We start from the raw sequence: 224,515 nt of genomic DNA on the forward strand, positions 1-224,515 counted from the left end.
TTTATACAATTATTCAGGGAATAAGGGAGGAAGAAACAAAAATAAACCATGCTTGCAGCACATTCAGCATTAATTATTCACTCAGTTTGCTCTTTGACCTGCTTCCTCATAGTTGTTTGGTACCTGTTGTACTACAATCACATAAAACCCAGATTATAGTTCCCTTTAACTGCTCTATAGATAACAACTTGAACATTATGAACTATTAAGTTTTCCCTTTGATATATTCTTTCAGGTTCTGCATGCCAATTAAACTAGTGACATCAGCTGGTCTGAGGGTCCCCACAAGGAGTTGACTCTAAGAACACAGTTTCCACATTCTGATAATTTTCATACTCCTTACCTCCCCCAAGCAACAACAATTTTCTAGCCCCTTGCCCTTCACAGTTCTTTGAAAACTCCAGCCCAGAACTCCTCACAGAGATGGATATGAGGATCTCCTCCAATCTCCTTGCTCAGACACCCTGCAATCAATAAATAAAGTCTTTCTCCACTGCAAACCTTGCCACCTTGGTGTGTTACTGCATAGGAGGCACACAAAACTGTTGGTCCTGTAACAGTATACATCTATTGGTTTGGGATGCCAGCATTCCTTACCTACTTCTGGTAACATCACCTCTTTCTGAAGAGAATCCTCTGACATCTTTTGGTCTTCAAATGGCCTTCCAATCACAGTACTCACTGCCCCCAGGCCAAAGGGTGAACATATGATTTTACTGACCAATCACCTTGCCCCCTCTCCTTGGCTACAGATTCTAAATAAAGGCTCACAAAACAGCTTTGTGTGCCTGCCATGCAGTAACAGACCAATACACCAAGACAGCAAGGTTTGCAGCAGAGAAAGGCTTTAACGATTTCAGGATGGCTGGGCAAGGAGATGGGAGAAGACCCTCAAATCCATCTCTTTGAGGAACTCAGAGCTGAAGTTTTTAAGAGAACTGTGAAGGGCAAGGGGCTAGAAAATTGTGACTGTCAATTGGTCGAAATAAGGGGTATGAAAATCAGAATGTGGAAACTGCATTCTTTGAGTCAACTCCTTGGGGGATCCTTCAGACTAGCTGATGTCACTAGTTTTTCTGGTATGCAGAACCTGAGAAACTATATCAAAGGAAAACTTACTGTTTCATAATGTTCAAGTTGTTATCTGTAATAGAGCAGTTAAGGGAAACTGTCTCCTTGTGACAAATAAGGCCAATCAGAGACCCTCTCTAAAAATCTTTACTTGTATATACTGAGAGATGTTTTCTTTGGCCTTTGGTTTTTTTGGAATGATGTGACTCTGAGGCTGTTTGTAGCTATGATATTCCCTTTTTCAGTCACCAGTATCACCGATTTCTTAATGCATGTTTGTGTGTTGAATGGGCACATAGACTTACAGACAATAGATAACAAATACCACGACAAATACAGAAGAACAGGGCCTTATGGGAGATTTTCTGCTCAAGATAAGTGATGAACTAGAAGGGCCAAACTCTCTTCAAGGGGCAATTAAGGGACTCAATGTACGTAAGGGGAAAAAAAATACATTGAATAAGATGTGTATGTCTGGCATTTTAAGTCAAAGTTTAATTCTAGTGAAGATTTAAAACAAATGCCTGGATGATTTCAATGATGGAGCCAACAGAAGTTCATCAACAGTGGTATATAGAGAATGCATCGGCCTAAGTATACATAGCCCTCCCTCCCCACATACAGGGGATTGATTCTAGGACGGCTGCTAATCAAATTCTGCAGTTGGCCCTGCAGAACCCTGTATATGAAAAGTCAGGCCCTCTGTATATGTAGGTTTGGCATCTCTTGAATACTGTATTTTCTATCCCCTCCCCCCACTTTTTTTTTGAGACAGGGTCTCACCCTGTTTTCCAGGCTGGAGTGCAGTGGTGCAATCTCAGCTCATGGCAATCTCCGTCTCCCAGGTTCAAACATTTCTCCTATCTGAGGCTCCTGAGTAGCTGAGATTACATGCATGTACCACCATGCCCAGATAATTTTTTGTGTTTTTAGTAGAGATGGGGTTTAACCATGTTGGCCAGGCTGGTTTTAAACTCTTGAGCTCAAGTGATCTGCTCGACTTGGCCTCCCCCACGGTGCTGGGATTATAGGCCACTACGCCTGGCCTCTATCCCTATTTGGCTGAAAAAAATTGTGTACATAAGTGAACCCACAAAGTTCAAACCCATGTTGTTCAACAATTAACTGCACATATATATGTTTATTCGAGAAAGTGCAATTGTAATTTACTGAACCTAAACAGTACAACTGACCATCATGGAATGAATGGCGTGGATGCACTTTTCTTTTTGGGCTCCCTAGGACACCACATTCTTGGTTTTCCTCTTACCTCATTGGTTGCTTCTTACTGGTCTTCTTTGCTAGACTCTCCTTTTCTCTGATCTACTGGATTGCACAGTCTCCCAACAAGTCTCCCTGTTAGTATTCTTGCTCCCTTAGCCCAAGATGATTTTGTAAAGCACAAATCTTTTTTTGTTTTGTTTTGTTTTGAGACAGTCTCACTCTGTTGCCCAAGCTGGAGTGCAATAATGCGATCTAGGCTCCCTACAACCTCCACAGCCCGGGTTCAAGTGATTCTTCTGCCTCAGCCTCTGGAGTAGATGGGACTACAGGCCAGCTAATTTTTTATTTTTAGCAGAGGTGGGTTATCATCATATTGGCCAGGCTGATCTCCAACTCCTGATCTCAAATGACCCACCCGCCTCGGTCCCCCAAAGTGCTGGGATTATAGATGTGAGCCACTGTGCTCAGTCTAAATCACAAATCTTTTATATTAATCCAAAACTGAACTTGATGTCCCCTCCCCACCCCAAACCTCTGCTTCCCTAGTGTTTTCCATCTCATAATGGCAACTACGTTCCTACAGCTGTCTTGGGCAAAATCCTTGTATTTTTGACTACGGTCTCATTCATCAGAAAATCCTATCACTTCCAACCTCAAAACATACCTAGATTTTGAACCCGTGTCACTGCTGTGATTATGGCCATGATCATTCACTATCTGCATTATTATAATAGCCCCTCCATACTAATCTATTTCTGTCTTTGCCCATCATGCTCTATTCTCAAAGGACAATACTTAAAATTTAAGTCACATCAGATCACCACTCTGCTCCAAACTCTGCATTAGTTCTCCCTTCCTCCTAGAGTGAGACCCAAAGTCCTCAGCATAGTCCCGAGGGCTAAACATGATCCGCACTCTCATAACCCCTTGCCTCTCTCACCTAAGTGACTGCCTTGTACCTCTGGCTCATTCTGCTCCTGACCACATTGGCCATTATACCACTCCTCAACATGTCACACATGCTTCTTTCTCCTGTCTTGCCTGGAATATAATTCCCAGATATCTGCTTGGCTAAATCCATTCAAGTGTTTGTAAAAATCTCATCTTTTCAAGGAGGACAACCTCTCCCTACCTACTCTCGATCCCCTTTACTCCACTTTTCTTTCCCTCCCTCACAGTACACACTATTTTCTGACATACTGTATTTACTAATTCCATCCATTGACTGTCTTTTCCAGTTACAACACAGGTTTCATGAGGTCAAGGACATTTTTCTATTTTATTTTTTTGAGACGGAGTTTCGCTCTTCTTACCCAGGCTGGAGTGCAATGGCGCGATCTTGGCTCACTGCAACCTCCACCTCCTGGGTTCAGGCAATTCTCCTGCCTCAGCCTCCTGAGTAGCTGGGATTACAGGCAGGCGCCACCATGCCCAGCTAATTTTTTGTATTTTTAGTAGAGACAGGGTTTCACCATGTTGACCAGGATGGTCTCAATCTCTTGACCTCGTGATCCACCCGCCTCGGCCTCCCAAAGTGCTGGGATTACAGGCTTGAGCCACCGCGCCTGGCCCATTTTTTTATGGGGTCTCATTATGTTGCCCAGGCTGGACTGCGGCGGTATTCACCAGTGTAATCATAGTATACTATAGCCTCAAATTTCTGGACTCAAGTGATCTTCCTGCCTCAGCCTCCTGAGTACAGGTATACCACCACACCTGGCTATTCGTTTTGATCTCAGATTTTCATAGGAGATCAAAAATGTCTTCCTCAGGAACTCTGACCTTCCCAAAGACCTTGGGATAACAGCTTGAGATCTCCCAACACGCTGCCTAGCTAGATCACACCCTACGGGGAAGCATGCTCCTAAGTACCCTTAAAGCTTTTAATCAGCATTTCATTTCAGGCCCTGCTCTTAAGATACAGGCCAAGAATCTAAGGTAACAAAACATCCAAGAAAAATCTCCAACATTAAAGAAACAAAGCAAAAAAAAAATATATTAATGATATCAAAGCGGGGGGCTGAAGTATTTGGAATAAATGAAGACTATAAGGAGAAGTTTATTTAATATCCACAGAAAGACAATATTATGCATCCATGAAACAAAAGAAAAGGAACATATTGTTAAAAATATTCAGAGAACAACAACAACAAAAAGAACTCTAGGAAGCTAAGAATGTAAAGAAATAAGAAATTAAAAAAAAAAGAGTTGGAAGATAAAGAAATCTAATTGAAACAAAACAAAAAAAGCCCAAACTAAGAAATAGAAAATAGTAGTAAAAGGATAAGAAAATTAGACACCATCAAGGAAGCTCATCTAACTAGTAATAGCAGTAGGAAGAAAACAGCAAAGCAGTATGAAGAGTCAATGGAATGAACCAAGATAATCTCCCAGAATGGAAGAACGTGGATTTCCAGATCGAAAAGCTTTACCTAGCGCCCAGCACAATGGACAAAACTATACCCACATATTGTCGTCAAATTTCAGAACTCTGGGGTCAAAGAGAAGAACCTACAGGCTTCTGAATAGGAGAAAACAGGCCATATACACGATCAGGAATCAACACTGGAAGCTAAAGAACATGGAAGAATATATTTAATATTGGAAGGTAAGATAAAATGGAGAAACAAACGCTTCTGAAATTCTGAAGGGAAATAAACTGAGATCTAGAATTTTATACTCAGATATGATGAGTGCACCAAAATGTCAGAAGACACTGCTAAAGAACTTATTTATGTACCAAACACTACCCGTTCCCCTAAAACCTATGGACATAGAATATAAATTTTTTTTAATTAAAAAAAATTGAATTTTATACCCAAAGTATTATTAAACTGTGAAGGTGGAATAAAGACATTTCAGACATACAAGGCTTCAAATATTTACCTCCTACCTATTCTTTCTGAGAAAGATATTAGAGGATGTGTTCCATCAAAATGAGGGGCCAAACCATGAAAGAGAAAGGCTGAGGATAAGAAACAAGAGATCCAACACAGGAGAAAGCAAAGGGAATCCCATGAAATGATACTGAAGGGATGTTGCAGGATAGCAATTGTGTAGCAGTCACAGAGGACAATCAGTCCAGATTTGAGAAGATCAGAAGGCTATGGGAGACAGTTCTTCAGGAAGATAAAATACACAAAATACCTGAGGTAGATAAATGTCTCGATAAGAGATAGAAATAACTGTTAGAGAATTTAAAGATGGTTTTCTGAAAGTTTACAAAAAGCAAGTCAAAAAGAAGTAAAAAAAAAAATTGAGACAATTAAGAAAAAAAGGTGCAAAAAAAGTAATCACAGTTAATTACATGGCTCAGCTCTGAATAGCATGCAATGTCAATGTAAATAATGATATTGATTTAATCAAAGTTACGATATAATTAAATCGGGTGGGATTAGAAAATAGAAATTGTGTGTGTGGCAGATGATACGGGTCAGGGAGAGATGAAAGAGTAAAATCCCTACTTACAAAGGTGCAAAGACAATTAATACTGTCCCAGACTGAAAATCGGGACACAGTCATCTAAGCATTCTATTTAAAGATACAGAAATAAATACTATAAAGATTAGTTAAAATAATGTGAAGAAGTTAGTTGCCTCTGGGGCTGGGAATGGAGGGACCGGGACTAGGCACTGCTGGTTTTCCTAAGACACCTTATTGAACCATTTGGTTTATAAAATTATGACTATGTATAATTTTGAAAAATAAAAAGTTGACACTCATCTACTCTAAATGGGCGTCTTTTAGTAGCTTAAAATTTAACAGAAATCTTAACTGGGTCAATTAGCTTAACTGAGCTCAAATGGAACAGTATTATCATTAAAAGGTGAGTATTAGATAGTCATTTGATACAGTGTTTCCCAACCCCAGATGCACAGCCTTGGTTACACAATAGAACCACCCCGGGAATTTCTAGAACCTACTCATGCCATGCCCCACCCAAGCCACTCAGACCGAATCTTTAGGGCTCACAGGGGCATCTGTAGTTTTATTTTTATTATTTTTTTAAAGACAGAGTCTTGCTCTGTCACTCAGGCTGGAGTGCAGTGGCATGATCTCTGCTCACTGCAACCTCCAACTCCTGGGTTCAAGCAATTCTCCTGCCTCAAGTCTCCAAAGCAGCTGGGACTACAGGCATGGGCCTCCACACTGGGCTTTTTGTATTTTTAGTAGAGATGGGGTTTCACCATATTAGCCAGGATAGTCTCAATCTCCTACCTCAAGTGGTCCACCCTCATTGGCCTCCCAATGAGCTGGGATTACAGGCATGAGCCACCAGGCCCTGCCACCTGAAGGACTTTTAAAACTAGGGATGGGTTGCGCATGGTGAAGACCCCACTTTGGAGGTAGGAACAGAACAGAGTATCCAGCCTGGGGTCAAAGTCAGTGCTGCTACTAAATATAACCCTAAGGTCATGAGAACGTAGACTTCACGGCCTTCGCACAGGGCAAAGAGTGGGGATGCAGGGCATGGATTTATTTTCTTCCTCCAGAAGAAAAAATGCTAGATTTCCTCTTTATCATGTGTTCAGAGCACAAGTTAGCCTGTGACTCTTAAAAACACAAAAAATAAAACCAAACCTTCAAAACAATTATTTTTAGCAGATGAAATGCAAACCAGTGGCCCCTTCACAACCCCTTACCTCTCTTTGGGCTGCTAGAACCACTTTTTATTAGTCTTGGAGGCAGAATGGCTTTATGATTCATCAAGTCTACACTTTACTTTTAAAAACACATTTTATGGACAAGCATTAGGTCAGCAGAAACTTCCTTCCCACTTGGCATTTTTCATAAATCAAATGCAGGCAACGCTTGGTGGCAAGCCCGTGCCAGATATTCAGGGCTGTGTCAGGAAGTCAAGGTCACTATCATTACAACCCATGTCAAGAGCAGCAGCCTCATTGGTCTCAACTCTCAGGGGATGTCCTTACCAGAGGCACAGGATGGAAATGGGCTTTTAAGCAAAATGGAGGGTCCCACCTCCCCGAAGGAGTCCCCTACACCTTTCTGGCATTATGAGGACTGATGGTAGCCCCAGGATCAAGGATGACTAACATTTCAGAGGCGCCACATGCCAGGCGGTGTTCTAAGTGCTTCATGCATATCCTCACCCCTCAGGTATTTGGGTGAACCACACTTGCTAACCTCAAAGCCACATCATGGTCAAATAAAAACCAGAATTCACAGTATAAGGTTTATGCTGGGGCAGCACTATGTTACATATTCATGGAGAAAAAGGAAATCTAGAAAACAGGTCAGGAGGGCAGCTGGGAGGCACAGGAGGCAGAGGTGATGGTGGCAGTGGTGCCGGGTGGCCGGCTCCTGGCTCCTCTCCTCCCCACCCACCCATCCCAGCTCGTCTCAGCTGCTTGCTTCTCAACCTCTCCTTGGAAAAGCATCGGGGTTGTTGAGGCCTGGAGTGCTCTGGCATTAGCCACACCCCTCGTGCCTGATGTGTATGGCTGTGCCAATGTGTAGCAGGAGGGAAGTGGCTTCCGCCCTGGTGCTAAGGTCTATGAAGCCAGAAGACTGGCGGACAGAGGTGGCAGAGGGAGGACAGTCTGGATGACAAAGGTGGCCTGCCTTGCAGCTGGAAGCACCCATGTAAGGTTGCAATGCAATGTGGCTGCTTTGCACAGCCTTGCACCTCAGGGTGAGCTTCCAAAGGTTGCTAAAATGCAGTTCTGTGAAGTGACTGTTGCAGAGGAAGGCAGCATCCAGATCTAGGTGTTCTGACTCAGGGACGCCTTCCTCAACCGGCCAGACTTGGAGAGCTGTAGCCAGCCCACGGTAAGCATAGTCCTTCCACCAGCCATGCTCAAGGGGGCTGATGGACGAATCCTGCCCGGAGAGAACGCCTGACCACATGGGGACTGTAGTGCTTTGGCTCTGGGTTTTTATGAACTACTGCCACCTACATTTTCAATTCCTTTGAGTTTCAAATATTAAAAGAGGCATGGTTTAGAAACATGACACTGTTAGCCACTTGAGCAGAACTTGTAACAGCAGCTGGATGGCAGACAATGCCGAATGAAGGCCTTAGAGTGAGAAGCAGCTGAGTGATGTGGGTTAGAAACAGCACATTTGTCTGTGTAAGAGGCAGAGGGAGGATGGATCGGAGCTTACTTCTGACATATCTAGGATGGGTGCCCTGCCCTTCAGCTGTAGTGTTGGCAAGACAGCGTGGGTGGCCGTGTGGTGTCAGGGAAGCCAAGGAGCCAGAAGTCACCAGTCCTCTCTATTTTAAAGGCACAGGTGTTTCTTCCCCAGGTCTTGCCTGGGCAGTGCTTTCCTCTTCTCCTCCAGAATCTTGAGGTTTCAACCTGGAAGGGGGTGAAACCCTCCTGTGTTGCAGGTGGGAATGTTTAATAATGCAGCCACTGTGAAAAACAGGTTAGTGGTTTCTCAAAACGTTAGAGTTACCATATGACTCAGCAATTCCACTCCTGGATGGAATTGGAAATACGTCCACACAAAAGCCCAAAGTTCATATCAGCATTATTCATAACAGCCAAAAAGTGAAACAACCCAAATGTTCATCAGCCAATGAACGAATAAACACTGTTTGGTATATTCAAATAGTGGAGTATTACTCAGCCATAAAAAAGGAATGAGGTACAGACATATGCCACAATGTCACATGAAAACACTATGTTAAGAGAAAATAGTCGGACACAAAAAGCCATGTGTTGTCTGATTTTTCTTATATGAAACGTCCAGAATAGGCAAATCCATAGAGATTAGAAGTAGGTTAATGGTTGCCAGGAGATGAAGGAAGAAATTGGGAATGACTCCTAAAGGGTCTGAGGTTTCTTTTTGAGATGACAGAAATGTCTGGAATTAGGTAAAGATGATGGATGCACAATACTGTTAATATATTAGAAATCACTGAGTTGTATACTTTAAATGTTATGTAAATTTTATATAATTTTTTAAATTGCAAAGAACTATTGGAAGAGAAAACCACCTTAAGAGATACTTTATTTTTATCTTTTGTGATGGAGTCTTACTCTGTCACCCAGGCTACAGTGGAGTGGCATGATCTCGGCTCACTGTAACCTCTGCGTATTGGATTTAAGCAATCCTCCTGCCTCAGTCTCCCGAGTAGCTGGGATTACAGGCATGCACCCCCATGCCCAGCTGATTTTTGTATTTTTAGTAGAGGTGGAGTCTCACCATGTTGACTAGGCTGGTCTCAAACTCCTGACCTCAGCTGACCCATTTGCTTTGGCCTTCCAAAGTGCTAGGATTACAAGGGTGAGCATAGAAGTAATGCCCAGGACACACAGTGGCTCATGCTTGTAATCCCAGCATTTTGGGAGGCCAAGGTGGGCGGGTCACCTGAGGTCAGGAGTTTGAGACCAGCCCGGCCAACATGGTGAAACCATACCTCTAATAAAAATACAAAAATTAGCTGGGCGTGGTGGCACACATCTGGTCTCAGCTACTTGGGAGGCTGAGGCAGGAGAATCACCTGAACCCGGGAGGTGGAGATTGTAGTGAGCCCAGATTGTACCACTGTACTCTTGCCTTGGCGACACAGTGAGACCCTGTTTAAAAGAAAAAAAAAATTGTAATGCCCAGCAAATTTATTTCAGCAATATTTTTTATTTCCAAGAACTTTAATCACAGAAATAGAAACAAACAGCTGGAGATCCTTCCAAATCTGAGATATCCATGTTTCCTTGAGAGCTTTATTCTAGCTTCTTCTTTGATTATGCATCCTTGGGGAGTATTCTTTCTGCTGAGTCTGTTACTTCTCCCATGCAATTAGACTTTTCTTTCAGTTTCTGGTGATCCTTGGGGTCAGTTAATAGCTAGGGCTAAGATGTGTGGGGTGAAAGATTGTCCCAGCCGACTGCCAGGGACTGCAGCTTCTCATCTTGGCATTGTTCCATCATTTTGTGAGAGAAAATGTTCACATTTTTGAGAAGTGCTTTCTATTGCCTGAGGTGGCCCAGAGATCCCTCTAGCTGGGTTCTATTGTCAGTTTCCTCCCACTTACATTAAATCTGGAAATTGCACATTGCTGATGGCACCCCCCCAACCTCCACTGCGTCAATGCTACTACTGATTATTGAGCTGTAATCGATCTTTTCAACAGAATTTGAGAAGGAGGGGTAAGATACAATCCAAGTGAAAAAAAGGAGCACTTCTTATGCTTTAAACTAAAGCTTTCACATACATATTCAATTATTTGCAAATACGTTAAGAAACATGAATCATTGATTTCCTATTATCAAATTTGTTACAAGTAATTTTGTGATAAAAAATAATAATACGAAGATAAAAAGCTAGCTAAGTTTCATCTCATTAAATGTAATCTTGCTAACAAGATTAAAATGTTAAGGTCAAATGAATACAGATATACAAAGTAAAATGCAGCTCAGCATGTCACTCCACCGGCCGATAAAAGGAACCAGGCCTCCCTGGAGAAACAGCATCGGCTCATGGTTGTTTGTTTGTTTGTTTTTTTAACTTTATCCATGGGTTCTAATCCTTTCCTATTATCTATTTGATGCTCACATTGTCCCAAATTTGACCAGTGGAGGCCTCTTACCAAAAAGTTGGTAAAGATAAAACAGAACCATGAGATTGGAATTTCATTCAACTAATTAGCTGGACAACTGGTAGAAGAACACAGCCTCTGAATGTTTTATCCTCCATGCTTAGAAACTGAAAGAAAATACCCAAGAAATAATACATAAGGAATGAAAGGACAATTCACTTTTATAAACTGCTAATAACCATGTCGCCTAGGATATACTTAATGATACTTGAGTGAGGGAGAATTTTTTTTTTAGGGAATTTGGGTGTATTTGTTACAGCACAAATGTAGAAATGGTCAGCATGTTTCCCAAAGTGTCTTAAAATAAAATCCAATTTCTTCCCATTTTGAAATACTAGTGACAGCGGGTAGTTTTCATATATGAGTGCATTTTCACTTTACCACCACCGTGAGGAAGCTCAAGTCCGGATAATTTAACCACTGAAGACCTAAGACCTGAGTAAGCGGTCGAGCAACTGCCGAACACAATTAGATCTCTTTGCACATTTTCCCCGAGCAATCAGATAATTTTACAATTTCAATTTAAAGAGAAATGTAACTTTCAGCCATGTTGAAATGAAGTGGACTTACGTCTCAAAGTACAGAAATCTGAGTGTTTTTAAGGACCAAAAGTCTTGTGTGCAAGGTGACCAAAGAGGCACATAACCTACCCGTCCCAAGTCAACTGTTAAAGCCTGAGTCACTCTTCACCAGTAACAGTTAATTCCAAAATGAGCTTTAGAGACAAAGCAAGAAAATGGTATCCTGGCACTGCAAACACCATTTGTTGCCAGGTAGACCTTTGAAAGGGAGACGCAGAGGTGTGCCCATCTGCTCTGCTGCCTAAGCCTCGGTGAACCTCCAAATGGAATAAAAGCTGAGGACTTTAGACCAAGACTCTCCCTTCAAAACCTCAACGTCTTTCCTTTGTCCCTGGGCTCTCTGCCTGTCTGATTACTGTACAGAACTGAGCACGACGGAGCTCATGGGCTAGATTTTTCATCTCTGGTGACCTGAATATTATATTCCTCTCTCCCCAAAAGCATCTTTGATTTTTGTTTGTAACTTTTGCATGGGGTTTTCTTTTTTGGCTTCTCCACCCCCCTGCATGGTTTATTTCTTAGAATTAATCTTTTTCTGTAGAAAAGCAGCACCGACAAGAAGTAAAAAGCCTCTGTACTGTACCTACAAGTAAATAGTAGGCAGATAGGATACAACGGCTCACCAGGACAAATGCACTCACTGTAAGAAAGGAAGAAACGAGTTTCCTAGGACCGCCAGAGAAAGGGAAATTTGCTCCTTATAGTTTATCATTCGAACAGGGCAAAGCCAGGACGCACGATCACCCTGGTCATACCTTTCATTGTACAATGATTCCCAAAACTCTATCAAGTGAATCAAGGGAATATTGGAGCCTCATTCTACAAATAAGGCATGCGATATTCAGAGATGGGAAGTCTCTTGCCCAAACTGATAAGTGGTAAGAACAGCAATGGTAACACTGATTTAGCACCTGTTGTAGGCCTGGCTCTGGATTTCAAGACAACTTTATGTTATAAATAATGGGCATTTTTTTTCCCAATGACATAACAGAAGTTAAGGGAGGTTAAATAACATGGTGGTGTGATTCATATATTTATGTGTCTCTCTAGTTTGGGCTTGAAGTCTCTCTTTGGAAGGGGCCAGAAGCCAGCCACTCTCCGGGAGAGCCCTGGCCAGGGAGAAAGGTAGGCTCTGGGGTGTTAGTCAGGTGAGGCACAAGGTGGACACAAAACCAAAATGCGGAACAGAAGAAATCTCTTACTTACACATCCCAGAGATGTCCAGTGAGCGGTGGGAGCCCGAGGGAAGTCTGGAGGCCATGGGGAACCAGCGAGCAGCAGGAGGGCCTGAGGCCTGAAGCTTTGTCCTTGGGCTTTCCTGCGGGGGTGTGGATTCAAAAAGAACAGGTGCTTTTTTCACTGATTCAAAAAGAACGGGTGCTAAGTGGGGCTTATTTACAGGACTCTGGTGTTTACCGTTAGGTTTTATCATGGTCAGCAGCCGTGTGATGTGTGGGTTCTCTGTCAGCGTCAGTGGGATGAAGAACAAATGGGCCCCATCACAACCACTCAGAGAGGGGGAGTATTACCCAGACCAGAGGTGATACAGTGAGACCCGGCTTCGGAAAACTTAGGCCAGGCCTGAAAATGGATACAGAGGCAGCAACTGTATAAACACTGTCTGGTCTCGAACTCCTCCTGACCTCGTGATCCGCCCGCTTTGGCCTCCCAAAGTGCTGGAATTACAGCCATGAGCTACTGTGCTCAGTCTAATTTTGCAAAATTTTCAGATCAGAAAACAGAACCTCAAGGAAGAAAATGGGAGCAAAGGCAGTTTCTCCCCTTTCAGGCTCACTGGAAAGAACTGTGTAATAACTAGATCACTATGCCTTGAAATGGCTCATTAATTAATGCTGACTCTTTAAAAATAAAATTTCCAGTGACTTGGCATTCAGATCACGTCCAAAGCTAAGATAAATTCCTGAGCCCTGAGGTGATATTTTACTTCCACGCCACAGTCCCCAGATGTTCCCTGTATACTGCATTTTAATGGTGGGTAAGCTGATGGACTTGCCTTCCTGTTCCTCATCTTAAGGATGGCGTCGTGGATAATTAGCACTCAGCCCCTGCTCTCTCAGTTCCTCTTTTCTCCTCTAACCTCTAACCCCTGTCTCATCCTGGCTCTCAGAAGAATTTTTGCTTCTTATTTCACGGAGAAAATGAAAACCATCTGAATAGAACGTGCACACCCTGTCTCTCCTATATGTCCAAATACTGTGTCCATATGCAATTATCCCTCTATATTTGCAAGAGATGGGTTTAACACTCCCAAGAATATGCTTCGGAACCCAGTGTAGATGAAAGACTAGCCTTTTGGGTTTTATATCCCTTGAATACTGTATTTTCTATCAGCAATTGCTTGAAAAAATCTGTCTATAAGTAGACTCATGTTGTTCAAACCTGTGTTGTTCAAGGGTCAACTGTACTTGGCCTCTGTCCTCTTATTGTGGATGAGCCTTCAGGCTCCTCCTCCTCACAGCACTAGATCTCCTCTCCTGCCTGCATCATCAAATGCTCCATCTCTTGCATCACTACTATCAGCATTCATGCATGCTATTAATTCTTAAAAAAAAAAAAAAACCCTCTTGGCTGGGCATGGTGTCCCACGTCTATAATCCCAGCACTTTAGGAGGCCAACATAGGTGGATCGCTTGAGTCTAGGAGTTTGAGGCCAGCCTGGGCAACAAAATGAGACCCTTGTCTCTACAAAAAAAATATAAAATTTAGCTGGTGGCAGGTGCCTGTAATCCCAGCTACTCCGGATGCTGAAGCATGAGAATCTTTTGAGCGTGGGAGGCGGAGGTTGCAGTGAGCTGAGATCGTGCCACTGCACTCCAGCCTGGGTGACAGAGTGAGACTCTGTCTCAACAAGCAAAAACATCATGAGTACATGCAGGTTCATTTTGTTTTCCGCTTTATTCTTTTGTATGCTGGAAAATGTATACGAAAAAAGGTTTTTAAAAATCATCTCAATTTTACTTCCCCTCTAGGGATTACATTCTTTCTTTCCTTTTATAACAACGATCCTTGAAACAGTTTTTCTACATGCTGACTCTGATTTTTCTCCTCCCATACTCTTTTGAACCAACTTCATTCAGGCTTTCCCCCGCTGCCATTCCAGCAAAACTGCTTTTCTTCAAATCGTTAATATCCTCCACATTGTTAAATCTGGCGGTTATTTCTCAGTCCTCATCTTACATGACCCCTCAACAAAAATGGACAGTTATCATTCCTTCCACCCTAAACACTTTCTTCACCTCACTTCCAGCTCCAAAGCCTGGCAGGGAACTTGTAACTGTCAACAGCATTAATGTGATTCTTACCTCCTTAACTCCACCAAGTCAATATTACTTCTGAAACCCAGACTGTAGATTCGATTCCCATCCTGGTGTAAGTTTTGTACAAGGAAAGGTGTGCTCCCAGGCAGAACGAAAATGTTGGTAGTGGGTCACAGGAGCGAGGCTGAGTCATCACCATTAGTAAGGCAGCTCAGAAGTCAGGGCCAGCTCATGACAGGTCTGCATAGTCGGTAGGAAAGGATATTCCTGTGACCATCTGAACAGGGGCCCGCAGCAGCCCAAAGAGAGTTACTTGCTTAGAAGCTGAAACAGGAGTATATGATTTTTTTATTTTTTGAGACAGGTCTCACTCTGTTGCCCAGGCTGGAGTACAGTGGTGTGCTCATGGCTCACTGCTGCCTCAACCTCCTTAGGCACCAGTGATCCTTCACCCTTAGCCCCCTGAGAAGCTGGGACTACAAGTATGTGCCACCACACCCAGCTAATTTTTTTTTTCTGAGAGAGGGTCTCTGTCACCCAGGCTGGAGTGCAGTGGTGCGATCTCAGCTCACCACAACCTCAACTTCCTAAGCTCAAGCAATCCTCCCACCTCAGCCTCCCAAGTAGCTGGGACCACAGGTGTTCACCACCATGCCCAGCTAATTTTTGTATTTTTGTAAAGATAGGGTTTTGCCATGTTGCCCATGCTGGTCTCAAATCCCTAAGCTCAGGCGATCTACCTGCCTTGGTCTCCCAAAGTGCTAGAGTTATAGGCATGAGCCACCATCCTTGGCCACCCAGCTAATTTATCTTTTTCTCTTCTTTTGGTAGAGTTGGGGTTTCACTGTGTTGCTCAGGATGGTCTCAATCAAACTCTTGGGGCCTCCTAAAGTGCTACAATTATATAGGCATAAGCCATCTCACCCAGCCTGGGAGTATATAATTAGCACTGCTGCTCAGATTCCTTCCACAGGTCCTTTCCTCTACCCCATACCAGACACTACTAGGCACTGGGTATACAAATGGAATAGGTAGGACACAGTCCCACCCCCAAGAAGGTTATGGTTCAGATGGGGTGAGACAAGTCAGAGCCACAGTCTGAGCCACGAATGAGCACACAGTATAGGATGTTGTACAGGAGAGGGTCCTCCCAAGGGGGCTTCTAGAGAAGGCTGGAATAGCAAGCAGGATTCAGCTGCAAAATGAATGCAGTAGGTAGGAGGGTAGATGGAAGCAGGGAAGGGGTGAGAGAAGGCACCGCGTGTGGTGGGGTGGTTTGTGCATTGCAGGACATAAGGCCAGAAAGTTGAATAAGGGTGGGGGTTGAGGGGAGGGAACTTAGAGGGAACCTTAAGTTCCTAAGGGAACCTTAGGTCAATAGGTGCAGCAAACCACCATAGCACATGTATACCTATGTAACAAGCCTGCACGTTCTGCACATGTATCCCTTTTTTTTTTTTTTTTTTTTTGAGACGGAGTTTCGCTCTTGTTACCCAGGCTGGAGTGCAATGGCGCGATCTCGGCTCACCGCAACCTCCGCCTCTTGGGTTCAGGCAATTCTCCTGCCTCAGCCTCCCGAGTAGCTGGGATTACAGGCACGCGCCACCATGCCCAGCTAATTTTTTGATTTTTAGTAGAGACCGGGTTTCACCATGTTGACCAGGATGGTCTCGATCTGTTGACCTCGTGATCCACCCGTCTCGGCCTCCCAAAGTGCTGGGATTACAGGCTTGAGCCATCGCAGCCGGCCCCCTTTTTTTATTTTTAGAAAAAAAAGTTGAATAAAATGCTGATCACATAGGCCCTTGTGAGTTAATTTCAGCAATTTCAACTACATCTGAAAGTTGGGGGTAGGGTGGCATTACAGGACTTAAAATTGGGAAGCTTGGACCGGGCATGATGGCTGACGCCTGTAACCCCAGCACTTTGGGAGGCCAAGGCTTGAATCAGGAGATCAGGAGTTCGAGACCAGCCTAACCAATATGGTGAAACCATGTCTCTAATAAAAATTAGTCAGGCCTGGTGGCATGTGCCAGTAATCCTAGCTATTCAGGAGGCTGAGACAGGAGAATAGCTTGAACTGAAAGGCAGAGGTTGCAGTGAGCTGAGATTGTACCACTTCACTCCAGCCTGGGTGACAGAGCGAGAATCCATCTCAAAAAAAAAAAAAAAAAAAAATTGGGAAGCTTGACACCAATAAGCTGGCTTTTAAAGAAAGCTTTTTGGCTGCAGGGTGGAGGATGCAGGGAAGGCAGAGCTGCTTGGGTCCTATTCTGGAGGGGGTGAGGGGTTGGCAGTTGTTACCAAGGGATAGTGTCCCCATCTCACCCCAAATTCATATGTTGCAGCCTTAACACCCAGTGTGGCAATATTTCAAAACAGGGCCTTTAATGAGGTAATTAACATTACATGAGGGGCTGGGTGGAATGGCTCATGCCTATAATCCCCACACTTTAGGAGGTGGAGGCAGGTAGATCACCTGAGGTCAGAAGTTTGAGACCAGCCTGGCCAACATGGTGAAACCCCAACTCTACTAAAATGAACCAGGCTTGGTAGTGGGCACCTGTAATCCCAGCTCCTCGGGAGACTGAGGCACAGAACTGCTTGAACCTGGGAGGTGGAAGTAGCAGTGAGCCGAGATCAGTCCACTGCTCTCTAGTCTGGAAGACAGAGTGAGACTTCATCTCAAAAAAAAAAAAAAAAAAAAAAGGGGGCAACCATGCATGTATAAAGCGATCAGGAATATGTTATGAACTAATGATTAATGTGATTTTGTGCACCTGTGAGCCATTAAAAAGATAATGAAGGTCATTACTAAGATTATTAGTAAGGATTTGAACACTGAGGGTGAATAGAGAACGCTTTGATTAATATGTACTGGGAATAATCATGGTGCCAGTGGGGAAAAACAGGGAGATGAGGGAGGCAGGTCCAGAAGGACTCCAAAGTTACAGGGAAAGTACAACTGGAAAAAAACAATCAATGAGTGAAGCAAACATTTGCCTGGAAGTGCTAGAAGCTAGAAATGCAGGAAAAACTTGAGAGGAGATAACATTAGTTTTCAAAGTAGACAAAGGGTTGCATATCAGGCCAAAAGTCCCTGATCTCCAGGACTTCAGGACTACCACACCTTAAGAACTGCTATTGGAGTGGACAGACCTGTGACTGACAGGCTGATGGGTGATGGTATTTCAGGGTCGAAGAATCTGCCTCTTGAGAGAATTGGAACTGTCCTAGCAATCAGTGCTGCATCATGCTAATGATCCTTCCTCTTATGAACCCAGAATATTTAGCTGTGGAAGCAGCATCCACGTGTCTGAAAACAATGACGTGATTATCACGTGAAAAAACTAACTCCTCCTTGCAGCCATTCCAGACGAAACCATTCCCTAACCCTTGCAGACCTCACCACTGTGCTATCAGCTCAGCGCACTGATGGGAGATGGAGTCTTGCAGCAGGATGAACCCATGTGTGTCTAATCTGTAACTGACTCAGACAACCTGAGAGAGTCTAGGTTGAATTGTGGTCTAAGCCAGGTCTCCACATCTTCCTCTTCAAACGCTAAAGTGAAAATGCCAGAAGAAAAGGTGGCCATCAATAGACCAGCAACGGAGGGAATTACTGGTAGACAGAGAACAGTTATCACTACCCTTCACAAACCTATGCAGTTATCTAAGAAAAAGAAAGTTTAAGTGTTGAAAAAGAATCCGAACTACTGGAAGTTCAAAGTAGCCAGTTTAGAATCTACATTGTTTCTTTTTATGGCAGCCATAACTGAATAATAAATGTAATAGGAAAAATTGATTATCGAATTTGGGACTGAATTTTCACTTGAAATAATAAAGCAGAAAAGGAAATCTGAGTCCTAAGTAGCTTTAGGCACAGCCAAATTGTGAGATTTAAGTAATGTCACCAGAACGGTTTCTCCACACCCCATCCTGCCTTCGAATTTTAGACTCTCTCCTTCTGTGTGGTGTTCTCCACCAGGCAGGTTCCCTCTTTACTCCGGTGGAAACGAAGTGTCGCCTGATAACGTGTACAGGAACTCTTACGTCGACCCCTGACAGCTTTGCTTAGGACTCGGCTCTCTAGGACAGATCTGGGTCATATTCCTGATCGTAGGGTGGAGTGAAGTGAGGAGTCAACCCCACCAGAGCCACATGGTCTAAGAACAGAGGATGGGTAGGTTCCTATAGGAAAACTGAGCTGTCATCGCAAGATCATGTGGCTTTGGGGAAGGCAGACATCCTCTACAGATTCCATTCCCAATAGCGACAGAAGCCAAAGAGCTGGAAAACATCTAAATAGAACCTATATAAAGAAAACCACAGGCCGGGCGCAGTGGCTCACGCCTGTAATCCCAGCACTTTGGGAGGCCAAGGCAGGCAGATCACCAGGTCAGGAGTTCAAGACAAGCCTGGCCAACATGGTGAAACCCTGTCTCTATTAAAAATACAAAAATTAGCTGGTGGTATGTGCCTGTAATCTCAGCTAATCGGGAGGCTGAGGCATGAGAACTACTCAAACTGGGACCCAGGAGGTGAAAGTTGCAGTGAGCTGAGATCGCACCACTGCACCCAGCCTGAGCAACAGAGTGAGACTCCACTGGGGGTGGAGGGGGGAAGAAAGAAAACCATGAGACCTGAGTAAATGGAGCAGGAGTTTATGTTCTTAGAAAGGAAGGCAATGTTAGGCTGGGCGTGGTGGCTCATGCCTGTAATTCCAGCACTGTGGGAGGCCAAGGCAGGTGGATTGCTGGAGCTTAGGAGTTTGAAACCAGCCTGGGCAACACAGTGAAACCCTGTCTCAAAAAACAAAAACCAGGGAAGACAATATTGTAAAGAGATACTATATATTTCCAAATTGATCCACTTTCATTCTGTCACCCAGTCTGGAGTGCCATGGTGTGATCATGGCTCACTGCGACCTCAACCTCCTGGGCTCAAATAATTCCCCCACCTCAGCCTCCTAGCTGGGACTACAGGCATATGCCACCATGCCTGGGTAATTTTTGGGTTTTTGTTCCTCCTTTATTCTATTTTGTCTTCAGACCAGACTAGCTAATTTAAAAAAAAATTTTTGTAAAGACAGTCTCACTACGTTGCCCCGTCTGGTCTCAAACTCCTGGGTTTAAGTGATCATACTGCCTTGGTCTCATAAAGTGCTAGGATTATGGGCATGAACCACCACACTTGGCCTAAATGGATTCTTTTGAGATGCAGTCTTGCTCTGTCACCCAGACTGGAGTGCAGTGGTACAACCTTGGCTCACTGCAACCTCCCCCTCCCAGGTTCAAGCAATTCTCCTGCCTTACCCTCTGGGAACACAGGTGGGCACTACCACAGCCAGGTAATTTTTGTATTTTTAGTAGAGATGGGGTTTTGCCATGTTGGCCAAGCTGGTCTTGAATTCCTGACCTCAAGAGATCCATCCCACCTCCCTGCCCCCACCGCCAAAGTGCTGGGATTACAGGTGTGAGCCACTGTGCCAGGCCTCTGAATGGATTTTTATAAGCTGCTTTTAAAAAATTCACCTTACACTACTCACTAAAAGAGCCAAAGATTTTTCTGAAAAATAGGGAAAGGGATTAGACTTAGCCCATCAGGTATTGAAATATACTGGGAACATACAGCAGTCGAGATAGTGCTATTAGATGAAAGATGTCAGAACAGAATGGAAAATATATTCAAATCAGCAGGGGAAAAAGGACTGTGAATGAATAATGCTGAAATATCTACCCCTGCTCTTCAAGAAATGATCCCTACTTCATACTTCACCAAAAAAAATTTAGAATGGATTAGTGACCAAGGACATAGAATGCTTTTTACACTCTTAGGACATGGATCTTTGTCAAGAAGGCCGCAATAACCCTGAGGCCATAAAGTCAAACATTAGAATGATCTAGCCGGCACTGTGGATCACGCCTCTAGTAATCCCAGCACTCTAGGAAGCCAAAGCAGGCAGATCACTTGAGGTCAGGAGTTTGAGACCAGCCTGGACAACATGGTGAAACCCTGTCTCTCCTAAAAATACAAAAATTAATTGGACATGGTGGCGGGCGACTGTAATCCTAACTACTTGGGAGGCCGAGGCACAAGAATCTCAAACCCAGGAGGCGGAGGTTTCAGTGAGCCAAGATCTTGCCACTGCACTCCAGCCTGGGGGACAGACCAAGTCAAAAAAAAAAAAAAAAAATCCAATACTGCCAAGTGTGAAGAACTAAGCACTCTCATGCCCTGGTCTAGGTTTGGACTGCTCTAGCCTATTTTGAGTAATAACTTGATAGAAGCCAAATTTTAATACATGTCAATTGGGACTAGATTCTCTATATTCTCATTCTAGGATGCTTTTACCAATGTAATCATGCATGTGTACAAGGCTATGGACAAAAAAGCTCCATGCAATGTTTCCAGTAGCCCCAAAAGAAGAAACACCCTGAAATACACATCAATGGCAAGGAAGTTAAATCAGCGTATCCTGTGTATAATAACAGGTGGGAAGGCCTGCAGGGAATCACAATTAACCACCTTGCAGGTGGGTGATAGTTTGACTGCAGAATGGGAGGAGGGGAGAAATGAGGGACTTTCTATGAGCTTGTGCCTTGCTGGGGGAAAAAAAAAAATCAAGCATTGTTACATGTTTATTTAAGGAGGCAACAAGAACAAATTGTCATCAGTTCAACTTACTCCTAAGAATGAGGGCTTACTGAATCAGGAAAGCCAACTTTTTTTAAGATATAAATTTATTAAAACTTTGACGTTAACAATTTATTAATTAATATGTTAACTATAAAAACCTAGAAGTCCCAGGAATTAGATTTCAAAGGATTTGGTCTCAAATAATTCCTTATAAGTGATTTTAAAGTGACATTCCTTGTTAAACTGGGACTTTTTCTGCTTTGGGGCTTGTGTTGCCCCAGCTGTGGCCAAGATTAAAATGCCTCAGCAGCACATGAAGCTGTGGAGATGAGAGGTTCACATTCACTCTTATCCAAGTTTCAGCAAATAGCACCCTATTTCCCATTTAATGGAATGCAGTTTCCTCTGCGATTCTTTGGCATAATGAGGTACTAGACTCCCCATTTCTCCCACTCAAGGAAGAGCCATCTGCATTCTTGTCCTCACACCTGAGTACTTGTCACAAGTTAAAACACTGGCCAAATCATTACTTTAGGACTCCTTGTATGCATTCAGGTAAAAACATCTGGGGTGGGAGGACGGTGCCTTCTCTCAGTTCTCGTGCTCACCCCTCAGTCACTTAGTTGGTCACAGTTGGGCAGGTAGAAGTGGGCTAAAACTTTTAAAACTCCTCATTATCGTGTCCAGAAGTAGATGAATACTGCTGTTAACAACCATGACAGGAAAACCTGGACCAGCACTTTTCTCCATAATGCCAGCAAGGAGGAGGTCCTGAAGAAGTAACAAAAGCCATCCTACAGTGGGGAGAGAAAAGTTAGATTGCCTCGTGATGCTGAGAGCCTCACTCAAAACACGTGGAAACTGCAGATTAAACAGCAAAGGAACATTTGGATTTAAGAGTAAAAGGAAGGAAATTCTGATCAATACACACGGAGTAATGAGGAGCCCCTGAGGAGTGAGGACTGTTAAGTGGACAGAAGCATCCATTTGACTTTGTCACTTGGTGTAGGAACACTTGTATCTTGACTCAAAACCAAGAGGAAGGTAGATTATTATGCTCTTTTCTGAGCAAAGAGATGCCCTTTGGGAAACTGTCAAGTCACTAGATTGAAAAGTTATCACCTGATACTACAGCAAGCACCAACTCCATTTAGGAAGGGAACTTAACTCGAGGCTGTGGCATTTTGACTGCAAGGGCAGAGACGAGGGTCAACTATGTTTACCCAATTTGAGAATTTCAGCTTTTTTTTCTTTTTGAGGTGCAGTTTCGCTCTTGGTGCCCAGGCTTGAGTGCAATGGTGAGATCTTGACTCACTGACTGCAATTTCCACCTCCCAGGTTCAAGCGATTCTCCTGGCTCCGCCTCCTAAGTAGCTGGGATTACAGGTGTCTGCCACCATGCCCAGTTCATTTTCAGTAGAGATGGGGGGGGCGGGGGTTCACCATGTTGGTCATCTTGAATTCCTGGCCTCAGGTGATCCACCCACCTTGGCCTCCCAAAGTACTGGAATTACAGGCATGAGCCATGGCAACCCACCGAGAATTTCAGCTTCTTGATGTGAAGAGATTATTCTTTAGTCAACAGTGATTAGCCAAAAACATGAACAAAACAAAACAAAAACTTTTGCTGGGTGTGGTGGCTCACGCCAGTAATTGCAGCATTTCGGGAGGCCGAGGCAGGGGGATCCACCTGAGGCTGGGAGTTTGAGACCAGCCTGACCAACATGGAGAAACCCTGTCTCTACTAAAAATACAAAATTGAGCCAGGCGTGGTGGTGCATGCCTATATTCCCAGCTACTCGGGAGGCTGCAGCAGAAGAATCACTTGAACCCGGGAGGCAGAGGTTGCGGTGAGCCGAGATTGTTCCATAGCATCTAGCCTGGGTAACAAGAGCAGAACACTCTTAAAAGAAAAAAAAAAAACCTTCAAGGGCCCCTTTCCAATTCTCATCTCTTCAGGTACTGAGCCCGGAAGGGCCAGAGGCTGTGTTGAGAGCTCAGGTGAGGCTCTTAGGCAGGCAGCTGAAAGGAGTTCACCGGCCCAGAGGGCTGAACACCAACACGAACATGAATGAGGCAGAAGGTCAAGCTACACCTCCCACTCCCTGTCACTTCTCAGAACGCAACTTGTCGCTATACCAGGTCTAAATGGGAACGACCCACAGGAGGCTACATTTTGGATCAAAAAACTTGCCGGTTTTAATAGTTCGGCCATAGGCATCCAGTAACATGGGTCACCTCAGTCACTGAATCAACGCCAATAAGGTGGTGAGGATTAAATGGGGTCTAGCTCAGAACCCTGGGGGCATGCGGGGTGTGGGGAGGGTCTCACCACCAGGTGGCTTTCCTTGATTAACAGCTGCAGACCAAAGGCCTATCCCTCTAACCTTGACCAAAGATTAAGGCCTGCAGCTGAAACCAGAGGCCTAGAAACGTCCTCACTGAGGGCTGGATGCAGCGGATTAGAAGTTAAGGAACCTTGAGTAAGCGCCACCACTGGGCGACCAGAGCACTCCACAACCCCTCTTGCCAGACTGAGAGGTGTTGGGGGTTATGATTGACGGGTCTGAGTCTCTCCAAAGGCGCATTTAATAGGCACAGGAGAAAAACACCCCACTCGGCCTGGTCCCCCAATTGCTGACTTCATTGGTTGGTAATTTCTATAGGAGCAAAGCATTCAGACCTAATGGTCTGGGTGCCGCCAAAAGCGCCCAATGAGCTAAGGCCAGGGCAAGGTCCAAGGGAGCAGACCCAAGCCGTGCGTGGCTGCTTCGGAAAAGTTCATAGACAGCCATCTAACAAGGCCTATTCCTGCCAACCTTACTGCCAAGGGAGGAGAAACCCCAGACCTCACACCGAACATTCCAGTCCCGCTGAAATGAGCCCTTTTGCTTTCAAGAAACCTCGTTCCAGGGGCCTGACACGGTGGGTCCCTCCTCGTGCCCGGCACGTGTGCGGGCGGTTCCCAGGTGCCTATCCCGCCCTGTGTCCCCCTCCTTGCTCACCCAGCCGCCCTGAGCCTCCAGCCAGGCACGGTGCTGCCCCACGAGCCGCGAACTCAGCAAGGCCACCAGGCGCTGGCAGTCCCGGGCGACGTCGCCTTCCGGCTCCTTCAGCCGAGACTGGAAGCCCCACTTCTTCCACCGGGCGGTCACCAGCGGCCCCCTCTCTAGCAGCGTCCCCGCGAAGGCCAGGAGCATCACCACGTTGCCCCAGGTGGGGCCGGGACTGTCGGAGAGCAGGGCCTCCGCCATCCTCGCCACCAGCTCGACGCGGTTCCCGGGGTAGCCGAGGTAGGCGGAGAAGAAAGACCGGTAGAGTTTCCGCACACTGGCGGCCACGGCGCGCAGCACAGCGGCCTCGGCGGTGGACGGCGGCGACTCGGGGGTGCCAGGCTCCCGGGAGCAGTACTCCAGGTAGTCCGTCACCAGCTGCTCGGTGCGCTGCCACAGCGGGTCAGCCATGGTCCGGCCTCTGCTGGGGCTCCGGGCCTTCGCGGGCTTTCTTGGCCCGGCCGCGCCTCCCCCAGGGAGGGGCTGCCATGCCCCGCCCCAGCCCCCAAGCCTCGATGTTTGTTTTCAGGATTGGGAGAGGAGCCTTTGATGGGAATCCCAACTGCACCTGTTCCAGTCCCCAAGGCCGGGCGGTGCGCACGTGTTCGCGTAGCGATCAGGTGCACTGTGCCACTCTTTGGGGGTTATTTAGCTCCAGGCCTGGGGACTAAAAACCTGAGGGGACAGTCTGGGAAGCTTGGCTGGGCTTCAGTCTCCTCTTAAGGAGAGCTGGAGAAAGGCTACACAAGGCCCCGCACGGACCACTCCCTTGGCCATTATCTGCATCTCTAGATTGGAAAGCACCCAGGTCTGTATTGGAGAGTCCTTTCTTTGGGGTCTGGTGCATGTGGCAGGAAAAAAGCGAATTCTCTTGGGGGCTGCTAGAGGACCAATACTGGCTGTATTAATTCATATTTAGTAAGAGCCTTTGGGGTGCTAGGCCTCTCCCTCTTAGCACTGAAGATACAATGGAGTCTGATCTCCCATCATGAGCTGGATGTCATCTGACCTATGTAGCCATAAAGTTGAATGTACACAGCAGCAATCTATCATCAAATGGAAGTGGAGTATTAGAAGCTTAGCCCGGCAGGTTCAGAATTGAACTGTAAATTGTATGAGCAGGTAGCTCAGACTCTTCCAACATCAACTCCTATTGCTTTGCCTCCTCTCCCTCATGTCATGCCTATGGCCTCCAGGGATGCTACTTACGGCCAGTTGACTGAGAAAAACCTCCAGCCTATATTATAGATGGGTCTATATGATGTGCTGGTACCACATGAAAGAGAACAGCTGCAGCATTCACTCACACTCACTCGGGGTGTCTGTGAAGGACAGTGGTGAAGGAGAATCCTTCCAGTGGGCAGAAATCCAAGGTTGTCTATGTCTGGAGTGAGAGATGGCCACAGTACACACCTACATTGATTCATGGACAGTCGCTGATGATTTGACTGGATGGTCAGGCTGGATGGTCAGGGGCTTAAAAAGAACAGGACTGGAAGACTAGTGACAAGAAAATCTTGGAAAGAGATATGTGGCTGAACCCCTCGGAATGGGCACGGACTGAAGACACTTGCGTCTCACGTGAATGCCCACTGAAGGGCATCCACTGCAGAGGAGACTCAGAATCAGATGGACAGAATTACATGCTCTGTGGCTGTCAGCCAGCCTCTCTATGTAGCTGCTGTGGTGTCTGCTCAATGTGCCCATAAACTGAGAGCTCCTGGCAGCAAGAACAGAGGATATGTGTGGGTCCAATAACATGAATTCTCCCTCCAAAGGCTAAGCTGGCTGGTGCATCTGCTGCTTGCCTAATCTGCCAAAGCAAATGTTTCCTTACAGTGAACCACACAAATTTTGTTAGAATATAAATTTCTGTACATCAAATTCCCATTTGAACTGGTTTTGACATCTTGCTGGTTCCCTCAATCAGCGAGTTAAATAAAAGCTTGGATACATGTTCATGTTTTATTTGCAAGAGAGTCATGGTTTTAACTTTTTGTAGATCAGCAGCAAGAACATTTTTTCTTAGAGTAGCTTTGGGGTAAATGGTAAATCCTCTGGCACTGCCATTGGTAACTCAATAATTATTAATAGAAATAAACAACAAATGAATAAATTAACCTTAATACAGAATTTTCCAGTCCACACGAGGAGTTTGCAAGACGACTTGGTGAAAATTCTGTTTCTGCAACTTGGAAGCTGTGCAGTTATGGGCAAGTTATTCAACTCTCCTAACCTCAATTTCCCCATCTAAAAAATTGAGATAATGAAATGCCTGCATCATGGGGCTGTCACAAGGGCTGCATGAATTGGTATATGCCAAGTGCACAGTACAGTACCTGGCACATGGTAAAAGGTTGTCATTCCAGAGAAACTTTTATTTTTGTGAACCAACAAGGGTGACTATGCTCACTTGCCCCATTCTCAGCCAAACCCAAAATGTGACCAAAAGTATTGGTCTTACCTATGTGGTCTGTTTTATTGAGAATAGCAAGTGACTGCCTATTATTTTCCACATATGTTTTAAGTAACAGCTTTGAGGTGTAATTCATATATCATAAAATTCACCCTCTTACAATCCACTGGTTTTTAGTATAGTCACAGAATTGTGCCATCACCACCACTAATTCCATTACCCCCAAAGAAACTCAGTGCCCACTAAAGGCCACTCCTCACCCTAGCCCTAAGTGACCACTGATCTGCTTTTTGTCTTATGAGTTTGCTTATTAGGACATTTCATACACATGGAACCCTACAACACGTGGTCCTTTGTCTCTGGTCTCTTTCCCCATCACAGTATTTTCCCGGTTCATCCGTGTGGTAGCGTGCGTCAGCACTTTCATTTTCTTCCATTGTGTGGATACATATTTTGTTCATCAGTTCATCCACTGTTGAACAGTTGGGTTGTTTCCACTTTGGGCTATTATGAATAATGCTATGAACATTTGTATTCAAATTTCTGCGTGGACATATGTTTCCATTTCTCTTGGGTATAAATTCAGTGGGAGGCTGCCGATTACAGTGGAAAACACATAGGTTGGAAACAGTGACCTCTGCTTCATGGTTCCTGGTTTCCGACAAAGTTAATCTTTCACCATTGGCGTGCTGGTTAGATAACCCGACGTTCAAAGACAGGCATTTCCTGTTGCCACAGTCTTTACATACCATAATTGGATTAGCTGTTTATGTGGGTTAAATTAACGACGAAATCATTCCTGATCCCATCTCCTTATTAGAGGGTCTGCGTCTTTTTTTCTGGTTCTATTATTAAAAATAATTATTTTTGAGACATAATTGTACATATTTATGGTATACAGTGTGATATTTTGAAACATGTATACAATGTGTAATGATCAAGGTAATTAGCATATTAATCCCTTAAACATTTATCATTTCTTTGTGTTGGGAATGTGAAAGTCGTTAGAATTCAAATGGAGTCACAAGTGTTTTAAAAAAAAACTGTAACAAATAGAGCTGGGGAGTCCATGAAGAGGGGATTCTCATGCTTGTATGCCTAATACCAAAAACGATCACGGAAGATCCTGCAAAAATTACAACGTTGCCCACAGGCTGCTGCAACCTCACACAAAAATTACTTCTGCAAGGACATTTGCCTAGCAACTGCCTGTCCAACCTCGGACTGCTGTGACCTTTATTACTGATATTCATAGCCAAGGATAATTATTTCAAAACCTCATTTTTTCCTTTAAAAACCTTTGTCTTTCTTTACCTCCTAGAATACGCACACAGTTTACTATGGCGCGCATGTTCCCGTTGCAATGCCCTACTTTTGATTAAGTATCTTTTTCTTTTGGAGAGCCTGCCTTTGTTATTTAGGTTGACAGGAACATCCAAAATTCTCTCTTCTAGCTACTTGAAAATACACAATAAAGCACTGTTAGTGACAGTCACCCTACAGAGCTGCCAAACACTAGACAACTATGTTACTGCAAATGTGATTCCATTAACCAACTCCTCCCATCCCCTGCTGCATCCTTTTTCTAATGACATGAACATATCCAATCATTTTATTTCTTTCACTGGGATTGGCCCTGTGGCAGCCCACCGGCGGCCAGAGTCCCCCTGTGGAGACTGAACAATCCTGAAGGCCAGTCTGGCTCCAGCCAAGCCCTGTCTAGAAGCAGGAGTCTGTGGCATGCCCTGAAGAATGACCCAGTTCTCCCTGGTCATGGATGAGAGGCCGTGTGGTTTAGCATCGCATTCTCACAAAGGATCCACAGAAACCAGATTCACCTGCAGCCTCCCCAGTGGGCCTTTGCCTTGTATTTCCTGGCCCACCTCAGGCCCACCTGGTCCAGATCTAAGGGTGAGGTCCTAAAGAAGCAGGGCCTGAACCTGCTGTGCTGGGAAGCTGCTTCTCAGCAGGCAACTTTGGGAAATGAATATCTACAAATCCCCAGTCAGCTCTCCCAGGCTTGGGAGTGGCCCCGGCCCCAGTCAGTCTGCCCCAGTCAGTCTTCTACCCCACCTGCTGTGCTTTCCCCAGGCTCCCAGGCATCCTCTTTTGAAAGGATTTTTGGAGGGTCATGGGCCTCAGCTGGTCTCTAGCCCTCCTGACTGCCTCTCTGGGACTTCCTCCACCGACCTGCGCTGCCCCAAAGCCTCTTCCAAAGGCCTTCCCTACGGTGGCTCTCCTCAATCATCCTGTCACCTCTTTCTTTCCCAAGCTCCTCCAAGGCCCTTAATGGCCTCTGGGAGGTCTCACACAGAGGGGCTGGAAAAGGGATCATAAGCCCAGATCAGCTGTTCTCAAAGCATGATCCAGAGCCCCAAGGGTCCCTGAGACCATCTCGGGGAGGTCCTCAAGGCCAAAACTATTTTCATAATAATAATGACTTTTTTTTTTATAGGTGGCTTTTTAATTTTCATTCTCTCAGGAGTTTTCAGAGACTACGGCGTGGATGAAAGCACCACCTTGATGGCTAATGGAATGTGTGCATCTGTATTCTTGTGTTTTACAACTTTTCTCAGTCTCAATCTCTAATACAAGAAATCTGGATAGATACAATCCACAATGAACACAAGTTATTTGGGGTCCTCAACAACTTTTAAGAGTGTAGGCCAGGTGCGGTGGTCCATGTCTGTAATCCCAGCACTTTGGGAGGCTGAGATGGGCGGATTACCTGAGATTGGGAGTTCGAGACCAGCCTGACCAACACAGAAAAACCCCATCTCTACTAAAAATACAAAATTAGCCAGAGATGGTGGTGCATGCCTGTAATCCTAGCTACATGGGAGGCTGAGGCAGGAGAATCACATGAACCTGGGAGGCAGAGGTTGCAGTGAGCTGAGATTGTGCCATTGCACTCCAGCCTGGGCAATAAGAGCGAAACACCATCTCAAAAAAAATAAACAAAATAAAGTGTAGAGGGATCCTAAGATCAAAAAGCTTGAGAACCACAATTAGATGAAGCTCCAATTGATGAGAACTACTAACTTGCTATATGAGTGGGGGCTGGTTATGGAGGGGGAGGAGATGGGGAGAAAAGAAAGCATTGGGGGAAGGGGAATGGGGAGGGAGAAGGAGGGAGGGAGAAAGGGCAGAAGAGGAGGGAAGGAGACCAGGAAAGAGGTGAAAAACGGAGAGAGAGGAAGAGGACATGAGGAAGGGAGGAAGATGGAGAGGGGTTATAAAAAGGAGTCCAGATTAATGAGACTCATTCATCTGGGAGAATGAGCAGCAGAGAGGAAAGAGGATACGGGAGAGAGGGAGGAGGAGATGGGAGGGAGGGAGGAGGAGATGGGAGGGAGGGAGGAGGAGATGGGAGGGAGGGAGGGAGGAGATGGGAGGGAGAGAGGAGGAGAGGGGAGGGAGGGAGGAGGAGAGGGGAGGGAGGGAGGAGGAGATGGGAGGGAGGGAGGAGGAGATGGGAGGGAGGGAGGGAGGAGATGGGAGGGAGGGAGGAGGAGATGGGAGAGAGGGAGGAGGAGATGGGAGGGAGGGAGAAGAAAGGAGAGAGGAGGGGAAGGGAAGAGAAAGAGGGAGGATAGATGGAGGGAGAAGGGAGGGGGGCAAACAGGAAGGGGACTGAGGAGGACACAGGGAGGAAGCCAGGAACTAACCCTTCCTAAAGATGTGCCAAGGGCTGAGGCAGGCACTTTACATATTTTAGTGCCCTCCCATGTTACAGATGGGGAAACTGAGGCTGAGAGAAACTCAGATATTATATATTCCCTGAAAGTGACAGAGCTGGGCGTGAACCAAGGTCAGACCTCCTCCTCTGTCACCATGGAGCCCTGCTGACTCACAGAGGAGTCCCAGTATCGGTGGTGCCACCTTTCAGCCAGCTGGCCTGGCAACCACAAGAGCCTGGGACACAAAGGCCCTTACAACCCTGTGTTGCTTTAAACCACTTATAATCTACAGAAGGGTGTGGAGGAGACAGAAGGGCAGGAAGAGGGCAGTGGTTCCAGGGTGCCCCACCTCTGACTCACCAGTGGGGGGACATCTGACTCACTGGTGGGGGGACAGGGACGGCTGCCAGGGCCCCACTGGTGAGAGGCTGACTGTGCATTCTAAAGACCCTGGACTTGGCTTCCCGTCACAGGTATTTCCCATAAATACCCATCGCCCACACCTCTTTTCTGCCAGAACCTTCTTTTTTCTGGCCAGGGAGGGGGCTGCCCAAGGCTCTACACCTCTAGGGCCCATCTGTTTGGCTCCTTCACCACAATTGGTTTGGTAGGTTTATCCCCGAGTCCTCTGGAAAAAAGAAAAGCTGATTATAAAAATGCACTCGCATTATATTCAATCTAAGAATACAATCTATTCCGCAGAGCATACCCCGAGTCTCCACATGCTGCCACAGAGTCCAAATCAAGCATCTCATCAGCAAATCCCGTGCCCACTGCGAGAGCACACACTCACAGCGAGGGGACTTCCTGCCCATGGGAGAAGTGGAACCATTCTCTGGAATACTTTCCCTGGGCCCTTAAAGTGGCTTTTTGGATTGGAAAGTCAGTAGTCTACTTTGCACATATCTTCAAGGTGCTCTCCACCCTTGCAAACACAGAACCTGGAATGGTGCTTCCCCTGGGCCACCTTTCCTTCCTTTCCCGTGCCTTCCTTCACTCCTAGGAGCTGGAAGGCACAGTGCAAAGACAAAGAAGAAAGAAAGGCTGTGGGACAAAGAGCTGGGGATGCCACCACAAGGAGGCCAGCTGCACCAGGGACCACTCTGGGACATTCTGGAGCTGAGCTTGGGAATCCCATGGTGTCCCTGACCCCTTCAGCAGCCAGCAGGAGCTGGCCAGACACTGGGCCCATTTCCTGAGCCCCTACCCAGACTGGAATCTACTGGGAATAAAAATTGGTCTCTCTGGGCTCACTGGAGGCAGGCAGAGGCCTTTTATTTTTCTCTCTCTACCCCAGACCCTGTTGTACAGTAAAACTACCAGTAAGTGCTCTGCAAATCATCAAACATAATTATCATGTTTATTTGAAGTGAGGTGATGGTAAAGCTGGCCTGGCTGATTTTGGACCAAGTGGCCCATCACGATACCTGAACAAGCAGTTGTGAGGGTGGGCCTGGCACACCCCTGGATGTTCACAGGAGCCCAGCCTGGAGCTGGGCCTGCAAAGCCAGAACTACCACGAGGAGAAGGGCTAGGCTGGAGCAGGACCAGGAGAGGAGACATGACAATCCAAGGGACAGGGAACACACAGCCTTCAGGCGCAGCCAGAACCCGCCAGCAGACCCCAGGCCACCCACGAGGCAGGCCTCACCCTAGAATGACATCTGGTGTCTGAGGTGACCTTTTATTTCCCTAAATAATAATGCATGCTATCTTTTTAAATAAGAAGTTTTCTAAAGCAAAGAATAAGCATCTACATTATACAAAAAAAAAGGAAAAGAAGGGATCCTATAACAAAAAGCAGTTCCTTCTTCCAGAGGGAATTCTGAATCTCAAATAAAGAGAAGATCTTGTGGCCGGGTGTGGTGGCTCACACCTGTAATCCCAGCATTTTGGGAGACTGAGGTGGGCAGATCACAAGGTCAGAAAATCAAGATCATCCTGGCTAATACCGTGAAACTCTGCCTCTACTAAAAATACAAAAATTAGCTGGGCATGGTGGTGCTGCCTGTGGTCCCAGCTACTCGGGTGACTGAGGCAGGAGAATCGCTTGCACCCTGGAGGCGGAGGTTGTGGTGAGCTGAGATTGTACTTCTGCACTCCAGCCTGGGCGACAGAGTGAGACTTTGTCTCAAAAAAAAAAAAGGGAGAAGATCTTTTAATATTGTTTTTCTTTCTATATAAGAGGAACAGACATTATTCAAGACTATCAGTCAATCTGCATATGTTCTTATAAATGCAATGCAATACATATGAATATAATTATTATGGACAAGCTCCACTTTAACTGAAACGTTTCCGCTAATTCTACTGTTATGTTTTTAAATAAGTTTCCTATCTTGTGTACCCATTCAGAAAAGTTTTGCTTGCTCTCAGAAGCATTTGTTTACAGACAGCACTGGCTTTTCCTTCGATTCAGAGAAAATGCCCTGTCCAAGTGACACAGTGACATATTATCACATCATCCATGAATCAAACAACCTGTCCATTTTAGGCATTTCTCTGCATCATTTATAGCAGTTCACCATAGGCAAACATGTTTTATCTGAAAAAAGACAATAGAACAGGAGGCTGAAAAAGATACTTTTACAACAAAAACACATTCCAAAAAAAAGTGATTTTTGTCTAATTAATTACATTTGGAATTGGAATTTGCTTCTATCACACACCAGTTACCAGTCCTCAGTCCATAAAACCAGCACTTCCAGAGGAAAGTTCCAGGTATCACAGTGCACATCAAGAAATCCCAGACTTTAAAGCACTCTGAAAATGAATTGATTCAAAGAAATAATATAGAATATGTTAACTGCTGAATTCTACTGGTGACAGAATGAGTTGAGGCTAGAATAATTTAGAATAACCTTAAAAACAGATAAAACCAGATACATTTAAAAAAGTGTTCCAAAAGAAAAATACTGTACTTGAAGGTATTCTCGTAGTGCTGAAGGCTCACACTAGTGTATTTCCAGAAGCGACAGTTTTAATAGTCATATTGGAGATGCTTGGTGACCTCTGAGCCATGGGTTGCTCCCCTAAGCTAAACTGCAGTAAACCCTAAGCTCCTCTAGAAGTAATATCTATTTACATGTGAAGATTTCAAATTCTCAGGTATACATGAGTGCATTTATGATTATGCCCAGACCTGTGAAGACACAAACAGATAGATTTAGACCTTTAGGTAACAACTTATAAAACTTGAGCTTAAAGAGATAAAGTTAGTCTATTTACACACACACACACACACACACACACACACACACACACACACACACTCCATCCAAAATAGTTTGCTCATGTGCCTTAGAAGGATAACACTGTACTCCTAGCTACTGAAAAGTGCTTCTTTGGACCTGCTTCCCTCCTCCCTTGGTTAATCAACTATGGGGCCTCTGCAGCCTCCTTACTAGGGCCTGGCTACTTTCCCAGATGCCATTTGAACCCATACAGCTCACTGTGTATATTAATATGACTTACTCATTTAGGACACTCTTACCCAGGAAGATGAACTCACAGGTTAACTTTTTTATTTGTTTCAGGAATTTTGCAAAAATTCTTTTCTCTATTTATCCTAACACTAGAGTACTCAACTTACCTTCTTTAGAAAATACACCCACGTCTCAGGACAATACAGAGCATCAAATGACTATTTAGTTTTGAAGAGTCTGTTTGAAACTCTCCCCAACCCTGTGTCCAGCAATCCTAAAACTATTATGCCACACATTTGTCCAATCCTAATTAAGTGCCCCCCAACAAAGACCTGCCTAAACCAGACCAAAAAAACCTCATGCATGCCTTTGCCCTCCCCTTCTGAGATGCCACCACACCTCTACCAGTTCTTGATGTTCCACACTGAGGCAAGCAATAAACTTAGCTTTGCTCTATAAATGGGCTTTTTAAAAATTTTTTTAAAGACACAGTCTTGGCCGGCCACAGTGGCTCATGCCTGTAATCTCAGCACTTTGGGAGGCCGAGGCAGGTGGATCACGAGGTCAAGAGATCGAGACCGTCCTGGTCAACATGGTGAAACCCCGTCTCTACTAAAAATACAAAAAATTAGCTGGGCATGGTGGCGTGTGCCTGTAATCCCAGCTACTCAGGAGGCTGAGGCAGGAGAATTGCCTGAACTCAGGAGGCGGAGGATGCGGTGAGCCGAGATCGCTCCATTGCACTCCAGCCTGGGTAACAAGAGCAAAACTCTGTCTCAAAAAAAAAAAAAAAAAGACAGTCTTGCTCTGCTGCCCAGGCTGGAGTGCAGTGGAATGATCTCGGCTCACTGCAACCTCTGCCTTCTGGGTTCAAGTGATTCTCCTGCCTCAGCCTCCCAAGTAGCTGGGACTAGAGGTGCATGCTACCATGTCTGGCTAATTTTTGTATTTTTAGTAGAGACAGGGTTTCATCATGTTGCCCAGCCTGGTCTTGAACTCCTGAGCTCAAGTGATCTGCCCAACTTGGCCTCCCAAAGTGCTACAATTACAGGTACGAGCCACCATGCCCGGCCTAAACAGGCAATTTGGGTAGTAGTTTAGGAGAGCCAACACTCCTCTAGGTTATGAAGCTCTCTTTGAGAATTTAATGAAAGCCATGAGGGCAAAATGCATATGCCCCAAATTGGGCATGTAATTTCAGGGGCTTCACTTCCAAGATTAAGCTATAGAAAAATTAAAAATAAAAAAGTAGCAATTTCAGGGGCTTCACAGCCTGCTGGATCTGTGACCCTTGTCATCACAAGGTCAATAATCATAATCAGAACCCTAACTATAGGAGAAGAGACTTGTTATCTGTGGTTTGCCAAAGACTAGAATCACAACAATCAGACTTTTAGAATCAAAAGGAAGATTCTGGATTGTCAAGCCTAACTATTCCCTCAACTAAAGGCTGATACACAGTTGTCCAGTCTGTGCTGGAATACCTGCATTGATGGAGCACTCACTACCTCTCCACGCAACTCATGCCTTCTGTGACTGTGGGTAGAGTGAAAATGGGAGTTTGGCATAGCTGACCAGGCCCATCTGAGCTTATTCTGATAGCCTTCCCTCTGCTTCAGAAGGCCCATCACTGCTCCCCTGCCCCCCGCCACACACACAAACACACAGGAAAACAGAAAACCATCTCTTACTCTGAGGGTATGATCCCATGATCCTGAGCAGAAAGCAGTCCCATCGGGGGAAACTCGTAGAGTGCTAACACGGTTTTCATGTCCAAACAGGATGGAGACCCGGGACCCCTTAAGAACGTCCCAGACGTTGATAGTGTAATCATTGTATCCAGCAAACAGCAGGCGACCTTGAAGCAGGGTGAGATGATAGCTGTTAAGGCAGTTCCTTGCTTCCTGTTTCTCATTTCATGACTCACTCCCTCACTCATTCAGTAAGCAGTGATTTAGGCCCACTGAGTCCTAAGCACTGTGCTTTGCCTTGAGGACTGAAAGGGGAGAAAGCACAGTCACTACCCGCAGTAGAGGATGCAGGGCTGAGAGGAACAGATCACTGCAGCATCCCATGGTAACAGCCATAATGCAGTTGCTTTACACACGTTGAGTGCTATGGGATCAGAGAGGAAGGAGGGTCAAGGAGGGCACTGCAGACACAAGTAAATTATTTGTAGTCATTTGGTAGTTAATAACTTGTAAAACTTACTTAGAGAGAAAATTAAAGTGACATTTGAGTTGGCTCTTGAGGGTTGCATAGGAGTCTGTCATGCAAGAGAAGGCAGGGAAGAGAAGTTCCAGGCAGGAGAAGGAACATCATGTGCAGTTAGTACAGGATATGTCTGGAAAAATGGTGTGGTCCAGGTAGCCAGCCTGTTAGCTCTACCTTAACTTTCTATTTTTCTTTCTTTTTTTGACATGATACTTCTGGAGCTATGCTTTAACTTTCACTGGCAACTTCCCACAAAGGAGCCATGAGCTTCAGGATGCTGAGAAGGGACTCTTTTTTTTTCTTTGAGTCAGAGTCTCACTCTGTCATCCAGGTTGCAGTGCAGGTGGCATGATCTCAGCTCACTGCAACCTCCATTTCCCAGGTTTTAGCGATTCTCCTGCCTCAGCCTCCCGAGTAGCTGGGATTACAGGTGTGTACCACCACACCCAGCTAATTTTTGTATTTTTAGTACAGACAAGGTTTCACCATGTTGGCCAGACTGGTTTCAAACTCCTGACCTCAAGTGATTGCCTGCCTTGGCCTCCCAAAATGCAGGGATTACAGACACGAGCAGTGTCTGGCCCTAGAAGGGACTCCTGCTTCATTTCCCCTTAGAGAAACATTCCCTTTGGGGCCTGAAAAGAAGCAAAGGCTGGAGGGAAAATGCCTGAGCGCTGCAGATGCGAATTTCTGACACTTCATTGTCTTCAAGGACAGCATTAAGTGGGTGTACAGCCTTCTTTTCCCCTGGAGGGAATGGAGCTAGGGGAAGCTGCCTGGGGCAGGGCAAAGTGGGAAGTCAGGAGCTCAGAGAAGAAAACCTGGTGCAAATGTGGAGGAGGTCCACAGGAAGTTCAGTTGACCAAAAGCCTGATGGAATGCTAGTTTCATTCTGGTCCCGTCTTATAGTCCTGGGAAAAGTTTGTGAAATAAAATCTTACCACTGAGAGAGAAGTCCACGCTGGATGCTCCAAATATGATACTCTCTTTGGAATAGATGGCAACCTCCCTGTCTGCCCGCAGGTCATAGAGGCGACACTGGGGTGAAAATAAAGAAGCACTTACTTCTGGCTCCAGTTTGGTGACACGATGATCACAGAGCTACAGGTAGGTGCCAGTGACTTGTGCCATTTAAAGGATGAAGGAAAAACTTCTTAGTTTTCCCTACGGTTATTTCCTCCTTTAGTCCTGGTTCCGATTAATTTCTATGAGTCAGTAAAGAGGCCCGATTCCTAGTAATCTCTATGAGTCAGTAAAGAGTCAGCAGAGAAACAGCAAATACAGCAAATTTCTTCAGGTATAAAAACAATATGAGACCCCACTTTTTTTTTCTGATTAAGAACCCATGTTCGTTATAGAAGATTTGAAAATATTCAGAAATGTATACAGAAGGAAATGAAGGCCACCCTAAATCCTAGAGGTATTTACTGATTCTGAACTGTTTCCTTCAGTCTTATTTCTATTTTACATGTGTATCCGAATGGGTTGGATGTTTCATTTTTGCTTCTATCAACATTAGGTTATACATACTTTCTCATAACATTAAAAGGAAACTTCAAAAAAGATGATTGACATGGTTACTGAATATATCAGAATCTATTCAGCCTAACCCTGTTTCTGTTGTGTCTAATTTTTCTCTTTCATAAATAATATTATAATAACTATTCTTCTCTAAAAATCTTTACATGTGTTTCTGGTATTTTCTGTTAGATATAGTGAACCCCAAGTTTTTCTTCAAAGAATCAGCATATCAGTATGTTCAGTTCTCTTATTCTTTAATTCTTCATTTTAAAGTTTATTTTCCTTGTAGTTTCAATAAACAATATTTTCCACCAGTTCTAATCAGTAGTTCACATTTGTTCCCCCAGTCCCCTGCCCCATCCAGACTCATCTCAGTCACCTGCTCTGGCCACCTGCTCTGGTCACCTGCTTTGACCCCTAGTTACCTGTCCTGACCTGCCCGTAACTGTCCTTCCTGCCAAACCACCCACCCTGCCACTCCGGCTCATACCCCTGCTCCCTTTAAAACAGCCAGTTGGAATTAGACTAGACTGTGCGGTCTAACCCTAGCCAACAGGGTTACACAGCAGTAAGGGTGACCACTGTCAGGTGTAAGTACCCCTTCCCTCCACTGTCCAACAGGGTTACACAGCAGTAAGGGTGACCACTGTCAGGCATAAGTACCCCTTCCCTCCATTGTCCAACAGGGTTACACAGCAGTAAGGGTGACCACTGTCAGGCATAAGTACCCCTTCCCTCCATTGTCCAACAGGGTTACACAGCAGTAAGGGTGACCACTGTCAGGCATAAGTACCCGTTCCCTCCACTGTCCAGGTGTGTGCTCGCCATTGCTCCATCTGTGAGCTGTACCCTTCTATAGAAGTAATTTTTCTTGCTGAGGACAATTTATATTTGAGTGCTCTTCCTTTGTGGCACCAAAAATTTATATATAACATTTTCTTTAGACTAGGTGAGAAACAGAATCCTTAGAAGAGTTATCAGAAAATAGCATGACCAGATCAGAAGCAGAGATGTTTTGCTTTGTTTTATTTTGAGATGTAATTTCACTCTTGTTACCCTGGCTAGAGTGCAATGGCGCAATCTCGTCTTACTGCAACCTCTGCCTCCCAGGTTCAAACGATTCTCCTGTATCAGCCTCCTAAGTAGCTGGGATTACAGGTGCCCACCACCATGCTCAGCTAATTTTTGAATTTTTAGTGGAGACAAGGTTTCACCTCATTGGCCAGGCTGTTCTTGAACTCCTGATCTCAGGTGATCCACCTGCCTCGGCCTCCCAAAGTGTTGTGATTACAGGAATCAGCTATCTATCATGCCTCACCTATTTTACTTTTTAATTTTTTACCTTTTTTTTGTTTGTTTTTGTTTTTTTGAGATGGAGTCTTGTCTGTTGCCCAGGCTGGAGTGCAGTGGTGCCACCTCTGCTGACTGAAACCTCCACCTCCCAGGTTCAAGCAATTCTCCCACCTCAGCCTCCTGATTAGCTAGGATTACAGGAGCCCGCCACCATGCCCAGCTAATTTTTGTATTTTTGCTGAGACAGGGTTTCACCATGTTGGCCAGTCTGGTCTAGAACTCCTAATCTCAAGTGATCCACCCACCCTGGCTTCCCACAGTGCTGGGATTACAGGTGTGAGCCACCGTGCCCGGCAACATAGAGATGTTTTCAAGCTCTCGTTTCCTATGGCAAATCTGCCCTCCAGGAGGGTGGTGCCAACTATCCTGACCCCAGGCTTGTTCTAGGCTCCTCACCAACCCAACCTCTGGGCAATTCTTTGCTAATTCAAGTGGCAAAATGGGCATCCGATCACTTAAAACATGCATTTCTTTGATTATCAGTGACTTTGAAAACATTTTTGGGTGTTTACTTGCCATTTTGGATTTACTGCTTTGTAAATGACCTGCATTTTACTCTCTTCTTTAATTGGCATGTTCATTTTATTGCCTATGCAACCCCATTCATATCTACAGGATTTTAACTTGACCTGTACTATATATGGCAAGAATTTTTCCAAGATATAGTCCCTTATATTTTGTTATATATTTTTAACATACAGAAGTTTTAAATTTTCATTATGTCAAAACTCTTGATCTATTCCTTTGTAATTCCTTCTATAGCAGCAAATCAGAATGAAAACCATTATATTTCATATTCTGAGGACAATAAGAAAACATTTTTTTTCTTGAAAATAATTTGGCAATCAGTATCAAAAGCCTTAAAACTGGGTCTATTTATGGCTCAGCAACCTATGTCTGAGAATTCTAAGGAAATGATAAGAGAGGTACAAAAAAAAATTATGGAAGTGTTTTTAACAGAAAAAAAAAAACCCTTGAGAAAAGCCAAATGTCCAAAAATTGAAGGCCAATGTCATGTTCATAACATGGAAAACTACCCAACATTAAGAAAATATAATGGAGAAAAATATTTATCGACCTGGGAAAATGTTCACATTCTGTTGCTAAGTGAAAAGGCCAAATTATAAAGCATTTTGTTTGTTAAAAAGAAAAAAAGACAGAAAGGAATTCATCCAAGTGTGATTTTTTCTTGGGTAAGGAGATCAAGATAATTTAATATTCCCCCAAATTTTCTTCAATGAATACTCATTATTTCTGTAACCAGAAAAATAGTTATTTTCTAAAAATAAGTTAGCAGATCTCTCAAATAGGAAAAGCACTCAATAACTTAGAAACATACCGTAGCATCATCTGACCCTGAAGCAAAAGCATCTCCACTGGGGTAGTACCTGCAGAGAGAAAGTATGGGTAGAAAGTAGTTTATCTAGGGTGGTGATTTCTGACCCTCAATGACCATCAGAACCATGCTAGGCCCTTAGAATCAGAATCTTTACTTGTAGGGACTCATTGAACATTTGCAGCAGAAGATGGAATAGGAAGCTCATATGTCAGGTCCACTGGCTTCTAGGTGCCTTCCCTATAAGTGGGGAACAGTGACACTGGCTTTGCACAGTGAGATAATATGTGTTTATATTAGGTACAGAACACAGAGCTGTAAAAGCCTGTAAATAGTTTCCCTCAATCACATACCTAATTCCTAAGCCTTGGCTCAGAGCTCAGGGATAAGTAAGTGGTTATGAGCACAGACACTGAAAATCAGATGCACAAAGCCACATCTGGATGTCTGCACTGACCATTTACTACATGTGATACTTTTGGCAAATGACTTCCTCTTGCCCAGCCTCAGTTTCCTCATCTGAGAATAATAATGCATATATTCTACTGTGAAGATTAAATAAGACAGTTCATGCAAAGAATCTGGCATGGTGCCAAATAAAACACATTCAATAAATGATGATTATTACTGTTTCTGTCATTCTCTTCTCAATGATTAGTGGGAAATACGAGTCCTAAATTACAAGCCAGATGCAGAATGAGAGCCAATGTCTTTAAAGCGCTCCACTCTGCCTCACCCAGCTGTGTTCACCACACCTTCCACTGTTTCTCCCTTCTTCACCTCTGACCCATGAGTCTTGTGTCTTCTACCAGCATCCCTGAGCTGTGACAACCTCACTCATTAACTCAGAGGTAGATAAAATCTCAGATGTTTCACAGTTCTTGACATTTCTCTGTCTCTACCATGTCTTCCTTAGTTCCAGTCACTACCATTTCTTTCTTGAACTCAGACAACCACCTCTAATGGGCTGTCATATTTCCATTCTTGTTCCCTACAATGTATTCTCCATACAGCCAGGGATCCTTTCTGTTTGTTTAGGTTTTTTTTTTTGAGACTGGGTCTCATTCTGATGCCTGGGCTAGAGTGCAGTGGCACCATCTCAGCTCACTGCAGCCTCTATCTCTTGGGTTCAATAAATCCTCCCACCTCAGCCTCCTCAGTAGCTTGGGACTACAGGTGCATGCCACCATGCCCGGCTAATTTTTTGTATTTTTTTGCTAGAGATGGTTTTGCCACATTGCCCAGGCTGGTTTTGAACTCCTGGGCTCAAGCAATCTGCCCACATCAGCTTCCCAATAGAGCGATCTTTTAGAGGTTAAAACATGATCAGGTTAGCCACCCCTACCCCTCCCAACTCAAAACTCTCCAGTGACGACCTGGCCTTTTGTTAGGTCCCCTAACCTTTCATCTCTGTGCTCCTCCCCCAGCTCTTCATGTGCCTGGCTCTTTCATCATCCTGGCCTCAATGTAAATGTTACCTTCTCAGGGAGCCTGTCTTTGACCTCTAAGAAATGACCCATCCCATCTCCCTGTTGTTTTTTTTTTTTTTTCATAGTATTTATCAGTATTTGAAATTGTATATTTGTTTGTGTCTGCTAGTTTGTCTGCTGTAAGAGAGAAGAGACCTGGTTCATCTTGTTCACCAGTATATTGGTGAACAAGATGAACAAGCAGCCAAGAGTCCCAGTTCCTAGAATAGAATCTAGCATACAAATACTCAATAAATACTGAATGGATGGATGAAAAATGCTGATTCAACTTAGGGAGGATATTAATTACTCCTAATGTGATTAAATTCAAATTCTCCATGAATTCTGGAGTACTGTTCAGTTCCACCACAATCAGCCTTTCTTGCTGGGGAGGCCTCCCTCAGCCAAGTAAACTAAGTCTGGAGGTGGTTCCTGGGCTAAGGATTACCCAAGCCAGGTAACGCCGTAGAACAGAGAGGTGGTATGAACACTCTACTCACTGACCGGACACTGTTGATGTCAGATTCATGTGTTTCAAAGGCCTGCACACACTGGCCGGAGCGCATGTCCCACACCATGGCTTTCTTGTCACATCCCTACAAATGCAAAATTACCCAGAGTTATGGCCACTTTCAGGAATGTCTATAGACAAGGTTATATAACAGAGACCATTTATTTCTCATTAGCAAATGGTTGACAACATACTTTTCCGAGACTTTTTACCTGCAGGCTAATTTCCTCAGTCAGCAAACCCTTAGAAGTCTAGAATCATGTCTTGGGATGGGAGTGAGGAGGGGAGGCACTCAGCTTTCTCTTTTAGCTTGTTTTCTTCTTTTGCACATTTCTGAGTGGAGGCAGGCAAACCCTTCTTACCCTCCCCTGGGCATCTCCTTTCCCTTCATTTTCCCTTCTTTTCTCTCTCCTCTTTATACTTGTTTCCCTGAGCCCAGAGGGCAAGGCAGGCAGGTAGTGGTGCATGGTGGGACCTTTCTAGTTGTGACATTAATAAATGGGTTGGCAGTGCCCAAATGAAGCAGCCAAGAGTCCCAGCTTTATCTTGGTGTATGGGGTAGCCCTAAGCAAAGCTGGAGAGCCAGGCACCCCGGGCCATCTGCACCCTCAGCAGCATGCCAGGCTGGGAATCTGCAAACCAGGGGCCCGTCAGGATGCTGCCAGCAGTGCACTGGGTGGCTTAGGAGAGTCACCTCCCAGGGCATCTGCTTCAACACCTGTAAAGTCAATGCTCTCTTCAGGTTGCTAACAAGACCCAGAGGGTCACAGACATGAGCATTTTCACATTACCCTATCAAGGCTCTGGGAGCAGCCTGATAAGGTCCTGCAGAGTGGTCATGTTATCAGCTCAAGTAGTAGAATGAGGATTCTTAATAGTCAAATAGCTTAAATGGTCAAACGGCTTAAATGGTCAAAAAGTGATGGCTTCAAATTGGTGTCCAAGTTGTTGGTTTCAACTTGGAGCAGAGGGAGTGTGTAATAAAGTGCTATCACACATCTGAGAAAGGCCTGCTGTGGGAGTTCAGCACCCTGAGTGTCTTTACTGAAAATGTGGACAAAGAAACTAGAAAAGCTTTCGCATCTTTAGAGGACACTAAATTGGATACACTTTAGTGCTCTAAAAGAGACAATGTGATCTACAGTAATAGCAGTAATTTTCAAAAAACAGTGTAGTTAAGGAGAGATAAATATAGTGATACCAGGCACAGGGATGAAACATCTCCACACGGCCAAATACCCAGGAAGAAAATCAGAGTCGCTGCTCACTACAGCTCACAAAGCCCTGGCCTGGCTCCCGGGATTGATGTGTGGGCAGCCTGGAGCAAAGGTCCCTTATGTGTCCCAGCTGCAAAAGTCACCTGACAGTGTGCGCGTCACTGTCCTGTCTCATCAATCCCTTTGACAGAGGTGAGACAGGACCCGTGGTAAGGTCAGCTGGCCCAGCTCTCTCTCCTTATTCTCAGGCTGTCCACAGAAATACTCGACACTCCCATGTGCATGCGCACACACACGGCAAATTCTTCCATTGACTGCTTGTACCATCCTGGGGAGGGGAGGTGCAAATACTACTGTGCATTATGCCCAACTTATAGAGGATGCCACTTACAGTCAGGCAGCAAAGCTGCAACCCAGGCACCCTGAATCCTAGTCTAGTGCTTCTCTGAGTCTCTGTGGCCCTGTGTGCCAACTCTGAGCTTTCCAAGCCCCTGTTTCCTGCACACTGTAATGGAAGGGAGGACGGTGGTTGGCATGGGCGGAGTGGAAGAGTGCCTCACAAGCCCAAAGCCCTGGTGGCGTCACAGAATTGCCTCAGCTCAGCAGCCATCTGACCTGCTGTGCCCTTGTGCACATCTGTGATGCTCTCAGATACTCACTCTCTGCTATTTGAGGAATGACTTTTTAAAATGTGGCTGATATGCACCTTGAGTTGCAGCACTCATACAGGAGAACATTCCAGATTACTCTAGACTGCTAACATCAGTGGCAGAACGGAAGGAGACCCCCACAGCCCAGCACTGAAGCTGCCCGCCAAGACCCCAATGCGGTCACTCTGTAGGAGCTGGGGGTTTAGTGGGGAGTTGAGGAAAATTCCTGCAGCCCCTTCTAGGGAAGTGCCTAGGCTAATCCATGAATGGACAACGGAGCCCGAGGGAGTTTCCATTGAGTCTTTTACCCCAGACACGAAGGTGTTTCCAGTTTCTGAGGGGGCCAGGTCCAAGCAGAGGACATCAGCCCCATGTCCATGGAAGCTCTGCAGCAGCTGCCCGCTCTCCACGTCCCACAGTGCACATGTGCCATCACCGCTTGCTGTCAGGATCTGCCCACAGAAAAGGACAGGAAGTGTGTGGCTGTGATTATTGCTTTTGCTGGGGGCAGTCAGAGGATTAATGTTCCACAGGGAAAGGGCACACACACACACGCATACACATACACTCACATGCAGACACACCTGCTACATCTGGGTTCATGCACAGAAATCTCTCTCCTGTACCAAGAAGGCAAAAGTGCATTTCCGACACCCTTATAGTCCTTGAGTTATGAGTTTATGTGCCTGTCTCCCTGCAGAGCTGAAATCCTGGCGGTCTCATGGTGGTACCTACAGGGCTCTACACATGCCTGGCTTGTAGAAAGTGTTCCATGAGTCTCTGCTGAACAAAACCTTTGATGTCTCCCACTGCTGTGCAGGCCAGACACTTAAAGTGCTTCTTGGATATTGATGCACACACATCACTGGGCTGCTTGCTAATACAGAGTCTGGGGTGGGGCCTGAGAGTCTACATTTCTCACAGGCTCGCAGGGGATGCGGAGGCTGGTTGCTGGGCCACACTGGGAGCAGCAGGGGTCTATCGAGCATCTTGTTGGATACATTCTCTGTTGCTGCTCTTCCCGAGCACAGTGCTGCCCAAGGCTTCCCAGGGCCATGGATGGGAGGCAGAGGATACTCATGCATGCATAAGTTCAAGAAACATTTGCTGTGTGCTGACAGTGTCTGCCAGGTACTCTACTAATGCATGAAGGTTTGCAGAAAGACTATGTCTCCGTTTCTGTTCTCCCAGAACTCAGTTTAATAGGATTGGCAGTAAGAATGAAACCAACATAATTCGCTATCCCTGTGCTAAACAATTCTGGTACCTGGCCAACTTTCCTGTTACTATGTTAAAACATACTGAGACCAAGTAAAAATAACCTAATTGCTTGCTGCAGGAAATACCTGCTTCTGGGAGAAAACACCATGAATTGGCTGGGCGCGGTGTCTCACACCTGTAATCCCAGCACTTTGGGAGGCTGAGGTGGTTGGATTACCTGAGGTCAGGAGTTTGAGACCAGCCTGGCCAACCTGGTGAAACCCTGCATCTCTATTAAAATTACAAAAATTAGCTGGGCATGTTGGTGGGTGCCTGTAATCCCAGATACTCGGGAGGCTGAGGCAGGAGAATCACTTGAACCTGGGAGGCAGAGGTTGCAGTGAGCCAAGATAGCGCCATTGCACTCTAGCCTGGTGACAGAGCAAGACTCAATCTCAAAATAAAATAAAAAACAAAACAAAATAAAAAAAAGGACTATGAATCGACTCTTGACTAGACAACTTACCAAGATTAACGGCTTCCTCATGCAGACTCACTTTAAGACTGCTTCCTTGCTGGGCTCACCAATCCAAAGCTAAAACACTTGCAAGATTCAGCTTAAAAATCACCAAGCCTGGGCCCTGATATCCTGTAAGTATGCTTCCCTAACTCCTCCATTTTCTGACACTACTAAGATTCTGCCAAGTTGAGGTTCTCCCTTTCTGCGGCAGGTCAGATAAGCTTAGCTTTGCTCGGTTGCAAGTGTTTCTGATGTTTGCTTGGGGAGCTGACATCACCAGTAGACAAGGATCAATTACAATAGCATGAGAAGTGCAGGGATCCAGGTGAGCAAACAGGAGGGTCCCAAACCCAATGTGGTGACATCTGAGTTGGACTTCAAGGAAGAGGGAGAGCTGGCCAGATGAAGGAAGGGAAGGAGAGGGAGGCACTCCAGGGAGCTTGTCAGCACTAAATGAAAGGTGAGCCCGTTCACAGGTGGGGACTCAGCCTGAAGCCAAGAGGGGACTCTGGAAGCTTCTGGGCAGGAGAATGAGAAGAGCAAACGTATATTTTAGGAAACTCTGGCAGAGGCCCAAAGAGCCTCTGGATAGCTTACAAGTACAAAGGCTGGCCACAGAGTACAGGCACACAGGGGTGCCTGGGGAAAGACATGGGGGCAAGGCTGGAGTTCTGCTTTTTGTCACTGCCAGGGTGTGTGAGCCCTGGGCTCTGGCTGATCATACCTTCCTGGGGTTGAGAAAAAGGCAGTGAGGGCTCAAGGTTCGGAGCCCTCATAGGCCCAGGCATCACAGAGTCCTGGAGCCAGCTGGGTACTGACAGTGATGGGGTAGATCTGCAAGGGAGAAGCTCTGAGAGCAGAGCCTCCCTACTCCCCGCTTCTGGCAGCTCCACAGGGCCTGGGTGAGGTGATAAGACTGTGGAGGAAGTGGCTCTTGCAGTGTAAGTGTCCGCAAGAGAGCCCTTTGCAGGTGATTACTGATGGCTGAGAAAAGAAAAGAGGAATCAGGCCTTATGCTGCTAGCACGCAATGCACCCACTGACTATACCACACCTTCAATTTCCAGCTGCTGATGGGCTCTCTCCCCTCTCCCTTTGCCCCCTTTCCCTTTCTCTTCTCCTCTCTCTTATATGTTAGGCCTTGCACTAAAGAATCTCATTTTTTCCCCAGTACTTTGGGAAGCCAAGGTGGGCAGATCACCTGAAGTGAGAAGTTCAAGATGATCCAGGCCAACATGGTGAAACTCATCTCTACCAAAAATACAAAAATTAGCCGGGCCTGGTGGCACACACCTGTAGTCCCAGCTACTTGGGAGGCTGAGGCATGAGAATCGCTTGAACCCAGGAGGCAGAGCTTGCAGTAAGCTGAGATCACACTATTGCACTCCAGCCTGCAACAGAGTGAGACTCGGTCTCAAAAAAAAATGTATTATTTTTTTCTTTTTCTGCAGTGAAGGAACACATTACAAGGAGGGGAATCTGCTCCCACTCTGGCATTGTACCCCACCACCCTGTGGCTGTCCACAGTACCTCCTCCAGCCTTGACTTCCCTTAGGAGGCCTGCATACATGCAACCAATATCCAATCCTGCTGTCTGCCTCCGGAGCCACCCTTTATCCCCTCTGCCTCCCAGGCCATGTCCCCACCAAGGTAGCCAGCTGCAACTTCCCTCTATCTCCCGCTAAACTGCTTGTTGGAAAAGAAAGCAATTTCTAACCTACAGGTTATCCCTTTCATCCCCAACCCTGCCCCGTGGCAACACAGAGCGAGGCTGATGGGTCTCCACAGAGGGGCTTCAGATGCCCACCTGAGCCTGCCTTCATCCAGCCTAAATGCCCTCTGTTGCTTTGGTTCACCTCAGGCCCAAAGACATCTGGTTTTGGCCACTGCAGCCAGCCAGTGGCCACAGCGCCCCCTGCTGAACAGGTCTGCAAGATTCCTGGTTAGGTTCAAATAATAGGTGTAAACAACAGGTGCATAATGGCGATGCTGCAAGTCCCAACATCCCTCCTGTCAGCAACTGAACAATTATCTAGCCACCTGACTTCCCTGCCTCTAACCTCCCCATCCCTCCTAAATGGACATCAGTCCACTAAAGCCAGAGTAAACCATGGAAGGCTTTAATCTGACTCAGACATTCTCCTCCTTCAAACAAACTCAAATTGAACTGACCCCTGCAAGGGCTCCCGCCACCTACAGGGTCCAGCTCAGGCAGTCAGGGAGCCCTGAGACCCGGCCCCACCCACCTCTAGGGCTGCCTGCCTCCCACTGTGCTCCCTCACACTCTGTGGCCGCCTGGAGTGGTAGTGGTCCCTCTTCAGTGAGAGCATCAAGTCTGTGACCAACCCCTCCTGCTCTGAGCTCCCCAGTTCCCCCACTGTCCAACCATTATTGGTTTCCATGAAGGTCCCTGAGGGCCAAGCCTGAGTTTTCGGCAATGTGGTATCTGGCAATGTGGGTGGTGGGTACTGAGAAGGTTTGCTGAGTAAGTCTGAATAAACAAACGATGCGGTGCTTTCACCACTTGCTAAAGAAATCTGTGTTGTTTTCACTGTAGTGTATTCGAAGTAGAGCAAAGATTTAACATGATGAAGCACTTTCTTTTTACATTTGTTAAAACTGGACTGTAACGTGAGATGTATGCAGTGCACAGCTCTGAAGCCCAACAGCTCAGTGAAGCTTTACACAGGTCAGCACTCAGACCAGGACACAGTAACTGCCTTCACCCCAGGGGGTTCCCTACTCCATTCCCACCCTTGCCAAGTCAATCAGAGGAGGATTTTCAATATGGCATGCAGTTTATCTCAACTCTTTCAACAATCACTAGCCCCCAACTTTCTCATGTTATTAAAAATAATAATAGCTAATGAGAAACAACAGGGGCTTCCTCTTAGAGCAAACTACTGGAGCACACCCATCTTGTTCAGAGAGATGCCGACCGAAACCTTCCTCTCCTCTAAGCTCCTCTTTAGTGCTGCTCCGCAGGTTGGCCTATACTGGGGACTGCCTGTTTACCTGCATGTCAGAGTTGGTGAAGCTGCAGGCCGACAGGTAGTTGGTGTGCATAGCAACAGACTTCTTTTTGGCAGCCATGTTTTCATTTTTGTCAAACGTCAAGGGGTACACAGAACACTTATTATCCAAACCACTAGGATGGAAAGAAAGAAGTACCAAAGATTAATGCAGAGTAATCGAACATGTGTCTGCTTTCCCAATCACATAAACTTTTCTACATATTTTCTTTAGCAGTATCATATATTGTAACCTTTCTTCCAACTTTTACTTTGAAGATTTTCGTTCCCTTTTTTTTTTTTTAAATAGAGACAGGGTCTAGCTATGTTGGTCAGGTTGGTTTTGAACTCTTAGCCTCAGGAAATCTTCCCCTGGCTTCCCAAAGTGCTGGGATTACACGTGTGAGCCACTATGCCAGACCAGTTTGAAAATTTTCAAACTTACTGTAAAACTGAAAGAAAAATAGTATACTGAAGACCCAGATCCCTTCTCTTACTTCACAGACTTAACATTTTGTTATATCTGCAGGAGCAAATTCTGAATCATTTGACTGCAAACTGCAGATATGACGTTTTCCTTCTAAACACTTCCATTTGCAAATTTACATCTCCTAAAAATAACATTCTCCTATTTACCACATCCTTATATTTGAGAAAAAAAAACAAAACCTCCATAACATCATCTAATAAGCCAGTCATATTCAATCTTCCCCGACTGTCCTCAGGACCCAGGACCCTCCAAGGCTCACACATTGCATTCCGTTGTTAGGTCTTTTTAAGATTTTTAAATCTCGAACAGACTATACCTACTGTTTGTTGTTCAAGACAGGAAATCTTAGGTGTGCAGCTTATAGAATGTCGTATATGCTGGATCTGTCAGATGGTTTCTTAATGGTTAGATTCAAGTACTGTAGACCACTGTGGCAATAAGAATATCTAGGTGCTATAGTGTACTTCTTTCTTACTGCTTCAATGTCAGAAAGCTTGTCATGTCTCTTTCAAGACTGGTGAAATATTTAGAAGTGCAAAAGGGTAATTTATTTTGATAAATTTGGATAGTGTCTTCCATATTTATTAGCTGGTCTTTTTTTTCTTTTTTTAAAATTAATTAATTTTTTATTGCATTTTAGGTTTTGGGGTACACGTGCAGAACGTGCAAGATAGTTGCATAGGTAAACACATGGCAGTGTGTTTTGCTGCCTTCCTCCTCTTCACCCACATTTGGCATTTCTCCCCAGGCTATCCCTCCCAGCTCCCCCTCCCTGCTGTCCCTCCCCTATTCCCCCCAATAGACCCCAGTGTGTAGTGCTCCCTTCCCTGTGTCCATGTGTACTCATTTTTCCTCACTCGCCTATGAGTGAGAATATGTGGTATTTCATTTTCTGTTCTTGTGTCAGTTTGCTGAGAATGATGTTCTCCAGATTCATCCATGTCCCTACAAACAACACAAACTCATCATTTTTGATTGCTGCATAATATTCCATGGTGTATATGTGCCACATTTTCCCAGTCCAGTCTATCATCAATGGGCATTTGGGTTGGTCCAGGTCTTTGCTATTGTAAGCAGTGCTGCAATGAACATTCGTGTGCATGTGTCCTTATAGTAGAACAATTTACAGTCCTTTGGATATATACCCAGTAAGGGGATTGCTGGGTCAAATGGAATTTCTAGTTCTAAGGCCTTGAGGAATCGCCACACTGTCTTCCACAATGGTTGAACTAATTTACACTCCCACCAACAGTGTAAAAGTGTTCCTATTTCTCCATATCCTCTCCAGCATCTGTTGTCTCCAGATTTTTTAATGATCGCCATTCTAACTGGCGTGAGATGGTATCTCAGTGTGGTTTTGATTTGCATCTCTCTAATAACCAGTGATGATGAGCATTTTTTCATATGCTTGTTGGCCTCATGTATGTCTTCTTTTGTAAAGTGTCTGTTCATATTCTTGCCCATTTTTGAATGGGCTTGTTTATTTTATTCCTGTAAATCTGTTTGAGTTCTTTGTAAATTCTGGATATCAGCCCTTTGTCAGATGGGTAGACTGCAAAAATTTTTTCCCATTCTTTTGGTTGCCGATTCACTCTAGTGACTGTTTCTTTTGCCGTGCAGAAGCTGTGGAGTTTGATTAGGTCCCATTTGTCTATTTTGGCTTTTGTTGCCAATGCTTTTGGTGTTTTGGTCATGAAGTCCTTGCCCACTCCTATGATCTGAATGGTTTTGCCTAGATTTTCTTCTAGGGTTTTTATGGTGCCAGGTCTTTTGGTGTAAGGTGTCAGGAAGTGGTCCAGTTTCTGCTTTCTGCACATGGCTAGCCAGTTTTCCCAACACCATTTATTAAACAGGGAATCCTTTCCCCATTGCTTGTTTTTGTCAGGTTTATCAAAGACTGTATGGTTGTAGATATGTTGTGTTGCCTCCGATGCCTCTGTTCTGTTCCATTGGTCTATAGCTCTGTTTTGGTACCAGTACCATGCTGTTTTGATTACTGTAGCCTTGTAGTATAGTTTGAAGTCCGGTAGTGTGATGCCTCCCACTGTGTTCTTTTTGCTTAGAATTGACTTGGCTATGCGGGGTCTCTTTTGGTTCCATATGAAGTTCATGGTGGTTTTTTCCAGTTCTGTGAAGAAAGTCAATGGTAGCTTGATGGGGATAGCGTTGATTCTGTAAATTACTTTGGGCAGTACAGCCATTTTCACCATATTAATTCTTCCTAACCATAAACATGGAATGTTTCTCCATCTGTTTGTGCCCTCTCTTATTTCGTTGAGCAGTGGTTTGTAGTTTTCCTTGAAGAGGTCCCTTACGTTCCTTGTGAGTTGTATTCCTAGGTATTTTATTCTTTTTGTAGCAGTTGTGAATGGCAGTTTGTTCTTGATTTGGCTCTCTTTAAGTCTGTTATTGGTGTATAGGAATGCTTGTGATTTTTGCACATTGATTTTATATCCTGACACTTTGCTAAAGTTGCTTATCAGTTTCAGGAGTTTTTGGGCTGAGGTGATGGGGTCTTCTAGGTATACTATCATGTCGTCTGCAAATAGAGACAATTTGGCTTCCACCTTTCCTATTTGAATACCCTTTATTTCTTTTCTTGCCTGATTGCTCTGGCTAGAACTTCCAGTACTATATTGAATAGGAGTGGTGAGAGAGGGCATCCTTGTCTAGTGCTGGATTTCAAAGGGAATGCTTCCAGTTTTTGCCCATTCAGTATGATATTGGCTGTTAGTTTGTCATAAATAGCTTGTATTACTTTAAGATACGTTCCACTGATACCGAGTTTATTGAGGGTTTTTAGCATAAAGGGCTGTTGAATTTTGTCAAATGCCTTCTCTGCGTCAATTGAGATAATCATGTGGTTTTTGTTTTTGGTTCTGTTTATGTGGTGAATTACATTTATAGACTTGCGTATGTTGAACCAGCCTTGCATCCCCAGGATGAATCCTACTTGATCATGATGGATAAGTTTTTTGATGTGCTGTTGCGATCAGTCTGCCAGTATTTTATTGAAGATTTTTGCATCTATGTTCATCATGGATATTGGCCTGAAGTTTTCTTTTCTTGTTGAGTCTCTGCCGGGTTTTGGTATCAGGATGATGTTGGTCTCATAAAATGATTTGGAAAGGATTCCCTCTTTTTGGATTATTTGGAATAGTTTCAGAAGGAATGGTACCAGCTCCGCTTTGTGTGTCTGGTAGAATTCGGCTGTGAACCCGTCTGGACCTGGGCTTTTTTTGTGTGGTAGGCTCTTAATTGCTGCCTCAACTTCAGACCTTGTTATTGGTCTATTCATAGTTTTGGCTTCCTCCTGGTTTAGGCTTGGGAGGATACAGGTGTCCAGAAATTTATCCATTTCTTCCAGGTTTACTAGTTTATGTGCATAGAGTTGTTTGTAGTATTCTCTGATGATGGTTTGAATTTCTGTGGAATCTGTGGTGATTTCCCCTTTATCATTTTTTATTGCATCTATTTGGTTGTTCTCTCTTTTCTTTTTTATCAGTCTGGCTAGTGGTCTATTTTGTTGATCTTTTCAAAAAACCAGCTCTTGGATTTATTGATTTTTTGAAGGGTTTTTTGTATCTCTATCTCCTTCAGTTCTGCTCTGATCTTCGTTATTTCTTGTCTTCTGCTAGGTTTTGAGTTTTTTTGATCTTGCTCCTCTAGCTCTTTCAATTGTGATGATAGGGTGTCAATTTTGGCTCTCTCCACTCTTCTCATGTGGGCACTTACTGCTATATATTTTCCTCTAGAGACTGCTTTAAATGTGTCCCAGAGATTCTGGTATGTTGTGTCTTCATTCTTGTTGGTTTTGAAGAACTTCTTTATTTCTGCCTTCATTTCATTTTTTATCCAATCAACATTCAAGAGCCAGTTGTTCAGTTTTCATGAAGCTGTGCAGTTCTGAGTTAGTTTCTGAATTCTGAGTTCTAACTTGATTGCACTGTGGTCTGAGAGACTGTTTGTTATGATTTCAGTTGTTTTACATTTGCTGAGGAGTGCTTTACTTCCAATTATATGGTTGATTTTGGAGTAGGTGTGATGTGGTGCTGAGAAGAATGTATATTCTGTGGATTTGGGGTGGAGAGTTCTGTAGATGTCTATCAGGTTTGTTTGTTCCAGGTCTGAGTTCAAGCCCTGGATATCCTTGTTAATTTTTTGTCTGGTTGATCTGTCTAATACTGACAGTGGAGTGTTAAAGTCTCCCACTATTATTGTGTGGGAGTCTAAGTCTCTTTGTAAGTCGTTAAGAGCTTGCCTTATATATCTGGGTGCTCCTGTATTGGGTCCATATATATTTAGGATCGTTAGCTCTTCTTGTTGTATCAATCCTTTTACCATTACGCAATGACCTTCTTCGTCTCTTTTGATCTTTGTTGCTTTAAAGTCTATTTTATCAGAGACGATAATTGCAACTCCTGCTTTTTTTTGCTCTCCATTAGCTTGGTAAATCTTCCTCCATCCCTTTATTTTGAGCCTTTGTGTATCCTTGCATGTGAGATGGGTTTCCTGGATACAGCACAATGATGGGTTTTGTTTTTTTATGCAATTTGCCAGTCTGTGTCTTTTGATTGGTGCATTTAACCCATTTACATTTAGGGTTAATATTGTTATGTGCAAATTTGATACTGCCATTTTGATGCTAGCTGGCTGTTTTGCCCATTAGTTGATGCAGATTCTTCATTTTGTTGATGCTCTTTAGCATTTGGTATGTTTTTAGAATGGCTGGTACTGGTTGTTCCTTTCTATGTATAGTGCCTCTATCAGGAGCTCTTATAAAGCAGGCCTGGTGGTGACAAAATCTCTGAGTACTTGCTTGTTTGCAAAGGATTTTATTTTTCCTTCACTTATGAAGCTCAGTTTGGCTGGATATGAAATTCTGGGTTGAAAGTTTTTTTCTTTAAGGATGTTGAATATTGGCCCTCACTCTCTTCTGGCTTCTAGAGTTTCTGCCAAGAGATCTGCTGTGAGTCTGATGGGCTTCGCTTTGTGTGACCTGACCTTTCTCTCTGGCTGCCCTTAGTATTTTCTTCTTCATTTTAACCCTGGTGAATCTGACGATTATGTGCCTTGGGGTTGCTCTTCTCGTGGAATATCTTTGTGGTGTTCTATTTCCTGGAATTGAATATTGGCCTGCCTTGCTAGGTTGGGGAAATTTTCCTGGATAATATCCTGAAGAGTATTTTCCAGCTTGGATTCATTCTCTTCGTCACATTCTGGTACACCTATCAAATGTAGGTTAGGTCTCTTCACATAGTCCCACATTTCTTGGAGACTTTGTTCATTTCTTTTTGTGCTTTTTTCTCCAATCTTGGTTTCTTGTTTTATTTCATTGAGTTGATCTTCGACTTCTGATATTCTTTCTCTGCTTGGTCAATTCGGCTGTTGAAACGTGCATCCTTCGCGAAGTTCTCGTGTTTTGTTTTTCAGCTCCTTCAGTTCATTCATATTCCTCTCTAAGTTGTCCATTCTTGTTAGCATTTCCTCGAATCTTTTTTCAAATCTTTTTTCAAGGTTCTTAGTTTCTTTGCATTGATTTAGAACATGTTCTTTTAGCTCATGGAAGTTTCTCATTATCCACCTTCAGAAGTCTGATTCCATCATTTCATCATACTCATTCTCTGTCCAGTTTCGTTCCCTTGCTGGTGAGGAGTTTTGGTCCTTTGTAGGAGGCGAGTTGTTTTGGTTTCCGGTGTTTTCCTCCTTTTTGCACTGGTTTCTTCCCATCTTTGTGGATTTATCCACCTGTCGTCTGAGTAGTTGCTGACTTTTCGACTGGGTGTCTGAGTGGAAGCCCAGATTGTTGATGATGAAGTATTTCTGTTACTTAGTTTTCCTTCTCACAGTCTAGGCCCTCTGCTGTACGACCACTGAGGTCCACTCCAGGCCCTGCTTGTCTGGGGTACACCTTTAGCAGCTGCAGAACAGTGAGGGATGCTACCAGTTTCTTCTTCTGCTATCTTTGTCCCAGAATGATGTCTGCCAAATGTCAGTCTGATCAGTCCTTTTTGAGGTGACTCTTTGGATATACAGGGGTCAGGGAGCTGCTTGAGGAGACGGACTGTACTTTATAGGAGCTCAAGTGCTGAGCTGTGTGCTCCATTGTTCATTCAGGGCTGTTAGGCAGGTGTGTTTAGGTCTGCCGCAGCAGAACTTATAAATCCCCTTTTTATTCCTCAGATGCTCTGTCTTGGGGAGTTAGGGCTTTCTTTATGAGTATCCGTTTCACTGTCCTGCCCAGCTAGGAGGCAGTCTAGTCACTATTTGCCTGCCGAGGCTCCGCCTGCTACCGCGGGGTTTGCCCTGTTGCCGTGGGCTCTGCCCTGCTGCTTTGGGCTCCGTCGGGCTGCTGTGGGCTGCACCCTGTTACCCGTGGGCTCCGCCCTGCTGTCGTGGGCTCTGCCCTGTTGGTGGAGTCTCTCTGTTATGGTGGGTTGCCTCAGCAACGGCAGGCTGCGCCAGCAATGGGTGTGTACCTCAGTAGGCGCGGAATGCCTCAATAGTGGCGGACAGCCCTCCCCCACCGAGCTGCACCATCCTGGATTCAGCTGTGCCCGCAGTGAAACTCTCAACCCTGAGCATTTCAATTTGAATCACCGTTTTGCTTGTCCCTGTGGGGGTGGGACCCGCCGAGCCTGATCACCTGGCTCCCTGCCTCAGAGCCCTTTTTCTCTTTTTTTCTTAAGTTGAATGGTTGACTCTCTCCCAGGTGTTTTAGTCGCCTGCTGAAAGGGCACCAGGATCTGTGTGATTTCCTGTGCAGCGACCCACTGCACCAGCTCAAATGTCACTTCCTATGAATCTCCAGGTCTGGTTCTCTGTCCAAGTCCCGTTTAATCAGATGGATATGCTAATCTGCCCTCCCAAATCTCAGACTGCTGGTTTAACAGGGCACCCAGACCAGCGCGTTTTGTGTGGGGTGCCACTGCGCTGCGGCGCCGGCCAAATGGCCACGCAAGCTGAGAGGGCTGCGCTGGCATCCCATGTCTCTCCTACACCTGGGAATTTCCCTGTTCTGTGGGCAACAAATATCCATCTGGAAATGCGACTAGGACTCACCCTCTGCGCCTTCACTGAGAGCTGCAATCCTGAGTTGTTCCTACCACGCAATCTTAGAACTCTCTCTTAGCTGGTCTTTTTCTATAATGAAGAGTCCTCCTCCCCAGCATCACTGTACACCCATCAATTTGTTTTTCTTCTTAACTGTATCATGATCCATTATTATCATTACTACATTTGATGTTCAAATTACCCCACACTGGGGCTTCTTCAAGCCAGCTCCTGTTTTTTATACATATATATACATATTTATACATTTATTTTGTGTGTGTGTGTGTGTGTATTTTTTCCTTATTGGTCCTTGACATTTCTTTGTACTTTCTGGAACAAGAAAATATCCTAGGCTTACTTTATTCTTTTCCTGCCAAAGACCTAACTTCAGCCTTACCCTAAGGTGCCCTGTTTTTTGTTTTTTTTTTGTAGGCAACAATATTTAAGATGGGGTAACTTTTCTGTGGGGCAATGGGAAAGCCAAGGGTTCCTTTTGCTTTTCCAGCTGCTTGAGAGGTACACAGGTGTGTTCTTGGGTAGTTTCTTATTGGAATTCAGCTTTGTCAAACTTGTTTATAGAATGTGCGGAGGAGGCCGGGCATGGTAGCTCACACCTGTAATCCCAGCACTTTGGGAGGCCAAGGTGGGCAGATCACCTGAGGTCAGGAGTTCAAGACCAGCCTGGCCAACATGGCGAAACCCCATCTCTATTAAAAATACAAAAATTAGCCACATGTGGTGGCATGCACCTGAAATCCAAGTTACTTGGGGGGATGAGGCAGAAGAATCGCTTGAACCTGGGAGGCAGAGGTTGCAGTGAGTCGAGATGGCACCACCACACTCCAGGGTGACACAGTAACACTCTTTATCTCAAAACAAAACAAACAAACAAAAGAATGTGTGGAGAATGATTTGCACTTAGGCTGTGGTAAGGGACAAGCATGCCATGGACTATGATCCTCCCTGACCCCTGAGCTGGGATATATCCTCCCCATCCTGAGTAATTTCTCTGTTGAGACACTTATTACTTAGGGCTATCTGCACTGCTATGAGAAGCAGGAAGGTTTTGCAGAGTGATGCATCCAGTGTTGAATCTCTGCTTTAGTACCTAACTAATGTTGTGATCTTGGTTACGTATTCATCTCTGAATTCCGTTATGACACCTGGCCCAGTGCCTTGCACACAAGAGCTTGTAGTAAGTGTGTGATACCTGAATAAAAGCTTCTTGGGGATATGGCTCTTAAATAAGAAATACTTGTATATATAATCAATTGACATGTTTTTGAGGGCAAGGGGATTGTGCCAATACCATTTGGGTTAGCTTTCAAATTTGGAAACGCTGAGAGAGAGACCTAGGAGCCAGGTACACTGAGATAAAAAATATCCCCTTTATTACCTATGATGACATTTAGAGAAGGTGGCATTGGTGTGGGTCTGTGTGATAAGAGAGTTGCAGGGATGTCACACAGTCAAGGTTGGGAAACATTATGTCACACTTAACCCTAGATACTCAGATTATTCACAGTTGCTCTTAGCAGTTTCGGGAAAGGTCTGGGAAGGGGAGATGGTGCTTTTACCTGCAATGAGGAGTCAGTACTAGTTCAGTTTTTGATGTTGTCTCATCCACTGGACCCCCATATTTTGAAAAATGCCTTCACAGGTCAGGCGCAGTGGCTCACGCCTGTAATCTTAACACTTAGAGAGGCCGAGACAGGCAGATCATTAGGGCAGGAGATTGAGACCACCCTGGCTAACACGGTGAAACCCCATCTCTATTAAAAAACAAAAAATTAGCTGGGCATGGTGGTGTGAACCTGTGGTCCCAGCTACTCGAGAGGCTGAGGCAGGAGAATTGCTTGAACCCAGGGGGTGGAGGTTGCCGTGAGCTGAGGTTGCGCCACTGCACTCCAGCCTGAGAGACAGAGCACAACTCCGTCTTAAAAAAAGGAAAAAAATGCCTTCACAATGTTCATACCTTGAACTTCCTTTACTTTGACTCTCATAACAGCCAGTGAGGCAGACGGGGAAGGTGCTACCACCTCCCACATGCCAGGGTGGGAAAAAGAGATGACAAGATCAGGGCTCCAGCCATCCCTTCACTCTGAAGTCTGTTTCTACACCAAGTCACCAGGAAGCTATCTACCTGGGCCTGGTAAGAATGCTGTCTTCCTTCCATCCCCCTGCCCTCATGGGAATTCTTCTGCTGCATTCCATTTAGTGAGGGTAAAAATAAGATGCCACAGCATCATTTCCTAAACTACTGCTGAAGACACTGTTCACTGTCATCATATTCACTATATACTACAGAAGGGCTACCCAACATATTCCTTCTGTAATTTAGAACTAGATATCTAATATTTCAATATTGGACACTGAGGGATTATGTAACACATCCAGCTCCATGCATCTGCTAAAATTAGTGCCCAATTAGAAACATATTACCTTAGGATTTAAACAAATGTGGAGAACTTATCATTCCTACTGAGTAGTGAAGAAGTGATGGCAACAGAGGTCTGGCTTTGCCCTCAACTACTTGGAAGTGATCTCTGGGCCCCTGGAATGTCCTGCCTGGTAAGAATGGGTTGGTTTTCTCGGGGGCTTTGGCTAACAGTTTAATAATGTGATTTATGATGGGGGCTTTGGGATGCGTCATAACAGGTCTGACGTCCAGAGGAACTTGACACTAAAGGTATTCGCTGAACTTCTAGCGAGACTGGAGATTAAAGGTGAACCACACAGGCAGTGTGTGGTCAAGCCCCCAGCAAAACCTCTGGATACCTAAGGCTCAAGGGAGCTTCCCCAGCTGGCAGCACTCTGCATGTATTGTCACACACTGTGGCTGGGGGGAGCAGTGCCGTCAGTCACTGCTCCAGGGAGGCGATGACTGGCAGCTCTGTGTCTAGATGCCTCCTGGTTTCTGCCCCACAGGTCTCTTCCTTTGGCTGTTTCTAATTTGTATCTTTCCACTGTAATAAAACTATGGTAGTAAGTACTTTCATGAGTTTGGCGAGTTCTAGTGAATTCCTGAGGTTGTGGGGACCCACAAATGTGTAGCCAGAAAGGGAACTGTGCCTTTTAATTGTAGTTGGCTAAACTCCTTTGCACCAACCTTATAATTGTGGCCTATTTCTCCCTGCTTGCTTTCTCTAAATACACACACACACACACACACACACACACACACAAATATGAATGTTTATATACATATTTATCTGTCTTTTATTATAGCACCTCTTATCCTTTTAGGAAGTATATGGTAATTAATTTTATATAAATCCTGGCATCTATCTGTAAAGTGGAGACACAATTCACTTTTGAGCTATTTTACAAATTAAAAAATATGGGCCAGGTGTAATGGCTCACACGTGCAATCCCAGCACTTTGGGAGGCCAAGGTGGGTGGATCACTTGAGGTGAGGAGTTTGAGATTACCCTGGCCAACATGGCAAAACCCCCTCTCTACTAAAAAAAAAATCAACCGGTCATGTGGTGCATGCCTGTAGTCTCAGCTACTCAGGAGCCTGAGGCAGGAGAACTGCTTGAACCAATGGGGCAGAGATTGCAGTGAGCCAAGATTGTGTCACTGCACTCCAGCCTAGGCAACAGAACGATACTCCATCTCAAAAAAGAAAAAAGTAAAATACAGTGAACGTGGGCTCCAAAGGGACATGTGGTCTTGGTCACTGGAAGGAGAGTGAGAATATGCCCTCAAGGTAGCCACCCAAAGGGAGGGGACACTGGAGAAGACAATTGGTGTGACTAGCTAGAGAGGGCTCCAAAATGTTTGCTTGGAGACTCCGGCTTTTCCTCTTTAAATTAAAATTCTTTCTTGCTGATTATAAAGAGAAAAATTCCCATAGTCCCATCATCCAGAAAGAACTACTATTTTATTTGGTACACTTCCTCCCAGTCTTTATAATATGCCTTTTTAAAACACAGCTGAGATACTGTGGCAGAAATATTTTGAATGGTCTCAGAATTATTCAACACAGACAGGGAATTATGTTGATTTCAGTTCTCATTGCCAACCCTGTTAAACTGAGCTCCAGGAGAACAGAGAATAAGGCACACTCTTCCTAGTAATCTTAAAGACTTTTTCACATAGAGTAATTGGGGATTTTCCTTTTTAATGGCTGTATGATATTCCATTCATTTCAAATACCACGATTCACTTAAGTTTTCTTTGATGGGAATGTTGTTTTTGTTTCCTTTTTTTTTGCTTTTATTTTTGAGACAGGGTCTCACTCTGTCACCCAGGCTGGAGTGCAGTAGCATGATCACAGCTCACTGCAGCCTCAACCTCCCGGGCTCAAGCAGTTCTCCCACCTCAGCTTCCAGAACACCTGGGACTACAGGTGCATACCACCACATGCAGCTAATTAGAAACTTTTTTTTTTTTTTTGTAGAGACAAGGTATTACTACATTGCCCAGGCTGGTCTCAAACTCCTGGGCCCAAGTGATCCTCCGGCCTCTGCCTCCCAAAGTCCTGGGATTACAAATGAGAGCACCACACCTGGTGTTTTTTGCTTAATTTTTAAAAATACTACAATTAATGTCTTTGTCCATATGGCTTTTCTATGTTTCGGATCATTCTTTTCAAATGAGTTGCTGGATGTGGAGTCACCAGATGAAAAGCTATCAGCTTTTCAAGGCTTCTGACAGACATTACCAATTTGCTTTCCAAAACTGTCCATAAAGTTTATAGCTCTGCCAAAAGCATTTGAGAGAGCAGGAGATAGGCCTGAAATGTAACTACTGTCAACTTGTGATGAAAATAATTATGAAAGACAGTTTATGGTTCTTTTATTTTTTTTTAAGAGATGGGGTCTTGCTGTGTTGCCGGGCTGGATTTGAGCTCCTGGGCTCAAGGGAGCCTCCCACCTCAGCCTCCCAAGTGGCTGGGTTACAAGCAGGCACCACTGTGCTGGCCTATGGTTTCTTCTTTGACCAAGTTCAGGGAAGGATTTAGCATACTGCTTAACAAGTAAAAAACAAAAACTGTGAGTTCTTGTTTGTTTACTTGTTTTTGCCAAGGGAACAGTATTTTATGGTTAACACAAAATCTGAAAAGCTGCTGTGGCTCCAACTTACCCACAAGCAATGGCACATCCCGACGGGGCATAAGCACATGCCATCACCCACGTGCAGGGCATAGTGACCGCGTGCTCCTGAAACACAGCACAGAGTGAACAACCAGCACTTCCACACAAAAATCTTTTTCTTTTTTTTGAGTCTTGCTCTGTTGCCCATTCTGGAGTACAGTGGCGCCATCTCAACTCACTCCAACATCCACTTCCCGGGTTCAAGCGATTCTCCTGCCTCAGCCTCCCGAGTAGCTGGGGTTATAGATGTGTGCCACCATGCCCAGCTAATTTTTGTATTTTTTCAGTAGAGACGGGGTTTTGCCCTGTTGGCCAGGCTGCTCTCAAACTCCTGACCTCAAGTGATCCACTCGCCTAGGCCTCCCAAAGTACTGGAATTATAGGAATGAGCCCACATGCCCGACCACAAAAATCTTAATGTTTAAATTAAATGAGAAATGCTATTTACCAAAATACATTAGCACTAGACTACTTGCCAGTAGCCGAAATGGGTGTCTGTGGGAAATTCAATTTAACCAATTGTTGTCTGCATATAGATGATCAAGGCCAGGCGGTTGAAAATATTGTAAGAAATATGACAAAACTAGCCCATGTGCTGGTGCAAGTTTGGCACAGGTTTGACCCCACATCTATGTTTGGGAAATGGTTCCCAGCTTTAGGAGGATTTAAAACCCTCATAATAGGTGTGGTGCTGGTAATAGGTGCATGCTTGTTACTTCTGTTTATCGCCTATATTCCTCCAAAATGATTAGATATTTAGTCACTACTACAGTTCACCAAAAGACTTCAGCTCGGGCATATTACATGAATCATTATCAATCGGTATCATTAAATGACCAGAATAGTCAGGCAGAGGGTGAGAACCCTCACTAATAAATAAGCAGAGTTCTCAAAAAGGGGAAATGAGGAGGGAGACCCCCTTCCCTCGGCCTGTGCTTGGAGAAAAGGAGGAAATGAAAGTTAAAAGTCAGCCAGGGGAGGCCGAGGCGGGTGGATCACGAGATCAAGAGATCGAGACCACCCTGGTCTACATGGTGAAACCCCGTCTCTACTAAAAATACAAAAAATTAGCTGGGCATGGTTGCGCATGCCTGTGATCCCAGCTACTTGGGAGGCTGAGGCAGGAGAATTGCCTGAACCCAGGAGGCGGAGGTTGCGGTGAGCCAAGATTGCGCCATTGCACTCCAGCCTGGGTAAGAAAAGCGAAACTCTGTCTCAAAAAAAAAAAAAGCCGGATGAGGTCAGTGGAAGAACTGGTTGGGCGCCGCTGACCAGGTCTGGAGATTAAACTAAAACCCCCTACTCCTAGCCACAATCCTATCTATAGATCACAGGCATGGTAGGGAGGAACCTTACTTCAGAAGGCATTGTTCTTGCTCAACTGTTCAAGACCCCTATCTAGCCACATCCCCCATGCTTGCTTAATCAATCACGACCCTCTCACATGTGCACCTCTTAGATCTCTTAGACGGTGAGCCTTTAAAAGGGCTGGGATTTTCTTTGTCAGGGAGCTCGGTTGTTGAGGCATCCAAGCTTGCTGCAGCTCCCAGCTGAATAAAATTATCACTTTCTTCCCAAAAAAAAAAAAAAATTTAGAAAATAAAATAATCCGATTCCCACTGAATTACATTACAGTTTCAAAGGGAAGTGGTGTAGGGTAAAGATAGTCTCAAGACTTCTGAGGGGACTCTCATAATCAACTTTATGTCACATATTCTAAAAGTTAAAAAGTTCAACTAGCAAAAGCAAAACAAAACCAAAAAACCATTCATGTTTTACTTCCTTCTTAATGTTATACTCCCTTTGTTCTTCTGCTTAACAGGGCCCCTTTTCTTTGAAAGGTATGCCCAAATCTCCTTTCAGATATAGACTTTTCCTTGTTTACTCTGATTTCCATTTTCAAAATATACCCTGGAATGACTTTTTATATATGTACTGTCAGTTCGTTTACTTGTGAGTCTGCAAGAGCCTGTGTCCACTATGGATCCTAAACCATCCCAGGGAAGGTATGAATGGGCAGGGGGAGGGGAGGGTAATCTTGGGTTGTGCTCATGGATAAATGAGAACTGGTAGATTGGAAACATTAAGAACTAAGCATGACATCCCTGGCTCCTGGATTCACAGAGGAAGCATGAGAATCACCGTGGCACAAGCGGCTGGCCTGCATGCGGCCGCACATCTTGCTAGTGGTGGAACCAGGACCAGGGTCCATGTCTCCTGTGGGAACAAAACCTCAGGCTCAGAAGTGTGGGAAACATGGCTTTGTTGTTTGCATATCTGCAGGCAGGAGGATGGGGGGACTCAGCCAGCCAGCAGCCAGGGATGGACGTGGTTAGTGTTTAATGCTTCCAAGGTACACCCAACTGCTGGTCTTCTTTTCAGTATAATTATACTTGTTTTTGTGGGGAAACACAGGCCCCAATACCGTTTGCCCAAATCCTATTGTCAGTTACAGTCTTGTAGGCTTTCAGAGGCCAAGAACAATCTACTGCTCTCCAGAGAACAAGCTGAGGTAGCCACTTTTGGCAAAGAGTATCCCAGGCCCCTTTCCTCACAAGTAATTCCTGCCACAGGCCACAAGTGGCACCCCTGGCTCTCCAGAATCAGTCTATGCCATAAGGTGTAAAAAGAAGCAACTACACCCCTGCATAGTCTAGAAGATGCTGGGAAGTACTGGGAGAGACGGAGGCTTCCAGGGAGCTAGGCGCTGATAGCAAAGCCCTGTGCAAATGGTTAACTTGCCACTTTTATTATTCCCCAGGGGACTGACCATTAAGGACTCGACTCTACAAAATGGTTCTGGCCCCTCACTTGACCAGGTCATGTACCAGCTGCTTCCCACGACACTGACTAAACACATTCAACAATGCAGAATATGGTTGCTGTTCGCTTTGTGACAGAGACAGGTCTCATGTTTTTACATAGCATAAAGGAAGACTTACTTTCTAAATAAATATAGGAATTCATATTTATTTATTTATTTGTTTGTTTTTCTTTTTAATTAATTAATTAATTATTTGGGCAGAGTCTCCTTCTGTCATCCAGGCTGGAGTGCAGTGGTGGGATCTCGGCTCACCACAACCTCCACCTCCCGGGTTCAAGCAATTCTCCTGCCTCAGCCTCCTGAGTAGCTGGTACTACAGGTGCAGGCCACCATGCCCAGCTAATTTGTTTGTATATTTTTTAGTAGAGACAGGGTTTCACCATGTTGGTCGGGCTGGTCTCGAATGCCTGACCTTGTGATCCACCTGTCTTGGCCTCCCAAAGTGCTGGGATTACAGGCATGAGCCCCTGTGCCCAGCCAGGAATTCATATTTAATACACATCTCTTTATTGTAAATGCCAATGCAATGCAGGTGTGCCAGCATACCTGCACATAGGTTTTGGTCTTCATCTCTCGTTAAGAGCCAAAACTTAAATCTAAGTTGAGCTGTGCATGCCCAGCCCAGACTTGCAAAGGATCAGCCTGCATCACTGGGCAGCTCTGCTCAATCCCATTGCAGCCTCATCTTTCCCACCCTCCATATGTTCATTCCCACAGGGCTCTGGAGTCTGGTCAAACGGAGCGGAGAGAGAATAGAGAAATTTGGTGCCTCTTATCACTCAGAAGACAAATAATACATGCAGTTGCACATGTGGGTGCAAGTTTTTCATGCTCTGCCCATTCCCATGTTAGTACTGGCAGGCCCTATGATGGTTCTAAGGCTCCAATTGGGGCGAGAGGGGAATAAATGCTGCAATGGGCTGGCTGAGCTGTTCAAACATGGATGGGCCTTCTTGGAGTGTCCATCCCTAGAGGCAACTGCTTGCAGGGATACATGGAGAGAAATCAGGACAGGCCCAGGCAGCTGGACCAGATTCTGGGATTCTGAAGTGCCTAATGTGGCTGTGAACAATGCCTCACCTTGTTCGTGGTGAAGGAATCCCACACGATCACCTTCCCATCCTGGAGGGAGAAGAGCAAACAGTTCAGATTACTGCTGAGAATTCCTCATAAAAGCTGTGTCCAGCAGCACAGTGTGAAATGGAAAGCCAGAATGAGGATCTGGATAATCAAGGCCCCTAACCTATCCAAGAAGTAAAGTGGAGTGAGTGTGAGAGGGGCTAGACATTCCAGCGGAGCCAAAGGATCAGTTCTCAACCTTACATTCCTTGGAAAGTCACAAATACAGACAACAACACACAGACACTTCTTTCATACCATTTATAAACTACACACAAATTGTTAGTACACTATCATCACCCGCCATACCCTAAATGTCAACAAATTATACAGGGGAAAGATAAAGCTGACATTATCTTCAGGTACCTGACAGGTAAATAATAAATCTTCTTCTTCCACAACACCTCCACCACTTTGTCCTCTCTCCCATTTGCTTTGCAGTCCATGGTCCCTACGGCACCATCTAGGAACCCTCCTCCGCATTCTCTGTCCATTTCTCCACCAGGGACAGCTGCAGAGGGGGCTGTGATCAGTCTAATTCCTCAGCTGCTCACAGATGTCACAGTCCCAGCTCTGACATTTCACAGCTATGCTGAGAACAACGTGAGATATGCACCTATCATGGTGGGAACCCCTGTGGACAGCTGTTCAGTAAGCAAACAGCACTCACTGCCAGGGTGAATGCAGAGCCAGCCCTGCCAGAGATAATGCTGTCCCTTTCACTGTAACTCGGTTTTGGCCTCCCATGGGTGTGGGTTGTGACTACAGTATCATCTATTCATAATGAAAACCCATAAGAGGTAAATCTACGTGAACCCTGGTCCCTGCAAAGCAGCCCTCTGTCCAGACTGTGGCAGGCAGACAGTGGAAAACGACAGGATCTTCAGGGATGGGAAACCTACAGCATCTATGGCAGGCTTGATTTTTTAATCACTCAAGCCATTTGGGGCCAAATTTTGGTGAATGAAGTGGCAGAGATAAGGATGACACCACTTAAGGGCAGAAGCAAGGTCGGATCTGAAGTGACACAGCCGCTTGCTTTGCATGATCTGATGGAAGATTTCTGTGTTAATACTGTGCATGGTATTAACACAGCAGGGTCAAAGTTGGTGGTTCAGGGGGCTTTTGAGATTCCAAAACACATTGATTCTTCTGGTCTAATTTCTGCCTAAACGGCCACATAAAATGTGTAGGATGAATTCAGTAAGCCTTTAGCGCAGAAACTGGAGCAGGGCCATATGCCTGTACCATGGGGTCCTCCACACCTGGAGCCCCTGATGGCTGGGGACTGGTTCCATGCATTGCCCACATCAGCAACCATGTTAGGGGCCTCTTCCACCTCACTGCCTGCCTGTCCCCCAATGTGTACTCTGGACTGGGGCCTATATACCCAAAGAGAATGTGCCTCTACCCCCCCAAGCCCTAATCCAATATGGCTGGGGTGATTACTCCCCTGCATCTAAGCGGGAAGGCCACTGATGGGCCCAAGTCTGTTCCAGAGACTTCCTGCTTTCCAGCCTCTTCCCCACACCCACATTCACCTCTTCCTGCTCTGGCACAGAACACAACGGACAGGGCATCTCCAGACCTGCTGAAGGTCCTCCCTCCCAACAGCAGTATGTGAGTGATAGAAAACCCAACACAGCCTTACCTTGTCAGGATTTAAGAAGTCAAAAGGCTAGAGAGCAACATGGATATCCTGATAAGTACACCTTGTAAGAATAAGCTCTTAAAAAGAAAAAGACTAGAAAGAAGTGCTCTAAAATAATAATAATGGGCAGGGCAAGGTGGCTCACATCTATGATCCCAGTGCTTTGAGAGGTTGAGGCAGGGAGGTCAAAGCTGAAGTGAGCTGCACTCCAGCCCGGGTGACAGAGCGAGATTTTGTCTTGAGAAAACGAAAAAGAGAAAGAAAAAAAAATGGTTGTGACAGGATGGTGGGAGTAAAAGCTTTTTATCTGTTTTATTGTCCAGTGTTTCTGTAACATACCAGAGTACATAAGTGATAAATTAATTTTTATCTTAATAAAAAAAGTAAGTGCAATGTGACATACTAGATTTGTAGGTAATCCAGGAGAGTAATAACATTTGTCCTATCAAACGCAGAACTGACACAGACGTTTCAGCTTGTGGATTATCTAGAGTATATCCAGTTTTACAAGGATAATTAAAAAAACCAAACCAACCTGCTTTTGGAAAAACTGAGGGGTTGGGAGAAACATGTTGATCATAAAAATATGATTTATAGAATATTTCTCTCTCTCTTTTTTTTTTTTTTTTTTGAGATGGAGTCTCACTCTGTTGCCCAGGCTGGAGTGCAGTAGCTCGATTTCAGCTAACCTCTGCCTCCCAGGTTCAAGCAATTCTCCTGCCTCAGATTCGTAAGTAGCTGGGATTATAGGCGCTTGCTACCATGCCTGGCTAATTTTTATATTTTTAGTAGAGATGGGGTTCACCATGTTGGCCAGGCTGATCTTGAACTCCTAACCTCAGGTGATCCATCTGCCTCAGCCTCCCAAAGTGCTGGTATTACAGGCATGAGCCACCACGCCCAGCCGAATCTCTTTTTTTTGAGACACGGTCTCATTGTGTTACCAAGACTGGAGGGCAGTGGCATAATCTCAGGTCACTGCAGCCTTGACCTCCCACATCCAAATGATGCTCCCACCTCAGCCTCCCAAGTAGCTGGCACTACAGGCACACACCACCATGCCCAGCTAATATTTTATTTCTATTTTTGTAGAGACAAGGTCTCACCATATTGCCCAGGATGGTCTCGAACTCCTGGACTCAAGTGATCCTACTACCTTGGCCTCCCAAAGTTCTGGGGTTATAGGCATGAACCACCATAATAAGCCTACAGAATATCTCATGTGACTTCAGCTTATAGCTTTATGTTCAATACACATTACATAAAGAGATGTCAAAAGTACTAAGTTGTGAGATCCAGACTCCAAGTGAGTCCCAAATCATTCCAGCCTCTTGACAGTCACACTTTTCTATATAGTCTCTTTCCTCTTTATATCAGGGTTGTTCTATGTGACCAACAGAATATATCAAAAGCAATGGATTGACACCTCCAAGGCCAGTCATGAAATATGGCATGGCTCTGCTTCTGCCCCCTGTTGTGGATCACTTGCTCTGGAAGAGGCCAGGTACCATGTTGTGAGCAAGTCCAGTGGTGAGGAACTGAGGCCTCCAGTCAAGAGCCATGTGAACAGGCACCCTGGAAGTCAGTCTCCACCTTAGTCCAGCTGTCGGACAACCGTGGCCCCAACCAGCATCTTCACACAACCTCACAAACCACCTGAGCCCAAACAAGCTAATGGAGGCACTCCCAGATGCCTGACTCTCAGAAACCATGCAAGACAATTCAACTGCTAAATTTTGATTTTTTTGGAATAATAGATAATTAATATATAAGACATAAAATAAACTGTGTAAAGGATATGATTTTAAAAATTGCATTTTACAAGATATGTATCGTGGGTTTTTTTTTTTTTTTTTTTTTTTGAGACAGAATTTCACTCTTGTTGCTCAGGCTAGAATGCAACGGGGTGATCTCGGCTCACCGCAACCTCTGCCTCTGGGTTCAAGCAATTCTTCTGCCTCAGCCTCTCAAGTAGCTGGGCATCATAGGCATGTGTCACCATGCCTGGCTAATTTTGTATTATTACTAGAGACAGAGTTTCTTCATGTTGCTCAGGCTGGTCTTGAATTCCCGACCTCAGGTGATCTGCCCACCTCGGCCTTCCAAAGTGCTGGGATTATAGGCGTGAGTCTGTGCCAGGCCCAAGATGTGTATCTGAACATTGTTCTTTAAGACATAAGAATTGCTAAACTCCCTCACTCATAGGTGGGTGATAAAAAATGAGAACACATGGACACAGAGAGAAGAGTACTAAACACTGGGGTCTATTGGGGGGAAATGGGGAGGGCCAGTGGGAGGGGGAGGTGGGGAGGGATAGCCTGGGGAGAAATGCCAAATGTGGGTGAAGGGGAGAAAGGAAGCAAAACACACTGCCACGTGTGTACCTATGCAACTGTCTTGCATGTTCTGCACATGTACCCCCAAACCTAAAATGCAATAAAAAATTAAAAAAAAAAAAAGAATTGCTAAACTCCTTAAAGTGAAAGAAAGTCATTGATGGAATCTTATGCCCTCAATTTGAGGAAAAAAAAAAAAAACTATTTTAAAATGGTTTTATTTACAAATAAGACTTAGAAATTATTTCCAAAGGAAGAAATTATTTTCAATGGTTCATCATATTAAATATAGTCTACACTGTTTCAACTATTATGAACTTCAAATCTACCCAAATTAGTGAAGTTCTACAGTATGTAAGAGAGTTCTTTATGCTAAGTCACATCCTTTGGAGAATGAGCAAAGTCACAAAGATCAGAAAAGGGCTTTTGGAAAGGGACAGCTCTCCTCCCCCTTAGCTATAAAATCCAAAACCGGCTCACCTGTTATGTAGCAGGTGCGACATACCTGTGACGAGCTCACAATCCTCCTCTTATCCTTGCACCAGTCCATGCACAGGACTTTGTTCCCATGGCCTTTGAGGGTCCTTCTGGTCTTCATGACAAACTGTCCCAGGGCCTCCACCCGCTCTGCCACCTGGTGCACTGGAAGGACAAGGCCATAGTCAGTTCCCTTGCTAAGGACCAGGTTCTGGGCTTTCGGCTGGCTCTGCAGAGGGAGGCAGCCCCATGGGTTTCCTCCACAACAAGACCCAGTGTGATTCTCTGATTCATCACAATTACATCCTACTAGTACTCCTTCTTATAAGATCAGTAGAGGGTAGAGGCAACACTGCCATTCTCTCTTTCTGTTTAAGACTGTATATTTTTCAAAGCACTTCTATCTATGCATAGTGAGGGATTAACAAGAAGACCCAATATTCGTAAAGCACTACATAAAATTCTTCCATTTAAGGCCCCAGCTGAGAGAGGAGGGCAGGACAGGCAACAGAGTGAGACTGGTATGCCCATCTAGCAGGTGAGGAAACTGAGACTCACAGAGGTTATTTGGCTAAGACAAGTTCATAAAACCGACAGTGAACCAGGCTGGGGCTTCTGGTTCTCCTGCCTACCACTCTCTCATCACAAGGAAAACTGACTTTACAAAACTGTCCCATCAGGACTATAAGGTATACCCCGAGGCTTCAGAGCTGACTGTGTCTAGCTGCCCCTCTGTGCCTAGCACTGACCTGGACATGGCAGGTGCCTCATACACCTGCTGCAGGAAAGAATGAACCAGCAAACTGCCAAGCACGTGTCTCCAAACTGCACACCTGTGAGTTTACTGAAAAACTTAGTGTCCATGGAGATCAATGCAACATCCTAAAAGTCTGAACACATGACCCACTCATAGCACCACCCATACCAGAAAGGAGACCCAAAGGTTAGTCTCTCAGGGCTGGGACTACAGCTTCTTTCCAGAGGCCAAGGGAGAGGTTTCTAGGGGCTTGAAGAGAGGCTGAGCCTGATGAGTCTGAGAGGGACAAGTTTGTAGGAAGTGGCTGGAAAGCTACAAAGTGGCTGGGTAGCTGGTCCAGGCCCTTCATCATGCTGGGGAGGACGCTGAGGTCTGCAGGGATCCCATGGCCAGCCCCACTTTTCTCTCTTGTTGATGGCTGTGGAGTTGAGAAGGAGAAGCCAGAGCTCTGAACTCTCCATCTACATCTTCTTCCTTACCTCAGCTGGCCTTTCTCCAGGCAGGTGGGGAGAAGGGAAAAGGGCATTGTCAGGGGGAACAGCCTAGGCAAAGAGACAGAGGAACAGGGTGGGAGGCAAGGCAGCTGCCCCTCATGTCTTCCCAGGGAGCTGCCGAGGCTTGATGGGGCCGTGGCCCATTTCCCTTCAACAGGAAGCCTGCGCTGAGAGGGGCCGACTCTGCGGTCCGGGTCCTATGACAGCAGCGTCCCTTCCTGGGAAATCTTTCCTCCCATCCTTCCCTCCCCAAAACGCCTCAGTGTATATGTCCTAAAAACAAAGAACTCTTAAATAACCAGAGCGTAATAATCAAAATTAGAATATTAATTAATGCAGAAACAACACTAATCTACACTTATTGAGATACTGCCTATTGTCCAAATAATAACCTTCACAGCAAAAGAAAATCATGGTCATAGGTTGCATTCAGCTGCCATGTTTTTTAGCCTCCAGTTATTTGGTTCCTTCTTGTAATATGGTCTTACACTTCCTTGAGATTAGTTTGGGTAAATCTCGTTTGGCAGGGACACAGAGATGTGGTGCTGAGCTAATGTCACTGCATCCCGCCTGAGCACATTAGTCCCACTGCTGGTGGGGTCACCAGGGACCATCTGGTTAAGGTGGCACCTGCCAGGTCTCTCCACTGGAGAGTTACCATTTTATCTTTTGCAATGAAAAGTGTCTTGCTGGGGAGGTACTCTGAGACTACATAAACATTGTATTACCCCTCAAACCTCAACAGGCTTATTTTAATACCACTAATAATTCTGGCCTGGACGAGTTATTGTGATGACGGCTGGCAAGTGGTGATGTTTCTCAGTCCATCCTTCCCTCTGCATTCATTAGTTGACTTTCTAAGGAGTTTTGCCTCCTCTCCCAGTTATTTATTTATTCCTTCATTTACATTAGCAGGGACTCATGGGTTCTTACTTTATTCAAGAGGTTGTCATGCATTACTAATACTATTGACTTTGATCTTCCAACTGTCCCAGATGACGGAGAGCTCCATCAAGCAGGCTCCGGTGACCTTCTGACATGTACCCTCACAGCATGAGCACTTCTCAATCCAAGCTTCCATTGTTCTTTCCCTGTCCTTACCTTAAAATCAGCCACTTCTCCAAGAAGTTTTAGTTCCTTTTAGTTGCCTCATTTCTTTGTGCTAAAAGAGCAAAGTTGAGCATGGGCTAAAAATCTTTGTGAATACCCAAACTGTAAAAATACTTGCTAAACTAGGCCAGGTGCAGTGGCTCATGCATGTAATCCCAGCACTTCAGGAGGCCACAGTGGGTGGATTGCTGGAGCTCAGAAGTCTGAGACCAGCCTGGGCAACATGGTAAAAACCTTGTCTCTACCAAAAATACAAAAACTTGGCTAGGTGTGGTGGCATGTGTCTATGATCCCAGCTACTTGGGTGGCCAAGGTGGGAGAACTGCTTAAGCCTGGGGGCAGAGGATGCAGTGAGCCGAGATCGCACCACTGCACTCCAGCCTGGGTGACAGAGCCAGACCCTGTATCAAAACAACAACAACAACAAAAAAAAAACCTTGCTAAACTATAAAGTGCCACACGTATGTTCATTATTATGCCATTGCTTCTGCTAAAACACTGCATTATTTAATGCCACAAACAGCACATTCATCTTTTACAGATAGATTCTTTACAAAACACATCAAATGAGGTTTAAAAAAAGATTGAATTTTTCGAATTCTTATAGGCCTTTTATATAAGGTCCCGCCGACTCAGAGTTGTGAGCATATTTTATTCAGCATTTTACTTTGAAATTTTACATCAATATTATCGCTGCTTCCCCTAATTCAGCACTAGGATAGCCATAGCTTTTTGATAATTTCCCTTTTAATAAAAAAGATGATTCACTCAACCAAAATAGGGCCTTCCTTACATAATGAGAATATAAATAGATCCCAATTATTATTTTTTCTCACCACATTTTTTCTTCCCACATGTAGATAACTGCCAACCCACTCCATCCTGTTTTTATCTGCCAAATTTTGCATCTATTAAATTAAAAAAAATTTTTTTAAATTAAATATTAGGAAATTTAAAAAAAAGACCTGGAAACGAGCTGAGTATGTGGTGGGTATTACTTGTGGGAGCCTGGTTCAGGGCAGATGTGGCTTTTCCTTTGCCTTCTGGAGGACCATTCCTCCAGGATTTAACATTTTTTTTCTTAATGTTGAATATAATCATCTGGCTTCTATAATAAGAATTTGCTAGAATATAATGGCAACCTGTTAAGAAATTCCAGTAGCTTCAGGAAGACAGGAGTGCTGTCTTGTCTGATCTTCTTTAGAGGCAAAACAGGAGCAAAGCAGTTAAGAATTCAGGCCCTGGGCTGGGCGCAGTGGCTCACGCCTGTAATTCCAGCACTTTGGGAGGCTGAGGTGGGCAGATCACGAGGTCAAGAGATCGAGACCATCCTGGCCAACATGGTGAAACCCTGTCTCTACTAAAAATAAAAAAATTAGCTGGGCATGGTGGCATGCGTCTGTGGTCCCAGCTACTGTGGGAGGCTGAGGTAGAAGAATCACTTGAGCCCAGGAGGCAGAGGTTGCAGTGAGTCAAGATTGTGCCACTCACTCCAGCCTCGTGACAGAGCAAGACTCCGTCTCAAAAAAAAAAATTCAGGCCCTGGCCTTGGGGACTTGGGTCAAAGCCTGGCTCCGCCACACACCAGCTCCACAACCTCAGCCACATCATGTACTTTCTCACCACCTCTCTTCCCTTGTGGGGTTGTGGGGACAACTATTCAAGCCTGGCACGAAGAGAACACTTAATAAGGGTTGGCTATGACATTCTCCAGCCTGGCATACAGTGAGCACCCAGTAATATTTACTGAAGAAATAAATGGAATGCTTAGTTATTAAATTTCAATCAACTGTAGCAATCCTAAGCAGCAGTTTTTGGTGGTCAACAAAACGATCAAGCCTCTTTCCCTTCTTTTTCTGTACCTCTCCCTATCCCTAATCCATCATCCCTACTTCAGCAGTCAAGCAACTCACCAATTTCACAGGGCACGCTCACTAGAACTGGGAGTGGGAGACACATAAATGGTTTCAGACCTATTTTCTGACCCAAGGAGCTCACCAGCCTTTTTATTAAAAAGTTCCTTTTTTCCCCTTTCCTGGCCTTATCCTGTCACCTGAGCAACTTGGATTTGGTCTTTAGCATGCACAAACCCTTATACCATTTAGATACAGCTCAAACTCTTTCCTAGTTCAGTCCAGATCAGGCTGTGCCAGCCTCTGGGACCACCCAGGTATCTGAGAATTAGTCCCTGCCCTCACTACACTTCAGAGTCGGGGGAAGAGATGGAGCTGTAAGGATGATTTCAATACTACATGGGACTTGCTAAGCTAGATGCGTGGACATAGGAAGCTTCGGTCCCAGAGGATGGGGCACTGCACTGGGCTTGTTGGGGTGGGATCTGAGCTCAGTCTAAAGGATAAGAAGATGAGTTAGATGAGAGGGGGTCCTAGGTGGGTACTCTAAGCTGAGAAAATGGCAAAAGCAGAGGCCCAACAATAATACCGATGTAAAATTGTTTACATCAATATTTTTTGGTGGTGGAATAAACAACTTGATTGCAGAGTAAGGGGTAGGTGCGGGCAAGTAAATGACACTGTAAACCCACGACAGAGCTCATTTATTCCACTGTGACAGCAGCCGGCTGATCAGAGGCATGGCACGGTCGGATCTGCCTTCTCATGACTATCTGTGGCTGCAGTGTTGGAGAACAGTGTTGACGAAGACAACACCAGAGGAAGGAAACCAGGGAAGAGACTCCTCTTCTTTGGCAGGCCCCTCTCCAGCAGACATACCATCTGCTGCACCACCCTTCTCTGTGGTCCCTCCAAGGTCAGACTGGAACAGCCTAGAAACTGCTCCCTGTCCCTGGATGCTCTGCTTCCCATGTCCAGGCAGAGGGTGCCTGCCTCTGTGGCCTCCCTGCTTGGCTGGGTTCCTTGGAGCTTGAGATGCTGAATATTCTGGACGCCAGTCCAGACCAAGGAATCAGAACCAAAGTCATGGCTGGAACTCAAGAGGCAATGTAGGCCAGTGAACGTTTGTGGCTTGAATGATGATTCCAGTGTGCCAAGAACTGTGCCAGGTACTTGGGTACAGAAAATAGTAAGACAGTTTCTGCTCACAGTCTGGAGGGGGCAGACAGGTCAGGACCCAGGTAACAACTACAGTGCAGTGTGATGGTGGCTGACAGGCTGTCACCCACGGTCAGAGAGCCAGAGGGGAACGGGGCTGACTTATGCTGGCAGGCATAAGGTGATGTCACAGAAGCCTGGTTTTGAAGGATGAATAGGAGTTGGGGTAGAAACAGGTAGGTGGGAAATTAGGTTCTTCTTTTCTTTTCTTTTTTTTTATAAATAGAGTCTAGCTTGGTTGCCCAGGCTAGAGTGCGGTGGTACAATCTTGGCTCACTGCAACCTCTGCCTCCTGGATTCAAGAAATTCTCCTATCTCAGCCTCCTGAGTAGCTGGGATTCCAGACCCATGCTACCACACCTGGATAATTTTTGTATTTTTAGTAGAGGTGGGGTTTTACCATGTTGCCCAGGCTGGTCTTGAGTTCCTGACCGCGGGAGATCCACCCACCTCGGCTTCCCAGTGTTGGGATTACAGGCGTGAGCCACTGCCCCCTGCTGGGAGATTAGCTTCTTAATGCCTACTTTTTAGAAAAATGGAAGACAATGACCCAATCCATGGAAGTGTTCTGAGGTTCAACTGGGAAGGCAAATTAAAGTGCCTAACAAGCAAGCTGGCAGGCCAGGAGTGGCAAATCTAGAGTTGGTGTACCAGGAGCTGAGAACTAGAAGACTGGAGATGATGTGACCTGAAGAGAAAGGGGGCTTTTGAAATGGAGGAGCCATTAAACTAGAGATCATGTTTAGGACAGCAGAGAATGGGAGAGTGAAAAGAGGGGCTGTGAACAGGGAGAGGGTTTTGTCTTGATTGCCTTTTATATAACTGTAGAAGTAAATGTATATTCCAGGCTGTGGTGCACTCAGGCTGCTATGGTGCCTGGGGGCTGAAGTAAATGCATATTCATTGAAAGTAATCAGAAAATAAAAATACATGGTCACTTATAATTCTGCTTAGCCCAACCATTCTTATTATTTGGTGTGTACCCTTCCAGCCTTTCCTTCGCGTATATGCAGACACGGGTATGTGTGTAAGCAGACAACATGCCACATAAAATCTTGGGGACTACAGACGTGGGATTACAGGCATGAGCTGCCACTCCTAGCCTATCTATCATTTTTAATGACTACATAACATTCTACTGTATACACATGCTATAATATCTGAATCCCCTACTGGTGGACACTTACTTTGTCCAAGGGCTGCCATGATACGCTTGTACTGTATTACCTCCTTAGATAAATTCCAATTCACGGAATTGCAGAGTCAAAGGGAAGGCATATTTTTTAAGGCTTTTGATGTATGTTACCAGTATCTACCATTGATTGTGTGTCTCCTGGGTGCCAGGCGCTGGGCTGAGCGCTTTACACAACTGCATGAGGACACAGGCTTTATCTCCATTTCTACAGATGAGGAGCCTGGAGCTTAGAGAGGCTAAGGACCTCACACACACATACTTGGAACCCTAAGAACATTTATATACCTTCAATAATGGGAGAACCTGTGGGCAAGTGGCTGTCATTATTTAGAAAATCGAGTTGTAGGTGAGGCATTGACAATGGCTTCTTAGTCCAGGAGACATCCTAACCCTGGATTCCCCATATCTCTTTTTTTTTTTTTTTTGGAGACGGAGGCTTGCTCTGTTGCCCAGGCTGGAGTGCAGTGGCATGATCTCAGGTTCAAGCAGTTCTCATGCCTCAGCCTCTCAAGCAGCTGGGATTATAGGCATGTGCCACAATGCCTGGCTAATTTTTGCATTTTCAGTAGAGATGGGGTTTCACCATGTTGCCCAGGTTGGTCTCGAACTCCTGGCCTCAAGTGATCCACCTGCCTGAGTCTCCCCAAAGTGCTGGGATTACAGGCATGAGTCACTGCACCCAGCCTCCCCATACCTCTTTGATGTAGCCAGATCAATGGGTTACAGAGTTAGAGAGCTTAGATCAGGAGTGAAGAAACCTGCCTGGATCTTGCCTTGGCTCCCACTTGGCTGGAATCATCATGGAAAGTTAGAGCCAGAAGACTCAATGAATGAAGACTGAATGACTCAACAAGCAAGAACCGAACACCTTCCACAGGCTGGTCCTGTGCTGGGCACCAGGCTGAACATGATGAACAGGTCCCAACTGGATGGAACTTGGAGTTGGGTAACTGTGTAGCAGTAGTCTTCAAGCTCCCATTTTACTTGTAGAAGTCTCCCCCAACTGTCTCTGCTTTGGCTCATGGACAAAATCTTACTAGAAGTCCAATATGGAAAACAGATGAAGGCAGAGCTGAGCAGGTGAACAGTGGAGGAGGGAACCCCTAAGTTCCAAATATCCGCTCTATCTCCAGAGTCCAAACAGCAAGTGTGAAGGCCAGTGAGGTACACCAGCCCCCCTGCTTCTCAGAAAAGGAAAATGGGGCTTGAGGGAACAGCACAGTTAACAAACTAAAGGTGAACATATGTCTCCTCTGAACGTGCACGCTGCTCTGTAAAATGAGGGTATTAGAGTGTATCTCAACAGGGCCTTGGAAATACGATATAATTCTGGCAAAAACTTAACTTTTCATCAAGATGTGGCTTACTCTCAACTTTCAGGGAACAGTTTTGTTATTTACTTTATAATCTGTGCAAACGTGAACCAAAAGCAAAAGATACGGTGTGCAGCTCAATACACAAGATTTCAAACCATGTAAATTTATAAAGTGAAAATTCATAGCAGGGTCCTTCCCATTATATCATAAGGCAAAGAAAAAAAAAAAGAACCAAAGCATGAACAAGCTCTAAAATGTTCTGGAAAATGAATACTCTGAAATTGATTGTAAAGAAGACAAGTGAGATGTCTTAAATAGGAAAACAAAACTATTTAAAATATAATCTGGAATCACTTTCAAATTTGCACTGATATATACAGTGTTTTCATGGCCACCTTTTGGTAGACTGAAGGAATCAAGGAGAAAAAAAAAAATCTAATGCTAACTTTAAAAAACTGATGAAGTCTGATTTTGTGCCAAAGTAGAATAGGATAGATAAAAAATCCTCAAACAGGCTGATTCGAGTGCAGTGGTGTTTATTACTAATTAATCACAACCAGTTACAGATTTCTTTGTTCTTCTCCACTCCCACTGCTTCACTTGACTAGTCTTAAAAAACAAACAAACAAACAAACAAACAAACCCACAAGGCAGGCCAAGATGGCTGACTAGAAGCAGCTGTGGATCCCAGCACTCATGGAGAACAAAAATGACAAGTGAACTCTACACCTTCAACTGAGATACCCAGATTCTCACACTGGGACTGACAAGCTAGTCGAGGTGACTCACAGAGAGTGAGCAGAAGCAGGGTGGGGCGATGGCCCACCCGGGAACAGCACTGAGCCAGGAGAGCCCCGACCATCAGCCAAAGGAGGCGCTTAGTGATTGTGCCACCACGCTCAGGAAACCATGCTTCTCCCACAGATCTTTGCAACCAGTGGATCAAGGGATCACCTCGTGAGCCCAAGCCACCAGGACCTTGGGTCCAAAGCACAATGCTGTGCGGACTCTCAGTGGCTGCTTGGGCACTGAGAGTGCCCAACACAGAGACCCAGGAGTTTGTGCAGACTCCAGCCGCAGGAATTCCTGTGAGGAAGGAGATCCATCTATTCCCCCAAGGAAGGGGACTGATGCCAGGGAGCCAAGCAGCATCATTCAGTGGGCCCACCCCCACAACATCTCACAAATTACAACCTGCTGTCTTGAAATTCCAGACAGTGAGTGGCAGCAGGCTGGAGACTGCCTGAGATGACCAAGTTGGAGGAACAGGAAAGAGGAACAGATGCTACCTGTGCAGCTCAAGTCAGCCGTTCTGGCCTGCCAGCTCCTGGGAGTCAGGCTGGCCCAAACTGGGAGGAATTGCCTATAGCACAACACAGCTGCTATGGTAGATCATGGCCAGACTGCTACTTTCAGTGGGACCCAGAGGCTCTGGAGAGTTTGGGCAGTCTGGATGAGGGAGGTTTCCCCCAGCACAGCGCACCTGCCCCACCAAGAGGCAGCCAGATTGCGTCTTTAAGTGGGTCCCTGATCCCATTCCTCCTGACTGGGTGCAACCCCTCAACAGGGTTCTCCAGATGCCTCCTCCAGGAGTGTTTCAGCTGGCATCAGGTTGGTGACCCTCTAGGATGGAGTCCCCAGAAGAAGGAGCTAGCTGCCATCTTTGCTGCTTTGTATCCTTCACTGGTGATACCTCCAGGTGCAGGAGGGATCCAGGCAATTAGGGTCTGGAGTGGACCTCCAGCAAACCACAGCAGCCCTATGGAGGAGAGGCCTGACTGTTAAAAGAAAAACAAACAGAAACCAACATCAACAAAAAGACTCCAAAAAATTCCCATTCAAAGGTCAGCAAAGACTGAAGGTAGATAAGCCTACAAAGATGAGAAAGAATCAATGCAAAAATGCTGAGAATTTGAAAAGCCAGAGTGCCTCTCATCCAAATGATCACCAGCATCTCTATAGCAAAGGCACAGAACTGGGTTGAGGCTGAGATAGATGAATTGACAGAATTAGGCTTCAGAAGGAGGGCAATAATGAACTTCACTGAGCTAAAGGAGCATGTTCTAACCCAATGCAAAGAAGCTAAGAATCATGATAAAACATTACAGGGGCTGATAACCAAAATAGCCAGCTTAGAGAGGAACATTAATGACCTGATGAAGCTGAAAGATACAACACGAGGACATCATGATGCAATCACAAGTATCAACAGCTGAACAGACCAAGCAGAGAAAAGAATCTCAGAGCCTGAAGACTATCTTTCTGAAATAAGACAAGGAGACAAGAATAGAAAAAAAAAAAAAAATAATGAAAAGGAATGAACAAAACCTCCATCAAGTATGGGATTATGTAAAAAGACTTAACCTAAAACTGATTGGGGTACCTGAAAGAGATGGGGAGAATGGAACCAAGTTGAAAAATACACTTCAGAGTACCATCCAGAAGAATGTCCCCAACCTAGGAAGACAGGCCAACGTTCAAATTCAGGAAATCCAGAGAGCCCGAGTAAGATACTCCATGAAAAGATCAACCCCAAGCACATAATTATCAGATTTTTCAAGACTGAAATGAAAGAAAATGTTAAGGGCAGCCAGAGAGAAAGGCAAGGTCACCTACAAAGGGAAGCCCATCAGACTAACAGCAGACCTCTCAGTGGAAACCCTACAAGCCAGAAGAGAGTGGGGCCAATATTCAATATTTTCAAAGGAAAGAATTTCCAACCCAGAATTTTATATTTGGCCAAGCTAAGCCTCACAAGCAAAGGAGAAATAAGATCTTTTTCAAACACGTAAATGCTGAGGGAATTTGTCACCACCAGGCCTGCCTTGCAAGAGCTCCTGAAGGAAGCACTAAATATGGAAAAGAAAAACTGTTACCAGCTACTACAGAAAATACTGAAGTACACAGACCAGTGACACTGCGAAGCACCTACATAAACAAGTCTGCAAAGTAACTAGCTGGCATCATGATGACAGGATCAAATTCACACAAAACAATATTACCTTAAATATAAATGGGCTAAATGCCCCAATTAAAAGACACAGAATGGCAAGCCAGATCAAGAGTTAAGACCCATTGGTATGCTATATTTAAGAGTCCCATCTCACATGCAAAGACACACATAGGCTAAAAACAAAGGAATGGAGGAAAATTTACCAAGCAAATGAAAAACAGAAAAAATCAGGCATTGCAATTCCAGTTTCTGACAAAACAGACTTTAAACCAACAAAGATTAAAAAAAAGACAAAGAAGGGCACTGCATAATGGTAAAGCATTCAATTCAACAAGAATAGCTAACTATTCTAAATACATATGCACACAATAAAGGAGCACCTGGATTCATAAAGCAAGTTCTTAGAGATCTACAAAGAGGCTCCAACACAATAATAGTGGGAGACTTTAACATCTCACTGGCAATATTAGATAGATCATTAAGACAGAAAATTAACAGACATTCTGAACCTGAACTCAGCTCTGGATAAAGTGGACCTGACAGATATCTATAGAACTGTCCAACCAGAACAACAGAATATACATTCTTCTCATCACCACATAGCTTGAACTATAAAATTGATCACATAATTGGAAGTAAAACTCTCCTCAGTGAATGCAAAAGAACAGAAATCACAACAGTCTCTCAGACCACAGTGCCATAAAATTAGAACTCAGGATTAAGAAACAAACTCAAAACCATACAACTACATGGAAATTGAACACGCTGTTCCTGAAACTCCTGGGAAAATAATGAAATTATGGCAGATTATCAAGAAGTTATTTGAAACTAATGAGAACTAAGAGCTAATGTACCAGAATCTCTAGGACACATATCTCTAAACAGGATTAAGAGGGAAATTCATAGCATGAAATGTCCATATTGGAAAGCTAGAAAGATGTCAAATCAACAACCTAATATCACAGCTAATACAACTAAAGAACCAAGAGCAAACAAACCCCAAAGCTGGCAAAAGACAAGAAATAACCAAGATGAGAGTGTAACTAAAGGAGACAGAGATGTGGGAAACCCTTCAAAAAAATCAGTGAATCCAGGAGCTAGTGTTTTGAAAAAAATTAGTAAAATAGACTATTAGACTAATAAAGAAAAAAGAATAAGATAGACACAATCAGAAATGATAAAGGCGATATGACCCCACAGAAATACAAACAACCATTAGAGAGTACTATAAATACCTCTATGCACATAAGCTAGAAAATATAGAAGAAATATATAAATTCCTGGACACATACACCCTCCCAAGACTGAACTACGAAGAAATGGAATCCCTGAATAGACCAATAATGAGGTCTGAAATTGAGGCAGTAATAAATAGCCTACAAACCAAAAAAATCTCAGGACCAGACAGAGTCACAGCTGAATTTTACCAGAGGTACGAAGAGGGGCTGGTACCATTTCTTCTGAAACTATTCCAAACCATTGAAAAGAAGGGACTCCTCCCTAACCCATTTTATGAGATCAGCTTCACCCTGATACCAAAACCTGGCAGAAATGCAACAACAACAAAAACTTCAGCCGAGTGTGGTGGCTCACGACTGTAATCCCAGCCCTTTGAGAATCCGATCCACTTTGGGTGGATCACCTGAGGTCAGGACTTCGAGACCAGTCTGGCCAACTTGGTGAAACCTTGTCTCTGATAAAAATAAAAAAAATTAGCTGGGCGTGGTGGTGGGCACCTGTAGTCCCAGTTACTCAGAAGGCTGAGGCAGGAGAATTGCCTAAACCCAGGCGGCGGAGGTTACAGTGAGCCAAGATCATGCCATTGCACTACAGCCTGGGCAATAAGAGCAAGACTGTTCCCTGGCCACCACTCCCCCGCCCCCCGCAAAAAAAGAAAGAAAACTTCAAGCCAATATCCCTGATGAACATAGGTGCAAAAATCCTCAATAAAATCCTGGGAAACCAAATCCAGCAGCACACTAAAAAACTTATCCATCACTATCAAGTTGAATTTATCCCCAGGATGCAAGGTTGGTTCAACATACACTAATCAATAAATAAAATTCATCATATAAAGAAAACTGAAGAAAAAAATCCATACAATTACCTCAATAGACACAGAAAAGGCCTTCGATAAAATTCAACAACCTTCATGTTAAAAACTCTCAATAAACAAGTTATTGAAGGAACATACCTCAAAATAGTAAGAACCACATAGAACGAACCTACAGCAAATATCACACTGAATGGGCAAAAGCTGGAAGCATTCCCCTTGAGAAATGGCACAAGACAAAGATGCCCTCTCTCTCATCACTCCTACTTAACATAGTATTGGAAGTACCGGCCAGGGCAATCAGTCAAGAAAAAGAAACAAACGGTATTCAAATAGGAAGAGAGGAAGTCAACTTATCTTTGTTTGCAGATGACAAGATCCTATATCTAGAAAACCCAAAAGCTTCTTAAACCAATAAGCAACTTCAGCAAAGTCTCAGGATACAAAATCAACATGCAAAAGTCACTAGAAAGCCAAATCATGGACAAATTCCCATTCACAATTGCTATGAAGAGAATAAAATACTAGCTGTTAGGAAAACAGCTAACAAGGGGAAATGAAGGACCTCTTCAAGAAAAACTACAAACTACTGTCAAGGAAACCAGAGAGGGCACTAACAAATGGGAAAACATTCCATGCTTATGGATAGGAAGAATCAATATAGTGAAAATTGCCATACTGCCCAAAGTAATTTATAGATTCAGTGCAATTCACATTAAACTGCCATTGACGTTCTTCACAGAATTAAAAGAAATTTTTTAATTCATATGGGAACAAAAAAGAGCCTACATAGTCAAGACAATCCTCAGCAAAAAGCACAAAGCTGGAGGCATTCATGCTACCCAACTTCAAACTATTCTACAAGGCTGCAGTAACTAAAACAGCATGGAACTGGTACAAAAACAGACACATAGACAAATGCAACCAAATGGAGAGCTGGGAATTGGGGTGAAGCTCACACAGCCCTTGAGGCTGCTGTGAGTGTTGGCAGAAATGAACACCATGTCCTTCTTGCTCTACTTTCGGCCTGTCTTTCAGATTATTCCTCAGTTTACTTTCAAGTTAAAGACTCTTCAGAGTTGAATTGTTTTCCCTTTTCTCTTTTTTATTTTTTAAGATAGGATTGTGCTGTCGCCTAGGCTTGAGTACAGTGGTGCAATCATAGCTCACTGCAGTCCCAACTTCCTGGGCTCAAGTGATCCTCCCACCTCAGCCGAGTAGCTGGGACCACAGGTGCGCACCATCATGCCTGGCTAATCTTTAAATTTTTTTTTTTTTTTGAGAGTTGAGGTCTTGCTATGTTGCCCAGGCTGGTCTTGAACTCCTGGGCTCAAGTGAGTCTTCCGTCTCAGCCTTCCAAAGTGAGCCACCATGCCTGGCCTCCTTTTATTCTTGATCTTGACTCCCATTCTAGTACTCATGTTTCCCTTATTATAAAAAGCAGTCAATGTGCTGGGTGCAGTGGCTCACGCCTGTACTCTTAGCACTTTGGGAGACAGAGGCAGGAGATCAAGACCAGCCTGGGCAACATGGAGAAAAACCATATCTATTTTAAAATGTAAAAATTAGCCAGGTATGGTGGCACACACCTGTAGTTCCAGCTATTTAAAAGGCTTAGGTGACCAGGAGTTTGAGGCAGCAGTGAGCCACGACTGGGCCACGGTACTCCAGCCTAGGTGACAGAGTGAGAACCTAGTCAAAAAAAGAAAAAAAAGAAAGCAGTAAATGTATAGATATATGACAGTATAAAATGAAAAGCACTTCACTTTCCATACCCTTCTCTAGAGATAACAAGCTCCTTGTGTATCCTTCCAGACACTGCATATACACATACCTCTTGTTTATTGAAATCATGTTATATACACTGTTCGGCATTTTGCTTTTTATTTTCTTTTACTTAATAAAGAAAACTGACACCCTGTCATACATGGATTTGCTTTTTTTTCCTTTCAATGCAAATCGTAACTAACTTTCTTTTTTTTTTTCATTTGATAATTACTTAGCCTAGTAAATTTGACATTTACTCAGCCTAGCTCACTGTTGTAGGAGGGTGATCCACAGCAAACAATACAAATAAAGTACCTGCTGCCAAGGGGCTTACATTCTAGTAAGGGGGACATAAAATCAACCAACCATCAATCAATCAACAAAGAATAAATGAATGAAAGTAATTTCAGAGAGTGACCAAGTTAACAATGAAAGGGAGCTGAACAATGAAAGTGAGTTGGGACAGGCCTGGCCATTTTCGATTCAGGAGTCAGGAAAGGTGCCTCTGAGGAGGTGGAATATGAACCGAGACAGACTATATGAAGAAAGTTATACAAAGAAGTGGGAGAACATTCCAGAAGAGAATACACAACCTGTCTGAAGGCTGAAGGCAAGAACAAGCTTGATGGTCTGAAGCTCACCACGACGGCCAGTTTGACTGGCAATAGTGAGCAAAGCATACACTAATCCAAGGTGAAGTAGAAGAGGTAGATGGAGCCAGGTCAGTTGGGGAGACTACTGGCAAATCTCAACTTTCTAAGAGAAGGTCTAGCATGGTGAGGAGGACAGCTGTCCTGGGAGCCTGAACCTCCTCTACTCAACATTATATGTATTCAACATTAGAATAGCTGCAAAATCTTAGGGAAATCCCTTCACCCCTCCCTGGATCTCAGCTGTCTTTTCATCTTTAAGGGACAGGGCTATTGGGAAGAGAAGGAAATGTTTTGTGCTGGAGACTGAAGCTGAAGCACGGGACCCGTCCTGATCTAAGAGCTGTGCGATGGGCTGAATAATGGCCCCAAAGGTCTCCACATCCTAATCCCCCAGAACCAGTGGAGATGCAATCTTATGGCAAAAGGGACTTTATAGATGTGATGAAGTGAAGGCTCTGGAGATGGGGAGATTAACCTGGATTATCCAGGTTGGCCCAACATAATGACACGGATCCTAATAAGAGGGAGTCGGTGGGTCAGAGTTAGAGAGAGAGGTGACCACAGAAGCAGTGCTCAGAACAACGGGAGCCTTGGGCCAAGAACATGGGCAGCCCCTAGAAGCTAGAAAAAGCAAGAAATGGATTCTCCCCTAAAGCCTCCAGAAGGACCAGCCCACCCATTTTAGCCACCGATGACAGACCTCCAGCACTAAGAAAACAAATGTACGTTACTGCAAGCCACTAAGTTTGTGGACATTTGTACAGCAGCAATCAAAAACAAATCACACTGCAACCACATGATTCTAAAATGCCTCAGAATCAAGTTGGTGAGTACTCGCCTGTGGTAGAAGTGAAGCAGCAAATGACAAGGAGAAAGCTCTGGGGAGAAGCAGGAAGCTCTGCGGAAGGGGAAAATGGGACCCGGGGCTGTGGAGTTTGATGTGAGCTGGCTTCTCATCAAGGGCCCATATAAACTATTAACATCTTCTATACTTAATGTTTGCCAAGCATCTGGCTTGGGGATGAGGGCCAAAGGGATGGAGGTGGAAAGTTCAGGGTCTGAAGACAGGAAACCTTCATTTTTCCCTCAAAATTTATGCTCTATAATTTTATTGTGTTCACCTTAAGGCAAGAATTTAGGCAAGTCCAAGCCAATAGGAGGCAACAGCTATCCCGGTTTGCCAAGGACTGGAGGGTCTCCTGGGATGCAGGACTGTCCATTTTAAAACCTAGGGTACCACAGCTCACGCCTGTAATCCCAGCACTTTGGGAGGCTGAGGCTGGTGGATCACCTGAGGTCAGGAGTTTGAGATCAGCCTGGCCAACATGGCAAAACCCCATCTCTCCTAAAAATATACAGACTAGCCAGGGGTATATAATCCTGGTGCATGCCTATAATCCCAGCTACTAGGGGCTGAGGCAGGAGAACTGCTTGAACCTTGGAGGCAGAGGTTGCAGTGAGCCAAGAATGTGCCACTGCACTCCAGCCTGGGCAACAGCAAGACTGTCTCAAACAAAGAAACAAACCGAGAGTCCCAGGTACACTGGGATGAGTTGGTTACCTGAGCTGATAGCCTAAAGAGGTCTCCCTGACTAAGGCAGAGGCTTCTAGGCCACGTATATAACAATACTAAAATGTAAAAATGTGCAGGCATCTAACACATGTTGGTCTGGGGAATACCCCATGCCCCTCTGGTGTCAGCCACGTACCCTAATTTGGTACTATAAAACTCACATGTCTGGTCACACATTCCCAATGCACAGGAAACCATCCTTGGAATCCAAAATGGGAAATATCTGCTGAGGTCATCATGAAGCAGGAGCTGAGAATCTCAGCTGGGCAAGAAACAAGGCCTGTGTGTGTCAGAAACAAAACTGTCAGGCCGGGCACAGTAGCTCATGCCTGTAATCCCAGTACTTTGGGAGGCCAAGGTGGGCAGATCACCTCAGCTCAGGAGTCAGAGAAAAGCCTGGCCAACATGGTGAAACTTGGTCTCAACTAAAAATACAAAAATTAGCCAGGCATGGTGGCACATACCTGTAGCCCCAGTTACTCGGGAGGCTGAGGCAGGAGAATCGCTTGAACCTGGAAGGCAGAAGTGCAGTGAGCTGAGATCATGCCACTGCACTCCAGCCTGGGTGACAGAGCGAGACTCCATCTAAAAAAAAAAAAAAGAAAAGAAACAGATCTGTCAACTAACAGGCTGCCAGTCAGCATAAGTGATACAGAAAAGAGCATGCTGGTGGCAGCCCCTGCTCTGGGGAGTGAACAGATTTAGTTTATGGTCCTCCCCAGCTTCACCAGACCCTTCCCACCTTCCCCCAGGCTCTCAGCCACTTGCTCAATGGGAGCCCTGCTAAGAAAGCCATATCATTCCCAAACTGAATCCCGGCCCAACCACTAACCAGCTGCTTGACCCTGAACAAATTACTTGGCTTTGCTAAGCCTGCTTGTTCATCCCACAGACAGGGATGATACCACCTTCCTTCATATGGGGAAAAATGACACCACAGTTGCTTGACACCTGGCAGGGCGCAAGCTTATACTTTCACAAGTAAAACTCATTAGCATCCTTTCCTCCCTTTCCCACCTGAGTGCCAAGGGATGAACACACTTAGGAAGAAGATGGGGGCGTCTAGGCTGGGGTAAGGTAAGAGCAGCTACAGGTTCAACTGTGGGACCAAGACAAACTCAGAAATCATCTCTCACACTTTCACCTGCAGCTGTAACTCCCATCAAGAGCTGGCAAGTGGTGCCCAAGGCAGGCACTCTAATAAGAGGGAAATAGACATTTGTGAAGAATTCTTACCCCAAGTCACTCACCTCTCACACTTCATTGCCCTCCCTCAGGCTCTTGTTCTGCCACAAAACATGGCAGGCAGAGTGAGCCCAGTAAAACAATCAGGTCCGTCCTCTCTTGAAACCCTCCAAGGGCTTCCCGACTGACTGGGAGTAAGAGCCCAAATCCTCCCTATGCCCATGGGGTCCTGCATGACCTCCCAGCATAACCTGCAGCTAGACTCTGTCCTGCACACTCCCCTCCAGGCACACCTGCCTCCTTGCTCTTCCTCAGATACATCAAATACACCAAATACACCCCCTCCTGGGGCCTCTGCCTAGCGCCTCCTTTTGCTTGAAGTTTGCTCTCCAGATAGGAGTCAGGGTGCTGGTTCTCTCCCTTCAGGTCTGGATTCAAAAGTCCTTCTCAATGAGGCCTCCCTGGGTCACCTTCTCTAAAGCTTCTGCTCTCCCACACCTCATTTCCCACTTTCTGCTTTAGTTCTTTCCTCTCTAATGCATATCATCTAGCCTGGCACCCATATTACTCATTTGTCCTCTGATTCCTGCACTAGAATGGAAGCTCTGCCAGGGAGGGATGCTGGTGTGACTTGTTCACTGCAGTGTCCCCCAGGGCTGAGAACAGTACCTGACATACAATGGGCCAGCAGATTGTGTTGAATAAGTGACAGGCTTGGGTGTGTGTACATGTCAATGGAGGGGTGGAGACAGGAATAACTGCTAGGCCAAGGTGACTGAAGGCTAGAGATGATGGGATCACATGCCTGGTGGTGGGAGGGAACTGACAAAGCCAGGAAGGGGACAGGTCAGTGCATGTGGAGATGGGTTTGGAAGTGTGACACTGAGGGATCAGTTTAGAGCTTCCATTTTCTGTGGAGAAGGAGTCCAGGTCGAAGGTGAGGAGTCAGAGACCCATGCAGCATGGAGAAAGTCTGAAATTTTCACTGTGAAGAGCTGACCAGAGAAACTTCATCCAGCTCTGAGAGCCCTGGTAAACTCGTGACTATGGAACTGACAATGGTCTCAGCGAGCATCCTGTGTGCCACTTCTCCAGCAGCTGCTGGCAGAAGAGAGAGAGGAGACATCAGATTCACCCAGGGCTAAGGTCTTACCAGGCAGCTCCCAGGAAGAGGTAGAAGGAGAAGGAAATTTGCATTGCTTGGCAAGATTGTTGCTGAAATGGTGGCCCAAGTCTCAATGCTGGATACTGAGGGAGAAGAAAGGAAGGGGCTGAGAAACTGGAAGAGAGGAGAGCTGGGATCCTGGAGGAAGATCTCCCCAGGGAGGGACTATGCTTGGAGCTGGAGGCAGCAATTCGAGGTGAGGGAAGAAGGGCAATCCTGAGTGCTGACAAGAACCCAGGAGTGTGTGCAGCAGGGCTGTGATGGTGAGGGGCCAGCATGTCATCTCACAGGATAGGGCAGGGATTAGGGGCAAGAGGAAGACTCAAGTCACAGTCCTAAGAAATGCCAAAGTCCTTAAGAAGTGAGAGAACCTGGCTGGGTACACAGTGGCTCATGCCTGTAATCCTAGCACTTTAGGAGGCCAAGGCAGGAGGATCGCTTGAGGCCAGGAGTTCAAGACCCTCCTGGGCAACATAGTAAGACCCTGTCTCTACAAAGAATTCTGAAACAAAAGTAGCCAGGTGTGGTTGTGCATGCCTGTAGTCTCAGTTACCTGGGAAGCTGAGACAGGAGGACTGCTTGAGCTCAGGAGATTGACGCTGCAATGAGCTATGATAACGCCACTTCACTCCAGCCTAGATGACAGAGTGAAATCCTATCTCTTAAAAAAAAAAAGATGGGCTGGTCACCGTGGCTCACGCCTATAATTCCAGCACTTTGGGAGGTCGAGGCGGGTGGATCACCTGAGGTTGGGAGTTCGAGACTCGCCTGACTAACATGGAGAAACCCCGTCACCATAAAAATTAAATAAAAAAGAAAAAAAAAAGATGAATAAAGAAAAGAATAGCTGAGCGTGGTGGCTCACGCCTATAATGCCAGTATTTTTGGAGGCTGAGGCAGGCCAATCACTTGAGGTCAGGATTTCAAGACTAGCCTGACCAACATGGTAAAGTCCCATGTACTAAAAGTACAAAAATTAGCTGGGCGTGGTGGCACATGTCTATAGTCAGTCCCAGTTATTTGGGAGGCTAAGGCAAGAGAATCGCTTGAACCCAGGAGGTGGAGCCTGCAGTGAGCCAAGATTGCACCATTGCACTCCAGCCTGGGTAACAGAGCAAGACTCCATCTCAAAAGAAAAAAAAAAAAGGAAGAAAGAAAAGAAATGAGAGAACATGGCTGGGAAGTCAGGTGACATGTCAATGGGGAAGAGGTCCACAGAGTGATAAGAACCTTCAAGGAGCAAAGGTTTTATGGGGGGTGGAAGAGAAGTGGTCTGGAACTGCAGGGGAATCAAGAGAGACACAATCATATGACTTCTAGTCTTTCCAATTCAAAAATTCTGACATATTAATACTTCCACTGTGGGTCTAAAATCTGGCCCTAGCTTTCGATTGTGCCAGATTTAGGGTCTAAATCTGGCACTATTCTAGGCAGGACAAAAAAGCTTCCTCTTTTGGATTGACTAAATCTGCCTCCTGAGCTTTCCTATTGAAAAGTGTCATCTCTGCTATCTCTCTGTCTTAAGGTAACTTACAAATTCACAGAAAAGCTGAAAATATTCAAGTGTGCAGTCTGCACTTGTGAATAAGTGAGTTTCTGGAGAACACCCTCTGCATGAAGTTTAAAGGTGTTTGGCAAAAAAATCCGAAGGGAGCCTGAGCCGGCACTCTGACTGCCTAGGGGGAATCCTGGTCCCATCACTTATTAGCAGGGGACCTTCCTTAAGTCCTGTAACTTCTTTGTGCTTCAGTTCCCTCATCTGTCAAATGGAGAAGTTAGACGACCTATTAATACTTTAGAGGCACTAACAGCATGATCATTATTATTTGGAGTATGGGAATTTGCAAAGGGAGATTAGGCAGACCCTGTCTCATGCCTCCCAACATCCATTCCCCACTTCCTTCCTGATGACAGAAACCAAGCTTTGGCTGGGAATGGCTCAGCTGAACCTTTCCCGGCCTCCCTTAGAGTAGCCTCGTGGCCTAGTTCTGACCAATGAAGTCTCAAGGCTGGATACTGAGGGAGAAGAAACAAAGGGGCTGAGAAACTGGAAGAGAGGAGAGCTGGGATCCTGGAGGAAAAAGATCTCCCCAGGGGAGAAATCTTCCGGGGAGGGAGGCGGGTTTCTTTTTTTTTTTTTTTTAAACAGAGTTTCACTGTTACTGCCCAGGCTGGAGTGCAATGGCACGATGTCAGCTCACTGCAACCTCCGCCTCCTGAGTTCAAGCAATTCTCCTGCCTCAGTCTCCCTAGTAGCTGGCATTACAGGCACCTGCCATCACACCCAGCTACTTTTTGTATTTTTAGTAGAAACGGGGTTTCACTATGTTGGCCAGGCTGGTCTCGAACTGCAAGGAGGGTTTCTGGGAAAAGTTTTGCTTTGCTTTCTTGATAGGGAGGAAAGAGAGATTGGTGTGCTTATTCCCTCTTCTTCCTACCTTGGATACAGAAGTGATGTTTGGAGCTGTGGCGATCATATTATAATCATGGGGCAAATGCCACTGCTCTAAGGTGTGGGGAAGAAAGGCGGAAGGAGCCTGGGTCCCAGACAGGATAGACAGCGTAGGCGTGGGTGGCAGGGGATTGAGGGGGTGCGGTGCAGCTTAACAAAAGCAGGTGATCATCCACCTTTGCTGTTGTTATGTAAGAAAAGTAACTCTGAGTTTGCATAACTACATTATTTGGGGTTTATGGTTAGTGATTGCTGGACACGATTTCTAAGCTTAGAGTGCCTCCTATTTAGAGGAGTCCCCTAGGAAAGCACAGCACATGCTAAATTCAGGTCATCCACTTCTCTTACGTTATCTTCAGATATCAAAGGCTGAAGGCCCTAGCACAAACCCCATTTTTCCATTCTAAATAGAATGTAAAGGGTGGCACCCATTAGGAATGGCAGAACAACATCAAGGTGTGCGGGAGGGCACCATGGGAGGCCTTGCCCAGTAAAGAGGAGATGCCACCCTCAGGGCTGAAAAGTGAGCAGATACTATCACTTCCCCAAGCCTGGCCCCCAGCCCATGTTCTGCTGAGGAGGAGCCTCTGACAAAGTCAAGGAACGCTGTTCTGGCCGACAGCCACTGAACCTGGCTATTTAATCTAATCGCTCACTCATAAAAATCACAGAGCCAGTTCTGAATTACGGTGGTGATGGTGAAGTTTAAGGTTGCTATGGCTCTTTTATGCCCATCACACCGCTTTGATCCAAAAGCTTCTTAAACAGCCTTAAACGAACTGAACGGCTGAATTTGGTGAGCTCCTCCGCTTCTCTTCCCTCCTGTCATCCAGCTCCCGGCCCCCAAGCATAGGGCAGAGGTTGGAAAATCAGCTCTGAAATTGGAGTCTCAGAAAAGCAAAACTGAGAACCGACACAACAGTGATGGAGAAAGCTAGATGATGAAAAAACAAAACAGGAGTCTCTCCTAGGCCGCGCCCACACGGGCTGGCCCGCTCGCTCGTCACCACCAACACCCCACCCCCTGCCCTCCGCCTGGGAGGGGCAGGAACGCGATTAGTCCGCTGCTTCCAGGCAGGTGATGAGGGCGGCTGGTCCCGCGGCCCTCCGCTAGCGGGCGGCGGGGGTCTGTCAGGCGGCCGGACCCTCCGGTCCCACGCCCGCGCGCCCCGGGGCTCCGGGCCGCTACCAGCGCCTTACCTGCGCGCCCGGGCACCGGGGCCCTGCTGCCGGGCGGTGGCGCGGGCCTGGCTCGCGTCGCAGCCCCGGCCGCCCCCGCCCGGGAAGTCGAGAGCCGGTCCGGCCTTCCCCGCCCGCCTCCCGGCCCGCACTCACATTCCACGTCGTGTAGCTTGGCCCGCTCCTCCTCCAGCTTGCCCTTGAGGCTCTCGGCCTCGCTCTTCAGCGACGCCAGCGTCTCGTTCTCGTGCAGCCCCTCGGTTGCCATCTTCGCGCGGGGACGCGGCCGGGAAGGAAGCGGAGAGCGTGGATGCGCTGAGCCGCGGCGGGCGCCGCTCCAGCCCCCTTTCCCGGCCCCGAGCGCCGCCCCGCGGACCCGCCCTCCGCGATGACGCCAGCAGCTGCGGGCCCTGCAGCGGCGCCTGAGCCCCCCGACCTCGACACCTGGGCGCGCGCTCTGGCGCGGTGCCCGGGGCGATGTCCGCGTCGGCGCTGCAGTGCGCGCTGTCCGGGAGAGGCGGGGAGTGCCACGCCCATTTTACCGGCAGGCAAACTGAGGCTCAGGGATACTGGTTGATTTGCCCGAGGAAGGGCCAAGCCGGGATTCTAACTCAGAACTCCCCGCTACTGGGGAGACCGGTGAGGTCTCCGCTACACGGCCCTCACATCCCCACGCCTCGGGTGCAGATCTCCGCTCTGTGGGACTTGATTGTGGGCCCGTGGCTCACGCAGGCACAGAGAGGACGGGAGAGGAGACGGCCACGAGGCTTGGCCGCAGGTAGCTGTAGTGCCACCCACTCAAGGAACCGGAAACCCTCTTCATTTGTTACGGAAATATGCAAAAATAAAACTAGTTCTGCCTCTGAGAAGGGGTCCCTGCGGCATTAGGAGGCCACACTTAGTTTTTCTTTTCTTCACTCAGGAAGAAAGAAAAGAAAAGAAAGATTCCTGATTCTTCACTCAGGAATCAGGCCCTGGCCTGCGGGCGGTAAAAGGAGGTGGGCGGTGTGTCGGTGGCCGCGCAGGCTCAGACCTGGGGCTTCTGAGCCACGCCCAGACACCTCGGACCCCTCACTTCTAAGGCCACCTCCTGCCCTTTAGAATGAAGGGCTGGTACTGTTCTCCCAGCATGCACGTGTACTGACTTCTGTCAGACTGAAGCATCCCCTCGCCCCAAGTGCCTGAAGTGTGAGAGGCACTGTTCTAAGTGCTTTAATTCGCGCTTGTTCAATCCTCACAGGCGTCACCTTGAATGGGCACTCTTATCCCCACTTTACAGAGCAAACTGAGGTACAGAAAGGCTGAGTAATGACTCAGGGGGCATTCTCCGAGAAAGAGGGAGAGACAGGATTTGGACCCAGACAGGCTGGCGCCATAGTCCTCTGGACTTTGGTGTGAATGATTCAACCCAAGCCTTCGCGTCTTTCCCTCCTCTGTGATCTTGCAAGCGTTTGTGCGGAGAATGGAGAGACAGATCAAACTCACAAATTCTGGCGGGAACATCGCCAAGTAGAATCTTGGGTGCTGTCCCCACCTCTCTGTACCTGCTCCCTCCCAGAGGAACCGGCCTCCAGTTGCTGTCCCTGGCCCTCTCTGTCTGAGAAAAGTTGAACGTACTCGATATTAATCTGTACATAGTTGTTTTTCAGGTTAAATTCTGAGATCCTCAGTTTCCTTATCTGTAAAAACTTCTTCACAGAATCTGCTTCATAGGATTGTTAGGAGAAGTAAGTAAGATAGTGTGGGCCGGGCATGGTGGCTCACACCTGTAATCCCAACACTTTGGGAGGCCGAGGCAGGTGGATCATTTGAGGTCAGGAGTTCGGAACCAGCCTGACCAACATGGTGAAACCCTGTCGCTACTAAAAATACAAAAATTAGCCTGGTGTGGTGACACGTGCCTGTAATCCCAGCTACTCAGCAGGCTGAGACACAAGCAATGCTTGAACCCAGGAGTCAGAGACTGCAGTGAGCCAAGATCTCGCCACTGTGCTCCAGCCTGGGCGACAGAGTGAGACTCAAAAATAAAACAAAAAGCAAACCAAAACAAAAGGTAAGATAGTATGGGTGAAGACTTTAGCCGATTTCTCTATACACAGCAGATGCTTATTCGCTGCTAGTTCTCTTTTCCATTACCACCCGTGTGTGTGTGTGTGTGTGTGTGTGTGTGTGTATTGGAGATGGAGTTTTGCTCTTGTTGCTCAAGCTGGAGTGCAATGGCGCCATCTTGGCTCACTGCAACCTCCACCTCCCGGGTTCAAGCGATTCTCCTGCCTGAGCCTCCTGAGTAGCTGGGATTACAGGCATGCGCCACCACGTCCAGCTAATTTTGTATTTTTAGTAGAGCCAGCGTTTCTCCATGTTGGTCAGGGTGGTCTCAAACTCCCGACCTCAGGTGATCCGCCCACCTCAGCTTCCCAAAGTGCTGGGATTACAGGTGTGAGTGACCGCACCCAGCCCCTATCTGTATATTTATTTGTCATTGTTTCTCGGTATTTAGCATAGTACTTGCATATGGTAGGTGCTCAGTTAATGATAGTTTATTAAATGGATGTATAAAACAATGTATAAAATATATAAATCTTTATAAACTATGTTAAAAAATAAATGAATAAATGTATAAATGATTTACATAAATACAATTATTTAAGTATAAGATAAAAATAAAGGCTGGGCATGGTGGCTCACACCTGTAATCCCGGCACTTTGGGAGGCTGAGGTGGGTGGATCGTCTGAGGTTGGGCATTCAAGACCACCCTGACCAACATGGAGAAACCCCATCTCTACTAAAAATACAAAAATTAGCTGGGCGTGGTGGTGCATGCCTGTGATCCCAGCTATTCAGGAGGCTGAGGCAGGAGAATCCCTTAAACCCGGGAGGCGGAGGTTGCAGTGAGCCGAGATCACACCATTGCACTCCAGCCTGGGCAACAAGAGCAAAACTTCGTCTCAAAAAATAAATAAATAAATAAAAATAAAATATAAAAGTAAAAATATTATACCTGTCTGAGGGTTTGTAGAGCAAAAGGTTAAGAGCAAAGGCTCTATCTGGAGCTGACTGCCTGGGGGCAAATCCTGGCTCTGCCGTGTGCCTGAGGGATTGTCTGTGTCTCAGGCTCCTCATCTGTAAATGGGGATAACACCTCCTTCAAACTCTGTACAGCATTCAGAGATAGCAGTGCATGGCACACTGTATGCATCTGTTACTATTACTGAGATTGCCTGATACACTTGTGCAGTTCACATGAGGTAATTTAAATGAGACACTGAGTCATGGGGGACACTTCTCACAAGGGCTATCTCGAGGGCCCCAGGCAAGGCAGCCTCTTTGCATCAGCTCTGTTTTTTGTACCATTGCAGGATGTGTGTGTATAGTTCAGGGTCCTCCTGTCTGTGAAGACCTGTGAAGACCTACTTCTCACTGGTGTGTTCCCCGGGTTCTTTGTGTTAAGTAAACCTTGAACAGCCTCCAACCTATCTAAATTAACTAGAGATGAGGCCACGGAACTTTTTTTTTGGGAGATGGTGTCTTGCTCTGTCACCCAGGCTGGAGTGCAGTGGCACAATCTCAGCTCACTGCAACCTCACCTTCCAGGTTCATGCGATTCTCCTGCTTCAGACTCCCAAGTAGCTGAGATTATAGACGTATGCCGCCAAGCCCGGCTAATTTTTGGTATTTTAATAGAGACAGGGTTTCACTGTGTTGCCCAGGCTGGTCTCGAACTCCTGAGCTCAGGCAATCCGCAGGCCTCAGCCTCCCAAAGTGCTGGGATTACAGGTGTGAGCCACCAAACCCAGCCAAGGCCATGAAACTTTTAATGGCTGGGCAGTCTGCCAAGTGCCTTCTTGTACTTTGGTGTTAACTCCAGCTAAGGAAGCCAGAGGTCGGAAAAGTTGACATCAGCTACATTTCCACTGTGATTGAGGTATAGGGTCATTCCTATTCATGAAAAGGGCCCAATGGGGGCTTGTGTCTACATAATCCCAAACACTTGGATGAAGGGCCAGCTGTCAATCATTGGATGTCTGCTCAGCTGAATGATGCTGTCTGAATATTTGGGAACCCCCCAAGAGGAGAGCAGAGATTGTATCAAAGTATTTCGATGCCATCTAAAGCAATGGCAAAAACCACAATTACTGTTGCACCAACCTAACAGTAAAGCTAGCCAGGAACTGTTTCCTGAAGAGTACCTCCAGGCAGGGCCCCCATGTGAGGGAGAAACTATGTGCCACACAGGACTCAAAATGTGGGATTTTTTAGGTTTATTCTGCCTTCAGAGGAAGTTGTTTAAAAAGCAGAAGAGTTAGATTAATAAATAATGTGGGATGGGGGGATGGATAAGGCCCCCAGAAAGCAGGATGATTTTTTTATTTTTGTTTTTTGAGATGGAGTCTCTGCTCTGCCACCAGGCTGGAGTGCAGTGGCAGTGATCTTGGCTCACTCCAACCTCCGCCTCCTGGGTTCATGCAATTCTCCTGCTTCAGCCTCCCAAGTAGGTGTGACTGCAGGTGCACGCCACCACGCCGAGCTAATTTTTGTAGTTTTAGTAGAGACGGGGTTTCACCATGCTGGCCAGGATGGTCTCAATCAATCTCTTGACCTCATGATCCACCCACCTCAGCCTCCCAAAGTGCTGGGATTACAGGTGTGAGCCACCATGCCCGGACACAGGTTTGTTTTTAAGAACTAAATGTCCTCAGTTCTCCAATTTGCAGAGCCAGGTTAGAACGTAGAATGTAGAAATATACATACTACAGGTGGAAGCCCATTACCCCTAGGCTGAAGACACAACAAAACTGCTATGCTGCATCAAAGCCTTTTTATGCCGCCCTGGGCTGTTTACTTGCTATCTGCTTTATGGGAATAATTTTTAATGTAATCACTGTCAGGGGTTACAAAGGAATCAGGAGGATAAAAAGTGCCTTTTCTTTTTCCGCTGGATAAAATGTAAAAGTCATCTTTCCTTTCTTTGATGTATCATGCATTTTGTTGTTATTTAAGTATGTGGGGATTTCCTTCTGGGCTTTTCAGGAGGAGTGCTTTACCATTTTTCACCATGTGGGGGCTCTGCTCAGCTGCACTGATGAGCGCAGTTTTGCACATTCTCTGAGATAGGACTAATTCCTAGGGCTTCAGTGATGCTGTGGGCATTTTTGCTGCAAGATCTGAAGCCTGTGCACAGCCACCTCTGGTGAGAACTTAATTTCGGATACTTTGAAAAATTCAAGGATTTGTATTTCGTCTCTAATTTTTGTTAAAGGCTTAGGCCCAAGGAGTATTTTTGAGCTGAATTTTGCTCACTACCGAGGCCCTGTAAGATTCCATCTTCATTAGAGTTGGACCTACACACCACTGGGACCTGTCCTTGGAAAGATGCTCCCATACTGTTTATTTGCCAGATTCTCTTTTAGCTTGACTGCCTGCCAAGCAGACTTGGAGATGTCAGAAGAAAAAAAGTATTAGCCCTAAGAAATAATAAAAGCTAAAATATTCATTGAGCACTTTCTTTGCTGGGTACTATTTAAAATAAGTTATCAAATGAAATAATTTGATCTTCATAAAACTCCTATGATGTAGGTGCTATTAGTGTGCCTATTTGCAGATGGGAAAACAGGCTTCAGGAGAGAGGCAAGAACCTCCATGCACACCACTGACTAGGAACATAAATAGGATTTGGACCCAAGCAGTCAGACCAGAGTCCACACCGTGGACCTCTGTGCTACACTGCCTCACCAAGCCCAGGCATACTGAAAAGTGTGTATCATATACACTGATTCTATGGCAACTCATCTGTCACAGGACTCTCATTTGACTAAGACAGGTAACTAAAAAATTTTTTAAGTGGCACTTACAATTTCTGCACATGTTGAACAGTAGCTGAGTTGTTGAGATTTCTTGAAAACTGGTCTCAGAGCTCTTTGTTTGAAACATTTGTCACATGAGCCAAATACATTAACTAGGAAGGTCTGATCACACATCTCTCACCCAAGATGAAGCTGAAAAAAATGAAAAGAAGGGAGGGGGTGTGAGAAAAGCAATGGTTTTAGCTTTCTAAAACCTGTTCTTGCTTGTACCCTGGTAGCTATTCAAACGTCTACATGTGGGATACAGTTAATTTATCACCTTTCAACTATTACAACCCCCTGGGTCAATAAACTCATTTATTTAATCAGTTAGAAAGCATCAAACAATAGGTTTTCTGAACTTAACATGTCTAACCGGTTTTTTGGCAGCTGGCAGACAAGAGTCAGGATTGATCCTAGCAGCGCAATATCAATTCTGTGGGGTTTCACAGTGGAAAACGTTGTTGTAATGGATGCTATAATTTAAAACTTTTAAAAACATTCCTCCCCTCAGGGTGAAATTTTAGAGTAAAGATAAGGGTCAGCAAACAGAGGAGCCTGTCCCCAACCAAAGCCAGGAGGCCAAGTGTGGTGTGGGTTCCCTGCAAGGCAAGCACCCACTTATTAAACGTTTGACAGCCACAGACCCAGGGTCCCTGCCTGTTCACAGGGAAGTCAACAGACAGGCCCAGGCCGCTGCAGGGAGGCAGCCTTGAGGCAGCACAAGCATCTAGTGATTAAAGAGACAGGCTCTGGCTGCCTGGTCCCAGCCTGCCGCTGAGTCTAGTCATCTGACCTCTCTGAGGTTTGGTTTTGCTAATCTATCAAGTGAAGATCTTAAAACCTACCCTTCCGGGGCGGTCAGGAGAATAAGAGTCAGTGCATAAAGCATGTAGCTCAAGGCCAGTAATACAGGGAGTGCGCCAGCAAGGTCGTGCTGCTCTGAGTGGCAGCAGTGGTAGGAACAATGGCTGCCTTGGGAAAGAGGGACAGGGGCAGGGGCAGGGTCGGGGGAGGATGCCAAGGAAAGAATGAGAGGAGCTTATGGCAGTGGTTCAGGCAAGATGCAAGGAAGTCCTAGACTAAGGGTGAGAAAGTAACTTAATGCAAGTCCTTCCAAATTATCAGGCCCAGGGAGACATAAAAATGAGACAGCAATCACATTCTAGTCCCCACTTTGAACTACGTATTCATCTCTTTTTTTTTTTTTTTTTTTTTTCTTTTAGACAAAGTATCTCTCTGTCACCCAGGCTGGAGTGCAGTGGCCTAGCAAACATGGCAAAACCCTCGGCTCACTGCAACCTCTGTCTCCCGAGTTTAAGCGATTTTCCTGCCTCAGCCTCCCAAGTAGTTGGGATTACAGGCATGCACCACTATGCCAGGCTAATTTTTGTATTTTCAGTAGAGACAGGGTTTTGCCATGTTTGCTAGGCTGGTCTCGAACTCCTGACCTCAAATGATCCGCCCACCTCAGCCCTCCCAAAGTGCTGGGATTACAGCCGTGAACTACCACACCTGGCCTCATCTCTTGGAACTGCTTGCTATTGGCACAAGTAGCTAAAAATAACCTAATAATGCCACACTGAATACTATAACCCACACCCTGTAGTGTAACAATGTATAGCCAATCACTAATCTATGTTATTTCTGTAAACCAGTGAGAATTCCTGACAACCTCGTATCAGCCCACTCCCTGTCCCCCTTTTTTGCCTTTAAAAAATGGCTTGTGGCCGGGTGCGCAGTGGCTCACGCCTATAATCCCAGCACTTTGGGAGGCCGAGGCAGGTGGATCATGAGGTCAAGAGATGGAGACCATCCTGGTCAACATGGTGAAACCCCGTCTCTGCTAAAAATACAAAAATTAGCTGGGCATGGTGGCGCATGCCTGTAGTCCCAGCTACTTGGGAGGCTGAGGCAGGAGAATTGCTTGAACCCAGGAGGCAGAGGTTGCAGTGAGCCAAGATCGCACCATTGCACTCCAGACTGGGTAACAAGAGCGAAACTCCGTCTCAAAAAAAAATGGCTTGTAACAAAGGCCAAACAGAGATCATGTCCAAGGTTACTTGGGTCTGAGCATTCAGGCATCTGTCCTCACTTTGCTCAAGTAAACTCCTTAAATCTTGTTTCGTGCTACAACTTCTTCCTTTTAGGTCCACAAAGCAATGTAGTGGATGGACTTGGACCATGCTCAGGAAAGAGAAGGACAAGGAGCTGGACTTGGTGTGTGGGGTCCAGGAGAGGGAGGTGTCAGTGCTGTGGCCTAGATTTCTTTCGGAGACCAAGGGGTTCTGGTTGCCATTGTTGGCGATGAGGACAAAGCAGTTAATGGGGAAGGAAGCAGCCGGTGTGGCCCTGTCTATTTGGTAGGTGTTCCAAAGAGTGAGCTTCGTCAAGATTCAAAGAAATGACCCCTGAACATAAAGATATTTGGAGGCACTGGTCTGAATGTTCCTTTTGTTTTTTTTGGAGATGGAGTCTCACTCTGTCACCCAGGCTGGAGAGCAAAGGTGCGGTTTCGGCTCACTATAACCTCTTCCTCCTGGGTTCACGTGATTCTCCCACCTCAGTCTCCCGAGTAGCTGGGGCTACAGGTGTGTACCACCACACCCAGCTAATTTTTGTATTTTTAGTAGAGACAGGTTTTCACCATGTTAACCAGGCTGGTCTCGAACTCCTGACCTCATGATCTGCCCACCTGAGCCTCCCAAAGTGCTGGGATTACAGGTATGAGCCACGGCGGCCAGCTAAAGCCTTATGAGGAAGCCCCCCCACCGTTTTTGTTTTTTCTGAGATGGAGTCTCACTCTTTCCCCCAGGCTCTAGTGCAGTGGCATGATCTCGGCTCATTACAACCTCCATCTCCCAGGTTCAAGCAGTTCTGTGCCTCAGCCTCCCGAGTAGCTGGGATTACAGGTGCCCACCACCACACCCAGCTAATTTTTTGCATTTTTAGTAGAGACAGGGTTTCACCATGTTGGCCAGGCTAGTCTTGAACTCCTGACCTCATGATCCACCCGCCTTGACCTCCCAAAGTGCTGGGATTACAGGTGTGAGCCACCACATCCGGCCTGGTCTGAATTATTTCAAGAGTCAAATTTGAGAGGGATACATTTATGGGGAGGTGACAGTGGGGACATTTCTGATAAGGAACATCTGCCATGTGGAGCCCACCTTGGGGCTGGAGAGAGAATGGGGAGCTCATGAGTTGGGCTGAACTCCTACAGCAAAGGGATGGCCAACACAGTTCCAGAGACCTCTAGGCAACAAAAGGCATACAGGGCACCCCTTTGGGTCAACAGCTCACAAGGAAATCAGTCACCAACTGTCACAGAGTGTCCAGCCCTTGCCTCTCAAAACTACCCTGGGAGGGAGGCAGGACATCTGTGTTGCAGCTGAGGAAAAGCAAGTGGATTAAGCAAGTTCAAGGTCAGCGGCAGAGCTGAGTCTGTAAGTAGTGTGAATACACACTTTGGAACCCTCCTTCCAAGCTAGCATGGTCAAGCTGCATGGTTTTGTCACAAAAGGTGAGTTAACAAGAAAGGGCCTGCCCTGCAGAGCCTGGCCCACCGTGGGGCTCAGTGACTGTTGCACCCCACTCCCCAGCCCTGTAAAGGCAGCCAGTAGCAAGGTCGGCTGAGCACTCCCAGTAATTGCATTAGGACGGTGAGCCACAAGCTGTTAAGCAAGGGAGCCGTGTCATCTATGTGGATTATTCCAGCATTTGTGCTTCCAGAAGTAGGTCAGAGAGAGAGAACGGATGGCAGGAAAACAAACCAGGTTAAGAGATTGCTGTGTTCTGGAGAAGAGGAAATGCACCCCGGACAGAAGAGCAGCTACAGGAACAGAGGGCAAGAGGAAGCCACCGCACCAAGTGGAGGAGGAATGAAAGGATGGCTGGGAGGCATAGGAGAGAAAGACAAGTAGAAAAGAGGGCCAATGTTCCATATCTAGAGAGAGGCAATGTTTTTCTTTTCAAACTACATTTTGAATTTTTTCAAATTATAAAAGATGCTTGTAAGGTTCATTATAAATAACTGGAAACAGAGGGCTGAGCATGGTGGCTCACACCGGTAATCTCAGCACTTTGGGAGGCCGAGGTGGGTGGATCACTTGAGGCCAGGAGTTTGAGACCAGCCTGACCAACATGGTGAAACCCCATCTCTACTAAAAATATAAAAATTAGCCCGGTGTTGTGGCACACACCTGTAATCCCAGCTACTCGGGAAGCTGAGGCAGAAGAATCACTTGAACCTGGGAAGCAGAGGGTGCAGTGAGCTGAGATCACACAACTGTACTGCAGCCTGGGTGACAGAGTGAGACTCCGTCTCAAAAAATAAAAATAAAAATAAATAAACAACTGGAAACAGAAGGACAAGAAGAGGTGAAAGTAATCACCCACATGCCCTACACCAACAAATAACTGATCTGCTGGCATGTTGTTTTCTTTTAGTGTCTTTAGAAGGATATATGTGTGCAATTTTTTAAAACTGGAATTGTATGCCATATACTATTTTAACTTACATAATAGCATTTTCATCTTCATGTCATTACATATTCCTGGAAAACACAATTTTTTAACAGAGACTCTGATTTTTGAGTCATATGGACCTTAAGTCATATCACATAGCTACATTTTAGACCTGACTGGTTAAACATGGGAAAGCTACAAACTAAATTTAAAGCATTGTTAAACTGTAAATGTCATACATATGCATTGTAGAAAGTTTGGGGGGACGGGAAGGTATAAGGAAGAAGATAATCACCTATAATCCCACCACTCAGAGAAACTTCTTTTTACATTTTGGTTTGTGCAAGAATAGATTTGAGATCACTGAGGTCCTACTGTTCATTATACTGATTACATTTCTATATCTTGATGCTTTTCACTTGGTATTTATATCACGAGCTAAATTTAATTTTAGTACATTCTGTCGTACTTATTGTCAATAATCCTTTTTATGATGAGGAAATTTTTCACAGCTAGAGCCAGTGCTTCGATGAGCATTTTGATAAGAAAGACCAAAATGCCCCGTTTAACAAGTTTTGACATGAAGTTGCTCTGTAGTAGGAGTTCATAGAAATTCTCGAACCTTCCCCTAATAACCTTATGCCAAGCACAGAGTTTCTTTGATAACTGTTTTGCCTAAATATATGGCTTAAAAATTCCCACAGAAATACATGTTTGTTTGTTTATTTATTTATTTATTTATTTGAGACGGAGTTTCGCTCTTGTTACCCAGGCTGGAGTGCATGGCGCGATCTCAGCTCACCGCAACCTCCGCCCCCTGGGTTCAGGCAATTCTCCTGCCTCAGCCTCCTGAGTAGCTGGGATTACAGGCACGCGCCACCATGCCCAGCTAATTTTTTGTAATTTTTAGTAGAGACGGGGTTTCACCATGTTGACCAGGATGGTCTTGATCTGTTGACCTCGTGATCCACCCGCCTCGGCCTCCCAAAGTGCTGGGATTACAGGCGTGAACCACCGCGCCTGGCCACATGTTTATTTTTAAAAGAACCAATACCGAAGATGAGAAAGTGAAACTTGAACCCCCATCACATGCACTCTGCATTTTCACTGCCCTTATTCAGTTTGTTGCTTCTTCTTCCAGACTTTTCTGGCACAAACACAAAGATGCAGCTTTGGTAGTCACGCAAATAGGGTTACTTGCTTTCTTCATCTAGCTTATTCTGTTAATACTTAGAGATCTACGTTTTTTGGTAATACGTTCAGCATTATTCTATACTATGGAGTGTCATAATGTATTAAACCAACTTCCTGTGTTTGGATACATAGGGCATATCCAGTTTTTACTTTGAAAATCATGCTTCATTAACTCAATTAGAAATGGACAAAAGGACCTTCATACATTGCTGGGGGGAAGGTAAAATGGGGTAGTCATTTTCCAATGGTACAGCTGTGGGAAATGGTTTCGCAGTTATTCAAAACGTTTAATATGTAGCTGTTACCATATGACCCCACAATCCTACTTCTAGATATATACCGAGGATAATTGAAAATGTATGTTCACTGGCTGGGTGTGGTGGCTCACACCTGTAATCCCAGTACTTTGAGAGGCCAAGGTGGGTGGACCACCTGAGATCAGGAGTTTAGACCACCCTGGGCAACATGGTGAAACCCCATCTCTACTATATAAAAATTAGCTGGGTGTGGTAGCAGGCACCTGTAATCTCAGCTGCTTGGGAGGTTGAGACATGAGAATCGCTTGAACTTGTGGGGGCAGAGGTTGCAGTGAGCCGAGATTGTGCCACTGCACTCCAGCCTGGGCAACGCAGTGAGACTCTGTCTCAAAAAAAAAAAAGGAACGAAAAAAGAAAATTTATGTTCACATAAAAAAATGTACCTACGAATGTTCATGGCAGCATTATTAGCCAAAAGTGAAAGCAACTCAAGTGTCCACCAACTGACGAATGAATAAACAAAATGTCTATCCTCCAGTAGACTGCTATTCAGCAATAAACAAGAATGAAGTTCTGACACATGCTACAACATGATCAAACTTGAAAAACGCTATCCCATGAAAGAAGCCAGACACAAAAGACCACGTATTATATAATTTCATTGATGTGAAGTGTACAGGATCAGCAAACCCAGAGAGACGGGAAGCAGATGAATAGTTGCAAGGTGCAAGGAAGAAGCAATAAGGGGGAAGGAGGGAACTGGGATGGGAGCGACTGCCTAATGGGCATGAGATTTCTTTTTTGGGGTGATGAAAATACTCTGGAATTAGTGGCAATGGTTGCAAATCCTCGTAAATAAACTAAAAACCCACTGAAATACATGTTTTTAAATGTGGGTTTTGAAATGTGAAACTAAATGTGTGAACATCATATTTCAATTAAGATTATTTTAAAAATGGACAAAAGGCTTGCACAGTCACTTCACAAATGAAGATACTTACATGGTCAATAATCATATAAAAGGTGCTCATTATCATTAGTCATCAAAGAAATACAAAGTCAAACTACGACGTGATACAACTACTTATCCATCAGAAAACTTACAAAGCCTGACAACGCAAATGTGGACAAGGATGCAGAGCCTGGAATTGCCTTTCTCTGTTGGTGGGAGCAGAAGTTGGTATAACCACTGTACAAAACTGGTCAATAGGACCTACTAAAGTGAAACGCATATATTCTGTGACCAAGCAATTCTACTGCTGCATATGTACACCACAGAAAATAATGCTTATTTCCTAAAAACAAAACAAAACAACCCATAAAGCTCATAGCAGCTTTATTCACAGAAGGCCTAAACTAGAAAGACCCAAATGTTCACTAGTTGTAGACTAAACTGTGAAATGGGCATAGAATAATAAAGAACAAGCCGATACACACAACAACGTGGACGTATCTCAGACTTAAAACTACAAAAGCCTCTTTCTAACCCCATACGCTGTACTCAGAGGCTTTCGTTGTCATGTGTCACCTGTATCAAATTTTAAAACTTAGTAATTTTAAGCATGCTTAGTTTCTTTCCTGATGCCAACGTTAATGTAAAAACACTTTACTATTTCAAAATAAATTCATGTGTATTGTAGAGAGTTAGATTCAACAGATCAACAACAAAACCCCTCACCCGTGCTCCCACCGCACAGAAAGACCTGCTAACACTGTGGCCTGGACTCATCTGGATGCTTTTCTGAGCATTTCAAAAGCTGGAGTATTTTAACCAGAAGGTCAGTATGCACATACCTTCTGGAGTCAGCACTGGGAGCCGCAGGGCAGACGGTGAGAGGTGAGGACTAGCAGCCTGAGGTGTGAAGCACCTCACCCACTAATCTCCTTATCTTCTCATCCTGCTTGCTTCCTCCACTGCACTTCCATGCTCCCTCCTGGGTGCGTGCTGCCATCTGCATGCCTCACTCACCCCTGGAACTTTCTGCTCAGCCCTGCTGTGGAGGGAGAACTTAGCAGGTTTGACCTCTGTGTCTGCGCCCTCACTGAGCAACCTGGGCTGCATGTTCTTAACATTTCTCTATTTTGGTCTCCTTGTCACTGACAGCTTTGTAGAACTGATCAGGACTGTGAGGCGAGTGCCTGCCTCTTCCCATTTTTCCATATATAAACTCCTCAGCCTCCACAGGTCTCCCTGTACCCACCAGGACCAACTTTTTCCCATGGTCGACTCCCCACCACACACACGGCATCCCCCAACAGGACTGTGCTTCTTCAGTTCTCTTCCACCTCATCAGCAGGATGAAGGCAGGGATGCAGATGTGTTACCTGCCCTCTGGGGCTCACAGGCCAACAGAGGAAATGGGCATTTCTGGCTTCCAGCCCAGGGTTAAGTGCTATGAAACAGGCATGAATCCTGAGTTATGCAAGCCAAAAATCAACAGTGATGGCTTCTCACCGTGTGGGGAAGGTCTAGAAAGGGCATGGAGGCCACAGCTCAGGATCAGAAACCCAGCCAATTCTCTGCAAGTAGCCCCTCATTCTGACACAGTGTGGAAGCCCCCTGGAGACACAGCCTGAGCCAGCACTTATGACATGTTTACTTCCTCTCTAAACATTTTAATATACTTTAAATGAGATACTATGAATCTATAAAGATTCTAGCATCTTTCACTATGACCCTAAAGAAAGGCATAAAACCTGTGCACTTAAAAGACACATCATCTCCTCACAGTGAAAGAATTTGACCCAATTCATTTGGTAATTAATTTTATTGATTAAAGTATTACAAAGTTCCACTTTTCATTTTTTCATGTGCAATGTGTTGAAATGAGCTAAACGAAATCACTTATAATATGAAAAGACATTATTACACATTAGCAGGGTGATATTGCTTCATAATCATGTATTATTCCTACTCCTAAGACACAAGTCTGTATTATAGAATCACAGCTATCACCTGTGACTGTTGGGATTCTTGGGGGGTAACAGAACAGCACTGGATCTGCAGGTCAGAGACTAGGAGTGCTGATCAGATGAGCTTTTGGGCTGTGAAAGGGAAGAATGAGAAGGTGTGCCAGGACAAGGAATAGCCAGTTCCCATAAAACTTGGGAAACACAGATTTCTCAAAAGGAGGTTCTGACATAATTTTTTAGTTACCTTTATGAGAGAATTTAAAAATAAATACATTGAAATGCTGATTAGAGAGATAATATAATTATTAGGTTGCATTTTTAAACTGGGTTTTTTTAAAAAAGTTATTGTATGAAAGGTATTAAACAAAAAAATATGAATATGTTGGCAGGTAATATTTGAAGAAAACTTCTTTCGGAGAAGATAAATGACATGGCAATTAAGCTTTAATAATATATTACTTTTAAATAGACATACACATAAAAATACTTCATGTGATTCATCTCAGTTTGAACACTCTCTTAAAAATTAGAAGGGTCTAAAATAAACATTTTTTTTTTTAATTTTTTTTTTGGAGACGGAGTTTCTCTCTTGTTACCCAGGCTGGAGTGCAATGGCGCGATCTCGCCTCACCGCAACCTCCGCCTCCTGGGTTCAGGCAATTCTCCTGCCTCAGCCTCCTGAGTAGCTGGGATTACAGGCACACGCCACCATGCCCAGCTAATTTTTTGTATTTTTAGTAGAGCCGGGGTTTCACCATGTTGACCAGAATGGTTTTGATCTCTTGACCTCGTGATCCACCCGCCTCAGCCTCACAAAGTGCTGGGATTACAGGCTTGAGCCACCGCACCTGGCCCCTAAAATACACATTTTTAAATGCAGGGCATTTTCAGTAAAAAGAGTTCATGAAAACCTCCCATCCCCAGGAGGCATGGGGCAAGAGAGCTTTTGGCAGGCCATGGTGGCCAAATGGGATTATTTCCTGGAAGACTGAGTCCTGTAATCTACTTGTGGCTTTGTAAATGTACCCAGGCTCCACATGAACCAAGAAAACTTGGAAGCCACTGTGTCCCCAGATCTCACTCCCTCCTGGTAAGGGCGCTGCCACAAGACAGAGGCACGCGGAAGAAAACGTGAGCCCTCCAGGAATTTCAGTAAAAACCAGCTGAGATTCGAGAGTGAGACATGGCTTTTCTAACTATAGCTGGTGTGTGTGAATTCTTATAAAATTACAGTAGCAGCACTGTCACTGTGAGTGAGAAATGACATGGTCCATTTGGGAAAAGTCTATTTTCTTCCTTAAATCACATTCCAATTTCCATTGCCAATTAATAAACCACATCCCTCATACTGAACCTTCACTTAGCTTTTGAGGAAAAAGTGCACTGACTTTTTTTGAGGCAGAGTCTCACTCTGTCGCCCATGCTGGAGTGCAGTGACACAATCTCAGCTCACTGCAACCTCTGTTGCCTGGGTTCAAGTGATTTTCTTGCCTCAGCCTCCCGAGTAGCTGGGATTACAGGTGCCTGCCACCATGCCTGGCAAATTTTTGTACTTTTTAGTAGAACTGGGGTTTCACCACCTTGGCCAGGCTGGTCTTGAACTCCTGACCTTGTGATCCACCCGCCTCAGTCTCCCAAAGTGCTGGGTGGGATTGCAGGCATGAGCCACTGTGCCCAGCTAGTGCACTGACTTTTTCTCTTTCTATAACCTATTTAGAAAGCCGAGCTTGAAACTGCTAGGGATCTGAATCATTTCGAGAGCATGTGGAGAGGGGGTAAAGGGAAATGTGACTTGAAAGAGATATTTGGTATCCAACATCAGCTGTGATGAATCCTCCCGGCTACTTAAGAGAGCCTGAAATTACAATCAGAGGACAAATTAGTAAGGAAATGAACATGTTCTGCTTTACTGCTACCTGAAAGTCAAGGCAAAACACAACTATCTCTAGTGAAGACTTGTTGCACAATCACATGAAAGGACATACATGAGAGCTTTTTAACAACGGCACAACTCCAAAGTCTATCCAGGGCTTGCAGATCAGCTCCATGAATAATTAACTTGCTCTGTTTCACTTCAGAAGTTCATTTCCCATGGGATGAGCTGACGATAAACCTGTTTTCTATTCTAATCTGTTCTCATGGCATAATTCTAAGGTCAAACATGAGTAGATTTGAAGTATTCCATTTTTATTGAATCCTTTCTTCTTCATTCACAGGTTTGCAACCTTTTTGGTCTCAGGACCGCTTTATACTAAAAAATTACCGAGGTTCCAAAAGCTTTTGTGTATATGAGTATGACTATTGGTATCTGCCATATTAGTAATAAAAGTAATTCATTAATTCATTTAAATAAGTCAATACATGTTAAACATAAGTTTCCAAAACAAAGACAATTTAGTGAGAAGTGGTATTTTCTATTTTTGCAAACCTCTTTAATGTCTGACTTAATATATTATTCTATTATCAAATATATAACCATATATTACATATGCCATATTTTAATATATATGCTGTATTATATACATATAATATTATATCTGCTTCTGCATTCAATCTGTTGTGATATGTTATTTTGGTTGAAGTACATGAAGAAAATCCACAGATATCTATTCAGAAAATCCATAGGTCTGTATTTAGAAAACTGAAGTTTCCAGACCCTCCTGAAAGTGTCTCAAGGACTTCCAGGGATGCTTGAGACAGACTTGGAGAACTGCTGCCCTAGAGTTCAATAGGGGAGAAACTTTAGGAATTATATAAGAAAAAATGATTATGCAAATGATTTTAAAAGAAAAATGGTCTGTTTACATTCAGACTCTGCCCACTTTCACAGTATTCAAAGATCAATAAGAAATAAGACATGTTGAAGGAATACAGCAAGGGAGTCATGGTTTTGGTGTTTTTATCCCTTCCCACTCAGACTAAGGTGGATTCTGAAAATTTTCACAGGAAAATTTCCTGCTTACTTTGAGATGGGTGTCTTTCACTTGTCTATGTGGGTAAATGTACTTTAATCCTGGATTTCTATTTTTATTTTATTATTTTTGAACAGTCCTTGCAAATCCTGGATTTCTATAATGTTAATTAAATATCAACATCTTATACGATAGTTAGGAGGTAAAATTAAGAGACACAGCCTTAAGAATCTCACCTGTACTTTGCGAACAAAGGATGGAGTTACTCTCTTCTCAAAGTCATCTATAGGTGTGTATGAATTAAGGATCTTTATGATCTGCAAACATTACACAACATTGTGTTAGACCATGCAAAATAATAACTGTTCACAAAATAATTGTTCTGGTCATTGGGAACCACTGGGAAGCACAGGTGGTTCATTTAGACTGTAATTTGGCTTAGGAATCCTGTGTTACCTATTTCCAAGAAAAGACAAGGCGGGGAAAGGTGCCACAGGAAGCAAAGGCAAATCAGACAATCATACAGTAAGAGGAGCCTCTTCCAGCCTCCCTACCTCCCATGCACCCACCCCTCCACATACATGTTTGTGAGTTTACTGGGCAGGGAATGCATCACAGACATTTGTCTGTATGTGTGTGTGTGTGATTTTTTTTTTTTTTTGAGATAGGGCCTCCCTTTATTGCCCAGGCTGGGGTGCAGTGCTATGATCATGGCTCGCTGCAGCCTCGAACCCCTGGATTCATGTGATCCTCCTGCCTCAGCCTCCTGAGTAGCTGGGACCAAAGGTGTGTGGTATTACACCCAGCTTTTTTTTTGTTTTGGTAGAGACGGTGTCTTGCTAGTTGCGCAGACTGGTCTCAAACTCCTGGGCTCAAGGAATCCTTCCACTTCGGTCTCTCAAAGTGCTCGGATTACAACTGTAAGCCACCTTGCCCAGCCCATTTCTGTGTTTTTAAGACCTAGAATTAGTATTTAACAAATATTTATTAGATAAAAGGGTATGCCATGGGTGATAGGTATGCTTCTGAGAGGACAGACAGAATCAGGGTGATCACAGCTGGCTAAGCCAAGAAAGGTAATCCCCATTGCACTGATGTGTCAGGGAAGAGCCAGGGAGACACTAAGCAAGCCTGGTCACCTGCACAGTAGACAGTGAGGTGCAGCGTTCGTAGATCTCTTTGGCATCGCTGTCTGTGGTCTTCTTGACCTGAAGCAACCAGGCTGCCTGAGAGAGGGGCTCCAAAGTTTCCTTTGCTAAGCTGTTCTGCAAATTCTTATCTTTAAGCCATTCTTCTAAGTAGCTGATATTGCACCTGGAGGGAAAGGCAGAAAAACAGAGAACACTTTAGGGAAGGGTGCCAGGCCCGGCTTTGTGTCCCGAGAGGGTACCAGAGTTCGGTGAGTTTCTCATGTGTTAAGTGAGGGGGTTGGACTGATGATCAGCTCTCCTAATCCATAGTGCTAAGACTCATGGTGGTCTAGGCTGAGAGGCTGGAACAGCTAAAGACATTGGGGAAAATCTGAGCAAAGAACAGTGATTGCAATCACTTATGAAACAGAATTTGGAAAATCAATTAAAGGAAAGAAACAGTAATATTTGAAGAGAAGACTTCCATATGTATGAAAAATTGGTTTCCTCTTCCTGAACTGGCAGAAATCTTTCAATTAGTGAAAGCTTTCTTTTAGTCAACTGCAGTTTTCATTCTTATTTCTGTCGCAACCTAAAATACCCATCACCTGATGAATGAATGAACAAACTGTGGCATTATCCATACACTGGGATATTATTCAGCAATAAAAAAGGAACGATGTGCTGCTATCCGCTACATAGATGAACCTTCCAAACATTACGTAAGCGAAAGAAGCCATCCACAAAAGATAACATTTTATGATTCCATTTATTTTTAAATGTCCAGAATAGGCAAAATCGGTAGAGAAAGAAAACACAGTAGTGGTTTCCTAGGTTGGGCGGGGCAGGGAGTTGGGGTGGGGGATGAGAGTGGCTGCTAATTCCTGTAAGGTTTTGTTCTGGAGGGATGAAAAAGTCCTAAAATTACGTTATAGTGATAGTTGCACAACTATGTAAATATATCGAAACTGACTGAACTATTCACTTTGTTATTTTTGAGACAGAGTCTCCCTCTGTCACCCAGGTGGGAGTGCAGTGGCCCAATCTTGGCTCACTGCAGCCTCCACCTCTCAGGTTCAAGTGATTCTCCTGCCTTAGCCTCCTGAGTAGCTAGGATTACAAGCACCTGCCACTACGCCTGGCTCATTTTTGTATTTTCAGTAGAGGCAGGGTTTCACAATGTCAGCCAGGCTGGTCAACTCCTGGCCTCAAGTGATCTCAGCCTCCCAAAGTGCTGGGATTACAGGTGTGAGCCACTGTGCCCTCCCTGAACTATGTGTTTTAAACAGGTAAACTGTATGGTATATAAATTATATACCAATGAAACTGCTAAAAAAAAACTGAGTGTTGAATAAAGTGATCTTTAAAGTCAGTTATAGTTCTGGGCCGGGCATGGTGGCTCACACCTGTAATCCCAGCACTTTGGGAGGCCAAGGCAGGAGGATCACTTGAGGTCAGGAGTTTAAGACCAGCCTGGTCAACATGACAAAACCCTGTCTCCACTAAAAATACAAAACAATAGCTGGGCGTTGTGGCATACGCCTGTAATCCCAGTGGAGGCTGAGGCAGGAGAATCACTTGAACCTGGGAGGCAGAGGTTGCGTTGAGCTGAGATTGTGCCACTGTACTTCAGCCTGGGTGACAGAGTAAGACTGTCTCAAAATAAACAAATAAATTCAGTCCCAGCTCTGACCTTAAGGATTACCAGTGCCCCATGTGGGTCTTCTTTCCGGTTGTAACGTTTGAACAGTGATGCTAAATTAACGTATTCCATAGGATAGTGGCTGTGAGAAAACATCTCTTGCACTGGTTCTTACTATCCTCCATTTTTGCATTTTTACTTTTGTCCTACTAGTTTGAGTTCTTATTACTTTCAGTTTTTATTACAGGTTTCTAATGGAGTTCCCATCTTAGCTCTTCTAATTCATCCTATTCAAATCTGGGCTCAGTCCTTTTTAAAATCTGAATTTTGGGCACATTAATTCTCCCACTCAAAGATGTGCGGTGGGGTTTCAGTTCCTGGTGAGATGGAGTAAGCACACTCCATCTAGGCCGTCCCACTGAATGCAGCTATAAAGCCTGGACGGAATGCACTGGGCAGCTATTTGAGGACTTGGAAAAGCAAACGGTATCTGGTGTACTGGGGAAGATGACCAGAATTTGAAGTACTTCCAAATCAAAAGTGAGATTATCAGTCTTCCCCTCTGCTAGTCACTGGTCTCAACTCACCAGTTTGAAACTCAGAAGTAAGCATCAATGCCAACAAAGACCTCCAGGGGGAGCCCTCTGGTTCTGGCTGGTGGAACTGAAAAGGGGCCTCCTAATGCTCGGAGAGACAGAAAAAAATGTCCTTTTTCCCTCACCTTTTTCTCTATTCTCTCACGCTCAAGTTCCAAACAATCCCATGTCAACAGCAGTGTTGGCAAAGGAGGCCAGGAGGAACCTAAAACTCAAAGAGAAGGGACACTTCCTTTCCAACTGGAGGAGCTGTGGTTCGAGGTTCTCTCTTTGCCCTCTCACTCTTGGGCCCCAGATGGGGACATGTGCAGTAAGTACACTGCAGAGCAAGTTAGGGAAAGCTCCAGTTTTCTAGCTGAAGCATCAAAAAGGGGGCAGAAAGTAATAGGAATGCTGCAGAAAGGGAGGAGCCTGGGAAAGTCGAGTAAAGCAGTTTGTTAAAGTTCTTTATTAACTCTTGGGTTTATCCCTGAGCCATGCATGAATCTGACCCTAAACAGCTTACACAGACTTTCAGGACTGAACTATGAAACATATCGTTACCCCAGTTCCAGGTTGGCCACTGTTTTCACACATATGAAACGGACCCAAAGAGCACCCCAAAACCCTTACACAGGAAATGACATGGAACTACAAAACATAGAGGACGGTCATAACTTGCAGCCTGGACCCAAGTGGGTTGCTCACCTGATGAAAATATCGACATTCTCCATATGATTTAAAGGCTTAGAGTCTTGGCTGGGCGCAGTGGCTCACACCTGTAATGCCAGCACTTTGGGAGGCCGAGGTGGGTGGATCACTTGAGATCAGGAATTCGAGATCAGCCTGGCCAACATGGTGAAACCCAGACTTTACTATAAATACAAAAATTAGCTGGGCGTGGCAGTGGGTACCTGTAATCTCAGCTACTTGGGAGGCAGAGGCATGAGAATCGCTGGAACCCAAAGGTGGAGATCGTGCCGCTGCACTCAAGCCTGGGTGACAGAGCGAGACTCAGTCTCAGAAAAATAAATAAATAAGGACTGCATAATACAGTATTTTAAAATGTCCAATATACAATTCAAAATTGGCATATGAAGAATCAGAAAGATCCCAACTCACATTAAACAAAACCACTAATAGGAGTCAACACTGTGATGACCCAGATATTCACATGATCTGATCAAGACTTTAAAGAAGTCATCATAAAAACGATCTAGAAAGTAAAGCCAAACTCTCTTGCCATGAATCAAAACATATAAAGTCTCAGAAAAGAAACAGAAGATACAAAGAAAAACCAAAATGGAAATTTTAGAATTGAAAAAATACAATAATGGAAATAAAAGAATAGAGATGACAGAGCGGAGTCAGTGAACTTGAAAGGATTAATAGAGATCATCCAATCTGAAGAGCACAGAAGAAAAGAACCAAGAAAAGGAACAGAACTTTAGAGACCTGTGGGACAATAATGAAAAGTCTTTAACAACTGATTCACGGAAGTTCCAGAAAGAGAAGACGAAGACTATGATAAAGACAAAATATCTGAAAAAATAGTGGCTGAAAATGTACCAGATTTGGTGGTTAGCCAGATTCAAGAAGCTCAGGAAATTCCAAAGAGGCTAAACCCAAAGAAATCCACACTCAGACACATCACAAAGTGTGAAAAACTAAAGCCAAAAAAAAAAAAAAGAAAAATCTTAAAAGCAATCAGAGAAAAATCATGCATTATTTATGTGGAAACAGTAATTCAAATGACTGTGGATTTCTTATTTGAAACCACAGTAGTTAAAAAAAAAAGAAAAACATTTTTAAAGTGGTGAAAGAAAAGAACTCTCTATCTAGAATTCCTCATCTTACACACACGCCTTTAGGAATAAAGGTAAAGTGAAGACATTTTCAACAGAAAGAAAACAAAGAATTTATTGCCAATGAACCTGCTCTAAAAAGAAGAGAAATTATATCAAAACGAGACTTGGAAAAAAAATGAGACTTGGAACATTAGGAATAAAGAAACAACAGAACTGGTAAATACCTGGTTGAGTACAACAGACTACTCTTCTCTTATTGAGTTCTTTAAAATGTGTTTAATGGTTGAAAACTAACATTATAATATCGTATGGTAGAGTTTTTGATGTATGTAGAGCTAATACATAAGACCACTACAACATAAGGCAGGACGGCCAAAGGGGCCTACGTGATGGTAAGATTTCTACATTCTACTTGATGTGGTAAGATACTGATTCTAAATAGACTGTGAAAAGTTAAGTATGTGTACTGGAATCCCTAGAGCAACAACTAAGAAAAAAAAAAAGATAAAGGCCGGGCATGGTGGCTCACGCCTGTTAATCCCAGCACTTTTGGAGGCCGAGTCAGGTGGATCACGAGGTCAGGAGTTCGAGACCAGCCTGACCAACATGGTGAAACCCCGTCTCCACTAAAAATATAAAAATTAGCTGGACACGGTGGTGCATGCCTGTAATCCCAGCTACCCAGGAGGCTGAGGCAGGAGAATCGCTTGAACCCGGGAGGCGGAGGTTGCAGTGAACCAAGATCACACCACTGTACTCCAACCTGGGGGACAGAGTGAGACTCCATCTCAAAAAAAAAAAAAAAAAAAAAAGGGATACAAAGGGATAATACCTAAAAAAATACATAATTTAGAAAAGGATACTAAAAAATTTCAAATAACCCAAAAGAAGCAGAAAAAGACAACTGGAGAAATGAAAACTGAAGGAACAAATAGAAAATAAGATAGTAGTTCTAAATATAAATATTATATTACATTAAAATGATCTAAGCGTTCCAATTCAGAAGCATATATTCCAGCCTGAGCAACACAGTGAGACCTTGTTTCTACAAAAATGGCATATGCCTGTAGTACCAGCTATTTGTGGGGCTGAGGAGGGATGCTCGCTTGAATTCAGGAAGTCAAGGCTGCAGTGAGCCATAATCATACCACTAGACTCCAGCCCGAGTGACATAGTGAGACCCTGACTCCAAAAACAAAAAGAAAGTAAAGAAGTAGCAGCATAGATTGTCAGGTTGGAGTAAAACAAAAAGATCCAAATATATGCTGCCTAGAAGAAATTCACTTCAAATACGATATAGGTGGTTAAAAGTAAAAGGATAGGCAAATATATATACTAAGGAAACACTAATCCAAAGGAATTTGTGACGGTTATATTAATTGCAGACAAAGTAGACTTTGGGGCAGGCAGAGAAAATTACGAGATGGATAAAGAAGGACACTATACAATGATAGGAAAGTACATTCACCAAGAAGTCACAGCAATTCTTAATGTGTATGTACAAAAAGAGCTTTAACACACATGAAGCAAAACTGACAGACGGAGAAAAGAAACAAATCCATAATTACATGTGGAAACTTCAACACTCCTCTTAGTAAACAGAACTAGTAGAACAATATCATGAACAAACTGAGTCTAACTGATGTTTATAGAACCTTCCAGCCAACAACAGTAGACTACATATTCTTTTCAACTGCGTGTATAATGTTCACAAAACCAGACCGTATTCTTGGTCATAAAAGCAAATCTTCACAAATTTTAAAGAGTTTAAATAATACAAAGTATGTTCTTTTTTAAAAAACATAAAAATATTTAGGGGTTTTTATTTTCAAAATGACTGGGAAAGTCCCAGGCAAAGTGGAATGGTAAGTCCATACAGGTTCCAGCCCATTATCAAAATCTATGGTGTATTTCTACCTGTATGCACCTTGAGATTTTTCTAACTGTGGTAGTAAAAAGGGTATAACATAAAATTTACCATCTTTACCATTGCTATAGTACAGTAGTGTTAACCACATGCACACTGTTATACAGTAGATCCGTAGAACTCTTGCATCTCATAAAACTGAAACTATCCTCATTGAACAACTCCCTTTTCTCACTTCCCAAATCCCCTAACCACCATTCTACTTTCTGTTTCTAAGAGTTTTACTGAAAAAGTATGTTATATTGTCACAATGAAATTAAACCAAAATCAAAAACAAAGATAACAAGAGAGTCTCCAAACACTTGAAAGCTAACATACTTATAAATAATCCACGGGTCAAAGAGTAAGCCTCAAGGAAGATTAGAAAACATTTAGGACGGAACAAAAATGGAAAGAAAACATATCAAATTTGTAGGATGGAGCTAAAGTAGTATTAAGAGAAAAATGTATAATATTAAATGCTTAGAAAAAAAGGGCTCAAAGAAAATAAAGCTTCTACCTTCAGAAACTAGAAAGCGGAGCAAAATAAATCCAAACTAAGCAGAAGCAATGAAATAACAAAGCAATATCAGAAATCAATTAAATTAAAACAAAAAAAATTCTGGGTGTGGTGGCTGGCACCTGTTATCCCAGCTACTAAGGAGGCTGAGGTGGGAGGATCACTTGAGGCCAGGAGTACAAGGCCAGCCTGAGCAATAGAGAGACACTGCATCTCAAAAAAATTGTTTTAAAAATTAGCCAGATAGAGGCTGGGCACAATGACTCATGCCTATAATCCTAGCACTTTGGGAGGCCAAGGTGGGTCGATCACCTGAGGTCAGGAGTTCGAGACCAGCCTGACCAACATGGAGAAACTCTGTCTCTACTAAAAATACAAAATTAGCTGGACATGGTGGCACATGCCTGTAATTCCAGCTACTTAGGAGGCAGAGGCAGGGGAATCACTTGAACCTGGGAGGCAGAGGTTGCAGTGAGCTGAGACTGCACCATTGCACTCCTGCCTTGCAACAAGAGCAAACCTCTGTCTCAAACAAACAAACAAAATTAGCCAGGTATGGTGGTACATGCCTGAAGTCTCAGCTACTTTGGAGGCTGAGGCTGGAGGATTGTATGAGCCCAGGAGTTTGAGACCAGCCTGAGAAACACAGTGAGACCGCCACCTTAAATTTCATATGGAACCAAAAGAGTCCGCATAGCCAAGACAATCCTAAGCAAAATAATAATAATATTAACAACAACAACAACAAAAAACAAAGCTGGAGGCATCATGCTACATGCCACCAGACTTCAAACTATACTACAAGGCTACAGTAAACAAAACAGCATGTTACTGGTACCAAAACAGAGATGTAGACCAATGGAACAAAACAGAGGCCTCAGAAGCAACACCACACATCTACTACAACCATCTGATCTTTGACAGACCTGACAAAAACAAGCAATGGGGAAAGGATTCCCTATTCAATAATGGTGTTGGGAAAACTGGCTAGCCATATTCAGAAAGTTGAAACTGGATCCCTTCCTTACACCTTATACAAAAACTAACTCCAAGTGGATTAAAGATTTAAACATAAGGCCTAACACCATAAAAACCCTAGAAGAAAACCTGGGTAATACCATTCAGGACATAGGCATGGGCAAGGACTTGATGATGAACACACCAAAAACAATGGCAACAAAAGCCAAAATAGACAAATGGGATCTAATTAAACTAAACAACCTCTGCACAGCAAAAGAAAGTATCATTAGAGAGAATGGGCAACCAACAGAATGGGAGAAATGCAATCTACCCATCTGACAAAGGGCAATTATTCCAGAATCTACAAAGAACTTAAACAAATTTAGAAGAAAAAAACAAACAACCCCATCAAAAAGTGGGCAAAAGATATAAACAGACACTTCTCCAAAGAAGACATTTATGCAGCCAACAAACATATGAAAAAAAGTTAATCATCACTGATCATTAGAGAAATGCAAATCAAAACCACATTGAGATACCATCTCATGTCAGTTAGAATGGTGATCATTAAAAAATCAGGAGGCAGTTGATGCTGGAGAGGATGTGGAGAAATAGAAACACTTTTACACTGTTGTAAATTCAACCATTGTGGAAGACAGTGTGGTGATTCCTCAAGGACCTAGAACTAGAAATACCATTTGACCCAGCAATCCCATTAATGGGTATATACCCAAAGGATTATAAATTATTTTATTATAAAGACACATGCACACATATGTTTACTGCAGCACTGTTCACAATAGCAGAAACTTGGAACCAATCCAAATGCCCATCAATGACAGACTGGATAAAGAAAATGTGGTGGTACATATACACCATGGAATACTATGCAGCCATAAAAAAGGACGAGTTCATGTCCTTTGCAGGTACATGAATAAAATTGGAAACCATCATCCTCAGCAAACAGACACAAGAATAAAAAACCAAACACTCATAAGTGGGTGTTAACAGTAAGAACACATGGACACAGGGAGGGGAACATCATGCACCAGGGCCTGTCAGCAGGTGGGGAGCTAGGAGAGGGATAGTAGGGAGTTGGGGGATAGGGGAGGGATAGCATTAGGATAAATACCTAATGTAGATGATGGGGTGATGGATTCAGCAAACCACCGTGGCATGTGTATACCTATGTAACAAACCTGCATGTTCTGCACATGTACCCCAGAACTTAAAGTATGATACCAATAATAATAAAAATCAATGAATCAATGAATTCAAAAAGTGGTTCTTTGAAAAAAATCAGTACAATTACTAAGCCTCTAGCAAATCTGACCAATAGAAAAACAGAAGACACAAATTACCAGTATCAGGAATGGAAGACAAATACCACTACCAATCCTGCAGAAATTAAAGGGTAAGAAGGAAATACTATAAATAGCTCTATGCACATAAACTCAGAAAATTAGGTGAAACGGACCAATCCCTTGGAAACCACAAACTACCAAAACTCAAGTAAGATGAAATATACAATCGGAAGAGTCCTACAGCTATTAAAGAAATTGAATTCATAATTCAAACCTGTTCAAGAAAAACATCTGTAGTGGTTGCCCCTGCTGAGGGACGAAAGCATGCATTTCTCAGCTGGGCACAGTGGCTCAGGCCTATAATCCCAAAACTTTGGGATGCCAAGGCGGGCAGATTGCTTGAGCTCAGGAGTTCAAGACCAGCCTGGGCAACATAGCAAAAACCTGTCTCAAGCAAAAATACAAAAAATTAGCCAGGTATAGTGGCACTTGCCTTTGGGCCCAGCTACTTGGGAGGCTGAGGTGGGAGGATCACTTAAGCCTGGGAGGTGGAGGCTGCACCACTGCACTCCAGCCTGGGAGTGCACCATTGCACTTACCCACAGAATAAGACCCCATCTCAAAACAAACAACAGACAAACAAACAGCAACAAAAACAATGCATTTCTCACCCTAGCATTCCACTCTCTTTCTAACCAATTTTCTATCATTCCTATTGTGCTCCATTCAAAAGGGGCTGTTCATATTCTGCCTTCAGTTTTCCATCATTTCACCCTGTAATTCTTGGTCTGTTGAAATCCTACTTGCTCTTCAAGACTCAAATCCTTGACTTTCATATTCTCCCCAGATTTCCTCAGCCTGCATTATTCTAGTCTGTAAGAGAACTGTCTCCATGAGACACTGAGCAAAGCAGCCACAATGGAAACTGCTGCAAAAACGTTCATGCGGTAATTATGAGATTAAGTTCCACCTGAGACATTATTTTTGTAATTCATGACTAGGAACTAAAAATAATTATGTACTAGGAAAATCTTTATATCTTCCCAGGAACTGCTCTGCTTCATAATACCCAATGAAACCAAAGAGCATGTTTTATTGTTTGTCCTGGCAGCTAGGAAGCCCAGAGCCAGTTTTCAAGCTACTCTGCCCACTATTTACAGTTTTCTTTTTTTTTTTTTTTTTTTTAATTTTTTATTGGATTTTAGGTTTTGGGGTACATGAGCAGAGCATGCAAGACAGTTGCGTAGGAACACACATGGCAGTGTGCTTTTCTTTCCTTCTATTTACAGTTTTCTACTTGTGTTCATGTTTTATTAAATTATTGCTTGTGTTTTCATTGTAAAGCCACTTCAGAATCTCTGTAGGCCTTGCTATGGCAGGTACTCAACAAATATCCAAATGAATAAATGAAAGGCTCTAAAATGCACATGCTACTCAGAGCACAGCACTGTCAAAGTATTACTTCTCTGATGGCTACTTCCACCTCGTAGAAGGGAAAAAGTACTGGGTACCTTGAGGGGGCAGATGTTTGCCTGTCCTCAAAGAAGTTGTTTTTAAGACCTAAAGTCATGAGTCTTCCTCATAATCCTTTTCACTCTTGTCTCTACTCAGTCTTGGGGGACCCACTGATGGAGTGAGAATTGAGTTTAGCAAAGGCTCTGATGTGTCTTTACTTTAGGGCTGAAACCTCCCACAGAGGGCTATAGGATATCTGATTGGAGCTTGAGAAATAAACATAACTCTTTCATTTCTCAACGAAGAGATAAAGATCCACAAAGACTAGTCCTTCTGAATACTCCTTCCTATCTGAAAACCACGTCCTGGTGTCATGGGAATTTGTGGGAATGGTCTGTGGGGACTGACTACAACTCCAAGTTTCACTAATGCTAAAAAGGGTGTAAAAGATGCCTCTCACATGTATTTTTTGACTTAAGATACTTAAATTTAAAAAAAATTAAAAATTTTTGTGGGTACATAGTAGGTATACATATTTAGGGGGTACATGAATTTTTTTTTGTTTTTTTGAGAGGGAGTCTCGCTTTGTCACCCAGGCTGGAGTGCAGAGGTGCCATCTTGGCTCATTGCAACCTCCAGCTCCCCAGTTCAAGTGAGCTGAGATTACAGGCATGTACCACCAAGCCCAGCTAATTTTTTTGGTATTTTTAGTAGAGATAAAGGTTTCACCACGTTGCTCAGGCTGGTCTTGAACTCCTAACCTCAAATGATCCACCTACCTTGGCCTCTCAAAGTCCTGGGATTACAGACATGAACCACTATGGCCGGCCCATGAAATGTTTTGATACAGGCATGCAATGTAAAATAAGCACTTCATGGAAAATGGGAAATCTATTTCCTCAAGCATTTATGCTGAGTTACAAACAGTCCAATCACACTCTATTTTTTTTTGTTGTTGTTATTTATTTATTTGAGACAGAGTCTCACTGTGTCACCCAGGTTGGAGTGTAATGGAGTGATCTCGGCTCACTGCAACCTCGATTTCCTGGGCTTAAGCAATTCTCCTGCCTCAGCCTCCTGACTAGCTAGGATTACAGGTGCGCACCACCACGCCAGGCAAATTTTTAAAGTTTTAGTAGAGATGGGGTTTCACCATGTTGACCAGTTTGGTCTCGAACTCCTGACCTCAGGTGATCCACCTACCTTGGCCTCCCAAAGTGCTGGGATTATGGGCGTGAGCCACCACGCCTGGCCTCTAAGTTATTTTAAAATATACAATTAAATTATTATTGATTACAGTTACCCTGCTGTGCTATTCATTCTTTCTATCTTTTTTTGTACCCATTAACCATTCCCACCTCTCCCCAGCCCCCCACTACTCTTCCCAGCCTCTGGTAACCATCTTTCTACTCTCCATCTTTATGAATTCAATTGTTTTAATTTCTAGCTCCCACAAATAAGTGAGAATGTCTGATGTTTGTTTTTCTGTGCCTGGCTTATTTCACTTAGCATAATGATAGATACTTTCTTTGTCACCTTCCCTTACGTCATTACCGTCATCACTACCCCAGGTTCTCGTAACAAATACAGGTATCGAATTCTTGCACACATTATAAGAAACTTAAATATCTATCCCATTTTATGTGTTTTCCAATCCCTTGATCAGTGTTGGGTTTTTTTTTTTTTTTTTTTTTTGAGACAAAGTTTTGCTCGTTACCCAGGCTGGAGTGCAATGGCGCGATCTCGGCTCACCGCAACCTCCACCTCCTGGGTTCAGGCAATTATTCTGCCTTAGCCTCCTGAGTAGCTGGGATTACAGGCACGCGCCACCATGCCCAGCTAATTTTTTGTATTTTTTAGTAGAGACGGGGTTTCACCAAGTTGACCAGGATGGTCTCGATTTCTTGACCTCGTGATCCACCCGCCTCGGCCTCCCAAAGTGCTGGGATTACAGGCTTGAGCCACCGCGCCCGGCCCGATCAGTGTTAATTCAAATAGAAGCTCAGGGTCCATGGTCTCTCAATTAAGAGATAACAGACACACTTCAAAACTAGATTTCCAAGTGTTCAGGATGAACTCCAAATGCCGTAGCCTGGCATTCCAGACCCTCCCAGTCTGGATCCACCTACCTCTCTACCTTGGTTCTGCTACTCCCCACACCAGCCTCTGCTTACTCCACATGCAGCCTGAGCAGGGGTCCTCACTCACTCTCCCCAATGCCTCTGACCATGTCTCTTGCTTGGAACGTCTTCTCCGTTTCCCGTATCACTCCAGGCACAACTCTCTGGCGTCCCCAACTTTTCTGTCTGCAGTATCTCTTGGCTCTGATGCACTTCCTGCACCACTTGTTTGTAATTTAATCATAGTCGCCTTTAATTATTATTTAGCTGTTCTGAGCGCCTCAAGGGCAGGGATCATATCGATTTTTCCTTGTTCTGTGTTCTCTGCCTGGCAGTGCTATTGAGAGAAGGTGGTCACTACTGGTTGAGTGCATGATCATCCTAGAGGGCCAGAATTTAAGATACACATTTACTGGTTCTCGGTTAAGGTGGCTAGGCCAGCGCGTTGGCAGGGTGTGGCGCGAGGGGAGTAGGCCCTGGGCGCCAGCATCCCGGAACGCTCAGGCTGACTCGAATATTCCTTCAGCAGTAGGGCCTAAACAGGGGTCTGACGCCACAGCAGGGATGGTCAGGCGTGCGTGGCCTCGGATTTTAAGAATGTCCTTTCTGCTGGACCCTGCATGAGCGGCGGTTTATGGGTTTTACCTGATCTGCATCCCTTTTCTGCAGGAGCACATGTCCTTGCGCAGAAAAAGGCTGTTCAGCGTGACCGCCCCGATCAAGAAGAAGAGCTGCTTCACCGCCTGCCTCACGAGCTCTGGGTCCAGGCCGTTCTGGCACATGGTGCTGTAGAAGTAGCTCAGCTGCTGCAGGACGGAGGTCATGGTATAGGCGTCCGTGTCGTCTATGCTGGAGGAGCGCTTCCGGAAGCCCGTGGGCTTCAGGCCGGAAATGCCCTGCAGGCTCTCATACTCCAGCATCCCCGGCACTGTGGAGAGACAGGGAGGCTGTGCTGACACGCTAGGAGAGGCACGGAACGTTCCTGACGCTCTTCTGTCTGTTTTGGGAGATAGAACATTTTTCTACAAGAGTCAGGGTATGTAGTTGTGATAGGGAAAGCAAAAGAATCGAGGGTTTGGGACACCAGGTTGTGTGTGTGTCGGGGGGTGGGGATTGGAGGGTAGGGGTGGGGATTGGAGCAGCTGTTTCCCCTTCAAGCTCTAGGTTTGAAGCAGCATTTTTTTTCAGCTTCACAGGAAACATCCGGTTAGCATGACAACTCATTGCCTGGGCATTAAAGCCTAAAGTGTTTAAATTTCAGAAAATTAAGGAAAGTATACAATAATTCAGATGGGACTTTAGGATTTCAAAAATACTTGGCTAAGCGAAGAAGTTTAAGGACTACATAATAGTCGTGGTAGAAGATTCCCCAAGTTTTTTCCTTTGGGATAAATCATCCTTCTGGAAAGAAAACTACCAGCAGTGTACTATTATTTATGGAATCATTTTAAGCAAGCAAAGAATTAAAAGGTAAATATTTACATGATTGTATTTCCTTGGCTTTTTAAACAATGTTACACATAAGCACACATTACACATAGCAAGTTTCTGTTTTAAAAAGTCTTAATGTTACTATATTTTTTGGCAATCAATTCTCTTCTTACCTATTATTGGTTGGATATTATTTTCCATTACAATAATAAATTGATGATATATTCGTATAGCCACATCACTGAGAATCTGTCTGTATTCTGAAAGGTCAAAATTGTTCAAGCAGTTCTTATTCTGTTGTGGACTATTATGCTTCATGAATTCCTAAAAGTAATATTAAACATAAAATATAAGAATACAAACATGTAGGAAATTAATATAATAATCAGCTTCTACTATAACTCTTTTACTTTAAAACTTAATGTCTGATTTATATCAAATGAGTTTGTGATGCTTGGGGTAGCATGTACCTTCTATAAGAAAAAATTGCACTGATTTCCTATATGATCCCAGTCTGTCATAGTGTCACTGTCCCACCCACTTCCCTACAAACATTGCCTCTGGAGGCTATAGATTAAGTGGAAAAACTCGTAGAATGCCCATGGAAGCACATAGGAAAACACAACAATACAAAGCTGCAGAGCATCCCAGGAAACAAACTGCTATTAAAAGGAAGATACAATAAATGAGATTCATAACCTTGTAATTACAGGGTACCGACAAAGTTGAAATATTTTAAAGTCTGTGTTAAGGACTGAATGTTTGTGTCCTCCTAAAAATCGTATGTTGAAGCCCTAACCCCCTAGCATGGCTGTATTTGGAGATGGGACCTTTAGGGAGGTAATGAAAATTAAATGAGGTCATAACGATTAAGTCTGTGATCTAATAATAACATTGGTGTCCTTATAAGAAGAGACACCAGCCACCAGCTGGGCATGGTGGCTCACGCCTGTAATCCCAGCATTTTGGGAGGCTGAGGTGATCATGAGGTCAAGAGATCAAGACCATCTTGGCCAACACGGTGAAACCCTGTCTCTACTAAAAATACAAAAATTAGCTGGGCATGATGGCACATGCCTGTAGTCCCAGCTACTCGGGAGGTGAGGCAGGAGAATCACTTGGAGGTTGCAGTAAGCCAAGATTGCGCCACTGCACTCCAGCCTGGGTGACAGAGCAAGACTGTCTCAAAAAAAAAAAAAAAAAAAAAAAGATACCAGATAGAGCTTGCCCTCTCTCTCTCTTTCCCTCTCCCTGACCCAGGCACCCAGGAAAGTTCCTGTGAGGACACAGGGATGGAGAAGGTGGTTGTCAGCAAGCTAGGAAGAAAGCCCTCACCAGGAAGTGACCATGCTGGCACTCTGATATCAGATGTTTAGCCTCCAGAACTGTGAGGAAATCAATCTGTTGTTCAAGCCACTCAGCCTGTGGTATTTTGTTATAGTAGCCTGAGTGAACTAATGGAATATGTTTAACATGTTCAAAGAGACTAAAGAAAAAGAAAACATTAAGAATAGGACATTATAAGGCTGGGTGTGGTCGCTCACGCCTGTAATCCCAGCACTTTGGGAGGCTGAGGCAGGCTGTTTGAGATCAGGAGTTCGAGACCAGCCTGGCCAACATGGTGAAACCCTGTCTCTATTAGCCAGGTGTGGTGGTGCATGCCTGTAACCCAAGCACCTCAGGAGGCTGAGGCAGGAGAATTGCTTGAACCCGGGAGGCAAAGGTTGCAGTGAGCTGAGATCGTGCCAGTGCACTCCAGCCTGGGCGACAGCTTTTGGATAGGTCAAAACATAATTAATTGTGAACTCTAAATTTGAACTACAGAAGTTTATATAGAGAGTATCTTCATGATCTCAGGGCAGAGAAGAATTTCTTAACAAGATACACATCATAAATGAACAGGATTGACAGATTTAAGCATATCAAAATTCAAAAACTGTCTGACAAGGGACTTCATAAAGAAAATTAGAAGCTAAACTACAGTCTCTGCATATTATATAAAGACCTCCGACAAATCAATAACAACAAAAAACAACCCAAAGAAAAAGAAAGGATGTAACTAAGCAATTCAAAAGGAAACTCAAATGACCAATAAACATATAAAATCATGCTTGACTTTTTTAGAGACCAGACAAATGTAATTTAAGTCACTAAGATATAATTTTATACCCATGACACTGGTAAATAATAAAAATGTTGGTCAATACCAAGTGCTGGTGAAGGTATGAGACAATGGAAACATCAAACACTCTCAGTGGGACTATGAAATGGTATGGCCGTTTTGGAGAGCACTGAAAACTAAGGCCACTTTGCTATTTTAGTTCAATGAAATTTTTCTCCAAGAGTATTTGAAGGTGGAGACCTCTTTTATGACATCAGCCTCCTGGAAGCAGAGTTGGAATGGCAAAGGAAACAAATTTATAATTACAGAGGAACAGTCAGAGTCCTGTAGAGAGAACAACTGTGAAGAAACAGGCATTTGAAACCAGAGGCTGTATTTTAGAGTCATAATGTTAAAAGTCTTACAACCAGAAGGAAACTTAAAATGCATCTTATCTACCTATTGATTTAAAAGTAATGGAAACCTAGGAAGCCTAGTACAGAGCCCAATATCTAAGCTGCTTCCAGAAGTCTCTTCCCTGTGGTGTACACCCAAGAATCCAACCGATAATGTGCTGTTGGCTTCCTGGGTGAAAATAATAGAGGCTCAGGAGGTTTAGGGACGGTCAGCACAAAACAGCAAGCAGGCAGGCGCCCCCTACCTCTTCTCCGCTGTACTGCTTCAGGCAATTGAGGAAATGACAAGTGTTGGAAAGCCAAAAAGACAGCATCTCAAAGTCTTCTAAATGTTCCTTAGAAAAATAAGAAAAGACAAAATTGGACTTGATGATAACTTGTGCCCCTGAGCATCTTACCTGTTTGGTTATTTGTAGCTTTTGACCAAAATTAATCTTTCTTTTATTCACTAAAGCCTTTGTCAAATTCATACTCTTAAATGATAACAGCTTTTATTTATTTAGCAGGTCACAGTTTGTAACGTTTCTGTACATTTTGTGTCACTCATTACGAAGTGTGAAGCGGGCCCTGAAGGAATGCAAGAGAAGTGTAAGTTTCACTTCTTTCTCCCTGGAGTTCACACTGTCACTGGGAAGATAGATAGAGTTCAGAATGTGGTCAAATGCCCACACGATGGTTGTAGACTGTGCCACCAAAGCTCAGAGGACAGAGAGAGAGGATGGGGAGGTGGGGCAGCCAAGGAGACCTCAGAGAGGCAGGAGGTCTAGCCCTTGAGGGAAACGGGGGGAGAGACAAGAGCTCAGGACTAGGACTGTCGCGGAGAAGGCCTCCATTTACAGGGGAGGAAGAAGGGGAACAACCAGAGAAGGCAGAGGTATACAGTGATCAGATGGGGAAGAGGAAAACAGGGAAGATCCTGGGATTTAAAAGACAAGGGAGGAAGCTTTCAAGGGATGGTGCTAATGCTTTGGCCAGTTTAAAGAGAATAAAAAGTAAAGAAACACAACTGGTTTTAGCAAGAGGAATTACTGGTGATCTCTCTGTAGAGTGATGGGTTTGAAGGCAGATTACAAGGAGTGACAAAGAGAATTGGTGGAGACCACTGGTTTAAGCACTTTGGCAGTCTGGGTGGAGGGTAGGGAACAGTGGCTGAAGAGGGTATGTGGGCACATTGCTGTAACTGCTGTGTGCTGGAGGTGGGAAAGGCAGGTCCTGGGCACAGGCAAAGGCAGAGGGAGGGGGCCACGGAGAAGTTGAGACTGATGGTGCTGGTAAGAAAGGGGTTTTATAGTCCTCAGGCCATCCATCTCTTGGTTTATGAATATTTAGCTGAATACCCCAGAGCAGCAAGGGGAGACAAATACTGTGTGTCCTGGGCTGGAACACAGTAATAATAATGCCAGCTTATCTTAAGACCCAATTTATGCAAATATGGACAGGGAAAACATCAATTTATGGGAGCCCTTCCAAAAACACCGGTGGCTCCTGTGAAAACAGTGACTACGAAGTATCCAGCACCAAACAAATGTGAATTTTCTATTCCTAACTCCAGATAAATAATGAATTCTTGATATTTCTGGAAGGAGAGGAGAATTACCATACTCTGACCTCTCATAAATCTAGTTTTTATGTTTCTTTCTTCCGAGAATTTGTTCATTTATTTATTTATTTTTGAGACAAGGTCTGGCCCTATCGCCCAGGCTCGAGTGCAGTGGTGTGATCTTGGCTTACTGCAAACTCTGCCTTCCAGGCTCAAGTGATCTTCCCACCTTAGCTTCCTGAGTAGCTGGGATTACAGGTGCACACCACCACACCTGGAAAATTTTTGTATTTCTTGTAGTGATGAAGTTTCACCACGTTGCCCAGGCTGGTGGTCTTGAACTTGTGAGCTCAAGGGATCTGTCCGCCTCAGCCTCCCCAAGTGCTGGGATTACAGGTGTGAGCCACCACACCTGGCCTTCCCTAGAGTATTTAAAATAGAATTTAATTCCTCATTACTCCTTAGAATATATATTTTACTAAAAATAAGGAAGGCTCTCCCCTAACTAAAAATTCAAATATATCCTAATATGGAACATCACTTCTCTTTTGGAGGTACATGAAAAACACTGGATCTATGTCTTATTGCCCCCTTCCAAAATGGATCAGTACATTATAATTCCCAGAAACGGGTACTTTTTTTCCTTTTTTGTGACGGAGTCTAGGTCTGTCATCTAGGCTGAAGTGCGGTGGTACGATCTCAGCTCACTGCAACCTCCACCTCCAGACATGGGTACTTTTAAACATAACTGTAAACTGGTCATTTCCTAGAAAGAGAAAGGTTTTTGTACTAACTCCACTGTGGCTAATGGAATTTCCACACTCAGGATAGCACCAGGTCTGGCTCTGTACTGAGTCAACACCCTACCCATGCTCTGGCGGCTCACCTTCCCAAGATTCCAGAATAAGCCAAGCATTAGCAGAGAGCTCTTTTTACAAAGCAACTATCCCTGTAAGCAAGGATCCAGGTCTGTTTAAAAAAATCTTTGGGCCGGGTGCGGTGGCTCAAGCCTGTAATCCCAGCACTTTGGGAGGCCGAGGCGGGTGGATCACGAGGTCAAGAGATTGAGACCAACCTGGTCAACATGGTGAAACCCCGTCTCTACTAAAAAAATTAGGTGGGCATGGTAGCACGTGCCTGTAATCCCAGCTACTCAGGAAGCTGAGGCAGGAGAATTGCCTGAACCCAGGAGGCGGAGGTTGCAGTGAGCCAAGATCACACCATTGCACTCCAGCCTGGGTAAAAAGAGCGAAACTCCCTCTCAAAAAAAAAAAAAAAAAAAAAATCTTCAAGGCTTAGATACAGTTATTTACTCATTGGTAACTTTTGGAGTTTCCAGGAAAAACAAGAACGATTTTAGGATTATGCTACAGTTAGAAAAGCGAAACTCCGTCTCAAAAAAAAAAAAAAAATCTTCAAGGCTTAGATACAGTTATTTACTCATTGGTAACTTTTGGAGTTTCCAGGAAAAACAATCAGTAAGCTAAGAACGATTTTAGGATTATGCTACAGTTGGACAATAAACTTTGTTACTGTTAAGTTAGCCTTCACAAAATCCCACTCTTTGTCATTGTCAATTTTGATCGTTGTCCACTTGTCACACCATAAGAGGTGACTGCTCATAAAGAGCTCAGTTGGTGACTTTTGACGTGTGTTCCATACACACATGGTCTGTGTCCCCTCTTGCCCAGTGGTAAACTACTGGCTGGCTGGCTGCTTGTCCAATCATTCCAGTAAGGACACTGACTTAGGGAATGGCCAATGGCAAGCTGGAAGGAACCTGGGTCCCTGTATCATCACGTAGAACGGAGCCACCTTCCAACCTAGATGGCTCATTATGGAACTGCTATGAGCAAAAATAAATCCACCATCTTTTTTAAGACACTGTATATTTGGCAAAGGGAGGTGGTAGGTGTCTTATAGTTACAACAGCTGACCTTTACTAAGTAACTAACCTAACTAATTCATCTTCATTTGTGGACTGGGAATAAAAATACACAATGTGCTTTTACAAAGAATTATATAATTGCCAAGGGAAGAGATGACTACTTTTTCACTCCTTTCTATTTCTCATGATTTACCCTTGTTACATAGATAAAACATATACCCTGCACAGCTGATAACTTCACACCCTAAGGGAATAGCAGGGTGGGGGCAGTGGCTAGCAGGTCGTAGTCTCGCCGGTAAGGCTTTGAGGGTTATGGCAGATGCTCACCCATTTATCTTTCCCTAGCAGTGTGGCTCCCTTCACTAGTCGGGCCTCAAACTTGTTTGTGGAATCATGTGGCTCACCATACACTGGAGGCTCAGGATGGGCAAACACTGGCATCTGGTCATTCCCATAGGTGTTCCTAAAGTAGATGTGATACTGAGAGCCAATGTCAAAGGCATTCCCTACCTTAACCACCTGCTTGATGCCATTAATGGTGCTGTTCATGAGGGACTTCAGCATGTTGGCATCATTTAGAGAGTCTGCGTAGCGTACACACATGAACAGGATGTGAGCCGGGAGCCCGGGGATCATGTTCACCACCACACCACGGGGCTTCAAGTCTGGAGCAGAGAGAGTCAACGAGGATTACGGCTGACAGGTCAGCTCTTCTCCTAAGGAACCTCTGACTAGGGGTAGGGGCTTGTTTGCTTTTATGTACTTGATGCAGTGCCTGAATGCAAATGGATTTCTTTCCTCTTTGAGGAATTTCATCTGGCTTTCTTGGCACAAAATACACAGGTGACACTTGTTCCTCTTCTTGTTTACAAAGAACTTTCTCTTTCTTAAAAGGGTGAATAAGGGACAGAATCTTTATTTTTCCCTGCTGTGGAAACCCTGGATTTCAGACCCCCATTATAAGAAAGGAACTCCAGTTCCATGCACCCCTACTACAAGCTCTTTGATGAGGATGGGGTACAGTGTCCACAATCACATGAAGCTGCCTTGAATAGGGAAAGCAGGCACATGCCAGTGCTGCAGAGGATGTCTAGCTGGCCTTGGGGAGAAGAAAATGGCAGAGACGCCATTCTCTGGGGATGAAGGGGAAAGAGAAATCTTATAGAAAAATTAAGATAAGCAAACAAGGATGTCCCCCTGGCTGCATGAAAACAGAGGAACAAAGAGGCTTCCACTGCATTACATCAGTGAAAGAGAGGGAAAGAAAAGGGTAGGGGTGCTCACATGAGCTGAGGGGATCATTTGGGGAAGAAGAAGGAGGGCTACACGTTGGCTTTCTGCTTTGAGATCTTGGGACCAGCTGAGAGGGAGGCAGATTTTTTCCCTATTCTAGAAAACCATGTGGAAGGTCACAGTGAAGACAGTGCAGTAAGATTGGTTCTACGGCCACCAACTCTTGAGTATGCACATGGGACATTCCTGTAACTGACGCATGGCTGGGAAGCCCCATCACACTGCCTGCAGAGAAACTTCTCAGAAGTCAAACAGAGCACACACACAGCCACAGTTACTTCCATGATGGCTCCTGTGCTGAGACACAAGAATGTGGTGATGGCTCTTTTCTACCCGGTCCTACAATTAGACTTTGGGAAAGGTCAGTGCAATGCTTCTCAACTGAGGACAGTTTTGGCCCCCACAGGACACTGGGCAATCTTTATTGTCCTGGAGACTTCTTTATTGTCATGACTCAGGGTTGCTGCTGGTTTCTAGTGATAAGTCAAGGATGCTGCTCCGTCCTTTGTTACTCCGTACTCACAGCCAACAGTGCTGAGGTTGAGAAACTCTGGGCTGGGGGAAGAAGCAGTGGAAGAAGAAAGCAGAGAAAGGACCACCCCTGCCCAGGACTTTGGCACTGACTGATGTGCAAGTTCCCAAAGAGAAAGCAAAAATCCAGAGTTCCAGGTTTCACTACCAAGAATGAGGTTCTGAATGAGCTTGACCTCGTCTTCTCTCTTGTATTGCAGCATTCCTAGGTACTCCTTGGGTCCTGAGGATGAGTACACATCATTGGCTGTAGACAGAGGTAAACAATCAGCTAAATACACAAAAGCAGCTTTCAAGGTGCATAATGCGACTACTCTCCTACACCATTCTGGCTAGTTTGCACATAAATGTCTGTGGCTTTCAGATACATTAAAACTGTATTGTATCCTGAAAATTTTCTCCAAGCAGCGATTCCTCTTTGTGAGTACATCAGTGAGTACAGCTGCAGCTGAAAAGGCCCATGAGTGCCTGATATGTATCCAGCACACGGTAACAGGAAAGAAATCCAAGATGTTGCCTTGTCTTCAAGATGCTGATACAACTGTGAAAGGAGACTCATGAAACATTTGGTGTGCAAAGTACCAATGTGCATGATCCTGACTGAGAGGGCTGTATTAGTTTCCTATGGCTGCTATAAAACGTTACTACAAACACAGTGGCTTAAAACAAACAACACAGATGTTTAATCGTACAGCTCTGGAGGTCAGACATCTGAAAGCTAAGCCAAAGTGGTGAATGGTGTTCCATTCATTCATCCCAACAGTTAGGATGCAGTGGGGGCTGAGAAGCACAGAGCTGGGCCCTGCTCTCATGGGGTGGACTGGACTGCCATTCGTCATTTATTACTGAATGAGAAAGATCCTCACTTTGCTTGTGAACATTTCAAATTTGAGGTGAGAGGTGGATAAGTAAGAATAAAGTAGCTCTTCAAAGAGATGAATATAGAAAAAGGAACAGACAAGATATGGCCTTGGCAATAAGGCTGGGAGGAAGAGGAAAAAGTAATCAAGAATGCAAGAGTGAAAAATGTGAGCAGGAGCAGAACACTGGCAAAGTTCAGTGACAGAACCAGAAGGGAAGAGAGGCTACGGGTCCCTTTCACAGAGGCTCATGAGGATGCTTCATGTATGCCGTGCAGTCCACATTCAGGATGTCTGCTTATTAGTTCTCTACTTTTCTTTTTTTTTTGAGATGGAGTCTCACCCTGTTGCCCAGGCTGGAGTGCAATGGCATGATCTCGGCTGACTGCAACCTCCACCTCCCAGGTTCAAGTGATTCTCCTGCCTCAGCCTCCTGAGTAGCTAGGATTACAGGCATCTACCACCATGCCTGGATAATTTTTTGTATCTTTAGTATAGATGGGGTTTCATCATGTTGGCCAGGCTGGTCTCGAACTCCTAACTTCGTGATCTGCCTGCCTCAGCTTCCCAAAGTGCTGGGATTACAGGCATGAGCCACCACACCCAGCCAAGTTCTCTACTTTTCTTCCTTTTTTTTTTTTGAAACAAAAAACAAAAAACCTCCACCTCTTAGGTTCAAGTGATTCTTCTACCTCAGCCTCCCAAGTAGCTGGGATTACAAGCATGTGCCACTATGCCCAGCTAATTTTGTATTTTTAGTAGAGTTGTGGTTTCTCCATGTTGATCAGGCTGCTCTCAAACCCCCAACCTCAGGTGATCCATCCACCTAGGCCTCCCAAAGTGCTGGGATTATAGCCGTCAGCCACTGCACCAGGCCAGTTCTCTACTTTTCTAATAGAAATTTGGATATTATTGATCCTACATATGTAACAGGGAGAGAAGGTGAATTTCAAAGCAGTTAATTGAAAACTTTTTCACAATTTTACTTTTTATAATAGAGAGCTAACAGGAAGAGGTTAATGTATTACTTATAGGATGTCCCTTGTAAGTACATGAGCGTATCTGGTATCATCTGAGGGGAGAGAACTGTCTTCTTGTCCCAAAGGATCTTTTTGTTAGCCCAGCACTAGGCCCCAAACCTCACCATTTGAGAATCATTCCTTTGGGTTTCATAAGCTTTGGACCAGATAGAAAATAAACACTTGATTGCATGTTAGCCTTAGCTCAAAAGAATAAGAAAGCGAGTATTATTTTTTACCTTTTCCAACTGTCTTGCTTAGCATCTTAACTTGATCTTGTAGCTTTTTAATCACTCTGTCTTTCATGTCTAATTCTTCTTCAAGATCCTGCAGCAATAAAAAGAAACCAGGATTTAGCTTAGAAGCATTTTAATCTATTTTTTTTTGGTAACAGCTTTATTGAGCTACAATTCACATATCATATTGTATGTGTACACTCAAAGGGTTTTCAGTGTGGTCAGAGTTGTGCTACAATCACCATTATTTAATTCTGGAATATTTTGTTACTCCAAAAAGAAAACTAACCTTTAGTGTTACTCTCTAGTTCCTCATTCCCTTCAAGCACCTGGCAATCACTCATCTACTTTCTGTCTCTGTGGCTTTGCCTATTCTGGACATTGCATACAAATAAAATCATAGAATAAGTGGTCTTTCGTGTCTGGCTTCTTTCACTTAGCATAAGGTTTTCAAAGTTCATCCATGCTGTAGCATGTATCAGTATTTCATATATTCTTATTGCTGAATAATATCCTATTGTATGGATTGACTACATTTATCTTGCTCTTATTACAAAGGAATGCCCATCGTAGAGAATTTTAAAATACGTGTATGGGAAAATGGGCTTTCTAAATGTCAGAGGCTGGAGCCACAGAAACGTTCAGAGATTTGGGCATGGTTTTGCCTTTCCTTCCTGATAAGGAGGTGGCCTTGCCTATGCTGAATGTGGCTCAAGAACCAGGAGAGTCCTCGAATACCTAGGAATATTTCCTATAAGGGACATATAGTGTTTAGGTTCTTCCAGATCTGAGCATTTGACACACAAAGAATCTAGGCTTCTCTGACCCAGCAAGATCCACCAAGCATGGCCACTGCATGTGTGCCCTCTAGGGACTCTCGTGGCCAAGGGACATTGTGCAGTTTCTACTCTGTGTGGCCACCTCTCTCCCTGCCACCATTCTGTGTCTCTGGCTACACATGTTAGAAACTTTGTTGACCTTAGAATTGGAGGAGTCAGTTCAGCTTCTTTCCTCCAATTCAAGTCCATCTTATATCTAATAAAATGGGTCACCTATCAACCCATAACCTAGGAAAAAAACCACTGTTCATATTTTGATTGCATTCCTTTTTTCCCAATATGGTAAATGTACATTTTATAAAACTGGGATCATACATGCAAAATTTTAAATCCTACATTTTCTCTAGTTATATTGCACATGTTTTTGATAATGACTTGGCAAGCACTCATTTCTTACACTGTATGTATGGGTAACTGTAGTCTATACATCCAATAGGATGTTATTCAGCCATAAGAATAAAATACTGATACATGCTACAGCATGGATGAACTTTGAAAACCTTATGCTAAGTGAAAGAAATGAGTGCTTGCCATGTCATTGATAATATACCCAAACCATCATTTTAGCAGCCAAATCATACTAGAGCATACAGCAGTTTAACCTTTGCTCTATTGGTGGATCTCCATTTGTTTCTTTTGGGTTGCTTTTTTTTCCCCCCTCTATGATTAATAACACTATAATGATCACCCTGAACAAAAATCTTGGTCCACATATCCAAGTATTTACTTAAGATAGAACCTTACAAGTTGTGTCTGAGTCAAACAGAATGTACTTTCCAACGGTTCATGATTCATGCTTTCAAATAAGCCCTAAAGAAAGTTTACACCAATTTGTTTCCAGCAACCATGCATGACAGTGCCCATTTCAAGATGTTCTCTCCAGCAGAACATCTCCTCTATTTATTGTTATTATTAGTAGTAGTATTTTTAGAGACAGGGTTTTGCTCTGCCACCAGGCTGGAGTGCAGCAGTGTGATCATAGTTCACTGCAGCCTCAACCTCCTGGGCTCAAGCAGTCCTTTTGCCTCAGCCTCCTGAGTAGCTAGAACTATAGGCAGGCACCACTACACCTGGCTAATTAAAAAAAAAAGTTTTCCTTGTAGAAATGGGGTCTTGCTACATTGCCATGGCTGGTTGAACTCCTGGCCTCCAGTCATACTTCTGCCATGACATCTTAAAGTGCTGGGATTATGGTTGTGAGCCACTGTGCCAGGCCCAGGTCTCTGTTAATTTGATGGGTAAAAATAATACCTAGTTTTAATTTTGAATGTCTTTGATAAACAGTGAAATGATTACTAAAAGCTTTTTTAAATCTCTTAATAACAATCTTCTTTTCAGTGACAAAAGAGTCTGGGGAAAAAAAAGAACATTCTTTAATTCAAAGCATCACATAGTGGCTTGAATAGTGTCAACTTGAAATTCATGCCCAACCCAAACTCCAGAATGTGATTTTATATGGAAATAGGGTCTTTGTAGTTGTGGTAAGCTAAGGGTCAATATGAGAGGTGGCTACTACAATTTAGGGTGGGCTGTAAATCGAATGCAGGTGTCCTTATAATAAACAGAAAAGTATACAGAGACAGAGAGAAGGCCAGGTGCAGAGAGACACAGGCTGGAGTTACACTGCCCCAAACCAAGGAATGCCTGGAGTCTTCTAGAAGCTGCAAGAGGCAAGGAAGGGTTTTCCTTAGAGACTTCGGAGGAGTGTGCCCTGCTGACACCTTGACTTTAGCCTTCTGACTTCTATAACTGAGAGAACACATTTCTGTTGTTTTAAGGCACCTGGTTTATGGGCAATTATTACGGCAGCCCTGGCAAACTAATATAGATCAGGTCTCATCCGTGGGTAGACTCCACGGCTAATGTATAGAGATGATACTCTTGCTGCTTGTCTCTCTGCTTATCTGTAACAGTGAGACTACTCCGGTTCAGTAAGCGCTATTGAAATGAGCATGTTAGGCCTGTCGGCTCCCCAGCTCAGCGCACCTGTGGGGAGCAGAGCCAGACACTCTGGGGAGCTCCAGAGGAAGATGCAGACCAGGACCAGGCTGCGCTCTGGGGCACCAGGAACAAACTCATAAATCCATCACGATGCACAGGGACCGTCAGTATAAAGGGACCGTGCAGCACACACATGACCCACCCACATAGCTTCTCCCTGACCGCTGGCTCCACCGAGACCCCATGGGCCCACACAAGGAAGGCAAGGCAGCCTCGCACACACAGACAGCAGGTGGCTGCTTCTCTGGTGTGATGTGAGGATTCCAGTCTCTGAGAAAGTTGTATCCACCTCAAAAAAGGCAGCCATCATATACATGCCACTGATTGAATTTGTCACTTCCTAATAAATGTTAAACTCCCGGAATTTCTCTTTTTGGATGTAACCACTCTTTAAAGTTAAATGCTGACACTCAAAATGTGCTTTTCCTCTATCACGGTTTTCCTGTGAGATCAGAAATAGGGCCCTGTCACCGGAGAGAAGGGCAGGTGGGCATCTCCACACTCACCACTGGACTTGTCAGCCCTCCGGGGTCACCCTCTTGGAAGCTCTCAGGTCTTGAAGGGGACTGAGAGGGTCCCAGCTCCCAGGTAAGTGGCCTGTCATCTCAGCACTCCCCAGTCTTCTGGGTACCACACAACATCACAATTTCAAAATAATTGCTGGGGACTGATGTAGGGTTGCCAAATTTCATTTTGGTAATGGCATTTAAAACTTGGAAAAGACTTTAAAGACTTTTGAAAAGTTTTTAAGACTTCCATCAACATCATGATCATTTCATAGAACATTCTGACTCTAAAAATTGTAGGAAGGCCATACCCCCAGAAGCAAGCATGGGCATTTCTATGGGGTGAGTTTTGCTGGGCAAAGTGCTCAGGCGTAGGCCTTGTTAGCCTTGGTGTGATCCACAGTGATTCCACCCTGGATGGTGCCATCCACTGATAATACTGGGGACCCACAGCCTGTACCTCACTGTTTCTCCTCCTTCACCCTCCCCAGGCTGGCCTGGGAGTCCTTGAGTCCCATAAGTCCCGAAAGCCAACCCCAGAGACCACCTGTCTTTTAGGAGAAGAAAACAGACTGCTCTGATAAGAGGACTTTTGGTCAATAGCTGTTAATTGGACATTTTAGGTGGCACGTCCCCGCTTTAGCAACATCAAAACACAGACAGTCTTTATAACCAAGTTAGAAGACTTCTTTCTCACCCTGTTTTCCAAAGTGAGCCGAGATGCTTCCTGCCGGAAGTTACTCTTGACTTCACTTTCAGTTTCAAATTGTTTCTTCAAGTGCTCGCTGGCCTCCTGCATTGCTTGAATCTTATCAATCAGTTTCTCCTTCTCTTTGGTATGTATTTCATTTTGGGCTTCTATGGCCCTGGGAAAGGAAGGGAGGAATGGCTGGTATCAGTATGACCACCAAGGAGAAGTCACTCACTGTCATAGCAAGTGCTGATATTTCCAAAGATGGAAGAACACCTTGGACAATGTATGTGTAAAGCAAATAGTATTAGAATACGGGTGTACTTCCAGGGGAAGGAAAAGAGACCAGGACTGGCTGGGATATAAAACTGTCCATGGACTGCTCTAGTCTCCTTCACCCAATAAGAGATTCCATTCTCCACCCATCCCCAGCCCCACTCACTTACTGTTGTGAGTGAGTATTGTGTCCCACCCATGGGACAGCCACACCCACAATACCCTTTGTGATCAGCCTGGGGACCAGATATTTACAAAGCCAGGGATTAGATAGAAGAGAGGAGGGATACCATGAGAAGAGTTCTAAAATGGTGCCTCACTCCTTTTCCATTACTTTGGGTCCTCATCCTCATCCTACTGATGAAGTCATATGACTAAAGATGCTCTTAGGGATGTCAAGTATCCATTTATTGTTCTGGAAAACTAAATGTCTCAATAAGTTGGCAACAAAACAAAACATTCTCCCCACAAGCTCTGCCAGGGCATGAGACATGTTGTTGCTCAGGATTGAAATTTGCAGGGATTAGCAATGAAGATTTTTCCATCAACATGGGTTTTTAATTCTTACCCTAAATAGTCTGCTAATAGAAACCATTCTCTCTTACACACTCTTATCTGTTGTTTAAACAGACAATTCAAGTGCATGTGATGGCATTTCAAGGGTACAGAGTGTACATAAACAGTGAGAAGTACATGTCCTCCCCTCCTCTGTGCATCAGTCACCACATTATCTTCCCTGGAGCCAACCAATGTTTTGTTCCTTCACCAATCTCCCAGAGATGCTACTACTGCTGCTGCTGCTGCTGCTGAATGTGATGTGCACACATACGTTTCTTTCCTTCCCATCTGAATGGCAATATATCACACATATTAATTAGCATCTTGCTTTTTGGGATTAGTAACGCATCTTGGTATATTCTACAGTTTCATAAAGGAATACATGAGCATGAACTTGAGGTACACATTTACACTTACTTTCTTTGTGTTCCTTCCTCCTCTTGACTGCGATTTAACTGATTAGACAATTCTTCTAGTTTTCCTATAATGAGAAGAACTGTCAATACTTTGAGGGGGGACATATCACTGCATTCTGATTTCGGTTTGGCATTATTTACAATTTTTAGAGGTCCTAAACCATGGGCATCTGATCTTTTGGCTTCTCTGGCCCACACTGGAAGAAGAATTGTCTGGGCCACACTTAAAATACACTAACGATAGCTGATGAGCTTTAAAAAAAAATTGGCTGCTAGGCACAGTGGCTCACACCTGTAATCCCAGCACTTTGGGAGGCCAAGGCAGGCAGATCACGAGGTCAAGAGATCAAGACTACCCTGGCCAACATTGTGAAACCCCGTCTCTACTAAAAATGCAAAAATTAGCTGGCTGTGGTGGTGCATGCCTATAATCCCAGTTACCTGGGAGGCTGAGGCAGGAGAATCGCTTCAACCAGGGAGTCGGAGGTTGCAGTGAGCCAAGATCGTGCCACTGCACTCCAGTCTGGGTAACAGAGTGAGACTCCATCTCAAAAAAAAAAAAAAAAAAAAATCGCCAAAAAAACTCGTATTTTAAGAAAGTTTACGAATTTGTGTTGGCTCTCCTTGAAAGTTGTCCCGGGCTGCTGTGGCCCACGGACTGTGGCTTGAACAAGCTTGTCTTAAACTGTATCCAGGCAGAGATTAAGTTTTATTTGGTCTGAACAATGTTTAAACATTTTTAAACCATCAATTAAAAATTGTAATATTTCACATAAAATTCTGGTTTCCTGGGTTTTCTTTAAACATAGGAATCTCTAGCAATACTGGGCCCACATTCCCCATGGGCAATAATCAGTGGAGCTCAGAGGCAGCAACCTCTTTACTTTATTGTTTTTTTCAGAGACAGGGTCTCACTCTGTCACCCAGGCTGGAGTGCAGTGGCACAATCATGGCTCACTTCAGCCTTCACCTCCCGGGCTCCAGCGATCTTCCCACTTCAGTCTCCCATGTAGCTGGGACCACAGGTGCACACTGCCATGCCTAGCTAATTTAACAACAATTTTTGGGCCCAGTATGGTAGCTCATGCCTGTAATCCCAGCACTTTGGGAGGCTGAGGTGGGCAGCTCATCTGACACCAGGAGTTTGAGACTAATCTGGCCAACATGGTAAAAACCCATCCCTACTAAAAATACAAAAAAAAAAAAAAAAAAATCAGATGGGCGTGGTGGTGGGCGCCTGTAATCCCATATATTTAGGAGGCTGAGGCAGGAGTCACTTGAACTCAGGAGGTGGAGGTCGCAGTGAGCTGAGATCATACCATTGCACTCCAGCCTGGGCGACGAGCGAAACTCAGTCTCAAAAAATTTTTTTTTTGCCAGAGATGGGGTTTTGACATATTGCCCAGACTGGTCTTGAACTCCTGGCCTTAAATGATGATCCACCTGTCTCCACCTCCCAAAGTGCTGGGATTATAGGTGTGAGCCACAGCACTCAGCCTGCATCTCCTTTAAATGTCCCACATACCTTCCCACATCTTTCAACTAGCCCCCTTCTCACATTTGTTACCTGCCCAGCCCCCTGGAGAACCAGAGTTTAAAACCCCTGAGTACAGCGACATTTCCATACCATTTCCTGAGTAGAAGAAACTGTTTTCTAAAAGCAGGTTCATGAGGGTTTGAGTTACCTTTCATTTTCTCAGCTTGTTCATTCAGGCGGATTTCAAGATCTTGCTTCTGCTTCTCTAGTTCTGAAATTTGCTGTTTAAAGTCTGGGATCATCTTTAGAGAGAATTAGAAATATTAAATACTGTGATCTGTGAACTTTAAAATCTTGGAAGCAAAATAAACTGTCTAGGTGTTCAGCCCGTGGAACACATAGTTGTGTAAAATAGCTAGCCACGACATTAGACTGGATTGACCTTTTTTTTTAAACCTCAAAACCTATAGTCTCAGGAAACACCAGTATGCTCGGAGAAAGCAGTTCTCACACAGCTATGTCAGGGAGAGAAGGATGTGTACATGTATAGAAATCCTATGCTGAACTGAGGGAGGAATTAGGTGAAGAAATGGCAGCCGGCCTCTGATCCAAGCCCGGAGCCATCATCTCATGTAGGAACAGGAAAAGCTATCTTGAAGGGTCCCACTGCAACTCCTGAACTCCAGGCCATGCACTGCTCTGTTAGTGGAGGTCTGGAATCAGCCAGTAAATTTCTCAATCCTTTGTCCCTGTCTATCTATATATTTCTTTACATGTCCATTGCTTCCACCCCCAGTTATGTAAAACCAGTTTTTTTTTCCTTTCCCAAGTTTATAAACACTGGGGAAGTTTATAAAACTGAGTGGCTGAGATCCAGACCTCTGAAGTCTAACTGAAGAATACAGATGGCCCCCGATTTACAATGGTTCAACTTCCTATTTTTCGAGTTTGTGATGGTGTGAAAGTGATATGCATTTAGTAGAAACCATACTTCAAGTACCCCTTCAACCATCCTGTGTTTCATTTTCACCACAGTATTTCATAAATTACATGAGATATTCAACACTTTATTATAAAAATAGGTTTTGTGTTAGATGATTTTGCCCAACTGCAGGCTAATTAATGTAAGCATTCTGAGCACGTTTAAGGCAGGCTGGGCTAAGCTACAATGCTTGGTAGGTTAGGTGCTTTATGTGCATTTTCATCTTACAACACTTCCCACATACGACAGGTTCACTGGGACGTAGCCCCATGATAAGTTGAGGAGTATCTGCACTTGTTTGATTGTGCAATTAGGTCTCACTGCAAATTCCTCCTTCAAGTTTCATCCAGGGAATAACAAAGGTGTAAAGGACCCCCAATGACCATTTCCTGTGTCCACCCCAGGTCCTCAACTGCTGCTACAGCCCTGAGATTTCCTAACACTCCCAGTTTAGGGAGCGGAAGGGGTAGTAAGGAAGTAGAGGAGCAGCAGCCTGTGAGGCCGGACAAGAAAGCTGGCAGAGCCGGGCATCCTGGAAGCCAAGAGAACAAGGTGGAGAGGATGGGGTTAGCATCACCAGGGGCTCCTGAGACACTAAGTAAGACTCGGGTGCAAAGGAATCCTGAGTGCTCAGCTCTGTGTAGGCAGAGTCAGCTAGCGGTGGGGCACATGACAGAATGGAGTGGTGGACAGTGAATGGGAGGTACATGGAGGGAGTATGCCTACAGGGTCTTTGTAAGTCTGACTAACTCCCCAAAGGAACGAGTGATGGCCACATGGGTGTGGGGTTAATACAGAGATGGCTTCTGAGTGAGGAGATTCCTGAAGCGTTTCTCCATGCCATTAGGCATGAGTTGGGAGAAAGAATGAGACAAATGCAGTGGGTAGGAATGCTCATCACAGAGGAAGAAACACTTGAAAAGGTGAGATCTGAAGCATGAGCAGGACTGGCCTTCTGACACACTCCTGTCTCAACAGCTACCCTTTCACCTTAATTTTGTGGCCACTTTCCAAGGGGTTAGGGCTGGATTTAAATATATAGACTTTAAAACATACACACTGGCCGGGCACAGTGACTTATGCCTGTAATCCCAGTACTTTGGGAGACTGAGGGGGGCGGATCACAAGGCAGGCTGAGGTCAAAAGATTGAGACCATCCTGGCCAAGATGGTGAAACCCCATCTCTACTAAAAAATACATAAATTAGCTGGGCGTAGTGGCATGCGCCTGTAGTCCCAGCTACTTGAGAGACTGAGGCAGGAGAATCGTCGGAGCCCTGGAGGCAGAGGTTGCAGTAAGCCAAGATCGAGCCACTGTACTCCAGCCTGGCGACAGAGTGAGACACCATCTCAAAAACAAACAAAAAAACCACACTTAAACACACACACACAGAGCACCTGAACCCATCCTGAGGTGAACACACACACTCTTGTATCAGAGTGCTGTCTGGCCTGCAGTCATTTTACAGTATGATCACCAGAGCAAGTTATTTCACTTCTGGAAAAAGTAATTTATAACCACTGTTTCACTGTCAAGAAACGGAATTTTACTCCACTGACAAAGAACATCTCTAGTATGATGGCCACGACTGGGGCCCGGCTGAGACCGTACCATGTTCTCTGATGTTAGCCTGGTAACTTCATGACGGATGCTTTCATTGATGTCATTTTCTTCTCTGAATAACTTCTGCAGGTGGTTGATTTCTTGACTTAGATGCACCACTTTGAAGTTCAAAGCTTCAATCTCCTTTTCATAGCAATCCTTCTGAGACTGAAAATGGCTCTCCAAAACACTATTAAAGGAGGGGTCAAGAAATAAACCGCATGGCCTTTGTTCTGTGCTGATGGCTAGGAGGGTGCAGGTGTTTGGCAGTTGTGAAGACCCACAGCAAGGGTGGTGCACCAGGTACATCAAGTTTACTTATGCACTCACACTTACAGGCTACAGAATCAGGAATGTCTAATTATAAAACTTTCTAGCTAGTTAGGAAGCATTATGTGGGGGTTGACACATAGTTAACAATGAAGAAAATTTTAGAAGTTATTATATTTTTACACTCTTAATAGCTTTAAAAATATTGGCCAGGTGCAGTGGCTCACACCTGTAATCCCAGCATTCTGGGAGGCTAAGGCAGGCGGATCACTTGAGGTCAGGAGCTTGAGACCAGCCTAGACAACATGGCAAAACCTGGTCTCTACTAAAAATACTAAAATGAGCTGGGTGTGGTAGGGCACACCTGTAGTTCCAGCTAAAGGAGAGGCTGAGGCAGATAATCACTTGAACCCGGGAGGTAGAGGTTGCAGTGAGCCGAGATTACACCATTGCACTCCAGCCTGGCGACAGGGTGAGATTCCTTCCCAAAAACAAAACAACACAAAAGAAAATAAAACATGTTCTTTATGATACTACAGTTAGGGATACGAGTCATATACACCTGTGGGAGGTGGGGTTGCAGTGAGCCAAGATGGTGCCACTGCACTCTAGCCTGGGTGACAGAATGTACGCCAAGAATGAAACCTAACGTAAACTACAGACTTTGGGTGACAGTGACGTGTCAGTGTTGGTTCATCAGTGTGGTTTGGGAAGTTGATATCGGGGGAGGTTGTGTGCACGTGGTGAGAGGAGTATACGGGAACTCTGTATTTCTGCTCAACTTTGATGCGAACCTAAAACTGCTGTAAAAAATAGTTTATTAATGTAACGAAATGCAGCACATGCCTTAAATTTAAATGTATCTGCATATCTCTGGCAACATTAGCTAACTTATTTGAAAATCAGTTTTCATTGTATGGCTTATGGGGTTTTTTGCTAGGCATTTTATCCTGTGAAGAGACTGCTCTTCATGAATAAGCTAATTACTTAATTCTCAGAGAAATATTTCTGGTGGCTATTTGGTCATTTTACCATAAGGAATTTGTGTATCAATCTATGTAAGGTAAACTTTGGACTTTCTAATAGTCTATTTATTATCTCTGAAAAATAAAGAAGAACCTTGAGGAGAATTTCTAACCGTGTTGCTTTCTTTAGTCCTTCATAAGCAAACCAGAGTTCTCCATCCTCATTTAAATGTTCCAAATCTTCCACAGAGAGCCTGGAAAATAAGGAAGATAAGAAATTCTATCATCCTCTCATGTTTTACATGTCTTAAAATGTTTGATCATGCAGAAATCATTACCTGCTTCTTACATCTTCAATGTCATAGCTTTCAAGAAGTTGTTTGGTGATCTCTGACATCTTTTCTGAAAGGAAAGGGCAGAGTTGTATACATTACATTGTGGATGATCTACCATTTCCCGTTCCCTTTCCAGGACCACTTTTCTAGCTCCATAGAGTCTCCAGCTAAATAACCTACCAGCTATCCAATCAACCAACTAACCAACCTTCTAGCTATTCAACCAACTAGCTATCCAACCTACCAACTAACCAATCTACCATGTCCAACCAAATTCATACCAAACGACACATCTCCTTAGCAGTGACACAGCTATGATTTTCAGCCCGTACCCATGGTCTAAGAGACTCATATTTTTATTACCTCTCATTTCCCGTTTTTGTAACTGTACATGTTTCTCCACGTCTATCTTCTGTGCCTGAAGTAGTTCTATCTCTTTTTCGAACTCTGAGATTGTCTGAATCACGGCAATGATGGAATCAGGTAAAGAAAAAACAGCGATTATGCTTTATATAACACAAAGGGGACACTATTATAGTGTACAGTGTCTATGCAAGACTCAGTAAGCAAGACCTCACTGTAGTTTCTTTTGTAGTTAAAATCTTGTTAAGTCCTTACTGCTCACACAGCTTGGCTTTGAAGCATGCTTAACTACTCAAAATGCCAGATCTACTGGGTTGTATCAACAGAATTAACTTGCCTGGGCCGGGCACAGTGGCTCATGCCTGTATTCCCAGCACTTTGGGAGGCTGAGGTGGGCAGATCACCTGAGGTTAGGAATTCAAGACCAACATGGTGAAACCCTGTCTCTACCAAAAATGCAAAAAAAAATTAGTCTGGTTAGGTGGTGGGTACCTGTAGTCCCAGCTACTTTGGAGGCTGAAGGAGAATCGCCTGAACCTGGGATGTGGGGTTGCAGTGAGCCAAGACGGTGCTACTGCACTCTAGCCTGGGCAACAAAAGCAAAACTCAGTCTCAACAAAAAACAAAACCCAGAATAATCTTTTTTTTAATTTTAATATTTTATCCATTGGTGGCTTCCTTGTACTATTAAGCCTGCAGGTGAGCAGACTGCAAGAGTTGAGGCTTGGAAGCCTCCACCTAGATTTCAGAGGACAGAATAATCTTAATAGATCACATTGGAGAGTAACCCATTCTTACCTACGAAAGCGGAAGTGAGTGACACCTACTGGTCCCTCCCTGCAAGCACAGCCTCACAATTTTCTACATTTAAGATACAGACCTCAGACCTCAGCCAGACGACTCCCACAGACTGACATCAGGCTCATGTGGCTGCTAAGAGTGAAGCAGTCACAGGAATGAAAGTGGCCCTTCCTGATCATGTGGTCTGACTTCCTACTTTTAAACAACAGGGGACAGGGCCCAGAGAAGACAGACACCTCAGCTGTGGAATTCAGCGGCCATCCAGATGCATTTCCAAAAGTTCTTCTAAACCACACATGGCTAATCCATGACAATTACAGAGAATATTTGCATACTCCTACACATACTCTACTAATATGTATTTCACATATTTAGTAGAAGCTTAAAAGTTTCTACTTCCCAACTTAATGAAGAAATGTCTCACATTTAAGAACAAAGGGACACTAAGTTTTCTGGTAGGGAAACAATTCACTTAAGCCTTGATTGTCCAAGCATGGATCATTACTTCATCCGTTCATTCATTTTTCTCAAGAGTTTTTTATAAATTGCCCAGGAATATTTATATATTTTTAATAGTAAATACAGGTAACAACTAATATTTTTATGTATGATTATGCAGTTCTAAAAATTCTACCACGTGATTTTTCCCTCTCAGCTTTATAAAAATTTACTTAAAAATTTCTACCATTAATTGACAATTTATAGCTTTATTGATGTTATAATTTTGAATGTGGAATAATTAAATCAACCTAATTAACCTCAAATACGTGTCATTTTTTTGTTATGAGAACATTTAGGATTTACTCGTAGTGATTTTGAAATGTACAATACACTCTTACTAACTACATTCACCACACTGTGCAATGGATAATTGTTTTTGTAAATTTTCTAATAACAGTTTAAATGGAAGATTTTGATAAGGTAACTTTAATGCAGGTGTTTATAGATGTGATGGATTATATAATAAGGATTCACCTCAATTGACAGTGTAATTTGGAAGTGGTCTCTACCTAACATATTTAAATAATTTTACATAAATGTAATTTCAAAAAAGTTAGAAAGTTGACTTTTAAATACAGAATACAATGATTGCTAAATCAAAGGCAGCCTGGAGTTTCACAGGTGGAAGGACCGAAGGAATTAGGTTCCATTAGCCTGTCGCCTTTACTCAGATGCTTTTAGCTGTCTGATCTGTGGGAACTTGGAATTGCAATCAAATCACTTAACCAAAGGGCAGGGCTGAAAGCAAGAGCAGCTCTACCTTGGCCTGCGAGCTCAGGCGGGCCACTTCCGCCTTCAAGCCATCAGAAGTGATGCGCCCCTCCTCCACCAGGTGTTGGAGTTGCATCTTCTCATCATTAAGAGCTTTAATTTCTTCTTTCAAAGACTGAATCTGCTTCTCATAGTCTTGTGTTTTCAGTTCAAAACTTTTTTCAAGAAGCCTAGGCAGCAAAAGAAGAAAATAATTGAGTGCCGAGCACGGTGGCTCAAACCTGTAATCCCAGCACTGTGAGAGGCCAAGGCAGGCAGATCCCTTGAGACCAGTAGTTTGAGAACAGCCTGGGCAACACAGAGAGAGACCCTGTCTCCACTAAAAATACAAAAGTTAGCCAGGTGTGGTGGTGCACACCTGTACTCCCAGCTACCTAGAAGGCCGAGGTGGGAGAATCACTTGAGCCCAGAAGGTCCAGGCTGCAGTGAGCTGAGATTGGGCCACTGCACTTCAGCCTGGGCAACAGAGCGAGACCCCTCCTCAAACGCCTCTCACCCCCCACAAAAAGAACAAAATAATTTAGAATTGTCTCCACAATCTTTACTTTGAATTAGAACAATACATCATTTTGAAAGCAACAAGAGGAGACAAGTTAATTAGGACCTACTGTGACAGTTCCAGCAGATAATGGCCTTATTTTTAGCAAACTGTTTCCCCTTCTATTAGGTGAAAGGCAACTTCTTACGCCTCCTGATACGAAAGGCGTGACTTTACAATGACCACACACAGGGACATTGGATAGGGAGGCTGAACTTAAAAGACACACTGGTTGTTGGGGCACTGTATTGCCAACCCCTGACTCCATGTAGCCCCCCCAGAGGGGCCAGTTTTCTTCAGTGAATACCTTGGTGTGCTCTGCCAAGTCCTGGCTCCTTCCTCATTCCAAGGATCCTGCTGGGGCTTATTTGATCCCAAACAAGAGAGCAATCTGATATGTCCAGGAGTCTAGCCCTTCGAAAATTCTAGAATAAATGGCAGCAAATCCAGGTGCCCCAAAGTACATGGAAATCCAACTGCTCTAGAAGTTTGCTCAATTAAAAATTTTATGATTAACTAAGAAAATAATTGAAGAGAGATACATCACCTAGGCAGGCCCAACACAGCCCACAGGGCCCCTGAAGTACCAGCTCTATGACTTTATTAAACCATTCTTCTTGCTGAGCTGTCAACTCAGTTCATAACTTGCTTTTATAGAACAAAGGGGAAAACTCTGAGAAAGAGAGCCACATTCCCAATAAATTTGTTTGATTTCTTTTTTATATAATTTTTTTTTTTTTTTTTTGAGTCAGAGTCTTGGTCTGTTGCCTGGCGCCAGGCTGGAGTGCAGCGGCTCGATCTCGGCTCACTGCAACCTCCACCTCCCAGGTTCAAGCAATTCTGCCTCAGCCTCCTGGGTAGCTGGGACTGCAGGTGCACGACACCACACCCAGCTAATTTTTTTTTGTATTTTTAGTAGAGACGGGGTTTCACCATTTTGACCAGGATGGTCTCGATCTCTTGACCTCGTGATCCACCTGCCTCGGCCTCCCAAAGTGCTGGGATTACAGGCTTGAGCCACCGTGCCCGGCCTAGAAGTTTTTTTTTTAAAGACACAGTTTCATTCTTTCACCCTGGCTGGAGTGAAGTGGTGCAATCTCAGCTCTCTGCAACTTTCAACCCCCAGGTTCAAGTGATTCTCCTGCCTCAGGCTCCTGAGTAGCTGAGATTATAGGCACCTATCATCAGCTTACATTTTTATTTTTAGTAGAGACGAGGTTTCACCATGTTGGCCAGGCTGGCCTCAAACTCCTGACCTGCCTTGGCGTCAGGTAATCAGCCAGCCTTGGCCTCCCGAAATGCAGGGATTATAGGTATGAGCCACCACACCCGGCCTCTTTTTTCTATAGATACTAACAAACTTGGTTTCCCAGTTTTTTAAAAAAACCGCAGTACTCCCAAGAGGCCAGGAAAATGCCTATAAAAATGAAAACTGCAAGCAGCAGTCTTTTTTTTCTTTTTTAACAGGGTCTCAGGGTCTCATTCTGTCGCCCAGTCAAGAGTGCAGTGGCATGATCTCAGCTCACTGTAACCTCTGCCTCCCAAATTTAAGTGATTCTCCTGCCTCAGCCTCCCTAGTAGCTGGGATTACAGGCATCTGCCACCACTCCCAACTAATTTTTGTGGTTTCACCACATTGGCCAGGCTGGTCTTGAACTCTTAACCTCAGGTGATCCACCCACCTTGGCCTCCCAAAGTGCTGGGATTATAGGTGTGAGCCACCATGCCTGGTCCAGAAGTCCTTTGCAAAAAGTTTTTTTTTTTTTTTAGATGGAATCTTGCTCTGTCACCTGGGCTGGAGTGCAATGGTGTGGTCTCGGCTCACTGTGACCTCCGCCTCCCGGGTTAAAGTGATTCACCTGCCTCAGTCTCCCAAGTAGCTGAGATTACAGGCGCATACCACCATGCCCTGCTAATTTTTGTATTTTTAGTAGAGGTGGATTTCACCATGTTGGCCAGGCTGGTTTTGAACTCCTGACCTAGGGATCTGTCCAACTTGGCCTCCCAAAGCGCTGGGATTACAGGTGTGAGCCACCATGCCTGGCCATGTAAAAAGCATCTTAGAGACACAACCTGAGCTGGTCAGGAGGGTGCCCACAGACTCCAGGCCTCTTGGAACCTCCTAAGAACTGTGACAGGGGCCAGGAATTCCCCAGTTGGCTGACCGGGGACTGAACGAAGCTACAGATGAGTGCTAACGAGGAGCACGGGAGGAACACAGGCCTATAGAGGGTGAAGAATTTTACTCCCTTCACTGGCCTGCCTCACCCTGACCCATTTAGGATTGCAAACAGCCCAAAATGACCTGGCCTCAGCCTGGCTCTCCAAGCCCCCTGCTGGAAATGTCACTCCCAAGTGGTCCCTGCACATGAACAGATGCCAAAAGCATCTTTGAATTAAAAGTTCATGGACAATTATATTTTTCTAGGTAAATGAGTTAATTAGACATATTTAAAAACTGATGGAGGATCATGAAACACTTCATGTATTTGTTAACTCTTGGAGCGATTCTGCGATATTCCCTCCTCTCTTTAGAATCCTACTTCCTCACCCAGACCCAGGCTGTCCTGCTCACTGCATGGGGAAGTTTTGTATCCTACAACCCCAGGCAGCCCTGTGCCTTCTAGCCCCCTCAAAGAGATATGCATAGAATGTTGTATCTCTTTCCAGGTACCCTGCCATGTACCCCAACTTTAAGAAAAGCCTTTGGCTCCTTAAGAGAAGGGAAGCCCAGATTGGAGTCCTTGGAGATTAGCAAGGGTTTGCTATTGAGACAGGAAAGGTAGACTGGTACAGCACAAGGTCAGGCATCTGCCTTAATTTCTGTGAGGTGTGTTAATTACCTTGCCTTCTGGGATAAAAGACAGACTAACAAGTACAATAGGTGGGAAAGGAAGGGAGGGAGGTTTATTTCCTAGGCAAGAATGTTAATTCTTGGATTTAGTGGAAGTTGAAGGGGGTAGTAGTCTCTGAGTTTTGCACTGTCTTAGCAATAAAGTAAAAAAAGAAAGAAATTCCTGGTAGTCCGCTGTACCCACCCAGCAGAAGCTTTATGGACTACTCCAGAATGTGTGCAGTATCTTATGGCACACATTGTGGAACTCAGCTCTCATAAATCTCTAATCTCACTTCCTAAAAATAGTCACACCCCACTTTCCTGTATCTGTGATCTGCTATATGCAAGCTGAGAAGGAAAATATAAAACAGCATGGAGAGAAGAAAGAAGTAGCTTTAAGGCAAACCAGGTTCCATACATTCTTTGTCGTTCTTCCTTTTGTACATCATCAAAGAGCTGCTTGGTGAGGTTGTCCATTTTTTCTGTAAAAAGAGAATGCTTTTTGAGGTATGTCTGCCAAATCAGTAACTTGATTGTTTCATGTTAAGTTTAACAATCGTGTGATGTTTATTACTAACAGGACTTACAGTGATAGTGTAGATCATTTTTTATAAACATGAAATACAGATGAGAGGGATTCAAAATAATTCTCACAAATCTGTCAGGTTGGAATTATCAATAGTTTCATTTATAGTACTTTTATCATTTATGACTGTCATTTATTAAGATAGGTATATTGGATGTGAGACAATGAATATTATTAAAAATAAATAGAAACCCTTTGGGGAGAAAATGATCCATTTGTGACAAGGCTTCTCAATGTTGGCACTATTGATACTTTGGGCTGGATAACTCTCTGCTGTGGAGAAGGGCTGTCCCGTGCATTGCAAGATTTTGAGCAGCATCCCGGCTTCTACCCTCTAGAAGCCAGTAGCACCTCTGCTCCAGCTGTGACAACCAAAATTGTCTCCAAACATTGCCAAATGCCTGGGGGTGGGGCAGCAGCAAGCAAAGCTGAGAACTACTCATCTGTGATAACTGAGAAAATAATTGTTTGCCTTCATCTGGGGAAGAGGAAGTACAAAAAAAGACAGCTGTTAACACTGAAATACAAGAGTAGTAAACACAAAGTCTGCAGGCTGAAGGGCAGGACATCCGTGGCTGTGACAACCCCACACTCCCAACACACCCATATGCCACAGGGCCATCGAAATGGGAGACCGGCAATGCAGCCTCTTCAACAGTGATGTCTCTGTTTGCACTAGGCTGACATCTCATCATTGACCCCGCCTCTGAGCCCCACCCCAGAAGGGGTCCTTGGGGTGTAGTGTCGATAGCAATTCTCCAAATTACTTTTTTTTGTTTTTTGAAATGGAGTTTCACTGTTGTTACCCAGGTTGGAGTGCAATGGCACAATCTTGGCTCACCACAACCTCCACCTTCCGGGTTCAAGCCATTCTCCTGCCTCAGCCTCCTGAGTGGCTGGGACTACAGGCGCGCACCACCATGCCCAGCTAATTTTTGTATTTTTAGTAGAGATGGGGTTTCACCTTGTTGACCAGGATGGTCTTGATCTCTTGACCTCGTGATCCACCCGCCTTGGCATCCCAAAGTGCTGGGATTATAGGTGTGAGCCACGATGCCCGGCCTCAAATTACTTTTTTTTTTTTAAGCCAATGGTTTAATAGTTTGTCTAACATAGTGCTAAATGTTTCCGCATCAAAATGACTGCTTCAGAAAGTTGTAAGGCAGCCAGGAAACGCTCAAGCTTTAATTTAGAAGCCAACACATCTGATAAAACTTCAACTTTAAATTAACCAAAAGCATTGGCTTTAATTCTGGTGCTTACCATCTTGGGCCATTTGCAAATGAGCTAAAGAAGCTGCTCAAATGTGATTTACTTCCTAAGAGGAACGGGGTTATGTTCAGGTTAAGTTGGAATCTCAAAAAGGGGAAATACCATTTGATAGCATCTGTGGGTCACAGGTCACAAGCATAGGTAAAAGCTGGTGCTGTTCGGAAAACACTGTTTGCCATGTCTGGGAGGCACACAGGATAAGCAGCTTATAATTATTAGGTTGAAAGTTGTCATGGACTTTTTAGAAGAGGATATAAAGTTACTTATCCAAACATGACATGGTCTCAGAAATATAATTTTCGGGTTATATTCCTGAGAATTTAAATGTCCTTGTGGGAAATTCTACTTGAAATTAGGGGGAGAAAACCCCAAAATAACTACCCAAGAGGAGTGTGTTGTAATAAAAAGGGTGGAGATGGGGAAACCCTTTTCTAACTCAGGATCAAGGTTTACTCCAGACTTGACCTGCTCCTGTTCATCTCTGACAGTCACATGGCTCCTGTGTCCACACCCTCAGCCCTACAGAGACAAGGTGGAGGGCTCACAGCATTGGAATGAGAGGGCATGCCCTGCTCCTGTCAGCACCTGCACAGCCTTTCCTGCCCCAGTGCCTGGTCTCAGGTGGTTTACTCCCTCTTCATCAACATTTGCCCCTCCCACTGCCCCCAGAACTCCTGGGGCTCTGCGCTCCTCTGGGTCCTGTCATATCCACCACCTGCTGGGCCAGAGGTGCGAGTAGAATCCCAGGCCTGAACCCTCATGCCCCTGCTGCCCCCAGTGGAGCCCCCTAGACAAGATCACTGAGAGTGGTGATTTAAACACATCTGGTCAGGGACTGCCAGGCTCTGTGGCCTGTTGCCTCTTCTGGGATACAGCAAGTACTGTCAAGTTGAATTTGAGCTGGAAAGCCCAAACGGATGGAGGGAGGCCAAGCATAGCTGTGCCACACCCCTAAAGGAAGTGATACTACTGGTTGCAGGGTCTGCCCTTCATTCAGGGCAGGACAGTGGCAGAGGACATGGGTGTCACTTGGGCTAACCCTCACAGATGGAAATGTTTTCTGCAAATCTTTGGTGAGCACCAAACATGACCGCAGCATTACCCTGATGGTACATCAGAATCACCATAAAGGTTTTCTAAATTACAGATGTCTGAACAACCTCTGACACCACCACACACCCATGTGCGCACATACACACACACCCATCTTCTGACGCAAAAGCTCTGGGCTCATGGTCTGACTATCTGTACTTTGCAAAGGGTCCAGGAGGTTCTAAGGCACAGAGAGGAACTGCTCTGCTGTCTGACAAAAGAGGGAAATAAAATAGATGAATCTGTAGGGCAAAGTTACCATGACTTAAATGTAGTTATTCCTTGTGGATGAAAACTGTCTCACTAAACTAAGTGTATGCGAGAAACCCCTGGTTCTAAAACTGGTCACCCCCAATACTGTTGACTGAGTGGCAAATCAGTGAATGTCTGGATTTGTAAGCCCCTGGAGCTTTACCTTTCAACTCTTCAGTCTTCTCTTGAAGCTTCAGCTGTATTTTTTCTTTCTCTGTTTCCAGTTCTGAATTATGCTTCTGAAGCTTTGCCAATTTCTAGCAGAGGGAAGGGGGAAAAGCAAACTTTTTTGAAAAACCTCACTTCAAGTTGTCACCATTGCCTTGGCAAAAGATGTATATTCTTAAATAAGTTTATTTTTTCTCAGCTCCTGTCCCTAGATAACAGCCTGCACCAGCCCACTGTAAGATGCTGCCATTACTTCCACATGCAAGGGCTCAACGTGGCTTCAAAGGTGACACTGACACTATTCCTGACCCAGTAAGCAAGGGCTCAAACAAGGAGAAAGGATACATCTAGAGGCTCCTTGATGTCAAGGATGTACCTCTTCCTTTTGCAGAGCTTCTCAATAGCCAGGGGACTTTATGTATCCAATATGCTATGATTACGCAGTTGATGCCATAAAGGAGATTCACACTTTGCAATTGTTATGACTCAGGAAGGATGTGTGAGCACAGCAGAATTCCTATCATTTCAACTTCTCCTGGTAAAGTGTCTGCTGGGCTGGCAGCAGGCCCTGTGGTGCTGACTGATGGTGACAGGCAGCTGCTGATGCCCACCGCAGCAGTGTTGGTGCACCCAGCACCGGGTCATGGGAGGGCAAAGGGATGTCTTCTGGGCCTCCAAGCTACCAAACCTGGGTGCTAAGACTTTGAAAATGCAGCAGAGGCCAGGTGCGGTGGCTCACGCCTGTAATCCCAGCACTTTAGGAGGCCAAGGCAGGTGGATCACTTGAGGTCAGGAGTTCAAGACCAGCCTGGCCAACATGGTGAAACCCCACCTCTACTAAACATACAAAAATATTAGCCGGACGTGGTGGCGGGTACCTGTAATCCCAGCTACTCAGGAGGCTGAGGCAGGAGAATCGCTTGAACCCAGGAGATGGAGGTTGCAGTGGGCCAAGATCATGCCACTACACTCCAGCCTGGGTGACAGAGACTCCTTCTCAAAAAAAAGAAAAAAGAAAAAAAAATGCAGCAGCGTGAATGGTAATAAAGACCATCTTCCTAGAACACACTAGCTCATACTTTTGCAGGGACTCACCGTAGACATTTGGCTAGAGTATTTCATCTGACCATTTTATTCTCACAACAATTCTGTCAGCCCTTTTTTGTTATTCTCATTTTTTTATGAGGAAACTAAAATTCAGAGAGGGTAAGAGACTTAGCCAAGGCTGTCCAGCCAGACAAAGGCAAGATTTCAATCTAGGGCATCTGGTTTTTACATTGACTGCTCTTTTCACTACACTGGAGATAAAAACCCTACCCTAACTTTGCAGTGCTGTTCAGGGGGAGATGTTTCCAGGGCACAGACCTTAAGGACAAGTCACAGGGGACCAAGGTCATGAAGAAAGGGAAGGGGCAGCCAAAGCTCTTTGGGCCTTTCGTTACTTTGAAAACTCAAAAAAAGAAAACCTATGTTGCATTTCTAATTATTACCCCCCTCCCTTCCCCTAGACTTGAATGCGCTGATCTCGCTTTTCCTAAAAAGGGAGGCTCCCTTTGGTAATGGAAGTTGAAAGCAAAATCTGATGTGCTCTGCAGAAATCCGCCTCATAGGAAAAGCCTGCAGGGCTCCTCTTTTTCACAGAGAGTCCGCATCTTTCCCTCCCAGCTCACAAGCCCACGGCTCACCTCTTCCACGGTACCCCTGTATCTCTTCCCCCTCTCCTCGTAATGCTGCCTGTGGGTGGCTGCTCTTTCTAGCTCTGTTTCCAGCTTCTGAATCTTTTCCACATCCCCAGCTCGAAGAGCAGCCAGGCTGGTCAGCTTCTCCACCAGCCCATGGTTTTCTTTGTTCTAGAGAAAAGAAAATCCAATGTTTAGAGGTTTATCCAAAAAGAGATGCTGTTCCATTTAATTCTCACAGCCTTTGACACGGAATCCAAATCCAAGCAGCTGCTTTAGGCTGATCACACTTATCACTGCACTGACACTTGTTGATCTTCTCCACGGTGAAACCAGCATGGCAAGATCTTGCTGGGTACATGTCTTCCCAAACTGGTGGCTGTTTTAACGTGGGACATTTCCAGTCCTAGAGAACCAGGACAACCCTACTGCTATGGGCCAAACTTTGCCCCCCAAAATTTGTTTGTTGAAGTTCTAACCTCTGAACCTAGGCCTTTAGAGAGGGAATTGAGTGAAACGAGCCCTCAGGGTGAGCCCTACTCCAATATGATTGCCATCCTTAGAAGAAGGGGGGAATTAAGACACAGGCACAGGCATGGAGGGAAGATCATGTGAAGACAAAGGGAGGTGCCAGCTACCCACAGGCTAAGGAGAGAGGCCTCAGAAGAAACCAACCCTGCGAATATCTTGATATGGGACTTCCAGCCTCCAAAACTGTAAGACAGTATACTTCTGTTGTTTAAGCCATCCAGTCAATGATACTTTGCTGTGACAGTCCTGCAAACTAACACACCTAAAACGGAGCTCAGGCAGCATCAGGACTCCTGCCTGGCATTGCTGTGGCTATTTTTTTTTTTTTTTTTTTTTGAGACGGAGTTTTGTTCTTGTTGCCCAGGCTGGACTACAATGGCTCAATCTCGGCTCACTGCAACCTGTCTCCCGGGTTCAAGTGATTCTCCTGCCTCAGCCTCCTGAGTGATGGGACTACAGGCGTGTGCCACCATGCTGGCTAATTTTCCATTTTTAGTAGAGATGGGGCTTCTCCATGTTGGTCAGGCTGGTCTCAAACTCCCGACCACATGTAATCCGCCTGCCTCGGCCTCCCAAAGTGCTGGGATTACAGGTGTGAGTGACTGTACCTGGCCTGGCCACTGCTATTTTTAAGCGCTATTCTGCGCAAACTGTGTAGCATGCAGGCCTGTTATGCAACAGCACAAAGAAGGGAAACCCACCTGACTCCAAGTCTATTTGTTCACACACACACTCATTCATTCAAGAGCCCTGTGGTATAGCTTAGGGCTAAGTTTAAAGCTCACCTTAGGAGAGGCTCAGGTTTATTTAAGACAGGCCTGGGAGTGAGTTTTATGGACCTGGACACTGTGTGTTCCATAGCCCTCCCCAACAGCTGAGAGCATATGGATGTTTCTTTTCCTACCAGTGGGAATGGTATGGAGAATCTTCCCAAACTAGGCAGGGCTGTAGCCAGACCCTAAGGCACCTGTGGGAAAATTAGAACTGGCAGCTCCTTTGAGCTGATGCAATCCCAAGGCAGCATGCTTGGCATGCAGACAGCATCTTTGAGCAAATTAGGAGGTATCTTTGCCTTAAGGCAGCACAGCTTCACACAGGAACACCTGCCTTGATAAGTGGAGGCAGGCTGGATTTCAGTCCCACCTGCTATCTGAGGTAGGCACATTTGTGCAGTATACAACCTCTGCCACCACAGGCAGCAACTCTACAGTGTACTTCTGTTTCCTAGCTCATGGGGTCCACGTAAATGGTGTGAACCTCCTAACATGGGCATACATATTAATAGCACAGCTAAGAAACTGCTCCAGAACAAAATACACCCATGTAAGAAAACGTAGACATAAAAGATGCACTACGAGCACCTACCTGATCTTCCAACTTTTTCTGCAAACGCTGGACCCTGTAAGTAAGCTGAATGTTGAGCACGAATCGTCGGATACTCTGGAATCTGCGTCTGGCCAGCCATGCCCGTGCGTATTTCTGCAGGATCACGGCCTTGTGTTCTTCCAGCATCTTTAAAACAAGATTTTGTGAAATATAAACTGGACCCCAACTCCTCCTCTATGCCTCCAACCCTGAAAGATGTAACTGCCACAGTGTAGAAAATGAGTTTCTTCTTGCCAACCTGCAGAGCCATATCACACCTAGACTTTTCAAACAATAACCAAAGCCTACCTATAGCAGGTGTGTATGAACAGATACTCTCATACTAGAACTCCCTTGTCTCCGGGAAGGTCTTTATGCAGAAAAGCAGTCTTGCTATTGTTGGTAAAAAATGGTATGAGAAACCCATGCCCCAAGAAATTGGTCTCTGCCATAACTTTCTTTTTTCTTTTGTTTCTTTTTGTTGTTGTTGCAGAGACTAGTTATCTCAGAAAGATACTTGCCATATTCAGCATCAAAGCAGTTGTACTAGGGCCAGGCCTATAGCTCACATCTGTAATCCCAGAGCTTTGGGAGACCCAGGAGGGAAGATCACTTGAGGCCAGGAGTTCAAGACCAGCCTAGGCAACTTAGCAATATCTCATCTCTACAAAAAAATGTAAAACTTAGCCAGGTCTGGTGGCATGTACCTATAGTTCTAGCTACTCAGGAGGCTGAAGCATAAGGGCCCTTTTAGCCCAGGAGCTCTAGACCAGCTTTGGCAACATAGAGACCCATTCGCTATGAAAAAAAAAAAAGAAAAATTAGCTGGGCATGGTGTCTTGGGCATGGTGTCTCAGGCCTGTGGTCCCAGCTGCTCAGGAGGCCAAGATGGGAGGATCGTTTGAGCCTAGGAGGTTGAGGATGCAGTGAGTTGTGATTGTGTCACTGCACTCCAGCCTGGGCAAGAGAGTGAGACCTTGTCTCAAAAATAAATAAATATATTGTTTTTAAAAAGGTGATTCCAGGAGTTAGCCAGAAAGAAACCCCCAAAATATACTGTTCAGGTTTTCAGCTTTAAAATATCTTTGGACAACTTTTTAATTTTTTCATCAGAAGTGACCAAATTGAGATGGTGAAATCTCTGAGACCAAACTTTTGTCCTATCTCAACCCCTTTCCCATCCACTCAGGATGGATCATACACCCCTATGCCGAAGTGAACACTTACTGCTCTCCTGCCTCCTTGAAAGAAAGAAAACTATATCTTTGCCATATGAAACTCATCACCCCTTTCTGGGTCTGAAGCTGCTGCCCCTAAAAGTGCCATCTCATAGTGCTTTGTATTAGTCAGTGCTAGAGCAAAACTGAATAGCTTATGTACAAAACTGGTTCAATTTTACATTACTCTGAATTGGTTTCTTTGGATTTGGAGCATGCTGGCCCACCCCATCTGGCTGTGAGAGCTCTCTCCAGTCTGTGGGCTGGCAGTGTGCTGATCTTTTAAAGTTTCTTTCCCCACTCAGTCTCTGCTTCAGGTGAGGTCTGCTGGGGGTACGGCCTGCACATTATTGGCCTAAAATATACTTTCCTTTGGTGCCAACTGTGAGAAAGAGAAACTAACAGTCCTACTGGGTGTGTGTGTGTGTGTGTGTGTGTATTTCAAGACAGGATCTCCCTCTGGGGTGTGGTGTGGTGTGTGTGTGTGTGTGTGTGTGTGTGTGTGTGTATTTCAAGACAGGATCTCCCTCTGTCGCCCATGCAGGCTGGAGTGTACTGGCGTGATCATAGCTCACTGCAGCCTCGAACTCCTGGGCTCTCGGGATGCTGCCACTTCAGCTCCCTGATTAGTTGGGACTATAGGCATGAGCCACAGCACCTGGCAGAATCTCCTTTCTGGCTTGGCTGACATTTTGTGCAAAGCGAGGTTGCCCATAGTGAAGTCTCTCCCTGGGCCCTATTTCGTTCTCAGTAAGGAAGGCCTGTACACCCTTCCCTCCTCTACAGAGAGGTTCGCTGTACCTTTCGATACCTCCTCCTTGCCAGGAATCCTCGGGTGTAGGCCTGGATGGTGATGGTAGCCACGCGAATCAGCCGATACAGACTGCAAACAAGATATCCACGGCAGTGCTTCTGAATGATTATGGCTGCCCAGGCTTCTTTTAAGGCCATTGCAGTAATAGCTTTCCTTGGTTAACAAGGATGAAGAGTGAGTCTGTTATCCACAGGGCATCAACTTCCATAACAGAGCTGCAGGCTTGGCTAACATGTGTTTAGTAAGGAAGGTTCAAATATGTTGTACGTCTCCTCATTAAACTCTCTGAGTGTTTATCCTAATGCCTACTCGAGGCCAATCCCCAGTTCCCTCTCCTTGAAGAACCACATGGGCACTTTCTCTTCCTATTCAGGCCAATCGACTCACCTCCCCTCAGGTGCCCACAGAGACCATGACAAGGAGACTGTGCACTGGCGCTGCACTTGCTCATTCATGTCCTCATTCATTCATGTGGGAAATGATGCTGGAGCCTCCAGATCAAGGCTGGCAAATGGTGGCCCATGGGCCAACTCAGGCTGCTGCCTGCCATTGTCAAGCTTTACTGGAACACAGCTATATTTACAACTCACCCATGGCTGCTTTCATGGCATGGTAGCAGGAGAGATTGCCCTCAATGCCTTACACAGTTATCATTTGGTCCTCTACAGAAAAAGTTTGCTGCCCCTGTCCAAATGACTAGAGGTGAAGATAATGTTCCTGTCTTTAGAGTTCACAGCCTCATGTACAGAAAGACTAACAAATGGCCAAGAAAGAGAAAAAGTAAAATTCCCACTAACAAGCCATGTAAGTGAGAGGGGAAAAAATGGTTATTCAGCTTGGGAAGAGCTGATACAAGCCAGCCCTTGATGGAGTAGGATGTCTGTACACAGTGGAGGCTGGAAAAGGCTTTCAGAATGAGGGACCAGCATGAGTAAAGGCACGGAGGCCCAGCAATGCCTGAAATACTCAGAGAAGGAGTTTTTTCAGAATCCCTAGAATAATAAAATGCATAAAGAAAATCAGTCTTCAGTGAGGTTAGAAAAATAGATGGGCACCATTTGTTATATTAAAAATATATTTGTTGAACACTTGCTATGACAACTACCATGCTAGGTCTAGGTATGGATGACCCAACAAGTGTGGTCCCTGTCCTCATGGAGCTTCCATTCTTATGAATGCACCCAGGCTATGGAGGGCTTTGAATACCATGTCAGAGACTGAATGCTATTCTATAGGAAACAGGGGTCTTTAGATGAATTAAAGGCGGGTGCAGAGCAGTGGCTCAGTCAGGCTCTGATGCAGGAAGATGGGAGGGAGATGACAGGTGGAGCACAGTGCCATCAGAGTACAAGGCAGGTGATGCTGTGAGCCTAACCTGGGGACAGCAGTGGGATGCAATGAATGGGACAGGCAAGAGGTCAGCAGAGCAGATCAGGCCCTGGTGAGACCCACAGGGAAAGGCAGCACGGCCTTGGAGGGGAAGATAACTGGTTTCCTTCTCTAGAAGACTGCTGTTATCCGCTGAGCTGGAAGCACAGGAGGGTGAGCCAGCCTGGCTGTGTGTCCACGCTGGTCATGCAGAGGCCAGATGGTGCCACAGGCCAGCCTCAAGCCGAGGAAGAAGTCAGGCTCACAGACACAGCCTAACCCTAAATGCCAGCCTTCTCAAGCAACCTCACAGGATCCCAAGGAAGAAGCAGGACGGGCAGAGAGAAACACACAGTTTATCTAGGAGCACCCTGGTCTCATGCTTTCCAGCAGGTACACCGAAGCCCCGAAAGTCCCGGAATGACCCTGGTCCTTCAGTGGGCTAGCAGGGTCGTGTGGACTCTCGGGACCCCCGAGGCAGGTGGGATCGGCATAGCTGATGGACCACCCTCCCCTCAGCCCTCCGCTCAGCTGGGGCTGCTGTAGCCTTCCTCCTCAGGGGTTGTGCGATGGGTTTGCTGCCAGGCCTTGCCAGGGACCCCCTCTGCCATGGTGTACCCTCCAATGTGGCAGGCAGGCTAGTCCCTGGCTATTATTTGCATCTGTCCTTTGGATTTTCACTAGGGCCTTGATGGTCTTTGGCATTTTCAATTCCCACAGGAAAGGCCCTGGGCCTCTCCCTGGGCTTCTGGAACTCTGACTCTCCTTAGTAACACTCTCACCAGGGCTTCCTCCCTACAGGTCCCTGGGTCTCAGCTCACCACGCAGACACCAGGCAGAGCCAGCACTACCTGCCCCTGAGAGATGAACCCTTCTTGCCTCAATGCTTGTGACCACAAAAAGGGACCCATGCACAGCTGCACCCTGGGTCACAGGAGAAAGGTCCTTTGTCCTTGATGGCTGCTCCCCCAGAGATGATCCGCACAGAAAGCCCCACAGTTCCACATGTGTTCCTTGATTCCAACATACCTCACGGTTTGCTGACCCCGGAAGTACTGCTGGATTATCAGGGCGGCTCGTCTCTCCCGGAGGAATTTTTTCCTCTGGAGCCAGCCACGAATGTGCTTTTGTATCATCACACAACTCTGCCGCAGTTTATCCAGTCGAAGTTTCTCTAAATAAGCCACTTGTCCGGCTCTGAAGAAAATTTTGGTTTTACCAAACTGGTACTGATTAGAATCCTAGAAGAGAAAAATGATAGAGGCAGAATTAAAATCTTTCAGATTGTCTATAGCATAATATTTGGAAAAGACCTATTTTGCCATTTAGAGCAGAAATATTCATATTGTGATCTAGAAATGCATCCTTTGAGTTGTTTGTTTAAAGTCACACTGGAGGAAGAAATGGGACTCAGGCTGTGGAATCCATCTGTGAGCGAGAAGGGGAGTGAGGGTCACGTGCAGCGATTCTCAGCTGGGCTCCCAAGAACCTCAGCTGCTCTCACGTGGTCTCCACATCAGAGTAGAAGAAACTGGGGAAGTTTGGTTTTCTGTCTTCATTCTGGGTTCTCTTCACCACCACCTTTGCAGGACCTTGGAACTCCCCATTCTTTCCCATCACAACTCATCACTGCAGCAATGACATCAATCCACACTGGGCACCATGCCTGGAGCCACATGACTCAACAACCACCCCAACTGACCATATCCTATAAGCCTGGTCCACAGAGGACAGGGTTAGATCATGGGAGAACAAAGCAGGACATGAGGACACTGGGGAGGCCAGGGTTTGGATGTAGGTTCCCAATGGGGATTCACGGCCCAGGGAGTGCTCTGCTATGGTCTCCTTAGCAGATAAATGCTCAGGGCATCTTTTCTTTCTTCTCAGGTGTTCATGATTACAGTCCTGAGAGTCCGACACAAAGATGAAACAGCACGTGTGGGAGATGTGCTTCCAGGAAGGAGACCACACTCCCAGGAGGTGGGGAAACTAACCTGGATGAATCTGTGTAAAACAGCCTTGCACACCTCCTTTTTATCGCTGAAGGAAAGCTCTTGCTTGGTCATGAGAATGCTGTAGCGGCTGTAGAACTCTATGTATGTCCACCTGGAAAATCAAAGGGGATCAAAGCCAGGCGTGTCAGAGGAAGCATGTTGTGTCTGGGGACTCCGCTGCCTTACCTGCCACTGTTGTCACAGGGCATGGGTGGTGGAATCTGTCCTTAGGATGATGGCACTGATCTTTGATACCCCCTGCCTGAGACACTACCAAGACACCCTGAGCATACCTGTCTGCCCCAGCAATTGTCCTTCTCCCACTCAGTGTCTTCCCCAGCACCCCGGAGAGGCAGTGGGGCCGCCACCAGCAGCTGAGATGCAGTGATGGGGTAAGGAGATGTTGGTGGCCACTGTCCCCCACAAAGCCTATTTCTCACCCTCTTCTAGACTTCCAAAAGGGCAATGGGAAAATCTTGGGGCACTTTACAGAAGCTGAAAGCATGTGACAAAAATCATGGCAGCCACATCCTTGGTTCTCAGCACAGCTCTAAAGTCGGGCATTTTCCCCTGCAAAAGAAGGATGGACAACATACCTGGAAGGGTAGCTCTGTGCACTAATGCGAATCGTTTCTAGCACACCGCAGGCTCGCAGCTGCTGAACAATTCTTTTGGAGTCAAATCTTAAAAAATAACAATGTTATTATGTGTTAAGATATCGTAATTGCTGAATATGCCGACAGGCATAGCAGACCTGCCTAGACTGTGGCCCCATGCCAGGTGTCCAGCAGAGACTTAATAAGTTTCTGTTGTATGACCAAGAAAAATAGCCCCTCTGCAAAACAGTCCAGCAAGATGCAGTGGGATAGAGAAAGGAGCAGCTGACTCTGATGGAGGCGGCAGGGAAATGGTCTTGGGGGAACTGGCCTTTGGGTTGACCTTCAAATGACAACCAGGTAGAAAGAAATGTGCTAGCTTGCCTGGCCCAAGCACGCACTGATGCTTGAATTTCCTTCACAAAATACCCAGCAGGTGGCTCTGCAGCTTAAGTCTCACCCATCTAGTGACCCACAGACACTCCCACCTCCATAGACAATGCATCCCCCTTCAGGCGCCTCTTTCAGCTCTAGTGAGCTACAAGGGACTCTTTATACCTTACATTCACAGACTTTGGGTCTCTTCCATAGGGTACCTGAGAACAAGCCTAATGCCTCATGCCATCATGTGGGAGGACAAATCTTTGGATCTTTTACGACCTTCTACAAACATACATCTCATTCTTTTTTTTTTTTGACAGAGTTTTGCTTTGTTACCCAGGCTGATTTTTTAAAATCTAGCCTTTTTGCTTAGCCCTGGAGATGAGGGGGTTTTTAACCAGAGAGGCTAACATTTTACGTAAAGGGCAGCATTGTTTTGAATCATTAAAAAAACCTAGAAACAGGGTACAGCTCAAGACAATTGGAAGCAAATTCTCCAACTTTATGGCAGAAACTGCCTCCCCGCATCTTCACCGTGTGTCGCATAAGAACACTTACTCAAAGGGTAACTTCTCATCATTTGGCTTAATGCATCGAACGTAGTGCGGTGTCGTCGCATTGAGGGTCTCCATGAGCAAGTACAGAGAGCTGCGGAACTAGGAAACAAAGCTAGAGATCAAACATGGCTCTGAAATGAGGTACTGCTTACCTCATGGTAAAAAGCAGCCCAACCTTTTTAAGCTACTCAATAGGAAGAAAAGTTAACTTTGCACATAAACATCTATCACGAAAGGTTTCAGTCCATGACTGTGGTTTATCAGCATATTCTACTGTTCTGAACAGAACACTTCTCTAATACTCCCAAACAGCGGAGAACTTAATAAACCATGTGATTGTGCACAAATGTGGTTTGCTCCAGCGCGTGCTGCCTTGGAGGTGGAAGAATGACGACGATGAACTTCCTGCAGTGGAGCGCATGTCAGATTGGAAGAGCCCCAGCGTCTGTCCATGTCTGAGTGCCCTGGCTCCCCAGGGCCTGGCCCTGCCTTCAGCCCCCTTGCTCTCAAACACCTTCCTAGTACCTTGCTCCCCACGGTGGTCCGGAAGTGCTTGCTGTTTGGCTTGATGACTTGCTTGGCAGATTTAACCGTAATCATCGAACTAAAAGGAGAAGGAGGAACTTGATTTTCTTGAAAAAAGCTGGCACAGAGATGAAACTGGAAAGAACAGAGAGGATCTCAATGTCCAAAAGCAACTGTGTGCAGTCCTTACTCATACAAGCCACATCAATGGTGGGTGGAAAACGACCTCACCACCCCCTACAGCCAAATCTCAATTCCACAAGAGGATCATCTTCCCTAGGGATGGCCCGTGGCTTCTTTCCCCAGAACAGGAACAGAGAAGAAAAGTGTGTGAATATCTCTGTGTGGGTATCGCTCTGCATGGGTATCACTGTGTCAGAAAGTGGAATATCTATTATTCTCACCTCCATGCCTCGCTCACACTGTGTCTCCACCTGGAATCTCCTCCCTCCTACTCCACATTCTCATCCCTGAAGATGCAAACCCTACCCATGAATCTGTTAAAATGTTTTCTAGCCCCACCCCCTTCACAATTAATGAATTAATCCCAAATTCTCTGAACCATCTTCATCTTGTATTTGTACCTCTTATAAAGCACTTACTACATTCTGCCTTGTTTCAGTCATTTCTTTGAATGTCTTATCTTCTCTCAGAGTGAATTTCTTTTTTTGTTTTGAGACAGGGTCTTGCTCTGTTGCCCAGGCTACAGTGCAGTGGGGACATCATGGCTCACTCCAGCCTCCACCTCCCAGAGCCAAGCATTCTTCCCACCTCAGCTTCCCAAGAAGGTGGGGCTACAGGTGTGTCACCACTCCCTGCTAATGTTTTTCATATTTTTAGAAGACACAGAGTCTTGCCTTTTTGGCCAGGCTGGTCTCAAACTTCTGGCCTCAAGCAATACACCCACTTCTACCTCCCAAAGTGCTGCAATTACAGGCGTGAGCCACCACATCTGGCTGGAACTGTGATTTTTTTTTTTTTTTGAGACGGAGTTTCGCTCTTGCTACCCAGGCTGGAGTGCAATGGCGCAATCTCGGCTCACCGCAATCTCCGCCTCCTGGGTTCAGGCAATTCTCCTGCCTCAGCCTCCCGAGCAGCTGGGATTACAGGCACACACCACCGTGCCCAGCTAATTTTTTGTAATTTTAGTAGAGACGGGGTTTCACCATGTTGACCAAGATGGTCTCGATCTGTTGACCTTGTGATCCACCCGCCTCGGCCTCCCAAAGTGCTGGGATTACAGGCTTGAGCCACCGCGCCCGGCCGGAACTGTGGTTCTTTAATGATTGTGTTAGCTGTCCTTCCTATCATCTGCATGTTTGATTTCTGATTTTGCATATGGTAGAGATTTACAATAGTTATCTTTTTGTATCTGTGAGCTACAACTTACCACTGTTCAGAGAGTTCACACACACACTCACACACACACATTCTCTCTCTCCTTACTCTTTCCTTATATATATTTAGATCCATGTCAATTATAAAATAACTTTAGTTGCCCCTAGGACTTTACAGACCTTGCTTGCTCTCAGGATTTCAACCAGCATGTCATAGACGGTGTCTCTGTTTTTCTCAAGGAAACCTTCACATTTATATTCTACCTATACAGAGAAAGCAATTAATTATTCTCAAAGAAGCCAAAGAAGATAGCACCTAAGTACAAGTTCTATCTCTTTTTTAAGATCAATAAAAAGGCTATAAAGGCAGTCTTACAAAAAGAGGTCTGGTTTTTGTGCGTCACGGCAGTAGACCATTATGTATAAGCTGGGAATGTGTCTTCTCTCCCACCACCTGGATTTCTCATGCACCTGCTGATCACTCTGCACTCACCTGTCAGTTCTCTCTGGCCACAGAGGTCCAGTTGCTCCCTGTGGTATGTGCAGTTCATACAGGAACACCTGACTCAGGGTGCCCTTTGCCTTTGAAGCCACCAGGAGGAGGAAAAAGCTCAGTGGTGTTCATTGGGTTCAAACAGACATCTTTTCCTAAATCAACATCAATATGGCAGAAAGGATAGAAAAACTGGCTGGGTGAGGTGGCTCATACCTGTAATTCCAGCACTTTGGGAGGCCGCGGCAGGTGAATCACCTGAGGTCAGGAGTTTGAGACCAGCCTGACCAACATGGAGAAACCCCATCTCTACTAAAAATACAAAATTAGCCAGGCGTGGTGGTGCACGGTGTAGTCCCACCTACTCAGGAGGCTGAGGCAGGAGAATTGCTTGAACCCGGGAGGCAGAGGTTGCAGTGAGCCAAGATCATGCCATTGCACTCCAGCCTGGGCTACAAGAGCGAAACTCCATCTCAAAAACAACAACAACAAAAAAACAGACAAGAAAAGCCAACCAGCTGACCATCAAGCCTTCGAGAGCCACCAAGCCCTCAGAGTCAGGTTTAGAGTGGATAAACGTCTGCACTCTAAGCTGGCTTAGAAAACCTCTCCATGCTGCCCTTTCTGATGAGTAAGGCTTCTCAAGCCCCCCACACCATGGCATATCCAGAGTGAAAGCTTAAACAGTCAACGCCCCCCTAGTTTATGCCTCTGGATTGCATATTTTAATATGGGATAATATATTTTTCATAAATTAAAAAGGTATATTAAAATTAATTTTAAAATTGACAATGAGGAAACAAGCTTTGGAGGGTGCTGGAATCCAGAGGCAGAGGGTTCCCTGGGGATGGCCTCTGCTTTGTCACCCAGGTAAGGAAGTGTCCTTGCTGGTAGGTTAAGATCCAGGAATACTGGCTGTTTGTAAACACTTCTTTGTGAGTGAAGTACATGGACGGCTGTACAAACTCTTCCAGAATGGTGGTGTGAACCACTAGTATAGAGAGGCAAAGGTAGCAAATATAGAGCTTTCCTGATCTGGGTGGGCATCTGTGGGGACAGTGTCACAGGCAGCGGGTGCCTCTGTTGGGGACTCTGGGACCAAAGGAAGATGTGCTGAGTTGCTACATCTAAGCTAAGCTGCCTTGCATTCAATATGACCTGGTTCCCCTGGCCAGTGAGACTGAAAACCTGATCTAATCCCATAGTGAGTTCTTCCCACCAATCCGTAATCCATCCCAAAGGGAAACTTCTTGAAAGTGGCAGGTGAGAGAATTACAGAAACTAGTGACCAACTCTGACTCACAGCACCAGCCTCTGCAATAAACACAGACAAGCATGAGCCTTTCCCATGAGCCCTGACACTAGGCTGGGCCACCAGGGCAACACCCAACCAGGACATGAGAAGAGGTATGAGCTTTCCTTAAGAAAGGAAAACAAGTAAGAATGTGCATGGAGGCAAGGTGGTTATGGTGATTTTTTCCTTCTGATTTCTAAGCTTTCAGTGATGTGATTTTAACAAAAATTTTTCATTTTACAGAAGTCACATTTGTTTAGTAGAAAGAAAAAGGAGACATATAAAGAAGAAAAAAGACACAAAAGATGAAAAAAGCACAAAGATAACCTAGAAAACCCATCATCATCTCGAGTTAACCTAGGTTACCATCGTAATACAGTCCAGTTTAATCAAAAAGAACTTCAGAAAAAGATACGGCTTTCATCATAGGAAAGAATTATGCTGTCTTGATTATCACAACTTCATACAAAACAAACTGATAAGACGTTAATGAATTCACAGAAATTCAAAATTAGAAGTGAGGTCTTCTAAACAACACATTCGTCTTTAAAGTAGTACAGTTGAAACTCAGGTATTTTGTCATAAAAACAAATCAGGAGCCGTTAACACACACTCATCAAAGCTGCACGGCAAGTATGACTTGAATCTGACCGGAAACGTTCCCGGCCTGCCTACTCCCTCTGGAGACTGTGCTGGTTCTGGGTGGACAGCATTGCTGGAGACCTTCGCAGTACCTTATCGGCAAAGTGCTGGATGACGAAGGATGTGTTTGACATTCTAGGCTTTTCAAACAAAGGATTCTTGTTGACAAAATTATTATACAGCTTTTGAAGCCAGTTTTCATCAGTTCCATGTGGTAACTGAAAAAGAAAAATAAACCAAATAGCAAGTAAGAAAACTAGAGATTCATACAGGCGAGAAATAGCCCTAATTCTAAGAAACCAAGGTGATTTGGCACCTTAGAGTTAACTGTTCTCAATCGGAGGCTATTTATTTGTTTATTTATGTAATGTTATTTATTTTTATTTATTTGAGATGGAGTTGGGCTCTGCCACCCAGGCTGGAGTGCAACAGCACCATCTAAGTTCACTGTAAACTCTGCCTCCTGGGTTCAAGCAATTCTCCTGCCTCAGCCTCCCAAGTAGCTGGGATTACTGGTGCCTGCTACCACGCCCAGCTAATTTTTGCAGAGATGGGTTTTCACCATGTTGGTCAGGCTGGTTTCGAACTCCTGACCTCAGATGATCCACCCACCTTGGCCTCCCAAAGTGTCGTGGTTACAGGCATGAACCACTGCACCTGGCCTTAGAGGCTTTTTAAAAAGCAACTTTAGGCATTAATTTGTCCTTGATCTTAATCTTTAGGGTACTTTTAAAATTATTATTAATTGATGAATAATAATTATAGATATATTTTGGGGTATTTGAGGTGATATTTTAATGGATACATCAATGTCCCTTTAGAAGAACAAAACTTTAAATAGAAATGGTCACAGAATGACTTTAGAATGAAGCATTTTATTTCTATGTAATAGGCAGTATTTTATTTCTTCCCAAAGAAGTCTAAAGGTTGAGGAAAAAAGAGTGTGGCTTCCATTACATAAACATGACTTTTATTCACAGATGAATGGGAAAAGACAGCCACCTGAACAGAGTCCTCCCCTTCCCCTAACTCAGGAAAATAGCTATTCTTTTGTTTTACTTTCTAATTAACTCACTCCTTGAAATAAGGGCATATCTCCTAGTACTAAGCTAGTTGAGAAATTTGTTCTTGATACATGTGATTTTTATTAGACAGAAGGAAACCCCATCTCTACTAAAAACACAAAAATTAGCCGGGCCTGGTGACATGCACCTATAATGCCAGCTACTTAGGCGACTGATTCAAGGAGAATTGCTTGAACTCAGGAGGTGAAGGTTGCAGTGAGTTGAGATCGCACCACTGCTCTCCAGCTTGGGTGACAGAGCAAGACTCTGTCTCAGAAAAAAAAAAAATCCTTTAACCCCAAAACCTTATTACTACTCTCCTAGGGATTATTTGTTCCTGTGGCCCCATGAGAGACACTGCTAGGCTGCCCACTTCAGAGTTTCCCAGAGGGAAATGGTAAGAAGAAAACTCCTAGAGAGCTCTTGTGGTGAATCATATGATGTTGATTTTTCAGCTATAGTTGATGACTCACAAGAACCAGGATATAAAAGAAAACTCAATTCTCATTAGTCACCGACAACTGGAGTGGAATCACCTGCTGTTTTCGTGCCTACTTCTACCTACACCTTCGGACAGCGTCGGAGTCCACCTCCGTGTCAGACGTTACCTGAGAGGCGGTGCAGCTCCCCAGGGGTGGTCTACGCAGGCCGAGGTGGGAGGCCTGGCAGGCCCTCTGGGGTCCCTGCTGTGGACGCTGTCCCAGCATTAATATCCGACCAATCGGGTAAACATCAGGTTCTTACAAGCACACTTCAAAAAAATTGCTTTGCAAAATGCTCATCTGTTACTACTTAAAAGTTGAGAAAAACAATTATTCTTAACAGTTACCAAGCATTCTTCATCCAATAACTCCAAAATTCCCATTTTTGCTTCAATCAGGTCAATAACTGGTTGATTGTCATAGAAATCTATCAGAGTCCAAGGGATATTTTCCTTCATGTATTCTTCTTGTTCCAGTTTGAAGACATGCTGGGAATCCAAAGTTAATACAGAAAGTAAAACAGAATATTAAAATGTGTTTCCAAAGAGCAGGACGTAAGCATTTGGAAAACGACAACGGTTGATCTGTAATGTTTACGTTTAAACACGAGGACCCTGAAGTACAGACCACGCCCATATTATGATCAATACCGCAGAGCTCCTAAAGCAGGTCTAGCTGTCATCTTCCCACCTGGTCTGAGTGGGTCCCCATCTCCTAGGAAGTGGCTTGGGCCAGCCTATGTCACCACCAGCACCACATGGTACTCAGGGTGGTCCTAGGGCCCCCTCCCACTAGCAGCTATCCAAGGACAAATCCAGCCTCTTTGGCCTAATGCAGCCTGGCTGGGTGGTGCCAGCTACCTGAGAATGCTAGTTGCGGGGCCAGTGGGAGAAGCCCACTGCTTAGAGATCTTTGTGCACTACCTATTTGGGTGGTAAGTATCCTTCCCAGAGGATGTACTCGGGTTTACCATGGAGGATGAAAGGAAGTTTGGCTAGCAGGTGGTGAGGGGGTTTGGGGGGACATGAAGAAGAAAAACCTCCCATGGAGGAATCCCAGTGGGAACCACATGAAAGCTCAATGGGCACTTGAGAAACGCACCTCAAGCAGGTTAGAAAAAACAGGAGGACAGGAGGCAATGCAGCAGCAAAGAGTCAGATTACCTGAGAGCTTCACGCCCTCCCTAGAGAATTCTGGGCCTATGGCCTTTCTCTAGGAGCAGTGAGGATCCACTGGAGGGTGGAGGCGTTAAGATGAGACCTGGATGGCTTAGAAGAGAACAAGACTAGAAGGAGTGAGACCAACAACGACTCAGCCTGATGCTCTTGGTGGCTGGGATTTGGGGAGGAGGATGAGAAGGGAAAGGTCAGGATGAATGTCAGGCTCAGGACATGGAGTCCATGGCATGACTTGACCACAGAGTCACGTGGCGGGTAAGCGGGCTGAGAGGTGAAGGTGGTGCCAGCACTTCTACACTTGTTACTGTTGAGCTCCCTTGGGGCATCAAGTGCAGGGGACAATGGCAGCAGATGAGGGGGACTGGTGACCAGGAGAGTCCTAACCAAAACTTTCTGTGCCAAAAACGGAAGGTACTACTCATCCTGGGAGGATCTACACATTGACAGATGACTCAGGAAAAAGAGAAGAAGTAAAAGGAAGAGAAGGAGGAGGACGTGGAAGAGGAAGAAGAGAACAGGAGAGGAGAGAAAAGCAAAAATAGAATTGTAGCCTCTGACTTGTGATTTTTGGCAAGGCATCTGCATACGTGTCACTTTGAGGTTAAGGTGAACGTGTGGAGGAGCAGCACGGCACTGCAGCCAGGAGACAGGGCAGCAGCCACACAGAGTTTGACTTCAGGTGAGAAATACTGAATAGGTACTTGGAATAAACCTCAGCTGGAGTTACTAATGTTAAACTTCCAGGAAAGCCTTTCAAATGCTAAAGAAATAAAAATTTATAATGGAATGAAATTTAATGCTTATACATTAGTTCTGGGTTAAAAAAAAGAAACTTTTGAGTAGGATTCAATATTAGGTCTTCTCACAATATTGACTCTTTTAAAATTGATACATAATAGTTGTACATAGTTATATGGTAGATGTGATATTTTGACACATGCACACGATGTGTAATGATGACTCATTTTTAAAACATGAAAACAGAGGCTCAGAGAGCCCAGGGTCCCAGAGGGAGGAGGTGGTACAGTGAGATTCAAACCCAATTTATTTTGAGCCAAAGCCCACACTCTCCAAGACATCACGCTGTTTTTCCTCAGGGGTTCTGAGGGAGAGTAGGACTGAACACTCACAAAGGTATAGGCTTTCCCTGAAGTAGTGTTAGGATATTAAAGTGTGATTTCTATTATGAACTGGAATCAAAATTCAAAAGTGAATTCAATATAGTTCCTGCATTTAGGGAACCTACTTCAGATGTTAAAACTGTGTTTAATACACATAGCAATAACAAATGCCAAAACAGCCACAAGTAGCATTTAGTCAACATTTTAAAAATTGCCTTATTCATCTTTCTATCTCAGCAATTAACTTGTTATCCGGTATACACAATATGCACTCCATGTCTTTTGAATAAATAAATCTTCCCAGCGGGGAGAAAATTGGAATCCACCTCCTGTCTGTTTCCATGGGAAGACACATTTGATCTTAGCGGTAGTTAGGAAGGTACCATATATGTCTTGTTCTAAATTAAGGCCAGAGAAACTCATTCCCATAATCCATCGGCCATCTGCTGTTTAGTGCTGCATGCGCCGAGATAAGCACTGGACTGAGAGAGACAAAGAATGCCAGTCCTGGCCTCTCCAGGTGACCAAGTCTATTTGGAGACATGCATGCAAATGATAATAATTCCATGTGACGAGCCTGTGATAACGAAGCACACAGGGTGAGGCTAGGAGGTGTCATAAAAGGCTCTCAGGGAAGCTGGATCTCAAAAGACATGCTGGAGTTGGCCAGATGAAGATAAAGCAATGGGGAAAAACAGGAGAGGGTGGGTTAAGGCAGAGAAAGCAGCAATTGCAAAGGCAGAGAGGCTAGAAAGAAAGTGGAGGTCTCAGGCAACCAACTAAGTAGTTTTGTCTGGCTGCACAGAGGGTCTGTATCCAAGAAGAGCAGCAAGGCTCACTCATTTGGTAGGTGGTTCAAAAAAGATGAAATAGATGAGAGGGTGTGATTTCAAGATTTGGCCACAAGGTGGTGTAGTGACCCAGCATGAGGCGCCTTGCATAAAAGCTCAAAACCTAAAGGAAAAATGCCTCTTTCCATGAAGACACACACACACAGACACACAGACACACACACACACACCTCTGAGAACTAGTCAAGAAGGCAGAAAAGTCACCTACCATGTTAAACTGTTGTTGCAGTTTTTCATTAGCATAATTGATGCAAAATTGTTCAAAGCTGTTCACATCAAAGGTTTCAAAACTGAAATAAAATTAAAACAAGTTAAAATATAACCTGAAGTAGGACATATGCATTTGTTTAGAGATATTTTTAACACTTAGAAGCTTAAATGTTTGCTATGTCATCTACAAGTTTTAAGTACCCCTCAAAGCTTCTGGTTTTAATGATATCCTGGTAGTCAGTTTATAAATAACCTTTTTCCTGGGCGTCCCCTGGAAGGAATCTGATAGGTATAAAACACCTACCCCACTCCAGGCCATAAGACAGGCATGTCACAATTTGATGTAGTCCACACAACAACAGCGACATCAGCATTATTATTCTGACTTTATAGATCAGAAAATAAGACTGAGAGGTTAAGAAACTTGCCAAAGGTCACACAGCTTGTGTCAGAACTTAGCTGCAAAGCTGCCTAGGAGGCCTGTGCCTCCAATGAGAAGGCAATGTGGTTTCCTGTTCTCTCCTTGTCTGTGGAGGGGAGGAGCAGCACAACTGCAGCACAATTTTGCCTCCCTAAGGGCTGCTTTCATAGTTCCTGGAGGAAAAGGGCAAAGTCATTTCATACCCTACAGCCCAGCACACCCCGTCAGGTATGCGACAGACACGGCTGGATTCCATGTTCAGACTTTCATCAGCTGCCTCTGCAGTTGCCTTGGAGTTGCAGGTTTAAGAACTGAGAGGAGCCCTTGGGGACAGACCTGGGAAGCAGGCTGGATACGGCACAAGGGCGAGCTGCATGGGGCCTGGAGCCGTCAGGATTGACCAAGGGGCAGCTGCTGCTCGGCTCCTGCCAGCTGTGGCCATGAATGAATGTGGGCTAGGATGTTAGATCAACCAATTCTCAAGAAAGTCAGAAAACTGGGACTTTTAAATAAATGATCCCACTATGCAAAACATGGTGTGGGCCGCACAAAACAGATGCACCAAATTTACCACCTGGCCAGATGAGCTCCTGCTGGAAGGAAACTTGCTGAGCACCTTAAGGTGTCAGCGTTTATGCATCTCACCTCCCTTAACTCTAACACTGCCCTATATGAAGGGCTCCTGTACCTCCCACACAGGAGGGTCAGAGAAGGGGTGACCATGGTGAGGACCTACAGCCAGCAAGCGGTGCCAGAAATGGAATTCGACCCCAGTGCTTGGTGCCTCCAAAGCTTCATTCTGAATCACTCTAATCCCGAGAGGTTCCTGCCAGCTCCAACCACGGGTCCTCTGGGAGCCTCACTTGATGGAGCCAAATTGGCTCCATCTGGAACTTCTGGGCAGGGTAAGAACCTGGACTATCCTCTAGACAGCCCCAGGGTGACTCACAGCAGCCCTGACAGCCCCATTCCACATGCAGCCTCGGTTGCTCAGATTGGAGTCTGGTCTGCTCATGGGAGCAAGGCCAGGGCTAGGCCTGGGGGAGATGCGAAAGGGTCTCTCTGAACTCTGCAGCCTACAGCTGGGGCTAAGGACACGGCTTTCTAGAACCCGGCAAAATGTCAAACATCAATGCACTATGTTTGGGCACAAAGATCTGAAGTTTAGGACCCATGGAAAGACCTAGATCTGTGACTTAAAATGCCAGAAGCACAATGGCTACGATAACAGTTTGCACTGAAATCGTGCCTATGGTTTTCAAGGTACCTGCACAACATAATTTCTTTCATCTCATCTTCAAAATCCCCCTGCAAGAGAGGCCCCATCTTGTAGATGCAGAAATTGAGGCTTGGAGAGGTTCTGTGACTTTCTTGGGGTCACATAACTGGTATCCTACGGAGCTCACTCCCAGGGGTCTGACCCGCAGACCCAGGCTTTTCCAACTCTGGGTCCCAAGAATATACAGACACGACAGGCCAGGGAGTCACTGGCCTTCTTTCGCTCTCAGCTCAGACCTCGAAACATATTTGAAAGCAAGTAAAGCTGAAGCTGTGAGCTAACTCTTCCTTTGAGGTTTCCTTATTTCCAGGTCAAACTGAGCTTTCTCAAAAGTTGCAGGTATGCCTGTGCGAGTGTTAGCCTAGAGGCAAGGCTGCTGGAGCGGATGGGAAAAGCCTGGGGCCCCGGCTGCAGCCTGGCTGCTTAGAAGCAAGCTGATTTTTCTGGAGGTGTATCATGAACTGAAGGGTGGCAGCAAACATGCTATTGTTAGCAATTCTGAGAGAAATCTTAAACTTTAACAAGTCTTTGTGAATTTATAAAAACTCAGCTTTTTCCACTTAGCCAAAAAATTCTAAATCCTTATTACAGTGGTACTGGATCCCACCTGGGGACCACAGTCCAGCGTGCTTCTACTTGCACGTGGCTGCCCTTGCTCCATCCTCACCCCCTGCTAACCTCCAGCACACCTTCCTCCCTTCCCAGGACTGCTCCCAACCTCTCCTGCCCTCCTGCCTCCCCCACAGTCTCAGTCCTAAGGCATCAGGGGCCACGTGTCTATTCTGCTTAGCAATCGCCTCCAACACAGTGCCTGGGACATAAACAACTGTTGGATACAAATGTGAAACAATATACTCCTAAAATAAAGGACTGCCATTTAAAAAGACATTTCTGAAATACCCAAAAGAACACGGAATAACAGAACAATCAGGTATCTCCACCACAATGAAACAGGACTATTTTCAATGAGACTATCAGTTTTTAAAAGTTCACTTAGGTTTTTACAGGCTGCTCAAGCGCTTTCTTGGCACAAGACGAGGTAAATAATTGATGAGACTATCCCAGTAATGTATTAAGTGTTTTATAACTGTTGACATGTACTATTAATTGGGAGCCATATGTATTAACTTAGAATCTAAATTAAGGCAACTCCCTTGAGGCACTGTCTCCTATTCCACAGCTCTAGGAAAAGCTGCCTCTCCAGCTGGGTGCAAGTCCAGCGGCATGGTGTGGCCCTGTCCTCCTCATCCCCAGGCGGCAGCCACAGGGCCATGAAGACCAGGGCTGGGCTCTCGCCTCGTCCTGGGGAATGGGGTTGAGCTGCTTTTTGCCAGGGTGTGGGCGATGGTCCCCCAATCCAGGTGGAATACCCCATGATGCCTATCATGGGACAGTCTTACATGGGCCATCTTCCCTTTCTCCTGCTAAGAAACCAGGGTGGGTTCCAGGAGAGGGGGAAGGGCTGGGCACCGGGGCCAGCTGCTGAGAAAAGCCTGAGGGACAACAATCTCCATGGAGCCCTCCTTCCACGCTGGCTACTCCACAGCAGCTTCAGCAGCATGAGCTGGGCCTGGGGTTTAGCGGACAAGGACCAGGCAGAGAGATTGAAAAAGAACCCAACTCCAGAGTGGGATGAAGGGTAAGACCTCCTGGAGAAGGGGCTGGGGAAAATCCAAGATCTTCTTACCCAAGAACGGAAAAGGACTGAAGGGTGGAGGGCAGCTGATCAGAGACCTGGGTTTGAGTTCACCTCTGGCTGCTGGGCTTGGGCAAGGTGCAGGCCTAGGTGAACTGTCATCCCCTCTGATTCGAATGGGAAGGGACCTTGGGGCCTTCGGTGGGAAAAGCATCAACAAGAGCCTCACACTGTGCTGGGTGCTTTGACTTGCGGAGCAATTGTGATCAAGTGATTGAGTCTTTCTAAGCTGTGGTTGTTGCATCTCTAAAATGGGGATCATTACAAGGTTGTTTGAGGGTTAGGCGAGAAAGCCTCTGGAAAGCAAGCAACCTCAGTAAGCTCCTGACATCGGTCATTACTAACGCGGCATCTCTTTAATGCACTTTAAATACACAGCACCATAGCCCAGGAGAGTGTACTTAGCATCTATTGGGGCAAAAGCAGAGAATGTTTTCTTTCTAATCATGGGAAACACAACGGAACCAGAACAAAATGATCTAAAAATCATGGGGCTCTCAACATTTAAAGGAAGAAAGACAGGCTCACTGAAGAGAATCTTACCCATAAATGTCCAAAACACCAATAAAAGTGTGCTGCTTGCCTGAAAACTGCAACGCTTGGTTAATGCTCTCCACAATGAAGTCAAACAGGTGAGCATAGATCTTCTTGGCCAGTGCATCCCTGGCGTTGACAGCCTGAGGCCTGGTCATGGGTTTCACCACTGTCTCAGAGCTTGTGACAATTCTGCGATTGCACAGCCACTGAGCGACTCTGCCACTCTCAAGACCCAGGAGCTCACAGAACACCTCCAGGTGATGGTCATCCTCCTTCAAAAACAAGCACAAGACCCATCAGGGCGGCCCAGTCATCTAAAGCCACACAATCCTACCCAGCAACGGCCCCTGTTGGGCAAGAGCTGAGGAGTAGCTGGCATGAGGATGCGCAGGCCTCAGGAGGTAGAGACAGACCGGGGAGGAGAGCGAGAAGGCTGCAGTGGCATGGGTCCTGCACCTGGCCCCTGCCGCACTGATTTTTCATTTTAACCAAAGAATGTCAGCGGTGACTGAGGCCAAGCAGCCATCCTCGCTGGACCCCGCCCTGTTCCTGTGGGTGTGGATGCAGCCCTCTCTCTTCCCTTTGTACCATCCTGGGCCACTGGTCAGAGTGTGCACTCACCTTGCCCCACCTTGCATGGCCAGGGGTTTGCCTGGATAGTTGGCCCAGGAGGTACCTGGGTGTTGCTGCCAGGCAGAAGCAGGTGCGGTTCCTGTGGCTAAGCCAGTGCCTCCACTGACACAAGGGCTGGAGTGGGACTTTTCCTAAATGCAGAGTGAAATCTTGCTTCTCCCCCAAGCCCAGGCACGAGAGCTGCACCACTGGTCAGCAAATGAAAAGAGGGAAGAGATGCCCCCATTTCCCTTCAGCTGGTGTGGACAAACGGCTCCTGTCCTTAGGCAAGGATGTGACTCCTGGCTCCTCTCTCAGGCAGGAAAGCCACAGAACTGCACTAGAAAGCCTGGGGATGCAGCAGAGGAAGCCGAGGAAACAGTCGGGCCCCTCCCGGCGCTCCACCCACCCCTGCTCATCAACATCACAGTAACACAGAGCTGCCTTTGATGTGCCTGACCTCTTAAGGGAAGGGACTGGCACAGGCATTTGATTTCCTTCCTTCTAAGAAAGAGTGAAACCTTCTGAGTCAAAAACAATTCAGCTGTAGGCACTGCTACGGGGAAAAAATGCAAAGGGGCAGCAGTTTTTCAAAAAGTCACATGGCTTCATCCAAATTTAATGTGTCCAACACTTCAGGTTCCTGATACAAATGGATGGTAATGGATCCCAAATCTAGGACCAATAATTATAGGACTGGGAATTTTCTACAAATATACTTAGAAGACGTTCCAAAGGAATTTCAGTCAATCAATTTTAATTCCTCCTCTAAAATGCTACCTTCTTAACAAGCTTCACGGGAGAGGGCTCAGTGTGATGGCATTTCTTGGGCAGACATCACATTTTTAGTCCATTGGGGTTTAGGGGAGAAAGGGCAGAAGCCCAGCTTCTCTGAGGTAACTGAGCAAGGAAACAGAGGGAGCTGGCACTTCAGACACACCACACTCTCCCCCAGGCCTCTCCTCACCCCTCTCCCGGCTTTCCCACTTTCGGAACTGACTTACTCTGGGAGGTCTGGACACTGCCGGGGCGGGGGTACTTCCTGGTCACGGCAACGGGCCTCAAGTCCTGAGCCCTGGAGCTCCTGCTCCACTAGGCTCTTCTCTCTCCCCAAATCATAGGTACCCGAGAGCCAAGAACTCATCGATTACACAAGATGATCAACTTACTCCCATCAGTTATTTGAAGGACATGAAAATCAACATCGTTATGGACTGGATATTTGTGTCCCTCCAAAACTCACATGTTAAAGTTCTAACCCCCAACTTGACAGTATTTGGAGAGGGGCCTTTGGGAGGTAATCAGTGTTGGCTCAAGTCAAGAGGGTGAGATCTGCCATGCTGGGATTAGTGTTCTCATAAGAGGCATTGCAGTGTCTGCTCTCTCTCCACCACGAGGACACAATAAGAAGGGGGACGCCTAGAAGCCTGGCCGAAATCCCTCACCAGAACCGACCAGGATGACACTCTGCTCTCAGACTCCCAGCCTCTAGAACTGTGAGAAAACGAACGTCTATAGTTTAGGCCACTCAGCCTGTGGCATTTTGATATGGCCGTCTGCATTAACTAGGACATGTCACTGTTAACGCAAAGCTTAAATGTATCCAGATTCTGCTTTTCCTAGAAACATTTTTTACTTGTATTTGTTTTCTCCTTTACATGGACATTGATGAGACTAATTAAACACATACCTTCTCCCAAGAATCACTACTCATAATGTGTGTCATAGAAGAAACACACATCAACTTGTGTCCATTAAACAAAGAAACCTATCACAAAACTTACATGGGAATACAGTCCCAGGAAGCTGGCACCAATGACGTCTGGTTCAAGCACGTGTAAGGAGGTAGGGGTGTCCTTCTGCTGAAAACTACCCAGTACCCTTAAGGTCCTATGTGGTCTGCAATCCCCCCTTCCCCTTCTGGTCTCATCCACACCTTCTCTGTCACTCACCCTCTCTGGATACATGGACCTTCCATGTATTATGGACACGGACCTTCCAGCTATTTCTCAAATGACGTCTCCTGCCTGGGGGTTTCTGCCCTTGCTGTTCCCTCCACTTCAAACATTCTCTACCATCCACAGGCGTGACCTGCTTCCTCATCCCCTGAGGCCACTGCCCACCACCACCTTCTCAGACAGACTTTCTCTGACCACCCCACATGAAAGACGCAGCCCCTCTGCATGTCCCCTCTGCTTACTTGCCTCTGTGCCAGCTGTCACCAGCTGCTGGGGCCCACATTTGCTTGTTGTGTCTCCTCCCTCCCCCATCACAAGCTCTCTGAAGGGCTTCTTGCTGTGTTTTGTTCACTGTTTCCCCAGATCCTATTACAGTCCATGGCACTTGAATAAAAGAAAAACACAAAAGCCAGGCGTGGTGACTCAAGCCTGGAATCTCAGCAATTTGGGAGGCCGAAGCAGGCGGATCACCTGAGGTCAGGAGGTTGAGACCAGCCCGGGCAACATGGTGAAACCCCCATCTCTACTGAAAAAAGTACAAAATTAGCCAGGCTTGGTGGCAGGCGCCTGTAATCCCAGCTACTCAGGAGGCTGAGGCAGGAGAATCACTTGAACTCGGGAGGCGGAGGTTGCAGTGAGCAGACATCACATCACTGCACTCCAGCTTGGGGACTCCAGCTCAAAAAAAGAAAAAAGAAAAAGAAAAACACACAGAGGATACATGGATACATTTCCCCTCCTCTACTGTTGCAAGGGGAGGAGGCTTGACTCCTTGAAGGCAACCCCTGGAAATCCTTTGCCGCCTGCTTCCGGTTAAACCAGTCTACCCAGGAGACCTGACTATGCCTGGCGCTAAAAAGCAAAGGTAGGTCATCTGCAAGCCGGTTCCACTGTGACCCTCCAACCAACGGAAAGTAAAACAAACGAGCATCTCACACTAATGGAGGACCTCTCGCTGCCCACCGCGGCGATCTGCACGTTGCCCAGATGTAGGATGGCCGCCAGGATTTTAAAAACATCCATCTGAAAATCCTCCTTGAAACCTGAAAACAAACAATTTCCCAGGTTAGGAATGCTGTATCTCTTCTCTGACTAGATGGGCACCTGGACTCACTGGAGACATGCAGGTAGCGTCAGTGCCAAGCTCTGGGACAGGAACGTGAAGTGGACACGGGGGGCATCTGGGGCACCGTTCTTTCTAGTCGGCCTCTGTAGACTCATGACATGCAGGTAGCACACACATACCATACGTGTCTAGACACCAGTCTCCTCTTTGACATGGCTGCTAGCAAATTCAACACAAAAATTATTATCCAAGTAACCACTTCACATCAGTTTCCTTGGAGAGTCATCTTGCCTTTATCCTGTGGTTTATTTTCAATGATTTTCCAGTTTTCTTTTTGCTCACAAGCTCTCGTAATCCCTGAATTATTTTTAAGGTGGGACTGCTGGAGGGATTCCATTTGCCCCTCCAGATCCTCTGCTCTCTGCCCCTGGGAACTTGGTATAAACCAAGGCAATGGCCTTTCATGCCCTCTGGCCTGTGGTTGGGTTTGATTCATGGGGAGGCCTGGCAGGAGAGCAGAGAGAGGAGCAGTGAAGATTTTGAGTGCGTCCTCCCCGGTCCCTTTCCCTGCGAGGCTGCCTCTGGCTGGCTGCACGGCCTGACTGACAGAAGGTCATTACTCCTCTGGGGCTGACTTTACTCAGCTCTCCTTCCAGGCTCCAGAAACACCTGGGTGCCCACATGGGAAAGAGCAGTGAACAGTTCTGCTGCTGTCCCCAGGTGCCCACTGCCCCTTGTCTTAACAGCTCCCCTAGACTCTCCTACTCTCCTGGGTAGCCTTTGCAGTTGTAAATAATAAACAATCCCTTCCTCTCTTATCCTACTGTGAGCCTGCCCCATGTTTCCCATTGGGACTTTGACTGCTTTAGATAGAATATAAATTATGACTACATATCATATTCATTCACCGAGGGGATTGGCACATTTCCTGGAGCCAAAAAGAAACAAAGCCGGCTGCTAGAAAGGACTCTGTTTGAACCCTGCAAGTCACAGTAGAGACCTGCATGCTGTGAGCCTGGCTTTGCCAGGTCGGGATGCCCCCAGTGTGTGCTGATGACACTGGTGACTCGAGGAGCTGAGAGACACGCTTGGGCAGGCGGGCAGGTTCATTAGCATTGTGGCTGCCTGGTCCACCCTGGAACGGAAGCCAGTGACCCCTCACTTGGGGATACCTGGAGTTTTCATTAGCAGGTAGGTCAAGCTCTTCAACAATTTCAAATACCTACAATCTTTTTTTTTTGGAGACAGGGTCTCACTCTGTTGCCCAGGATGGAGTGCAGTTGAGTGATCATGGCTCACTGCAGCCTCAACCTCCTATGCTCAAGCAATCCTCCCACCTCAGCCTCCTCAGTATCTGTGATTACAAATGTGTGCCACCATGCCCAGATAATTTTTTGTAGAGATGGGGTTTCACCATGTTGCCCAAGCCAGTCTTTAATGCCTGGACTCAAGTGGTCCTTCCTCCTCGGCCTCCCTAAGTGCTGGGATTATAGGCGTGAGCCACTGCACCCAGCCCAGAGTCTCCTCTACTACAAAAATTAAATAAAATCAGTCTCAAAAGATTTCAGTTCAAGAACATAGGAAGGACTCCAGCTCAGCTGAGTCCAGGCACTTGCTGCCTTTCCATTTGGAGGTAACGCCTCCATCTGAAGGACAGACGTGTCCAACAGAAATATAGCCCCGGGCCTCCACCACAGCAATGACAGATAAGTAATCATGAAAAGCAACTAAAATGCCAAGTGTGGGAGCCTCCATTCTGGCACCCCTCCCTGCTTTCTGTGATCCATGACTAAATCCCTTAACTACTACTCCAGGCCTTCCAGAAACACAAAAGAAAGATGACAACTCCAAAGCAATAATATGAAAGAAAGAATTCAAGACCTGTGTTAAGTAATCATCCTCAGCGAGCCTGTCACACAAAAGCAATGCCAGCCTGAATCAGATTTCCAGGAGGAGCTCACTGGTCAAGCTCCTAGAGCCTGAGGTCCAAGGTGTTCTTCCCATCAGAGAGAAAATGTCATAGCAACACCCAAATGGCAGGGATCAGTGGATGAATCACACAAGAAAGACACAGCAGAAGAGCAAAGGAAAGGGACTTTTTAGTCAAAATACATCCCCTCATGCTTCTCTAGGAGTAATCTCGCTGCTAGCTAAGGGACTTCAGCAGCAGAAGTGGAGGGGAAAGTGGATGGAAACTGCCTCAGGCACTGTCCTCGGGACTGGCCCTGTATCAGCTCATCTCATTCTCACTGCAGCCTCACGGAGGAATCCTAGCATTGTTCCCAACTCACAGAGGAGGAAACTAAGGCATTGGAAGTTTAGGGAACTCACCCGAGGTCATGCTGGGTAAGGCGTATCTAAGCAGTTTAACACCAGCACCCACCACAGTATGAGAAAAGACCGGCAGCATTCATAAAGCCATCTGGCTTCACCCCAGCATGTCTAAACAGAGAAGCCCCGAGGACCTCATGCCAGGAAAAGGAAAAGTCTGAGCAGGGGCACTTGCTGAGGTACCCTCTCTTGAAGGGAAGAGGTGCAGTGGCCCCAATTTCACACAACACCGCCAGCAGCCATCACCATTATTGCTAGGAGAGGACTGTGTACTCCACCTCTCTACAAAACTCCAGAGGGCTTTGTTTAAAATGTCTAAGCCTGTGCCCAGGTTAGATGTCCAGGGCCAACCTGAGAATGAGGGCCTCTCTTGCCTTGTCCCAGTTTTGGCTCTGGGACTGAGGAATGTGATGTGGAAATCTGCAAACATAACCTAAGTTGTGTGATACATGGGGGCAAATGGCTGCAAACTGCTCACCTCCAACAATTAGAAAAGGTTTCATAGAAGAGACGGTTTTACTCAAAGGACGATGAGGGTTTGGACAATCAGGAATGGAGGGAGAGAGAAGGCAGGGGGCAGCAGTTGCCGGGCGCCTGCTATGTGCCTGGCCTGGTGCTAGGGACTTTTACAGACACTTCCTCGCCAGCTGTCATGAAAGGCAAGGTGTGCTGCCACTCACAGATCAAGATACCATGTCTCAGAGAGGGGAGCCTTAGACTCACGCCAACTAGGATTTGAATTCATGTCCATTGGATCCCAAAGCCCACTCTATTGGCCCTATATTATCTTGCTGTGAGGAGGACACGATGGAGGTGGGAGAGAGGACTCAGAAGGATAAGGGAGATGGGGGTTGGGCAGGACAGGGCATGTGACCCAGGGTCCCCTTCAGTCCAGCCAGAGCTTGGCCACCTGTCCCCTCCTCAAACACCCAGCCCCCTCTCCATGGAGTACATTATACAAAGACTGAAATGACCACTCTAATTATTTTCAGAAAACATTAATCAGTGCCAAACGTGTTTCTCTTATCATAAAAAGTTTAACTTGCCCTTCTCCTTGAGGCAGGTTTGAGTCAGAGTCTGATGGTGATTCTGCTTAGAAAATCATCTTGTTTTTCCTTCTCCATTATCCAGCTGTGATCATCTTGCCTATTACTTTGATGTATTTAACCTTAAATTCTTAGTCTTTTACATTAAGATACAGTCAACCGGGCCACAAGAATGAAAGCACTCAGAATGAATCGGTGGGAGATTTCAGCAAGACGCAGAAATGGCCAACAGCATTACCCTCATCAGAAGCTTTGACGGGCAGCTTCGTGTGGATGTCTAGACTCATACAAAATGAGAGAGTGCATGCCTGTTTTTATAAATACCAGCTGCTAGACAGCCTTTCTGAACAGGAGCTCTGCGTGGGAAAAGTAAGGTGAGATGGATTGGGAACAATTGGCTGTCCTGTGAGAGTCATGCCTGGTCCACCCATGCCGGCATCTGAGCAATAGAAGATACGTGGTTTTTTGTATAAAATGGGGAGATGCTTGGGCTGGGCATGGTGGCTCCGGCCTATAATCCCAGCTCGTTGAGAGCCAAGACAGGCAGATCACAAGGTCAAGAGATCAAGACCATTCTGGCCAACATGGTGAAACCCTGTCTCTACTAAAAACACAAAAATTAGCCAGGCATGGTGGTGCGCACCTATAGTCCCAGCTACTCTGGAGGCTGAGGTAGGAGAATCACTTGAACCTGGGAGGCAGAGGTTGCAGTGAGCCAATATCACACCACTGCACTCCAGCCTGGGGACAGAGAGAGACTCTGTCTTAAAAAAAGAAAAAGGAAACAAAACGAGATGCTTGAAGACCCTGGAGTGCAAAAGCCAGTTCTACTCTGCATGGGCTGCCTAACCTTGGGTAAATCACTTCCCATCTCTGTGCCTTAGTTTCCCTGTTGTAAAATGAGAGAAATATCTGCACTGACATCCTAGGGTGGTTGTAGGGCTTGAATGAGTTAACACAGGGCTGTGAAGTGCTTAGGATGGTGCCCAGCACACTGTAAGCTCCACTTGAGTGTCCACTATTTTACTGTCATCATCAGGAGACCTATGAAGGCCAACGCTACACTTCTGAACCGAATCGGACCTTGGCTTCACCGGTCATCCTTGTATTAATTGTAGGAGAGCTTACAGCATTCACAGGGCTTGCAGCCCATGCCTCTAACAGTGAGCCAGGAAGCCCCAGGGAAAAAAGGAGTCCATTTCTAGCTAGCTCTTTTAAAGGAAAAGCACAGTCTTGACCACTTAGTTTCTAAACCATCTTCTGAGGGTTTGTCCTAAAACTGGAATTGATTAGGAGCCTTCTGAACACACCTATGCTGGGAATCCCCACCTTTTAATTTTTTTAAAGAGAAAACGGCTACATCTTTAGATGGGATATCTTCCCTTACCCAGAAGCGTAAAGGTCTTCTGAGTTTCGACCATTTCAGCTTGATCATTCACACCTTCAATGACAGTATTACCTCCCATTCTTGTATAATTAAATTCTTCAGCACTGCCTGAAATCAAAAAGTAAGACTTGTTATGTCTGTAACACAGAAATTTGGATATACACATTTATCAAAAGCAGGGAAGTTCATACTCAACAAGCTGTGTGAAGCACTTTACACAGGTGATTCCATTTATTCCTCAGAATTCTGCCATTACAGCCAGATGCAAAGGCTTGTGCCTGTAATCCCAGTACTTTGGGAGGCTGAGGCAAGGGGCTTGCTTGAACCCAGGAGTTCAAGACCAGCCTGGGCAACAGGGCGAAACCCCATCTCTACAAAAAATTAGCTGGGCATGGTGGCACGTGCCTGTGGTCCCAGCTATTCGGGAGGCTGATGCAGAAGGATCACTTGAGCCCAGGAGTTCGAGGCTGCAGTGAGCCATGTTGGCGCCACTGCACCCCAGCCTGGGTGACCCTGTCTCAAAAGAACAAAAACAAAACAAAACAACAAACAAAACAATTTTACATTACAGACGCAGAAGCTGAGACTCAGAAAAGTAAAGTGACTTTTTCAAGTACCCATAGCTGATGGCAAGCAAGAATTTAAATGCAGGCCTAACTCTAAAGCTCATGGTTTTTGTTCCTGCACCTAACATTTTTCCACAGTTTTACTGAGGTTTACTAAATGTACAATAAACTGCATATGCTTAACATGCATGGTTTGATGAATTTTTGACATGCATACACTCTTATAAAACCATTAGCATGGCCGGGCACGGTGGCTCACACCTATAATCCCAGCACTTTGAGAGGCCGAGGCGGGTGGACACGAGGTCAAGAAATCAAGACCACCCTGGTCAACAAGGTGAAACCCCGTCTCTACTAAAAATACAAAAATTAGCTGGGCATGGTGGTGCGTGCCTGTAGTCGCAGCTACTCAGGAGGCTGAGGCAGGAGAATTGCTTGAACCCAGAAGGCGGAGGTTGCGGTGAGCTGAGATCATGCCATTGCACTCCAGTCTGGGTAACAAGAGCAAAATTCCATCTCAAAAAAAAAAAAAAAAAAAAAACCATTAGCACAATCAGGATAATGACTATACACACACACACATATATATATATACACACACCCCTAATGTTTAAACAGTAGAGGATCCTTTGAAAAGCCCTTCTGCAGGTTTGCTATTCACATTCTGTTTGGTAGACAAGGCCAAGGATATCACCTTCATGTGAAATCTGCAGAAACGTAGATTCCAAGAATACAAGCCACTTCTCTAAAATTAGAGAGCGTGAGTTCAACTCCAACACACTCGAAGTTATCTCTGACAATTCTCACCTACCAGCATAACACACACGGCCAAGGCAGGTGAGCTGTGACAGTATAGGGCTCGGGGACTATTGTATTTAAGGACAAACAGCCCTATGTTTTAGCCATCTCTGAAGTATAATTAATTATGACTACAAATAATTAATGACCTTGAGCCATCAAGGGAGTTCAAATGATGATAGAGGTGCTTTGTTTTAAAAAGTGGGTTAACATGTCATATGTGTTAGGAAAACAACTATCTATAAATGTTCAAATAAAAAGGCAAGTTTGGTGACACCATATGTTCCAGCTGTCAGGAAGTCTTATTCAGGTGGTTCTAGCTAAAGGACCACAACCACCTGATGAACCTTTTTGTTTTCTGAAATGGAGTCTCGCTCTGTTGCCCAGGCTGGAGAGCAGTGACATGATCTTGGCTCACTGCAACCTCTGTCTCCCAGGTTCAAGCAATTCTTCTGCCTCTGCCTCCCAAGTAGCTGGGACTACAGGCATGCACCACCACACCAGCTACTTTTTGTATTTTTAGTAGAGACCAGGTTTTGCCATGTTGGCCAGGCTGGTCTTAAACTCCTGACCTCAGGCGATCCACCCACCTCAGCCTCCCAAAGTTCTGGGATTACAGGTGTGAGCATCATCCTGGGCCCAATGAGCTTTAAAAATAACCCTCAGGCTTAAGAGTGTCTTCTCTCCCTGAACTCATCTCCCAAGTCCTAATCCATCCCCTTAATTAGATGCACCAATTCTGTCCTTGAAATCAAAGGATCTTACATCTTTGGGCAAATACTTCAAAAAAAGACATATTACTATACAAAGAAAGTTAATCTAGAATTTAAGCCCCCACATAAGAGAAAGACCCTTCCACACACCATCCATCACATACCCAATTTAAGATGTTTAAATTCTGACTGCTGTGCAGATGCACAAAGCTGATAGAAAATGTGGTAATTTCGTTCATTTTCCGACTGTAAGACAAAAAAGAGTCCTCAAAATTACACCAAATCCTTACAAGCAAAAATGCCAGGTTTTTAATTAGAGGGTTCTAGATGGCTAATCTGGATGGACAGTTCTGCTGTCCACGATGTAATCTGGCCGGTTCACAGGCAGGCCCTTCCTCTCAGCTGAGAACTGGGTGGCCTGAGATGGCCTTCCAAGTAACAAGCGACCCAGAGAAAGTGTTAGGAAATGAAATCGTCCTATGAACTGGGAATGACGTAACTCATTCTAGTTGAAATTTTTAGAAACTTCCTGCGATACAAGGCTTACTGTTGCTCCCCTCCTGCGCCAAAACAATGAGAATTTCCCCATGTCACTGGCAGAAAAGCCTTTCTCTTAAAACGCCTCAATAGCTCTGATTCCATTCCCTTACGAATAGAAAAGCCAGTCTGTCAGCTTTGTCTATTTCAAACAGTTTTTGTGCTCTAGAAAGATATACTTGCTTTTGAAACCATCAGGATTTTGTAAATCACCAAATAAAAGAAGTTGTAACCTTTTCCTGCAGTCATACAACTCATCTGATATCACACCTCTTCATCCATCCATTTTTAATAAACAGAAAAAGGAATCTGAACTGCAAGTGAAAGGCAAGAAACCCTATTTTTCCACTCAGCATAATGTAGCTTGCCTGAGCACATATAATGAGATGTAAACATAAATAATGCTAAAAAAGTTGGGAGAAAGGAAATTTAATACTTTTATCCTTACTTGAAAGACAACTCTGGATTTCTCCAGGAGGTAAGTTCTCATGTTGGCTCCTATAATCTGATTTCGCTCATCAAAACTGATTTCTGTGTATTTTCCAAACCGACTGCTATTGTCATTGCGTGTGGTCTTGGCATTTCCGACAGCCTAGAAAACATAAGACTCTCTTGAAATAAACACATTAAAAGATTTTTGCCTCAAAATTACTGGAGGGGTTTTTAGTAAAATGCAATCCTGTACCCTAAGGGGAGGTCTGATCGGCAGAGGGACGTCTGGAAAGAAGGCTACCCCAGGCTGGCAGGGAACATGACGAATCCCAAGCCTGCTGCTCAAGGCTCTCCTCGGTCCCACTGGCAGATGCTGGGGAAGACCAGAAAGAGCACAGGTTCTGATGTTTCAGGTCCCTGGGTTCTATCTTTGCTATCTGTATTTTAAGACGGGAATGTCTTAAAAGTTAATTCATTGGCTGGGGGCGGTGGTGGCTCATGCCTATAATCCCAGCACTTCAGGAGGCTGAGGCGAGAAATTCACTTGAGGCCAGGAGTTTGAGACCAGACAAGGCAATATAGTGAGACTCCCATCTCTACAAAACATAAAAAATAAAATTAGCCAGGCACAGTGACGTGTGCCTGTAGTCCTAGCTACTCAGAAAGCTGAGGTGGGAGGACTGCTGGCGCCCAGGAGGCGGAGGCTGCAGTGAGCTGACTGCACCACCTCACTCCAGCCTGGGTAACTGAGCGAGACCCTATCTCAGAAACAAACAAACCAAAAAGTAATTCATCTTTCCAGCTCTTAATTTCTCTATCTGTCATATGAGAATAATAAGCATCTCACTGTTATGGACAGAATGTGTGTCCCCTCCCTAAATCCTCATGCTGAAATCCTAACCTTATGTATTGGTATCATAAGATGGGCCTTTGGGAAGTAATGATGTCATGAGGGTAGAGCCCTCAGGAGTGGGATTTTAATGCCTGCGAAATAGGGATCCCAGAGACCCCTCCTGCTCTCTTTCTTCCACGTAAGGGTACCGTGAGAAGACAGCAGTCTGCAACCTGGAAGAGCGGCCTCGCCAGAACCCGACCCCTGCTAGCACCCTTATCTTGGACTTCCAGCCTCCAGAACTGCGAGAAATAAATTTCTCTTGTTTATAAGCCACCTGGTCAATGAAACTAAAGTATATTATGCTAAAGTATATTGATTATTATAATAGCAGCCCAGACTGACCAGAACACTTACAGAGTTGGGAGGATTAAATAAGAGAATATGAGGTGCCTCATAGGTATTTGGCCTCATTCAGGCCCCAATTACCTACGATGCTCAATTAAAAGTTCACATCTGGCCAGGCGTGGTGGCTCACGCCTGTAATCCAGGCACTTTGGAGGCCGAGGTGGGCGAATCACCTGAGGTCGGGAGTTCAAGACCAGCCTGACCAACATGGTGAAACCCCGTCTTTATGAATAAATAAATAAATAAAATAAAGTTCCCATCTTCCATCCAACCTTTGTTCCAATCCCTACTCCTTACTGCTTCCCTACTCCACCTCTCCACTCAACCAAAAACCTGCTTCTTCCCATCCCTCCCATTCTGTGATCAGGATTTTTGCTTTTTACTTCTGTTCTTGAATTTCATCCCTCCTCTGCCCTCCTCACCCTCTCCTGAGCACCGTCTTTCTAGATGGACCCTGCCCAGGTCATCATGCTGCCTGTCAACATGTATTTACTGAGCACCTACTATATGCCATGTGCTCGGTAAACACCGGTGAACTAAATAGATGTGGTCCTGCCTTCATGGAGTGTACAGTCTAGTGGGGGAGACAAACCCTAAATATTTACACAAGATCATCCACTTGGAATTTAACTTGGCACTGACTCTTGATAACATTTCTTTATTTTGAAACCGGGTCCCGCTCTGTCATCAGGCTGGAGTGCAGTGGTGCAATCTCAGCTCACTGCAACCTTCATCTCCTGGCTCAAGCGATCCTCCTACCTCAGCCTCTTGAGTAGCTGGGACCACAGACATGTGCCACCATGCCTGGCTAATTTTTTGTATTTTTGGTAGAGATGGGTTTCATCATGTTGCCCAGGCTGGTCTGGAACCTCTGAGCTCCGCCTGCCTCACCTTCCCAAAGTGCAGGATTATAGATGTGAGCCACCACACCCAGCCTTGATAACTTTTTTACTGGTATCTTGAATTGTAATTTCTGTTTCTAAGTAAACCTACGCCCCTGGGCTATGAGTTTTGCAGTGTTTCTTAGTACCCCTCTCCCCTCTTATGTTTCTATTTAATTTTAAGATATTCTTACGTTAGGTTAGAAGAATCTTATACTTGGAGACTAGGTCTTATTCTTTTCCATCACTTCCCACATTAGCTACGCAGTGGCTTCAACAGAGTAGGTGGACTGATAAATACTCATTGAGGATTTTGATTTGAGAACACAGGCAGAAGAGGTCTAGGAGTCTAATGTTATTAATTATTTGCTCTGCTTCCAAATAAATTCAAATCAATCCTCTTCCCAGGTTGCAGGGCAGCTGGAGCTGGCTTGCAGGACCCTCCTCTGTGCCCTTTGGGTGCCCCCTTCTTCCTTGAAGGCTGTCTCCTTACCCCTGGGCACTGCCATGCTTGGCCTTGCCCACCCTCTGTTCCAGTCAGCAGTGTGCTGATGAACTGGCTCTGGGGAGGCCAGGAGGAAGTCTTGACATCTGGCCTTTGCCAAGCCAGGAGGTATAAAATACTCCTCCCATGACTGATTTCAAACTACCAAAGGTTTATCAATCAGCTTGCAAAATTCCTGAATATTGTAACAATCAGCTAATGAAAGCTGATGCCAGCTGGCTGGAGCACACCAGTGACTTGAGGGTACCAGTGATGTTTGTGTCTGAAGACCTTTCCCCTGGGATGTAAATGTAAACAGAGGACTCTGTCTGGTGGTAGATTTTCAGCCCAGCAGACACAGCAGGAGAGAGCATTGGAAGTAGCAATTCTGCCCCCATCTCCTTCAAATCCCATCAGCAAACAGGCTTCCTGGGTCTTTCCTGCCCTCTCTTCTTTGGTCTTTAAGGGGTGGGAACTTGAATTAGCCTAGACCGCACACAAACCAACCAACCCCATTTCCATCATCAACAGCTGCCTTCCACCGTGGTACGCACCTCGGTGATGGGGTTGGACGCTAGGACCTTGTCCTCCACGTGAGTGTTGCTGCCTGATTTGCTGACGGTGGCAAAGTACCTCATGGCATAGCGAGCTGACACTGTCTTCCCAGCACCTGACTCCCCACTTACAATGATGGACTGGTTTCTGTTGTTTCTAAAGCAAATAAAAGAGTTTTAGAATATTAGTTTCCTCCCATCAAGAAGGCAATAGGTGCTAATTAAGACAAACGCAGACAAGACAAAGGAGTGAAACTGTTTTGTCACTCTGCTATTTTTAAATCTCAGTTTAGTTCCTTCTAGATATTTTTTTCTATGTGATGGTGCAAAACACAGAATTTTAAAAGTTCACATCTTTCATCCAACCTTTGTTCCAATCCCTGCTCCTTACTGCTTCTCTACTCAACCTCTGAACCCAACCAAAAACCTGCTCCTTCCCATGCCTCCCACTCTCTGGCCAGGATTTTTGCTTTTTACTTCTGTTCTTGAATTTCATCTCTCCTCTGCCCTCCCGACCCTCTCCTGAGCATCCTTTTTCTAGATGGACCCTGCCCAGGTCATCATGCTGCCTGTCAGCATGTATTTACTGAGCACCATTTTGAGGAGTCCCAAGACCAATCTCAGGTTCAATGATCCACTAAGAGGACTCACAGGACTCAACAGATAGTCAGACTCACAGCTGAGACTGACTGCAGCAAGAGGATACAGAGCAAAGGCAGCAAGGGAAAAGGCACACGGGGTGAGGTCCAGTGGAACCCAGGTGTAAACTTCCAGGGGTCCTCTCCCCAGTCGGGTCACAAGGACACATTCAATTCCCCCTGCAAGGAATTTGATGGCACATGTGAAATGCTGGCTGCCAGGGAAGCTCATTAGAGATACAGTGCCCACCTTCTGCCTAGTACATGCCCACATTCCAGGCTCCTAGAAGGAAAGTAGGTATTCAGCATAAAGAACACCATTTACACAAACAGCTTACGTTTAGGTCAAATGAGCCACTTTATCAACCAAGAAATGCCAGAGATCATCATGAAATCAGAGGCCAGCCACGGGCCGCCTTGCAAGCAGGTCTCTAAAGATAGCAGCCTCAGGCCTTATGTCAACTCCTTCCTGCACATCCCACTTAAATATAAAAACATTTTCAAGGACATTATTTTGAGAGCAATTATTCAAAAGATGCTTGGGAACATATGCGCTCTGTAAGCCAACATGCTCTGTTATATAATTTAGAGATTCTTAAAAATGCATTAAACTTTTCATGTCATAAGACCGTGATGGTATAAGCTTCTAACGCTACTCTGTGGATGCAGCACCATTCACATGCCAGGTGCTGGGTGAATACAGATTCTCATTTAAGCTTCACCAAAATCCTGTGACATAGATATCTCTTTTATAGGGGAGGAAAATGGTGATTCAGGGTGGAGTGACTTGACCACAGAGCTACAGCCTCCCATGTGAATGCTGGAGGAGACTTTGGGTATAGAGCCCCAGTCCAGTATTTTCATTTCAAAGAGAGAAGATGAAGACTTGGAGAAGGGGAATGACATGCTCAGTGTCCCTCAGGGCATAGAACAGGCTTCAGTAATCCCAGCCCTGTTCTATAGCCCCTAAGGACACTACCTGTCCAGCATCAAACAAGGCCAACACAAGCCTGCTTTAGGCTCCGTTCGATTATTGCAGTTACACGGATGGACCTCCAAGGACAAACCGGCTCTTCAGGGCTGAAGTGAGCACTGCCCTACAGTGCAAAGGAGTTCATTCCACTGACTCCCAGACCCTAATCTCTACCATACCTGGGAGACGGCAGGGAGCCAGGGAAAATCTCAGAACCGTGAGGATTTTAGGGTTAGAAGGAATTGTTGTGCAGCAGAAGCTGCTAATTCTCTACCCAGCAAGCATTTGCATCTTCTCTTCCTTCTCAGAAACTACGCCCCAGTGGCTAGCCAGTGCTCTGCTGTGCATACAAAAGACTGCACATCCCAGGCTCCCTGTGTGAGTTAGGTCCTGGTGGATGAGCTGTCAAGCAGAAGTGCTTTGTGGGGCTTCTGGAAAGTCTCCCTAACCTGGAGGGTCAAACCCTTCCCCTCATATGCCTTGTCACCTAGAATATGGAAGACAGAGCTGAGCACTAGCTTCTCCCTGAGGATGACTGCCCCACCCCAGGGACAGGGAGCTCCATGGTACCGGGTCTCTGATGACTCCGAAGAGGATCGGTCTAGCCCCAGACTGCCCATCAGACGTCTGTGCAGGAAAGCAGCATGTGTTCTACCTCATGGAAGTTACCACCTGCCCCTCATTATAAGCAGCAGAACCAGGAATGGGTGCCCCTGAGAGTCCAGCTCACAGACAAAGACATAAAGCGGAAAGAGTTCAGGTGCTGTGGCTGGGGTTATTCAGCAAAGATTTAGGTGAAGAACAAGCAGGTCCAAGTCCTGTGCCTTAGCTTTCCCATTTGTGAAATGAGGGCAGTGAAGTCAGTTGACTTCACAGGACTGCTGTAAGACTCAAAGGAGACCACTGTATGTGAAAGTTCTTTTGTAAACTGTAAAGGGAGCTACAAAGATAGGGTCGTGTTTTTATTCTCCATACTTGACAGAGGAAGACATTAAAGACAAAAGTGACAGTTATTGGAAAATAAACAAGAGTTTAAAAATGAGCACAAATCCCAGATCTGCCTTTTTGCCTGCTGCCTAACTTGGGTGGGTTGTTCCCCGAAGCTGTTTACAGCCCAGATATCTGCATTGTGGGCTATTCTGAGGCCATCCCAGATGACAGCTGGGAATGTGTGCACGGTTCCTCAGTCACAGGAGGCTTTCCATACCAGTGAAAACAAGGGCTCCAGGGGGCCCTACAGTCCCTAGTGGTGAAATTAGGATACAATTCCAAGTCTCCTACTAAAACCTGTGCTTGTCCATCATCAGATTCTGCTTCCTTGAATAGGTTAAAAAAATAAAAAGCTTAAATATCTCATAGCAGAGAATAAATCAATACTCTCCAACCAAACACACTGCAAGAAAAGCATCTGCTTTTCCCAGACTGGTAGGGCTGACTTGACTACCCTGAAGGAACAGAACCCAGGAAACTCAATCTGGACAGGTCAGGTACATGTGACAGCTGTCTGCTCTTCACTCCAGGTAGTCGGCGCAACAAAGTGCCACCTCTGGCCTGTCTCTTAATGAGCCCAACCTGGTTACCTCCCCTCCACTGTGACAATCTGGTAAATGCAGAGAGCACTGGCAGAGCAAGGGGAAGTCCAGCCTGGCAGGAAGCTACCTGGCCATCTGCTTATATGCCTCTTCTGCCACAGCAAATATGTGTGGGTCCATATCACCCATGTTCTGCCCGCTGTAGGCGTGGATGATGGCATCTCCGTATATCGGCAGCTGCTTGTAAGGATTCATGGCCACCAAAATGATTCCTGGGGAAAGATGTTAGATGCAGTTAAAAGATTCTTACTGCCACCTGCCTCCCCAGGTTTGAGATACCCCAGCTCTGTCACTCATTAAACCCTTTGTGTGACTTTGGGCAGGTCACTTTATGCACTGAATTAATTCCCTGCCAGTCATCTATACCCCCAAGCTGGTCTGATGGTTGGATGACAGGACAGGTGGAAATGCCCCCAAACAGAGAGACTTTTGCAATTCATGATGTAAATAATGTCATTGCCCAAAATAAGTAATGAATGTATCAACTCCGATGAGAAACTCAGACACTAGCTTTGTTACATCTCTTTTTCCAGTCTTACTTCTTGTTGAAGATTCTCCCCACCTAGCCACTGTTTACAACAAACGCTGGGTGCTCAGCATAAACACAGAACAACCAGAAGGCTCTAGACAGCACGCTCACATTCCAGCACCGTTCCTCACCTCCTAGAAATGCTCTCCTTACCACTGTAGGTGTAAATAAGCTTGGATTCTGCAAAGCGGATTCTGAGGTTGTGGAGCACTGCGGGCTCGTGGAGATAGCTGAGGGCCGTGAGGTCATTCTCGCCCACAAGGATGTCAGGATTCCGAAGCGGAGGCAGAGATTCTGGATCGACGGAATAATCCAGCTCCTGTGGACAAAGGGAAAATGAAAGCTCTGGAAAGAAAAGATGTTTGGTGTCTCTGCTGAAGCACTGTCCTTTGTCCCACCCACCCTTCCACTCCAGTCATCACTGACCCTGAAAAGCAAATGTATGTATAGCAACAAGAAAATCTTCACAGCTGACTCCTGGAATAATGAAAAGCAGGGGACAAGGGCACTGGCTGTGTGCACTTGAGCAAGTCACTCACCCTCTCTGGGCCTCACTTCTTTCATCCGTGAAGAGGAGCTAGACCAGACCAGGGGTCCTCAGAGCTACAGAGGCCTCAGTAAAAGGTGCTGGGGAAGCTATATGGGCAGAGATCCAGGTGCTCCCTCCTGAATCTCCCACAGAGGCTTTAGCTGTATGTGGTTTAAATGTTGAGGCCATGCAAGTTTTCATTTAAAGACAAGATGCTGCAGTTAAAACAACACAATGAACTAAGGTCCCTTAAGCTCTAAGGTTGTTAAGTCTCTGCTAAAAGATGACACACTTGGTGGTGACAAACACCTAAAGGAGTCCATGTAGGTGGTGGTCTCTCTGTGAAAGCCCCCAGTGCAGGTATCTCCTGTCTGCAGCCGCCCACATGCCCACGGGCTCATAGCTCCCCAGCAGGCCTGTCTATTCCTATCATTCTCAGCCCTGGGCCAAGTAATTTTCCTAGGCGCGCTCCTCTTCTGCTAGATTTAACCTAGTGTTCCTAAAGTGGAGCAGAATGAAGGTGAACTGAGCATGCCCCATGGCATCTATGCCGCAGACGGCTGGGCCTTCCCAATGTCAGCGTATTCTAATTCCTACACTCCCATTTCACTGCTGTGGGAAGAGAAGCCCCACTAAAGCGACTTGAGCTGGCTCCCCAGCAAGCTTGTTTCTCTTCCACCTTCCCAGGCTGCCTTCCTGCTACTCAGTCAGCATCTCTGGACTCCTTCTGATCTCTGATCCTAGACCAGCTCCACAAGGTGGCCCAGCTGCCCCTTAGCAAGTGCCACTGTGATGACCCATGGCAAGCACTCAGCATGGACTGTTCCACTTAATCCTCAAAACTGCCCTCCAGGGAAGATGGGACTACCCCAACCAAGAAAATGAATGAAACATTCATTTGAAAGATTGAGTTTATTGTCCAAGGTCAGGCAGCTCATCTGGGCCTCACTCTGAAGCCTGTGCTCTTTCACTAGCACAGTGCCTCCTTGTTGACGCTGGCAGGGGTCTTGCTTGTTGGTCTGTTCTGCGTAAAGCAAGCAGTTCAGGGCAATCCACACCTGGACGTGGGTCCTCAGGCTACCTCCCGCTCCCGTTACCAATGCAATTGCATTGTGACCTAACCCCGACCAGAATATACTCAACCTAAACACTTTTATTTTGAGAACAAAATCAGGAAAAATGCTTCTCGTACATATTTACTTTCCCTGCCTCTGCTTTTCAGTTGTACATCCATAACCCCCACTTCTGGTTTGGCCTCTGTGTATGTTATGTGTGAAAACAACAGAGAAACAGAAAGACGGGACCTGCAGTCTTTGGGGGAGGGGAGGAAACATGATGAACATTATGCTGACAGGTGGAGGCAGAGGTGACGCTGTCCTACAGCACACGGGCTTTGTCTCTCATGGTACTGACAAAGGGTTGAGTTCAAGAGCCGTCTGGCTGCCTGCCATCCTACTGGCCTCTGCAGCTGGGTCAAGGCCAGGAACGTAGCTGCCTGAGGCCCTGCAGGTATTACTAAAGCAGCAAACTGCCACTGCAGCTGCTGCCTTGAGATTTTCCTCCCCAGACAAAGCTATCTGATCCCTAGTCAGAGCCTAGACTGTGCACAGGAGATACTCAATAAAAGCTGCGAGGAGCTCCTGCTGGGAAGGGAAGCCCCAGGGAGCAGCAACCTCTTCCCACGGCTCCTGCCTTCACACGTGCACACAGGATTGTCTCATCACACTTCCGCAGCCCTGGGACAGTGCACAGTCATTACCTCCTTAGTACCTATGAGAATAATGGGGGCCTGCTGTTAAAGACTCAACAGGTGGCCATGCCAGGATCTGAACCAGATAGTCCGATTCTAGAGGATGTATGTTCTCTCTTCCCAAGATCTCAGGAAATGTCTCCCAAATCCAGACCACATCTGATTACAAATAGTGTGTCCTGTCTCTGCAGAACCCATGTACATAATTTATCAGTTAATCCTCACATGACATTCCCCAGACCCACTGCTGGGATCTAGATGGTGCACAAATCTCCTGCCCAGTTCTGTATCCAGATACTTGATTCTAAACTCATCCAATCATCCTGGCTACAAATCTAGCGGGATATCACAGCAATGGCAGGCAAGATCGACTCATGAGGAGCACTCAAAGCAAATGCAAAGTCTTCAGAAGCTGCGTCATCGGAAGGCACATGCAGCCTTGCAGGGAAGCTCCTCTCTGGCTCATCCCACCACGGGAGCAATTGCTAAAGTTCATCTGCACCTCCCCCTCAGCACACCAGTACCAGCAGAGGCGCCTCACAATGTCACACAAAGCTGGGCATCCCTGCCTTCTTGTCCCTGCCACACTCCCTCCCTTACACATTTCTGTACGTCATCTCCTCCCACTCCTTGCCTTATTTTCTCTCTCCCTCTTCTCATTTTCCTCCCCTTCCCATCTTGAGGTTCTTTTCTCCACCAGTGTATGTATGCCTTGGGCTCAAAAAAATTTTTCATCTTTGCCCAATCCCTGGGCTGAGACTCATAGAGCCAAAATGGTGACTCACTTTTCAGCCTTCTCCCAGCAATGCTGGGTGCCTGGAAATGCAACACTGGGCACAGACCTGGCTCCTGCAGCTGGGCCATCATTACAGAGAGAGGCCCCGTGGACACAGGGCAGCACCGGGTGGGAGGGAAGGAGTACAGACACATCAGTGACTCCTGGCACCAGCGGGCATTTGAAGATGGTGCTGGTGCCCACACGTGCACCCTCCCCGGGCTCCTCCCACATCCCACATGGGGGTCCATGGGCCCCTGTCCTCACACACACCCCAGCTACCGCTTTATACATCATCAGAGCTACGAACAGCAAGGACCCTCACCGTTCCATCCTCCAGCAGGAGCCGCAGGATCTTGTCACCAACTCTGTAGTCCTTGGCTATTTCAGCAGACTTCCAAACTTCTTCAGGATCAGGAATCCAAACCCTGTTGTACTGACCAACAGAAAAAGAAAAGCTTAACCTTCAGGACTTTAAAAGCATAGATCACTGCATGGTTAGACGCAGGAAGGTTTCTTTCTGTCCACTAGCTCCGCTCCCTCACTAGGAATACGTCTATCTAATTTTGCTGATGAGGTGATCTTTCATGCACCTGCGACGCACCAGGCCTGGCTGGCTGTCTCACTTTACAGGCAATGGAACCCCCAAAGCCTCCTAGATAAACCCTGAACGCTGAAAGCGTAGATGTGGGAAAGAAATTCGTGAGTCCCTTAATGGAAACATCTCAGGGCTGCGTACAGGGTTAGAGGAGAGGAATTTCTTTCACCACGGATTGACTATGAAGCTCTGGGCCACACATTTAACTTCTAGTGCCTCATTTTTCTCATCCATAAAATCAGCACAACTATTTCACAAGTTCAGTGGGAGGTTAAATTAGACTTCATACTTCAAAGAACTTTGTAAAATGCTACGAAAGTACTGTTACAGCAATGCCATCATCATCTTACCACACTGGTGGGCTATCAAGGATCCCCACAGTGGGAAATGTGAAAGTCCAGACAGCCACCCAGCTCAATTCCCGGCAGGCAACTGGCACGCCGGGCTCAGCGCCGATGTACAAGTCTTTATAGGTAGAGCCATGTTGCTGAGGGCTGAACTGTGCGTCCCCCAAATTCATATGCTGATGCCCTACTCCCAACGGACTATATTTGGAGGCAGGGTCTTCAGAAGGTAATTAAGGTTAAATGAGGTCCTAAGGGTGAGCCCACTGACCCAATAGGATTTTAAAATTAGTGCCCTTATAAGAGACACCTGAGAGTTTGATGTATTTTTCTACCATATGCATCTATTACTTTTATAATCAGAACAATGAATATTAATCCTTAAAGGCAAATAACAAAATATATACTCCCTCAAAAGAATGATATATAAATTCTGTGATATGAGACATAGTAACTTTTTTTTTTTTTTTTTTTTTTTTAAGACGGAGTTTCACTCTTGTTACCCAGGCTGGAGTGCAATGGCTCCATCTCGGCTCACCGCAACCTCTGCCTCCTGGGTTCAAGCAATTCTCCCGCCTCAGCCTCCTGAGTAGCTGGGATTACAGGCACGCGCCACCATGCCCAGCTAATTTTTTGTATTTTTAGTAGAGACAGGGTTTCACCTTGTTGACCAGGATAGTCTCGATCTCTTGACTTCGTGATCCACCTGCCTCGGCCTCCCAAAGTGCTGGGATTACAGGCTTGAGCCACCGCACCCGGCCAGGACATAGTAACTTTACTGATAATGGCCAAAAATTAGAAACAGACTAAATGCCCATTTATGAGAATGAATTTAAAAAAACACCACATATACCCACACAATGAAATACAACTTACCCATAAAAAGGAATGAACTACTGATCTAAGCAAGAGTATGGGTGAGTCACCAAAGTGTGCTGAGTTAAAGAAGCCTTACCCAAATGAGCACTTCCTCTGAGTCTCTTCAAATCAAGTTCTGGAACAGCTAAAACTAATGCATGCTGGGAAAAAATTCACAGCAGTAGTTGCCTCTGAGGGTGGGTGGCTGAGGCCAGGGAGTGACTCAAGGTGTACAAGGGGATCTTCTGGGAGTGATGGTAACATTCTGTATCTTGATGGGGCTTGGGCTACATAGGGGTTAAGGGCTTTTCAAACCTCTGACAATGCAGACTTAAGGTTTGTGCATTTTATCGTCTGTAAATTATACACAGAAATTAAACAAATATGGAACTCTAGTTAATATGCATACTAAAATATTTAGAAGGTGTATTGATATATGATTTACTCTAAGATGCTTCAAAGAAATAGGATGAATTGAAGGTCGGATAGAAGGACAGAAAGATGCATAGTCATGTGATACAATGAATATGGTAAAATGTCCATGCCAGAATCCAGGTGGTAAAACAGGTGCTCACTATAAAATACTTTTTCATTTCTTTCTTTCTTTCTTTCTTTTTTTAAGAGACAGGATCTAGTTTTGTGGCCCAGGCTGGAATGCAGTGACATGATCATAGCTCACTGCAGCCTTGAACTCCTGGATTCAAGTGATCCTCCTTTCTTAGCCTCCCAAAGTGCTGAGACTTCAGGCATGAGCCATCATGCCTGGCCTGTAAAGTTCTTTGAACATTGCTAAAGATGTTCATATAAAAATGCTGGGGGAAATAAAGAATAAGAAAACAGGCTGGGCACAGTGACTTACACCTGGAATCCCAGCACAGGAGTTGGAGACCAGCCTGGGTAATGTGGTTAAACCCCATCTCTACTAAAAATACAAAAATTAGCTGGACATGGTGGTGCGCACCTGTGATCCCAACTACTCAGGAGGCTGAGGAAGGAGAATTGCTTGAATCCAGGAGGTGGAAGTTGCAGTGAGCCGAGATCACACCACTGCACCCCAGCCTGGGTGACAAGAGTGAAACTCCATCTCAAAGGCAAAAACAAAAACAAAAACAAAAACAAACCCAAAGTTCAGGGTACAAGTACTAGACTAGGACATGTTGGATGAGGGACCTACCTATTAGTTAATATAAATTGCCTTCCTTAATCAATAAAACAAAAAAGTCACTGGATGGATAACAGTCATGACTACTCCTAAATCATTTGAGTGGCTTTAACCCTTTTTTTTTAATTAAAATACTAAGTTTTATTTCACACATATATTTTTGTCTCCCCACCATTTCCACGTCTGACCACCTCTACTACTATGTCCTATCATAACATTCCACACATACTTAAAACCAGGCAAAGGGTGGAGTTCCATCTTAAAAACTATAGGCATTTTGGACCACACATTTGTGGCAATGGAACCTGGACAACATTTATCAAACATGGTAGGGAAAGTTCTCACTCTGCATTATAAAAAGGACAGTCAGATATCAACTGTTACAGAAATGAAATGAAACAAAAAATTTTTAACAAATTGTTTAAACTGTTTTCTTAAAGAGACTTCCTCCACTGCCCAAGATCTTGAAGAGCCTCCTGGTCACTCATCTGGAAGCAATTCTTCACATAATTGATGAACTTGGCTTCCACTTTGGGAAGAAAACTATCTTTGTCTATACTTGCTTGCATTTTTGCTTTAATGTCTTCTATAGAACTAGGTCCTTTTGGTGTTGTAGGAGGTTTTTCTCGTTTTTTGAAGGATTCTCATCCTTTTGATCATGGTATTGATGATGGTTTTGAGTCTTTTCCACTCTGATTTGACTTTGTGCATTTTTGGCTGGAGTATCTCATACAGATTTCTTCACTGGTGCTTTTTTTTCAGTTTCCTCATCATCAAAATCATCATCATCATCATGTACATCATCTTGCTACCACCTCCAGGGGTAGACTGCTTTCCAGATATAGTTAAGAGTTTCCCATCCTCTTCCTCTATCTTCTGACTGTGCCTCTTCCTCCACAGCTACTAAGCATTGTCCACTCATATGCACAGGCCCTGAACCACACTTCAACCGTAAGACCACTGGTGGTGTTATTTCAAAGTCCCCAAGGGAAACTGTTGGCTGTACAGACATTTTCAACATTGCCAGGGTTACTTTAATTGGACTGCCTCGTAATTCATTGCCTCTGCTTCAACAATGTGCAATTCATCCTTTGCACCAGCTCCTAAACTGTTCTTAAAGATAACTGGTGCTCGCCGGCCGGGCGCGGTGGCTCAAGCCTGTAATCCCAGCACTTTGGGAGGCCGAGGCGGGTGGATCACAAGGTCAAGAGATCGAGACCATCCTGGTCAACATGGTGAAACCCCGTCTCTACTAAAAAATATACAAAAAATTATCTGGGCATGGTGGCGCATGCCTGTAATCCCAGCTACTCGGGAGGCTGAGGCAGGAGAATTGCCTGAACCCAGGAGGCGGCGGTTGCAGTGAGCCGAGATCGCGCCATTGCACTCCAGTCTGGGTAACAAGCTCCGTCTCAAAAAAAAAAAAAAAAAAGATAACTGGTGCTCATTTTCATCATTATCCACCTTAAAGTGATAATCTTTGTCAGCCTTTAGTTCACAACTGAAAAGACAGTTCTGAGGCCTCAGGGGGCTCATGCCCATGTCCACTGAATCTTCCATTGGGTGGCAGCACGCACTTAGGCGGACGAGAAGGCGGACGGAGATAAACAACCACTGCTCTAAAGAACAGCCATGTGGGATGGAATCACACTGGGGACGAGTTGCTTTAATCTTTAACAGATAGCAAAAAGTAGGAGCTTGCTGAAATGTGACATGGATGGGTTAAGATTTGAGAGAAAGAGAGAATGAAAGAATGACCTGGCAGGCGGTAACACACACTCCTGTGCAGACAGGAGGATGGAAGCCTCATAAAGAAACACAGACACACACATCCTTATTGCCATGGGCTACACAGTTCCTACCCCAGGTCTGCTACTGAAAATATTTATGACTAACCTCATGAAGCTCACTTCATTAAAATGGATTAGGATTGGGGTCCTCATAAGAGATACCTGAGAGTTGGATGTATTTTCTACAATATGTATCTATTACTTTCATAATCAGAACAATGGATATTAATCTTTAAAGGCAAATGTCAAAATATATGCCCCCCAAAAAGAATTGCACATGAATTACCAAATTTATCAAGAATTGGCCACTACAGGATCTCAGAACTGATTGTCTACTCCAAGTTTCTTGTGAAACTCCTTTTTAGAGCTGCAGAAAGCTTACTTCAAAAGGAAGCTGTGACAGCTGGCTAAGTGAAGCTGCTGAAACTGGAGGTGTTCCGATGGGGAGCTGGAGCTGAGGGCCCTGGGGGCCTTCCAAGGAAGCCTGGGGGTCTGAGAAGTGATATGAAAGTCACTAGGCCAACCAATCCTTTAGTTTTACTGAGTCCCTAACTAAAGCCCAGGGAGAACAATAACTCACCAAACAGCACACAGAGAGTCTCACAGGCCCAGGGCTCCAGCGGAGCTAGGGCCTGTGACTCCCACTGTGAACTCCTTGTTAAGTCAACGAATCTGGCCCTGAAAGTAATCTTGAACTCTCAACTGAACCACCTACTTGAGAGTCCACGTGCTCTCTTACCAACAGTTTCGGATTGGTTTCAGCTAAAAGTGGTATTAAATGACAGGCAGTATTAGGACATACATAATCACTGGCGGCTTCGCTTCTGGAGTGAAGACCAATGACTCCTCAGCCCAATAGCCCAGGCCACCCACACCCTTCGATCCTGGTGTCTGCTGGCACTGAGCGCCCTGCAGCTGAAACCCAGCCTGGTAAGTAAACATGGTAAGTTTACTCAGCTTCAGGTAAGTTCCACCCATTCATTCCCATCCCCTCCTCCCTCACATTCCTCTACCCACAAAGCAATGCTTCAAACTGGAGGAAGAGCTACCTTTACAGCATTCATACAAATAAACGGCAGTCCGCAGTCCATGCAAACAATGTAACCAGCTGTCACCTGATCTCCCAAATATGGGGCCGTCCCATGAGGCAGGGGCCTGTGGACTGGGACCAGGATGGCTTGCCAAGCCCTGCAGCAGAGCTAAGAAAGGGAGGGCCATCTCCCACTTTCCCCGAGTGCCCTCCAGTGCCAAGGCCCCAAGCTAAGGCTCGGGACCACTGAACCTCATGTGCTCAAGAGCACACCAGCCACCCCCCAGGCACACAGGTGAGATGAGAACAGCATCTTCTCCCGCCGCCCACTTTTTGAGGGCTCTTCTGGCATTAGCCACAGAGATGACTTGAAGACTTACATGGAAGATGGGACACCATGAGTTTCCCTCCTAGAACTGCTTTCTGGGCTGGGAGTGTCCACACTCCAGGTCAGCCAGGCCAGATTGCCACACCATGCCCCTCTCTTCCTCCCCTTTGCTCACTCCTCACAGGCCCCTTCCCTGGCTCCCCTACCCCTCCCACTTCCCCGTGTCCCTGTCTCCTGAGGTCCTTCCCACCCTCTTCTCACAACAGGCTGTTTCTGCAGAGTTCCACCATTTCCGCAGCTTATGCAACCACCTTGCACCTGTGCATCTGGGCCCTCCCAGCCAGATCGTGCACTGGAACTCTACATCACATTTCCAATTGCCTCCAAGATGTCAGCTCCTAAATGTCCTCGTAGACTCATAAATTCCAAACTCTTGTGATGCTGACGCTCCTCCTCCCTAGCTCTCTGTCAGAAGCCTGGGACAGTGCTGGATGCCGCCCTGTGTCTCTACCCCCAACAGCGTAAGGGTCACCAGGAGCTGGAAAGACTGCCTTTCAAAAGCTCTCTCCTGTTGGCCCCTCCCATCCCCCCACCCACCAGCCCCCTTGCCAAGGCCATAAATCAACCCCCAGTCCTACCCCTACCAGTTAATCTTCTCTTAACTGGTGCAGCAGCCCCTGGGGGCATCCTAAGCCAGGCTCTGCACCAGGTTTCTTTGAACAGACAGACACCTGTCCCTCACCCACTCGTACTTGTTTGGAATTCCTGTAGGTGGCGCCTGGCAAGAGAAAAGCCTTGCAAATCTCACCTCATGGTTTTTCAGGAACAGCCAAGCCTAGGCAACTAGCATTCTGGGTGATTTCCCTACTCAGGCCTCTCCGTCTTTTCAATCCACCCTCTGCCGGTGGCCATCCCAAACCACCAGTACTTTCTGGAACATGGCAGGCCTTCATTGGCTTTCTGCTGTGAACTTCTGTTCCTTCCACCCTAGCCCCACCCATCCTCTCCCCATCATTAGCAAACAGCTCTGAACAGTAAGGAGCAGCTTGAGACGCTCCTCATCTGTGGCACTTTCCTTGCGGCTTTCCATCTAGCAGGGCTGGATGCTTCCCCTTGAGTGCTCTCGGCCCCTCCCCCAGGTATCTGGGCTGCCTCCCATCTTCCCCACTGGCATTTGAACTTCGAGAGTCTTAGTGCTTGGCTTCCCATAGCTAGCACTCCATGCAATGACTTCCCAAAGCTAGCACTCCATAAACAACTTTTGAACAAAAATTCAAATTCCCAGTGGTTCAGTTGCACCAATTAAAGACTAAACTTAGTATTTCAGTCTTTTCACCCTTTTTTTCTCTTTGAACTACCCATACATAATATAATGGATACATTTCATTTTCCAGAATTGTTAATGATACATAGAAGTCTAAAAACTATTTAGAATAGCCACATTAAAAAAAAAATCTTACACTGAACTTGATCTCATCTTAGACAGGGGCCCTGGACTGCTAGTCAAGACACTTCTCTTGACCTTGCACATCTGAGTTTCAGCAGAACTTCTTTGAAGAAGTTTGTGACTTCCTCTTGCAGAAGTGAAAGAAACACATGGTGGAAAGACTATAGTGAATCTGTCACTAAACAGTCATAACCCGAGTTCTAATTAATAAGCAAGAGCAAGCTTTAAAAAAAAGGTCTCCAGAGGCATGCCACAGAGCTCTGCTGCCCCCACTTCCATTCAACACTTTTACCAGTATCTTAGATGAGAAAACAAAACACATGTATCAAATAAGCGGCTGAAATGATTGATTCGCTCCAGATGATCAAGAGTCAAAGGTTTTTACAAGTTACAGAAACTGAGCACTAAGCAACAAAATGGAAAATTTTATAGGAATAAACATAAAGTCTGTTATTTAGGTACAAAAAAAAATCAATGATTATAATAGCATCAGCATTTAGAAAAGTAACCTTTATGTGTCAGGTGTTGTGCTAAGGATTTTACATGCATTAATCCTCATAGTGCCCTCCCAAGCTGGTAAGTACAATTCAGTCCACTATACAGGCATGGAAACTCAGGTTAATTAACTTGCCCAGTTAGTAAGGGGCAGGACCCTGACTTGACTTGACCCACCAGGGGCAGAGCAGGTACCAGTGCAAATGAAGTGCTAACATAGTGCCAGGACGCACTGAGGGATGCCCACAAGAACTGCACCGTCCTCATGGCTGAGCAGACCAAGGCTAGAGAATAATGCCACTAACATGGGCATCAAGGTGTGAAAATTCACCCAGAGGAAGGTGGCCTGGATTCTGAGGTTCTGGAAGGGTGCTCTCAGAGGAAAGGCTCGTGGCACTGTCACTCTTCTCAAGCCCTCGCTCCCACCCACTCTTCCTCCTCAGCAGCTGTCAAGCCCTCTGGGCTTTCTTCTTTCTCTCTCAGCATCTCTGTGCCTTCAATTCCTGCCAGCATGGCCTCCCATCCTCACTCCTTTCTGAGGTTAACCCATACCTGCTGCCTTTGTTCTGTCTTCAGACTGCAGTCCTCTGCTGGTTTCCCCTCTTTCACTGATCACATCAGGACTTCCCTGTCCCCTTCACAGTTCTACCCAAACAGGAACGACGCCAAGGACCAAACCGAGTGGCCAAACCTAATGACCCTTCCCCAGCCTTCATCCTTGGGGACTTCTCTGCAGCTACTCGAAAAAAAGCCACCTAGTCTTTAGGCAGCGATATACGTGGTCTTTTCTCTTTGTTTGCAGATTGTATGCTTATCCACACATGACAAATACAATTGCTGTGCCCCATGTTTCAGATAACCAAGTTTCATGTTATGGACGCTTCAGAAATAGTACTTCCAATGGCTTCGTGCTGTTTTGTCATGTGAGTCTTCAGTAACTTACTCAACTCTGCCCCTCTCGCTGGACATTGCAGTTGGTTCCAACCTAGTTATTATAAAGAATAACAAAAAGGTGTCAGGAGAGGTAGCTAGAAAGTGGATGAACTTCCCACAATCCCACTGTGTGTGGGGAAAAGGTCAGATCCCTTGAAGAAGAGGAAGATAATAAAGGCAGTTGAGCCGGGCACAGTAGCTCAAGCCTGTAATCCCAGCACTTTGAAAGGCCAAGGCAGGTGGATCATGAGGTCAAGAGATCGAGACCATCCTGGTCAACATGGTGAAACCCCGTCTCTACTAAAAATACAAAAAATTAGCTGGGCATGGTGGCGCGTGCCTGTAATCCCAGCCACTCAGGAGGGTGAGGCAGAATTGCCTGAACCCAGGAGGCGGGGGTTGCAGTGAGCCGAGATCAGGCCATTGCACTCCAGCCTGGATAACAAGAGCGAAACTCCGTTTCAAAAAAAAAAAAAAAAAAGGCAGCTGAACTGAGGCAGTCGTAGTGAGAGGCACTAAAAACACAGGCTTTCAACCCTGGCTCCATCACTTGCACATGACCTTAACAACTTACTTGACCTGAGCCATTTCTAAAACTGTGAGAACATCTAACGTACAGAGTTGTTGGTTCAGATTAAATGAGAGAGGGCACATAAAACCCTGAGGATGGCAGCTGGCACCTAAGAAGTACTCAATGACTTAGGGATAAAAATAACCATCATCCATATCATCGTCTCTGTGGTCCTCACTTTTTCTGTAAGCAGAAACATTCAGTCATGCACACAGGTGCACATCAAACATTTATGAAGCCCCCACTGTCCCCTGCTCACTGGCAGCTCTTGGTCAATGAGGGAAACACAGAGTTCATGAGCTGTTAACAGGCAATATGGAAAGCACTGCATGGAGTTCCGTGTGCCAAGACACACAGTGGCAATGTACAGGCAAGGCATTGAGGGAATGGCAGAAGTTTGGCAGAACGTGAGCCCAGGTAAGAGCAGAAAGGCAGGGAGAGAGGCAGGACCTCGTGGCTGGTCAGAGAGTCTGAAAGCAATGGTAGCCTCTAAACACCTTCAAGCAGAGAATGCCAGACCGATTCTTCTTAGAGAGATGCCAAAATAGTGGAACTGTTGCTCTGAACATTTCTAAGGCATGGTGCCCGTAGCTTCTGAAGAGAGACGGATGATTTTACTCCTCACTTAGCAGTGATCACTGCCCTCACCAAGACTTCTCTGGGAGTTCCCTCTTCCTTGTTCTCACAGGGTGCCCTCCAGCTCCCCTGTTTGCTCCTCCTCTAGATGGCTCCATCTCAGCCCTTCTGCTTCCTCTCACTCCCTGCACAGATGCATTCCCCACTGGCCTGTCCCTGGCCCTCTTCCCTGTCTGCCTCCTCCCACCCTGGTGAGGCCCTCACTGTCTTGTTGGCTTCAGTGACCACCTCTGAGCCGAAGACCTCGGCAGGACCCATCCCCTCCCTCTGACACCTCCCACCCTGCAACACAACTTCCCTTGGAAGCCCCCTCGCCACTTCAACCCCTGCAAGTACAGAACTTTCCTAAGAAATATTTCCTCCTCATGCCACATCCTTAATTCTCTCAAGGGCCCCACCCTGCTCTCTTTCATACAGATTCTAACTTCAAATGTCGTCCTTGACTGGTCCCTCCATCCCCCACCCCACTCCCCAGTCCAGTCTCTCAATCTCACCTGCCTCCACGCTCCATGGCTGTGGGAATTTAAAAAGCTCCGCTTTAAAGTTTCCTTTCTTGTTGAAGAATAAATCGTAAATAATCTAATAACTCTTTGTTAAGCCCTATCCTACGTAGCTGTTAGACATGCCATGCTTACAGACATGTAGTACATTCTACATCCTTGTACTTTAGCCAAAATATCTGTGCCGAATGTGCTCACAGCCATGTGCCAGCTCGCCATTGCTTTTACCTGCTTAAAAAAGTTTTCAGTTGTTAGCCAACTTAAAAGGTTTTAGTTTAAATCGTAAGGTCTGGCTGCAGCCAATGGAAATCAAACACAGCAGTAAGAACAACCCCAAATGTGTAAGAAATAAATATGTCTGTTTTCCTTTGTTCATTGTACTCTCATGGCAAAATGGCTAGCAGTCCAGGAGGTAAAAATTGCATTGCTAAAAATCCTTTGTCTCGTGCTAATTTTTCTATGCGGCACCGAGCATCTGTTTCCAACAATGGCCAACACTGCAGCTCTAATTCTTTTCCAACAGCTGGACTGACTGAGAATTTAGCTACATGACCCCAGCATCTCTTCTCCACAGCCCAAGGGTGCTGCTGTCATACATAACAAATCTCAGTCCTAACACCATCCTTGATCCTGCCAGTGCCCACTCAAAACCCACACTGGGGAATAAAGCCCTGACCTCACTCTCTGGCTGCCACAGCCCTCCCGCTTCCCATCTCTAGCAAAATGGGGCCGACAACTCACCTGGAAGGGAGCCGGCAGCCTAGGAACGCAGGTGTCCACCTGGACAGAAGGTCAGTGGGGATGGCCATCAGGGCTGCTTCTGTCTCTGGGATTCACAGATTCTCATTCCCTCCAAGCTTGCACCTTTAAACTCCTATCAGTTTTCCTACATTGTACATGGTACTTACTAGACATTTAATGAATTTTTGAGGTTTGAGGCACCCAAAGATAGGGGTGCTTGCCTGTGTCTTTCCACGTCTGGAAATATCGCCACCTAAAGCAGGTGCAGCAGCAGATTTTTCTCTGTCCTCCAAAGTATCGTCTAAGAATAAATAGTTCAATACTTTTCTTAAACTTCCAGTAAGCTGAAGGCTGAAGAAGCACTGCTGGCTGACTGAGGGCTCACAGTCTCACTGGTGAAAATATGCTAGAACAAAACTAGGGCAATTCAAACCCTGTCCATTTAGAACTCCAGTTAAATGCGGATGCAACAGCAGAGAAAGTACAGTTTGGCTGCTTTGTGTTTGGACTGTTAAGTAATCAAAGTAGAAGAAAAACGTTTGCTTAAACCATAGAAACATGATTTCTTATAACTATCTTTTCTATATACAGCGAAAGTGTCTTTTAAAGTAGAAAGCTACAGCATGTGTGCGGGGAAATAGATGGATTCCAGTCCCACTCGTCTGAGTACTGAGGACTCTAGATTTCCCCCGCTGGTGTACAGGAGGATCAGACTTTACGGCTATTCAAATGGATTTTTTTCTTTCCAAAAGTGCTAACACTGTCACACTCCCTTTATCCAAATAATTACCCAAGCCCATCTCAGAGGGTTTGGGGCACCTGCGGGAACGCTGCCCTTCCGAGGTAAGAGGTGGAGCCCCTGCCAGCAGAAAGAGGAAGTTTCTGACTAATGCTCCAGTGCTGTCCCGAGTCAGGGTATGTGAAAGGCGCTTTAGAAACTGTAGTGTTCGTACTTTTGCTAACAGTACACGTTAGGCGAAGAGCCTTCGACTGCACCTCGTGGCCCCTAGGCTCCCCAAGCGCTTGGTGCCACTACAGTGCCCTCAAGCCTGTGGCCCAGGCTGCTTCAGCTTTAGGCATCTGATGATCTTACATGCACGTTCATGCACTTTGAAGACACAGAATTCTAGAAAGCGGCCTGAACACTGCGACCATAAGCTTCTATGCCAAGTCGTTCAATGGGGTCCCAGGAGGAGCCGGGAGACTTGTCGGCGTCTCCGCTTCCTACGTCCCCATGGGCAACTCTGATTCCACCGGTGGCTGGGGAAGAAGGGGCCGAGGTGCTCCAGTCCCGCGAGATGGGGACGCACGCGCGACCCCTGGGGACTGGGAATTCTAGGCCCCTAGGCTGCAGCGGCGGAGGAGGGGGCCCCTCCCACAGGGTCTTCCCACCCCCAGGGTACCCGGGCCAGGGCGCGGGGCCAGGAGTGGGCTTCCCCGCGGGCAGCGACGGAGCACGCCTGGGAGCTGGAGGGGCGACGCTCGCTTGTGCCCCCGGTCCCCGCGGCCCCCAGCGCGAGCCCGCCCGCCAGCTCTGCTCGAGTGAGGCGCGCAGGTGTGGGCCGGGCGCCAGGTCGAGTCAGCGTTAGCAGTGCCGGCCCCCCCACCCAGCACCCCCGGGAGCCCGGCGGACCCTCCTACCTGCGTGTACAGCTCGGCCACCGCCATGGGCAGGAGGGGCCGGGGCCGGGTCGGGGCGGCCGCAAGTGCGAGGCTCGGGGGCTGGGCCTGCGGCGCAGAGGCCGGGCGCAGGAGTCCGCCACGGAAATCACCGCCGGGCCATCTTGCCCAAAGTTTTCCAGCGGCCTGGCGTTCCCGTTTCCGAGTTGGCGGCGAGGGGAGGAGGCAGCGGCGGGATTGGTCGCTCCTGGCCGGGTCCGGTGAGTCCGCGCTGCCATTGGCTGGGGCCAGGCGCTGCCGCTGCACCTGGCGGGACCGCGGGTGGAGAAGGCCGGGGCCAAGGGCTCGGGCTCCAGGGCAGGCACAGATGCATCCGGAGGCTGCCTGGCCCGAGAATCAGCGCCTCAGCGAGCAGAGGACACAACCATTTTCATGGCAGACCCAAGGGAATCAACGAACTGAACACAAAGAAAGTGTTAAAGAGAGTCCAGCAAGGTCATCGTATTCAAAATCAAATACAAAAATAAGTAATGTTCCTTTATATGAGCATTGTCTATGCAACACAAAATAACATATTTACAATATCAGTGAAAATGTAAAGTATCCAGAGGTCACACTCGCAAAAATGCCCTTGGCTTTTGTGGAGAAAATATTTAAATTTCTCCTAAAGACCTTAAAAGAAGGCCTGAGTAAACCGGGAGACAGGCCATTTTCCTGGATGGGAATGTTTAATACGTTAAGGCGTCACCTCTACCCAGATCAATATATATGCCTAATGTATTGAGATTAGAATCCTAACAGAACTTTTGGAAAATTGTACAATGATTCTATATTTCATATAGAATAAAAGCCCTGTATAGGACAATTCTAAAAGGGGAGAAATTTGCCCTGCCATATATTTAGGGACGTAACAAAGCAGTATGTGTCATTAAAACGGTGTGACACTTGCATGAGAACGGATACATGAGTAAGGGAACATGCTGGAGCCCACCAACAGAGCCCTGCATTATACAGTAGCCTTAAGGACCAGATAGGGAAAGAAAAGAATATTTATTAGATGGGCCTGTTATATGGAAAAACAATAAAGGCAGATCCATGGCAAACACTGCAGCCAAAAATAAGCCCCAGATGTTTTCACGACTAAAACTTAAAACCAGGAAATTATTAGAAAAAAACAGAGGAACAATCTTAAAAATGTTGGGTTACAGTAGTTTCCATATATAAGAATGTTAATTGGCAAAAGAAATCCAATTTTTAAAACGGACAAAAATTAATAGGCAATTCACAGATGGGGACACTTCAGTGGCTTGTTAGCATACAAGGAGATGTCAACTTTAGCAGTAATCAGACAAATACAAATGAAAACAACAATGAGATATTTATACCCATCATATTGGCAAAAATATTTAGGTTAGACACTATCAGATACTATCTGGGATGTGAGAAAAACATTTTTTGCTCACATAGCTGGTGGGAATTATACTGCCATCCTAGAGAGCAATTTGAGAATAGTTATGACAATGAATCTAGGCAGAAAAATTCTCACGTGGTAACCCAAAGAGACAAGCAGATGTTCATCACACATGGTTATATATCAAAGAGTTGGAAGCATTTAAATACCAACAGGGGAATAAATAAAATAGTATATACATGGAGGACAGCAGAGAAAAATAAAAAAAGAAACAGTATATACATGTAAAACCCTACAGCTGCTAGCAGGAATAGACACGATCTACTTAACTCGGAGAGAAATTAAAAAAATGTTGAATAGAAGTCCAGCCCAAGTCTTACTGCAATACCAAATATTGTTTATGGGTGCAAGTGTGCGTGGAGGACAAATTGCAAAGTCATTCATTAAATATGCAAGAGTGGATATCTATGAGGGAGAGAAATGAAATCAGAGATTTCAAAAAGGGGATCAAAAATATAAAGAAGGGCCTGGCATTGATCAATAATGATAAGTGCCACAAAGAGAGGATTTTGGTAACTTCAGTTTTGTATTTGTTTATACACAAAATTATTTACATTATTGCCCCAAATAATTCTATTTTATATAAAGAAAAACTATAAGGTAAGTAGTGACAGTTGCCTGATGGCTCAAAGCTGAAAAGAGAATGTAGCTGCTTTTTTTTAATTTAAAGAAAATTTTTATTGAAGGATAAAATTATATACAGAAAATTATACAAATAAGTGTACAGCTCAATGTATTCTTATTCATGGAACACATCAACATACCAAAGTAACCATCACCAGATCCAGACATAGAATGTTACCAATTTCCCAAGACTTTCCCAGTTTCTTCAAATCATTGTCTCTCAGAGATAACCACTGTTCTGATTTGTATCACCATAGATGAGTTTTACCTGTTTTGGATGTTTTAAATAAATGGAATCACATGTGTAACTCTTGCATTCGGCTTAAAAAGCCAAATGATATTTATTCATGTTGTTGCATGTAGCTGTGGTTTGAGGTCTCTCATTCCTGTCTGGCATTCGATTGTATAAATATTCTACAATTTATGCATTCTCCTATTGATAAATATTTGGGTTGCTTCAGTTTGCAGCTACTATGAATAATGCTGCTGTGAACATTTTTTAGGTGTCTTTTGATGCAAAAATATATGTACTTTTGCTGGGTACATAAATGGAACAGAATTGCTGGATCACAGGTATGTAGTGCAGTGGTCAACTTTGGCAGATAATGCTAAAGAGATTTGTAAAAAATTGTGATATCAATGTATACTTCTACCAACAGTGTGTATGGCTGAAAACAGAGGAATTGGTTGAAAATCTGTTTAAATACCAGTTCAAGTGGATTAAACACTTGAACAGACATTTCACAAAACAGAATACCAAAGTGGTCAATAAATAGTCATCATAGAAATAAATGCAAATTGGACCCACAGTAAGACATCATAACACACGAATCAAAAAGGCTATTTTTTTTTTTCAATAGAGACAGGGTCTCACTATGTTGCCCAGGCTGGAGTGCAGTGGCTATTCACAGGTGCTATCCCACTACTGATCAGCACAGGAGTTTTGACCTACTCCGTTTCTGACCTAGGCCGGTTCACCCCTCCTTAGGCATCCTGGTGGACCCTGCTCCCGGGAGGTCACCATATTGATGCTGAACTTAGCGCAGACACCCGATCGGCATATCGCACTACAGCCCAGAACTCCTGGGCTCAAGCGATCCTCCCACCTCAGCCTCCCAAGTAGCTGGGACTACAGTAACACGCCACCATGCCCGGCAGAAAGGCTAATTTTTAAACTGACCACAGAAACTGGCCAGTTTTAAAATTTTTAAATTTTATTTATTTATTTATATAGAGATGGAGTCTTACTATGTTGCTATGGAGGAATAGTTAAACATAAATTTGGCCAGGTGCTATGGCTCATGCCTGTAATCCCAGCACTTTGGGAGGCCAAGGTGGGTGGATCACCTGAAGTCAGGAGTTCAACACCAGCCTGGCCAAGATGGTGAAATCCTATCTGTACTAAAAATACAAAAATGAACCGGGCACAGTGGCAAGTGCTTGTAATCTCAGCTACTTTGGAAGCTAAGGAAGGAGAATTGCTTGAACCCAGGAGGTGGAGGTTGCAGTGAGCTGAGATTGGGCCACTGTACTCCAGCCTGGGCGACAGAGTGAGACTCCATTGCAAAAAAAAAAAAAATTAAATTTGAACTCCACTGAACATGGACACAAACGATGGTCACCAAGTCCTGGAACAGGTTGTGTGAGCCCCTTGAGGTGTTCATCCAGCACTGTTTCGGAGAAATCTCTATTTCAATCTGTTCCTATACATTAGTTATTGAAAAACAACAGACAATTGCAAAAACAAGTTGACCTTTTGTTTTGTTCCTTGAGCCCAGTTGCAGTTCCTTGGCCTGATTGGGCCTCATGCCAAACAACTTGTTATAGAAAGAGCTAGGGTCCCAGGCTGCACTGAAGCTTACTAAGACCTCTCCTCTTCTGTGCACAGACAAGCGGCTGACTCTGGAGCCCAGGCTGTTGCTTCCCAGTCTGGTGATGAATCCTCCACAGCCTGGTGAGTGTAAATATATATATATATATATTTCTTACCCCTTCTTCTCTTTCCATTGCAATTTGCTTATTATATCAATTTGCTTATTATGTCATTTGCTTATTGTATCTGCATTGCCATTTAGATGGGACAAAGTTGTTTACCTTTGAAAGTATTATGTGTGCCTTCTCCCCTTGCCGGTCTCCCACACAGAATAGTTGTTCAGGTTGGTCTTGAACTCGTGAACTCAAGTGATCCTCCTTCCTCAGCCTCTCATTCGGGATTATAGGCATAACCACTGTGCCTGTATTGTTGTTGTTTGCGTTTGTTTTTCTCAAATCCCGTCTGATAATCTCTGCCTTTTTTTTGGAGTGTGTAGTTCATTTGCATTTAATACAATCATTGATATAGTTGGATTTGTGTCTGCCTTTTGTTTTCTATACAGCACATGTATTTTTCTTCCTCTGTTTCCCCTTCCCTGAATTTTTTGATGATAGTTTTTTTTTTAAGTGCATAAATTTCCCCCCTTAAAAAGAACTCTCTTTCTTGAGTTAATTTGTCTGTGATTCTCTAGGGATTAAAATATACATCTTATCAAAAATACTTCAGCTTAATATTGTATTACTTTTCTAAGGCTGCCGTAGCAAAGTACTACAAATCGAGTGGCTTAACACAATTTGCTCTCACAGTTCTGAGATCACTGTTGTAATTTCTGGTCATGAGGATTTACTGCCCACTTCTCCAAATCAAGTGGCTCCCCTCCAGCAGCAAAGCTCTCAGTTTTCACAGGTTGCCCTGCTCTACTAGAACCACCATGCTATTTAATGTAGAGGAGGGAAGGATGTTTGGAGCAGCCCTAGGCAAGATTACCAGATTCCGACTGTTTTTCTAGAGTTCAGTGGTTTTCATAAGTAACTGTCATCAACTTACTGTATGCTGCTGGTCAATTTATGGAGTCCTAAAGTTATCGTTTTGTTTTTGCAGTGTTGTCTTTGCCTTTTTGAGGAGAGAATTTACTGAGCTCCTTAGTCTGCCATACTGGATGTCAAATTCCACTAAAAAACAAACAAAACAGGCCAGGCACAGTGGCTCATGCCGGTAATCCTAGCACTTTGGGAGGCCAAGGTAAGTGGGCAAATTGCTTGAGCCCAGGAGTGTGAGACTAACCTGGGCAACATGGTGAAACCCTGTCTCTACAAAAAATACAAAAACAGTAAGACATGGTGGTGTACTCCTATAGTCCCAGCTACTCAGGAGGGTGAGGTGGGAGGATCACTTGAGTCCAGGAGACGGAGGTTGCAGTGAGCCTAGTGACAGAGTGAGACCTTGTCTTAAAAACCAGCAAACAAAATAAAACATAATTTGGGAGGCTGAGGCAGGAAGATTGCTTGAACTCAGGACTTTGAAACCAGCCTGGACAACATAGCTAGACTCCCATCTCCACAAACACACACAAAGAAAATTAGTCAGGCATGGTGGCATGTTCCTGTAGTCTCAGCTACCTAGGAGGCTGAGGTGGGAGGATCACTGGAGCCCAGAAATTGGAGGCTACAGTGATCCATGATCACACCACTGCACTCCAGCCTGGGTGACAGAGCAGCGTGACCCTGTTTTAAATAAATAAATGAGTAAATGAATATTAAACATATTTAATGAGATATAATTCTTACATCACGTCACTCATTTAAAGTATACAATTTGACGGTTTTTAAAGTAAATTTATGTGCAACCATCACCATAGTCCATTTTAAAACTTTTTTATTATCTCAAAAACGAAATCCCATGCCCTTTAGCTATCACTGTCTATCCCTTCTTTACTCCCCAATCCTCCTAGCCCTAAGCAACCACTAATCTACTATATATGTCTCTCTGAATTTTCCTATTTTGGACACTTTATGTAAATCAAGTCATATAGCATGTGGTCTTTTGTGACTGACTTCTTTCACTTAGCTTAATGTTTTCAAGGTTCATCCATGACGTAGAATGGTTTACGTTGCCTTTTCATGGTTGAGTAACATTCCATTGTATTAATCAATTAATGGATATTTGAGTTGTTCCTGTTGAAAAACTTGTGATTTGAATGAAGAGACTTTCCAAGCAGGCTTTGTGTGAGCAACATGGCTGTTAATTCACCTGGGTGCAGGTGGGCTAAGGCCAAAAAGGGCATTAGCAAAGGACAGTGGGATAGGAGTTGGTTTTATAGGTTTGGGGTGGGCAGTGGAAAGTTACAGAGTAAGATCAGTTACAGTGGTGGGGGTAGGGGCAAGGAGTATATTATTATCATAAGTTAGTTACAATGGCGGATGGGATAAGAGTATTATCATAATAACAGTTAAGAAGGCAGGGTGGGGTAAGGGGCTTGTTCCAGGAAGCTTCGCTGGGCAATTAGGGACAATGGCGAATGCAGGCAGTGGGTGGGAGACATCAGCTGAGGCAAGCAGGACTTCAGACTTTCAGGCTCCAGGCTTGCATATAGAGACCTGACAGTTCCCAAATTTTGGCAATTATGAGTAATGCTACTATAAACATTTATGTACAAGTTTTTGTATGGACATATATGTCTTCATTTCTCTTGGGTATTTCCAGGAGTGGAATTGCTGGGTCATAGTGTAACTCTATTCTTTAACTATTAAGGGGAACTACCAGACTGTTTTCCAAAGTGGCTGCACCATTTTACATCCTTACCAGCTATGCCTGAGAGTTCTGATTTCTCCACATCCTTGCCAATCCATGTTATTACCTGACTTTTTGATTCTAGGCATTTTAGTGGGTGTGAAGTAGTATCTCGTTGTGGTTTTCATATGCATTTCCCTCATGTCAGGCATCTGAATCTTTTTCTTTTTTTGAGGTGGAGTCTAGCTCTGTCTCCAGGCTGGAGTGCAGTGGCTCCATCTTGGCTCACTGCAACCTCCACCTCCCGGGTTCAAGTGACTCTCCTGCCTCAGCCTCCTGGGACTACAGCCATGTGCCACCATGCCTAGCTAATTTCTGTATTTTTAGTAGAGACGGGGTTTTGGTTTTACCATGTTGGCTGGAATGGTCTCAATCTATTGACCTCGTGATCTGCCTATCTTGGCCTCCCAAAGTGCTGGGATTACAGGCGTGAGCCACTGTGCCCGGCTGCATCTGCATCTTTTGATGTGCTTTTGTATACCATCTCTGGAGAAATGTCTATTTAATCCTTTATTTTGAAATTAAGTTGCCTTTATTATTAATAATTATTTATATATTCTAGATACAACTCCATTATCAGATATATGATTTGCAAATATTTCTTCCTGTTACACAGTTGCCTTTTCATTTTTTCAACAGTTCACTGAAGCACAAAAGTTTCCAATTGTGATGAAGTTGTTTATTTTTTCCTTTGTTATTTGTGCTTTAGATGTCATATCTAAGAATCCCTTGTCAATTGAAGGTCAAGAAGATTTACCCTTTTGTTTTCTTCTAAGTTTTATAGTTTTAGCTCTTACATTGAGGCCTGTGACCCATTTTTGAGTTTTTATTTAAGACAAGGGCTCTCTCTCTCTGTTATCCAGGCTGGAGTGCAGTGGTATGATCATAGCTCACTGCAGCCTCAAATTCCTGGGCTCAAGTGATTCTCTCCTTTAGCCTCTGTAGTAGCTAGAACTTCAGATGCATGCCACCATGCCCAGATAAAATTTTTTTTGTAAAGATGGAGTCACTATGTTGCTGAGACTAGTCTTAAACTCCTGGCCTCAAGTGATCCTCCCACCTTGGCCTCCCCAAACACTAGGATTATAGATGTGAGCCACTGCATCCAGCTGAGTTTTGTTTGTTTTTAATATATGGTATGAGGTAAAGGCCTAACATGATTATTTTGTGTTAGCTATTCAATTGCATCAACATTATTTGTTGAAAAGACTATTCTTTCCCCATCAAATTGTTACCACACCCTTGTTGAAAATCAATCGATCATAAACACATACGTCTATTTCCCTACTCTATTATATTCCACTGATGTATATGTCTATCCTGACTTCAGTAGCATATGGTCTAATTTGCTGCTGCTTTGTAGTAAGCCTTGAAATTAGGAAGTTAGAGTCATCCAACTTGGTTACTATTTTTCAAGAGTGTTTTGGCTAGTTGGTGTACCTTGCAATTCCACCTGAATTTTAGAATCACCTTGTAGACAACATATAGTTGGATCTTGTTTTTTGATCCACTCTGACAATCTCTGCCTGTTAATATGTGTACTTGGACCATGAACATCTACACTGACTACTGATACAGTTGGATTAATATCTACGATATTTGTTACTGGTCTATTTCTTGCCCTTGGTCTTGTTTCTATTTTTTTTGTCTTCCACTCTTTTTTTCTGCCATTTGTGGTTTTAACTGAGCATTTAATGTGATTCAATTTTTTTTTAACTAAAAGAGTTGACAATTTTATTTTCACATTTCCCTATAAAAATGAAAACTGCATCTTTTTTGACCCACCACTCCCCTCCAAAACTATTCTCTTTGATAGGACAGGGGAGCAAGTCTTCCTTATGCTGTTTAGAAAACCCAGCATCACAGTAGCATGATCTCCTGGTGAAGCAGAACAGGGAATATAAAAATGAGGCCTCCCCTTTCTCCTTATCTGTCTGGTCGAGTCATTCCAGGCCGAGTGGGCACCATCATGGGATGGTCAGGGGTCTCATCATTGGTAGCCTCCCATGGGTGGCCTCATTCCAGGAGCAGGTCCCACTGGCATCAACCCAGGAGGAGGAGGGCCCATCATTGGCATCATGGGAGGGCCCCCCATACGGGTGCTGGCATCATACCAGGGCGAGGAGGACCCGGAAGACTGGGGGGAGGTAGTAGTATCATCGCCCCTGCAGGAGGAGCAGCAGAGAATGGAGTCAGAGGTATCTTTACTTGTTGAGATACAGCTATTGTTTTGTCCATCAGGCTCTGAGCCTGCTCTTTCATCCACTTCTGATAGTTGTCTTTCACCTTCCCTTTGTGTTTCCTACCACTGCAGTGCATCTTTCCCACAGATGGAGAGTCATGGGTGAGGCATGTATCACAGTAGTCACAGTAAAACTTGGGCATGTTACTCTGCAGGCCGTTGGCTACTCCCATGATTCAATTTTTTATCTTTTCTTAACACAATGATTATAGTTCTATTTTTATCCTTTATAGTGGTTGCCCTATTGTTTGCAATACACATTTATAACCAATCTACATCCATCTTCACAGAACATGCTATCATTTCACAGGTAGTTCAAGTACTTGTAATAAGATTCCTTTTCCTCCCTCCCGTTCTTTGTAATGTTGTTGTCATTCATCAAATGTATTTTTTGATCACAGTTTCCTTTAGTTCTTTGAACATATTTATCATGGTTACTCTGAAATCTTTGTTAAATTGAACGCCTTGTTATTCTTATAAGCAGTTTTTGTTGCCTGATTTTTTTTTTCTGCTTATAAGTCATACTTTCCTGTTTCTTTGCATGTCTTGTAATTTTTTTGGTGATAATCCAAATATTTCTGATAATATATTGTAGTAGCGCTGCCTACTGGTCCTTGTTATTTATTGTAAATAAACTGGGCTTGTTTGTGCTTTAGTGACCAGCTGGCTTATTTCAGTAAGATCTATTTGTCCCTCCCCACTCATCCCAGTGCTGCACACAATTCATGTCCCTTTCTCTCCCTTTCAGGAGAAGGCATTACTGTAGACATGTGTTGCTTTCATTTCCTCTGCCAACTATACCCTATCCGTCCTCTGAAGAACTCCCACTACCACCTCATCAATCCTGTGTTTTCTGTGAAGATGAAACAATTTCTAGTTTCAGTGGGGGGTGTGTCAGGCTAGGACAGTCAGAGCACTCCACTCCTCTGGACACAGTGATTATTCTGGGGATGGAAGTAGAACTCAAGCCATTGAGACTCCATCCTGAAATGTTACTGAGAATACTGGAGGCAGATACACAGAATGAAGCAAAACACTACTGAGGGCCATCTTTGTCACTTGGGGGAGAACACAACTAAGAATGAAGCTGCAGGTAAGAAAAGAAGAGATCCCTGATGTCAGTGTTTGGGCACTTGGATATATCTCCAAACTTCAGTTATGTTTAGGTAATATATTTCCTTCTTGGTTGGGTCAGTTTGAGTTTGATTTTTGTCATATGCCCCAAAAAGAATCCTAATGATCATATAAAAATGCAACTGGCCAAGAGTAATTTTATTATGGGGAAATAATCTTGACTGAGTTCCAATTTATTTAGAAAAAGAAACTGTTGGCCCGGTATGGTGGCTCATGCCTATAATCCCAGCACTTTGGGAGGCCAAGGTGGGCAGATCATGAGGTCAAGAGATTGAGACCATGGCCGGGCGCGGTGGCTCAAGCCTGTAATCCCAGCACTTTGGGAGGCCGAGGCGGGTGGATCACGAGGTCAAGAGATCGAGACCATCCTGGTCAACATGGTGAAACCCCGTCTCTACTAAAGATACAAAAAATTAGCTGGGCATGGTGGCGCGTGCCTGTAATCCCAGCTACTCAGGAGGCTGAGGCAGGAGAATTGCCTGAACCCAGGAGGTGGAGGTTGTGGTGAGCCGAGATCACGCCATTGCACTCCAGCCTGGGTAACAAACAAGAGCGAAACTCCATCTCAAAAAAAAAAAAAAAAAAAAAAAGAGATTGAGACCATCCTGGCCAACATGGTAAAACCCATCTTACAAAATACAAAATTTAGCTGGGCATGGTGTGTGCGCCTGTAGTCCCAGCTACTGGGGAGGCTGAGGCAGGAGAATCACTTGCATCTGGGAGGTGGAGGTTGCTGAGATCATGCCACTGCACTCCAGCCTAGCGACAGAGCCAGACTTTGTCTCAAAAAAAGACAAAGAAATTATTTGCAAATTTTGACATTTTATTATTTGTAACATACCGGTGTTCTACGGAAGTTCAGGGGACCAGTGACTGAATTTAATTTGGAAGCTGCTATATTTCAAGGGCCTTTTATGGTGTCCAGAAAAGTGCTTAATAAATGACTTGAATGCATGTGTTATGGAAGTAGGAAGTGTATAATCTACATGAAAACCATGTATAGCCATGTATTACTAACAAAGGGGATATGCTC

General features: G+C 45.1%; 3 protein-coding genes and 1 pseudogene across 7 annotated transcripts; all 4 read right to left on the minus strand.

The window, feature by feature from the left end:
- Positions 1 to 21,898: 21,898 nt before the first annotated feature.
- Positions 21,899 to 24,838, minus strand: BCL2L10 (BCL2 like 10). Its single transcript, XM_002753466.6, has 2 exons — positions 24,368 to 24,838; positions 21,899 to 22,156 (listed from the first exon to the last, which is right to left on the minus strand). The coding sequence occupies exons 1-2, from the start codon at positions 24,824 to 24,826 to the stop codon at positions 22,037 to 22,039; spliced, it is 579 nt and encodes a 192-aa protein (XP_002753512.2). The 5' UTR covers positions 24,827 to 24,838; the 3' UTR covers positions 21,899 to 22,036.
- A 1,523-nt stretch (positions 24,839 to 26,361) lies between these two features.
- Positions 26,362 to 110,814, minus strand: GNB5 (G protein subunit beta 5). Of its 3 annotated transcripts, none has more exons than XM_078334251.1 (13): positions 110,736 to 110,814; positions 98,766 to 98,909; positions 93,069 to 93,180; positions 70,018 to 70,154; positions 65,487 to 65,528; positions 61,572 to 61,648; positions 48,942 to 49,074; positions 44,516 to 44,659; positions 42,334 to 42,425; positions 40,364 to 40,412; positions 37,092 to 37,188; positions 35,628 to 35,794; positions 26,362 to 33,653 (listed from the first exon to the last, which is right to left on the minus strand). In XM_078334251.1, exons 2-13 carry the CDS (start codon positions 98,889 to 98,891, stop codon positions 33,642 to 33,644), a joined length of 1,188 nt encoding a protein of 395 aa, XP_078190377.1. In that variant the 5' UTR covers positions 98,892 to 98,909; positions 110,736 to 110,814; the 3' UTR covers positions 26,362 to 33,641. The 3 variants fall into 3 exon arrangements, with proteins under 3 accessions (XP_078190377.1, XP_035115563.1, XP_002753540.1); XM_035259672.3 differs by lacking the exon at positions 110,736 to 110,814 and adding an exon at positions 106,469 to 106,535; XM_002753494.6 differs by lacking the exons at positions 98,766 to 98,909; positions 110,736 to 110,814 and having other exon boundaries at positions 93,069 to 93,211.
- On the minus strand, positions 107,424 to 213,596 carry MYO5C (myosin VC). 3 transcript variants are annotated; one of them, XM_002753496.6, is made up of 41 exons: positions 213,430 to 213,596; positions 200,681 to 200,791; positions 197,455 to 197,620; positions 196,840 to 196,984; positions 193,570 to 193,726; positions 190,427 to 190,570; positions 189,606 to 189,687; positions 187,365 to 187,472; positions 182,471 to 182,577; positions 178,971 to 179,236; positions 175,030 to 175,111; positions 172,019 to 172,159; positions 170,218 to 170,343; positions 167,877 to 167,960; positions 166,360 to 166,494; positions 165,836 to 165,933; positions 164,897 to 164,983; positions 164,301 to 164,412; positions 163,336 to 163,547; positions 160,926 to 161,091; positions 158,908 to 159,054; positions 157,018 to 157,182; positions 155,328 to 155,421; positions 152,381 to 152,444; positions 148,578 to 148,758; positions 146,516 to 146,609; positions 146,156 to 146,219; positions 145,991 to 146,071; positions 144,592 to 144,772; positions 142,207 to 142,300; positions 140,523 to 140,586; positions 139,278 to 139,446; positions 135,238 to 135,325; positions 133,268 to 133,366; positions 131,806 to 131,960; positions 128,113 to 128,202; positions 125,524 to 125,674; positions 124,565 to 124,847; positions 111,639 to 111,813; positions 110,736 to 110,816; positions 107,424 to 109,442 (listed from the first exon to the last, which is right to left on the minus strand). In XM_002753496.6, exons 1-41 carry the CDS (start codon positions 213,454 to 213,456, stop codon positions 109,290 to 109,292), a joined length of 5,229 nt encoding a protein of 1,742 aa, XP_002753542.3. In that variant the 5' UTR covers positions 213,457 to 213,596; the 3' UTR covers positions 107,424 to 109,289. The 3 variants fall into 3 exon arrangements, 2 of the variants coding, with proteins under 2 accessions (XP_002753542.3, XP_035115562.2); XM_035259671.3 differs by lacking the exon at positions 213,430 to 213,596 and adding an exon at positions 211,789 to 212,163; XR_013521004.1 differs by lacking the exons at positions 131,806 to 131,960; positions 133,268 to 133,366 and having other exon boundaries at positions 109,389 to 109,442.
- Positions 203,607 to 204,466, minus strand: LOC144577523 (nucleophosmin pseudogene; annotated as a pseudogene).
- Positions 213,597 to 224,515: the final 10,919 nt, after the last annotated feature.

The sequence above is a fragment of the Callithrix jacchus genome, chromosome 8 (genome assembly GCF_049354715.1).
Source record: "Callithrix jacchus isolate 240 chromosome 8, calJac240_pri, whole genome shotgun sequence".
Classification (NCBI taxonomy): domain Eukaryota; kingdom Metazoa; phylum Chordata; class Mammalia; order Primates; family Cebidae; genus Callithrix; species Callithrix jacchus.

Bases quoted from the DNA above. Each gene is read 5' to 3' on its own strand.
- BCL2L10 (XM_002753466.6), bottom strand. From the start codon at position 24,826: ATGGCTGACCCGCTGTGGCAGCGCACCGAGCAGCTGGTGACGGACTAC. The intron at 22,157-24,367 runs GTGAGCAAGGAG...TCCCCACTGTAG, and splicing joins TGGAGGCTCAGGGCGGCTGG to GATGGCTTTTGTTACTTCTT.
- GNB5 (XM_078334251.1), bottom strand. From the start codon at position 98,891: ATGTGTGATCAGACCTTCCTAGTTAATGTATTTGGCTCATGTGACAAA. The intron at 65,529-70,017 runs GTATGTCGCACC...TTCTCCCTCCAG, and splicing joins GGATTGTGAGCTCGTCACAG to GATGGGAAGGTGATCGTGTG. The intron at 40,413-42,333 runs GTCAGTGAGTAG...TTCTCTCTGCAG, and splicing joins TCTGACATCAACAGTGTCCG to GTACTACCCCAGTGGAGATG.
- MYO5C (XM_002753496.6), bottom strand. From the start codon at position 213,456: ATGGCGGTGGCCGAGCTGTACACGCAG. The intron at 163,548-164,300 runs GTTAGTTTCCCC...TTTCTCTTCTAG, and splicing joins TTTTACACAGATTCATCCAG to GATTCTAATCAGTACCAGTT. The intron at 159,055-160,925 runs GTACAGCGAACC...CTTGTTTTAAAG, and splicing joins CAAGGAGGAGGTATCGAAAG to ATGCTGGAAGAACACAAGGC.